Source organism: Hyperoodon ampullatus (genome assembly GCF_949752795.1).
Source record: "Hyperoodon ampullatus genome assembly, chromosome: 5".
Taxonomy (NCBI): Eukaryota; Metazoa; Chordata; class Mammalia; order Artiodactyla; family Ziphiidae; genus Hyperoodon; species Hyperoodon ampullatus.
The window spans coordinates 80,169,940-80,406,300 of record NC_136918.1 but is presented as its reverse complement, the minus strand read 5'-3'; the positions used below and the strand labels follow the sequence as shown (position 1 = coordinate 80,406,300).

At 41.5% G+C, this 236,361-nt stretch overlaps 3 protein-coding genes, 2 long non-coding RNA genes and 1 pseudogene across 6 annotated transcripts; 1 reads left to right on the top strand and 5 right to left on the bottom strand.

Moving 5' to 3' along the window:
• Positions 1 to 48,886: 48,886 nt before the first annotated feature.
• LOC307053035 lies at positions 48,887 to 55,526 on the bottom strand. The gene is made up of 2 exons (XR_013810890.1): positions 55,290 to 55,526; positions 48,887 to 49,421 (listed from the first exon to the last, which is right to left on the bottom strand). It is a non-coding gene; the product is annotated as an uncharacterized lncRNA (long non-coding RNA).
• Positions 55,527 to 64,745: 9,219 nt separating this feature from the next.
• On the bottom strand, positions 64,746 to 82,089 carry LRRC58 (leucine rich repeat containing 58; the record flags this gene model as incomplete). Its single annotated transcript, XM_079705578.1, has 4 exons — positions 64,746 to 64,954; positions 67,945 to 68,222; positions 69,819 to 69,947; positions 81,590 to 82,089. The coding sequence occupies 4 exons, from the start codon at positions 82,087 to 82,089 to the stop codon at positions 64,746 to 64,748; spliced, it is 1,116 nt and encodes a 371-aa protein (XP_079561704.1).
• Positions 82,090 to 91,351: 9,262 nt separating this feature from the next.
• LOC307053678 lies at positions 91,352 to 116,404 on the bottom strand. Its single transcript, XR_013810920.1, has 4 exons — positions 116,360 to 116,404; positions 111,678 to 111,735; positions 109,663 to 109,825; positions 91,352 to 91,614 (listed from the first exon to the last, which is right to left on the bottom strand). It is a non-coding gene; the product is annotated as an uncharacterized lncRNA (long non-coding RNA).
• LOC307053168 (CD276 antigen homolog) lies at positions 93,361 to 101,538 on the top strand (annotated as a pseudogene). The gene is made up of 5 exons: positions 93,361 to 93,483; positions 95,354 to 95,378; positions 98,396 to 98,800; positions 99,966 to 100,250; positions 101,486 to 101,538. The product of its transcript is annotated as a CD276 antigen homolog (transcript).
• A 4,436-nt stretch (positions 116,405 to 120,840) lies between the features above and the next one.
• FSTL1 (follistatin like 1) lies at positions 120,841 to 169,447 on the bottom strand (the record flags this gene model as incomplete). Its single annotated transcript, XM_079705473.1, has 11 exons — positions 169,376 to 169,447; positions 169,158 to 169,214; positions 136,077 to 136,181; positions 133,254 to 133,383; positions 132,384 to 132,416; positions 130,975 to 131,105; positions 127,264 to 127,382; positions 125,597 to 125,709; positions 125,163 to 125,273; positions 124,165 to 124,241; positions 120,841 to 120,885 (listed from the first exon to the last, which is right to left on the bottom strand). The coding sequence occupies exons 1-11, from the start codon at positions 169,376 to 169,378 to the stop codon at positions 120,841 to 120,843; spliced, it is 924 nt and encodes a 307-aa protein (XP_079561599.1). The 5' UTR covers positions 169,379 to 169,447.
• An 812-nt stretch (positions 169,448 to 170,259) lies between these two features.
• On the bottom strand, positions 170,260 to 236,040 carry LOC307053780 (archaemetzincin-2-like; the record flags this gene model as incomplete). Its single annotated transcript, XM_079705260.1, is given in 7 exon segments — positions 170,260 to 170,404; positions 202,485 to 202,653; positions 207,382 to 207,454; positions 234,812 to 234,861; positions 234,864 to 235,151; positions 235,154 to 235,771; positions 235,926 to 236,040. Coding segments are annotated over 7 exon segments (1,458 nt in total).
• Between the last annotated feature and the right edge of the window lie 321 nt (positions 236,041 to 236,361).

The window sequence follows — 236,361 nt, the reverse complement described above, 5'->3', positions numbered from 1 at the left end:
TGATCCCTTTTATGGTCCAGCACTACAAAAATTTTAGTTTCAATATGTGAACACATCTTGCTTTTTTCCCTAGTGGAAACCCCCCTGCCCTTCAAAGATCTTTCTATGCAACTTAGGGATTAAGCTCTGTCTGATCCTGGGTGGTGGTAGGCTCAGGTGCCCCATACTGTCTGCATACATTGCCTGTTGGTTGGTCCTGTTCACTCCTGTTAGCTCAGTGAAGGGAGGAACATTCTATGCCCAGTCAGCTGGGATTTCAAAAGGATATGCAAGCCCTTTGCCAAGAGTTTTCTGTTTGTTTATTTCTAAACTGTTAGACTACTAGAAGTGGGATAGGCTACTCAGGTAATAGGGAGAGAAACTGAGGGTTCTAAGAATTCCCACAGAGTGAGCAAGTGGCCAGAGGATGGTGTTATTTCTCTCAGAAGATGATTGCAATATGAATACTGTGATCTAAAAAAAAGCTCTACCTTGCAGAACAAAAGTAGAAATGCTCAAAAGTAGAGAGGCTTAAATTAACTCCAGCAGAAAAGGCAGACATGTCCCCAATACTTTGAAGCAATCTATCCTGTAACAGAGAAACAGATTTGAAATTTTACCAGTGGGAATTTAAAAAAGGATGCCACCTCTGCTTTGTGTTGCTGAAACAGCTTAGCACAGTTTTATTTTATTGTGGAGGAAACTTGGAAGAGAAAAGAAATCAATTATTATTATTCCAATGGCCACTGAATACAGGACTTGTGTTTAAGCCAGAACAATAGTGACTGGTGTAGAATGCCATCTTTGGATTCTGCATGCTTAGACATGAACAATATAGCACCAGGTGCTGCCCATATATTGGCCTCTCATATCGTCCTGAATTATTTACCAGGCTCATTACAATGAAATCCCAAGAGAACTAAAAGCCACTACCTCCTGTCAAGACATTTAAATTCTTGTGAAGTCTGATCAGATTACTGAATGCAAAATTAAGGAGTAAATACAAAAATCTGACTATTTGCATCTTCATTTAGTTGAAAATTTAATTGCTAAAAAGATAATTTTTTTCTTTTTCTTAAAAGTTAGACATCCTCTAAAGTGCTTTCTAGCATGGAGCAATATTGGAAGCCACAGGGAGGACTATATGATGGATTGAAAAATATATTTTTCCTATATTGCCCTTTTAATCATACTGGCAAATAAGTACACTTATATTTAAACCATTATTAAGTCCCAGTTTGTGTATCCTTACATCATATAGATGTGTGTGTGTATATATATAAAACCTCATTTTGTTCTCACAACTATGTCATGTGAGGTAAACAAGACATCTCCTCATTTTCACATAAGAAAACTGAAGAGCAGAAAAGTGGAGAATCTTGCTCCAAATCTGCAGAGGCAGGACTCAAATCCAGGAGTTTAACTGCAAGGTCAATGTCCTCCCAGTTAATACCCCGCATGGGGCAGACACCCTGGACTGACCTCACCCTAAGAAGACACCAATGGCCTGTTAGGTTTCTTCATGTTTAGTTCCCAGAGCTTCACATCTATGGGTTCTCTGGAGTGTGGCCCACAACAGTATGTCTATATCAGTAACTCTTAACTGGGGCAATTTTGCACCTCCAGAGGACATCTGGCAGTGTCTGGAGACATTGTGGTTGTCAAAACTGAGAGGAAGGTGCTACTGACATGTGGTAGGTAGAGGCCAGGGATGCTGTTATACATCCTACAATTCACAGAATGGTCCAAATAACAAAGACTTATCCAGCCCCAAATGTCAGTAATGCTAAGGTAGAGAAACCCTGGTCAACACTGTGGATCTCAGAAGGGCTAAAAACCTTAAGCCCAAATCATTTTTGGGAGATTCTGTGAACATGATAGGATTGTCCAGCTGAACATAAATTTCTGAGTACATTCTAAAGGTCACCTTGGACAGACTGAACTCACTGGCATGGAACTTTGAATGCTAGGCACCCCTCCAGTCCATGGATATCCAGTGTAGGAACTTTATAAACCATGATGCTAGGCTCTTCCACGGGGCAGGCATTCAATTATAACATTAGCACACATTTACAGAGATTCACACATGAAGAAGTGGTGAAACAATGAATGGCTTAGTCATTGAGAGGACAGAGTTGAATGATTTCAAAAAGTATTGAGTGATTGGGAAAGTGGGTGGGAAGTAGTGTGTCAGAGGGGATAATAGTGAGGCATTTGACCATAAAATAGATACAGAATCCAAGGCACAAAGAGAAAGGTCTGCCAGGCTCCTCCAAGAGCAATTCCCACCCCCACCAAAGTCTATAGAGGTAAACTGTCTAGTCCACAGACAGTAGCAGGCCCAAGAAGATGAAATGGTAGGGCTTACAATTTATTTAACAGAATCCTGCCCGGTGATTAGGATCAGCAAAACAGATACTGCATCAACTTCACTGTTCCAAAGAGCAAGATGGTCCTTCACAGGTTCACAACTCTCAACAGCCCCCATATCTTTCCACAAAAATCTACCCTATTCTTCTACACATTATTTCTGGCTATTGAAAAACTAGTCCTGCAATTACTGTCTTTTAAAAATTTGTTTTGTAGTTGGTACAACTTCTGCTTCTGTTCATGAAGAATTAACTGCTATTGGAAATGCCGTCCTGCTGTAAACATCTCGAAAACCAGACAAAATATACAAAACAACTCTTACCAGATATTGGATAACAGATTTCACAGGACTTTGGAAAACAAATGAGGTGAACCTACAACTGACTGACAGACATAAAGTGAAATATAAATAAATAAATACATCCTTTCAGTGACAATAATTGATCCGAAGCTACTGCCTGAAGGCAGTTCCCAGGCCACGGCACAAGGAGGGAAACCCAAAGAGAGCCTAGAAGTCTTGCTAAGGTAAGGAGAATAGATTGCAGTTTAGGGACATCAGGCAAACAAATTTGTGAGGCAGAGTAATGAAGAAGACGGAGATACCAAGAAAGAGAGTGCTTTGGAAATCTGCAGGGGATCCTCTCAGTCTTTTTCTGAGTATTGATCTAGGCATGAGTGAGAGGAAACTACTTGAAGTGAAAGAAATAACCACTGGTAGGCGGTAGCTGAACATTTCCCGGAGTTCACACAGGGTTGGGAATACTTTGTGTTCCCACCAGCCAGAGTGGAGAGACCTCATAATATACAGGACATTAGATACAATTCTCAGAAACAAATGGGACTAAATAAACCCTAGACTAGAAACTACTCTGGACCTTCCCTAATAATGCTCAAAAGTAAGCCTTAAAAGGATCAGATTGATCCACAAAAAACTTAACTGCATTCCAGAACAAAATACAATGTTCGTTAAAGGAATACAACAAGAGCCAGCACTCAACAACATAAAATTCAAATGGCCATCATCAATAAAAAATTACCAGGCACGCAAAGAAGCAAGAAATAAGACCTATAACAATACACTTTAAAAATTCAATGAAAACATACAGAGGGACTTCCCTGGCAGTCCAGAGGTTAGGACACCACACTTCCACTGCAGGGGGCACAGATTTGATCCCTGGTCAGGGAATTAGGATTCTGCATCCTGTGCAGCGCAGCCAAAAAATAGAAAAAAAATACAGAAATAACAGAAATAATATAACTGGCACATGAGGACTTTAAAACAACTATTATAAATATGCTGAAAGATATAAAGCAGAACATAAACAAAAGGAAAGGAGAAATGGAGAATGTATTTAGAAAACCCAAACAGAATTCTAGAGATTAAAATGCAATCATAAAATTAAAATATAGTAGATTAGACACTCCAAAAATAAAATATTGGTGATTCACCAGATGGGAGACAGCAGAAGCAAGAAGAACTACAATCCTGCAGCCTGTGGAACAAAAACCACATTCACAGAAAGACAGACAAGATGAAAAGGCAGAGGGCTATATGCGAGATGAAGGAACAAGATAAAGCCCCAGAAAAACACCTAAATGAAGTGGAGATAGGCAACCTTCCAGAAAAAGAATTCAGAATAACGACAGTGATGATGATCCAGGACCTCGGAAAAAGACTGGAGGCAAAGATCGAGAAGATGCAAATGTTTTACAAAGACCTAGAAGAATTAAAAAACAAACACCTAGAAGAATTAAAGAACAAACAGACAGATTTGAACAATACAATAACTGAAATGAAAAATATACTAGAAGGAATCAATAGCAGAATAACTGAGGCAGAAGAACAGATTTTAAAAATTTAAAAAAAACAGATAAGTGACCTGGAAGACAGAATGGTGGAATTCACAGCCACGGAGCAGAATAAAGAAAAGAAGGATGAAAAGAAATGAAGACAGCCTAAGAGACCTCTGGGACAACATTAAATGCAACAACATTCGCATTATAGGGGTCCCAGAAGGAGAAGAGGGAGAGAAAGGACCTGAGAAAATATTTGAAGAGATTATAGTCAAAAACTTCCCTAACATGGGAAAGGAAATAGCCACCCAAGCCCAGGAAATGCACATCATCTCAGGCAGGATAAACCCAAGGAGAAACACACTGAGATGCATAGTAATCAAATTGGCAAAAATTAAAGATAAAGAAAAATTACTGAAAGCAGCAAGGGAAAATCAACAAATAACATATAAGGGAACTCCCATAAGGTTAACAGCTGATTTCTCAGCAGAAACTCTACAAGCCAGAAGGGAGTGGTATGATATATTTAAAGTGATGAAAGGGAAGAACCTACAACCAAGATTACTCTACCCAGCAAGAATCTCATTCAGATTCAACAGAGAAATCAAAAGCTTTACACACTAGCAAAAGCTAAGAGAATTCAGCACCACCAAACCAGCTCTACAACAAATGCTAAAGGAACTTTTCTACGTGGGAAACACAAGAGAAGAAAAGGACCTACAAAAACAAACCCATAACAATTAAGAAAATGGTAATAGGAACATACATATCGATAATTACCTTAAACGTGAATGGATTAAATGCTCCAACCAAAAGACACAGGCTTGCTGAATGGATACAAAAACAAGACCCATATATATGCTGTCTACAAGAGACCTACTTCAGACCTAGGGACACGTACAGACTGAAAGTGAGGGGATGGAAAAAGATATTCTATGCAAATGGAAATCAAAAGAATGCTGCAGTAGCAATACTCATATCAGATAAAATATACTTAAACATAAAGAATGCTACAAGAGACAAGGAAGGACACTACATAATGATGAAGGGATCAATCCAAGAAGAAGATATAACAATTATAAATATATATGCATCCAACATAGGAGCACCTCAATACATAAGGCAACTGCTAACAGCTATAAAAGAGGAAATCGACAGTAACACAATAATACTGGGGGACTTTAACACCTCACTTACACCAATGGACATATCATCCAAACAGAAAATTAATATGGAAACATAAGCTTTAAATGACACAACAGACCACACAGATTTAATTGATATTTATAGGACATTCTATCCCAAAACAGCAGATTACACTTTCTTCTCAAGTGCACACGGAACATTCTCCAGGATAGATCACATCTTGGGTCACAAATCAAGCCTCAGTAAATTTCAGAAAATTGAAATCATATAAAGCATCTTTCTGACCACAACACTATGAGATTAGAAATCAATTACAGGGGAAAAAACGTAAAGAACACAAACACATGGAGGCTAAACAATACATTAGTAAATAACCAAGAGATCACTGAAGAAATCAAAGAGGAAGTCAAAAAATACCTAGAGACAAATTACCATGAAAACACGACAATCCAAAACCTATGGGATGCAACAAAAGCAGTTCTAAGAGGGAAGTTTATAGCTATACAAGCCTACCTCAACAAACAAGAAAAATCTCAAATAAACTATCTAACTTTACACCTAAAGGAACTAGAGAAAGAAGAACAAACAAAACCCAAAGTTAGTAGAAGGAAAGAAATCATAAAGATCAGAGTAGAAATAAATGAAATAGAAACAAAGAAAAGAGCAAAGATCAATAAAACCAAAAGCAGGGCTTCCCTGGTGGCACAGTGGTTGACAGTCCGCCTGCTGATGCAGGCGACACGGACTTGTGCCCCTGTCTGGGAAGATCCCACATGCCGTGGAGTGGCTAGGCCCACGAGCCATGGCCGCTGAGCCTGTGTGTCCGGAGCCTGTGCTCCGCAACCAGAGAGGCCACAACAGTGAGAGGCCCGCGTACCGCAGAAAAACAAACAAACAAAAAACCCAAAAGCTGGTTCTTTGAGAAGAAGATAAACAAAATTGATAAACCATTAGCCAGACTGATCAAGAAAAAGAGGAGAGGACTCAAATCAATAAAATTAGAAATGAAAAATGAGAAGTTACAACAGACACTGCAGAAATACAAAACATCCTAAGAGAGTACCACAAGCAAACCTATGCCAATAAAATGGACAACCTGGAAGAAGTGGACAAATTGTTAGAAAGGTATAACCTTCCAAGACTGAATCAGGAATAAATAGAAAATATGAACAGACAAATCACAAGTAATGAAATTGAAAGTGTGATTAAAAATCGTGCAACAAACAAAAGTCCAGGACCAGATGGCTTCACAGGTGAATTCTATCAAACATATAGAGAAGAGCTAACACCCATCCTTCTCAAACTCTTCCAAAAATTGCAGAGGAAGGAACTCCCAAACTCATTCTATGAGGCCACCATCACCCTGATACCAAAACCAGACAAAGATACTACAAAAAAAGAAAATTACAGACCAATATCACTGATGAATATAGATGCAAAATTCCTCAACAAAATACTAGCAAACAGAATCCAACAACACATTAAAAGGGTCATACACCATGATCAAGTGGGATTTATCCCAGCGATGCAAGGATTATTTAATATATGCAAATCAATCAATGTGATACACCATACTAACAAATTGAAGAATAAAAACCATATGATCATATCAATAGATGCAGAAAAAGCTTTTGACAAAATTCAACACCCATTTATGATAAAAACTCTCCGGAAAGTGGGCACAAAGGGAACCTACCTCAACATAATAAAGGCCATATATGACAAACCCACAGCAAACATCATTCTCAGTGGTGAAAAACTGAAAGCACTTCCTCTAAGATCAGGAACAAGACAAGGATGTCCACTCTCACCACTATTATTCAACATAGTTTTGGAAGTCCTAGCCATGGCAATCAGAGAAGAAAAGGAAATAAAAGGAATACACATTGGAAAAGAAGAAGTAAAACTGTCACTGTTTGCAGATGACATGATGCTATACATAGAGAATCCTAAAGATGCCACCATAAAACTACAAGAGCTAATCAATGAATTTGGTAAAGCTGCAGGATACAAAATCCATGCACAGAAATCTCTTGCATTCTTATACACTAATGATGAAAAATTTGAAAGAGAAATTAAGGAAACACTCCCATTTACCATTGCAACAAAAAGAATAAAATACCTAGGAATAAACCTACCTAGGGACACAAAAGACCTGTATGCAGAAAACTATAAGACACTGATGAAAGAAATTAAAGATGATACAAACAGATGGAGAGATATACCATGTTCTTGGATTGGAAGAATCAATATTGTGCTAATGACTATACTACCCAAAGCAATCTACAGATTCAATGCAATCCCTATCAAATTACCAATGGCATTTTTTACAGAACTAGAATAAAAATCTTAAAATTTGTATGGAGACACAAAAGACCCGAAATAGCCAAAGCAGTCTTGAGGGAAAAAAACAGAGCTGGAGGAATCAGGCTCCCTGACTTCAGACTACACTACAAATCTACAGTAATCAAGACAGTATGGTACTGGCACAAAAACAGAAATATAGATCAATGGAACAGGATAGAAAGCCCAGAGGTAAACCCATGCACCTATGGTCAACTAATCTATGACAAAGGAGGCAAGGATATATAATGGAGGAAAGACAGTCTCTTCTATAAGTGGTGCTAAGAAAACTGGACAGCTACATGTAAAAGAATGGAATTAGAACACTCCTTGACACCACACACAAAAATAAACTCAAAATGGATTAAAGACCTAAATATAAGAGTGGACACAGTAAAACTCTTAGAGGAAAACATAGGAAGAACACTCTTTGACATAAATCACAGCAAGATCTTTTTTGATCCACCTCCTAGAGTAATGGAAATAAAAACAAAAATAAACAAATGGGACCTAATGAAACTTAAAAGCTTTTGCAAAGCAAAGGAAACTACAAACAAGATGAAAAGACAACCCTCAGAATGGGAGAAAATATTTGCAAACTAATCAATGGACAAAGGATTAATCTCCAAAATATATAAACAGCTCATACAGCTCAATATTAAAAAAACAAGCAACCCAATCAAAAAATGGGCAGAAGACCTAAACAGACATTTCTCCAAAGAAGACATACAGATGGCCAAGAGGCACATGAAAAGCTGCTCAACATCACTAATTATTAGAGAAATGCAAATCAAAACTACAATGAGATATTACCTCACACCAGTTAGAATGGGCATCATCAGAAAGTCTACAAACAACAAATGCTGGAGAAGGTGTGGAGAAAAGGGAACCCTCTTACACTGTTGGTGGGAATGTAAATTGATACAGCCACTATGGAGAACAGTACGGAAGGTCCCTAAAAAACTAGAAATAGAATTACCATATAACCCAGCAATCCCACTATTGGGCATATACCCAGAGAAAACCATAATTCAAAAAGACACATGCACCCCAATGTTCATTGCAGCACTATTTACAATAGCCAGGTCATGGAAGTAACCTAAATGCCCACTGACAGACGAATGGATAAAGAATATGTGGTACATATATACAATGGAATGTTACTCAGCCATAAAAAGGAACGAAATTGGGTCATTTGTGGAGACGTGGATGGATCTAGAGACTGTCATACAGAGTGAAGTAAATCAGAAAGAGAAAAGCAAATATCGTATATTAACGCATATATGTGGAACCTAGAAAAATGGTACAGATGAACCAGTTTGCAGGGCAGAAACAGAGACACAGATGTAGAGAACAAAGTATGGACACCAAGGGGGGAAAATGGCAGGGGTGGTGGTGGTGGTGTGATGAATTGGGAGATTGGGATTGACATGTATATACTAATATGTATAAAATGGATAACTAATAAGAACCTGCTATATAAAAGATAAATAAAATAAAATTCAAAAAAAAATAAAAACAAAATTAAATCAAAAAGAAAATAAATATCTAAAAATTAGAAAGCAAGCTGAAACAAATTACTATCGTCAAGTTAACAACATAACCACATGGAGAAGAATTATTTTAAGTAAAAGTAATTTGATTATACACCCGAAAGACAAAAAATAACCACAAAGAAATCTTAAATGGCATTAAGTAGGTATTGTTCCTATTTTATATAGATGGATATACATACATGTACACATACACACATCTACCTATTAGATAAAGCAAATAAGTAATTATGTTCATGTCAATGGGAACTAAGAATTTCAAAGAGAAAAAAAAATATGTATATAAAATAAAATAAGTTAAAAATCTCCAATCTTTTATTTAAATGGGAAATATCAGTATGGACTCAAAATTTTTCTTTTTCTAAAATATTCATATTTCCTCATCTGTTAACTGAAGTTTGGAAGTAAGTACAACATAGCAACAATAAGCACTCCAAGTGCCCAGACTGTAGTCTCTAAAACCATTTTTCACTAAAAGGAATCAGGTTTCTTTAGTGAAATAGTCAATTTAAGTTATGGAGCTGGAAATATATGAGATGAAACTGGGACATTTTGTCATACTAGAGCATGAAAAATTATCAGACTACAGAGAGTACAGAATCATGTTAAAGGGATGCAGGAGTCAACAGGCTTCCACTGGTCAATGACAGGATAATTTGAGCATCAAAAAGAACAATAACTGTAATGCACTGAAACATATATGGCACATAGTAGGCATGCAATAAATGATTATTGAATAAATGAACAAAATTAGCATTGTAGGTATTAGTAAAATATTGTCGAAGGTGTGGTCTACAACACTGACTTAGTGGCTCCTCCATGAGGACAGATGGTGGAAATTTCTCTTCCTTTCAAATACCAGGACAAGTTGTCTTTTTCTGGAACATTTTCATGTCATGAGTAGTACGTTTCTTTCTCTTTTGGCTGCTGGGAAGCTTGGAATCAAATATGTGGTTCACTTATAGCAACTGTGCAGTGTTAGGTATTTCTGGCTCATTTTATTATCCTATGACTATTTTCCTTTTGTCTGGATTTCCTTATTCCTTCATTTTTCAACCCAATACATGCTTTATGTTAAGAGCAGAAGGGGCAGCTGAAGTAATACGGATGTTTCTACCCAATGTGAGCAAATAGATACATTGTTTGAAGTATCTCAGCCTCAGGTTATCCATGAAGAAGAGGTAAGTCAGAACCACATGCAAATTAATAAAAAATGTATCTTTTCAAACCACCACCAATAGCATTGACTAGATACTTACTAACGTTCCTTCTGGCACTAATATTGTCTCAAGTATTACCTCCACATTAACTATGTTAATATAGGCAGCAGATATATGGATAATTATAAACAGCAGGAAATGTAAAATGCATTTTAATTGTTTTTGAATGCACTGTGTTATGTTCTGGTAGCAGATTTACAAACATGCTGCATATGGGTCACTTATACTAACAGTAAAATTCATGTCTATTGCCTAAGCATACACTGCTCTTTGTGGAGGCAGCAGACAAGTACACACAGGGCGGAGGGGATTAAGCCTCCCCTAACGACCGCCCACCACAGAGATTCTCAACACAGAAGATGGCTTACAGTTGTAAATTCTTTCTAAGAGAGGATGAGCATGATATTAGGGTGGAAAAGTACTGCATGTCTATGAACAAGACAGTTCAGTCAGGGAAAGTAAGTGAAGTCACAGAATATTGGAGATGGAAGCAACCTCAGATATAATCAAGTCCAGTCTCCATTTTATGGGTCAGAAAACTGCCCCACAGAGGTTGGGAGGTTCAGGGATCACATGGTGAGTGTAGGAAGAGAATCTTGGTGTCCCAAGTTGTGCTCTTTCTATACAACTTTAAAGGTCCTTTAAAGGAAGTTATGATTGGCCTTTCACGCACTTGAAACATCTGGGGCAAAGGCCTGGGCTTGAGGAAGGGAAGATGGAGACTGTGTGTGTGTACAGGGGAGTGCCGGATGGGAATGGTGAGCAGCAGGAAGGCAAGCTTGATGTGAATACACAGAATGTGTGCAGGGCCAGTGGAGGTAACTGGAGAGAGCAGGGCCATAGGGGTAACAGCTCTAAGGCTGTAGTTAGAAGTTTGTGGAGGAGGTCCGAGAGAAAAAAGGAACACTGTGGAAGGGGAAAGAATATTCTCTTGGGAGAGTATAAGTTTTGGAACTTGTACATTTTCTCCCCAACAATGTAAAGTGTACTGAAGTAATCTGCTTCTCAGAACCTCAGATTTGCCTTATGAAAGAGAAATGATAAAAAGTTCTCTTTTAAAGCCTCTGAAGTGCCTCCAGTTAAGTTTTCCACATACTTTCATGGTTTCTGAATAATCATCCCCAGGACCCTGGAGCAGGGCTCCAGGGAATCTTGATTCACTGGAGGGAAGCTCAACGGGAGGAGAGACAGCTGCTCCAAATACATCCCTCTTAGGGGAGTTTAGAAGCAGAAGGGAATCACTGGGTGTCCCTTGGCAGGGGTGGGAAGAGGACAGGGTGGGGTGAAGGAGAGTGGACTTGATTCACCACTTTTTTTTTTGATTCACCACTTTAATGTGAGTCTTAGAGAAAATGAACCTTTTGGATGCTTGGGCTCTGTATGAATTCTTGGATTATCCCACCATTCTTTCCTAATCCCTGTGTTCTAAATAAAGCCTCTCCTCTCCAGAGCTTCCCAGCGCACAGTCAGTGATTTTTTCCTGTGGTGTGTAGGACATTTTTGTTCAACATTACAGAAGGCCACACTCAACCTTTTAATTTGATATTACTTGTAACTTCTCTTCTATGAAACCTGACTTCTCCCTCTGCTTATAGTGTTTAAATATTTCTCGCTACTTGGTAGAATTAAAGTGAATCAGACTGTCTATTGGAGTGGGTCCCCCACAGGATCTGAAAAACAGTGCTGTAAGCAGTAGGTTTACTGTAAACAGTAGATCAACTGAATGCAGGGCACACCTCAGGGTCCCGGGGTCAATTCAGCCTCCATCCCAGTACATGGAGTTTGGCTTCATTTCACACATCCTAGGACCATTGGGTATAATGAGTGATACTGCAATGGACAAAGCCCAGGCTGAATTTAACTCTCAGCTCCATCATTTTGTATCTGTGGTGTCTTAGGTTAGTCACTTAACTTCTCCAATTCTTAGCTGCCTCCTCAGTGATGAGGATAATACTATCTACACCTCATAGGTTTTGTTGATGATTAAATCATATGATGTCCAGGATGCATGCACATGGAACTGATATACTAGATCATCAATAAATACTGGCTTCTTTCATTTCCACAATAGAGAAGGGTCATCTATACAAAAGACTTGGATCATATAGCCAAGGTTATCTATCTTGTTTCTCTAAAGTTTCTAACAGAATCCCAAGTTCTAAATCACTGCTTCTTCTAACATGAAGAGTAATGGTCTTTACATTGTATTTAAAATCAGATTTTGTAAGGATACTGAATTATAGATCCCTGATGGTAGAGACCATGATCATTAATTCAATAAATGTTGACTGACCAACTATTATGGGCTGGTCACTAAGACCTAGGGATGCAGCAGGGAACAAGACAACGTGGTCTTGCTGTACCACCTAGCACAGGGCCTGGTGATCAGTACATATTTGTTGAAGTGAACCCAGAGATGTTTAGAAAACATTATATAGGATAGAGTCCTATACTCCTGGGAACAATCCTCAGGACAGTGAAATACTCCTATAACTCAGCAGAAACAGGAGATTTGATTTATAAAGGAGGGCTGGAAAGTCCCCCTGACTACTGTGGGAGCATCTCCTACTTTCAGAGACCTGCCCTGATGTATTTTGTGACCCTCTGTACTCTCAGGTATAAACTGGCACAACCACACGAACTGGGCTGTGAGCCACTACTGCCTTATAGACAGATCTGAGAGACATGTGAATATTCCACACTACTGCCAGGGACTGGAGTTGGGAATTAAACACAAAAAAACAAAAAACCCCAGCAACATACAAAAACCCTCACCAACTTCTCAGAGTTGCACTTAGGTACTATCATGCAAATTATATATGCATGATTTCCATAAAAACCAGTCACAAATGTCAATTAGTGTTCATTAATATGCAGTAAAATTCTCACTTGAAAATTATTAAGAGCCAAGAATGAATTCCACTTGGCTGCCCTCCTTTAATGAGAACTGCTGTGCAGTGCTCTGTGCTATTTCTCATCAGCGAAACAGTAAGGTGTCACGACAAATCAAGCTTCAGGCAACAGAAGGACCAGAGAGAATGATCATTTGAAGGTTTCAGAGGCTGGTTTTGGACAGCTCAAGTTTTATGCTGCTATAGCTGAGGCCTCAGTCCTGTTGGATACCCAGAACATAGGCTGAGTGAATTCATTAATCTACCTTGCCAACGGAGCCATGGTGATGCTGAGTACTTCTTTAAAGGATGTTTGTGAGGGTGCCGTACAGCTAGAAAAAGGTAAATAACACTTCGTTCCTGAGGTTCAGTCTATTCAGGAAACAATGTTCTACTCCTCAAAAGCAGCAGAAATCCAAGGCCCTTGGAATTAATGGGACTCATTCCTGAAAAGCCTTCTGGTTAGAATTTTTATGAGTGAACTCACATGCTGTGTCTGCAAATTCCAGTTTCATCTGGACATTGGATTTCTCTGAACTGTTGTTCAGTGTTGCTGTGCAACCCCAAACACTGTGTGACAGTGATTCAGGCTCTTTGAGGATAAAGAGATGGAAAATATAAGCTATTGACACTGGACTGTTCATTCTGCAGCCACTTCCTTATCAAAATGTCCTAAACTTGGCCTGAAAGCAGGGGGTACAAAATGGACTTTTCTAAGAATAGTTTAACCCAGTGGTTACCAAACTTTAGTGCACATCAAAATCACCTGGAGAATGCCTTAAAAAATACTGATTGCAGGCCTTTTGCTGCCAGTTTCTGATTCAGTAAGCCCTGAGAATGTGCATTTCTAGTAAGTTCCCAGGTGATGCTGCACCTGTTGATCTGAGAATCATTCCATGAGAACCTGAGTCTAGCTTAAGGAAACATAAGGCTTTCATCAGATTGTGTGGAACCACACAATCCTTGGAGTAACCTTTAACTTGCTACTCCAAGCTACTGTGATGAGGCTCATGTACATACATACAGATCAAATCACTTGAATCATTCACTAGAAATTAATTTCAGAGAAGTACTAAGAAATCAGACACTTAGAATATACAATGGAGGAAAGACAGTCTCTTCAATAAGTGGTGCTAGGAAAACTGGACAGCTACATGTAAAAGAATGAAATTAGAACACTCCTTAACACTATACACAAAAATAAACTCAAAGTGGGTTAAAGACCTAAATGTAAGATCAGACACAATAAAACTCTTAGAGGAAACATGGCAAGAACGCTCTTTGACATAAATCACAGCAAGATCTTTTTTGATCCACCTCCTAGAGAAATGGAAATAAAAACAAAAATAAACAAATGGGACCAAATGAAACTTAAAAGCTTTTGCATAGCAAAGGAAACTATAAACAAGACATTAAAACAAACCTCAAAATGGGAGAAACTATTTGCAAACGAATTAATGGACAAAGGATTAATCTCCAAAATATATAAACAGCGCATGCAGCGCAATATCAGAAAAACAAACAACCCAATTAAAAAATGGGCAGAAGACCTAAATAAACATTTCTCCAAAGAAGACATACAGATGGCCAAGAAGCACATGAAAAGCTGCTCAACATCACTAATTATTAGAGAAATGCAAATCAAAACTACAATGAGATATCACCTCACACCAGTTAGAATGAGCATCATCAGAAAATCTACAAGCCACAAATGCTGGAAAGGGTGTGGAGAAAAGGGAACCCTCTTACACTGTTGGTGGGAATATAAATTGATACAGCCACTATGGGTAACAGTATGGAGGTTCCTTGAAAACTAAAAATAGAATTACCATATGACCCAGCAATCCCACTACTGGGCATATACATATACCCAGAGAAAACCATAATTCAAAAAGACACATGCACCCTAATGCTCATTGCAGCACTATTTACAGTAGACAGGTCATGGAAGCAACCTAAATGTCCATTGACAGACGAATGTATAAAGAAGATATGGTACATATATACAATGGAATATTACTCAGCCATAAAAAGGAATGAAATTGGGTCATTTGTAAAGACATGGATGAACCTAGAGACTGTCATACAGAGTGAAGTGAGTCAGAAAGAGAAAAACAAATATTGTATATTAATGCATATATGTGGAATCTAGAAAAATGGTACAGATGAACAGTTTGCAAGGCAGAAATAGAGACAGATATAGAGAACAAACGTATGGACACCAAGGGGGGAAAGCGGGGCAGGGGAATAAACTGGGAGATTGGGATTGACATATATACACTAATGTGTATAAAACAGATAACCAATAAAAACCTGCTGTATCAAAAAAAGAAAAGAAATTAGACACCTAGAGCAGCACTCAATTTATTCATTCTTCAAACCATGATTCTTAAATAGTTTTTTGGACATGAAATACTGATGAAAACTACTGATCCTCTCCTGAAAAACATATATAAATATGTAATACTTTATATACAAAATCAGGAGGGGGGAATCATAGCCCACCCATTAACCCCTCCTACAAACCCCACTCATGCCAGGTGAAGAGACTCATTTCAAACCACAACTCAGGTGAAGCTAGGGATAAAATTTTTTTTAATTAAGGTTTCTCTTTATATTGGTCTCATAAATCAAACATTTCTTTGTGGCTACCCACAAGTAAAGCATGGTGCATTAAAATGATGAAGGCTATGAAAAACTCTGTCACCAATTAAAACATTTTAATAATCCTTTTTAATATGTCTGTTCTTTAGTACAATAATCTTTGTCTTTTAATTGGAGTATTCTATTCATTCTTTTTTTTAAACATCTTTATTGGAGTATAATTGCTCTACAATGGTGTGTTAGTTTCTGCTTTATAACAAAGTGAATTAGCCATACATATACGTATATCCCCATATCTCCTCCCTCTTGCGTCTCCCTCCCACCCTCCCTATCCCACCCCTCTAGGTGATCACAAAGCACCAAGCTGATCTCCCTGTGCTATTGGCTGTTTCCCACTAGCTATCTATTTTATATTTGGTAGTGTATATATGTCCTGGAGTATTCTATTTATTCTTAAGATAATTACTGACACAAATGAGTTAAAATCTATTACGTTACTATTTGTTTTACTTTCTTAATCTGTCCTATGGGGGTTTTTGGGTATTTTAAAATATTTTGTATTTGTATTTTATCCCATTTTCCTATTAGGCTTTTAAATAAATGACTCTATTGAGGTATAAATTATATACCATAAACTGCACACATTTAAAGAGTCAATTTGATAAGTTTTGATATATGCATATACCTCTGAAAACACTCTTGCACTCAAAATAACGAACAGAGAGCAATAATCCTCCAACTTTGTTCCTTTTTTGAAAGCTGTTTTGGCTATTTTAGATACTGCACATTTTCCCATGAATTTTAAAGTGAGGTTATCATTTCTACAAGAAGGTCATCTGGGATTCTGATTGGGATTGTATTGAATCTATAGATCAATTAGGAGAGAATTAATGTCTTAACAATATTGAACCTTCTAACCCACTGTCTTTCAGCTCACCTGCTATAACAAAATACCATAGACTAAGTGGCTTATAAACAACAGAAATTTATTTCTCACAGTTCTGAAGACTGGAAGTTCAAGACAATGGTGCCAGCATGATCGTGGTCTGGTGACAGTTCTCTTCCAGTCTGCAAATGGCTGACTTCTTGTTATATCCTAACATGATGGAAAGAGAGTTACCTAGCTCTCTGGCCTCTTTTTATAAGGGCACTAATCTCATTCATGAAGGCTTCCCCCTCATGACCTAATCATCTCCCAAAGGCCCTGTCTCCAAATACCATCACACTGAGGATGAGATTTCAACATATAAATTTTGGGGAGGACATAAACATTCAATCAATAGCACCAATGAACAAGGTATATCTCTCCATTTATTTAGGTCTTCTTAAATTTCTCTCAATAAGGTTTTGTAATTTTCAGTATATAGGTCTTGCACAATTTTTATCAGATTTATCCCTGAGTATTTCATATTTTTGATGCTATTATAAATTTTTTTAACTTTCAATTTTGATTGTTCAGCATTGGTATATATATGCACAAACGATGTTTGTATATTGATACTGTATTTTTATACTCAACTCATTCATTAGTTCTAGTGGCTCTTCTGTAGATTCCATTTAATATTCTAAATAGATGATCAGGTCATTTGCAAATAAAGACAGTTTTACTTCTTCCTTTCCAAACCGGATGCCTTTCATTTCTTTTTCTTACCTTATTGCACTGGCTAGGACCTCCAGAACAGTGTTGAATAGAATTGGTGACAGTGGACATCTTTGTCTCATTCTTGATCTTAGGAGCAAGGTCTTTTACTATTAAATACGATGTTAGATGTAGGTTTTCCATAGATTCCCTTTATCAGGTTAAGGAAATTCTCTTCTAGTTTGCTAAGACTTTTTCTTTAATAGACGTGGGCTTTCACGAACTCTAAGACATACTTAATAAACTTTGGTAGTTTGTGTCTTTCAAGGTATTTGTTCTTTTCATCTAAGTTGATGGAATTATAAGAAAACTGTTTATAATACCTATAGAATTTGTAGTGTTGTCACCTCTTTAACTCATGGTGTTAGTAAATTGTGTCCGTTCTTTTTATCTTGATCAGGCTCACTAGAGGCTTACTGATTTTATTGATATTCTCAATAAATCAGCACTCACTTTGATTTTCTCTACTTTTTTGTGTATCTATTTTATTTTATTTATTTATTTTTTTGCAGTATGCGGGCCTCTCACTGTTGTGGCCTCTCCTGTTGCGGAGCACAGGCTCCGGACGCGCAGGCTCAGCGGCCATGGCTCACGGGCCTAGCCGCTCCGCGGCACGTGGGATCTTCCCAGACCGGGGCACGAACCCGTGTCCCCTGCATCGGCAGGCGGACTCTCAACCACTGCGCCACCAAGGAAGCCCCTGTGTATCTATTTTATTGATTTCTGTTCTGATATTTATTATTTCCTTTCTTCTGCTTACTTTGGGTCTCATTTACTCTTTTTTGTTCTACTTGCTTGGGATGGAAGTTGAGGACATTGAGACTTTTCTTCTTGTAAGTCCTCAGCACTATAAATTTCCACCTAAGTACAGGCATACCTCAGAGATACTGAGAGTTCAGTTCCAGACTATGACAATAAAGTGAATATTACAACAAAGTGAGTCAAATGAATTTTTTGATTTCCCAGCACATATAAAAGTCATGTTTACATTATACTATAGTCGACTGAGTGTGCAATAGCATTATGTCTTAAAAAACCAACATATATACCTTAATTTAAAAATACTTTATTGCTAAAAAATGTTAACCATCATCTGAACCTTCAGCAAGATGTATTCTTTTTGCAACTGTAACATCAAACACCACTGATCACAGATCACCATAACAAATATACTAATAATGAAAAAGTTTGAAATATTGCAAGAATTACCAAAATGTAACACAGAGACACTAAGTGAGCAAATGCCATTGTAAAAATAGCACCAATGGACTTGCTCAATGCAGGGTAGCCACAAACCTTCAATTTGTAAAAAACTCAATATCTGCCAAGTGCAATAAAATGAGGTACACCTATACTGCTTTTTATATGTAACTTTTCATTTTCATTCAGTCCAAACTAATTTCTCATTTCCCTTTTGATTTTTTCTTTGCCTTAAGAGCTATTTTGAAATGCATTACTGTTTTCAAGTATTTGAAGATTTTTATTATTGATTTCTTAATTAATTCTATTGTGGTCAAGAACATACTTTGTATGACTTGAATCCTTTTAACTGTATCAAGACTTGTCCTACAGCCCAGAATATGGTCTCTCTTGATAAATGTTCCGTGTGTACTTGAAAGGAATGAATATTTTGCTGTCAATAGGTAAAATGCTCTATATCAATATCTAGAGCTCTATATCTAGATCAATGAGGTCAAGCTGATTATGTTGTTTCCTTCTTCTATATCCTTAATTATTTTGTCTTCTTGCTACATGCATTACTTAAAGAAAGCTAATGAAATTATGGACCACAATTATGGATTTGTCTATTTCTCCTTGAAGTCATATCATCTCTACTTCATGTACTTTGGAGCTCTGTTATTAGGTGTATAATATTCTTTGCTCTGCGATCTACTTTATCTGATACTAATATGGCTACTCATCTATATTTTGATTAGTGTTAACACGGTTAAACGTTTCCACCCTTTTAATTTATTTTTGTCTTGATATGTAAAGTCTGTTTCTTATACATAGTATATAACTGGCTTAGCTTTTTTATCCTATCTGGAAATTCCTGCCTTTTAGTTGAGGTGTTGAGATCCTTTATATCTAAAGTAGTTATTGGTATATTGGTATTTTTAGGTTTAAATGTACCATATTGTATTGTTTTTTATTCTTCTTTCCCTTTTCCTCCTTTTTTGCCTTTTTTAAAAGTGAATTGTGTATTTTTTATGATTCCATTTTATCTCTCTTTTGGCTTATTAGTTATACTTCTTTTTTGTGACTGTTTTTGTGTTTATAGATACATCTTTAACCTATTGCAGTCTACATGTAGTATAAGAATGTGACCAAGAATATATTTCCATGTTTCCACTAACAGCCACTGTACAGTCATTGTCATACATTTCCTTTTAAATGTGTTATAAACCCCACAATACATTGTTTTTATTTTCCTTTAAACTGTCAATTTTACTTAAAAGAGGTTTAAATAATAAAAATCTTATATATTTTCCCATGTAGTTACCATGTCTGGTTCTCTTCGCTTTTTTGTATATATCCATATTTCCTCCTGGTATCATTTTCCTTCTGCTGGAAGCACTTCCTTTAACATTCCTTGTAGTGAACATCTGCCAGTAAAGAATTCTTTCAGCTTTTATATATCTGAAAATGTCTTTTGCCTTTGTTTTGAAAGATATTTTCACTGGGCTTAGAATTCTAGGTTGAAGGGTTTTTTTTGTTTTTTGTCTTTCCAGTACTTTAAAGATGTTGTTCCACTGTCTTTTTTTTTTTTTTGCGGTACGCGGGCCTCTCACTGTTGTGGCCTCTCCCGTTGCGGAGCACAGGCTCCGGACGCGCAGGCTCAGCGGCCATGGCTCACGGGCCCAGCCGCTCTGCGGTATGTGGGATCTTCCCGGACCGGGGCACGAAACCGCGTCCCCTGCATCGGCAGGAGGACTCTCAACCACTGCGCCACCAGGGAAGCCCCCACTGTCTTTTTGCTTGCACTTTTTCCTGATGAAATCTCTATTCCCAGTCCTGTGTGACTGGCAAGTACTGGTTCCTCTAATCCTTTTGAGTGGTCTTCTTCCCTCCCTAGGTAGCTTCCTCACACTCACGTGCTCATAAGTACTCAGCTTTGTACTTGAGGTATACTCTGTGAGAATCTCTGGAGTTCTCTCTGAGCAGCTTTCTCCTCTTCAATACTCCGTTCTGCAAACTCCAGCTACCTTTGGTCTCCCTAGACTTGAAACTGTCTTCTCAACTCAGGGAGTCTACATTCTCCCTTTCTGCACTGTATTCTGGAAAGAATATTTTGGTATGCCCCCTTTTGTTTTGTTTTGTTTTGTTTTATTTCACTGAATATCAGAGACCATATGTTAAGAATACAGAAGTTCTAGATCATTTTCTCTTTTCCAAAGGATATGTTTTTTAGCTTCTGTTAGGGTGTTAGAATAAAACTGATTATCTTTTTGTTTTTTAGTTGGAAGAAAATGTTTATTTCGTAAAAAGGTATGAAGGTAGAAAACCAGTAAGAATAGGGAAAGGAGAACTTAACAAGTGGGGGATTTTGAGGCAACTAGGAAGTGATTTGGACAAAACTTTTATAGGCAAGAGAACTTCATTTACCATAAGCACTACACTGAAAGGCATCTAATAACCAGCCAATTTTATTTGTATCAGTATACTAAGAATAATTCTCTACACTTCCACCTTTACTAAGGAAAATGTAATCAGTTAAGACCTAGTTGGCTTTAATATTTTCAGTGTGTCTCGAGTTATCAAAGATTAGCTGTCAGAGAGTAGGATGAAGTAGAGACCTGCATTTTTGTGTTGAGAAAATATTAACCTTTAATTGTGCAACTTAATTATTGGGTATGCCTTTGCTGTTTGATTTTTGTTTATTCTTCCCTACAACATTAGCATGATGGAAGTATAATTACTTGGTCACCACTTAACATTTCAGTTCTGTTTTTCAACAGGTAACCAAGGGTACAATTAATTTAAACACTTTTAACAGTAAACAATTGTGTATATGGTAAAATAAGTTGGCTTTTTTCAAATTTAAAGGGTATAGTATCAACTGAAACTAACTCCACTCAAGAAATAATTGAGTGTCTTCTATTAAGCAGGCACAGTGCTGGTGGTATTACATGAATATTACCTCCTACTAATCATTCTAAGAACTTTAGAAAGGACTTGTGAAACCAGAGCACTACCAGAGGACTAACTGTAACCCTTCCCACCCTGTGGTCTATTTTTCTTGCTGATACAACAAGTAACATGAAGTATGGCCACTTTGTAGAACCAGAGAGATAAAATCACTGTCATATGGCTAGAAAGTAGCAGATGCTATAACATGAACCCAAGGCCTTGCTTCCAAGATCAAGTCTTTTATACTGCCATTATGACGCCTTTATACAATTCTTTAGCAGACAGTTTTCTCCACCTGGCAGTCATTTTCTTACTTTAATTTTTTATAAGGAAAACACTGTGAAGAAGCAAGGTAAAAAACTGATTTAATCCTTGGCAGTACAGTGGCAATTAAATAGCTGTTAAAAAAAAAAGTGTTTTGAGAACATGCCCAGGATTTTTGAGAACATTTCTACTGGACACCTTTGCTCCAAGCTTATCTTCCATTGAGAGACGGAGGGGACTGTATTTAAAAACAAGAACAGGGTGGTCCAGTGGTTAAGACTCCGTGCTCCCAATTCAGGGGGCCTGGGTTCGATCCCTGGTCCGGGAACTAGATCCTGCATGCTGCAACAAAGGGCAAGGTCATTAAATGAGTGCAGTGCAAGGACAAACGGTTTGACAGGGTTAGCCTTCTACAATGTGGGTGGGCCACATCCAATCAGTTGAAGGCCTTCAGAGCAAAAAACAGAGGTTTCCTGGTGGGCTCTGGCCAAGGGGCTGGGCGAGGAGGTCGGGGGTTGTTCGAGAAGGCCACCGGGCTGCCCACTGTGGCCCCCACCCTCCCGCGCCCACTCCTGCTCCCTCTCTCGCTCTGGCCGGAGCCACAACTGATCATGTTAATCCAGTCAGTGGCTAATCTGATTGGGGACTGGATTTCAATTGTTTATAAGATCAGGTCTATTTCTGGGCTAACTCCTCAGGCACAGTCCTTCAGGAGTCCCAACCAAAAGCTTAGGGTATTTGTACTAGTCAGGGTCCTCCAAAGAAACAGAAGTAATATTTTATATATAAATTTAAAAGATTTATTACAAGGTTCTGGCTCACACAATTAATTATGAAGGCTGAGAAGTCCCATGATCTGTCATCCACAAGCTGGAGACACAGGAAAGCCAGTGGTGTAGTTCAAAGGCCTGAGAGCCAGAGAGCTGATGGTGTAGGTGCCAGTCTGTGTCCGAAAGCCTGAAAACCAGGAGTGCCAAGGGCAAGAGAAGATCAATGTCCCAGCTCAGTAGTCAGGCAGAGAAATTTCAACCTTCCTCAGCCTTTTTGTTCTATGCAGGCCTTCAACAGACTGGGTGATGTCCACCCACACTGAGGAAGGCCAACTGCTTTACTTAGTTCCCTAATTCAAATGCTAATCTCTTCTAGAAACACCCCACAGATACACCCCAAAATAATGTTTAACCAGCTATCTGGGCATCCTGTGGCCGACACAAATAGACACATAAAATTAACCGTTGCAGTGTTTTTCAGGCCCTTCCACTTTGGTGGGCCTAACACTCCCATTTTAATCTCCCCAGCACAATAATACTGTAATAGCTCTGGTTACCTTAGCTTTTTAGCACCTGCTTTCTGTTTGGCTTTCCTACCTCTTGGTCTGTGCTACTTATACATTGGTGAATGACTTATAAGGAAAATGGTTCAAACTTATTGGGCTGATTCCTCTGTGCCTCTTTTCTTTCCATGAGCATGGCCTCTTATGTCCCGGCTCACTTAGTATCCTTGAATTCCCCTTTTTTCCCTCCCCAGCCCTATCAGGCTGCAGAATGTTCTGCTCAGCTTCTCTGAGTCTTAGCAGCTGCTTTTTGCTTGGGTTCTTAGCTTCTCCTCACATGCTACTTAATAAATGGTAAATGTCTCAAGGAAAACTGCAACCTAGAATGTAGGGCACTCAATGAATTTCTCTTCTTTCTAAGGTCTTAGCTCTCAAGCACTGGCTGCCTTGGTAGGTCTTTTACGCCTTCAAATAGATTTTTGAAAACCAGCTTTTCTAGATGTCCCCTCTGGGAGCAATGGTCTACTACCAGGTAGACCATTACGGCCAGAAGCAGATGCTTAATGTCTTGTAATATGTTTAACCTTAAATTTTTTTTACTGTCAAGACCAAACTGTTTAAAGATAATCTTTACAGATGCAAATCACAGCACAAACAGTATAAGACATAACTATCCTTACTATTAACTGTGAGACCAATTAAGATATATTATAGAATCCCTAAGTTATAAGAGACAAACCTATAATAGGGATTGGTTTAACTATCATTATTACTCCATCAGTGCATACTTGAAAATAAAAGTTGATGTAAAAGTATTAACACAAAGGATGATGCTTATGCTTCAGGTTTATATACGTCCAACCTAAAGTTAAAATTTCTCCTTAGAAATTAATCACAATAACTTCTATTCTGGTTTTCATTTCTTTCTTTGGTTTTCCATCTAGGACATAAAAATCCATTTCAAAGCTACTGAGCAAAAATTTCAGCATGCGTTATAGAAGCCAACAGCAAAATGTCTGCCATAGGACTTCATGATTTTGTTCCCTCCACTTAGCTTATGTTTGCACTCTGAACACAGAATCACAACTGGGTTTGTAATATAGATTAGAGATCACAGATCTCCATAGATTGTCCATGAACTCACAGGCCCACACAGCAGCCTTCAGCTGAGGATTTAAAAATCTCATAAACTTCTTGCTACTTTGTCAGTTCACCATTTATATTTCACTTGTTCATACTCACCAGCTTCCCTTAATGCTTCTCTGATATTTTCTCCAGCCCTGGTGTGGTGAGGAATCCCACCCCTCTCCATTCTTATGGGCCAGACTGAATTTTTACATGCAAACAAGAGCAAAAATAAAAATGAAAGCCAAGTAGTCCTGGGAAGCTCACTACTAATACCAGGTTGAGTAAAATCATTTGTTTAAAAATGTTCACATCTGTTGCTTGGCACTGATCCTTAAGCTCCGAGACCCCTACCTTCTCAACTAATAATCCTCATGTCAAGTAATCAATTGTAGTTGATTGACTATATACTCATAAAAATCCCCAAATCCCAAATCCCTCAAAATAGAGGGAGAAGAGCGGGATGGAATCAAAGAACTTTTCTCAATCCAACTATTAAGGGAAGGACATAACAAAAACATTAGCAGATACCGCGTTGTGAGAAAGCATTGTAACAGCTTATTCTCTCTGAAAGCGGCCCCCTCCCCACTGATCATGCTGCTTCTGCCACAGATGAAGACCATGTATAATTCCTCAGCATGGAATAAATGAGCAAGGGGAATTGTAAACAGTCTGGCCAACCAGAAGCAATAGAGACACAATGCAACCAAGACACTGCAGACCCTGCTCCCCACTGAGCTGATATAATCCACACTTGGCAAGGATGAGTTCTCACTGCAGGGCTCTCCTGCCTAAATACACAGGCTCCCCCGGAGAAAGGCGGTGGGAGAGGGGAGAGCGAGACAAAAGGAGGGAGGGAAACGACTGCTGTAGGGGAAACCCACAGTGAGCAGGGAAATTGTGTGTGTTCCCTTCGACCCAGAAATGCCAATTTGGGGGATTTTCCTATGGAAGTAAAAACCAAAGTGTAAGGATATATGTAGAATGTTTACTGTGGCACAGTTTGTTGTGTAAAAAAAACAAAACAAAAAAAACACTGGAGGAAAATGCAGAATATCTATCAATACAAAAATAATGGGAAAAATTACGGAACTTTTCTGCAAAGGAATATTATAAAAAATAAATAAATAAATAAAGGAATATAATAAAATGAAACAGAATAACTTGTATTATATGATCCCATTTACACATGAAATAGAAAATAACTCTACCTACGTTTGTTTGAAAGTAGAAAAGGGGTAAAGAAGTGGTTTTGTCAAGACGATGGAAAGGAAAGTAGGTGGAGATTAGTAACATTTTCTTTCTATACTGCTATTTACTAGACTTGTTATAATGAGTGTGTATTACTTTTATAATTTAAAAAAGTAATAAATTAAAAATATAAAAAGGATTTATTGAGACTGTATTATTACAAGTAATGCCAGACCCCAGAGTTCAGTGAGGTGTACAGTTCTCTGGCATTTGCTTTAAATTGATCCTGGTGGGTAAAGGTAGACAGCAACTTCTGCTCCCGGAGAGAGGCCTCACCACGTGTCCCTCAGTAGAAGCCAATTAAAGCACAGACTCGACAGTGCCTCTAGAAAAGGCCAGTGGTTGTGAAATGAAAACTACATCTACCTCTCCAAAGGCTCAGCCGCAGAGCTTCCCAAGGGGTTGCCTGAGCCAGTGAGCAGCAGGCAGAGGCGTGGATGAGAATAGAACAGGCTTTTGTCTGGGAAAATCCCACTACTCCAACCACAGACAGCTTTTGTTGGTCCCTGTTCCATATTCCAGATATGAGATGCACAAGGCTGGCCCGGCCACTGCAGGAATAAATATTAAACTCTGTGGGAAAGATGCTGCCGCCCAGGTTGAAGTGTTCTGTGTTAGCACCTTGGTTGACATCAGTAAGCCAGTTGTGGGACTTCCAATTGTCACCCACAGGATTGCATTAAGGCCTTGGAGGTGTGAACTTGGCTTGGTATCTGCAATTTGGTTTCATGCTAATAGAAGCTTCCAGATCCTTGGGGCGGGGGGCAGGAGATATGATATTCAATAATGAACAAAAAAATATGCAGAAGTTAGCAGCCTGAAAAGGATTAACTTTTTTGTTCATTCATCTTCCAACATGTTTTTTCTATTCTTGTACAATCCTACTGTCCTCCATCTATGCCTCTTCTTCTTTCTCCCTACTTAGCCCCTTAAAAGATTTTTTTACTTAATGTTTTGCTGATTATCATAGAAATCCATACTTATAATAGCAATCACAGAAAATAGGGATAAGTTTAAAAAAAAGAAAAGGAATCATTTATAATCCCACTGCTGGTAATATTTTAGAATAGTTTCTTCTTATCTTTATACTTACTTTATAAAGTCAGTCTGCATTTGTGTATCTTTGCAAGTACAGCTGAAATGTCTCACATACATAACTAATATTATGAATGAATATGAGAGAATGTGATGGAAGCGCGAAGGGGGTTTGGACAGTGTATTACTGCTGGGATCTGCACGGTTGTGGTGTGGCTATGTGTTCTGGTGTGTCAAGCCTGTAGTAATATTCCTCAAACTGACTGGCAGCAGCCTCACGTCTCCGCCCTTCTTTTCTCCTCACAGCTGCCTTGGAAGTCAGCAATATTTGCAGATAAAGATTCCCATGGGTGGTTATTTGATGCTCTTTCATCCCAGTCTTTCATTTGCAGATAACTGGGTACCTAGGACCCCAGCAGGTCACTACTCTCTTCCCTTTCCTGTCTCCTGCCATCATCTTTCCTGCTTCCTCTTCAATCTCCTGGGTTTATCTAAACAGCATCCAAAAGCAGGCAACCATCACCAGCCAGGGCACAACACAGAATCACTGAAATGTCCATTTGGAAAAGGCACTCAATTAAGGATGCACACTGTTCACCTGTTCGGAGGAAATACTACAGCTAATGTGGCCCTTGGAAGATTCCACTTCATGCAAAAAATCAGGAATTTCTTAAATTAGAACCAAGAAGGACGTTGTTGGTCCGGAGTCTTGCCATTTCCCTAGTTAAGACTTTTGCTTCTGCCTCCTCTCCCAAGGTCTCCCCAATTACCCTTGGAAAATCAGGATGGTGAGCTGACAGTGCTGATTGATAGTCTGACATTGCAGCATAGGCAGATGGCAATGGGAAGGCCCAGAGAATTCTTTCTTGGGTGTTCCCAATGTCACTCTAGAACAGGTACCCACAGCAGCAAGAGAGCAGTTCCAAATAGCAAGGCCCTGGGCAGAATCACGAAGTTTCTCTAAGAGGTCCTCCCATGCCTTTTTCTGTCCTCACACCAAGAAATCGCTTCTCCCCATCAGAACTCCAGAGCTCTCCAGCTAATCTATACATATGCAAAGTTCCTCACCACAGCACTGAAGACTGACTATGCCCATACCATCACCGTCTAAAATTCTCTCTTCCTTATCACAAACACCATAAAGTGGAGATGACCGAGAGGTTTCACACCCCTCCTGACCTCCTTATTTTTATTATGGATTAAAAATAAACATCCTGAGGCACTTTTGAATAGGAATCTGTGATCTGACGGGAGAACACATGTGGAAGGTGGCCGAGCAGTCCTGTCTATGGCTTGTCAATCTGCATGGCCTCAACCCTCTATTGCCAGTTGCCTCTCTAGTCACAGCCCAGGACCCGGGTTGAAGCAGGCCTGAATCTTGCAGAGATGGTCTGCCAGCCTCATTGCTTGGTCCTCTGTTGCTTGGCAACCCAGCCTGAAGTATACTGACCCAGATTTAGGTTCAGGTGATAAAGGGGTACTTAGACCCGCTCAATTCCCTCCCACTGAGGCAAAGTGGCCATGAAAGAGATCAGAGGATGCAGTATACAGCCCATGAATTCAGTTTGACTTGGAGTATTCTGAGTATTTGTGTGTTGGGTGAGATCTGTTTCTGGTTAATCCCAGGAGTATATTGAATGAATCTGACCTCCTCTTGTTTACATCCCTTAGAGTAGATTGTACAAAGTCTCTAGACTGGATTGGACACAGGAGAATATTCTGGAAGTGCCTTGGACATAAACAGACCTCAAGGCCTTGCTTGGGCTGGAGGCACTGCCCAAGAATTGCTCAAAATCTGACCCAATCAAAAGTTACAAGGCTCCCTACCACAAACAGACTGAAGCCCAGGCTCCTGTTTCCCTTACCATTGGCCGTTAGCTCTCCCGCTCTACCTCTTACTGCAAACCTGCCCTACCCCTCCCTGAGCCCCATCTTCACCTCACTCAAAGCCACACCAGCACTTTGGCCCTGAATCAAATGTCTGCTTAAGTTACTCTGTCTGTCTGGAAATGCCCTTCCACACCACAGCTGCCAGTCAGAGAGCCACACCTCCTTCAAAACTTGACTCAAAAGGCACTTCTTCCTTGGATGAAAATAACAATTCCTCCTGAAATAGCTAGTTCTCTCCCCCGGCGCCCCCCCCAGCCCTGGAAACGTTGGCTAGCCTCCACTCCTTCTCCCATATTTTCATAGCAGGTGTGATAATTATAGCACTCAGCACAGCTGCCTTATACAGGCCTTGTCTACACTGCTGTCAAAGGAACTGTGTCCTTTAAAGGCTGATTTCTTTATTCTTCTATTTGGAACGAATGCATTCCATCTTAATTAATCCCTCCTCACGCTGACAAGCTCTTTTCCACCATCCCCTCTGGACTCACACCCTCAGGGGCACTCCATTAACAGGCCCTGCTTTTCCCAAGTCATTGTTGTCAGTCTTTCTCCCGATCCAGATACTATTAATGCTCATTCTTCTGAAGGCTCATTCTCCCCCATCCCTAGAAAGCAAGGTGGGTTCAGTATTACCTATGTTCTCTGGCCGTATCATCTATCTCTGTCCGAGCAGCTCATGATTATGACAAGTGTCTCCAAAAAAACACCTTGAGAAGTCTAGATGGAAACCAATGCCCCATGGAAACACATAAATATTTTATCAGGCTCTGAACAAGACTCTTACTCATAAATATTTAAACCCCTCGAGAACAGAATGCTCGATGGCTAATTAGAGTCAACTTGTACTGGGATGGGGAGCTGAGAGGAGGAGGTGAATACAACAGCAACGGCGGCAGGCATTCTACAGTCTCTTTTAAGGATCTAGAAACACTGAAAGTGCACCGGAGGGCTCCCCAGTTTGCCTGCGCACTCCTTTTCCAAGTGCTTTCCCTCTGCAGTGGAAGTCAGTGCCCAGTGGGGCTGTCTAGGAAGGGCACTGCTGGGCTGCAGGCAGGCTGCCACATCGGTCATAGCCACCATAACCTTGCCATACTTCTCTCAGCACTGGTGGCACAAAGATTTTCAAAGAAGTACATAGAAGCCAAAATGAGGCAGACTCTATAAGAATGTTCATGGCAGCTTTGTTCAAAATAGCTCCAAACTGGAAACAACCCAAGTGTCCATCAATGAGAGAATGGATAAATAGAAGGTAGATATTCATATTGTGGAATACTATCTTGAAATAAAAAGAAAGAAACAACTTTTATACTCAACCACATGGCTGAATCTCACAGACATTGTGCCAAGCAAAAAGAAGCCAGACACAGAAGTACATACTGTGTGGATGCATTCATATGTTCAGGAACCAGCAAGACTAATCTATGGTAACAGAAATCATAACAAAAGTTGCTTCTGGGGATTGGGAGTAACTAGAAGGGGCAAGGGGTGAATTCCTAGGACTGAAATTTTTTACATCTTGTTTGGGATAAGGGTTCCCACAGGATTCAGCGTCAAAGCACCGTGGAGATAAGAGTGGCCACTGATCTCTAGGATCACCATTTACCTATAAAATATTGATTAACCTGAATTACTTACAAGGACTTCCAGTATTTTACCAAGGGTTCTGTAACCCTTATGGGAGGCAATGTCTTGTGTCATTCAATTATCTAATTAATTCAACAATTATTTATTCATTGCCTACAATATGCCAAACAGGAACACAGCCATGAATAAAACAAAAAATTTCGTGTCCTTACTGAAGCTTACATTTGAGTGGGGGATATACGGATGATTAATAAAGAAACAGATATACTAGTTAATGCTGGGTAATGGTAAGTACAGTGAAGAAAGCTAAAGCAGGGTCAGAGGACAGGGAGTGACAAAGTGCGGTTTGGGATCAGGTGGTCAAGGAAGACCTGATGGAGGAGGTCACATTTGAAAAGAGCCCTGAATGAACTGAGGAAAGAAGCACTGCCAGTATTTGAGGGAAGAGTGTTCAGGCAAAGAAAAGCAAGGAAGACAGTAAAGTGAGGGGAGAGTGACAGAATATAAGGGCAAAGAGGCCAGATCACATAGGGCTTTGCTAAATCCTGGTAGAGAGTTGGATTTTATTCCAAGTGTGAGGGATTTTGTTCCGTTGGAGGGTGTTAAGCAGGGGAGTGAGATCATCCAACTGATGTTTTAAGAATGGGAAAAAGGAAGCAATGAAGAGATGTGCCTAGGATTCTTAGGGAAGAGTCAGAAGAATAAGATCCTCCCCCCACCCCAAAATGTCAATATCTTTCATCTATTTCTTAACCACCTTCTGATTCGAGTTCTGTACGTCTGAAATTTTTCACAATAAAATGCTGGAGAAAAAAAAGAGAGGTAGGAACTTGGATCCTTTATCAGGCAAAACTCATCAGTAACTAAAGGTAAATGTTATGGTTCTCAATGCCCTTCTGCAAAATAAAGGCTCTGATTTTTAACTAAATGTGGAACATTCTTTTCAACTTTCAAATCCACCTTCTAGGCCCAAGTCAGTCCACGTTCCATTGTCTCTGTGGAAAGGCAGAGCCTCAGTGCTTCTTTCTTCTCTCTCCCCCTGCCCTCACTTACTCTCTGAAAACCTACAAGAGAGTTGAAAGAAATACAAATTTGGGAAAAGGAGGGACTTTTCAGAGAAGTTCTATACTCCCCCAACTCCATCTGGAAATGCCCTTATGGTCAAACAACAAAAAAAGGAAATAGTAAAACCCTCAGCAGGAAACAAACTGTTAAGCACCTACTGTCCTCCCCAGAGAATCTCTTTCCCTCCATCATTACCCTCCCACTCTTTTGAGAGCCTTCTAGGCTGGAAGTCTAAGCTGGAAGTTGCTTCACCCCACCCACCCCGAGTCTCCCCTAGGCCACAGCTCTGCTTTCACTAGACTTGGAAGTTCTCTATCCCCAGGTTACCATAACTCTGCCTCTGCCAAGCTCAATGCTACTTTACTGGGGAACAGGGAAAAGCTAAAAGCTGGAGGGGGAAGAGAAAGGGAAATACAGGGAGCACTCCAGAGACAGCGGTGGCCCTGAAGTGGAATTAGGTTGGCAAAATGGGGACCAGAGAGGCACCAGTCCCCTCCCAAGAGATCCCCAACTCAAGCAAAGCCTGCCAAGGCATTTTCTTCTCCAGACTCAAACTGCCTTACACTATGTACAACCACTTCCTCAGCCATTTATCTCCATTTATTTAGCCATTTACACATTTGCTCCAACTGTTGCAGGGGAAGAAGCTACTGTTTTGCAAGCCTGGCTGCTACCCAGCCTGCAGGGAGGCCTTCTATGCTGCATTTAGCCATTGGTGGAGAAAAATTAGTTTTCCTTTGCAGGCCTTGCTGCCTCATACAATTATATCAACAAATTTTCCAGCTTTTAATCCCCACCTGAAAATCTTTCACTTAGGGGTGCAATAATTTAATGTTGCCCTCCATATCCTGGTTAAAGGACTACACCAGTAAAGACATTTCATTATAGGCTAGGACATAATTTGCCTATTATTCATGCACACATGTACCTAGGAAACCAACAAAGGGAAGAGTAAGAGAGCAAGCAATGACGTCTCTCCCCCACAGATTCCTATTCGAAAATGTTAACAACAAATCTCAATTTTAAAGAAAAACCTCACGGTTCATATTCCGCAGCGTAGCACGTATAACTAGACATACACCATTCAAGTTCTAACAAGTGGCCTCTAGTTTCGAAGAGAGCTACAAGGATGCGGCAGCTCCCGGGCGACTCTCCTCTGCCCAGAACAAGGCAGTTCGACAGACCGCAGTACAATAAAACTTTCTCTGTTCAGGACCTCACAGTGCCCGTGAGGGAGTCCACCCTATCCGCCACCCGGCACCCTGGGGTGCACGTGCCCCCGCCCTCCTCCACCAGGCAGGTTTGGGGACAAGCTCGGTGAGGAGGCTCTGGGAGGTCTACACGCTGTTCCCGGATCCCTCCGTTTCGGCAGACTGTCGCTCGTTTAACAAAACGGAACAGCCGCAGCCCCTCTTCCCGACAAATACCAGTAACCCTCCTTTTCTCAGGAAGCTGCCACGGACATCCCTGGTCAGGGACCCTGGCTCTCCTCCAATTTCTAAGATAGTTTCTCTACCGTTTCCAAAGAAGCTGCCCAGATTCTGGAGAGGAGAGAACGCCCTTCCCCCCACTTTCCACTTTTTACTTTAGAATTTAAGCGTTTGATGTTTTGTGGATATATCGTGTCCAAAGAGAGGTCCTGAAAACTCCCGAATTTGGGATCCTCCAGGGCGCGCTGCTCACCTCACCAGGTCCCGGACCGCCGAGGAGCGCCAAGCCCGCGGCCGGCGGCGGGACGCCCGCGGTGCCCGGGTCTCTCGCGGGTTCGCGGCGCCGGAAGGGACGGGGAGGGGCGGGGGCAGCACCGCAGGGCGCCGCGCCCATCTCCGAGCCAGGAGCCGGGAGGCTGGCGCGGAGGCAGCGGGACGGCGGCGCGGGTCTCTGAGATCTGCACGGGGCGCGCTGCGCCTTCGGGCCGCCCCTGGCCGTCTGGGGCGGGGCAGGACCTCCTGCCCCTCCCCTGGCACCGCCCCGCGCGCCTCGCCGGACCCGGCGCTCTGGCAGGGAGGGCGGTCCGACCCCGTATGGCCCCGTACGCCTCGGGGCCACGCGGACCCGTGCGCCGCGCCTCGCAGCGCGTGAGCGAGGCTTCCCCCGGGAACTCCGAGGCGGAGCGGGGAGGAGGACGCTCAGGCTCTATTTCCCAGGAGCAGGAATTATGTCCGAGATTTTATCCAGGACTCTTCCCAGATCTCTCATTCGATACAGCCAGGCCCTTTCATTTGGAACATGCAGACAGTGAGCGGAACCAATTTGATCCTCCTCCTTGGGGGCTGCTTTAGTTAAGAAGGCACGTGGGTTTATCTTCTCCTTAGGACAGCTGACTTAAGAGACCAGAACCAGGGCTTCACTTCTGTGGTTCAGATTGAGGATTTGTCCTTCCCATCTCTGTGAGGCTTTTTTTTCCCCTCAGAATTTCTCCTTGCTTTTAGCCCATTATTCTCACCATATTCTGCAAGATATTGGAATTTTTCTCCCAACGTGGTCCCCACCTTCAGTCCCAGTGTTCTTTTTCTCAAATTGAAGTATTCCCAACCCCTCAGTTGGCCAGGCGCAGAAGGTTTTCCATCTTCCACCATGCCTGCCCTATTTACCTCAGAAATGTTTCTGGAACCTTTCCCCTCCTCTGCATTCCCATATTGCTGCCCCTGTTAGACTTTAATTACCTTGGCCCGAATCATTTTAAGTTTCCTTGACTCCTGTCTCTCCCCACTCCCAAAACAGAACTAAAAACGTTGCCCTCCTGACAAAATAAGCAAAACATACCTCCCCTCCCCTGCCACAGACCTGCAGTAAACCCCCTCTGCAATTGGAATACAGTCCAAACTACTTTCCCAATTGGAAACCAGCTTACCTTTCCAACCTTCGGTCCACTCAACACCTGTGTTCCAGTTATACTGAGTTGCACCAGCTGCCATTCTTTGAATATATACCCTGGTTGTTTAGTGCCCCTGTGTGTTTTGGTCACTCTGTTCCCTTATCCTGGATTTCTCTTTATCCCCTTCTTTACCTGTTGAATTGCTCCCAAGCCTTCAAGATCCAACTGCCTTCTCCTTTAACGAAGTTCTTCCAGATCTTCCCAGTCAGATCTGGGAGATCAAATAATGTCCCTTTCCCAGCACTCTGTGCTTCTGTTACAGCACTAAGTTGGTCTGTATGCTACAGCTGGCCATGTCTTGTCTCCCCACTGTCAGAGCTTGCAAGGCAGAAGGTGTTTCTGACTCAACTTCATCCCCCATGGCGATTGGCCACACACGTTTTAAAATAAATAACCATTCTTTGGTTGTATATAAACTGTGCTTATTGTAAAAATTCAAATACTTAAATGTATAAGGAAGGATATTAACCCGCAACACACTAAAATAACCACTGTTAATGTTTTGATTATCGTATTTTCATGAATATCTTTATGCACATGTCCCTCCACCATATATGCACAAATGGAATGATTTCATGTATGCTATGTTTAGGACACCCTCTGTTTTAGTTTCCTCCCCTCACTACTCTCCCTCATTCTCAACTATTTAAAAAGTTAAGCATGCTAATATAACCATATATATTGATATCTATCTATATATATATTTTACAAAGTGAGTAATTATAGTGTAAAAATTTCTCTGCTTCTTGCTTTTCTCATTAAACAATGTTATATAAATCCTTCCAGTTCAACTGGTATAGCTCTGATTTGTTCTTTTATTTTAGAGGCTGCATAATGTTCCACAGTATGGATGTACCAAAGTTTATTCAAGTTTCCCTATTCATGACATGCAAATTCTTTTTAAAAAAACTGTCACTGCCACCAACATTTCAATAAACATTCTTATGTGTATATCCAAATGCCCTGGTACTTTAATTTCTGAGGTACTGATTCCCAGGTATGAGATTGGTCTATTTAAAATGTTAATAGATTGCCTTCTTAAAGACTGTAACAATGGACTTTGTATAATTTAGCCATTCTGGTAAGTGAATAGTGATAATTTCTTGTTCCTTTAATTTTTATTTCACTGACTACTAGTGAAGCTGTTCATGTTTTCTCTTTCTTTCCCCTTTTGAATTTTCTGTTCTGTAAATTGCTTAATCATATACTTAGTTCATTTTTCTTTTTGAGTTACTGGTCTTTTTCTTTTCAAAGTGTAAGAATTTCTTGTATATTATAGATAGTAATCCTATACATGTTGTATGTTAATATGTTGTATGTTTTGCAAGTATTGTACTTTCCCCAATCTCTCATTTATCTTTTAACTTTGTTTGGAATTTAAAAACCAACTACAGAGGCCACCTAGAACTCATTTTCTTTACTCCCTAGAAACTGCAGCTCAGCAAGCAATCTGCTGCCGACAAGCTTGAGGAACGAAACCCAAGAAACTATGTCCACCAGATTTAACCTAGAGAACCTATCAATTTGGGAAGGTCAAGGAGGCTGAATGAAACCTGTTTCCTATGAACAAGAAGTGGGGGACATGGAAAGGATTTGTACCTGGGAGAGCCCCCACAGGATCCTGCTTCGTTTCAACATGAGCTACTCTGCGCATTCTCATTATTTAAATAGCCCTATTCTACCTGCCTTTGACTCTCACAGGGAAACACCCTGACCCTGCCCACCTGTGAACGGCTGCAGAAAAGAAGAAATTAACACATCCCCTCCCTCAGGCTGGGCAAGCCAGGAGATACTTTGGAAGACTTATGGCCTTTTTACTTCCTCACCCACCCTCCCCCCACGTTTTATGAAAGAAACTGGCATCCAGACCCCAATAAGATGGGACTCTAGGACATTAGTCTGCCATATTCTCAGACGCCCGGCTTTCTGAATAAAGTTGCTATTCTCTGCCACAAAAACAAACAAACAAACAAACAAAAAAAACCAACTACAACTAATTCCAGTTGGTGTCAAGTTAATATCACATGCCTTATAACAAGTCAACATAGCACTTAGGAAACTAAAATAGATTTTGCAGTTTCAAACTTCCTTGGGAAACCAATCTTCTATTTCAGTATTTTAAAAATTTGACATACCATCCTACTCTGTAATCCCATACTCAGTCACTATTAATCACATTGCCCCATTCACAAATATACTTCTGTTTATAGTATAATATAAATTTGCTATACCTTATTATCTGGCAGAGTCACATTAAATAGACCATTTTGATTCATTAAAATTCCGGTTAACAAAATGTTAACACATTTAGTGGTCATCACTTATTTATTTATTTTTGTCCAAATCTACTTATTTGGGAAAATGCCTCCCATGTAATTCTAGAGGTCTGCCAATCTTGCAACCCCACTCTTTTGAACATAATAGTGGGCATGACCCACACTAGAACAGATAGACTCTATGTCCCAGGAATTTGAATCTTGAATTTTAGATTGACACTCTCTTAAAGTAACTGTCCTTAATCCCAGCCACTAAAATCCTCAGATCTGCCTTGTTTCTTTCGATTGTATGTATTCAGTTATTTTCTTAGTGGGTGCCCTGGCATTGTAGTTAACATCTGTACTTAAAATAATCGAATTTGGAGTAAGACCAACTTAATTTCAATAGCATACAAAGTTTTGCTCCAGTATAGCTCCATTCTCACTTCTGTGATATTATTTTCACACAAGTATTTGTATCCTTTTTGTACTATAAGCTCATCAACACAGTTTTAAAATTAATTACTTTTTTCATGCAGTTTATTTAAAAATCAAATAGGAAAAGAGAGCTACAAACAAAAATATATTTAGACCGTCTTTTGTATTTATTTGTGTAGTATGTTTACCAGTGCTCTTTATTTCTCCATGTGGATTTGAGCTACTGTCTAGTGTCCTTTTATTATAGCTTGAAGGACTTCCTTTAGCATTTGTTGAGGGCAGGTCTGCTAACCACAAATTCTTTCAGTTTTTGTTTTCTTGGAATGATTGAATTTCTCCTTCACTTTTAAGGACAGTTTTGCTGGATATAGAATTTTTGGTTGACAGTTTTTTTCCTTTTATTACTTTGAATATGTTTTCCCACTTCCTTCTGGTCTCCATAGTTTCTGATGAAAAGTCAGCTGTTAATTTTTATTGAGGATCCCTTGGATGTGAAGAGCCATTTTTCTTTCTGCTTTAAAGATTCTATCTTTGGTTTTGTAAAGTTTGACTATGATGTGTCCAGGTATGGATCTCTTTGTGTTTATCGTACTTACAGTGTGTTGATCCTCTTGGATGTGTAGGTTAATTCTTTTCATCAAATTTGGGAAGTTTTAAGCCATCATTTCTTCAAATATTGTTTTTGCCCTTTTTCTCCCTCTCCTCTCCTTCTGGGACTCCCATTATGCTTATGTTAGTACACTTGATGGTGTCGCACAAGTCTTTGAGGCTTTCTTCATTTTTCTCTTTTCTTCTTTCTGTTCTTCAGATTGCATTATCTCAAGTGACTTATCTTCAAGTGTGCTGACTCTTTCTTCTACCTATTAAATCTGCTGTTAAGCCCCTCTAATCTGTTATTTCAGTTGCAATTTTCGACTTCAGAATTTCAACTTGGTTCTTTTATTTTAATAACTTCTGTCTCCTTATTGATATTGTAGATTTTGTGAGACATCATCCTCATTCTTTTTTTTTTAAATCTTTATGTGTGATTTCTTTTAATTCTTTGAACATATTTATAATAGCTGACTTGAAAACTTTGTCTAGTAAATCCAAAATGGATTAAAGTTAGCACTGGAACTCTGAACAAGTTAAGCCCCTAAAGGTCCCCCTTCCTGTCGTTCATGATAATCCTTCTTAAGAAAAAGATACCCTCCATACTTCACCTTCTCGGCTCCTCATCTTGACTCCCTTTTAGTTTTGTTTCACAAGGAATTTAAAATAAGGTCCCAGAATTTTTACCTTGAAATTGACTGGAAAGCCACCAGAATTTCCAGGCTTCCCACACTTTAACCAACTAGTAGCATCAAGAATTAAGACTCAGCATCCAGCTCAGTTCCCTAAGATGCTCCCTGCCTGACCTCAAATTGACCTCCAAGGGTTGGCTGCAATTTGCACTACCATGTAGAGGGCTGTGGCTGGTTTGTGAATGGTACATTCTAAAAATGGACTATTATCAGAATGGCATGCATATTTTTGTTATTATTTTTTCAACAACTACCTATCAAGTGTAGGAGATAACAACCTCTCCCTTTCCATAATTTCTTGCCTTGGTCCAAAACATAGTTCTGCTTTCTCCGAAGTGTTAAGGAGAAAGTGTCAATCCTTTGTTCTTTCACCTCCCACTTTTTTCTTATGAGAAATACAATGATTTGTGTGATTGTTATTTTAGAAAAAGGATCATTGCATTTACATAGCCAAGTCCTTCTTTGACTTTCTGTGGAATGATCCTGCTCACAGGAGGTATACGTTCTTCTTCATATGGTAGACTAAATAGAACAGACCCTGCTTCTTTAGATGGCCTGTGTTTGTACAAGTTCTGCCTGTGCTTGGGTGGTTCAGTTCAGTTTGGGAGGAAGGAGTGTGAAACACATTTTGACTTCTAATCCAGGCTGTGTTCTCCAATCTAACATAACCACAAAAAGCTGATATTTGGGGAATTTCCTGGTGGTCCAGTGGTTAGGGTTCCACACGTTCACTGCCGAGGGCCTGGGTTTGATCTCTGGTTGGGAAACTAAGATCCCACAAGCTGCACAGCACAGCCAAAAAAAAAAAAAAAAAAAGCTGATATTTGGATTATAGTCTGGTTCCTGGATTTATATTTCAATTTTTCAGAACTCAGAGGCAAAAGGGATATGATTCTCCTTCTAGCACTCCAATTATTGGTGTTCATTTTGTACAATATATTGCTAGGAGCTATGAGGAATTCAAAGGATTATGTACATGGTCCCTGCCCTTTAAGAAGTTTGTAGTTTTGTAGTACTGTAGATCTAAGACATAAACAAATAATAACAATTCAAATGAGAATATCATCATAAAATATTTTGGAATCATTTTCTGGTTTAAGGTTTTGTGATAGGTACTAAGGATACAGATATGTTATGGTTTCTGCTTTCAAAAACCACACAGAGCAATCTTGACAGAGAAAAGGGAACTTGACCTCATTTAAGAAGGATAAGATTTCAAAGGGCAGAGATGGGAGAAGATATGCCAGGTAGAGGAAATAACATGAGCACGAACTCAGAGGCAGGAATCAAGGCAAGCAGTCCATTTTTGTTAAAACTGGAGGGATCTTTGAGGAAAGCAATGGAAGATAACTAGACAGGTAATTGGAACTAGATTGTGTGGTTTCTTGATTTCTGGCCTAATCAGAGGCATTAGAGCCTAATGGTTAAGTGTCAGTGGCTCCAGGTAGAAAAAAAGGCTCCCAATAGAGGCTAAATGTCTTAAGAGGAGGAAGATGTCCCCCAAATAAATACTTTCCTCTACAATTTACTTGGTACACAGTTATAGAATATCAAAACTGGCAATGACTTTAGAAATATGCTAGTTCAACATTCTCATTTTTAAAATGAATAAAGAAGCTCAGAGAGATGAAGTAAATATTCATACCTAAAAAACTTAAAGATGATGCTAATGTCAGAAATCTATCCCAAGAAATAAAAGCAGCAACAGCATCATTATTGAAAAAGAAGGGCAGATGCTCTCCAGAATTCCAATAACACAACAGGTAAGAACTGTTTCAGGAACACAACTTGAATAATTTCCTATAAAGCAAGTGGGAAGATTTCTGGTCCTTACATTTGTGGATACTGGTCTTGTGTGAATCAGAGGGACTGATTCACAGTAATTAGTAGATTATTTTTAGTTTTTTTTTTTCATGTTATAGTCATGCCCCTAAATATAGTCATGCCCCTTAGGTTAACTTTTCAATCTCCAGTAAGCCTTTAAAAGGTAATAGACATCTTTTGTTGGTGCTTGCTGGGATGATGGGAGGCCATTGTAAAGGGTTGCCATTATGAGTCTTAGCAGGGAACCTGTCTCCTAGGCCTTACTTGTCAAACAGTAAGTTCTGTGGAACAGGCAGGAACAAGATACAGAGAGGAACACCTGTGGGAAACAGAAGTAAACACTATATTAAGAATAATTAAATTAATAAAATGGACATTCTGCAAACCACTTTTGTCACCAAATGTTTAATGCACTGTGGCCCCATATAGCCAGAGGGAGAGTTTTAATGAGCATAAGACTGCTTGAAACTAGATGTCCAGAATCCAACACAGTTGACGCAAGCTGCCAGTCCTTTGAGGTTGAGAAGCTTTCTGATTGTCCAGCACTTCTTGGGGATAGAAGTTGAGAAGGGCTCATCCTTAGTGCTCTTAGGCAAATGTCTTTTTTGATTTTTTAAAAGACAAATTTACTAATTCACAAAACATACAATTTACCCATTCAAACTTTACAGTTCAGTAGTTTTTAGTATATCCACAGATATGTACAACCATCATCACAGTCAATTTTAGAATAATTTTATTACCTCAGAAAGAAACCCTAGATGATGAGAATGAAATGTAGAATTACTATATGATCCAGCAATTGCAATTCTGTGTATATGCCCAAATGAATTGAAAGCAGGAACTCGAACAGATATTTGTATATTCATGTTCATAGTAGCATTATTCACATGAGGCAAAAGGTGGAAGCAACCTAAATGTCCATCAGCAGATGAATGGATAAACAAAATATTGTATACGCATACAACAGAATATTATTCAGCCTTATAAAAGTCTGATACATGCTATAACATGGATGAAAATGTTATGCTAAGGGAAATAAGCCAGTTACAAAATGACAAATATTGTGTGATTTTACTTATATGCAGGATCTAGCATAGTCAAGTTCATAGAGACAGAAGTAGAATGATGATAGGTGCTTGTGGTAAGGTTACTGAAACAGTATGGAAATATAAAATTTAGAATGTATTTCATAATTCCTCCATACAGATATATCTTCACTTAAGAATATATCATGACATTTTTTCATGTTAGCTCACAAGAATTTATTTCATTGTTTTTAACAGTTGCTCAGTACTGTAGTCCATTATATGAATGTGCCATTATTTGTTTTAGCATTCTCCATTGAAAAAATTTGTGTAGCTTCTACTTTTTCACTGAAATGACACCATCAAAATATTTACACTGTTTCTTTGTGCTAGTGTTTCCTGGAAGTGGGATTTCTGAGTCAAAGGTTATGGAAATACAGTGTTGTGTAACCTGTTTTTTAAAAAAACCTATTAATATATTATGATCCTCTTTTCAGGTCATTAAATATTTAATTTAGCTGCCCAATATAATTTATGGATTATTAAATTTTATTTTTCCAATCTCCTAACATTAGAAATTGAGTTATTTCTAGATCTTCACTAGATTGTTTGATTATAAAAAACTTTGCTTTAGGGGCTTCCCTGGTGGCGCAGTGGTTGAGAGTCCTCCTGCCGATGCAGGGGACACGGGTTCGTGCCCCGGTCTGGGAAGATCCCACATGCCGCGAAGCAGCTGGGTCTGTGGGCCATGGCCGCTGAGCCTGCACGTCCGGAGCCTGTGCTCCGCAACGGGAGAGGCCACAACAGTGAGAGGCCCACGTACCACAAAAAAAAAAAAAAAAAAAACAACTTTACTTTAAACATTACTTTAGCTAAATCTTTGCACGCAGCTTAAAATTATGCTCTTAAGATGAATTCCTAGGTATAGAATTGCTCATTCAAGGAGTATGTACATTACAGAAATAATACATAGTCATTCTAGATTAGAAAAATATACATAGGCAAGTAAATCAAACATGCATAACCTCATCACCCAGAGGTAACCATTGGTAACGATGTGGAGGTAACCATTGGTAACTATTTTGTCTGCATACTTTTTCTTTACACAAATGCAAATAGAGAGTATATGCTGCTTTGAACTACCTATGATAAGCATGCTTTCATTTATATCCATTATCACTTTTAACATCTGCACAGTATTCTAGCTTATAAATGGGCCAAAATGTATTTGCACAGTCCTTATTGATGGGCATTTAGGTTCTTAATGTACATATTTTGAAAACTTTTCAGGTGAATGCAGTACATACAGGGGCAATCATCTCACTGTCAAGAAGCCATGAACAAAAGGTTCCTGCCTTTTTGTGGATCTGTGAGCCAGGGGGAAGGAGAGAGAGAGAAGGACTAGTAGTGCAAAGGTACTGACTCGAAGGAGAGAAAAGTGCTTCAGCCGAGGCCCCCAACAAGGAGGACTCTGAATGGAGACATCTGGGTTAGGAATGTAGATATGTGTATGAGCATGGCTGGTTGGATTAGGGAGAAGGAAGGCTGAGTCCTTGACCACATCCCCTCCAGAAGATTGCAATGGATTGGCAGTGCATCAAGTCTGGTGTGGAGAGGGCAGCTTCTGCCCGTGAGGTCTGCCAGGCAAAGCCCTGTAATTTTCAATGATCAGTTCTAAACTATCACACATACGATTTTGGCCTGGAGCTGGACTCTTCAATAAATAATGACAAACTGCCGAAACTTGTCCAGTATCCCTTCCCACCAGAGTATGCGAGAGTGCCAGTAGAAATGGTAGTTTGTCAGGGAACCAGTAGAGAAGACTGAAATGATATCTTTTGTGGTGTATAAACCGACATCTGAGGGCAGGACAAAGAGTTCCAGCACGACTGGGCAATGGAATGAGCCCAAGAATCCTAAACAGGCTGAACCAGGATCTGATGTAATGGGTCCCCTCCTTTTGGGAGATGAGACTGAGTCATCTCCATTGTCCACTCAGCCGAGGGCTCTCCTTTGGAGTGAATTCTAAGCACATGTTGTGTGAATGCTGGGCTCTGCTCCGTGACCTCAGAAAGTTATGATAAATCTCCTAAATTTTTATTTTTTCTTAAGAAGAATGTAGGGGCAGGACAGGAATAAAGATGCAGACGTACAGAATGGACTTGAGGACACGGGGAGGGGGAAGGGTAAGCTGGGACTAAGTGAGAGAGTGGCACTGACATATATACACTACCAAATGTAAAACCAATAGCTAGTGGGAAGCAGCCACATAGCACAGGGAGATCAGCTCGGTGTTTTGTGACCACCTAAAAGGGTGGGATAGGGAGGGTTGGAGGGAGATGGAAGAAGGAGGAGATATGGGGATATATGTATATGTATAGCTGATTCACTTTGTTATAAAGCAGAAACTAACACACCATAGTAGAACAATTATACTCCAATAAAGATGTTTAAAAAAAATAAATAAAATAGATAATCAACAAGTATCTACTGTATAGCGTAGGGAGGAACTCTATTCAGTATTCTGTAATAACCTATATGGGAAAAGAATCTGAAAAAGAATGGATATATGTATATGTATAACTGAATCACTTTGCTGTACACCTGAAACTAACACAGCATTGTAAATCAACTATACCCCAATATAAAATAAAAATTAAGTTAAAAAATAAAAGAAATAATCTATTTTGGTTTGTCCCTCTTGAGTTTCCTCTAAACCTTATAGATATTTTTAGCTTGCACTATTTCACTGAGTAGTGGATTCTCTCATTCCATTTCCCACTGTGCATACTTCACGTTTTCAATTTTTCTGCTTCAAGATTTAAAAACTTTGAAATGTAATGGAGAGTAAGCATTGTCTGGTTATAATGGAGAGTAAGCATTGTCTGGTTATCTCATCCACACCCTTCATGATTTCATAAACATTTTATCACATCTCCTTTCAGTCTTCATTGTTTTGGCCTGGTCTATTCCCTTTTTTTTTTTAATTTATTTTTTATCTTTTGGCCAAGCTGTGTGGCATGTGGGATCTTAGTTCCCCGACCAGGGATTGAACCTGTGCCACCTGCAGTACAAGTGTGGAGTCTAGCCAGTGAACCACCAGGGAAGCCCCTGGTCTATTTCTTTTTAACCCATTAGATGGATGATTCTCAAGCATTTTGGCTACCAGAGGTGGACCTTCCTGTTTCACTAAATTATTATTGTGATTATTACCAACACTATTATTATTTTAAGTATCTATCAAAGGGAAGCACCATTGTAGGTTCTCAGAGAGGGACACATAGTTGAATAACTTATGATCCCTGATGAACCTACTATTCTCTTTGCTTGGCCTGTAGAAGTAGCCCCCTGGGCCAAGTGTTTAGAGCAGAGATAAAAGAAGACATTCTAGGTGGATAATCTCTTTGCTAGGCCACAGGGCTGTTCGACTCTTTAGTAATGAACATAAATAGAAATTAATTTTCTTAACTCTTTTTGTCATGGAAGTAGATTCTCCGCAAAGGTGAGGGTTATTAGACCTCACAGTTCTAGTTTTGCCTAGAGATTCTCCCTCAGTGTAAGGAGTTCTGACACCAACTACCTAGAGTTAGTGCAAACTTCACAGGTTAAGGGCACAGTCCTCCATAAGACTGTCTTTACTGCAAACACCAGCTGCAAGTTGGTGTTCATTAGCATAAACTATCAGGTATGATCTGGGGAGCCAACCACAAATAACAAAGACACTTTTATCACTCTGAAAATTTCAAGGATTTGGAGGTGGATTCCCAGGACCTGGGGAAAAAGGCCAGTTAAATTTTTTAAAATACAACCCCCTTGGGGTCTCTCCCTAGGCACCTAAACATTAGCTTCAAGGTATGCTAGCTTCTCCTCTACCCTCCAGGCTCAGTATTCACAACAGATCCACTGCTTTCTGGTAGTACCTGTTCTCAGGGCTGACAGAGGCAAGACATTACTCTGTAGCTAATTATTAGAGGTCAAGTATATCCACATAAAATAGTCCAACATCTACACAGCAAATACTCATATGATAGCAGGGGAATTGGGGCTGTGTATTCCCACTCTGATTTCTTTTTCTTCCTGCTGCTGCAGAAGACAAAGTAAACTGAGAAGTTTGGTTCTACCAGGAGTTTTGGTCTTCAAATATGTTGAAGGGAGTATTAGGGAGGGTTTGGTAAACAGGCATTCCCATTTGCTGTTGATGGTAGTGTACATCAATATAGCCTTTTTGGAGAATAATTTGTAACTAGCTAAATGCATGTAACAAGAAATTGCGAGGGACTTTTTCTCTTCCTAAATTGCATTTAAAACCGAAAGCTTACACTATTAGACACTAAGTAAGAAAAACTATATATATATATATATTTTTGTTTCAAGACAGCCATCAACTGATCACCTTAAGATGGGGTCAAATACCTCCCTAGGGTTTCTGGAAGGAAGCAAAACTGGCAATACTATCATCAACACACCTCAACAACCATGCTGAGTCAAGTTAAGAAGGCTGGAAAAGAGTGAGATTAATGACGAGTGGTGGTCTTGTGAGAAAAGACTACCATAATCACCGTGAGAGTCTTTTCCCTTCTTTGTGAGAGGAAAGGAGGGATGTTTTCCCCTCCCTGAATCCAAATAAGTGTGGACCCCAAGGGTGGCAAGGGGACTTTCTTGTTCTATGGATTGAGAGGAGAGGACCCTACACAAGGTTTCTGGGCTTGAATTATCTTGCCAGTACTGCATCCAAGAAGGTTACCCATTCAGGGAGCAACAGTTGTGAAGTGGGCCCTAGTGGTCTAGTGGTGGAAGCTCAGGAAGAAGCTGAGCTAGAGTAATGTCGCCCACACTGGGGACTGTGCAACAGAGAAGGAGGCCTCACAAGACACCTCCAAAGATCGAAAATCTTGATGCCTGCCATACAAATAACATCAACTATCTGCCTGGTCAGCCAGAGAAACAGCACAGCCAATGAGATAAAATTTAAGTCAAGAAGTGTTTGCTTTTTTCCCACCACCATTCCTCCTCTGTTTCTATCATTGAAGGAGCCCTTCCAAGTATCTCAAGGGAAACGGAGAGCTTTGAATCAACTCCGAAGTTTTAAATGGACTGGAAAGTTATGGAATCTGCTCAAGATGCCCTTAAAAGGCTGAAGGGTATTCAAAATAACACAGTTGAAAATGATGGTTTGAGGAACAAAACCATTTCACGTTTAGACTCTACAAAGAAGAGAGTCTTTTAAATAAGCCAGTTACATGCATATGCTCTTTGATTCTGGAATTCCACAGTTAGGAATTGAGACTAAAGATATAGTAGCTAATGTATGACACATTATATATACAAGGATGGTCACTGCAGCATTATTTGTAATAGCAAAGACAGCAGTAACAAAAAGAAAAAAAAACAATAGCAACAAAAAACTAGAAACAATATGATGCTATCAATTGGATACTGGTGAGAGAAGACAATGTGAGGATGAAAGGAGAGGTCAGAGTGATGTGGCATCACAGGGCAAAGAATTCAGGCAACCTCTAGAAGTGGGAAAAGGCAAGGGAATGGACTCTCCCCTGGAGATTCCAGCCCTGCCAACCTTGTCTCACGTTCTGACATCCAGACATTAAAATAATAAATTAGTGAAAAAAAACCCTACCAAGATTGGTTCAAGATGGCGGAGTAGAAGGATGTGCTCTCACCCCCTTTTGTGAGAACACCAGAATCACAACTAACTGCTGAACAATTATTGACAGGAAGACATTGGAATTCACCAAAAAAGATACCCCACATCCAAAGACAAAGGAGAAGCCACAATGAGATGGTAGGAGGGGCGCAATCACAATAAAATCAAATCCCATGACTGCTGGGCGGGTGACTCACAAACTGGAGAACATTTATACCACAGAAGTCCACCCACTGGCATGAAGGTTCTGAGCCACACGTCAGGCATCCCAATCTGGGGGTCCGGCAGTGGGAGTAGGAATTCCTAAAGAATCAGACTTTGAAGGCTAGCGGGACTTGACTGCAGGACTTCGACAGGACTGGGGGAAAGAGAGACTCCATTCTTGGAGGGGACACACAAAATAGTGTGCGCATCAGGACCCAGGGGAAGGAGCAGTGACCCCATAGGAGACTGAACCAGACCTACCTGCTGGTGTTGGAGGGTCTCCTGCAGAGGCAGGGGGTGGCTGTGTCTCACTGTGGGGATGAGGGCACTGGCAGCAGAGGTACTGGGAGGTACTCCTTGGCGGGGGCCCTCCCAGAGTCCACCATTGGCCCCAACAGGGAGCCCAGGTAGGCTCCAGTGTTGGGTCACCTCAGGCCAAACAACCAACAGGGAGGGAACCGAGCCCCACCCATCAGCAGACAAGCAGATTAAAGTTTTACTGAGCACTGCCCACCAAAGCAACAGCCAGCTCTACCCACCAACAGTCCCTCCCATCAGGAAACTTGCATAAGCCTCTCAGATAGCCTCATCCACCAGAGGACAGACAGCAGAAGCAAGAAGAACTACAATCCTGCAGCCTGTGGAACAAAAACCACATTCACAGAAAGATAGACGAGATGAAAAGGCAGAGCGCTATGTACGAGATGAAGGAACAAGATAAAACCCCAGAAAAACAACTAAATGAAGTGGAGATAGGCAACCTTCAGGAAAAAGAATTCAGAATAATGATAGTGAAGATGATCCAGGACATTGGAAAAAGAATGGAGGCAAAGGTCGAGGAGTTGCAAGAAATGTTTAACAAAGATCTAGAAGAATTAAAGAACAAACGAACAGAGATAAACAACACAATAACTGAAATGAAAAATAGACTAGAAGGAATCAATAGCAGAATAACTGAGGCAGAAGAGTGGATAAGTGACCTGGAAGACAGAATGGTGGAATTCACTGCTGCATAACGGAATAAAGAAAAAAGAATGAAAAGAAATGAAGACAGCCTAAGAGACCTCTGGGACAACATTAAACGCAACAACATTCGCATTTAGGGGTCCCAGAAGGAGAAGAGAGAGAGAAAGGACTGGAGAAAATATTTGAAGAGATTATAGTCAAAACTTCCCTAACATGGGAAAGGAAATAGCCACCCAAGTCCACGGAGTGTAGAGACTCCCATACAGGACAAACGCAAGGAGAAACATACCGAGACACATAGTAATCAAATTGGCAAAAATTAAAGACAAAGATAAATTACTGAAAGCAGCAAGGGAAAAATGACAAATAACATACAAGGGAAATCCCATAAGGTGAACAGCTGATTTCCCAGGAGAAACTCTACAAGCCAGAAGGGAGTGGCATGATATACTTAAAGTGATGAAAGGGAAGAACCTACAACCAAGATTATTCTACCCAGCGAGGATCTCATTCAGATATGACGGAGAAATCAAAAGCTTTACAAACAAGTAAAAGCTAAGAGAATTCAGCACCACCAAACCAACTCTACAACAAATGCTAAAAGGAACTTCTCTAAGTGGGAAACACTAGAGAAGAAAAGGACCTACAAAAACAAACCCATAACAATTAAGAAAATGGTCACAGGAACATACATATCGATAATTACCTTAAACGTGACTGGATTAAATGCTCCAACCAAAACACACAGGCTTGGTGAATGGATACAAAACCAAGACCCGTATATATGCTGTCTACAAGAGACCCGTTTCAGACCTAGGGACACATACAGACTGAAAGTGAGGGGATGGAAAAAGATATTCCATGCAAATGGAAATCAAAAGAAAGCTGGAGTAGCAATACTCATATCAGATAAAATATACTTTAAAGTAAAGAATGTTACAAGAGACAAGGAAGGACACTACATAATGATGAAGGGATCAATCCAAGAAGATATAACAATTATAAATATATATGCATCCAACATAGGAGCACCTCAATACATAAGGCAACTGCTAACAACTATAATAGAGGAAATCAACAGTAACACAATAATACTGGGGGACTTTAACACCTCACTTACACCAATGGACATATCATCCAAACAGAAAATAAATAAGGAAACACAAGCTTTAAATGACACAACACATCACACAGATTTAATTGATATTTATAGGACATTCCATCCCAAAACAGCAGATTACACTTTCTTCTCAAGTGCACATGGAACATTCTCCAGGACAGATCACATCTTGGGTCACAAATCAAGCCTCAGTAAAGTTAACAAAACTGAAATCATACCAAGCATCTTTTCTGACCACAATGCTATGAGATTAGAAATCAATTACAGGGAAAAAAACCGTAAAAAACACAAACACATGAAGGCTAAACAATACATTAGTAAATAAATAAGAGATCAATGAAGAAATCAAAGAGGAAATAAAAAAATACCTGGAGACAAATGACAGTGAAAACACAATGATCCAAAACCTATGGTATAGGGGCTTCCCTGGTGGCGCAGTGGTTGAGAGTCCGCCTGCCGATGCAGGGGACATGGGTTTGTGCCCCGGTCTGGGAAGATCCCACATGCTGCGGAGTGGCTGGGCCCGTGAGCCATGGCCGCTGAGCCTGCACGTCTGGAGCCTGTGCTCCGTAACGGGAGAGGCCACAACAGTGACAGGCCTGCGTTCTGCAAAAAAAAAAGACAAAACCTATGGGATGCAGCAAAAGCAGTTCTAAGAGGGAAGTTTATAGCTACACAAGCTTACCTCAAGAAACAAGAAAAATCTCAAATAAACAATCTAACCTCACACCTAAAGGAACTAGAGAAAGAAGAACAAACAAAACCCAAAGTTAGCAGAAGGAAAGAAATCATAAAGATCAGAGCAGAAATAAATGAAATAGAAACAAAGAAAACAGTAGCAAAGATCAATAAAACTAAAAGCTGGTTCTTTGAGAAGATAACAAAATTGATAAACCATTAGCCAGACTGATCAAGAAAAAGAGAGAGAGGACTCAAATCAATAAAATTAGAAATGAAAAAGGAGAAGTTACAACAGACACTGCAGAAATACAAAGCATCCTAAGAGACTACTACAAACAACTCTATGCCAATAAAATGGACAAGTTGGAAGAAATGGAAAAATTCTTAGAAAGGTATAACCTTCCAAGACTGAACCAGGAAGAAATAGAAAATATGAACAGATCAATCAGAAGTAATGAAATTGAAACTATGATTTAAAATCTTCCAACAAACAATAGTCCAGGACCAGATGGCTTCACAGGTGAATTCTATCAAACATTTAGAGAAGAGCTAGCACCCATCCTTCTCAAACTCTTCCAAAAAACTGCAGAAGAAGGAACACTCCCAAACTTATTCTATGAGGCCACCATCACCCTGATACCAAAACCAGAAAAATGTATCACAAAAAAAGAAAATTATAGACCAATATCACTGATGAATATAGATACAAAAATCCTCAACAAAATACCAGCAAACAGAATGCAACAACACATTAAAAGGATCATACACCATGATCAAGTGGGATTTATCCCAGCGATGCAAGGATTCTTCAATATATGCAAATCAATCAATGTGATAAACCATTTTAACAAACTGAAGGAGAAAAACCATATGATCATTTCAATAGATGTAGAAAAAGCTTTTGACAAAATTCAACACCCGTTTATGATAAAAACTCTCCAGAAAGTGGGCATAGAGGGAACCTACCTCAACATAATAAAGGTCATATACGACAAACCCACAGCAAACATCATTCTCAATGGTGAAAAACTGAAAGCATTTCCTCTAAGATCAGGAACAAGACAAGGATGTCCACTCTCACCACTATTATTCAACATAGTTTTGGAAGTCCTAGCCACGGCAATCAGAGAAGAAAAAGAAATAAAAGGAATATAAATTGGAAAAGAGGAAGTAAAACTGTCACTGTTTGCAGATGACGTGATACTATACATAGAGAATCCTAAAGATGTCACCAGAAAACTACTAGAGCTAATCAATGAATTTGGTAATGTTGCAGGATACAAAATTAATGCACAGAAATCTCTTGCATTCCTATACACTAATGATGAAAAATCAGAAAGAGAAATTAAGGAAACACTCCCATTTACCATTGCAACAAAAAGAATAAAATACCTAGGAAAAAACCTACCTAGGGAGACAAAAGACCTATTCAGAAAACTATAAGATACTGTGGAAAGAAATTAAAGATGATACCAACAGATGGAGAGATATACCAAGTTCTTGGGCTGGAAGAATCAATACTGTGGAAATGACTATAGTACCCAAAGCAATCCACAGATTCAATGCAATCCCTATCAAATTTCCAATGGCATTTTTTACAGACCTAGAACAGAAAATCTTAAAATTTGTATGGAGACACAAAAGACCCCGAATAGCCAAACCAGTCTTGAGGGAAGAAAACGGAGCTGGAGGAATCAGACTCCCTGACTTCAGACTATTCTACAAAGCTACAGTAATCAAGACAATATGTTACTGGCACAGAAACGTAACTATAGATCAATGGAGCAGGATAGAAAGCCCAGAGATAAACCCATGCACCTATGGTCAACTAATCTATGACAAAGGAGGCAAGGATATACAATGGAGAAAAGACAGTCTCTTCAATAAGTGGTACTGGGAAAACTGGACAGCTGCATGTAAAAGAATGAAATTAAAACACTCCTTAACACCATACACAAAAATAAACTCAAAATGGATGAGAGACCTAAATGTAAGACAGGACACTATAAAACTCTTAGAGGAAAACATAGGAAGAACACTCTTTGACATAAATCACAGCAAGATCTTTTTTTGATCCACCTCCTAGAGTAATGGAAATAAAAACAAAAATAAACAAATGGGACCTAATGAAACTTAAAAGCTTTTGCAAAGCAAAGGAAACCATAAACAAGACGAAAAGACAGCCCTCAGAATGGGAGAAAATATTTGCAAACAAATCAACAGACAAAGGATTAATCTCAAAATATATAAACAGCTCATGCAGCTCAATATTAAAAAAACAAACAACTCAATCCAAAAATGGGCAGAATACCTAAATAGACATTTCCTCAAAGAGGACATACAGATGGCCAAGAAGCACATGAAAAGCTGTTCAACATCACTAATTATTAGAGAAATGCAAATCAAAACTACAATGAGGTATCACCTCACACCAGTTAGAATGGGCATCATCAGAAAATCTACAAACCACAAATGCTGGAGAGGGTGTGGAGAAAAGGGAACCCTCTTACACTGTTGGTGGGAATGTAAATTGATACAGCCACTATGGATAACAGTATGGAGGTTCCTTAAAAAACTACAAATAGAATTACCATGACCCAGCAATCCCACTACTGGGCATATACCCAGAGAAAACCATAATTCAAAAAGACACATGCACCTCAATGTTCATTGCAGCACTATTTGCAATAGCCAGGTCATGGAAGCAACCTAAATGCCCATCAACAGCCAAATGGATAAAGAAGATGTGGTACGTATATACAATGGAATGTTACTCAGCCATAAAAAGGAACAAAATTGGGTCATTTGTAGAGACATAGATGGATCTAGAGACTGTCATACAGAGTAGAGACTGTCATACAGAGTGAAGTAAGTCAGAACAAGAAAAACAAATATCATATATTAACGCATATATGTGGAACCTAGAAAGATGGTACAGATGAACCGGTTTGCAGGGCAGAAATGGAGATACATGTAAAGGACAAACGTATGGACACCAAGTGGGGAAAGCGGCGGGGGTGTGTGGGGGTGGTGTGATGAATTGGGAGATTGGGATTGACATGTATACACTGATATGTATAAAATTGATGACTAATAAGGACCTGCTGTATAAAAAAATAAATAAAATTTAAAAAATTGGATACTGGTTAAATCAATTATCTTATAATCATACATTTAAAAACAACAAAAGGATTCAGGTAGAGGTGTATGTGTTGACACAGAAACAGCTCCAAGATATTTTGTTAAATGAAAAAGCAAAGGCAGCACAATGTGTATAAATGTTTAAAAATAAAAAAAACCTGCTTATATAAATATTTTAAAAATAGGTACTGTACATACTGTATATGCTGATATATAAATTAAAAATAATTCTGGAAGTATCCACAAGAAACGTAAGAGTGATTTCTTTTGGAACAAACGATTAAGAGACTTTAATTTTTCATTTGATACCTTCAGGTGCTATTTGAAGTTATTACTAAGGACATGTGGGTTTTTTTAATGTAAAAATTAAATAAAGTTTGTACAACAATGTGAATGTACTTAATGCTAATGAACCGCACACTTAAAATGGTTAAAATGGTACGTTTTATGTTATGTCTATTTTTCCACAATAAAAATGTAAATAAATATGTGTAAATTCATTTTAAATAAAAGAAGTATCAAGAGGATAATAAGGAGCTGCAGGAAGAGAGAGTGAGTATGTAAGAAAGCTCTGAGGTGGCAATAAAAATAAGTTCAGTGCCTTGCCTTGGACTCTCATTGAAGGCTATTGCACAGGAGGCCTCCTGGGGCTTTTACGGGGGTGGTTCAGAAAGGAGTCAGGACATGAATATTTGTCTGGAATAAGCTGGGAGGGGAACCTGGTAATTTTTTATTTTCACTGGAGCTGTGGTTACACTCTGCACTGTTGTGTGAAATTAAAGAGCAGGAGGATTTACTGGGCAGCATGACCAGTTTTCTACCTGAGTAACCAAGGGTTTGACTTACACAAAGTTCTGTACAAAACCTGGGCTGGATTCTTCATGGATGAGACACTGGCCTAGACTCATGGGGTCCCAGAATATCAGAGCTGGAAAGGGCCTCGGGTAGACCCTTCTTTTACTTGAGGATACTAAGACCAGGGAGTGACATGTCCTGGTCCAAGTCACACAGAAGCTCAGTGACCGAATTAAGATTATAACTTGGGTCTCTGGACCCCTGGTCAAGTACTGTTTTTCTAAAAAAGTGATACCAGCACTGTTCTAGTCATGGCTTGACTGTCTTCACTCAATTCCTCTTCCTGTTAATTACCCAACTACTCCTCAGATTTGAATGTCTGGTGTTTGTTCATTATTCCTGTGATGCATTGCAGGATTCTGGTTGCCTGATACCCTAAAATGTTTGCACCTGTATTCCATATGTGAGATTATGGTTTTGCACTATTATTTTTCACCAGTTTTGTGATGCATATTGTTTCATGCTTTAGTATCTCTGAAATCAAGGTGCCACTGACAACTGCCATAGGCCAGGCCTAAGTTGTGCAATAGCTGTTGTTGCTGGTGCCTGTGTGAACTTGTCTGAAACCTTCCATTGACACTTGCAGCAAGAGTAAGAAAGATGTGGCATCAAAACTGGCCAACGTCAGCAGTTTGAGAAAAATTAAAAAACAATCCAGAGACAGCAATGGACCCTTCCTTTGGGAAAGGCAGTATTACCAATGCTTTGGTGGTGTGGAGAACAATATTTTGTGGAAAAACACAGACATCAGCAGCTTTGGATTGAAAAGTGATTCAGAAAAGCTTGACTCTGAGTATGAAGACCTTTTTTTATGATGCACAAGAGTGATAGAAGATAATCTTTTAAAATAAGCCTAAATCTGAGTAAATTTAAAATAAAAATTCCAAGTGCTAAGAAAGTATTTTTGTCATAGTACATAATGTGAATTTTGCCATCGTCGGCATCTTAGATTAGATGAAATATATCAACTATATCAAGCTTTGATATTAAACCTTAAAATGAACTGAAGAGAGTCCCACTTTTTGCTCTAGGCTTTGACCATTTAAAATAACATGAGAATTAACTAAAGGTCAACTAAGGCTCAACTATGAACCCACGTAATCCTGGGGTCTTTCCAATGCAAGGTTTTTAAGTACATTTAAAGCTTTTCTGTGCTAAATGTTCTATTTATTTATTTATATATTTTTTTTGACTTTTAAATGGTTATTAGTACAATATCAGTATACTAAGTAGTGACATGTAACAAGTTCTTAAATTCTATCATCTAGTAATTTTGAATAAGAAAAACCAAAAGCAGCCCAATACTAGTACCCATTGTTCTAACTCTTATCTGTAAAGGACTATTTTAAGGCTGGCTGTTCACATAGGTTACAAATAACTATTTGCTACTTTTTCATAGATAAAGCCCCTGACCTTCAAGAAAGATTTAGGGGAAAAAAAAATTTAATCCCTTTCTTTCTTAAGAAAATTGTTTTTTTAAAAACTATATCTAAGAAAGAAAAAGTCAGTGTTCATAATATGCCACTTGAGCAAAAGGGATAGGAAAACAGACAACATATACCCGTTAAGTTTCTAAGAAATACGAGGTAAAAAGATAAAATCTTTGGATAGGCTCTAAGTTTGTACAGAGAAGTTACGTTTGCTATTCTGCAAAAAGGTAAGGGACCTATTATATAATATACAGAAATAATTTAATGCCTTTTCACAAGAATATAACCCAATATTGCTAAAGCCTCATATTCCATGAAGGCATCTAAAATGCCAATCCACGGAACAGCGTTTTTGTTGTTCCCCTACCCGTTTATGCGGTAATTCTCTTGGATTTCTGGCCGGATGTCACAGACAAAGACCAAGAGGTTATCCAGGACTTCATCCTTGTTAGGCCGGAAGTAGGTCTGAAGGATGGTCATCTTCTCCTGGGTGTGCTTCTCCACTTCAGTGCTGCAACTGCCGTGGGATCCCAGAGCTGCAGCTTCCTTGGCCTTGAACTCCTTCTCCCTCTGCAGGCGGTACTGTTCAATTTCAGCCAGGGTTAAAAATGTAATTACAGTCATGCCAAAGCTTAAGTCATAGGGATCTAGCAATCATCTGATTCGTTTTTATCCATTGGTCATTTACACACGTCTTTCTTTTATGAGATGCTGCCCTCAGCAGAAATAAAAAACAGATAGTTTGTTTCAAAGCTGCCTATTGACTTATCCACTACAACAAACCCCCGGAAGTAATTTAAAGGGTAGAATTTTAATTGCAGATTCAGGGGCAAAGTTCTCATTATTCCACTAACACTGCCTCTGGCTGCTTGTGCACTGGTTTAGGAGGAAAGATTAAAAGACCCAAATAGAGGTGATTAAAAAGGGTAGGGTGAGTGAAGCAAGAACTTACAAATATTTGAGAGCTACAAAAATGGAAAGGAGTTTTGAACACAGATAACTGTAGACTCAAAGTAAGGAAAAAACTCAGAGATCATTGTTGAGTTTACACACAGGTTAAAATTACAAATAATGATAAAATTCTAAAATTGTAGAAGCTTTCTAGCTGTTACATAAGCTTAATTTCCAAGAAGTTAAACTTATTTCACAAATCTTTATTTAATTCAGCTTAAAAAAAACCCAAAGCAACATTAAATCCTGTCTTTATTCATAGAAAGAAAATACCCACAGTAACATTTTAAGAATATTTTTTCTTTGAGTTTCCATGTCATCATGAGCAAGTTTACTTTTCCATTTAAGTCTTCCATATATTTACAGAGGTCTTAAGATTACTATTCAGATTTAAGCAATAAAATAATCATGTAATCTTATAGCTAGACCTAAAAGAAACTGGGGTAGAAATTATGCATAGTGCTTATAAAAATGTGTAGTTGAGTTGAACTTTTCTTACTGTTTCTTAGCAAGAGAATCTATGTTTATGGATGAACTATAGTGTTTTCTTCTAGGCAGATGTCTACATTTTGTTATCTTTCATGGTAATGTCCACTTGTTCATCACCGCTGCTTAGGATGTTAGCCATTTGTTTACCTGTGGTCAAAAGAAGCAGTGTATAGTGACTTGATGAGGTTTTCCTCACCCATGGAAAGGCTGTCTCCTGCCTTGTGGCTTTATCCCAAAATATTTGACCAAGCCATCCTTTTACGAATGTTTCTAGTCACGTTGATCTGTTTTGCTGCTTTTGTGCTCCATGATTCGGCAGGTACTCCGACTTAGTTGAAGCTGGCTTCAATACAGCCAATTCAGTATTCCACGTGAATATACCATCTTATGTCCAGCAAATGTACATCCATCTTACATTTCAGTTCAAGAAAGGTAACTGACAGGGAGAAGCAAAGAACATTGGATTAGTAATCAGCGCCTGGTCTGAAGTAGGCATTCAATTAAAAAAAATTTTTTTTTTTAAATATATGAATGGATTCTAGCTCCAGCTCTGTCACGATTTACTTTAAGAGAACCCGGGCAAGTCACTTCACCACTTTGGGCCCATTTCTTCATCTGTAAAAATCCTACTTCACTGACCTCAAGTTATCATGAAGGGATTTTCACAAAAGAATCATCATCCTTGCTGGGTAACTGAGTCACAGAGAAGAGCTCAGTGGGCATCAATAATTATTGATGCCCAGACTCCACCTCTAGAGATCAGGTTTCAATTGGTCTGGGGGTGGGCCCATACTTTTGTATATTTTGAAAGCTCCCATAGTGATTCTAAAGTGCAACAGGGTTGAGAACAGCTGCCCAGAAGAAATCTTTTTAGATCTTTTTCCGCCTGTGGGAGAAATACTAACTGGGCAGCACTACAAGGCTTAAGATTTGACTTGACCTCCCTTTGGATCTGTGGTGTGTTAGGGTCAGTCTTGTGAAATGCTATCTGGGAGTAGAGGGAGTCTGATTTTGGTTGGTAATACTCAATTTACATAGAAGTTCAATTCAGATTTGATAAAGCTGATATTTATATCCCTTTCTCAAACCTATGTCAATTTCTTAATTGACTTCAAACTCAGAGGAGGGGAAAGGGTGTGACAAAACCACACCAACAAATTTCACCTAGTCCTACCTCTGTGTCATGACGATTAAATAAGGTAGACTCTTGAGTATGCTTTGTAAACATAACGAGCTACCCAGGTATTTACTCTTATCTAAGGTTTCCCACTAGATGTAAAGTTCTGAAGAGATGGTGCAGATAGCATCACTTTGATGCCCGCTGGCAGATTACAATGCAGTACCAATGCTGTTACTGATTTCCTGTCACACAATAGAGTATTAAAGAAAGCAGCATACTGTAGTGGAGACAGCACCGACCTGGGAATCCAGAGGCTTGGATTCAAGATTCCACCATGTGAAGTCTTTTCTTTTTAACATCTTTATTGGAGTATAATTGCTAATGGTGTGTTAATTTCTGCTCTGTGACAAAGTGAACCAGTTATACGTATACATATATCCCCATATCTCCTCCCTCTTACGTCTTCCTCCCACCCTCCCTATCCCACCCCTCTAGTCCACCATGTGAAGTCCTGAACACATCTCTCTGGGCTTAAATTTTTTCATCTCTCAAACATGAGTCACCTTCAGGCCTTTGAGGTTTCCTTAAGCTCTAACATTCTAGGGCATGCTGATGGAACTGCTCACGAAGCTGGCAATGCCTGATGTTATGAATGGGACACATCCAAGTCTTACATAGCCCCTGAAATGTTCTGGCTTCCCATGTAGTATCTACAGAGTTAGACAAGCCATTAAAGAAGAAGTTTCTTCCAACACTTGTTCTAAGGAGAACATCCACAACAGGGCATGTTAGGGAGCAGTTTTATCCTCAGGAAAGATCAGTTACACCCAATGTTTCTTCTCTTGTGCCCTCAAATTTCTGAGCCCATCTTCACCAAGAGGACTTCCTATATACCAACCAGGGAAGTGCTGAGCTTTTTCCATTTCAGCAATTCTGAAACATCGGCTGTTTTGCAGAGTGTGTCTTTCCTACCCACTCTGTTTACCTCAACTCATAACCAACCATGATATTCTTCCAAATTCTGGAATCTAGAAATATGTCAGGTGTTCTAGGGTCACCACAATAATGGCGCTAAATAAGTACTGCAATATCAATGTGCTCAGTTAATAGTATACTACTTTGCATCAAGACTGTATGATTCTGGACTAAATGCAAGAAGTAACTGACCTTCAGTAGCAACATGACCTCACCAATTTTGTTTTAAGAGTATGCATCGTAAGTCTGTTAAGACTGTGGAAGCAGAAGGAACTCTGGTAGAAAGGATCTGGTCTAGTTCATCTTTCAACCTTTGCATCTAGCACAGAGAGTATAAATACTAATACACACTTAATGTATTATTCATGTACTGAAAAAATTCAGTGAATAGATGAGCAATGGTATAGCAAGTAATCAGGCAAAAACCAACAGCATAAGGATTTTAGATATTTTAAGTAAATGATTGTCAATTAAAACTAAAATACTTTTGCTTTTCCAGAATACAGAATTAGATTCCAACAAAACACTTTTAATAAAATAAGGCACAATGTTTGATAAGGCAAAATTCACACAGAGGGTTAATATTAGATCACATTCTTTTGTGTGTCCTGGGGGAAAAAAAGGAGGTATAGAATTGAAGTAGCTTAAATACTCTTTTTAGAGCATTTACCATTACAAGGTAATACATAAATTTGATGCAATAAACTATATCTTGTCCCAAAAATAAAATGTAATTGAGTCACACTGCTGAATTACATTGTTACCATTGTTTTAAATATATATATACCTACAGATATAGATATTCTTAAGTCACAAGAATGCAAATACAGAAAATTAAATCAGGTAATAAAAAATAATTTGACTAAAGTAAAAGTACATATATTTTTGATATCCTTTGTTGATACTTTAAAGTCCCAAACTTTATAAAAAGTTAAAATACTGGTTATTTAAAATATTTCTCCCATTATATTTTTGTTTCTCATGAATACAAAGTGGGCTCAGAAATGCAACAGACACCAATTGCAGGCACACAGTTTGCTCCATAATTGTTGTAAAGTGATTGTTGAGGTTAATAATCCTTCTCAGTAACACATCATTGTCAACCATTTAAGTTAGTGAAAGGATTCTCTTAAAATTCCAGTTGTACACAGAAGAATTAACCAATTTAGTAATGCTTTTGTAGTACCAATAGTGATGTCAAGCTTATCCCCAGTTTCTTCCCATAACTGGAATTGAAAATAGAAGAGTTTTACCCAATTTATTCACAGCAAAAGGAAGAAAGTAACTTCTGTTGAATGCAGATAAGTCTCTCCAACCACGGCTTTCTAGTATAATGGTATATAAATAACCTTCTTTATACTAACAAATTTTAATATTAACTAGATTGAATACTGTCCCTTACGATAAACTGAGACTGACAAGCAAGTGCTAGGTAAAAGTCTAGTAGCACCCATATCAATATTACCCTGTGAGTGTTCAATAATGTGTCATGTTTGTTGTTAGTGAACTGTTATTTTCTACATCAATTCTTAGCATATATGAACCAAGTAGAGACATAAAAATGGGGATATTTACATGCAAAAATATTAAACCATACCCCCTTTTTAACCTGGTATTACAAAGAAAGCACAAAACATGCTAGGCTTCATGGCAATAATATCTTTATATGATGCTATTAATATGAATTCGTTAGGAACTTGTCATCCCTTAGTGGTAGCAGATGTATTTTCTTTATATGAAAGAGAATATACTTTTTCACTGACTTTATTTCAGGGGCTCTAATCCCTCTATGAGTATGTATGATTGGGATTCCTTCTCCAAAAGCCCTAGACTCAGAGACATTAGGTCTAGTTTTAGTGGAAGGAGTCCTTCAGGATCACAGTAATTCTCCTTCAACTCAAAGCAAAGCGTCATGAGGCTGTCACACACAACTAATTAAATGACATAGTTCCCCAAACTTTGGCTCCAGCGAGGAAGATTTAAGGCACATACTTTCAAAGCACAACTGAAGGCACTGCTACCTTTAAAAAGATCATGACTATAAAATACAAAATTGGATGCTATTAAATTCATCAGATTAATGTTATAGAGTATAGTGCTTAATACAGGAACAGTGAAGGTCAAATACTTCTTTTCTGTACAGTGGGAATCAGAACTATGAATTCCAGGTCACGTTGCCTAAAACCTATACAGCAGCCTTTACTGTTGTTAAAATGCTCAACACAACTTCAAAACTGACTATTTTGGACTAAATGGGGAGTGATAGTTATACTGTCATAATAAAATCTCTACTTTGGATGAGAAGAAAGGGAGTCATTTAGGTAAAAATTAGGTATTTCTAAATAAATGCAGCTTAACTAATTTTATTTATTATATATACATATTATAACTGATAAAAAGTTCTGCCCACAAAGGATCTTATTTAGAATAACTTTTTTTTATAAATAGCTACTGCTAAAATGCTTTATAAGATCAAACTTAATTTGCAGTAATCATTTGCTTAGTATTTTTTCTCTTTTACACAGTGAAAAGGTAAACATTAACCAAAGGTCTACCACAAATTCCAGGTTAATGAGGTATTACTTTCTCCCTTTGGAAAGAGCAAGGTTGGGTGTAAGAAAATCCAATTATTTGCTGGCCCTTCATTACGAAGGGATGTAGACAATCTCCCACTACCAGAAACTGAAGAAATTTAGTGATAAACAGGCTTTCAGATGGTAGTTAGTGGGCCACTTAATTTCAAAACAATTCAGTATTACTTTAAACAACTTTCTTGGCTCAGGGATCTCCTTGGGTGTCTGGTGACTTCTCTTTCCCTGCCTTTTGTGGTTTTTAAAGATTTCTTTCATTTAACACTCCAGCAATCAGCCTTTCCCTTGTCTTCTTTTGTTTAAATTGGTATTTACAATGTTTGGTAGAACTGGTCTGCAGTATTACCCTGCACTAGTGTGGACTGCTTTTAACTTTACATTAGTACAATAATTTCTCAAGTTTGAGATACAGTTTATAATACAAGTCTTTACTTTTAAATTTGTTAACTTAAAGTTCCAAATATCAAGAATTTTAGAGTAAGAGACTCCCCCAAGAAGCATTTAGAAGTAAAATATGAACAGTAACCCTCAGATCTACCTCTACTACACAAATACAGAGAATGCTGAGAACCCTGACTAGCTTGTTCTCAGGTCAGCCAATCCCTGGCACCATGGAAGCAAAACGTTATAGTAGCTAATCTTCCTATTTCCTAAAATCCTAGGACCATTTCACGGACTCAGTTTGGTGACACTGAGAGAATTGGATTCTAGGAATAAAGATTACTAAGAATGTTCAATGTATCCATTTCAATTCCAAATATTAGCACTGAAGAATTCCATTCTAAACACATTTATGCTTTGGTTAAGTAGTTTTATCCACAGAAGTTTTGGTCACTAAAATTGTCCAAGTAGAGCAGTATCAAAAACTTACACACAAACAAGTGACTCAGCAACTAGAGAGACTTTCAATTTAAATACATAGTCAGCTATATGACTCTGGAACTGTAACTCACTTCTGGTTAATTTCTACAGTCACCAGCTATGAAAACAGGGAAGGTAGAGAAAAGAAACAAAGGAAAGCTTAGAAATTATTAGCAGCTCAGGAAAAGCTTAGAAATTATTAGCAGCTCTTATAAAAGGTTAGGTCAAAGATTAAAAAAAGATAAAACTAACAGCTAAAATGTAGATTTCAGTAAAAGTCACCAAAGAGAGCTGCATACTGATCAGAGATTTTCCAAATGTACATAGAGAGAAGCGTAACAAACATTTTGTTGAATGACATTTTGCTGTATACAATGTATATATCTATATTACACAGCAAAGACTAGAAACTGTTTCTGGTTGGACCTATTTACATCTGTAAAAGATCAATCAGTGTATCTTCTGGCAAGGTTAAGCATCTATTTACATACCTACCTGTTTATTTCACAAAGACTAACTCTTAGAAGATTACCCAAGCTGTTACTTAGATCAAACTGGTAATTAATTAGGAAGTAAACCGAGGAATTTAAGCCAGAAAATTTGGTCCTATCAATTTGAGTATTTTACTATGAATACATTATTTATTTTCTATGAAAATATTTTATGTATCTTACCTAAATCACTTACTTACAAAACACTTTGGGCTTGCCATTTAGGCACTGCCTAAATCATCTTTTATCTTTTATAATTTTGTAATATGCAGCCTGCTGTGGTTCAAATGGAGAAGTAAACGAAGACTTCTTATTACTTCCATTTTATGATATAATCACCCATGTACTACTTTGCTAGGCAGTAGAAAGATACTACATTACTTCTACAGACATAGTCAGAAAATTTCTGGATCAAAAGGAAAAAAGAATCTTATCACAACAGAGTGAAGGGATTCACTCTATAGCAGCGTTTCACAACTGCAGTCATGAAACTCTCATGATGTTTCATGAATTAACATATAATAAACAAACAATCCTACAGTATATTTTCTTCTAAAATAAAAAATACGTGACAAAAACCTAACATATGTACATATCATTATTATACAACTTGCTTTTAGGAAATGGTGTGCCCCAGTCATGAATGCCAGAAATCAGAAGGGAGATCATCTGATGTTCCAATGTGTTTCTGACCTTTGTATTACTCTACAGGTAGTATTTACCAACAAATCATTATGTTATTACAGATTAGTTAGCTAACGATTGCTGATGTGTGCTATGTATTTTATTTTACAATGTCAACTTACAGTTGTACTATTACTCAATTTTTACTGCATACTACTTAATAAAAATTTGTCATTTCTACTGGCAATTTGTGAAACCATTTTTCTGCTGTACTTTAAGGGTATATTTAATACATTTAAAATATTTTATCAATATATTATTTTCAAAAAGTACTCCATGGTTAAACTTGTTTAGGAAACTGTTCTATTGTGTAAAAACACAATGACTGCTGTGCCCAATTTTATTTCACTTGTAATGTTTCTCTAGTTTTTCTTTAAAATTAGAGGAAGTTACAGTTCAGTACACACAGGCAAAGGAGTCATACTGGACTGCTAAAACCTTTAAAATCGTTTTCCCACTCCTTTAATGCAAGACATAAAGAAGTTTCCTATCTTACATCTCTCTTCTGTTAAAAGAAATCTGACAGATTTTTCCATTAAAAACTATTATTCTGGGCTTCCCTGGTGGCAGAGTAGTTGAGAGTCCGCCTACCGATGCAGGGGACACGGGTTCGTGTCCCGGTCCGGGAAGATCCCACATGCCGCGGAGCGGCTGGGCCCGTGAGCCATGGCCGCTGAGCCTGCGCGTCCGGAGCCTGTGCTCCGCAACAGGAGAGGCCACAACAGTGAGAGGCCCGCATACCGTAAAAAAACAAAACAAAACAAAACTATTATTCTGTCTTATGATGAACAGACTGATCAAGATCGTGGCCTCCCATTAATTACAAAAGTGATTTGTTTAAACAAAATATGAAGTTAAGGTGGCTATGAGCTCAGATGTCAGATATACAGCTGTTTACCTAGTTCTGTTAAAGCATAAGTGTTCTGCATAGTATGTCAGGTTATAGGCTGCTCTGGTATCATTTCTTGAATAAATTTCTAAATCCTTGTTATGATTAAGGCACTATTACAGTCATTGCTGGATTATACAAGGGTAACAACAATCATAGAACAAAGGAGCAGAAGTGAAGAGTTTTAAAACCCCACATGAAAGTTATATCCCTTACTTTACCAGTCAGTAGCTGAGAAAGGTTTAGGTCCTATGTAACCATCTGTGAGCTTATCTGAATACCTCTGTAATCTAGACATATGGGCAATACAAGAATAGAGGGCTAATCCTGTTACGGTATAGTGTTCAACCTAAACTCAAGGACAACTCTGGTAAAAATTACATCTTTGATCATTTCTATCTTCATATCAACTGTCACAAGTTACACCACTCATGGTTTATTATAGCACTGCTCTTTAGGATGTTCCATTCTGCTGTGTGATTCATGCAAAACTTGAGTGAAAACTGAAAACAATCAGCTAAATCTGAAACTGCCATTCAGAGTGAATTATATTAAAAGAATCCAAACATGGAACTGGACTCATTCCTGCTGAATGGCTAGAAACACAAAATCTTTTACACCATCTCCAACTCCGTCATGGACATTTAAGATGAAGGTATGGGAAAAAAAAAAAAAGATGAAGGTACGGTTTCTAGTGAACCTACAAGTCTATTCTCTTTTCTAACCACCTCTGCTCAGTCTTTTAGTGTTTCATACCGCCCTGCTTCCCTTTTCAACCAAGAAGAACTTTCTGCATTCTGTGTGCAGCCACACTGGCTTCATCTTCTGAGTCAGATTCACTCTGGGATGTGGAGCTGTGAGAGGCAGAGCTGCAAGGGGAAGAGCATTCTGGTGAACACAGGTAGTGCATCAGGGGGAGACGGTATTTCCCACAGAAGTCCACAAATTTAATTTGTCTGACGCAGCAATCAAAGTAGACTCCTGGAGAGAAGAAGGAATAAGGACAAAGTAATCATTACAAAGCAAAGACCCACATTTTCTTTTTCAACCCTATCTCCAGCATTCTGAAGAAATGCCTTACAGTCTTCTCTTTAGAGAATCTTAAGCAGAGGTAGTGGCTGCTCCCATAATTGTTTATAGAAATACTGGAAGGTCTTCGGGATGGCAATTTGACTACAAAGAGAAGGCCAGGAGATTTATCTTAAAGGGAGCTGGCGTTAAAAGGACACTATTGGGCTTCCCTGGTGGCGCAGTGGTTGAGAGTCCGCCTGCCGATGCAGAGGACACTGGTTCGTGCCCCACTCTGGGAAGGTCCCACATGCCGTGGAGCGGCTGGGCCCGTGAGCCATGGCCGCTGAGTCTGCGCGTCCGGAGCCTGTGCTCCGCAACGGGAGAGGCCACAACAGTGAGAGGCCCACATACCGCAAAAAAAAAAAAACAAAACAAAACCAAAACTCCTTTGATAATGATCTTAAAGAATTAGTTGTTATACCCAAAATTTGCAGAAAGGAGACGACTTTTAGTACCCCTGTCCTTATGTATTGGGAAGGAAAAATTAAAAGTAACAAAATGCCATCCTATTTCCACAGGGTCTAAATCTACAGCTTCAAAGCTGTTTCACTACTGATCTCACTTGACTTTCATGCAATTATATATTGCTAAGTAAACTGAAACTAGTATTCAGCTCTTTTGAGTCCTAATTTAGTGCTCCTGAACTGTGGCCCTTCAGCTAAGTAAAAATACAGCTAGAGATGACAGGAAAGCAGAGGTTGCTGTTTCGTGGGCTTCTAGCTGCTCCTCCTACTAGATATTACACATCTCTAACCCATGAAGGCTGTCACAATGGTTGCAGTATAACAGGAACCCCTAGAACCCTGCGTCCCATCACCTCTCTGGAGAAGAATCTCAACCTTTATACTCTACCTAGGATTCCTCTGGCACCAACTACTCTGTATATCACATAAGGGACCAAAATAAAAAGATGTGGTCCAAGCAAAGGAGAAACAATTTTTCTCCTATTTATTTATTTTTCTGTTACTTCTCCATTAACTTTCTAATTTTTTGATCCTGTAGTACGTATAATTCATAGTTTAAAAAGGGAAATTCATGGTATGTTACTTTGAACAATTCAGAAAAGTAGACAGATTCAGTAAACTGATCAATCATTAACAATAAATCCCCCCAAAAGAGTTGGCTTTCTGAAACAAATGGAAGTAATAAAATAATTATAGTTACCAAGAGCTAAAATAATATAATACTATCTTGTCATCTGTAAGATCTCAGACTATACAAAGGCAATATCTCACAAAATAGAAAATTACTTTTGTTTAACTTAGAGTTCAGTAACTAGGGAATCTGAGGGGGAAAATGTCAATGGTTCACTTCAGATACTATCTCAAAATTTTAAGCTAATAATTTAGAAAGTATTTTTGTTCCTAAGACAAATAACACAGCAGTATACTAAAGAACTCATTAAGAAACCATTTAAGAGAGAAAAGAGACTTCTTGTAGAGGTCTATTTCTAGAAAAGGATAGATTCCAAGAAATCAGATACAGACTATGAAGCCTGAAGGTCTGGTGTGAGTGTTGTCTCTTGCCACTGTTAAAGCCAACTTCAGAAGGAGAGTCACAGAGAAAATCTAAGTACTTCTAACTTGGCACGGCAGTCTCTACTTCTAAAAGTAAGTGGCCAGAAATGGCTCAGAGTAGTGTCATTTTTCTTTTTTAAACTAGTAGTATCTTTTTTACCTTTTAATATTCTTTGAGAAACTTAAATCACCTTCTCTCTGTTTAACATTATAACAGTTTTCAAGGCCTGATGGGACATCTGGGGAAAACTTCAGCTGCCTCTGATCATATTTATGCAGCATTTCCCTGGTAGCTACAATTATCCTACAATAATAAAAACCTTTCTGTACCCCCACTAAATTGGATTTTTTAAAAAGTAGTCTTTTATGAGGGAGCCAAAATAAAATGACCTGCTATCATTCACTCACCAACTCCCCTCCACACACTCTGGCACTTCAGGCCCTTCATAATCTGGCCTCAATGTATCTTTTACTCTTCTCTCATTACTCCCTTAACTGTACATTTGAGCCAAATTATTACTCATCCAACATTCTGCCCCATATTGTTTTGTCTCCAATTTTACTTTCTCCATCTGAAAAGTCTTCTATCCTCAATCAAACCATATCAAAATTCAACTCATACTTCAAGAATTGTCTCATCTTTTCCAGATCTAATAAATGTGCTCTCTCCCTCCTTTGATTTCCAACAGTATTTTGGATTCCTACTTTACACTGTCTTACATTATATTATTTGTTTAGTTCTCTCTAAACTCAAGAAATTTTGAAGCATGGATTTAAAAGAATATAAAATTCCAGGGTACATTCTGAAACTGGCACACATTCAGCCTATTCTCGTACACCTTGAATTGTACTCTATAAAGGTACCTGATACTCAGAATGGTGAGTCTAAGAAAATGTCCTTCAAATAAATATGAAAGGTGGCCAAACATTTTAGAGACTCTTCTAAAGCAATCAGAACTGTTTATGCTTTCTTTCTGTTTCCTCTCATGTTACCAATTTACCTTATCCTATGGCAGTTCCGAGAAAGATGAGACTTTCTGGGTATTTTCCCTGTGTATGAATCCTGAAGTACCATGAAAAGAAGAAATAAGGAAAGAAGGAAGAAAAGGAGGGAGGGAGGGAGGGAGGGAAGGAAGGAAGGAAGGAAGGAAGGAAGGAGGGAGGGAGGGAGGGAGGGAGGGAGGAAGGAAGGAAGGAAGGAAGGGAGGAAGGAAGGAATCCAAAGAGGGTGAAATGTCTTACTTTCTGGTAAAAGGGTCAAAGAATAAGGCAAACAAACAAACTGCCTTTCTCTGAAAGAAGACAGCTAATTAAAACAACATTTAGATCATTAATTTAAAAGTAACTAAATGAATAGGAAACAAGGACAATGAATTAACTTACCTCCACACTTTGGGTTTGGGCAATTGCTGGCTAAACTCAAGTATCTAAGAAGATTCCCAGGAAGATCATAGGGAGTATAGGAAATATTTCGAATTTTAATGGTCCGTGCAGCTAACTCCAGGAGAGTTGGAGGATCATAGGTTAAATCTCTAACAAAACGAACAACCAATGGATTTCCTCGCAAACTCAATTCTTCCAAATGAATAAGGTTGAGGATCTCTCGAGGCAGGTATGTCAGCAAGTTATTGTGAAGACTGAGGGAACGAAGTGAATGCAACCTAGAATGAATGCAAAACAAAAATCAACCGCCATAACCAAGAAAACTACTCAGAAAGTTAAGGGAAGGACTCAATTTCCCCGTAAGAATGAGCAATTAAGATTAAGGTCAATGGAAGTAAAATTAAAAGGTGCGGGCTTCCCTGGTGGCGCAGTGGTTGAGAGTCCACCTGCTGATGCAGGGGACGCAGGTTCGTGCCCCGGTCTGGGAAGATCCCACATGCCGCGGAGCCGCTGGGCCCGTGAGCCATGGCCGCTGAGCCTGTGCGTCCGGAGCCTGTGCTCCGCAACAGGAGAGGCCACAGCAGTGAGAGGCCCGCGTACCGCAAAAAAAGAAAAAAAAAAAAAGGTGCTGAAACCAAATTAGAGCCCATACTTGTATATGTCATGAAGGACTTTTGCCCATGGAACCTTAGAGAGCTTAAAATAGACAGTATTCTGATGTGTTAGCTGATATAAATGCTAGATTTAAAGGGGGTTTTTTTGGCATGCTTCATCATTCAGATACCTAAAAAAGGAAAGATTTCAAATGCAACAGGAATCAAGATCCTTCACATTATCTCATTAGGATAGGAATGCTTCATATCAAATATAAATCAGTAAAATCCCATAAAACCTTGGGGAATCTATGCCAAAGTAATACTCTATTTTTGATTACAGAAAAGAGGCTCAACAACTATGGAAAACAGTACGGAGGTTCTTCAAAAAACTAAAAATAGAGTTGCCACATGATCCAACAATCACTCCTGAACATATATTCAGACAAAACTATGATTCAAAAAGATACATGCACCCCTATGTTCATAGCAGCACTATTTGCAATAGCCAAGACATGGAAACAACCTAAATGTCCATCAACAGATGACTGGATAAAGAAGATGTGGTATATATACACAATGGAATACTACTCAGCCATATAAAAGAATGAAATAATGCCATTTGCAGCAACATGGATGGACCTAGAGATTATCATACTAAGTGAAGTAAAACAAACAGAAAGATAAACACCATTATGTTATCACTTATATGTGGAATCTAAAATACAACACAAATGAACCTATCTACAAAACAGAAACAGACTCACAGACAGAGAACAGACTTCTGGTTGCCAAGGGGAAGGAGGGGTAAGGGAGGGAAGGATTGGGAGTTTGGGATTAGCAAATGCAAACTATTATATATAGGATGGATAAGCAACAAAGTCATACTGCATAGCACAGGGAGCTATATTCAATATTCTGTGATAAACCATAACAGAATAGAATATGAAAAAATGTATGTATAACTGAATCACTTTACTGTACAGCAGAAATTAATACAACATTGTAAATCAACTGTACGTCAATAAAATTTTTAAAAGATAATAAATAAAAAAAAAGAAAAGAGGCTCAACGATTTTGAGGAATATATCAGAGCATTTAAAAGTAAAATTAAAAATAAGCCACCCAATTCATAACACACCTCAGAACTTTCATTCTCATGTGTCATTTACTTTGAGAACACTTAATTCTTTTCCACATACAAATCATGTGGGTTAATGCAGGATGATAATTCCTAAGCATGTATCTCTGTGTGTACATAAACTGCCTGAAAATACTCACTGTGAAAGCTGAGGAGGCACACTTTGGATTTTGTTGTCACATAATACCAAGTAATTTAGAGAAGGCAAATTTCCTAATTCTGGCGGGATTTCTTTGATGAAGTTTCCTCCAAGATATAAACACTCTAAACTGCAAAAATAAATGAAAAAACAAAAAAACCAAAATTTGAACAAGTACCCCATTATCTTTTATTACAATGAACACATATCGTTTATTCATTCAGCAAATGTTTTACTCAGGCTTTCTATGTGCTATACAGTCTCTGGAGGAATAATGCAATCTTCAGGGAGCTTATATTATAGGTAAGCAGACAAGACACACCAATGTTAGACAATATTATAATTAAATGCAAAACAAGGCCCCAAATAAGCATAACATGATTAAAATACCAAAATAAGCAAAACAATCCATAAATGATATAGGAGTTTAAAAAGTAGAGAAATTTAAAAAAAGACATTAGTTCTGATTGGAGAGGCTCCCCAAAGTGTTGTGACTTCAGCTGGACTATGAATTTAGCCTATTTAGGGTAGGAGGAAAGAGGACCTTCAGGTCGGAAGGGTTTTTATGGGATAATAAGTATACCTTTTAACACATAAGAAGAGAATTCATGTTGAGGAACCCAGAGATACAGCCAAATTACAGGAGCCCTGTATTCGCGCTGGTGGGTTTGGATTCAATGCATTACTAGGCAGTGGGAAGGGGAAAACCACTAGCTTTTTTTTGAAGAGTGGAAAAACACAGCTGAAGTCTATGTTTCTTCTTTGCTCTTATTATGGCAAATGCAGTCTTCCGAGGCTAACTAAATAAATTATGTAAAACTGACCACTATTATGAAATTAAAGTTCTAGATAATCATCCTATTTTCTAATAATAAGTTAACAACATTTTAGACATAGCATATATTGCACCAAAATGTACTGCTACCCTTTGTGGTGATGACTGTAGAAAGGCTCTCTCCAAAAGATTTTTTCAGGTGGTGGGGGGGTAGCAGAATCAGTTCTTACTATATAAATATCAGTGAAATGTATACAGATCTTTTCCATAACTATGTTACTTTTGTCTTCCTGTTAAATCTGCTCAGTAGACATTATCATTCTTTTAAAACACCTTTAAATGTAGGGAAAAACAGCCTACTAAACTGTTACCCAAACTTCCAGGATAAGAATTAACTGGGATACTTTTAAAGCTACAAAATCTAGGCCCTGCTCAGATCCAGTAAATCAGAGTTCCAGGGGAAGGGCCTGAGAAGTGGCAGATTTTAGGGTACAAGCTGTAATGTTAAAAGAAAAAGCCAAATTACCCTGCAGAGTTATAGCTAATTACAATCCACAATTAGCATTTAAGAGCACTCTTTACCCTACAGCCCTGCCAACACTTAATATCATCACCTGCTTTAACGTTATTATTCTACTTTTTACTATTTAGCTGGTGTGAAAAATGATACCATTCTGTACTAGTAATCTCTAATTATTAGTGACGTTTAGCATCTTTTTATGTTTTGACCATTTGTACATCTTTAGAGAATTGCGTTTCTATCCTTTACCCATTTTTCTCATGGGTTATATGGCTTTCTCTTAGTTTGTTGAGAGCTTTGTTGTTGTTAAACATATGTTCTGCATAACCTTGTTCCTCTGTGGTCTAGAGCATGGTCTATTTTTGTTCACATTTTATATGTGTAAAAAGAATGTGCAGTTATTAGGATTGAGCTTGTTAGCTGTGCAATTCAAATTTTTTATAGCGTCTCATTATTTCACCTTCTTACTCTGGTGGTTAGTTTCCTACCAGAACCATGGTTTTCCCTTTATAGTTCTGTCAATTTTTGCTCTCTTTCTCCTCAAAATATGGAAGCTATATTGAAGATACATTCAGGTTCATGATGGTTAAAACTTCTTGTTGCATCGTTCCTTATTCACATGAAGCATTTCTCATTCTTCCTTCTAATCCATTTTATCGTAAAATCTATTACCTCTGATTATCAATACTGCCTACCTGTTTTTTTTTTTTTTAATTATTTATTTATTTTTTTGCGGTATGCGGGCCTCTCACTGTTGTGGCCTCTCCCGTTGCAGAGCGTAGGCTCTGGATGTGCAGGCTCAGCAGCCATGGCTCACGGGCCCAGCCGCTCCACGGCATATGGGATCCTCCCGGACCGGGGCACGAACCCGTATCCCCTGCATCGGCAGGCGGACTCTCAACCACTGCGCCACCAGGGAGGCCCCTGCCTACCTGTTTTTGTATTTATTTAATCCTAGCTCCACCATTTACCAGTATGAGAACTTGGGCCCGTTACTAAATCTCATTATGCCCCAGTTTCCTCTTCTTTAAAATTGAATAACATTATTATATATCATATAGTCAATAAATATGAACTAGGCACCAACCATGTGCCAGGCACTATTCCAGGGAATATAATGTAAATAAGACCAAGTTCTTGACCTTAAGAAGCCTACATTTTAGTGAGAGAGACAGTAAATCAATGGATGTATATATATTATGCCAGATAGCTTTAAGTGCTACAAAGGAAAACAGAGGTAATCAGATGTTGATGGAAGTGATACTGTAGATAGGGTGGTCAGAAAAGGTTTCTCTTAGGAGATGACACTTGAACAGAGATCTGAATGGAATGACTGAGTGAGTACAAATGCCTGCAGTGGAAAAAAGCTTGGTGTGCTGTGAAAGAGCAACACGGCCAGTGTGGGTACATCAGGGTGACAGAGGTGGGGAGAGTGGTGGTCAGAGAAGTCAGAAAGGTAGCCTGGGAAAGCCAGATCACAGAGGGCCCTTCAGGTCTTAGCAAAGATTCTGAATTTATCATAGGTAGAAGGGGTCTGAACAAAGGCCAGTTGTGTAACTTGACTTACACTTTAGAAGGATCACTTCGGTTATTGTTTGGAAAACAGCAGGAGAAGTGGCAGGGACAGGCGAGTGCAATGGGAGGAGTGGAAACAGGAAGACCAGACTGGAGCCTAAGGCAGTTGAGTCCAGATATGAAATGATAGAGATTTGCTTTGTACATCTTTTTCTACACCTTAAATATATTGGGGTATTTCTATTTTAATTGTAACTCTTGTAAACAGTGCACAACCTGATTGTTGATATATTTGCACTTGTGTTTTCTTTACCATGGTGTATCTCAATATCATTTTCTCTTCTGTCTGCCTTCTGTTGTATTCATCAAGTTTCCTTTTGTCCCACTCCATTATTTTGAACTGCACATGCTACATCTATTTGGCTAGCAGTTACCCCTTCAATTTCCTTTGCTCTCCCTCTCACTCCCAAATACACAACCATGCTCACTTCTCTGTCATCTTCATATCATCATCTAGGATTAGTTCTACCTTGATTTGAAAATAAATTGAAATTTATTTATTCCCAATCAATAATTACTCAGTCATCAATATGTTTTACCAATTTCTCTGTTCACCACTGTTTTGGGCACTTGCTATTTCTTTTAAAGTTCATTTTTCTTGGAGTACATCTTGTGGAAGTTCTTTCAGTAAGGACTCACAGTTGTTAATCTTTGAGTCCTTTGTCTCTGATGTTCTTATTTTTTCCCTTCACACCTGAATAATAGCTTGGCTGGGCATAAACTTCTAGGTTGACAGTTACTTTTCCTTACCAGGAGGAAGATACTGTTCTACTATCTTATTACAGCCCATATTCCGTTGTAGGTAATCTGCTTTTTTTCTTATTAGGAGTTTTTAGGGTCTTTTTTCTTTCTCCTTCTTGTTCTACAGTTTTATTATGATGTGTCAAGATACCAGTTCAGAGCGCTCTATTTCTTTAATCGTGGGAAATTCTCAGCTGGCATTGCCTTTCCTACATTATCTCTATTCTCTTTCTGGAATTCCTAGCAAACAGCACTTTGAACTTCAGGGTCTATTTTACATTTCTCTTAACATTTCTTTCATACGTTCCATTTCTTTATTTTTTTGTGCTGCATTCCAGAATGCCTCAGTAAGATCTTTTTTTTTTTTTTTTTTTTTGCCGTACGCGGGCCTCTCACTGCTGTGGCTTCTCCCGTTGCGGAGCACAGGCTCCGGACGCGCAGGCTCAGCGGCCATGGCTCACGGGCCCAGCTGCTCTGCAGCATGTGGGATCTTCCCAGACCAGGGCACGAACCTGCGTCCCCTGCATCGGCAGGCAGACTCTCAACCACTGCGCCACCAGGGAAGCCCACAGTAAGATCTTTTAGCTTACTGATTCACTACACATCAGCTGACTCCAGTCTACCATCCAGCCCACTGAGTTCCTAATTATATATTTTTATTTCTAGAAACTCCAATTGGGGTTTTCATAGTTGTCAGTTTTAAAACTTCTTATTCTTGTTTCACTGATGAAGTTCCCTCCTTTATCTCTCTGAAGTTAGGAAACAAACTTATTTTGAAGTCCTTTACAGATGGCCTTTATACATATTTTCTCAGATACAGTTTCTTCCATTTGTTGACTTTCTTATCTGTATTTCATAATCTCAGCCTTCCTTGATGTGTGGTGATTCAAAAAGCCAATTTGAATCTGAAGTTTTGTCATTCTAAAAATATATTAATGATACTCTCCTTTCTATTCTTATTGTGTAAATCTTTTCAAGACTGCATTTCTCTCTTTAGATTTACAATGCTCAATAAAAGTAAGCAGAACACTTAACCCTGATAGGCTATTTTCTTCTCCTTTAAGGATTACCTTGTGGCAAAAATCAATGGTCTGGATACAAAACTGAATTCTCCTACATATAAGTGTTTAAACACTGGTGAAAAAGGTTCCTAGGCAGGATTTTTTGATCGTACAGATTATGGTATAAGTTACTGCTCAGTTACTGAGAAATTTATATTTTTCAATGATGAGAGCTACTACAATAGAATAGAATAGAGTAGAAAAGAATATTTGGAGTCCAAAACAGAAACTTCTCTGGAAAAAGAACAATTTTAATGAGACAGTTGGGAAAAATTTTTAGCAAACTTGGAAGTTCTTTTATAAAGGATTCAATAGTTACATAACAACTTGCAATTTAGTCTAGTGAAGGAGAAAAGAAAAGAAAGTGATGAAAGGGAAGAGTGAGTCTGAGAGCAAATATAAATAATGCCCTTTCTATATAGTTAAGTCAGGAACCAAGAGAAACTAGTGTCTGGTGGTCAGTCACTACTCAATGTCTTCTCTCAGTGTTTTGGAGTTGGTGGGGAGGTAAACAGACAGAAAGGATGCCAAACCTTAGTTGTTACTGTGACTTTGGCAGAGAAAGATCTGATGTTCTAAAATATAACCAAATTCATGACTTCAAAACCATATAAATCTCTTTTGCAGCTGATGGGTATCATTAGTCAGAGTATACAACCAGCATATTAAATTTACATTTTCAGGCTTATGTGCCACTTTGAAACTCAAATAATTTCCAAAGTTCTTGGACTTAAAGCCTTTCAGGGCTTCCCTGGTGGCGCAGTGGTTGAGAGCCCGCCTGCCGATGCAGGGGTCACGGGTTCGTGCCCCGGTCCGGGAAGATCCCACATGCCGCGGAGCGGCTGGGCCCGTGAGCCATGGCCGTTGAGCCTGCGCGTCCAGAGCCCGTGCTCCGCAACGGGAGAGGCCACAACAGCGCGAGGCCCACATACCGCAAAAAAAAAAAAAAAAAAAAAAAAAAAGCCTTTCAGTGATTTGTGGGAATTAAATTTCTAAAACACACTCTACTGTTTCCAAACATGTTTTTCTATAAGGAGAAATGAAACTATTGTTGAATTTAAAGCAAGACTGTAGTGTTTAAAAGTTCTTGTGTTTGTCAAAATTGCACCTCTGTTAATCAGCCGTGAAACAATTCTATTCTTTTGATGTTTGACAATTACAAAAAACATGAAAATCATTCACAAAATTTAGAGAAGAATTCTTCCTTTCTTTTTTGTTTAAGGTTAACAGACCTTCAACTTGTTTCCTGAAAAGTATCTCACCTCTCGAATCCTTAGGGATACTGAAGTGGGTACCTTTCCTATAGGAAGGGCCACTGACCCACTGGAAAAATACACTAGGGTCCACTTAGTGCCAAACAACTTAACCACAGGTGTAAGGAGGAAATGTTTTGCTTCTCCACCCAAACAAAAATGACATTAAATATAACAAAAATATACATTAGTCCCATGTTATGATTGGTTAAAGGGAGATGGAATTAAAGTGAGACAGGTTTGTACCTAAAGAGGCAGAAAATAGAAAATAAGAGAAACACAGAAAGATAAGAACCATACATTTGTGGATAAAGAAAGTAGTTTTCTTGAGACAGCGTCCCCATACTAAATCATTTTCAAATATACTCACTACAGGATTTTAAAGTCTGTTATACATTCAAAAGTAGAAGCACAAATGGAGGAATCATCTCTTGGTTCTTGCCCCAGACTAAGGCATTGAAAGAAGTCAGAAGGAAGAATTCAGAGCCAGAGAAAAACGCAATATGTGACTCTAAATGGGGAAAAGAGTTTTTAAACTTTACTGCTGCATTCTATTTATCATCTGGTTGAGTCGCCTCTTTTGTAAGATATCAACCTATTGCACACTAGCTTCAAAACAGTCCAGGACATTAATATTTAGCTTTTATTTCCATCACAATTCTCATATCTTTAATTTCTAAAACCACATCAGGCAGACAGTGAAAGAGGCGTCATGAACAGAAAAAGGAAGGAAATCTTTTCTTACTTGAGAAGAAAAGATTGTGGGGAATGGAACCAAAGAAACTCACTTGTGCTCAAACCTACTCTCCCAATGTCTAGCATCCTGGATGCCAAAGAATCCTGAAGCTTTTGTTTTCTTTAACAAAGTCTATTACCTGTTGGGTGATAAGTTATTAAGCTCTTCCTCAGTTAATGTCTGAGCTAGTTGAGAGGAATAAAAGTTAAGAGTTCAGAAAAAGAAACAGGTCAAAATATGAATTACACCTATTTTTCCAACACTGTAAGAACAAAACCAAGTTTGTCCATCTACTAGCCAGTTATTATACCTACTTGTTGAAGAACCTCATATTTTGATGTAAAGAATCTACACCCACAACCTCATGATTCACACTGAGCCTGATTTACTCCAGGGGAATGAAGTTAATCATAAAAATAAGATTTTCACCATCTATTTATTTGTTATACTTTAAAATCATCTTTCAAAAACCACTTTTCAAAAATTTTATCACCAGGGAAAAGGATCAACAGAATACAGAAAATGTACATGAAAATACCCTGCTAAATCTGGAGGATCAAATACACCAATTAAGCTAGGAGTATTTATTTGTTATTCCCTCCTGGAAGGATGGAGGGTGGGGAGAAAGGGGACCTCTATATGGATTATATACTCTGCATTATTTTTTAAACTGCCGTTAAAGAGGGTAGATAGATTCCAAATGCCCAGAAACACCTCACTTGGTTTTAAAAGCAACATGGCATAGTAAACAATATACATGAATGTTACCAATGAGGTCTAGGGAGTCCACGTATATTCTAAGAGAAGATGGTGTTCTTGGGCAGGTACCTTAGGGTTTGAGTAACTGAACCTCTACCTCTACATTTTTGAAGCTTTAATGTATTATTTTAGTAGTAAGTAGTAAGCAGCCTTTGAGGGTTGAAGCACATGAATCTCCCTGTCACTATCTGGCCTCAAGCAAGTCACTGATACTAAATCTCAGTTTCTTCATCTGTAAAAAGAAGGGGGTGACTCAGGCCAATTGCCTAGGCTGTCTCTACTTCTAAGAGTATATTTCTACATGACCCTTTCAGCCTACATTCAACTAGAGTTTATATTTGGAGCATATAACCTAAACCTTTACTGATTCTTACCAGTAAAGAGAAATAGAGCAGACAACTGAAGAATGAAAACAATGACATAAAAGAGTCTACATACAATTGGAGACAAAGGTACAATGACCAAAATCCACAGTAAACAGCCCAGAAAATCAGGTCAATCAGGAAAATGGCTTTAGCCAATCCTCCTGATCACATATTCGACAGAACAGCAGTCAGAAGAATTAGGTTCTAGCCCTTACTCTGTCACTGTGGAAAATTCATGGGTTTGATGTCAGAGATCCAGGTTGATCCAAAGGTCAAATCCAGTTCTACCACTCACTGGCTTTGTGATCTTAAGACTTTACGTCTCAGGGCCTCAGTTTCTTCTTCTCATGTCACAGAGTCATTGTGAAAATTAAAAAGCATATTTAGAGGACCTACCACAGGGCCTACTGCATTGTAAGGATTCAACAAATGGGATTTTTGCCTACCTTTCTCCCCATGTGATGGTAATATTTGCTCTAAGTTTTTCTTAGTATATTAAAAAAATTCAAATGAGAATGTTGGAATTAACATCAATATTAGAAGGAACTAAGGCTTGACAATTTTATAACTAAATCTCTCTCCAACCCTTCTATCAATATTTCTTACTATCTCTCCCAGCATCACCCTGGTATAAGCTACCATCATCTCTCATTCTACTAGAATAGCCTCCTTCCATCCAGCCTTCAAAATGTCTTCTCATCTCTCCACCTGCTACCCCTTCCATTCTTGCACAGCAACAAGACAGATGTGCTTTTTAAAAACTCTTCCATGCGTACTTAGAATAAAATTCAAGCTTTACCATGGCCTTCAAGATATGACATGGCCTGGGATCTGGTCCAAATTTATATTTGCCACTTTCCCTCTTGGTCACTTCCTCACTATGCTCTAGTACAACGTCCTCCTTTCAAAATTTTGGCCTTCAGTCTTTCTTGTCTCTGGGTTTTCATGCGTGCTGTTCCTTCAGTCTGGACTGATCCCATCCCACCCTCTCCTGGTTAATTCTTACTCTTCTTTTAAAGGCTCAATTCAAATGTTACTTGCTCAAAGACCAAACTAAGTTACTTCGTTTCAAGGTACTCTGTACTTCTTCACAGAACTTACAACAACTGTAATTAAATAATGAAGTTAACAGGTGTTTAATGTCTCCTCTGTTAGAATGCTCCATGAGGGCAGGATCCCGTCCACCACTGTATCCCCAGCACCTAGGACAGTGCCTGACACTGGGTAGGTACTCAATAAAAATCTGTTGGTGAGTAAACAAAGGGACATCTTGTCCAAATGCTTCATTTAGCTGATTAGGAAGCTGTAGTAAGGATATGTTAAAGTGACTTGCATAAGGCTGGGACACCAAGAGTTTTTTTTTTTTTTTTAACAATAATAAACATTTATTTAGTGCTTATTACATGTCAAGCATAGATTTAGGCTCATTACTTTTTTTTAAACATCTTTATTGGAGTATAATTGTTTTACAATGGTGTGTTAGTTTCTGCTTTATAACAAAGTGAGTCAGTTATACATATACATATGTTCCCATATCTCTTCCCTCTTGCGTCTCCCTCCCTCCCACCCTCCCTATCCCACCCCTCTAGGTGGTCACAAAGCACCGAGCTGATCTCCCTGTGCTATGCGGCTGCTTCCCACTTGCTATCTATTTTACGTTTGGTAGTGTATATATGTCCATGCCACTCTCTCACTTTGTCACAGCTTACCCTTCCCCCTCCCCATATCCTCAAGTCCATTCTCTAGTAGGTCTGTGTCTTTATTCCCGTCTTGCCCCTAGGTTCTTCAAGATCTTTTTTTTTTTTTTTTAGATTCCATATATATGTGTTAGCATACAGTATTTGTTTTTCTCTTTCTGACTTACTTCACTCTGTATGACAGACTCTAGGTCCATCCACCTCATTACAAATAACTCAATTTCGTTTCTTTTTATGGCTGAGTAATATTCCATTGTATATATGTACCACATCTTCTTTATCCATTCATATGTTGATGGACACTTAGGTTGCTTCCATGTCCTGGCTATTGTAAATAGAGCTGCAATGAACATTTTGGTACATGACTCTTTTTGAATTATGGTATTCTCAGGGTATATGCCCAGTAGTGGGATTGCTGGGTCATGGTAATTCTATTTTTAGTTTTTTAAGGAACCTCCATACTGTTCTCCATAGTGGCTGTATCAATTTACATTCCCACCAACAGTGCAAGAGGGTTCCCTTTTCTCCACACCCTCTCCAGCATTTATTGTTTGTAGATTTTTTGATGATGGCCATTCTAACTGGTGTGAGATGATATCTCATTGTAGTTTTTTTTTTTTTTTTTTTTTAAATCCTGTTTGCGGTGGTCACACCACAACTAGATTAGAATGTGGGGCAGCCCAACAAACAAGTGTTAATTTAAATTTATTTATTTATTTATTTTTAGCTGTGTTGGGTCTTCATTTCTGTGCGAGGGCTTTCTCTAGTTGCGGCAAGCGGGGGCCACTCTTCATTGCGGTGCGCAGGCCTCTCACTATCGCGGCCTCTCTTGCTGCGGAGCGCAGGCTCAGTAGTTGTGGCTCACGGGCCCATTTGCTCCGCGGCATGTGGGATCTTCCCAGACCAGGGCTCGAACCCGTGTCCCCTGCATTGGTAGGCAGATTCTCAACCACTGCGCCACCAGGGAAGCCCCCTCATTGTAGTTTTGATCTGCATTTCTCTAATGATTAATGATGTTGAGCATTCCTTCATGAGTTTGTTGGCAATCTGTATATCTTCTTTGGAGAAATGTCTATTTAGGTCTTCTGCCCATTTTTGGATTGGGTTTTTTTTTTTTGATATTGAGCTGCATAAGCTGCTTGTAAATTTTGGAGATTAATCCTTTGTCAGTTGCTTCATTTGCAAATATTTTCTCCCATTCTGAAGGTTGTCTTTTCATCTTGTTTATGGTTTCCTTTGCTCTTATTCTCAGGTCAATGTTCTTTTCACTACACTTAACTCTGAGGTCCCTTTCAGCTCTAATATTCTGTTATCTCAGAAAATTCAATAAAGGATGTGAAAATATTTTACAGATGGAAGGTTCTTTTTTTTCACTTTGGACAATACACTTGCTCTTACTTTATTTCTCACTCCCCTGCAGGGCACCTTTAGGGGACTTTTGTTACCCTGCTTCTCTGCTTCCTTCTTCCATTTAATTCAACATATATTTACCGAACAATCTAGTAGATGAGGCAGATCTGTAGACAAGGAATTATAATAAGTGCAATGGCAGGGTGAATGAGGTACAGAAGAAGTACAGTTTAGGCAATAATTAACTGTTGTCCAAGAAGCAGTAAAGAAAGGAAACAAAGAAATGACCCTCAAAACAGGTTTTGAAGGATCAACACGAGTTTGCCAGATGCAAGCAACATTCCAGACAAAGGGAACAGCAACACAGAAGTATTGTATCCATTCAACACATATTTAGTCAGTGCCTACAAGGTGCTGGTAAAGTGCACAGCTCAGTGAATTCCACAAATAGTTTTGCCAGTATCGCTACAGAGAAGATGGAGCAGGAAATGTAGTGCAAAGCAAGGATCAGATCGGAGTACCTTGTCTGTCAGACTACAAGACATAAATTTGATCTACAGGCATGGAAAACCACCCAAGACTTCGGAGCAAGGAAGGAACCTTCGGAGCAACGTTGCAAGGAGCAACCTCAGATTTACATTTGAGTATGTACTCTGTTTGGATCACTCCCTCAGACCCCAGAAGACGACAGAAAAACTGCCTCGAAGATCTGCACAGGGCAAACACAACAAACCAAATGCTGTCACGACCACGATCTTATTAGATCTTCACTACAACTCACTGAGTTGGCAGGGCAATACTCACAGCCAAAGAGTTGAAGAAGAGCCTAGACTAAGACAGGTACGTGACAACCGAACGACGCCCCAAGACCAGGCGCGGGGCCCCGGGGCTCCCGGACACCGCCCCGGGCCTCCCTACTCTCAGGCAGGCACCCGCTCACCTCCTCAAGTTCTCGATCTCGGCTGGGATGTTTTGAAGCTGGTTGCCGCCGAGGCTGAGGGTCTGCAGTGCGCGCAGGTCCAGCAGCGAGGCTGGAACCTCTTGGAAGCAGTTCCCGCTAAGGTTGAGCACCTGGAGGCTGCGGCAGAGCGGCGACTGGGCCAGGCCCTTGGGCAGGGCGCCGGGCCCGCCGAGCCGGTTGTTCTTGGCCAGCAGCGTGCGCAGGCCGCGCAGCGCCAGTAGCTCCGGCCCCAACGCGGTCAACGCGTTGCCGCTCACGTCCAACAGCTGGAGGTGCGGAAAGCCGCTGCCCAGCGCCCGCGGCAGCGACACCAGACGGTTGTGAGGCAGCAGCAGCCGCAGCAGCGCCTCCCGCGCGCCGCGCCGCTCCTCGCCCCGCGCCTCCAGCTCCGACTCCAGGGCCTCGGGGGACACGCTGAGGCGGGACAAGTTCAGTTCGGCCTCCCCGGCCGTGGCCACCACCGCTCCGGCCTCCTCCATCCCGGCCGCCGCAGAGCGCCGCGCGCGACCCACAGGCCGGGAGCTCCGCGGCGCCCCGGAACCTGAACCAAGCGCTGCGTCGGAAGTGGCGCGGGTGGGCGGGCGCGCGCCAAGCCCGCGCGCCCCCGCTGAGTCTCGCGACGCGAGGCGGCGGGGTGCGCGCGCCGCTCGGGGGCCGGGCTGCGCCGCTCGGGGGCCGGGCTCCGCGTCACGCGGCCCGCGGCGCGGACCGGGCGTGCCGGCGGGGTCGGAGACCCGGCGGTCCCCAGTTACCCTCTGAACGCGGCTGGGTTTGGGCAGCCGCTGTTTATGGTCCCTGGAGTCTGGTGACCTGTCCCCGGAGTCCAGGACCGCCTCCGTAAACAGCCCGAGGACAGTTTTGTTATTTGGCTTTGAGGATTCGCGTGTCACGGTGCCCCGCCCTCTTGGTTTCCAGTTTAGGAGTGGGGCCCCTGGTCTGCGGGATTAAGCAAGAACACAGGAATTTAGTGGTGATTCAGCCCCATGACAGCAAGCCCCAGGAATTTCAAATCCCGGGATTAACTAAACCGACTTTGAAGTGCGAAGGCAGCTGGACTAAAAATCAGAACTCTTGGATCTTACCTCGGCTTCAGCTGTTAAATAGCCTTATTTCCTCTGATATGGGATTTGATTTCACTTTCTCCATCCATAAGATATGGATAATCGTTGCCCTGCTTGTCCTACAGCATTTTTTTAAAAAAAGCGTTTTAAAAGGAGTGTGTCAGATAAGGACGTTTCGCCATTTTAGCTGTAGAAGCACTTCTGTGGTTTTTTGGTTTAAGTTTTAGTGGCTAGAAATGAATTTGGGAGCCATGGAGAAGTTTTCGTTAATTTGAGATAGCTCAGATTAATTGATCAGTTTAAGAACGCAGAAAGCATTGAGATTTTAGTTCAGGTTAAAACTACAATTTAACTGGGAAAATCCACACTCTGGCTTTAACTCAGTACTTTTAATTAACATATTTTCTGCCTTGCCCTAAATTCAGTCTTTTCTGAAATTACTTTTTATAATTTTGAAAAGTCATTAATAGAAATGAAAATATTCAGCATATTTTTTACAAAGTCATGCACAAAAACGTTAAAAGATTATGTATAACCGATGCCATTAAATTGCTTTCTTCCTAAAAAGGAGGATAAAGTAACTTTTTTCTTTCCAGTTAGTGTGAGAAACTTTATGCTTCTTACCCCCCCGCCCCCCGCCAAACTTTACCTTAATTTCTGATTGAGTTATAGCTGTGGGAGGTTACACATTGTGAGTTTAAACCAGGGATGGAATGTTTTTAAAACCGCTGGAGTGTCCTGAATTTGAAGCCTGTTTTGAAAGGGCCCTTTTAAAAATGAGACCTTACTTATTTTGCTTTGTTTTGTTTTTTTTTTTCGGTACGCGGGCCTTTCACTGTTGCGGCCTCTCCCGCTGCGGAGCACAGGCTCCGGACGCGCAGGCTCAGCGGCCATGGCTCACGGGCCCAGCCGCTCCGCGGCATGTGGGATCCTCCCGGACCGGGGCACGAACCCGCGTTCCCTGCATCAGCAGGCGGACTCTCAGCCACTGCGCCACCAGGGAAGCCCGAGACCTTACTTATTTTGGATCAAGATTACATTCTGCCAGGAACCTAATATGTGAAAATTGCAAATGTGTAAAGTAATACAGTTTTATGCTTTTAAAAATGTGTATGTGTCTGTGATAAAAATAAACTGATGGGAATGTAATGTAAAATGAGAAAACATAATTCAAATATGATTCAGAAATAGAGTTAAGGTCACAAATTGGTGAAATTAAGGGGGAAGAGATAGAAATAGTCTCAGTATTAGAGAATGAAGCTACCCGGTAGAAAGTTTTGGAGATACGTTGAGAGTGATGGGAGAATTCCCCCCACCACCACCATTGCTCATTATAAGAACCCTCTCTATCTCAGCTACCATGGGTGCATCTCTTTGTTGAAGCCAGGTGGGTCTAAATAAAGCAGCATTCCTCAACACTACAGTGGGCCTTGAAACTGTCCAGTGAGCTTGGAGAGTTTTGAAAACTCCCTGGGAAGTGAAGGAGCTTTGGTGGCTTGTGAACCTTCACAGTGATGGATGCAGTTGGGGCACCAGAAAGTGTAAAGGGAAAAGGAGACATAATGAGTTATCTAGGGAAAGGGAGATGGATAACAGGGAGTTGGGAAGAAACATGGCATACTTGCACACTTATCAAAACTTCACCATTGAGTCACTTTTGGGTCAAACTGACTGTTTCAGGATAAGTCTCCGGACTAGAGTGTTAATGAAAAAAAAGGGAGACCAAATGAAGAGCAGGTCCTCCTTCAGCCACCCTGTCCAGGTTTCCTGAGGGCAGGAACTGTGTCTTTTTACCTTGGCACCGCCCCTGAGGCATAGTAGGCACTCAGTAAATAGTAAGTGAAGGAAATAAATGCATGAATAGGCTTTGGTATACCTGACTAGGATGGCCACTGTTGCCCAACTGACTGCAGAAGAAACAAGAATAAGCTGAGTGAAGAATCCTTTCATAAACCATACTAGCCAGGAGGCAGTGTACTAAGTATATAAAGTGTGGGCTTTGGCTTTTATCAGATATAGGTTTCAAATCCCACCTCTAGAAATCAAATTTCTCTTATTTAATCTTGATTTTGTTACTTAATCTCTTTAAGCCTTGATCTCATTATCTGATTATTGTCTGTTTTGTGGGGTCATTGTATGGGTTAAATCTAAAGAGTTTAGCTTAGTATGTATGTAGCATGAAGTAAATAATCCATAAGTATTGACAATTATTATTAGCAATAATAGTAATAGAAGTTATTGTTATAACTATTACCCTCTCCCCCTTTTTAGATCATGATCAGGGTAAAGATTAACAAAGCTGAGAACAATCTTTACTATGATGGCACAACTTACTGCATAAACCGTGGTTTTCTGTTCTGGGCCAGGCAATGTTTGGGGGATTAGAATTTGAGAGGTTGGTGTGAACTCTCCTTTCCCTTGGTCTTGACATCCAAGATTTATGCCTATTACCCTATCTTCAAGTTATATCAAGACCTCATCCCTCCTAAACTGGACTCCTACCTCCATTCCAGCTACCTCTGATGAAGCACTGCTTTTATTATTTCAAGCTTTCTCCTACCTCTCCTAACCCCATGTCTCTTCATTATCAGATGAAGGTCAATTGCTTAGCCTGGAATGCAGGGTTTTGGATTATTTCCATTGCTGAGTCACTCTCAGAGTGGCTTATCCAGTCTGGCCTGGGATGGTTTAAAGTTCTGCCATCTTCCTAACAGCTGTAGTCCAAATATCAAACAACAGTTACTCTCTGTTCCAGGCAGCATTGAAGGCAGAGGGAGCTGTAATCTTTCAATCCATCATGAGGAGGAGTCCACCTCTATGTTTACAGGAGCCTAGAGTGAATCTGCAGACAGTTTTGTAATTTAAGGTCTACAGTTTGGTTATTGGCAGGTTCCTTCCTCTGCCTCAGTGTATTCTTGCTATAGAATTGATAGATCAATATTAATTGGTAGATTAAGCTTTCCTCAATACCTTTCCCCAAATGAGTCTTTACTGAAGTATGGGCTCTCTTTATTTTGAAGATTCAAATAATGACATGACATTTTTGGATCTGGGTGTCTTTCAGTGAGAGATATAAAAGCATCCTCATGACTACTTCCATTGAATTCACTTCATGTAGGGGTTTTCTCACACCAGTTGAGGTGTTTTCCTTGGTGATTGTTTTGGGAATTTGAGTAGCTATGCATCTTTTATTTATTTATTTTTAACATCTTTATTGGAGTATAATTGCTTTACAATGGCGTGTTAGTTTCTGCTATATAACAAAGTGAATCAGCTATACATATACATATATCCCCATATCTCCTCTCTCTTGCGTCTCTGTCCCATCCTCCCTATCCCACCCCTCTAGGTGGTCACAAAGCACCGAGCTGATCTCCCTGTGCTATGCAGCTGCTTCCCACTGGCTATCTATTTTACATTTGGTAGTGTATATACATCTTTTAAATTTTATCCACTTGTTCAGCCTATGTTCCATAATTGGGTTGTTTTACCTTTTCATAGATAGCTAGTCATAACAACAACTATACACAAGCTAAAATACTTCTAGTCCCCAATTTATTCATTTGTAAATACTTATTGAGCACGTCTTGTGTGTAAGAAGCTGAACTATGCATTGAAGATGTATAACCAAAAATAATGGCTAACATTTATTGAGTGTTTTCTCAGTGTCAGGCACTGTCCCAGAGGCTTTGTAGTCATTATTTTAGTTAATTCTCATACTCATTCTGTAAGGTATTATCCCCATTTTACAGACAAGAAAACTGAGGTGTGGAAAAATTAAGTAACTTGCCACGTCACAGTTATGAAGGGGCTGGATAACAGCATAGTAGAATATGACTCCAAAGTTTATGATTTTGTTGAAATACAATCACTGCCTTCAAGGGATTTATAGTGTAGTAACAGAGTAAACATGAACCCATAAAATCCCAAATAATCCAATTTAAAATTGGGCAAAAAATCTATAGACATTTCTCCAAAGAAGATCTGCAGATAGCCAATAAGTACATGAAAAGATGCTCAATGTCATTAGCAAATGCAAATCAAAACTGAAACAGGAGGGAAGGGGGCAGGGCATTGAAAGAATGACATAGCCCAAGGACATGACATAAACCGATTAGAACCAGATGGGTCCAAAATGGCAGACAAGTCAACTTCCACTAGACCTTGAGCCTCAGTATACCTCACTGTAACACATCAGCACACTAAATGACACACTCACAGGCACCATGACAGTTCCAAGACCAACCTTGATCAAAGAGTGGGTGGTGGCCCAATTCCTGGAAATGCCCACCTATTCCCAAAATAGCTGGAATACTCTTCTCACTCATTAGCCTATGAGATCACCCACCCCTATGAAAACTGTCAACCCCATACCGCGGTGCCTTTCTCACCTTCTGAGGTGGCCCACACTCTGTCTGTGGAGTGTGTTTCTATCTAAATAAATCCACTTCTTACCTATCACTTTGTCTCTCACCGAATTCTTTCTGCGATGAGACATCAAGAGCCTGAGCTTCATTAAGTCCTGAAACCAGGTGTGTGATCTCAGTTGGAAGACTGTGGGTTTTGGCCGGGTTCAAGTCCCGGCCGCATGGGTTCAAGTCCCAATCTGGGTTCAGGCTGGGTTCGAGTCCCAGCACATGGGTTCAAGTCCCAATCTGAGGTGCACTGTTTCAAAACTACAAAGAAGTACCACTCACAGTTATTAGGATGGCTAAAACCAAAAGATAGATAATGAGTGCTCACAAGGATGTGGAGAAATTGGAACCCTCATACACTGCTGGTGGGGATGTAAAATGGTGCAGCCACTTTGGAAAACAGTCTGATAGTTCCTCAAAAGGTTAAGAAAATAGAATTACTGTATGACCCAGCAATCCCACTCTTAGGTATATATCCAAGAGAACTGAAAAAATATATCCAACAAAAACTTGTGCACAAATGTTCATAGCAGCATTATTCATCATAGCCAAAAAGTGGAAACAACCCAAATTTCTATCAACTGATGAATGGATTAAAAAACGTGTTTATCCATAAAATAGAATATTATTTAGCAATAAACATGAAGTACTGATATGTGTTACAACGTGGGTAAATCTTGAAAACATTATGAGAGAACACGTAAGTGGAAGAAACCAGTCACAAGAGACCACATGATGTATGATTCCATTTAAGTGAAATGTCCAAAATAAGCAAATCTATAGAAACAAAAAATAGATGAATGGTTGTCAGGGGCTGGAGAGAGGGGGGAATGGGGAATGACTGGTACAGAGTTTCTTTCTGGGGTGATAAAAATATTCTAAAGTTGATTGTGATGGTGGTTGTACAACTCTGTAAATATACTAAAACCATTGAATTCTACACTTTAACTAGAATTGTATGATATGTGTATTTTATCTCAATAAAGCTGTTATAAACCCAAAGCAATTAAAATATTAAGTAGCATTTGGTAACTGTCGAATAGAGGCATAAACAAATACTATGAAAATTCAGAGGAAAGAGACCATTTCAGGCTCCTGCATTTAGGAAAGCCTTCATTGGGTGGTGGGGTTTTGGTAGAGATGGGATGAGGCATACGAAATTGGAGAGAAAGAAACGAAGAAAGTATTTCTTGAGAAAGAATGGCAAAAACAAGAAGGAAAGCTTATGTCTGGGAAACAGTGAAGGGTCTGACGGCTGATGTGCTTGGTGCTGGTGGTTACAATAGCCTGGTATTGGTGCACTTTGAAGAATAATGGGAGAAAATATTTTAAATTGTAACTTTGCCCCCCAAATCTAAGGTGTACTGTTATTATTTTGTATAAAGGAAGGGTAATGCTTGAAATGATAAGCTGGTCTAGATCATGGTGGGAGAGGTATGAATACCAGGTGAAGAGAGCATCTCTAGTTCTTTCCTTACTGGAAGCTCGAAATCCCATTTCCTTATTAGCTTGTGTAGACATGCATGAAAAACTCCCAGGCTTGGGGGAGTCTATGGAGTGTGGCACCTGTAGAAAGAGCTTTATATATGAAGACAAAGTATTCTTCCCCATTTCTCAAGACTGTAGTAACATCAGGATGTTTCTCCTCTGCCTCAGAGGGGAAATCAAATGTATTGGGTTGGCTGAAAAGTTCATTCAGTTTTTTCCGTAAGATGGCTCTAGTAGCACTTAGTTATCTTTAACTTCATTCAAAACAATTTTGTTAGATTGTATGTGACAGCTGTCATATCAGCGTGCATTTAAAAAAAGACATCAAAGTTGGTGAATTTTTGAGTAGCCATTTTCATTTTGAAAATGGAAGATAAAAAGCAACAATTTCAGCATATCATGCTTTATTATTTCAACAAAGATAAAAATGAAACCAAAATGCAAAAAGAGATTTGTGCAGTTTATGGAGAAGGTGCTGTGACTGATTGAATGTGTTAAAAGTGGTTTGTGAAGTTTCATGCTGGAGATTTAGGGTAGACCAGTTGAAGTTGATAGTGATCAAATCAAGACATTGAGAACAATCAATGTTATACCATGTGGGAGATAGCTGACATACTCAAAATATCCTATCCAAATCAAGCGCTGAAAATCATTTGCACCAGCTTGATTATGTTAATTGCTTTGATGTTTGGGTTCCACATAAGTTAAGTGAAAAAAACCTACTTGATTGTACTTCCGAGGGAGATTCTCTACTGAAATGTAAAGAAAACGTTCCATTTAAAAAATAAATGTGTGATGGGCAATGAAAAGTGGATACTGTACAATAATGTGCAACAGAAGAGATCGTGGGGCAAGCGAAATGAACCACTACCAACCACACCAAAGGCCAGTCTTCATCCAAAGAAGGTGATGTTGTGTAAGTGGTGGGATTGGAAGGGAGTCCTCTATTATGAGCTCCTTCCAGAAAACCAAATGATTAATTCCAACAAGTACTGCTCCCAATTAGACCAACTGAAAGCAGCACTCGACAAAAAGCACCCACAATTAGTCAACAGAAAACACATAATCTTCCATCAGCATAACACAAGACCGCATGTTTCTTTGATGATCAGGCAAAAACTGTTACAGCTTGGCTGGGAAGTTCTGATTCATCTGCCGTATTCACCAGACATTGCACCTTCAGATTTCCATTTATTTCAGTCTTTACAAAATTTTGTTAATGGAAAATTTTCAATTCCCTGGAAGACTGTAAAAGGCACCTGGGACAGTTCTTTGCTCAAAAAGGTAAAAAGTTTTGGGAAGATGGAATTATGAAGTTGCCTGAAAAATGGCAGAAGGTAGTGAAACAAAATGGTGAATATGTTGTTCAATAAAGTTCTTGGTGAAAATGAAAAATGTGTCTTTTATTTTTACTTAAAAACCGAAGGCACTTTTTGGCCAACCCAATAGGCCAAGCCTCAAGCCCCATAACAGGAATTAGAGAAGTGATATGAACTGATCACAATTATTTCATTCCATTACGTTCCATTCTACAGTTATTTTATTGAGCAACTGCATAAAAAATCTATGTTAGATGTTGTAGGAGCTTTCAAAAAAAAACCACGACATTCTTCAACAGTTCATGTTTGTGGGTGTAGGTTTAAGTTCACTTTGACATTTCATGGGTGTTGCCTTCACTCAACTAAAGATGATTAGAACTGAGAGGTTCTGGAGATGCAAAGGGAGGAACTAACTGCTTCATTAGCCGTCAGAAGAGGTCAGGGATCTGGAGTAAAGATGCCTCTGGCACTGATCCCCAGCAGGAGACCTCCTGTTTATGTCTTTATCTTACTTGCCAAGTGTTCCCTCAAACCCTTGTCTGTAGTTCATCTGGGTTGCATGCTGAGTGTAAGAACTAGGGCAATCCAGTTGAGACCCAGACCCAGTAATTCATTTGCTGTGGTGATGGGAGAGGGAAAGGCACCCTAATAAAGAGCTGGCCACCACTGAACGTGAGTTTAAAGGTTAATCAGAAAGGCTTTAAACAGGAGACACAAGCCATACTCATCCCTAAGAGGAAGAGAATAGAGAATAAATCTCATTTGCTCTCCTTCCTTTACCCTCACTCTCTGAACCGCATTATGTGTGTAAGTTCTGTCTGTCCATTTCATTATTTTTCCAGTTATAAAGTATTTATTGTAATGTAAATGTAAAAGATCATTACAGAAAATTCAGAGCTGTGTAATGAAAACAACTAAAATCACACATAATCTGACCATTCAGAAGTAGCCACTGCTGACGTTTTGGTGTATTTCCTCCCTTTTCATATTTTTTCCTACAAAGTTGAAATTATGCATGTGTATAAACATATATTAAGTTTTGTATTTTGATTTTTTTCACTAAAAATTGTATAGTGAGCATTTTCCATGTTATTATTCTTCAAAAATGTGATATTAAAAAACTGCGTGTAGAATGATTCTCCAATATTGGACATTATGGTGTTCTACTAGTTCCGCTCTTCAGCCATAATGCCTTGCAAGCACGTTTTAGCCAACAAATATAGCCATTAGAAATATTAAATCTCACAAAGTTCTTTGCTGAGCTTTTGCTGCAACAGCTTGGTAATAACAGAATCACCAAGCCTTCTCTCTGGGGACTGCCACACAACCATCCCTCTGAAAGACATGCTGACTCCACCTCACTTGCTTCTCACCTGGCTGATCAGAGGGACCAGCTGTGATACAGGTAAGCTCTTTCAATAAATAGACTATTTATTTGGGAGAAAGTGTTGGCCTTGATTGTGAACTGGAGAGTCAAATGATGGATAACGTGACTGAAGTATTTAGGTATCTACTCCAACTGTATGTGGTCCCTTTACACATATGCCTCTATATCAAGCTAGTTCATAGTCTTCTCATAGTTTTTCTGTAGACAAGAGGTGAAAAGGGCACAAGCCCTGGAGACAATACCAGGGTGCACTGCTGGAATTTTCTGCTTTGGCATAGTTGATGCTCATCTTTAGTAGTGTATGAATTTCTTTCTTCTTTTTTTTCCCATTTTTCTGTTATAGAGTGAAAATTTGTAAGAATGTTACACCAAATTAAATTTAATTTAGTTAATGCAATAAACAAGTATTGGGCCTCTACGACATATGGAACACAATGATGGACATATGAAAGACAAAGAGGACCTAGGCAGGCCCTTAGGGAACTTACAGTCTAGTAGGCATGATAAGATATGCACACACATAACTATAAGACAGAGTAGACCAGATTATAGGGATATTTTTAATGATGAAGAAATGCTCACAAAACAGTGTCAAGAGGAAAATTAAACTGGACACTAAACTGTATACAAATTTAGTTCTCTTAAAAAGTACACATACTGGGCTTCCCTGGTGGCGCAGTGGTTGAGAGTCCGCCTGCCGATGCAGGGGACGCGGGCTCGTGCCCCTGTCCGGGAAGATCCCATATGCCGCAGAGCGGCTAGGCCCGAGAGCCATGGCCGCTGAGCCTGCGCATCCGGAGCCTGTGCTCTGCAACGGGAGAGGCCACAACAGTGAGAGGCCCGCGTACCGCAAAAAAAAAAAAAAAAAAAAAAAAGTACATATACTGAGTATGTGTACATACTACCAAAATGGTAGCAGTGGTTGTCTGGATGGACTTAAAAGTGGTTGTAATATTCTTCTTTATGCTTTTCCATTTTTCTAACATTTTAAAACAATGCATGTGTGTTAATATTAGAATCATTAAAAAATACGCTCTATTAAATGTGTGAGAGTACTGCATAAAAGTACAAAATACGGTGGAATTATGGAGGAGCAAAGATTATATCTCACTGGGGTGGGGGAATTGGGAAGGCTTTAGGATTTATGTCTTTAATAATGATGCAAAACTTTCAATCTTGGAAATAGATAATGAAATTTCATTGAGTTGAAAAGGCATTTTATATTCCTACAACTTTTTATCTCTATGACATTTGACTACAGTCTCTCTCTATTGACTATCTGTAGCTCTAGTAGCTGCTATCTGGCATATTACCTTTTATATTTTTTATTATTTTAGATATGTCTTTAAAATTTTTTCCTACATATACCACAGAGAGATATTTTCTAAATCAGTAGTTGTTGTCAATCACTAGTCATATTCCTAGTCAGAGTATATATTTTTGGCAAAGAATCTTTCCGCTTGTCCCACTGACCCCAGAAATGCTTTACTTGGACATCTGCTGGCACGGGCTCTTCCTTTATCCTCTTGTTCTTCTGAAGACCTCTGTATCTGTTAATATTCAACCCACAGAGAACATATTCTCCAGGGTCCAAAAGGCCTCTAGGAAAGAGACTTATTGTAATATTCCACAAGCCAACTGCTTCATCGACCAGGAGCTTTCTGTTCTTTGCTGGACACCCTGGGTGATGGGACTTCCCATGGTATGTGGCGACAGTGCAGGGGTTTGTCAAGACAGAATTTAGGTGGCGTGACAGGCTTTGGCTAACCTGAAAGATGAGCATCTTTGTTCTGTGTGACCCTGATGAATTATTTACCCTCTCTATGCCTTATTTTCCTCACTTATAAAATGGAGATAGTAAAAAAGAGAAAAAATGGAGATAATAATAGTGCCCATTTTATAGACTTATTTTGAAGATTAAATTTGGCATTTGTTAACATTTGATATATAGTAGCTATTATTATAATGTATCACAGACCTGGGAGATTGTGGAGTTTTATTTTTCTCCTTAACCGATTATAGGAAGAGGCAGAATTTTGAATGATAAGTGAGTAGTGGAGCGCAGATGAGGGCGGTCGTGATGGGGGATGTGCCAGGCGAGGAGGCTTTGAACAGCATCATGACTCAGGGATGGCACTGGTGGAACTTGAGGTGTGGGGGAGTAGTGAGAGATGAGACCAGAGAGGCAGGCAGCATCCAGACCGTAAGATTGCCTTTACCTGCTGTAGATGTACATTTATGTCAGAGCTTCTTAAAGGGGCTGAGTGTTCCCCGAGACCTTTCTCCCACCGCCTCCAGAGATGTCCCAGGCTTGTTAGTACCATTCCCATTAATGTGCAGCCTTGGCAGGGCAGACGTGTTTAGTACCGTCTCTTGGTTATTTTTCTCTGTTTGGGGAAGCATCACTCCATAACTTCCCAGATACATCTGTATATCTACTAGTTATATCTCCCCCACTGCTGACTTTCCCCAAGCAACATCCAGAAAGACCAATGACAATTGCTTGGGAAGCTGTCACTGATCCCTCAAACATCATTTCAGGGCTAACTCTGATCCAGATGAATTCAAATGTGACTCACCTCTAGAGATAGATTTGCATATTACAGAAATAGAGCTCCAGGTTCATATAGCAAGTCAAACAAATCTGCATAGAATCAGCCTGGGTGAACTTGACTCAGTGGACAATCCCACACAGAATGTTGAAGTGTTGGAAGCCTCTGTCTGCTAAGAGTGCATCTGGTGGGCGTGGAGTCTGGTGGTGGTGCCTGTTGGGGGGGCCTTCCTTGGACCCAGCAGGGTTGTGCTGGTTCACACTGTTTCTCAGCTGAAGCAAATTTTCTCCCTTTCTTTTTGTTCCTTACAGAATGTCTTCCTTTTTGGTGACTGTCAACATACTTCTACTTATTCATAATGTAGATGAGTCACTTTTCAAAAAATCTTGGTGGGGATTTCTGAGAAAACTTTGGGGATAGTGAGGGAAATAGTGATTTTGAGATTAAAAAAAAACAAGCAAATTACTTATCTCTCTGAACCTCAGTCTTTTCATTTTTTTTTTAGATGGGAGTAACAATGTTATATTTGTTTAACAGGAAATGGTGAAGACAGATGGGCAAATATAACAGACCCAAATTGTAAAGCATTCTTGTTTATTCTATCTTCATGTTTTTAAATGAGAAAAGCCTTCCCACCCCCACTGCCAATTTGAATTGCCCATTTGAGGCCATATCTGGATAACTACACCTATTCACATCTATAATTTGAACTCCCCCAATTAAAAAAAATCTAGACAGTCCTCCTCACTTCAAGTGCCTGATAAGTGCTAGTTCAGAGTATAGCATCACAGAATATTTGAGATCAGGTCTGTCCTGAAAAATATGGATGGGCAGTCAACATAGAGTATGTATAATTTTTATACCCATTTCTTCAAAAATGTTGAGATGAATAGTATATAGATGTTGATAATGTTAATGTAATTCAGCTAGCCAAAAATATATATGAAAAATTTCTTTAAAAAAATATATATATCCCAAACCTGCAATATAACTACTCAAAAAGTGGTCAAACACATTAATAGGTTTTAGGTATATGCAGTGTCTCAGGGACCTATGGCAGTTCTGCCAGTCTCTTAAAGCTGGCAGAAGCTGGAAGGCATCCTCAGGAGGTGCATCCAGAGATCTACTTAGGAGTTAGTGCAAGGTCTGGTCCACCCAGATTATATTTACTGGCTCTTTTCTTTTGATGCTTGGTTCCTCTGTGTGTGTGTGCGTGTGTGTGTGTGTGTGTGTGTGTGTGTGTGTGTGTGTGTGTGTAGAAGGGAGCAGTAAGGCAAAGTGAGATGGTAATCCACTCTTAGTTAGGAAAAACCCAACCAAACAGATGAAAGGAATGGGTATATATGTAAGTGAGAAAGAGAAAGCTGTGTTAATTCTAATAATATCTTATATTTTATAGCAATAGTGACAACCTAATACTAGGTGTTAGGTACTATATTAGGCGCTTTAGATGTAGTATCTTTCTACAGTTTTCAAAATGTTTTCCTGTATTATTAACTTTTTGCTGAACTTTTGCCTCAGCTTCTTAGGCCTTGGGAAGCTAAAGGTACAAAGGTCTAGAAGTAATACAGATTGAAATAGACAAAAGAGCTATTCAGATTCAAGTAGGACCATCTGCAGACACATCACTCAGAAGTTGGCTTTTATATTAACAATTACATCATTGGCAGATCCTATTTCATGATTCATTGGCTAGAGCCTTTGGATTCCTGAGTCTGAGACCCTTTCCCTTTGGGACAGAAAGTGTACAGCTGTAGCAAGACCTCCTGGATATAAACTGAAAAGCTAGAATCAAGGACCTCTCATATTTTTATGAGAGAGTTTGGGAAGAGGGGCAGTTTACTAAGGTATCCACCCATCTGGTCCACTCCTTCTGTCCCTCTGGAAAATGACTGAACCATGTCATATAAAAACAATCCCTAAGATCCCAAGGTATTTCATAACAGCCTTGGGGCAGGTGTTCTTACCCTAATTATACATAAGGAAACTGTAACATAAGAGAGATTAAGTGACTTGCCCAATTCCAAATGACTAATAAAGAAAACTTAAAACTAGAACTTGGATTTACAAATCTACCAAGATTTTTTTGTACCTGTAATCCACTGCTTCTTGATTATAACCACGTCAGACAAATAACAATCTGAGCAGGAAAGCACTTAGTTTTTTTGGTATGCAAATCCATCCTTCCAAAGGGTAGACAAGTTGTTTCTCCCTGCCTCCTTTTTTACCATTGTCATCTGTCTTTCTTTATATTCATTCAGTCATTTATTTCATCAGTCATTTTTTCATTCATCAAACTTAGAACAAGTGCTTACTCTTAGAAGACAGAACCCAGTTCAGATGGAGGGCTCTGGAGCCAAACTGCCTGGGTTTGAATCATAGACCTATTTCTCACTAGCCGTGTGTCCCTGAACAACTTACTTCACCTCACTCACTGTGCCTTGGTTTTCCCAGTAGTACATTGAGAATAATAGCAGTACCTACCTCGGTGTTAGTATACAGATTAAATGAATTAGTTCTTTGAATACGCCTAGGACATTGAAAAACTTAATAAATGTTACCCAATGTATTAGTTAGAGTTCTCCAGAGAAACAGAACAAATAAAATCTATATAAAGAGATCAAGTGATCATGGAGGTGAGAAGTCCCCAGAACTACAGTGGTCAAGCTGGAGACCCAGCAAAGCCCATGGTATATTTCCGGTGCAAGTCCGAAGGCTCACGACCCAAGAAGAGCCTATGTTTCAGTTCAAGTCTGAGCACGAAAGGACCAAAAAGTCTCAGTTCAAACAGCTGGGCAGGAAGAGTTCCCTATTACTCAAGGGAGGGCTGGTCTTTTTGTTCTTTTCAGACCTTCAACTGATTGGATGAGGGCCCCCCACATTGGAGAGAACAGTCAACTTTACTCAGTCTACTGATTCAAATGTTAATCTCATCTAAAAACACCCTCACAGACATGCCCAGAATAATGTTTGACCAAATATCTGGGTACCCTGTGACCCAGTCAAGTTGACATAAAATTTACCATTACACCTGATGTTTTTTTTACTGTGTCAAGTCCTGTGCTAGGCACTGGTGAAACAGGGTGGTTAAGATATGGTCTCTGCCCTCTGTGTACAGTCTATACCCAGCGCCATCATTAGCCATGTGGTTGCCACTGCTGAAATGAGCAGATTGCATCTATTATTCAGCTGGAATGTCCCCCACCAGATGTCTCTCTGGCTGCTCTTTGCTGGGCTGATGGCTTAGAAGCTTCCTTGCCTATTAACTTTCACCATTTGGGTTTTCCTTGGTGCCTCACATATTTCTTTCTCCTATTTGATCTCACTTCATTATATCAAACAATATCCTTACTTAGGCTTATATGACAAGTTCTTCCTTTATGATGCTTCTTACTTGCGTAGTGTCTCTAGGAGAAAAAAAAATGGAGTCCCTACTTTCATAATGCAGAAGTTTCATTATTCTGTCTTACTCAAGTTGGGAATTTAATAAGTCTTTTAGGCTCAAAAGCTCGATAACTATGACCCAAAAGGTTCTTTTAAAATTCTGAGATGTACTGTTTCTTTCTGTTGTGCTAACAGTATCTTACTTTGTGACCCCAAGCAACTTTGCTCCCTGGGTTTCAATTTTGTCTTTTAGTAGCAGAGACACTTGACGGAAAAATTCTTACTTGGAAGCCCCATTTATAAATTAAATTAGAGTGGGATTTTTCTGATTGAAGTGATAAAGGAATGCAGATCTCACTGATTTGGTCTTTCACCTGGCTGTCAATGAGGTGGGCTTTGGGGAAAATAGTTTGGAAAGATTGAATCAGATAACCTCTAAGCTTTCTTTCAGCTCTAACATATCAGGATTCTATTCTAGGTCGTGATTCTATGAATGGTACATAGTACATGGCTATATTCCCCATAGCCTTCAGCCCCTTCTGTTGATAACTCTGCCCAGACCAGTAGATATTTGTGGCAGGTAGAATAGACTGACTTACTGAAATTCTGTTTTTGCCTTTTTAACGTGCCTTCCTGAACTGCTGAGACTACAGAGTAAAAAACTATATTTCCAAGATTCCTTTGTATTTTGGGTTCTGGAAATGATGTAGGCTCTGCCAATCAGATATATTTGCTAAAGGACCAAGTTAGCAACTGATTTAAGTGAGGAGAATGGTGATAGTGCATGAGGCATCCTTTCTGTTCCCAGTGTGAATCTAGCAGGTGCAGTTTGACTCTGGAGCCAATACCTGCAGTGACAACTTCCTGATTTACCAGCTTCCTGATATGGCAGAGGCAGCAGTTCCACTGGCAGACCAGCTCAGCCTGTTGTTCTGAGCATAATTCAGGGAAGGACTTAACACATAAGACATTGTGTGTCTTACGTTCCGTGACCTTCTTTGGGCTCATTCCTCTAGCCTTCCAATGACTTTGTAAATGTCTAATTCCCTGTACTAAACCTCTTTCTGTTTGACATAGCTAGAGTGATTTATTTTATCTGTTATTAAACCCTACCTGATGCAGTGTTCACCGGTCTTTACAAATACTTTGCTGACTTCATTTCTTCTTTGACATCCTCAGTGTCTATAGAAGAGTTGCGGGCCCATCCTTTCACTGATGCTACCCTTTCCTGTCATTTCTCCTTTGTGGAGGGCACAGAAAATCTTGAGTTTTCTTGGAAGAGAGAAGACATAAGACAGGAATATGAGGTAGAGGATGATAAAGAATATTACTGATTTTTTAGGTACTATGATTTTTTGGAAGTTTTCTCGAAGCTGGTTTACCAGTTTAGCAGTAACACAGAGCAACTAGAGGACCAAAACTCCTTGTATGAGGGAAAAGTCTCCGTGGATCGGGAGGAAATTTCTGAGTGGACTCTATCACTCTTATTAAGAAATGTGGATTTCATGGATGAAGCTATCTACAAATGCTCAGCCATCACACCAAATGGAAGAGGCAAAAGTACAATTAAGCTAATAGGAGAAGGTAAGGGAATTTATTGGATTAACTTGGTTTCAAGCTCTGTTTCTGTTCACAAAGATAAACTACAAGTTTTCTCTTCTAGTGTTCTCACTTTTTCTCTTCTACTCAAATCATTATAGGTACTTCTTATTCCCATTATGAGAGTCAGGTATTTGGAATGTCAATTCATCTTAGCTAAAAATATTGCTCTGAACCAAAGGTGTTAATCTGTACCTGACTACATCATTCATTCATTCAAACAAGCAAACAAAACATTAAAAAAAAAACCCAAAACCCAAAACCCTGGTCCTATCCCAAACTTACTAAACAAATTGTAAGACTGAAAAACCAAAATGTTGCAAAAGACTCCTACATGAAAACTCTGAGATACGATGTGTGGTTTGGTGAGAAGAGCCCTGTGCTGGGAGTCAGGAGGCCCAGGATGTAATTGTGTGACTCTGGACAAATCATTTAGATTTTCCAGGCTTCGTTTTCTCATTATTAAAATGTAAGATTGGGGGCTTCCCTGGTGGCGCAGTGGTTGAGACTCCGCCTGCCGATGCAGGGGACACGGGTTCGTGCCCCGGTCCGGGAAGATCCCACATGCCGCGGAGCAGCTGGGCCCGTGAGTCATGGCCGCTGAGCCTGCGCTCCGCAACGGGAGAGGCCCCAACAGTGAGAGGCCCGCGTACTGCACAAAAAAAAGTAAGATTGGACTGGACCAGTGGATCTCCATAGTGCCCCAAGGATCTTCACCCTTTTCAGGATTACATGGAGAGTGGTCTTTTCTTCATCAGAGATCTCACAAAGGTGGAGGGAGGCATGGCAGAATTCCTCTGGGTAGGAGTTGGAAGAGATGCCAGGGTGGTGCTGAGAGTCATTTATCTTCTATGATCCTCAGCAGGGCTATCTGAGTGCAGCAGAGAGTCTGAAATGAACCCCCTCATGTAGAGGAAGGTTCCAAAAATAAAGACAGCAGTGGTAGATGAGACCTGGAGGGCAGGCATATGTGTCTATCCTGATATTCTCTCGCTGTGCCTGGATCAAAACTTAAACTATGGTGAACCTCAAGATGTGTTGCCTACATAAGGGTTAATGCAAAAACTCAGGGCAAGATTTCTGCTAGCCTGATCCTCTTGGGGCTGAAATTAAAAAAGGAACTAATTGTTTTGTTATTTTTTCCAACCAGACTCTGAAACGCCCCAGGTGCGGTTTGATAAGATTAATGATGAGGATGTGGCCACCTGCATCTCCAGGGGGCTGGTACCTCACGCCCAGTGTGACCTGGCTGGACCAGGCAGAGAGGGACCTGAGCAACCACGGTACCGTGGAGGTCCTGGAGGAGCAGATGAATGGCTTCTACCGGTGTTCTCTGCCCTGAAATACCCAGTCAAGTTAAATGAGAAATATGTCTTCCACATAACAGAGACAGATGTGAACAACCAGCCCTTCAGAATCATCTGCAAGTACCCAAGTAAGTGAGTTAAAGCAGGGTGTATTTCCCCACAAAGCAGTCATTATTCAGTAATATTTACCAAATGCCAAATGTATCAGGCACTTCTGGGCACTTTGGAGATTTAAAGAAACTCAGGAAGTGAAGGTTGTAGCTTGGGGCAAGAGAAGGTGGGGAGGTGGGAGTCTCTCTGTGTTTGGAAAAACACCACACTTCAGGAACTTACAGCTTTCATCCCGATCTGTGTCTGTTCCTATTGGTAAGGCTTCTCTCCCTCTGCTAAGGGCATCAGCTTTATGATGTGACAGGCTGAATAAGCATAGCTGCCCTTTATCAGTCTCTTACCATGTGCCTGGCACTTTACATACGTCATTTTAAGTCCTTGCCTCAACCCTGCAAGGTAGTTGTTATTGTTGTCCCCCTCCTGTGTGAGGGAAGCAAGACGGCAAAGAATTTGACCAAGGACATGGCTAATAAGCACGTGAGTTAGAATTCAAATCCAGTCTTTCTGAATCCAAAGCTCATATACTTTATTTTCTTACACCACCCAGTATTTATGTATCTAAGATTATACACTCCATGAACAGATTTAAATCATCTAAGTCTGGAGAAGGGGAGCCCCTGTGCGATAAGTAATGAGACTAGAGATGAAGTCACTGCTCCACTCATGAATCCTGGAAAGTCTTAACATTGCTCTTTAACTATGCTCTGCAGAGCCCTGCAGCTTCTTGAGAGAAAATTTGACGGATAGTTTTTTGTGTGTCGGTTCTATTACTTCTAAACTGTGCCTGCCTTCTTCAAGGAAGTGTTCAAGGACTTGAAAATGCATATAAGAAAAGGAACATGTATTTATCAAACACGTACTGTGTGTTAGGGTGGACCTAGGTACCCTCTCATACCGTATTTAATACCACAGCGACCTCTGAGGTAGATACTAATATTACCCCATTTGGCAGAAGAGGAAACTGAGGCTGAGAGAAGGTAAATTACTGAAGGCTACACAGCTGAAAGTGTTAGAACCTAGGATTTGAACACAGGCTTAACTATTAACAAGGCCTAGGAACTTTCCACTCTACCATGGTTGGCTCAGGGGCATTAAGCTCTTTGTGTTATAACATCCAGAGCCTCAAGCAGAGTGATTGATCTGTGCTACCATGTGTGGCCCCACCTGCCTCTCTTTTAAAAAGGAAGGTTATGGTGATGAGGACACTTGCACGTAAGCTAATTCTTTCTACTTTCCTGTGTCTCTGACTTAGTCTTCTTTGGAGGGTTAGATCTGCCAGGGACTTTAGCCATCATCTTCTACTAACCACAGCATGTGGGAGTGAGGAAACAGCAGTCCAAAGAGTTGGGGTACTTGTCCAAGGGTGTACAGCCTCTATACAGGAAGTAATAAGGGAACCTGGCTTCATGGAAAGATTGCTCGGTCACCTTTCAGGTCTAGTCTGTATGGGTCTAGCAATTAATCAAAGCATTCAAGACACTTGTAATCCTGGATCTATCAGTAACTAGCTGTGACTATTATACAACTGTTAAAATTATTCAGTAAAAATTTTAATGACATGGAGAAGGGTTCACAGTATACTGTTAAATTTAAAAGAGCAAGATGTAAGCTTGCATGTGAAGTATGAGCCCAAGTTGTTTAGCTGTATACAGATTAAAAAGATAGGAAGTATAATAATAATAATTATTATTAACAACAATTACTGGTTTCCTCTGCATGATGGGGTTATAGGTGATTTTTGTTTTCTTCTTTGTACTTCTCTGTCTTATGCAACATTCTACAATGAACATGTATTATTTTTATAGTCCCAAAAAGCTATACTTTAAAAAATCTTTTTTAACATCTTTGTGAAACATGATTCGTATGCCATAAAATCCATCCATTTGAAGTGTACAATTCAGTTGTTTTAGTATATTCACAGAGTTGTGCAACTATCACCACTATCTAATTTTAGAACATTTTTATTACCCTGAAAAGAAACCTCATACCTCTTTGCAGTCACTCTTCATTCCTCCCGCTGTGTCCTCCAGAACCAGGAAAACATTAATCTACTTTCTGATTACATAGTTTGCCTATTTGAACCTTTCATAAAAATGGAATCATACGATGTGTGGTCACTGGATTCTTTCACTCAGGATAATGTTTTCAAGGTGAAACGTGTTGTAGCATGTCTCAGCACTTCATTTATTTTTATTGCTGAATGATATTCCTTTGTATGGATATACCACATTTTACTTATTCATCAGTTGACGGAAGTTGGGTTGTTTCCACTTTTTGGTTACAGTGATTGATGCTGCTGTGAACATTTGTGTACAAGTTTTTGTGTGGATAGATGTTTTCATTTATCTTGATGCATACTGGGAGTGGAATTGCTGGATCATATGGTAACTGTTTTTTAACTCCTTGAGGAATTGCCAGACTGTTTCCCAAAGTGGCTGCACCATTTTACATTCCCACCAACAGTCTATGAGGGTTCCAATTTCTCAGCATCCTTGTCAGCACTCATTATTATCTGTCTTTTTGATTTCAGTCTTCCTAGTGTGTGTGAGTGATATACCACTGTGGGTTGTTTTTTTTTTTTTTGTGGTATGCGGGCCTCTCACTGTTGTGGCCTCTCCCGTTGTGGAGCACAGGCTTCGGACGCGCAGGCTCAGCGGCCATGGCTCACGGACCCAGCCGCTCTGCGGCATGTGGGATCTTCCCAGACCGGGGCACGAACCCGTGTCCCCTGCATCGGCAGGCGGACTCTCAACCACTGCGCCACCAGGGAAGTCCCCAATCTTTCATTTCTAAGTATAGTGTTAGCTGTGGGTTTACTATACATGGACTTTATCAGGTTGAGAATGTTGTCTTCTGTTGCTAATTTGCTGAATGCTTTTCCTCATGAATGAATTTAAGATTTTGTCAAATGCTTTTTCTGTATCTGTTGAGATGATCCTGTGGTCTTTGTCCTTTATTCTATTAATATGGTATATTACACTGATTAACTTTTGTGTATTGAACTGACCTTGTATTCCTGGGATATATCACACTTGGTCATGGCATCTAATCCTTTTTATATGTTGCTGGATACCATTTACAGGTATTTTGTTGAAGATTTTTGCATCTATATTCTTAAGAGATGTTGGCCTGTAGTCTTCTCTTCTCATGATTTCTTTGATTTTGGTATCAGGATAATACTGGTGTCATAGAATTAGCTGAATGTGTTCCCTTATCTTCTGTTTTTTTGGAAGGGTTTGTGAAGGATTGGTGTTAATTGTTCCTTAATTCTTCAACTTTTTTTTTTTCTTTTTGCGGTACGTGGGCCTCTCACTGCTGTGGCCTCTCCCATTGCGGAGCACAGGCTCCGGACGCGCAGGCTCAGTGGACATGGCCCACGGGCCCAGCCGCTCCGTGGCATGTGGGATCTTCCCAGACCGGGGCACGAACCTGTGTCCCCTGCATCGGCAGGCGGACTCTCAACCACTGCACTACCAGGGAAGCCCAATTCTTCAACTTTTAGTTTTGTTTATTTTCTCTATTTTTTTGTCTATTCTCTAATTCATTTACTTCCACTTTAGTCTTTATTATCTCCTTCCGTCTGCTTGCTTTGGGTTTAGTCTGATTTTCTCTTTCTTGTAACTTAAGGCAGAAGGTTAGAGTATTGATTTGAGATCTTTCTTCTTTTCAAGTATAGACATTTACAGCAGTAAATTTCCCTCTGAGCACTGATTTAGCTGCATCCCATAAGTTTTGGTATGTTATGTTTTTATTTTCATTCATCTCAAAGTATTTTCTAATTTCCCTTGAGATTTCTTCTCTGACCCCATTGGTTATTTAGGATTGTGTTGTTTAATTTCTACATTTTTTTATTTCCTAAATTTTTTTTTTTTTTTTTTTTTTTGTGGTATGTGGGCCTCTCACTGTCGTGGCCTCTCCCGTTGCGGAGCACAGGCTCCGGACGCACAGGCTCCGGACGCACAGGCCCAGCGGCCATGGCTCACGGGCCCAGCCGCTCCGCGGCATGTGGGATCCTCCCAGACCGGGGCACGAACCCGCCTCCCCTGCATCGGCAGGCGGACTCTCAACCACTGCGCCACCAGGGAAGCCCTATTTCCTAAATTTAATTCTGTTACTGTGTTCTAATTTCATCCCACTTTAATAAGGTTTGAAAATGTAAAGTGTGAGTTCTCCAACTTTATTCTTCTTTTTCAAAATTGTTTTGGCTGTCCTGTATCCCTTGCATTTCCATTAAAATTTTATGATCAGCGTGTCAACTTCTGACAAAAAGAAAGCTGGGGTTTTGATAGGGATAATGTTGGATCTGTAGATCAATTTGGATAGCATTGTTATCTTAACAATATTGTCTTTTGACCCATGAATATGTGATATCTTTCCATTTATTTAAAGGTATACTTTTTAAAAAATATAAAATAAAATGTGGAAGCCCTGAGGTTAAGTGAATTTGAAGAGAAAAAAGACTGGTTTGTGACACACTAGAGAAGTGAAGTCAACTTTAATATTAATTTTGCTACTGTTACATTGTTGAAGGGTATAATGACTCAAATCTATCCTACTGCAAAAAAATAAAGAGAAGGGGATAAATGAGGAAGAGAGAAAAAGGAAAGGAGGGAAGGCGAGAGAGAGACAAAGGTATAGAGGGAGGGAGAGAATGCAACATGTACTGGCAAGTTAGATAAAGACAGAAAATGTTTATTTCATTTAGTGCCTTGCAGGTCTTTTGTGACCTTAGCAAGAGTTGCTCAGTGGAGCAATTGTTCAGCACCAGAGCAGAAAAGATTGGGGATTGATAATGATAGTATTTTTCTCATGGCATTACTATGAGAATGAAAAGATTTAATGAAGTTAAAAGTTCCTAGCATAGTTGCTGGAACATCATACACTAACAATAAATGTTAGGTGTTATTAAGAATGTTCTTGTTATTATTTTTATTATTTCAATATTATTATTTATCAAATAATATTATTCAATATTATTTATTATTTAAAGTGCTTGTATTTAAGAGAATAGGATTATAGGTTGTGCCCTTTATGCACTCCTTCTGAGTCATAAAATCACTGACTAATAGTGGGCAAAATTTAAAATAAAAATCATGAAATTCATTTAAATAAGCAGACCAGGAATAATTGTCTGAGTATAAAAAGACAAAAATAAGAAAAGGAAATTCCAAATTAAAAAAAAACAGATGCTTATTTTACTTTATATATGTACAGATTATGGAACATTCAGACAATATTGCAAGAGAAAAGAATAATCTTTTTCCTCCCTATAAGTTTATTACAACAAACATATATTTTTCTAACTAAAGAAAAAATAAAATGTGGAGGAACTAGACAGGCTTTAGAGAAGAGGAACAGGTTCATATAGTAAAAGGTCAAATAACTAGAACCTAATCTTAAGAAGAAAATATTAGGAGATTGTTATTTTGGCCTTAAATATTTATAGGACCTTTATAAAACTGCTGATTTGCTGTTTGTGAGATTTGTGGAGGAGACAATAAAATGGAAGTTATAAATTAAAACATGAAGATTTCAGAATATCATTTAAAAGTTTGTCAAAACTGAACTAGGCAACTGAAGAAGAGTGTTACTGTATAGCCAAGTGTGTGTGTGTGTCTGTGTGTGTGTGTGTGTGTCTATGTGTCTGTGTTGTATGGGTACAATAAAAATAATAGCAAATACTTAAATAGAGCTCTTGTCCTCAGTTGCTGTTCTAAGGCTTTACAGGCAGTTTTTTTTTCCCATTTTAATTACCTATTTATCCTCATGGGAATCCTATGAGGTAATAAATATTTTTATCCACATATAAGTAGGTTTGCCAGGTTTAGTAAATAAAAATAGAGGATGCCCAGTTAAATTTGAATTTCAGATAAACAATAAATATTGCCACATATATATGCCAGAAAGAGATTCATTATTTACCTGAAATTCAAATTTAACTGGGTGTCCTATATTTTATCTGGCAGCCCTATGTTTAATAGATGGGGAAGCTGAAACTCAGACATGGTGGGAAGGGAGCATCCAAACCTCACTGGAAGAACAGAAAGAAGAAACTACAGAACTTCCATTCTTTCATGCTCTCCGTGCTTCTCTGTAGAAGACAGGGGGCTGGAACCATGGTTTTTGGAGGCCCCATCTTTACTACTGTTCTTTGTCTTTGAGAAGCCATTTGGAGTCATTCATCTATTAATTCAACAAATATCGGTAGAATGCTTAGTCAGGTCCAGACATTGGAACTGCACCATGAGCCTAAACAAGATCGATGTAGCTCCTGCCCTCGTGCAGTGGACACGTTAGTGGAGAAGACACAGGTTAAATGAGTGTACACTGCAGAGTGAGGGGAGTTGTGATGGAGGGAAATTGGGGGCAGCAGGGACATGCAGAAGGCCTCCTCTCCTGGCTTAGGGGACTAGTGTTGGGTAGAGTAGTGGTTCTCCAAGCAGCGCCCCACACCCAGCAACATTGGCACCACCTGGGAGCTTGATGGAAATGCAAATTTTCAAGCCCCACTCATGACCTCCTGATCTGGGGCCTAACAATTTGTGTTTTAATAAGGGCTCCAGGTGATTTTAACTCACTCATGGACCACAGATGTAGAGCATTGGTCATTAGGGGAGGTGAAGATGCCCAGAGCATCTCTGGCCTATCTTCTCCTGTGAGGATGGGGTGCCATCCCCTCAAAGCCAGGGCTCCCAGATCCTTGCCCCATTCCAGTAAAACAAGACAAACGAGACAGATACAGTGATTTAAATGTCCTGTTTTGAGCTGTCCTTTCCTTTAAAAGAAAGAAAAGCTGCAGTTGCTTATTCCCCAGACTATTAAGCCTTTCTCACGTGTTCAGGAGTAGTTAGAGGTCTTTGATCATTACAGTGGCCACAGATGCTCTTCTGAGACACTAGGATGTTATTAATGAGCTGACTTTAAGGAAATCCTTGTTTTATATCCCCTTAAATTTCAACACATAAAAATGGTCCTGGAGGGGCTTCCCTTGTGGCGCAGTGGTTGAGAGTCTGCCTGCCGATGCAGGGGACACGGGTTCATGCCCTGGTCCGGGAAGATTCCACATGCCACGGAGCGGTTGGGCCCATGAGCCACGGCCACTGAGCCTGCGCGTCCGGAGCCTGTGCTCCAGAACGGGAGAGTCATAACAGTGAGAGGCCTGCGTACCGCAAAAAAAAAAAAAAAAAAAAATCCTGGAAATGCCTTAGAGACCCCTATAGTTTACTTTTCTTCATCTCCTTTCGTGGACTTATTTGTATACAGCCCTCTGAGATCTGGTGTCTGCCTATTTTTCCAGTCTCCTAGGTCTCAGTTTTTCAACACATGGCTATTGCTCATTGCTCTCAGCTTACTGACTCCTTGTGGTTTCTACTTGTTTATTTTTTCATTCTTCCAAGCCTTTATAGAGACTCTGCCTGTGCTTGGAATGCCTTTCTTGGACTGTCTCATGGACTCTGCTCATCCTTTAAGACTTCGTTCAGACTTTAAGCCCTTCTTAACTCTCCTACTCCCATTTCCACTTGTTCAATATTTCATTCATTTATCTAATATGTGCTGGGCTACAACTCTGTGTCAGATACTCTTTTAGGCTTTGGGGATGCAGCAATGAAGGAAACAAATCCCTGCCCTCATGGAGCTTACATGCTAGTAGTGGGGCAAAATAGGCAGTAAATAAACAGATCATTAAAATATGTAGTATGTCGCTATATGAGTCCATTTATATGAAATACAAAAGCAAGCAAAATTAAAATCTATGCTGTTAGAAGTCAGCATAGATTTTATGCTGGAGTGTGAAAGGGGGATGGTAGCTAGAAGAGAGCATGGGAGAATCTGGAGGTGTTAGTCATGTTCTGTTTCTTGATCTGGGTGCTGGTTACATGATTGTATTCAGTTTGTGAAAATTAATTGAGCTGGATGCTTACATGCCCTTTTCTGTGTGCATATTATATTTCAATATAAAGTAAATATTTGTGTAGTATATCAGACAGTGAAGAGTCATATAGAGAAAAATAAAGCAGGGAAGGAAGATTGGGAAGAGGGAAGGAAGGTGGAGAAGGAAGGTTGCAATTTAAAATAGGCAATCCAGGGGCTTCCCTGGTGGCGCAGTGGTTAAGAATCTGCCAGCCAATGCAGGGGACACGAGTTTGAACCCTGGTCTGGGAAGATCCCACATGCTGCGGAGCAACTAAGCCCGTGCGCCACAACTACTGAGCCTGCGCTCTAGAGCCCATGTGCCACAACTACTGAGCCCGTGTGCCACAACTACTGAAGTCCGTGCACCTAGAGCCCATGCTCCACAAGAGAAGCCACTGCAATAAGCAGCCTGCGCACCACAACAAGGAGTATCCCCCGCTTGCTGCAACTAGAGAAAGCCCGTGCACAGTAACGGAGACCCAATGCAGCCAAAAATAAATAAATAAATTTATAAAAAAATAAAATAGGCAATCCAGAGAAAGTCTCACTGACAGGTTAAATTTTAACAAAGATTTTAGGAGGTGAGGGAGCCAGGCCTTGCGGTGGGTGAGGGCTGGTGGATTTGAGGGTCAGCAAGGAGGCCAGTGGTTGGAATAGAGAGAATACAAGGGAAAGTGTAAGAGATAATATCAGAAAGTTAACAGGAGGCTGGATTGTGTGGTGCTTTATAGGCCATTGTAAGGGTTTTAGCTTTTGCTCATCCTATGGGACTAGATGGAAAGCTATTGGAGGGTTTTGAGCAGAGGAATGAAATGGTCTGACATATTTTAAAAGTATCTTTCTGGTTGCTTTTGAGAAAAGACCCAAGAGAGGCAAGCATGGGAGCAGGGTGACCACTTGGGAGATTGTTGTAATAATCCAGGTGAGGGAAGATGATGGCTTGGTCCAAGGTGATAGTAGTGGAAGTGGTGAGAAGAGAGTGAATTAAGTATATATTTTTGAAGTTAGAGCAGATAGGATTTGTTGACAGGTTAGACGATGGGTGTGAGGGAAAGAGGGGAGTCAGTGATGACTAAGGTTTTTGCCCTGAGCAACTGAAAGAGTGGTGTTGCCATTTATGATAATCAGGAAGTCTGGAGTTTGGTTTGGGATGTGTTAAGTTAGAGATGCCCATTTCAGACATTTGAGGTGCCAGGTTGCGTAGGTGATTGGATATGAAATTTGGATTTAGGAGAGAAGTCCAGGCTTGAAACATAAACCTGGGAGCTGTCAACATATAGATGGTATTTCAAATTATGAGATTAGATGGTCTCACCAAGAGAGTAGTCACAGAGATGACTAGAGGTCCAGGGACTGAATCCTGGGACCCTCCAGCATTTATAGGTCAGGAAGGTGAAAAGAGACCAACAAAGAAAAATGAGAAAAAGTGGACAGCAAAGTAGAAGGGAAACTACAAAAGTGTCATGGCCTGGAAGCCAAATGAAGAAAATGTTTCAGGGAGGAAGGAGTGATCACCTGTATCAACAGCTGCTGATGGGGCTTCTCTGGTGGCGCAGTGGTTGAGAGTCCGCCTGCCGATGCAGGGGATGCGGGTTCGTGCCCTGGTCCGGGAGGATCCCACATGCCGCGGAGCGGCTGGGCCCGTGAGCCATGGCCGCTGAGCCTGAGCGTCCAGAGCCTGTGCTCCGCAACAGGAGAGGCCGCAGCAGTGAGAGGTCCGCGTACCGCAAAAAAAAAAAAAAAAAAAAAAAGCTGCTGATGGGTCAAGTAAGATGGGGACTGAGAATAGATTGTTTGAGAGAAGGAGCATGGGCAACTTTGGGGGACTGAGAATAGATCACTGGAGAGGTAACCTGGAGGACAGTTTGCTTCAAAGGGGAGCAGCAGAGAAATATGTATTAACTGAGAAAGTTATAGGGTCTCATTTTCCTTTTTTTAGATGAGAGAAGTAACAGTGTGTTTATATGTTGATAATGAACAAATGGGGAGGGTAAAGTTGATGATGCAGGAGAGGGGGAAGAATTACTGAATAATGCCTCTCAGTAGGCAGCGGGGATGGGGTCTAATGCACAGGTAGAAGGGTTTGCCTTAGGTAGGATTATGTAAAAGGGTAAACAGAGTATGTGGCCAAGATGCTGAAAGGTAAGTGGAGAGGTAGTGGGAGCTTGTTTATCTTCTGCTTTCTTCTAATTTTCTCAGTGAAACAGGGGCCAAATCATCAGCTGAGTGTGAGGCTGGAGGTGGTGGTGTTGAAGGTTTAAGGAGAAAGAATGGAGAGCAGGAGAGAATAACTGAAGAAACAGAACAGGCTTCCTGGGCAGTACTAAAAGCACTTTTGAAGTTTGTGGTTGTAAGTTTAAAGTGAGAACACCCAGCATGGTTGTGTATTTTTCTCCAGCCACATTCAGTTGCTTGTGTGTGGACGCAGAATGGGAGGAGAGTCAGGTTAACCAGATGTTGGGATTTGGCCATGCAAGTATGACAAAGGAAGACAGATGAGTGCTAGAAAGTGAGGATAAAAATCAATTATGGGATCTAAGCTGGATTAGAGCCTGAAGAATGTGAAGCATGGGAAGGACAGTGAAAATGTGGTAGGATAATTAGGTTTTAGGTCTTGATGGCTGCCAAAGAATTTTAGACTTGGGTGCTACAGATAGTGAGTGAGCTGGAAGCATAGAGGCAGTGGCTGGGGAGTTTCAGTGCTTGAAACTGAGGTAATGAAGTGGTTTTGGTTATTGCTAGTAACAAAATCTAAGGTCTAACTATGGGGAGGGTGGCTAAGATAAGATGGAAAAAAAGGGTCCTTGGAGGAAAGGAGGTTCCGGTCCACAGGAGGTCAATGGAGTTATCATACCTGAGATAGTGACACCAAGAATTATGACAGAAGTAATGTTGGCAGCTTGACAAAGGCAGAAGCTAAAATCAAGGAATGGTGGTGGGGAGCAATAGAAGACTGTAACAAGGAAGGGTGGGGACGAGACTTTAAGCTGAGAGGAGGACAGAAGAATGCTGTGGAAGCCATAATGAGAATAAAGGAATTCACTTACCCAAGTGTATGGCGAATGTTGGAAAGAAACCAGCACCACCTGAAAGGACTATATGGGAAGAAATGTCCTCAGTGGAGAGTCGAATTTCAGGAGGTGAGGGAAATGTTAATAGAAGAACTTGAGAATAGAAGGGGTTTGCTGATGACTGGTAGCAAGTCCAGAGGGCACAGTAGAAGGGTTTCAGAAGTTGGGAATAGGTTGGAAAGGGGATCAATAAAGGGAGAGCACAGAGCCGTATGGGGCTCAGAGTCCGTGTGGTGAAGGAGGCACTGAGGGTCTTGGGCTTCTTGTGGTGGTAAACGTGAATTGGGAAACAGACCTGATGAGATTGGATATGGTGGTCTCAAGGCAGACTCTGACGGCAAAACTGTGAATGTCGTGGGGGGAAAGAGGGTGTGGGTATTGTCAGGAGCACAGAGAGTTCTGAGGTCCCTCTTCATTTTCCACGACAGAGGTGTGGAGGCCAGGATGGAGCAGCCTTACCTGGAGCACATGGCACTCTGGGACTCCCTTTTGATTCTTGTGGGTGATGATGTGGAAGCTGGAGAAGGAGAAGAAAGGTGGCTCAAGTTGTGCATGTTACAACTCAAGAGTGCTCCACTGACATAGACTCTGATGTGCCTGGCGCCCCTGGAGAAGGGCAGCGTGACCGCCCTGGAAGAACACGCTCTTCATAGCACCTCAAACACATTGTATGAGCAAACTTACTGCATTGCTGAAACTCATTATTATTCATCTTGTCCCAAGACTGCGAATCCCTCACAAGCAGGAACCATGTTCCTCTATCCCTCTTTTCTGGCTCCTGATACATAGTAGGCTCTTGGAATAGGTGTTGTTAGCTCTTAGTTTTTGAGTCTCATTGTCATGGCCCCAGAGATGCAAAATAACCTTGAATCTTGAAACGGAAACGCACAACTCTGTTGTTCCTTTTCTCACGACACATCAGGAGCATCTTCCTCCCTCCTCCCCCTGCAGGCTCAGATCTAATAAGCAGACTCTGCAGCCATTCCTTGGCCTGGGATGTATTCTTTCTGGTGTATTCTGGAATGCGGTGGGATCTGGTGACTGATGCTATCAGTTCCTGTGACATGTATCTCAGTCCCACAAACCTAACAGACACAGTAGTATAGTATATTCCAAAGCCCTGGGCCTATCTTGCTTCTATATACCCCCCCTCTCTGAAAGATGGTGGGAAATATCCCATTCACTTGCCTTTTCTCTTTTTGCTTCTGTCATTGTTCCCCTAACAATAGTGTTGAATTAATGAATGAGTAAAACAGGATTTTGCCTTAAAAATGAAGGAGAGTTGCTAATGGTGAATGAGTTATTTGAGGGCTACTGCTTTTAGGAGGAACAGAGAGAACTCATTTTTCATGACTGTTCCTTCCTGTGTGACTTTCAGGAATGCATTGTAGCTGAATGCAGGGTTTGCCTCTAATATAAATCTCCAGCCTTCCATGCTTGCTTGCTTTTTTTACAGGGAGAAAGTATCCCCGTACATATGACTACTATTAAGAGATTTGAATAACATCTGCCCGAGGACCAAACTGTCTTGCCTTTAGCCACTGGAGCTCCTGGTTTTCTCTTGTGGGCTATATTCTTTGTCCTAGGCACCTACCTGTCATAAACCTAAAAAATAAGGAGGTAACAGGTCCAGTGTACTGGATGTTGACTAAAACTATAGGAGCGCCCCTATTTTGTCTCTTAGGTCTGTCTATTTATAAAGTCTTGTTTCTTTATCTCTAATTCTCTTATTTATAAGATTTACTTTTTTTTTTTTTTTTTTTTTTTTTGCGGTACGCGGGCCTCTCACTGTTGTGGCCTCTCCCGTTGCAGAGCACAGGCTCCGGACGCGCAAGCTCAGCAGCCATGACTCACGGGCCCAGCCGCTCCGCGGCATGTGGGATCCTCCCAGACCGGGGCACGAACCCACGTCCCCTGCATCGGCAGGCGGACTCTCAACCACTGCGCCACCAGAGAAGCCCTATAAGATTTACTTTTATTTGACTTCATGCCTCTCACATGTCAAGTTCTCTGAATAAAATTTTAAAATCTTTACTGTGAGATGAAAGATGACCAAAAACCTGACAAACTTTCTACTCTGTGTATGTTTCATTGATGTGGTGCTTCAGTGACAGACGATTTGTTGGAGACTTCAGGGCAGAGCAGGATTTCTCTAAGCCAGATTTTTTGGGTTTTGGTATCGATATTATTACATGGGCACTTTGCTGATACGAAGTTGAGAGATCTTCCTAAAACTGATTATGAATGGGAATCACTATATCTGTAAAAGCCTTCTTTTACATAGCATAACTGAGCAAAGGCTATGGAAATCTTGGAAAGTCAAAGAAGGTGAGACTAACTCTTGAACGTTTCTGATTTGCCCAACTGGTTTCAGTCTTTATTATTCCTAAAACTCACCTTCCAAATCTCTCCTATCTCTATGCTCTCTGTACAGAATCTCCTCCTTTGTTCCTTTTGGAAGGGGGTGGGGGTGATATCTGTCCCAGGCCTTGTAGGAATCAAGCTTAGGTTATGGGAGAGAGGAGAAAAAGGCATGTAAGAGAAAAGGGAATTCAGAAAATCATCCAAGAACCAGAGATTTTAATTGGCTTAAAACCCAAATTTTTTGAATTACTGGACTCAGGTGATAAAATAATTTTGATGGAGATAAGACATATATCTGCTTCTAAAACGTCCACGTAGAATGTCACAAAAAGAAGGCACCTCAGAGAGCTTTACTGGGCCAGACCTCTGAGGTGTGTGCTGGAGGTTGCTGGGGTCCCTCACTGGCTGGCATGACTCCTGGATGCATCGTTTCTGGGGAAACCAAGTTGGATTGTGGATCATGCCTCGGGGAACTTCAGAGGCCCGGCCTGATCCACACTCACTTAAGAGTGAGAAGACGTGCAGACAGTTATTAGAACTAAGTGAAAAAACTTATTAATTGCTTATACGTGCTCAGCAGTTACATAATTAGAGAACACAAATGAGGAATTAATAGCTCATGTGGATGTAATAATTTTTAAAATAAAGGGAAAGACGGTGGCAAAGCAGAATGAGTATGAGAGGAACCCGGGTTTGAATCCTGACTCTGTTCTTTGCAAATTGTGTGGTATTACATAAATTCCTTAAACTTTACAAACTGTCTGTTCCTTATCTGTAAAATATCTTTTTCACAAAGTCATTGTGAGAATTATAAGAATGTATAATAGAAAATAATTGGTGGTAATTTGACATTTACACAGCACTTTCTATGTGCCAGAGACTATTTGAAAAAAATTATATACATTAGCTCACTGAATCCTCGAAAAAAGAACAAAATGAGGTAGGTACTATTGTTATGCCACTTTAAAGAGGAAACTGAGGGACTTCCCTGGTTGTCCAGTGGTAAAGAATCTGCCTTCCAGTGCAGGGGAGGTGGGTTTGATCCCTGACCAGGGAACTAAGATCCCACGTGCCACGGGGCAACTAAGCCCGTGCGCCACAACTACTGAGCCCACGCTCCTCAACTAGAGAGCCCGCGTGCCGCAAACTACAGAGCCCACGCATTCTGAAGCCCGCACGCCACAACTAGAGAGAGAAAACCCGCACGCCACAACTAGAGAGAGAAAACCCGCATGCCACAACTCGAGAGAGAAAACCCGCACGCCACAACTCGAGAGAAGAGTGTGTGCCGCAATTAAGAACCTGTGTGCCGCAACAAAAGATCCTGCATGCCTCAACGAATATCCCAAGTGCTGCAACTAAGACCCGACGCAGCCAAAGAATTTAAAAAATATAATAAATAAATAAACAAACAAACAAACAAATAAATAAATAAATAAATAAATAGGAAACTGAGACACAGAGATATTAAATAACTCCTGGAATATAAAGGGCAGGAGCAGAACCAGGATATAAACTCAGGAAGCCTGGTTGTTAAACATTACATTATATCGTCTCTCAGTAAGTTATCAGTCACAATAAGAACAATGTTATGATACAGATAAATTAGAAAGAAGTTGAGACATGAAACTAAGAATGGCATTTATGAAAGACAAAGAATATATAAAGTTATAAATATTACTGGCTGCCAGCTTTAACTGTGGAGTCTAGTGGAAGGATTTTGGAGCAAGCATTTTGTTTTGAGTTGTCACTGCTCCTTGGAAAATGACAAATTCTGCTAAATTATATAAGTTAAAATGAGGCAAGGCACTAGAAGGATAAAGTCCCTTCTCTTTTGGAGGCAGAAATTTCCTTTCATCATCCTCTTGACAATTTTATACAGGTTTCCTGGTTAAATATTTTATTCTTATCCATTAACAATCTTGCCTCTTATTTTCCTGGCAATATATTATTTTTACAGACCCTAACACTGTCAAGTTTCCTAAGTTTCTTATCTGACCACATCAGGTCAGTTAAGACCTGTGCATTCCAGTGATCATGATCAGGGTGCATTTCCTGTTCCTTTCTCCTAAATTCATTTAACCCGTTTTCCAGCAATTTGTGTTACTCCATTCCATACATTCATGGTGTTTCCTTCTCAGTTTTGACCTCTCTGTAGAATCCATGGTACCATTTCCCATCTGAACTCTCTACATGCTATGTTTTCATCTATGAATCCAACCCACTGTACCATTTTTCTAACTGTGTACACTTTTTGTTAACAATGCCACAAGGAAGCAGGAGAGATACACATACCCAGATTTTCTCAAAAGGGTTCTCTGTCTTTATTATGGACCTTCCCAACTCAACATTTTCTTTTCTTTTTTTTCTCACTTGATATATTCTCCATAGGCCATCTTGTCTACACAAAGGAACACTCTCCATACTGTCTATTCCAAGATCTTTATCTCCAGCCCAGATCTCTTCCAAAACCTTCCTATCCAACTACTCATATCTCCAAACTCAGATTCAACCTATGAAAAACTGAATTCATCATCTCCCATTACTTCCTCCTTTCCCAAGCCAACTGGTTTCTCCTGCTCTCTTACCAATCCTAGAAAATGGCACCATTATCTACCAAGTCATCCAAGCTGGAACCTTAGGGTCATTTATGACCATTACCTCCTCCTTAACTCCCATAGCTAGTCATTAGCCAGCTCTTGTCAATGTTACCTTGTTAACCTTCTATTAATCCCCACTGCCATTATCTTAAAATTCAAGTCCCCATTATTTCTCACCTCATTCCTGAAGTAGCCTTCTATCTGGTCCACTACTGCCAGATCTTGCCACCCTCATGACAAAGGGCTAATAATAATATAAGAAGAACTATTATAAACCAGTAAGAAAAGGCCAACAACCAACAGAAAATGAACAAAGGGAATGAAAGAAAAGAACAAGGACCAATAATTCATGAAAAGATGATCAATCTCATATAAGGAATAATAAAATAAATTAATTAAAAATAAGGCAATGAGTTACCATTTTTCCTCTGTTAGAAACCCCAAAGTTTGAAGACACAGTGCTTGCAAAAATTTGGGAAAATAGACATGCTCAGTGTATGTATTTTTGGTGCAATTGTAAGTAAATGCATGCAACCTCTTTGAAGGACAAGTGGCAATTATAAGCAAATTTATAAGTGTACACACCCTCTAAGAGGATGAATTTTTTTCACTGTATTTTCTTTGATACAATTTGAATTTTTTCTTTTACCATGTGCATGTATTAGTTTATCAATAAGAAGTGTGTTAAATAATTTTTAAAAGTGAATTCCTATTGATAGGAAGATCTCTCATTCAGACAGCAACATGATACTTCCTAGTTACTTCATGAATCAGCCTTCAGCAGCAGCAGCCCAGGGTTTACGTTCTTCATGTCTTCCACCTATGCTACATTTACTCCAGAGCTCTGAGGGTATCTGCTTAGGTCTACTCACTCAATAGACTTTTCTTACTCCCTCCTCCCCCTTATTTCAGAAGTAATTTAAGAGGACTGATGGGGACTTGACACAGGCACTCCAAAACTAAAGTTAATCACAGTAATTTGTTCTAATTTACAGAGCTCATAATGTTACATTTTGATTATAGGAAACTTACCTTCTAAATTATGCTTCTTTCAGGCTATTTTAATTCATTTTCATTTCCTGAACACACGCATACTGTAATAGCAGGAGAAGTGCTCCCAGAGCATGGTAGAAGGTTGGGAGAGGCCAGCCAGCGTTTAAAAGTGGTTGTGGACAAGGTACCCTTCAAATTGGGTTTAAGAATTCTGAGAATGAAAGTTTAAAGAATCAAACGGTGATTAATGAGATCAGTAATTTGTAGCAATAACACAACCAGAGATGACATTTTAATATCTGATTAGCATTTGAATAATACTCCAAATCCAATCAAGGTGACCTGGCTATAATTTTAGAGAAGCAAGACTTCTACACATTATGACTAAAATTAAGAAAGCTTAAACCAACTGTAATGAGCTCTCTTGGAAGACAGAATTAATTATTGCTGGTGGAGAGTACATGATATCTGTAAGAATCACTTGGACAGGGAGATGGAGGACTAGTATTGGTCATGTGTCTCCAAGATAGAGCAAAACAGAGGGTCTTAACTAGCCAACATTCAGTCCACTTGGAAATGTTTATCCCTATGGTATACACATGTATCTGGTAAACAGCCACTAAGATTATCCTACCAGATCTTCGCATGCTCCCTGTGCCACCTTCCCAGGTTTGTTTGGCTTCTCATACAGGTTTACCTGCAGCCAGCCTCACCCGATGCCATTCAGTCTCATAAGATCCATGGCAGTTTTAGGAGTCATTTAGTTTAACCTCTACCCAATACTGTTCCCTGACTTCTCATTACTTCCTACCCAGACCCACCATTGGTGATTCTTTTAAATAAACTTTTTCTATCAGTCCTTGAGTAAACCTTTCCCCCTGCAGCTCTAGTCCCAAAATTAGGAGAAACTTTTCAGGCCTCTTTTAAGCCTCCTGAAACTCAAATCTACTTTTATGAGGTACATGGTTAACGTTCTTGCAACTTTATTTGGCCTTAATTGGGGGGAAAGAAAATGATACAACTATTATTTTAATTTCTTTATTTATCAATAGTATCCAAAAAAAAAAAAAAAAGAATCAAGAGTTAACAAAAAACAAGTTAAATGCAATAAGGAAGCCTACTAAATACAAATACATTTCACAAATACACAGGCAACAGAAACCTGTCCAAATTGCTTCTTGGAATTTGACTGTTTAAAAACACAAGTATAAAGGGAAGACATTCAGACTGGTCCACATGGGCTTATTAGCAGGTGGAGGAGCCCTGCTTTCCAAAAGCAGTGATGGAGTCCAGAGTCATGGCATGTGAGAAGGTTTCCATGGACACTGAATCTTAACAGATGCTGTAATACGTTTATAAAAACCATACACACACAGAGAAAGCCCAAGGAAGCTTGCAGTCTAAGCCCTGTGCTTTTAGAGAGCCGGAGGAACTGAACCCGACTTAATCCTGTTTATTTGCTCCATGCAAAGCTTCATGCAAGACTCCCCAGACTAGGCTATTTAGCAGCTTTCCGTGAATGATTGTCAGATCACATGATCCTATGGTGCAGACAGTAGCTTCCCTATTTACAGGAGGAATGCAGATTTTGCTCTTGGGAATTCAATGTTGCAGGGTAGGGTCGTCTTGGATAGCAACCACTGACCTAAATGTAACTGGTGAGGAGACACTCTGCCTTCTTGCTTTAAACAGACTGGTACTCCTGCCCTCTCTTCCATAGTGTCCAAGGGCTGGCAAATCTTGATCAAGGCGTGCTGTTGGGAGTTCTCCAAGGCACTTTGACAGGGAGGTACATTTCAGACCACACAAGTTGGGTTGGAAGACAGCTTTTAAGTGGGATGATTTACAAAAGCTCAGAATTCTAAACAAAGTGGAATGTTTTCAAAGGAGAAAAAGGAAACCTGTTTAGAAGGAATTCCATTTTCAGCACAACTGTCTCAGAGTTGCCTGTGCAGTATAGCCTACATCATTCCCCTTTGGTGGTCTGTAATCTGCTTTCTGAAAATGAGATCTTATGTCAAGTTTTTAATTTTGTTATTCCAAATGCATCCTAAACATTACATTGAGTGGGGTTAATTATCACAGAGGCCAAAAGACACAGGAATGACTGACTTCTCCCCAATCACAGTTTTAAGATTCAATGTCCATTTTTTTCCTTCTCGAAATGTGAAACCTTCTTTCATCCTCATCTCTAAAGGGAAAGCCATTTCTGTTCCCAAGAAGGTTAAAGATGAAATGCAAAAGTGAAGACAAAGTGAAGTGGTTCTCTTTCCCACTCTCTTCCTGGGCAGGCTTTACCAGAAGGCTCTACATCACAGCACAACCTGTGGGGTCATTCAGACCGAGGCCAGATTTGGTCAGCTTTGGTCAGCTTGTTTTTGGCTGTCTGACTCTTATATAACAAGGTTTCATTTATCTTAAGGAGAAGGAGGAAAATCACATTGTCTCCTTCTGGACCAATTATCAGAACCACAGAATATACAATTTCTCAAGTCAAAAGTTTAATGCATTCCTACCTGCTGAGGAAACTGAGGCCCAGAAATAGGAAGAGACAGGGACAGAGTCAGTCTCCTAGTTATTGGAGGATCAGTTAGCATATTGATAGGCTGGGACATCTAAGCCTTGCTTAGCTGCACTGGTCTCAATCCTTTGGAATACTGATTTGCATGGATCTATGAGAATGAATGAAAACAAATTAGCTTTTTGGATCCTAAAAGCTTTGTATGGAGACACTTCTCCTGGCTGCTGTCTGAGGTACTCCCTGCTCCTCTGGCAGACTGCTGACCCACTGGAAGCCAGGGGGCAAACTCTGGGCTGCATCTAGTATGTGGCAGGGCTGGGGGGAGTCCAGGTGATAGCAGTTCCTGCACAAGGAAGAACCCCAAACTCTCCCACCTCTGAAATGGCAAGACTAATGAAAAATAATTACAAAAGCTTAATTTCTAGTCAAGAAAATAAAATATTAAACAACAACAACAATAATATAATGATAACTGAAGAATGAAATCAACTTGCCAAAAAAGTTTACAGAAAAATAGCACCTTTGGTAAAAAGTATTTTAAAAATTTGGTTAGGTCTCTAAGGGGCTCAAAGTCTACAAGTATCTGCATCATTTGGGTGCACCCTCCCAGACACTGGGTAACTAGGAGGATGGCCGTGTATCTAGAGCCAGTGGCTGGGGCCATGAGGAGAAGCACAGATGCTAGAGGTCTGTTATGCTGATGGCAGCAGGAAGGGCTGGAAGCCGAACGCAGTCTTCTCCACTGAGCTTCCCAAATCCCTCCTCTGGGGACAGCCTGCTAAGCTCTTTCTCACTGCCTGCACCCCCTTCAGCATGTTCACAGCTGTGGTAGACTCAGAAGTGTTCCAGATGTGGGTATACTCTCCCAACACCGATGCAGTTTCCTAGCTTGCCTCCAGCCCCTGAGCACCATTTACAGTTTCTCTCAAAGTATTCCTAGAAATGAAGGCTATGGCCCTTCCCCTCCTAGCCAGCCACCCCCATTTCCTTTATTGCAAAACAAATAGACAAAATAAAACTCATTGCTATACAAGCAAATACTGGTGATTTGGCGATTGTAGCAGACACTTGCGTATACTGGACTCAGCGCTGAAGTGGGAGAGAAGGTGCCAGGCTCTGGACACCTTTCCCAGATGCCTCCTCATTAGATCTCTTTGGTGCTCACTCTTTTGGTCTTTTCAGCTGTTTCCTTTGAGAAGCAAGAGTATAAGTGTTATGAAATTAAAAAAAAATTATTGGCATTTATCTAGTCTTCAAGACTTTACATAGCATTGACAGATACAAGCTTATGCCAAGTTCTGTTTACTTGTCTATCTCCTCTGTGGATGATGAACAACTTGAGGACAAGGATCATGTCTTACTTATGACACGGCTGTATAGGGACTGTTGCTAAATTAAGAGCTGACCCCATTTAAACTCCTATGAAACAATAATGTCAGACATTATTATATTCATTTTAAAAATGAAGAAAAGGATGCTAAATGGAGGTGCTACAAAATGTTCTGAATCCAAGTTGGGAGAAGCATTAAGAGCAACAGACTTGGGACTTCCCTGGTGGCGCAGTGGTTAAGAATCCATCTGCCAACTCAGGGGACGTGGGTTTGAGCCCTGGTCCAGGAAGATCCCACATGCTGCGGAGCAACTAAGCCCATGAGCCACTACTGAGCCCACGTGCCACAACTACTGAAACCCATGCTCTGCAACAAGAGAAGCCACTGCAATGAGAAGCCCTGAGAAGCCTGCGCACCGCAACGAAGAGTAGCCCTCGCTCACTGCAACTAGAGAAAGCCTGCGGGCAGCAACGAAGACCTAACGCAGCCCAAAAAACAAACACACCCCCCCCACACACACACACAAAAAGAGCAACAGGCTCTGGAGGCAGATGGCCTGAGTTTGAATCATGGGTGTGTGACTTTCTGGGGGACTTTGGGCATATTATGAAATCTTCTGTGTTTCAATGTCTTCAACTACAAAATGAGTACTACCTCTTACACCAGTGGCCCATTTCTCCAAAGAAGACATTCTTACTTATAGCCAAAAAGCAGATGAGAAGATGCTCAACATCTTTAGTCATTAGGGAAATGAAAATCAAAACTACAATGAGATGCCACTTCACACCCACTAGGATGGCTAATAAGAAATAATGACAATGACAAATGTTGGTGAGTTTGTGGAGAAATTGGAATACTGCTGGTGAGGATATAAAATGGTACATTCACTTTGGAAAACGGTCTGGAAGTTCCTCAAAAGATGAAACACAAAGTTTCCATATGATGCAGCAAATCTCACTCCTAGGTATATACCCAAGAGAACTGAAAACATAAGTCCACACAGAAACTTGTAGAAGAATGTTCATAGCAGTATTGTTTATCATAGCCAAAAAGTAGCAACAACCTAAATATACATCAACTGATGAATGGATATATAAAATGTGGTACATCCACACCATGAAATGTTATTTTGCCATAAAAAGGAATGAAGTCCTGATTCATGCTACAACAAGGATAAACCTTGAAAACGTTACACTAAATGAAAAAAGTCAGACAGAAAATGCCATATATCATATGATTACATTTATATGTGTCCATAATAGGCAAATCTATAGAAATAGAAAGTAGATTAGTGGCTGCCAGGGGCTGGGGGAGGAGAGAATGTAAGTGACTTCAAATGGGTATGGGGTTTCTTTTAGGGAAGATGAAAATGCTCTGGAATTAGACAGTGGTGATGGTTGACAATCTTGTGAATATATTAAAAACCATTGGATTGTATATTGTAAAAGGATGAGTTTTATGGTATGTGAATTACATCTCAATAAAAAAATTAAATAGGGAATAAAAAACAAGTGTCTGGCATCTAGTACACACTGTTGGTGCCCCATCCATGGCCCGTGCCTTTAACGTTTCAGTACACTGGCCTGGCTTCTTACTGCCAGCAGCTGCATCTCTTTGCCTGAGGCTTTCTCTGGCTGCTGGAGCCTGCTCTGCCCACACATGCTGACAGGGCAGAAATGCCAGGGAATTCATGTTGGCTGGTGGCGGCTCTCAGCCAATGGCTGATGGGAGTTCATACAGGCATAGCCCAGCTCCCTGCTCCCTTGTGCACAATAACTATTCCTGGAGTTCTGCAACAGGACTAAGCTCCACTTGCTCCCAGTGGTAACAAGCCTGGATACACACTCTTTATTGTTTCTTTCCCTTCCTGGGCTCTCTTCCCAACTCCCCTTCTGGCGTTTCCTGGGACTGCCTCCCAGATAAACTATTTGTACTTGAGTCCTTGCCTTAGCGTCTGCTTCCGAGGCAACTCACATAAAACAGAGACGCTAAAAAATGTTAGCTATTATCATTCACTCCCCACTGTCTACTCTGATCATTTCTCCACCCTAGACGAAAGGAATTCCTATTAAGTTCTATGTGCTTTTAAGGGTTTATACTCATCTGGAGGCTCAAGGCTGCTGAAATATGGAAAAACAAAGGGCTAGGAGCTTCTGCATTTGTTTAAAAAAATGACATGAGGTTTCTACACTATCAGTGACAATAATGAAAATGCATATGAAAAAGCATCAATAAATATGAGCATTTATTATTAATACTAACAATTCTTGATTTTCAAGTCAAATATTTCATCTCAATAGTTCTTGTGACCATTATATTCCTTAAAAACTTATATGTCAGAGAGAAGGCCCGTATTACCAGACCCAGTTTACAGACAGATGACTCAAGGAGCAACATCCTCTGTTAAAACTACAGGTAAACCAGTGGAAAGACAGGCCTAGAAGTCCAGCATATCCATGTTTTCTCCCTAGGCCCTCAGAAAAATATGTCAGTGGGTCACTATTCTGCTAAGAACCTTTTCCCCAAGAAGGTCTTCAACTTAATGGCATAGAACCTGAACAGAATTCTGATTTATTATCTTCTCAAGTCTCTAGGAAGCAGAATCTTTAAGTTTCCAGGCTATGTTCTAGCTAGCTTGGCATTTAACTTAAATCCTCTCTGCTGTGGTCCAAATCCACTAATTTCATGCTCATCGAGAGCCAACTGTACACCAGACCCTGTGCTAAATGCAGGGCTACAGTGGTGAGCAAGTCATAGAGCCTGCCCTCAAGGGGCTCACAGTCTTTGGGTCTGGGCACTGGTGGTGAAAAGAAATAGGAGGTTTTTTAGACTATGCTCATTTGCAAACCACTTCCAACACATTTGCAAACCACCACTCAGCTGATTCTAACTTATAAAGCAATTTACCAAGTTGTAACCTACATCTGTTGGGGCATACTGGCCCCACAAGGACTCCATCAGGGAGCTACATGTATCATGGTTTGCATAATACAGGTATACAGGTATATCGTTCGGGACCTATTGTATGGGACAGAGCACATCTCCTTGGTCACCTGTGGAGTTACGCAGTGTCTTGAGTGGTGGAAGGGCCTGGTGGCATCAGGGATACCTGAACCAGCATGGAGGCTGCAACTCACCTGGTGCTTTTGGAGCTCCTCAACATATCTGGTCATTTCCTCCTCTGTATGGGTCTGGGCCCCCTTCTGATTCTTTCCTGTAAGAAGAACCAAGGCTCAGAGCAGTGGTGGCTGAGGGAGGCCGGTTAGGGATCCCACTAATACCTACCTTTTAGGCTCTCAATTTCATTTCCCATTTACCATATGGAAGGTGAGGTGAATTACCCACATTTCTCTAACTACCAAGCGTCCCAGTGCAATGGACACCTCCAAAGTAATGTGCGTAGGTAGTAAGTGACTGGGCCAGGGCTCAAATGCAGGCCAAGGGGAGAGGGATGGAGCTGGGGTTCTAGAAAACTTTTCTGGAACATCTCTTTGTAGAAGGGTGATAGTGGTGATGCTGACTTGTGCACGGCCCCCTCCTCCCCAAACTCTCCCTGACATCTCTATCTCCCAACCCACCCTGCCCATGTCTCAACTATCTCAACTTTCTTTTTGGGGACCCAATGCTGTTAATTCAAACATGTCTATGAACATGCCTCCTTTTCCTGCTTGGCATGGATGGCAAGCAAGAGCCATTTTGTCTTCCAACCACCTAAGTCTTTGACATATAGGATTTCCTAAGCTGTCATAAGGATTAAGTGGGTTAATATGTAAAGTGCTTAGAAGAAATGCATGTAGTTCTCACTCTTATGCATTTGCTTTCTTTATTATTATTACCATTCTAATCTCTTATCAACATTTGGTCTTGTCCTGGGTCTCGAACCTCTCTTGTTCCAAACCTCTGGAGTGACTTTCCAACATAATGCATCTGGCATTAAGTGCTTTGCCCTCAATGCTGCCCCCTGAGAGCTCTGACATTACAAGTATGAGCCAGGCTCTTGCTCCCCAGTTTCCTTGCTGGGACCCAGCCACTGCACTCTTCCCCACCATCCCCACCCTGACTTCTCTCAGGGTGATTTCACGAAGGAAGCTGTCTCCGTGCCGTCCCTCCTTTCTGTGTGAGGTGCACAGCTCACCGTCACAGGTCATGGCTGTGCAGACCCAGTTTCCACAGGCACACACACAGCGGTTACAGTCCACCTCGGTCTCAGCTCCGTCAGCATATGTTTCATCCTCCAGAGCACACTCTGCAGGACCAGAAATAAGAGGCAAGAGTTTAGGGCAAGGGTGGAACAGGGCGTCTTGGCTATAGTCTGTGCATGTTACCCCTTTCCCAGACAAGACCTGCTTGTCCCTCAGAGGCACCATATCTGAGCAAACGCCACCATCAACCCGAAGATTTTTGGACCTGAATCTCAGCTCAGAGATGCTGGGCTGGCGCCCAGTCTAGAATCGTGGAAGGGAATTTTCTTAGTAAGCTCTGGAGAGTTCCACGATCCCCTCTATCTTGGCCGCCTCTAAATGTCCCCACTCCCTACAACCCCATCCCTATTTCTTAGGTTAGGCATACTCTTCTCTGGAGGGTTGAAGGCTGGATTGAGACACTTGAGGAACTCTTGGAAGCTGAGTTTCCAGTCAGCATTTTCATCAGACAGTTCAATGAGAGCATCGACACAGAGTCCTCTGAAACGAAACACAGGAGAACCGTGTCAGCAAGACCTCAGCTTCAGTCCCAAAGAAAGGAATTAAGCATCAGGATTACACAGACCTAGGCCTCCACAGGTGGCCAAGGGGACTATTTAAAGAGAACGTTTCTACACTGACCTCCTACAACCACTATGCGTCCCGACTCCTGTAAGCATCTAAACTTTAGTTTATTATATGGGATGTCAGATCACTCAAGCTGTTCAAATGATATGCCCAAGATGACTAAAGTTTCCTGGATGGTTTTGTCCACTTGGATTGGCAAATGTTTCACCACCTGCATACCTTCCACTAGCAGTTGCCTTTCCCCATGCTATGCGTGTCAAGTCAACCCAACTAGAAAAATCAAACAGAAGTGGTAGGAACAGATGATATGAAATGCATGTGTGATTTGAAAGAACATGAGTTGAAGCCAGCATCACCACTATCACCCTTCTGCTAAGAGATCTTTCAGAAAAGTTTTCTAGAACTCCAGCTCCCTCCCTCTCCCCTTGGCCTGGATTTGAGTCCTGACTCAACCACTTACAACCCAAATGGCCTTGGGCTAGTTATTCAACCTTCCCGCACCTGTTTTCTCATCTGTAAAATGGGAACAAGGAGCCCTCCTTCACTGGGGTATTACGGGGATCAGATGTTGAACTTGTAAAATATTACCGCATTTCAGGTTATCAAAATAAGAAGGATTTACAGATATTATACTTTAAGGTCATGGGCTATTATTAGGAAAGAATCCTAGAATCTGGGTTTCATGCTTTGAAATCTTTTGAACAAATAGGTGCTTTTCCTATTTTTAATTCTTACCAGTATACTGGAACCACACCAGAAGTTTCTTAGGGGTTAATTATTATTAATATTTACTCTGGAATAATACCAGAAAAGGAGAGGAACGTGCTTACATTTGTAACAATTAGAGTTCTCTACATGAAATAGCACTGGTTATCTTAAAATCAGAACTAAAGCTATTTTAGACCTATCGTTAAATAGAACATTAAAGTAATTCCTTAAGAAAATTAAACATTAAAACATCACCCACGACACTCAGAAACAACTTTGGTCTGATGTGATCATTTATTTTATTTTATTTTTTATTTTTTATTTTTTTTTGCGGTACGCGGGCCTCTCACTGTTGTGGCCTCTCCCGTTGCGGAGCACAGGCTCCGGACGCGCAGGCTTAGCGGCCATGGCTCACGGGCCCAGCCGCTCCACGGCACGTGGGATCTTCCCAGACCGGGGCACGAACCCACGTCCCCTGCACCGGCAGGCGGACTCTCAACAACTGCGCCACCAGGGAAGCCCTGATCATTTATTTTAAAATTACTTTCTTCCATTCCTTGCAATTTCTGGCCAAAAACAGTAATTACTTGATCAGATATCATAACATTCACAGAGACCAGGACAGAATCCCTATTTTGCTTTTTACTTCACATTGACTTTGACACTGGTGGCTCCTTTGCAGGTAGGAAGGGGTTCAAATCCCTTCTCTTATCCAGCCTTCCCTCGTGGACCTCTCCCTTACCCCCTCACTCCACTCACCTAAGCAGCTTGTTGTTCCCCTGGTCTGCATAGGTAGTGATGTTGATGGCGGTTTCATTTTGCTCCACAAATTTCAAAAATTCGCTGGAGTCCAAGCGAGAGTCACCATTATCAAAGTTCTAGAAAGGGGACAAAGTGACCTTTCAGGAGCGTTTTGTAAAACCCCAGCTCTATCATTCCCCCATTCAGCCTGACCCATCTCTGGTTCATCTTCTTCTTGACACCGTCCAACCCTGCTCTGCCCTTTGAGCAAAAAATGTTCGAAGCCCTGGGGCACCCAGAGAAGGAAGGCACCTGTGCCCCAAGATGAGAGAGTCAAAGTGTCTGGGCAGAGGTCACTGAGGGCCTTTCAATCCTAGACCCTGCTCAGGATGGCAGCTGAACCTAGGCCTGCACTGTCCAAGGAGCCTGGGGGTGCTTAAGAGGTCTCTGTAGCTGCATCCCTGACCCTGTTCCAGACATTCTTGACTTCACTCCACCACTCCATGTTCTCAAACCCTAATGATCATGGAACAAACTTGTGAATCAGAATCTGTGTCGGAGCCCAGGATGTGTATTTCTAACACGCTGCTTGGGAACAATGATGCAGGTGACCCTCAGAGCTCACTCTGGGAATCACAGGACCATTTCTTGCTGCTTGATTTCCAGCCTCGCTGGCCTGCTTTCAGTGATTACTTCTCACACTGGTACACCTAGCTGACCTCATCAGTGAGAAGTCAAAGGCAAAGGCCCCTGCATGTTACTTGCATTGATAACCTGCCCGTGGAGGTGGTGCAAGCCCCCTACCTCTCCTCCCTATGCTGCAGGCTACACTGTAGATGGTGCAGCCTGTCCTCGTGACCCAGCTCACACCCCATGAGCACAAGGCAAGGGTGTAGTGAGCTCAGTACTGTCCTCCCTTTGGCAAGATGCTAAACTGAGACCTTAGCCATCTGGGACAATTCAGGATGCCCAGGCCCTAGCTGCACGAGGAGGGTGGCAATTTCAAGGCTCTGATCAAAGTCCAAGTTGGATACTGCTGCTCTCCTAAATAGTTCTAGTGGAAAAAAATTTTTTTTCAAAATTCTTTCCCTAGGCTGCCTCATATTGCTACCCTGGGAAATAATCAGCACCCCCATGTTACTTTCAAAGTGGCTCCCAGACAGTGGAAGGGATTCTGGAAGAAAAGTCTGACTAGGTTTCCAGGTAGAAGGGAAAGATACAGCTACTGACTCTCCTTGCATGACTGTCATGTGTCATGTGCATTCCACTCTAAGGTTGTAAATCTTTCCGTGGTATGTAGGACGGGTATGTATAAAACAGCTCTGTAGGCCTTTGCTTAATCCCTAGTTATCATTCTAATCCTAATTCCTAGGAAAAGGTCTCAGATCTCTGGTCACTGTACTTATACCCTGGCTCCAATTTCAGCCCTGGCCACCAGGAATTCAGGGTGTGTGTGTGTGACACGGTCATAAAAGGCTCTCTCTACCCGGTCTTCCCGTCTTCACTCTGTTATGCTTTTGTCTAAAAATTGTGACTGAAACACCAGTTGAGATGAGAGTCTGATTCTGGTTCTTATCCAAATTCCGACTAGATTTGTTTTGCAACTGATTTTGATGTAAGGAATGCCGACTGGGCTGGAGGGCAATTCACTGGTTCAGAAACAGTCTCTGTGAGATACTGATCTCTCAGCAACAGGCAGCTGTCTGCCTAGTGGGAAGAAGCCTCCCTTTGAAGATTGCACCATATGGTTCTTTGATAATCATCAACAAGTAGACAGTGCAAACCCTGTTTTCTCAGAAGACACTGGGAAGAGCGAGCATTTGTTTGTCAGTCAGGAGTAAGCTTTCTTGGTTAGCATGAGAACGCCCTAAAGAAAAGCTACTTTCTCAAGTGGCCTTGCAGTGTTTAGATGGGAGCCTATTAGAGAGAGTTACTGCCAGAGGAGGTGGAGATGTGTGGAGGGGGTGTGTGGCCCTGGTCCTTGAGAATCAAATTAACAGCAGCTGCCAGTGATGCCCAAGGCAGGGTGCCATCAAGGGGCCACCACGAACGGTTACAAGGTCCCAGGAGGTCTCCTGGAAAGAGTGTCCTGGGCCCCACGGCTCCTGGGCTGTAATGACCATGGCAAAGTCACTGCTCACGACCGACCCAGCAGGTGCTGCTCACTTGGCTTTCGAAAAATCACTTTCTTCTTTTCTTTTTTTTTTGCGGTATGCGGGCCTCTCACTGTTGTGGCCTCTCCCGTTGCGGAGCACAGGCTCCGGACGCGCAGGCTCAGTGGCCATGGCTCACGGGCCCAGCCGCTCCGTGGCATGTGGGATCTTCCCGGACTGGGGCACGAACCCGTGTCCCCTGCATCGGCAGGCGGACTCTCAACCACTGCGCCACCAGGGAAGCCCAAAAAATCATTTTCTTTTAAGTAACCTTCTGCTCATGTCCAACTCTCCTGGCTCCTTTCTGTAGACAAGGAAACACCCCTGCCCCCAGGGCTCTCTAATGTGGGAGTAGCTGAGAGAGAAGACAGAGTGAGAGGTTGTGCTTTCTCTTCTCAAACACTTGGAACCCAGAGAGATTTACTTTCTGTCACAGAGAGAAACTTCTACCTAAAGACGGTAACACATATGAAGTCCTAAATGACCAATATCCTATTTCAACCCAACCTGATATGTTTCCATCTGTGGGGTCCATGATGCCAGTGAGAAAGAGGAAGCCACAGACTACGCAGGTGTTGACTACATTCAGTGGCCACAGAGGTGCCAAGAAGTCCCTTGTGTGTGTGCGTCGCCCCCGAGTCCAGGCTGGCTAGGCCTGCGACACACCCTGGGGGCATGTGAGGGCGTCCTTCTGGGGATGAGCCTCCAAGGGCATCTACCCAGAGATGTGTGTGTCTGTAAGTGAGGGGGGCTTTTGTGCAGGTACGGGAATGCGGGCACCTGAACGTGTGTGTAGGATGTGTCTCTGTGTGGCATGCACATCTCTGTATGTGGTGTGTGTATGTCTGTGTTTCTGTGTGTGGTATGTTTATCTGGGTGTGATGTACCTATGTGTGCGACTATGTCCTTATCAGTCAGCAGGAGGAACGCCCTTAACTGCTTCTTCCAACAACTGTCTCAAGCTCTCTGAAAGATCTCCACATCATGGCAGCCCTACTCATTGCTAAATACTATTTCCTCCCTCGTTTTCCTCTTTGAAAGCAGCATCTCTCCTCCCTCCAACTGGAACGATCTGTCTCTTCAACTAAACACAATGGGAACAGCAATATCTAGGTTCATGAAGAATTCTGGACCCATGAAATACCAGTCCACTGACTCTCCTCAGATGAAGAGAAACTCTGCAGGCCATGGATGGTCAAGTTAAAGACTTAGAGAAAAGCCAAACTGGGCGGGAAAGAGGCTGAAGTGGTCTGGGTTTGGGTATTGGCAGGCAGCTCTACAAGGTGTCATATGGAGGATGGGGATACAGCCTGGCCATATTTTTCATGGACAGGCTCTCCAAGACCTTTGTGGCTTTAATTGCCCAAACGGAGCAGTCCATGTGTGTTAGATCCCAAAGGCTGGACTCCTGGAGTCCCACTGTCTGTCACAGCTTCATGGAATGATCTATGAAGAAACTCAGGGACTCTATGCAGGTTTACGTTTCCTTGTGGTCTGGGAAGATGTGATCAGGTAATGGGAGAGGAAGTCTCCCTTTCTCCGGGCTGAACCGTCTTTGACTCCAACTCTGGATTACCTTAAAGTACTTGTCTAGGATTTCACTGTAGTTGCTGCCTTTAGAGAACCAGCCATCTGGGATGATCTCCGCTTCCAGCCACTGGATGATGCGACGCCGGAGTTCATCGCGGTTGGACTGATAGCAAACGACTGCAGGAAAGGGGAGGGAGGCCAGCCGAGCAGTGAGGACCCCAATGTCACCGAGCACCGCGTACGTGGGGACTCAGTGCCCAGGAGTCTGCATGTGTCATCTCACTGAATTCTCACAGCAATCCAGGGAAACAGGATTATTACACACATTTACAGAGGAGTCAGCCCAGGGTACACACTAGAAAGTATCTAACCCAGGATTCAAGCTCATGTCTAAAAATATAAAGTTTGAGAATGTTGAAACAGATTATGTTGCTAAGGTGAGAAAAAAGAAAGAAAAATAAAGGACATTTTCATTAACTTTAGGAAGCTGAGGGGAAGAAAAATCAATCAATAGAACAGCTCTCTTGGCTCAAAGATGAGCTGAAATAAAAAATGAATAGGTGAGAACATTACAATTCTTTATGCACTGGATTTCTGATTCTTTCTATATAGCTTTTCGACTCTCTCACTTAAAAACTTCTCCCACTTAAAATTTTATACTTCATTATGAACAACAGAAAATGAGGCCAAGGAAGGGCACGTTGAAGCCCTGCTCTGGACAGCTGTTCATTGTAAGCCACATGGCAACAACAGGTGGGGCTGAGAGTCCAGTGGATGGGGAAGCAGAGAAGGGAAAGCCTTGGCAAAAGGGAATTCCTGGAGGCAACACATGTTGGGATGTGAAAAGGGCACTGAGTCAGGGAAATGAAACTACGGGCACTTTCCCCCACTCTGCCACTTCCTAGCTGTGTGACTCAGGGAAATTCACTTAACTTCTCTGAGCCTAGATTTCCTCATCTATAAGGTAATCATAGTAAAAGCTACTTCACAAGGTTATTGTGAGGATCTAAGGAAAAGTGTATGCTAAAAGAGTCTGGTAACTATAAATCATGAGGAAATTTTAAATTTGTATTCAGAGAAAACCATGGAAAGAGTCTCACTGTCATTTCCAATCACCCCTTTCAAAACGAGTTGTCCTATTTGATTCTCCTTGTCCTGTGACACCCGCAGGTCTCACAGAGCACTGAAGGAGGGACTTGGTGGCTTTCCCATCCTTGCAGTTCAATCATTACTCAGCAAAAATGGAAAACACAGCCAACATTCTGACCCAACCAGCTGCTTCCCGTGACAAGCACAAAAAAATGCAGTTTTGCAGCTTTTGTGAGCTATGTTGAGGAGCGACCAGTTCTGGGTCACAAGTTCTGACACACTGAAGATCTTGTGAGCTTTGGCAGGCATTGTGGAACATGGAATTTCCTTCCTAAGATGCACACTGTAGAAAAAACAGGCACTCACCTGGGCTGGCAGATGGACTTACAGATTTCTTCTCTGCAAAACAAAAGGAGAAAATGCATAATGCAAAGTGAGGAAAAAAGAAATTTCTGTGTATTGCTAGGATTAAAACTGCCCACATTAAGGGGGCCACTTATATCTTTCCATCACTTCGTCTTGAGTCCTTATATCCTCTCCTTCCAGGTCCCATGTTTGGGGATCTTTGCTTCCCTGCTTTGTTTGACATTTTGAGGCCACTGAGTTACCCTCCTGATCTCACACCTCCTACTGTTAGCTCGCGAGGGGGCGGTGCTGCTGGGAGTTTGAGAATTCATACAGAATCATTATGGACAAAGAAATGGAGACCAACATGTGGGAAACAGCTTCTTATTTCTCCAAGGAAGTTCAAGGCTGGCCAGGAGGCTGGTGTCTAGTTAGCAACAAGCTTGGGACCCCTTCCCTCTTACCATAATAGCAATGGTTTGAGTGTGAATTAGAGGAAATATAATATTATCAGGGCTGAGAGGTGCCCAAATTTAAAAAGCATAGGATATGTGAAATTTATCTGCTTTCTAAAAAGGTACAGAATTCAGTTAAATACTACCATATTACTGACTGTTGATGTGGTTCCCTATCCACTATCCATCTCCAGACAGCACTGAAAGCCACATTGGGAATCTGATGCAGGAAGCACAGGGTAGAGGCCTGGGCCACCCAGGGCAAACCCAGCAGGCTCATGAGCACCAAGGGGATGCCTCTCCAGGCAACTGGGTGGTCTCCACAGCTTTGGGCACTATGCTCAGGGTGGAAAGGACTCCAGGAAGCCAGGCCACACTGCTCCGTTCCATGGCTCCCCAGCTGGAGCTGTGATGTGGTGATGAGAGCACTCTTTACCTTTGCAGTGTCCATCGTAATCGACCTGGATTTTGGATCCAGTGAGGCAGGCATCTCTATGCAGCTCGCAGTGGTTGAGGTAGGTCTTGCTGTTGCTGCCACACACAGGCCTCTTGTGAGGTTTGCATTGCTGAAACAGACCGCGGAGGATGTTGGTATAGTTAGGGCTGAGTTAGTGTGTGTGCACGTGCACACACACACATGTGCACACGCACACAGAGCCATCTTGTGAGGGGAGTCCCCACCAGCAGAGATGCCTTCTATCCTGCCAGGGCAACAGGGAGCCTCAGCTCTGGCATCAGTGACCTTACCCCACTCATTGCTGGAGGGACCACATCACCTTGCAGCCCCTCGTGGTGCTCTGTGCTGATCCTGGCCCAGGGTCATCTCTTCTATCCCTACTCCAACCCTATCAAATTAGCAGGAAGGGCATTTTATTCGAAGTCAGGAATCTGGATTATCTATCACTTTATCACTTTGTAGAAAGGCAATCAATCAATGTCTCTGGATGATCTAAGATCCCTTAAAATTCCAACATTCTACGACACAAAACAGCCAGAGCTGGGAATGTGGAGAGACCGAAAGGCAGGCACATACAGCTCAACCCCCATCACCCCAGTTCTTCACTTGTTCCAGGGTCTCGCTACAAGAAACTTTGCTCTCTTGCTTTCTTTAGTATTTTGTTTTTCTCCTAATCTCACAACAGTTGCTGTGAGGCAGGGGCAGGGGGTGCCTCGGTCTTTGTGAAGGACTAGATAGTAAATGAACTAAGGTTCACTTGGCAACCTGAGTCTACTTTGGCTATACTATATAAAGTGCCACTGTGACAGGCAAGCTCAGTTTCTTTAGACTTCCATGATTTTTTTGGTTTCTTTTAAATTTTATTTATTGATGTATTGATTTATTATTTTTGGCTGCGCACAGGCTTTCTCTAGTTGCAGCGAGCGGGGGCTACTCTTTGTTGCGGTGCGCGGGCGGTGGCTTCTCTTGTTGCGGAGCACGGGCTCTAGGCGGGCGGGCTTCAGTAGTTGTGGCACGTGAGCTCAGCAGTTGTGATTCGTGGGCTCTAGAGTGCAGGCTCAGTAGCTGTCGTACACGAGCTTAGTTGCTCAGTGGCATGTGGGATCTTCCCGGATCAGGGCTCGAACCCGTGTCCCCTGCATTGGCAGGAGGGAAGCCCGAGACTTCCATGGTTTTTGAAAGGGGTAAGGGGGGAGCAAGTTCTGCTCAGACCTAATAAAGGCACTAAAGCAAAAAAGAGTAGCTGTGGTGGTAAAAGAACACAGAACCCTGCAACTGGAAAGTAGCCCAACCTTTCCAACGTATAGACCAGAAAAACAAAGCCCAGACAGACAAACTTCTTTTAACCAATACTTACCACCACTGGCTTCTTACCATGTGCTGGCCCTGAGCAAAGCCAAACATGGTCTGTCTTTATGGCATCCAGTGGCAACTAATTTGTTTAAAATCACACAATGATATGTGGCCGAGCTGAGGCTAGACAGCAGGTTTCTGGACCCTAAATGGCCACGTAGTGGCCAGGAACACCACTAGTGAGGACATCCCAGAGTCCCCAGCAGATCTGGTTTGCAGGTTTCTGAGTTGGGGATTTCCTTTCTGGGACAATGGGTCAGGATCTTTCAACAGGGGACTAAGGTGGGTGTATTTACTTGTAGAATTACAGATGAATTTCCAGTCTTGGGTTCATTTGACAGAAAGGAGAAAAAAGGGCACACATCCAGGCTATTTATGTTTGCCAAGAGCAAGAATCCTGCCTACAAAAGAAGTATTTCTTAAAAGGTCACTTTGTTTTTTAACCTTCATTAAAAGCAAAAACAAACCTGAGAAATCTGCGTTCCATCTAGTATTTTAAAATATGCATATCCTTTGACCTAGCATGCCCCAGTGGGACTCAATCCTACAGAGATAAAGCCAGCAGCATGTAAGAATATTTGTAGAAAGATGTCATTGTTGGTAGTGGTAAACAACCCATGAAACAACCTAAATGTCCATCTATAGGAAAATGACTACATAAATCTGGTTCCTGTATATCACTAAATATTGAGCTATTAAAAAATGAGTTAGAACTATACATGCTGACCTAGAGGGTTGTTGTTATATATTAATGAGTATAAGATACAAGTTGCATATATCTAGATCTGTCTATATTATGATCCCATTTTTGTATAAAATAGGGGGAAACCCTATATGTTTATAGTTGCATAGAAAAAAAACCCATGTGGAACAAATATACACCAAACTGTTTACACTGGTTATTTCAGACTAATGGGATTTGAGGGTTATGGGGAAGATTATGAATTTTATGTTTGCATAAATGTCTGTACTACTTGACTTATAAAAAGCAATTGTTAATTCTGTAATTTAAAACTCTTATAAAGCTAAACATTTTTTTTTTTTTTGCGGTACGCGGGCCTCTCACTGTTGTGGCCTCTCCCGTTGCGGAGCACAGGCTCCGGACGCGCAGGCTCAACGGCCATGGCTCACGGGCCCAGCCGCTCCGCGGCATGTGGGATCTTCCCGGACCGGGGCACGAACCCGTGTCCCCTGCATCGGCAGGTGGACTCTCAACCACTGCGCCACCAGGGAAGCCCAAAGCTAAACCTTTTTTAAAAGGAAAAATATCCCTACATTCACATCTGATTTTTAACTTCTGAGATAAAAATTTCACTTCTCTCAGATAGACAAGGTGTGCTTTTATAAAGATGATGCAATCGTTGGCACTGCTCTGCAGACTGGTAGCTCCAGCGAGGTAACCACACTAGCCTTGGCCACCGTCCTCTGGCTCCCACCCTCAGGACTTACCTCGATGCAGAGGCAGGTGGGCTCTCCCTTCTCTGTGACTGCACACTCCCGGCCGGCTCCACAAAACACATTGGCACAGATCTTGGATTTGCTCCTTGGTTCCTCCTAAAACACAAAATCATCAAGGAAACCCTGTCAGTGAGATGAGCCCATCTCCGGATGAGCCAATGGTGGTGATTATCTCTCAGGCTCGGGCCGTGGCCTAGAGTCGAAGGGTCCTGAACAGCCAGAAGTTCTCCCCAACAGCCAGCATCAATCTTGCTGGCACTGCTCCTTCTCAAGCCCAGCTACCTATGAATCTCTAAGATTGTTTCTCAAAGAGCAAGAGCTTCTTTCTTGCATGCTTCCTTTCTTCTAAAACGTTTATTGAGCACCCATTAAATGCCAATACTAGGCTAAGGACTGGAGATAAAAAGGCATAGTCCCTGTCCTCAAGAAGCTCCATGGCTATCCAAGGAAACAGAATAAAGAGACCTCTAGAAAGCAATGAGGAAGTGTTAACAACAGGAAGGTGAGACTCAAACAAGACTTTCTGAAGATAAGATGCCTTAACTGACTCCTAAAGGATAAGAAGAGCAAGCCAGGCAGAAGTGGAAATGCTTGAGAGATACGGCTATCTGAAGGACCAAAATCTCACTGAGCAGTGGTCAAGGCACTGCCATCTCAAAAGGCCAAAGAAGGATGGCTAAACCATTGGAAACATGGATCTGCTATTATTCGACATGGTCTTATGCAGCCCCTGTCCATATCTGCCTCTGGCTTCAAGACCAAGAGGGCCAGAGAATCACCTGACAGACAGAACTGTTCTCAAACCACCTGTGGTCAGACATTCGTGTTCAGACATATGCAGCAAAACTGACAAGGCAGGGAATGGTCCCAGTCTGTGCCACTGACGATGTGGGTGTTCACAGGCACTAATCTGTCAGTGACACAGTCCTTCCCTCCTATTAATTGGTGGCAGAAAGCTAGCCCTACCTCATCTGCCACTCAGGTCAGCAGTAGTGGAGGCTGAACGAAGGAGAATGATTTCTTGAGCCCTTTTCTTGACTGGATGGGCAGGCAATCACCAGTGCCTCCAGGCTCCTGCCCACTGGGGTAGCATTGGCCGTGGAAGAACCAGCAAAGATGGCAGAGGCTGGGATGGGGTCGTGGGACTGGCTATAGTAAAGATGGGGGATGGAACCTAAGATTGCATCCTTCAGGCCATGTCTGCCGTGTCATGCAGAGAACTCGCAGCCACAAAGCTTGTAACTGTAAAATTCTTATAGTCGGTAAATGTTTTACATCCAAGAAAAGGTCAAAGAAAGCAATAAACAAAGTGGACGTTGAGAGCTGAGAGGGTATGTCCAATACAAGTTGGTCTGCTGCCACCCGGAGGCTGCTTTGCAAACTCTAGGTTATTTCCTCTCTGAGCCAGCTTGCCGGTCATGCAGGGCTCCCATTGGTCTAGAAACCCTTGCCATGCTCACATTTCATTGGTTCACAAGCTGTTGCTAAACCCACTCTCTTTTGGATGTTGCTAAGGCGAATTCAATAAAGCTGGCAGGGAGCAAAGAAAGAGGAAGTAATTCCCAGCAGGCTGGGGGTACTGGAGAGCTGTTGTTTCCTAAACCAGGAGTGGAGATAAAATCGAGTATATTCTCCAGGCAGGGCCCTCTTGGAAACTCCCCGGGAATGGCAAGCAGCTCTAAAAATGAAGAGGAAAAGGCTACTGCTGACCAGTGTAAAAAAAAATCTCAGATAAGACTACCTTCTCCTCTCCCCCTTCATGAAACAACATGCTGAGGGCTACAGACAAATATATACCCCCAGTGAGTGTGTCACGTGAGTTAAAGACACACTACTGCATAAAAAAGCATGCTCAGACATACGCCTACGCTCAAAGGCACACCAGCAGACGGTCCCACAAGCCTTTACCACTTACTAGCTGTATGTCCATAATTAGTCACTTCAATTCTCTGAGCTTTGCTTTCTTCATCTGTAAAATAGGGGTAAATACCTGCCCTACCTTGTGAAGATGAAATTGAGATAATATATTTGGAACTGCATCATAAACTTGTTAAGTATTATTCATTTTAATGATTATAGAGTTTCCTGCAGAATAACCTGTGGCATTTACAGAGCCTCTTTTCATCTTATGTTTGTTTTTAGTGAGTATTAAAAATAAAAGCTTTTACTGATAGGTCGAACTCAACCCAAGTCATTTTTCAGAAATAATTCTCAAAAATCCATTTAAAGAAACAGATACCCTTTACATAAAATATAACGACTAATATTTGAATAGTACTATTAAAATTTACAAAGCGTTTTCATACATACACTTTCATCTTACTGTGGACAGCCCTGCAAAAACATGCGTATTATTAACCACATTTTATAGATGAGGAAACTGAAAATGGGAAGGTCGAGTAACTTGCCCAAGGTCCCACAGCTAAAAATGAGGAGCTAGGATTCCAACCCAGATCTTCAGACAATAGATGACTAAGCTCCTATTTATAAATGCCTGGCGCCCTGCTAAGTGATTTTCATTTTACAGGATCTTGTTTAAGCTCTACGACAACACCATAAATCAGACATCATAACTATCCCCATTTTATAGATGAGGGAACTAAGCCTTAAGAGGTTAAATAAGTAGCAAGTGGCAGAGCTAGGGTTGTACCCAACCAAAGGGAAAACTAGTCTTTTATATTTGATTTATTTTCATATCTATAAGATTGAAGATTAAGGAAATCATGATGGGGATTTGATCTGCGTCATTAGCAAATGTCAGGAGAAAGTGCTTAAAGGTATGACAGAGTTAGACTTGATGTCCACCTCCCACCTCTGCTCCTTACTTACCATGGTTGTGGGCAAGGTACTGTCTTTAAACCTCAGTTTCTAGTGTGTAGAATGGGAACACTAATCCCCATGAGGACTCTGGGAGGGTTATATGAGATGTACTGCATGCAGCACAGTGCCTGCCCCACAACAGGAAGCGGCCGTTATTACAGTGGGCAGCTGATTTCCATACAATTTTCCCACCGAGATGCTGTCATCACCTTGGGCTGTCAAGTCCCCAACCATCCTTCCTTACACTGAATGATAATACTGAGAGCAGCACTGACCGAATGGAAAAAACCAAGGGCGTAACAACCCTGTGATCGTGTTTGAAGACCACAGAGAAATGCTAGCTAAACAGCATTCCTCTTTGCAGGCGGCACATCTGTCAATAGGGGGCAATCTCTCTCTTTGTCTTATGGAGCTTGGAGCCGCAATGCAGAAGCGCAGCTTTGGCTTCAGCAGCTCCTCCCAATCGAGATGTGACAAAGTGGGGTGGGAGAATGGGCGGGTGCCCTGCGGGCATCAGGACACCAAGAACCAGGGATTTGCTGACTTGGGAAAAAACATCTAACCTGAAGCCCTCACAGCACCCCAGCCCCCTATTCTGACCATTCACAGGCATGCTATCATGTAGAAATCAGTACGGAAAAAAATTTTCAAAATTTTCTTTGTGTCATTGAAAGCCCTTCTCCAAGCCCTATGTTCTCTGCGAGCGGGGATGCCAGGAGCATCCCTGAGGCTCCTGAGAAGTTCCTCAGAGTGGTAGGTGGTCTTACCCGTCTGCTGAGTGACTGATTCTGAGTGGGGGAGAACATCTTGAGAGGGGATAAACATGGCAGGAACGTGCTCAAGGTACAGGACAATGCTGCCTGGTGTGTGAGTGTAGGAAGAGAGAGATGAGGTGGGGCTGGCAGGTGGCAGGGGGCGGGTCAGGCCAGGTGATCCAAGGGGCTCTCCATGGATCTGATGCACAGTGAAGACCCTGGGAAGTTTGGGACGGGGCAGGTGACATGATGAAGGTGGTTGCTTTCGAATATTGCGTCTGGTCCTTTCCAGCTTGGAAATACCGACTCAAAGCGCAGGGCAGCCTGGAGAGAGGCTGGAGACAAAAACCTGCCAGGTGTAAGGCTGCAATCTTGGGGGGGGGGTGACCAGGGCCTAGGGCTAGTATTAATCAGAGCACCTACAACTGAGTGAGGCTCTTCACAGATCTCTTTGTCCTCACAACGTCTGTGTAGGTTTCCATATTTTTAGTTCCATGTAACAGATAGGGAGGAATTATAAGATTCACAAAAGCTCTGTGATGTGCAGAGTCCACATAACTAGCTAGAGCTGCGTCAGAACCGTAACACAGGTCAGCCTGACCCCAGAGTCTTGATAATCCCTTATGGGGAACAGTCAAATGAGCTGCAGGGAGAGGGTACAGCTACAAGGGCTGGCACAGGGGAGTCACAGGCACAGTGCAGTTCTCACAATGGAAAGACAATTGTCTGCTTTACTACCATATCAATTTTAGGAATTAGGTCCGAAAGTTGTATGAGAATTTCATCTACGTAGAGATAACGACATTGGCATCTGAATATTCTCTGGGAGTGTGAGGTCGCAGGTATGTGAACCGGTAGTCTGAATATACCTGTGTGACTGACTGGAGAGAGGGAGTGTGTTCTGGAAGTGAGGCCACCATGCTATATTGAGAAAAATCAACAAAATACTTGCTCCCTATGGAGAAACATCAAGTTTCTAGCTTTATCCTTTTACATCCTCTCCCTGGCTTGCTTTTATGTTGTTTTCATTATGTGTTGCAAGCCGTGCTCTGGGGGTTTGGTCTCATGTTAATCTGCACAATTCAAATTCCCCTTGGTAAAAGATGACCGGGAACACTGCTGACTTTTACCAGGGAAAAATGTCCTCTCTGAGCCACTGCATGGTGATAATGATACCTTCTGTTTGAATAGCAATTTTGATGAGTCTGTAATTTTTACTATTACTTTTATTTTCAAAACCTTTTAGGATACGCAGGCAGGGGTTACTTCTAAGGCCCCTCCAGATGTAACATCCTGTGATAAAGAAGAAATGGAGGCTCACAGCTGTATTGACTGGTCCAAGACCTCATGGGTACAGACCTGGGTCCTGGCCCAAGGTCTCCAGACTTTAATTCCAGCCCTCTTTCCACTAAACCACTTTGCCTCTCTACAAATCAGAGCTAGAGAAGGTATTGTCTTGGATCCAAGGTCTAAAAAAAAAAAAAACAACAGAAATTATCTTTGCACTTGAAAAAGATCCTTTGCAAGCCATGGGAAAACCAGTTATTTGCAAAACCACCAGTAGAGGTGACAGGGCGTCTGAGTCTCTGGGCTGAGCAGCACTAAGCCTGAACATAAAATATGCTTTGAATGTTTAAAAGAAGTCTTCTGAAGTAAAACAATTTCTGGAAGAACAGTGTGCTTTGGCAGGGGAGGAAGCTTATAAGCAAAGCCATAAAACTGTCAGCTTAATATACCATCATCATTTCACTAATGTGAACTGGGTCGGCTCTGTCCCCTCCATCCCTTTTCTCCTTCCCAACTTTCTTTTTGAAAAAAACAGCGCTACGTATGCCAAGGTGGAATTTTGGCTCCCCTTGCCACTATTCTGTGACAGAGGGGCTTTGCTGACATGAGAAAGGCTCTCCTTGCTTTGCCAGAATTAGTCATGGAAACTTCACAGGAACACCAGGGCCCCTCAGATACGCTGAGCACCAGAGCTGGGGACAAAGGAATTCACAGAACTGGGGAGAGCAGGAGACCTGGGTGGGGCACAGGCTGGGACGGCCGTTCTGGAATGGAACCCAGTAGCACAGGCCTCAGAAAGCCAGGAAGAAAGCAAGGCCACTTCAGGACCCTGAAATATGGCTGGAGCATCATGTGAGCTTGCTCAGTTCTCTGATTCTTTTTCTCTGACGAGTGTGTTGCTGCGTCCTACATATTCCGGGAAAGAGGAGGAAGGAGTGACTCTAGCAGTTGCTCTGATGCGCTTGGCAATAGGCACTGTGTTTGTCCCTCCCTCGTGGGTGCTCACAACCAATCCCTCATCTTAAGGTTTAGGCACCAGGGCCAGACCCAGGTTTTGTGGGGCCTGAAGCTTAAACAAGTTGAGGGGCCCCGCTTAAGAAAAAGAATATACAACTATGACTGCAAAATTGGGCACAGGGCTTTGGAAGTGGGCCTTACAAGTAAAAGGACCGAAACTGAAGCTTAATTAGCTTCTCAGTCAATCTGACTCACCATAAACAAGAAGGCTTTGAGGGCTTTAGTCTCTTAGTCAGAGCCCTATTTAATATTTTATGCACACAAAGCGTATCTCAAGTAGACTAAACGCCTGCACATTTTGGCTTCCCACAGACTCACCACATTGTCTTGCCAGAGAAAAATGCTCAGTAAACGTTTTTTACATTAAATGTCATTTGGGGTTCTTCAGGTTCGTGTCAGTGTCAGTGGCCAGTGACAATGCACTCAGGATGTTTGGGGTAAGGCATGGCTAAGCTTTATGATATCAAAATAAGGGCTGCATCACCCCCAAGAGGATTAGCCTTAAGATTAAAAAAACCTCTATTATGGATCTGTCATTCAAGAATTATCTAATTTTTCATTGTATTAATTTCTATGTTCAGCCTCTATCATAGCTTACAGGACAGCACATTTTCTACTCATTATGTGATAATGTATTGTGTGCCTGGAAATGCCTACTTTCAAATTTCAAATGGGACAAAGCTGTTTACCTTAACCACTGCCTTTGTTATTTTACAGACTCTGTCACATTCTCTTAAGTGCTGGCCCTGTCACACAAGGATCTACACTGCCATCTTCATACGGAAGCCCTTTCACCTTCCCAGCTGCTCATGTGCCACCTCTGGAATGCCTCCCCCTCCATATGTTAGGACTTTTTTGAGGTGGCCCAGATACAGAATGGCAGACTGGATGCTTGGTTTCTATATAATGGTAAGTTCAGTTTTCTGCAATGGTCTTGTCCAGTCACAGCATAAGCAAATAGCGGCATTTAGTAAGCACAGAGTTAGAAATATATTAGGCCCTTTCACATGGACTGAAAATAATCTCACAAGGGTCTGTGAGGGTGGAGTATTCATCCCCGTTGGCAGTGAGGAGGCTGTAACTCTGAGTTGTGCTGTGACTGAGGTAGGTAGGCATTTCTGCTCTCACGCCTTCAGGTCATGGTCCACAGCAATGAGCTGGGTGTCTTCCTGTGGAGTGCCATGCTATCTCCCCAACTCAGGCACATGCAATGATGCCACTGTGACAGGGGCTATTGGGCTCTCCACTATCTGTCAATAGTCCTCAGAGTGACCCCTGGGAATTCCCAAGATAGTGTGGCAGTCTTCCTAAAGGGTGCTTTTTGTAAGTTCCCTGGTTTCACAATTTCACCCTTCAGTTTCATCAGAAACCTGAATGGAAACATTTAAGCCAGACCACTCTCCACCCTGAATTAGTCTGTTAGGTTTGAGCATGGTATTCATTTTCTGTTTTCCAACCATCTGCCTGAGACTTGTCCATTTTAAAGGACAAAGCAGAGGGTATGGATAGTCCTCTAGTCTTCTTCAGTGAAAGCCAAAGCAAGGAGTTTAAACCTCTCAGAAAGCATATTTGATAATGCCTATAACAACAAACAAGAAGGATAACAGGGGCTTCCCTGGTGGCGCAGTGGTTAAGATTCTGCCTGCCAATGCAGGGGACACGGGTTCGAGCCCTGGTCCAGGAATTTCCCACATGCTGTGGAGCAACTAAGCCCGTGCACCATAACTACTGAGCCTGCGCTCTAGAGTCCGTGAGCCACGACTACTGAGCTCGCGTGCTACAACTACTGAAGCCTGCGTGCCTAGAGCCCGTGCTGTGCAATAAGAGAAGCCACCGCCATGAGAAGCCCGCGCACCACAACGAAGAGTAGCCCCTGCTCGCCGCAACTAGAGAAAGCTTGCGCACAGCAATGAAGACTCAACGCAGCCAAAAATAAATAAATAAATTTATTTAAAAAAAAAAAAAGGATAACAGCCTGTGACCAGCATGGTACAAGTCCTGTGGCATAGACTCTAAAAGAGTACAGGATGTGGCCTCTGCCTTCACAGAAGTTTCTAACCTAGTCCGGGAGATGAAACTAACACACACAGACCAATGCAGTCCTGAAGTAAATGGGGATGACCTTAGGGTTTCATGGACGAGGTGGGACTCGTCCTGAAGAATGGTAGAATCTGGACAGAAAATCTGTACGTTTCTGAGCAGGAGGGTTTTAAGAACAGTTGGGTGGTGGCATGTGGGAAGAAACAGGTCAGGTGGAATTGGGGGCACAAGGAAACCAGCTAGAAAGAGTCTGGGGTGATGAGTCTCATGGAAGGTAGTGACATGGATTCAGAGAAAGGAAGAAATCCAAGAGCAATCTCTAAAGAACAAGGGGATCTGGCAACATACCAGACAGAAGAGAGGAAGGAGAAAATCCAGGGAGCTGCCAAGATCTTTGGCTTTGAGAGCCTGGAAGGCTGCTGGTGTGTCTGTCAGAGTGGAGCCCTGGGAAGGGGCTGAATGAAAGGGGGGCAGGCAATGATGAGTCAGTTACGGACATTAGTCTAAAGGGACAGTAAAACATCCCACTAAGTTGAAAACAAAGGACTGGAGGTGCACATCTGGACATCATCTGTGTAGACGATGAGAACAAATGAGCTCAGGAGGACAGGATGGGAACGGAGGGCTGAGGGCAACTGAGAGAAAGGGACAAGATGAGCACAGAGAGCGGCAGGAAGGAAGGCAGGTTGCCCATGGGGTCCTTGTGCAAATCAGAAAAGGTGTCTTCCCCTTGGGGCAGATGCAACGCCGGGCCAGGTTACAGGGCTTGGCAGGCGGAGTGTGGGTTGGATTTCAGCCCCCACTCACCTCCTTGTGCAGTGAAGAGCTTGCACAACTGTATGAGGGCTCTGAAGGCAGACGAGCCAAGAAAGCAGAGTAGGCACATTCAGAAAACTGGGAGCAAAACCAGGAAGTCTAGAGAGCTCCTAGAAATGGAGGATGAATGGCACTGCATGAGAAATGCTTTGGCAAACATTGGGAAGTAGGCAAAAAAAAAAAAAAAAAAGCCCACAGAGAAACTTTTAAACCTCTGCTAAAACCTGAATCAGTAACCCAGGGGTCAGACCAGGCAGAGGCAGTGAGGTCCTATGTAAAGAGAATTGGTGCAAGAGCCTGGAGAGAGGCCTTGGACATGTCTCTGCTTCTAACACACTGTGTGACTTAGGGCAAGGTGCTTGACCTCTCTGGGCCTCAGATTCCCCATCTATAAATGCAAGTGTTGTTGATGATGCCAAAGTCCCTTAAACCGTTAGAATTCTCTTACCTAGTAAGCACAGGAATTTACTATTTCAGGTGTTCCTGAATATCAAACTTTAATCTCCCAAGGAAACTAACCTAAACTAAACTAAAGATATTGGTTATGTATAGACCCTCCTGAGGGTGTTTCAGGGTTTTTGCTGGGCTTTGGTGGGGGAATTAAAGTTGGATTTCATAGTCAAAGGATTTTCATAAGCAATGCTTTTTCATTCCCTCCTGGATCATGGCAGAGGAAATCAGGGGAGCAGTAATGGGACCCCAACTGAGTGGCCTGATTTCACTCTTAGTTAACTGGTTGGAACCCTCTACTCCCCCAGAATGCCATTAATAACATTTTTATTCTATTTGTGTTTGCCTTGCAAGAAAAAAAAGGGAAGAAAAGAAGGGAGAGAATGGCTAAAGGAAATTCACATGAGATTCACAATTCTTCATTCCTGCCAAGAACCTGTCACTGAAGTATGTCTGGGACTGCCAGGACTTACATTTACTCAGCATTCATGCTCTAATTATTTCCACATGTAGTTCAAGGAAAATGGTTGATTAAAGTTAAAAAAAAAAAAAAACCCCACACACCTAAGTCCCAATTCCCTCAACTAAAGAGGGGAGACAGCTCTAGGGCCGCTGTGGAAGAGTTCTGAGAGCCAGTTTTAGAAGTGTCCCCTGCAGTGCTGGCCACATCTGGACCAACATCCCCACACATTCCCGGCACTCCTTCCCGAGCAAGCCAACCCTCCACCTCCCCAGGCTTCCCAAGCCCTGAACAAAAGAGAATTCACATTCTTTGGACTTCTGAGTGGAACATAGGATTTATTCCCCTGCTTTGGTGGAAGGCAGAAGAGATATGAATACAGGCTAAGAGCTACAAGTTCTCCTCACCAGCCCTTTTGGCCTGGGCTCTTCTCAATTTAGGTAGCTCCTGGTATCACATAAGTCCTAAGGAAGGAATCCAATGTGGCAGAGAACTTGGGTACCTTCCCTGAACTGGGGGATAACCATTTGTGGCTCCTTTCCATCATCCCAGTTTGCACAGGGCTCTCCCTAAAACTGAAGGGCAATCTACTACTCTCCAAGGTGGTTCACGTGACCTGGCACCAATGCCAACACTGTCACCTACTTGGCCACACTTAACCAGGTCTTTGGCACGTGGCTCAGTCTTCTTCCTCTCTTTTGGGTGACTTCATTGTTTACTTGGCCTTCTCACCTCCAAGAATCCTCATTTCTCAGGTGTTCTGGCTACAGGCGCTTCAGGAGGTGTCTGTGAGTAGAGCAGGTGGCCACAGCAGACTAAAATAAAGGGTATGGGGCACCTGAGGTTCTACGTTTGAAAAGAGAACTCATTACCCTTTGAAAATGTCAACACCATGAGGTATTGTTATCTGCTTCGTTAACCTTCAGATGGGCAAAGAATGTCCCACAGGACCAGCTAAAAAAATAATGTCACCATCTGGGAAGTCTGATTTATCGTCTGGATTGCCCCAATTCTTCCTGTCCTTCAAAGCTCAGCTCAAGTCACACCACTCCATCCTCACTGACTTCTTCCTTTTGATTGGTATGAATTCCTCCTTCCTTCTCTGAACGCTCATTCCTCTCTTTATGAACTCCTTTTGATCACTTATAAAAATTTGTAATTGATTGTGCAGATTTTGTCTTCCGAACTATAAGTTCCTAAAGGACAAGGATTATGTTTTAGACTCCTGTCACAGGTCTTGGCATAGCACCCTGTGACACTCAGTCAACCTTCGTTGAAAGTATGAAAGGGGGACTGAACCCCACTGCCCTAAGGACTTGGAGCAGAGGCAGAAAGCCAGCCCCTGTGCCAGCTTCCCTCCTGGGGCTGCCCCCTTCCAGGACCAGTCTTTTTGGGGAAATAGCCTCAAGACCCAACTCTTTTCCACCAGGCCATAAATATTTAGCTTGGAATTTCACTAATTAGAGATTGTCTTAGACCCACAGAAAGACACTGGGGTGTGCGTGTGTGTGTGTTTTGATGAAGTGGACAGGAGAACAATGGGGGACTGAAATGACTTTCAGACATGTCCTTGTTCACAGTTAATATATAACCTAGCTGATACGCTGAGGGAATGAGAATCTGGTGGAGGGAGGGAGGGTGGAAGATGAGGTCATGCAGAAATATGAGGTCCCTCAGGGAGGGCAAAATTGGGTGGGACTTCACAGTGTAGCATACAGGCCACCCAAGAGCAGCCCAACAAGGTGGCCTATAAAAGGGAGAAGTGGAGATGAAGAGAAGCACGTGAGAAGAGGCCAAGAGAAATTGTGAAAATGGGCTTATTATCAAGGCAGCTGTTTTGTGTTACCTCTTCTCAGGAACCCCACCCGACATTGCCCTGAGGTAGAAGGAAGGCAAGATGGTCAGTCTTCCTACATGAGAAAAAGAGGCTTCTTGCCTTGTTCTACCCCTCCCCCAGTCTGAGAATCTCTCTAGCCACTCCCCTCTGGCTCACCCACTAGGCTGACCTTGCAGTGGGCTGGAATACACTGAAATGCGAGTTGCCAGGGCAGGGCAAAGACTTAGCTGTGCCCGAGTGATTTATTTCCCCTGGTGCTTGCGGAAAAAGAATTGTGATGTCCAACCAAGAGCTGAGACCATTTGACAGAATGGCGGGGGCAAGAGGGTAGGGGGAAAGCCAAGAAGGCAGGGTTGACTGGAACAAAATAGAACAGAGAGACCCAGAGACCCAGCATAGCAGAGCAGCCTAAGTCCCCTCTTTAAAGACATAGACAAAGCCCTGGGAATCTTTTGGGGTCGTGTAGCTGAAAAGCATCTGTCAAGTTTGCAAGCATCCTGGCAATTATTCTCCAGCCCAGGGAATGCAGAAGGGGTTAAAACCCAGCAAGAAACTCTGGACTAATGAAGTCTCCATATGTGTGGCTCGGTATGGTTCTAGGAGAAATAGACAGATGTAATTAGAAGTGCTCAGACATTGTGTTGTCATGGCAACTGCCAGACAGGGGCAGGGGGAGGGGGTCACTGGGGGGAAGTAGGGGGAAAACCTGGAGTCTGAGGAATACAATCTTCCAACGAAATGCCAGAGGCAGGTGGTGGTCATCACCCTCAGGCTCCACAAGCAGGGTCTGTTGGTCTAGCCTACCCACTCCCAGACTCTTGAGGACTCTCCCTACCCAGTTCCTCCTCACTTCTCACTGCCCGGGTACGTACCCAGAGCAATTCCAAATGCAAATGAAGGGCTACATTCAGATGGTATCCAAAGGAAGCTGATTCTTGGAGAAGAGTTTGTGCAGGTGATATTGTTCTCTGGGCAGTCTCTGGCCCCAGGAGCTTTCTGGATCTGAGTCTGAGGACCAGTGAAGGAAGCTGCAGGCTTAATTTATATATCACTATGGAGCCTAGCTCCTCTTATGAGGGGGATGCTGGATGAGCGCTGAGGGCAAGTAGGGGTATGTGAGCTTAAGTGGGGGAACACGTGCTCATAGTAGGACAATGATACATTTTATCAGCCAAACTGGGACATTTTTGAGAGTAAAAGGGGGAACTTTCAAATAGATTACTTGGACTACAGGCATAAACTGTGACACATGGTCACCTTAATTATTAGGCTGCCCAAGTGGAAAATGCTTATTTTCATTTTATAATGTGGGAATTCTTACCTGGTGTCTATGAGACCCTAGAAACCCAGCTATAGATTTTGGGACTCAGTTTTCCTAGGGCATAACCTAGGAAAGATGAAAAACCCAAAGAAAGCACTATTTTGGGCCTGAGCTGCCTCTTGTAGCTTTAATCTCCCTTGATTCAACTGCCACATGAGGATATTCATGGGGTTCTGCTGCTGCAAAGCTGGGGAACCTGGGCAGATGAGACCATTGTTATTTCAAAATCTTTGTCATTACAAATCCTTCTAACTACTTCTCTAAAGAGACAGTCATTAATTTCATGCATCGTTGCCAAAGGGAGATGGTTCTCAATGAATTTACGGCAATAATGTGGTCAATGGAGTGGGATCATTCCACAGCAGTGAGACCTAATAAATCTCCCCCTGAAGAGGGGAGGTTTCCAAAGGTACATTCTTAAATATTCCTTAACAACAGAACCAAAAGCAGTGGCTCAGGGATCCTCTGGTCACAAAACCCAGGGAAAGGTCAGACTCCCCCAGGCAACCAGCAGAAATGACTGTATTTTAGGTATAATACAGCCAGCCTAGAAATTATGAGCATGTGGTCCAGCCACAACCTCAGTTACAAAATTGTAGGATGTTTAAAGGGTAAGGCCACCCAGGGTGCATCCCCTAGTATTTTCTCAGGGACTCTGGGAATCACAGCCATCTGGTCAGAGTTCCTGGCAGTTACTTAGCAATCATGGCTGGTCGTAGCCCTCTCCTCTCAACCCTGGTTCAAGGTTGGCAGCCACTGGGGCCAATGTGCCTTATTTACCTGGACCTATACCCCGACAGGTTCTGGAAAATGGGGCTCAAAATCTCTGAGCTTAATGTAGAGCTTCCCCAAGATTTTTGGGTGGCAATTACGACCCTTAATCATCAATTAACACTGCTGCTCTCTGCTGGGCAGGAGTGTCAGGAAATTCCAGCACCCACTGCATGTTTCCTGGGTTTTAATAGTCCAGTTTAGAGGAATGTTAATCTTTCTGGAATGAATTAAGAATTACATAAAATCAATCCTTTTGAAAAAAGCTACACTCCAAACACAATTTAATCTGCACTTCCTTATCATTGTCCAGAGTGGAATTGGACAAAACCTATTTTGGAGAAAGTCAGCAAAATATGGAATAATCAAGCAACAAAATACCAAACATCATGCTAGATGCTAGGGACTCAAGGAACAAAAAAGCATAGTCCATGTCCCTAAGCTGGTGACAGTTTAGATGAGAAGATGGAATTTTAAATAACAGAACAACACAATCTAATAAGAGCTAAGTCAAGACAATGTGTGGCTAAATGCAACATATGGTTAGGTGACAACTGTCTAGAGCAGTGCTGTCCAACAGAAATATAACACCAGGCTCATAAATGAGTTAAATTTTTCTAGTAGTCATATTTTATTTTATTTTTATTTTTTTGCGGTATGCGGGCCTCTCACTGTTGTGGCCTCTCCCATTGTGAAGCACAGGCTCCGGACGCGCAGGCTCAGCGGCCATGGCTCACGGGCCTAGCCGTTCCACGTCATGTGGGACCTTCCCGGACCAGGGCATGAACCCGTATCCCCTGCATCGGCAGGTGGACTCTCAACCACTGCGCCACCAGGGAAGCCCTAGTAGCCGTATTTTAAAAAGCCAAATGAAACAGATAAAATTATTTTAATAATTTGTTTTATTAAGCCAATATAGCCAAAAGGTTACCATTTCAGCATGTAATAATTATTAATGAGACATTTTACACTCTTTTTTTCATACTAAGTCTTTGAAATCCGGCATATATTTTATACTTACAGCACATCTTAATGGGACTGGCCACATTTCAAGTGCTCAAGAGCCACCTGTGGCTAGTGCCTTTTCCTACTGAACAGCACAGTTCTAAACAGTAAGTTCTGAGTTCTGACACATTGCTGAGAGCTGAATCAAGGAGGAGAGTTTATATAGAAAGATTAAGACTTTAACTGGGAATGTTTTAGAAGTGGTGTGTGTTATAGAAGTCAACAGATATTATCTGATCACACGGGGAAGGCAGCATGCTGGGCTGCGTCCGAGACCAGGAAACTGAAAGAATACCTAGTCCTTTGAAAATGGACAGGCATCATGGGCACTTAAGCCTAATTCTGACTCAGCTTTCAATGCCTGTGGACAAGGCACTTCACCCTCCTGGTCTCCTCTATAAGGAAGATAAAATGTTTGCTACCTCCTATTTTAAGACTGTATGGCTTATCTCATGAAACAGCGTTAAAGGGCTAATTAAACTACATATTTTGAGCCTTCTCTTAACTACTTAAATCCGCTTTTTTTTTTGCATAGAAGTCCATGGACAACTTTCACAATGAGCTGGATATTTCTCAAAACTCTTTTTTTCATTTTTCCGCTCTGCTGATATACTTACTCTGTTGCCGCCAGCTTTCAATAATATCACACACACACACACACACACACACACACACTTTTAGTGCCTTGAGATTAAAGTCAATGAAAACATGCACATTCTATTCTTCTTGAGATATTCCTGCCTTGCGTTCTTTCCTTGGAGCAGTTGGGAAGCCAGAGCTTGTGGGGGAAGGAGCTGCAAAACCTACTTGTGCTGGCCAATCAGGCCTTAGCTGACAGGAGGCCCACTAGTGAGAATGTGCCAGGTATCCTGCTCCATTGTAGCAAACTCCCTATTTTTGCAGAGATTAAAATCCTGTGAGACCCTTAAGCTATACCAACAATGCACAAAGACCTCCTTTTCTGTTCATTTTGTTTTCCCTAAGGACTGGATTAGAAACTCTACCCCAAACCCACTAGCTCAGTAACTACACACAGATTATCATTTGTGGTAAAAACATTCCCAAGTATTATGTGGCGGTATAGTTCTTAAAGCTCTGTTCTCCTTCATTTTTAACTGACTGAACACGAGAGAAATGCCACACACTGAACTGACTTCACTGAAAAGTGGAGCAAGATGCAGCGGAAGTCGGGAACGTGGTCTGTGGGTCAACGGCAGGAGAGTTTAGAGAGTAAAACTGCAGATGAGGGGCTTGTCTGTTCCCTGGGACTCCACTCACTACTGGTCACTGTGCCTCTGGTGGAACTTTCCCCAGGAGAGAAGACTTCTCTGAGATCTAATATGGAAATCCAGAGACATTGTTTTATCCATACTGGGGACATCAAAGGTGCCATTCAAATGAAACAGAAGAACAAAAGCAGAAATCCTCCCAAAAAAGTAAAGGTCTCAGCAAATGGTGAGGTCAGAAGACAAACTGACCAGAGGCCTTGGGGCAAAGAATCACTGATAACAGAATTTAATGCTTTATTTTACATTCCTTGGGACATTTGCTTACTCTGGGAATGAGGCCCAGTTAAATCAGAATTGCTGATCATGGAAAGAAAGAATAAAAATATTTACTATTCAGCTAGTGTCTGTGTAAATTCCAACTTTACCTGGACCTGAGAGAATGCGAATCCAGGTTTCAGACTAAGCAAGCCCAGCATTACTACCATGTCCAAGGTTAAGCAAAGTGTTGATGGACACGTGCTATCAACCACCTTCGCAGGTGCACAATATACTTGCAGAATCTGGCACAGAAATGATTGAGGTGGGCAGGATACTATGCATCTTCTCATACTGCAGATGAGATATTAGAGTGCATTGATCAATACATTTGGCCAGTGGATTAATTCCACAAATTACTTACTGAGCACCTACTATATGCTAAGCTCAGTCCTCGGTGCTGGGGATTCATTGGTAAAGGAGAAAGAAGGGCTCGATCCTGAAGGAGTACATATTCTAGAGGGAGGACAGTGAGTAAACACAGATAACAAGATCATTTCAGATTGTGATGAGTGTTTACAAGAATATAGAGTAAGTTTGACAGAGAAATCTGGGAGAGAGATCACCAGTTAGATCGAGTGGTTAGGAAACACTCTTTTGAGCTGAGACCTGAGGGATGAATGGAGCAGTTCACACAGAAGGAAAGTGTGAAGGTTCTGAAGCAGGGTGGAGTTTGTCATGTTCCTGGACCAGGAGAAAGGCCACTGTGGCTGTGACACAGGGCCCAACGGGGAGAGCAGTGAGAGGTGAGCTAGAAAAAGCAAGCGAGGGCTGGAGCATGTAGGGCATGGGTAAGAAGTTTATATTTTATTCTTTTTTTTTTTTTTTTTTTTTTTTTTGTGGTACACGGGCCTCTCGCTGCTGTGGCCTCTCCTGTTGTGGAGCACAGGCTCTGGACGCACAGGCTCAGCGGCCATGGCTCACGGGCCCAGCTGCTCTGCGGCATGTGGGATCTTCCCGGACTGGGACACGAACCCATGTCCCCTGCATCGGCAGGCGGACTCTCAACCACTGCGCCACCAGGGAAGCCCTGTATTTTATTCTTAATGAGATGAGGGCTAGTGGAGGGTTTTACATAGAAGAGTGACGTGATTATATAAGGGCTTTATGAAGATTGCTCAGGTTGCTGTGCAGAGAAGTAGATGGAGAAAGCTAGAGGGCAAAGGTGTAGAGCAGCTAGGATGCTACTGTAATAGTCCAAGTACAAAATGATGGTGGCATGGACTAAGGTGGTGGTGATGGAGACAGAAGAGTCAATAGAGAGGTGACATACTCTGACAGCAGAGCCGACAGAATTTGCTGATGGACTGACTGGGTATGGATGGGGCAAGTGAAAAATTGAAAAGAAGATTCCTGGATACTTCAAGATGTTAGTAAAAAACCCCAGCCAGTTCTAGGTAGGTATAGACATGGACATGCCAATGGTCCAGTCTAGAGTCAGGCTCAGAAGAATCTTCTGTCAGACTGGCCCTGGGATCCCGATGAGTCCCATGCCTTCTTCATGAAATTGAATTATAGTTTAGGAAGTGAGTTCAGCAAGCTCACTAAGACCTGGGGTAAACAGACTCTGCTTATGGAAATCTGTCTAGAATTGACCCATATTTCCAAACTGTTCCACTAGTCTTTAAATATTTATGGGTTTTTTTTGTTTTTTTTTTGCGGTGCTCAGGCCTCTCACTGTTGTGGCCTCTCCCGCTGGTGGAGCACAGGCTCCGGACACGCAGGCTCAGCGGCCACGGCTCACGGCCCCAGCCGCTCCGCGGCATGTGGGATCTTCCCAGACCAGGGCACGAACCCGTGTCCCCTGCATCGGCAGGCGGACTCTCAACCACTGCGCCACCAGGGAAGCCCTACGGTATTTTTCGAAATGGTTTTCTGTGGTGAAATGTCTGGAAAACATTGCTTATAGTACTTTCCTTTAGAGAGGAAGATAAATAATGCACATGAACGTTATAAGGCTCTGAAGTCTTGCAACTAAAAAACCATTTAACCAAGCACATATATTAACATCACTCAGTACTCAGTTTGAGAAACATGGATTTAGGCTCTGTATGTCTCTCCCTGTGGTTCTACTCTCCCCTGGAATTCAAGCAACAAGAGAATAGCAGCTACTATTTATTGAGCACTTACCTTACGTAAGGTACTTTGTATCATTATCTCCCTTGCTATACACACTATATACAGGTGCTGTTTTAACTTACAGCTTGTGCATTATCATTTGCTGTTGTGAGTTTTGCTTATGGTCCATACATTCATTTAGTAAAAACGGTCACCTTTCTTTTCTGATCGTATATATCAGCAGAGTTCACTCACAGTATTTCCTCACAAAGCATTTAAGATAAAAACCAGACATTCTTCACTTTATCACCCCTTCTTCCTTTATGTACCCAACTATAGCTAACGGTGAGCGTCTCCCACCCCCACAACTGCCTCCCTCCTCTCCCTGCAGTCTTCCCCAACACTACTTTCCTTCTTCCTATTTACTCCACCCATTTCTAAACAAGAAACTGTTTTAGGACAGTTCCATGCTTTGAGCACCCTTGGCTTTAGAATCCTTTGTCTCTCCCTCAGAGAGAATGTCATGACTTTCTGAATATGGCTGTTGTCACATGTAAATCCACAGACTGGTAATGTAGAGACCATAATAGTCCTCAGCTGCACGGAAGACACACACACACACACACACACACACACACGCTCGCTTCACCAACCTGGACACACACACACACACACACACACACACACACACGCTCGCTTCACCAACCTGGTTAGAGAGAAGACTTTCCTGGAGTTAAACAGATCATTGGGGAATGAGGAGGTCTTTGCACTCCAGGCCACTGTAATGTGAGTAATTATGGTCACTAAATTACAATGCTATTTACCCTAGACCAAATAATGATAGCATTACTTAGGAAAATAACCCAATCACCAACTCAAACATACCCCCGGGGAGGAACCCAGCTTGCTCTCTAATTCACACAGCAATTCGATGAAGCAACTTAGGCAAGAAATGAAGAGCCTTCTGTTTGATCAGATGTGTAAAGGGAATTTAGAGGGAAAATGCAATTACCTAAGCTGTCAAATGACCAACATAGCAGGGTTAATAATCCTCAAGCGTTGGTTGTTCTTACAGGATTTCATATCACCTTCATGGTTTCTTTATTTTTATGTAAAAAAAGAGAAAGCCTAGATAGGGCATATAACAAACAAAAAAATACAGTTTCTTATTATCATCCAGGTTATATTATACCCGTTCTTTTATAGAAAACAAAGAAAAACACAAAGACTCTTTTCCAGTTGTATTTCTCAGAGAGAAAACCATTAACTTTTTAACTGCCCTTTAAACAATATGGCCCACAGACAGCTTAGAAAATTTTATTAAGAAATAAGTCTGCAGTGAGTACTGAATTTACTTTACCCAACATTTAGCAAAGACTTGATTGTCTGGCCTCTGCTCAAAACACATCCCAGTCCCATTCTCCCTTCTAGTCCCATCCCCCTGGAAAGGAAATTGAGAAATCCCAAACAAACTCATACCTGAAGAGGATATCCTTGTGCTGGGGTTTTCTTTGATCATTAGCCAGCCCTTGATGCCACGCAGGAAATTACTCTTTTGTTGAACATGATACAGACACCAATTAATGCATAAAGTGAAAGGCTTTACCCTTAAAATAAAGAGCTAAACTAGGAAGTCTGCTTCTCTGCATGTGGCTGCTGGCAAGGCCAAGGCCACACAGGCTAAGAAATGAAAGAAAATAGAAAATGCCAAGGACAGAAGACTAGAGGAGGGGTAGAGGGGACAAAGCACAAATGAACAGATTCCTGAAAGATCCTAAGGACTCTAAGGAGAAGCCAGGTGAATTTCCTGCTTCTGATGTAGGCCTCAGCCTGCCCCAATTAATTGTAGCATTGTAATCACAGCATATGGTGAAGACCCAAGGATGGGAATGCCCTTGGAAAAGTGAAGCTGACCGTTCTGAGCATTTGTGAATTCTGCCACCATTCGCAAGCAGGTTTTGTGAGCTGGGTTGGGCCCCCCAGAAGCCACACCTGGGTCCTCCTGATAGGGACCCTGACAATGACGGGAACTCTGGTATGTCTGAGTCTGGGCTCAGTGCGGGCATCTGGAATTCTGCTTCAAAAGTTGTAGCTGCTCTAATAGAAATTCCACACTAGTGTGTCAATTTCACATTAAAATCTAGATGAGCCAGGTATCGTGGTGAGTCATCAGGAATTTTAAGTTCTCCATCCATTTTATTTTTCTCTGTTGCAACTGTTAGGCCATAAACTTGAGTCCTTCTCCGAAATGGAAAATATGTCTATTTAGTGTGACCCTAGCAAAAACTAGTAGGACGTGCTAGCCATAGAATTTGAGAAGAAAAACATACTTCTTTTTCTTGGAATGAGGTAGGGAATGAATGAATGAATGAATGAATGAATGACATACATTGATTAAGTTAACAAGCAAACTTCACAACCACAAAAATAAGCACTGATCTGTATCACTAGGCTCAGAAAGAAATCAGGACATTATAACAGAAGTTAAGTACCAAACTGGATTAAACACAACAATCAAATTAAGGGAAATTTAATAACATATATGCTTCTCTTCTTTGGTTTCCACAGGAATTTGTTTCTGTGAGGGGAGTGTATTTGTGAGGGGAGTGTATTGTAGTCTATAAGTAGATGGTCACATTCTCCAAGTAGTGAAACTTAAGTCAGTTAAGTAGTAAAATTTATGGGTGTGTCTGTGTATATAGTCTACCCTGGAGCACAGCCAATTTGAATTCAATTCTGACACTGTACAAGTGGCCTTATTAGGAAAGCCACAGACAGCACTGGGCTGGCCCCCCATTCAGAACCAAAAGTCAGCACAGTTTAGCATACTGGGATTGTCTAGTGGGATTCGGGAACTAGAGTGCAGTTAAGGTACCAAGCATTAAACAGGACTAAAACATCTGCACTGGCCTCTGCTTCCTTACTGCATTCATCCTCTCAAGTCACTTGATTTAACCACTGAGGTCAAGGCCAAAAAGCAGTGCCCTCAGCTGTAACAAGAGCCCTGAACTGACTTAGAGAGAAGGCATGGGGACCAGGGCAGGAACTTCATCAATTCCTGTTGAGGAAACCAAGGATCCTGGTCATGGCCCAGGCAACATGGAGGAGAAGGCAAGAAGAGTTCTGGAAAACAAAATAGGGTCCATGCAACGCTTTCAGACAATGATTTTTGTAAGCTGTTTCAATATTGCATCATTATTTGGAAAAGAAGACGTGAACATTTACAAAGGTCAGAAAAAAGTTTTGTTTTTGTTTTTTTGTAAGTTCAGTAAAAGCTCAAGTTGCACGTTTTGGAATCCTGGGTTGTCTTCTTTTTTAAAAAAAGATTCCTTGCTCAACCCCAAGAAGACCCAGCATCCTCCATTTCTTGCTCAGTGTTGTGGATTAGCTGCTTTCTAAAGTGGAAAAATCAAGTGATTCCTTTCTGTAGAATAGACAGCAACTGGGATTTCTGGGCATGAAGACTGTTCGGGTGCCACGTGATGTATCGTTTATATTTCATTCAATGCACACAGGAGAAAGCAAGGGACACAAAATGCCTCCTGCTTTTACTTGTTCTCTTTTCCCAATTCTGGGCCAGCTTCTCCCTCAAACTGCTCCTCCTTGGGCCGTCAATTAAGACAAGATCTAATCAAATCTCTTAATTCCATTAAGTAGAATACTTTGACAATCCAACCTACAATGTCTGCCTCCTTTTATATGGGTAGGAGTTCAGAGCTGGGTTTGAGAGCTCCCCTACTCTAACCCGCGTATTTTGCAGATGAGGGGCCCAGTGACTTGCCCAAGTTCACTCCACCAAGGACAGCACGAGGCTCATTACCTGGGTGCCACTGTCTGTCCTGGGTTCCCTCCAGCCCATCTCTGGCTAATAAATGGAGGCTTGTTGGAAGCTGGCTCACATCACGGAATCTCTGTCAACTCAGCCACAGCTGCAGCCAGCACTGCTGATATTTTCTCAACTCTGAACCTCTCAAAACAGCTGAATCCTGACGGTCTCATAAATTCATTCACCTGCTTCTTACATGGGAGGCTCAAGCCAGTCCCCTGAGACAGTTTAAGGCTAACTAAGAAAACGGGGGCGAGGGCGGAGGGAATGCGTGAAGAGAGGCAACCCAAGTCAGAGCTGCAGAACTGTGCAGACTGTGCTGAAAAGGCTCACTGCCAAGCAGACACTGTCTAGACTTTAACCGGCCTCTCCAGAGGGGGGTGTGGGGAGGAGGGGGAGTGAGGCCAGAAAGCCTGCTTGCTTTTTATTCAGCTAATGCAAACACATGACACAACCTCTGACAGGCTCCAGGCTGGGAGTTCACTCAGTCTAAGACGATTCTTTCTCGGCGCTGGAATTCAGCTGTGGGCTGAGGGAAGGTGCGCTAATCCAGCAATCCAGGGGAAGCGAGGAATGCTTTTCTCAATTCCTGGGGAATCATAGTTCCCAAACTAGATTGAGTTGGGCAAAGGCCAAAAGTAGCACATTTTTTGGTTGTAAAAGGATAGATTTGTTTAAATTTCCATTTGTATCATTTTAGGTAATCCATGAGGAAAATCCACAAACATACAGAACTGGCTTTTGATGGAGGCCTGTTATGAAAGCTTTCTAAGACTCTGAATGATATCAATTTACAAAATGTGCAGAGGAGAAATGGCCACCATAGTCGAATAAGCATCTTATATCTGAGAGGAAATGTTGGGTCTGGGAAGCTCTGCACATCAGTTAGAAAAAAGGTGGTTCTCCCTCTGGGTGGGCAGACAAGGCCCAGGACAGGGCACGGAGACTGGTAAGCAGAGTGCAGGATGGAGTCAGCCCAGTTGGCTCCCTTGGCCAGCCACTTTTGTGCAGTCGACAGTCTGAACAACCATACCCAGACACTTAGCTGGAGTCTTAGAGCTGTCTTGCAGTTTGGTCTAATTCAACGTGGAATTGTTGTGAATACATCTGAAGGACAAAGAAACTGTTTTAAAGCAGCTCCTGAGTCACTGACCATTATGAGGCAAGTGCTCTGATGGAACAACTATACTGTACTTCAATGTGGGTCAAAGAAGCACCTGGACCCAAACCAAGTTGAGGCCATGCCCATGTCGATGTGGCCAGAATGACTGTGACCAGGCCTCAAGTATTGATCCAGGCACTTGCAGCTGATAGAGCATGAAGAGTTAAATGACAGAGCCTAGGCAGTTATTTTTGAGTCCATATCACCTAGAGAAAAGGTCTTTGCTTTGTTTTCAAAATCACGTTCAGAAATAAGACTCAGTGGACCTTAAGCACACTTGAACACAGAGTATTTGCCTTCCTTGAGAGTTGGAAGTCCTGGGTTTGTATCCTGGCTTTACAATTTACTAGGTGACTGATTTGGGGTGACTAACTGAATCTTCTGAGCCATGGTTTCTTCACTGATAAATGAAGATTACAGTAACAGCATCATCATGTTGTGAGAGTTAGATTAAGGCTCTTTCCCTCTCTCTGCTGTTGTCTGGCTAACACCACTCATATTTGGGGCTCAGCTTGGGGGCACACCCTCTCTGAGGCCTTCCCGCAACCCCCAGTGCTGGGTTACATTGTCACCCCTGTCCTAGCATTTACCATGCTGGGTCACTCCACCCTGTCTGCCTCCCCCGGTGGACTGCAAGCTCCTTGGGGACAGGTCTGTGTCTTAGTCACCAGCATTAACTCAGTGCCTGATAGAGAACAGGAAACGTTTCCTTCCTTGAGTTTACTTGGAGAACTGTCACTTTGTCCCAGATGGGTGAAGCAAAATAATGCATCAAGATTCTGTGCAGCGTTCTCTCTGCATGAAATGTGAACCTGGTGCTCTGTGCATGTTTTGGCAGCTCCGAAAAATGCAGCCCAAACACTCCACGATGACCTCTCTGTTCTGGTGGAAGAAAGAGATGAGAAAGAAAAGGAAAGACAAGAAGGTAGAGGGAAAAGATGAAGAGAGCAACGCAGGGAGCAATAAAGAGACCAGGCTCCGGGGCCTGGGAATTGGTGGCCACGTGAGGCTGCAGTCAGGGCTGGCTGCCAGACACAGCAGCGCCCAGCAGAGGACTCAAGTTTGTGTGCAAAACACCCAAAGCACTGCCTTGGTTCCCAAACGGACAAATCAGCCTGCTCCAGGAATACTTCCTATCCTGTCTTTGAGAGAAGGTATTTATTTTTCAAACAGTGAAAGCAAAGGGTTCTATTCCTTTGCCTGATCATATTTTCTAAACCCCAAATTGAGAATTTGTGGCACGGGAACAGGCTGTGCTATGGGGACTACAGCAAGAATATGCAAATGACAAATCCCACAAAAAATCCAAGATATCTGCTGGCCACCTCCATGTGTAAGAAGGGTGGACACAGGAGAAAATCTGAATCTGGAAAAATTCCAGGGGAGTTTTATCACCTATCTTTTTTGCCTTTTCTCACTCTTCTTCCCTTTCCAGTTCTCTGCCTTGTTCACTGTCTTCAGGGAAAACCTATGCTGGCTTACAACGTGCACTGCCTGTGCAAGGAAGGTGCTCAATGAGGCCTTAACTCTTTTCCCGGAGGAATGACAGAGCTGTGGCTTCACAGAGGAAATGCTGTAAGTTTGAAGGCAAGATTGGCTCAGTAGAGGCAAGGGTTCTGATATGAATTCTGGGCGTCAAAGCATCCACTGAAATAAATATTCTAGTTGCCTTTTAAAAGGTGATCCTTAATCTCTGGAGAGAATAAAGGAAGCAAGGGGAGTTCTGCCAGCCATGAGCACATGCGAGTGTGCAAACACACACACACACACACACATACACACACACACACACACCATAGCTTTTGGAGCTCTTCCAATAAGTAGAGATGCCACAAGCTTGATAATAATAGCTAACATTTACTGTACTCTGTGTGCCAAACCACTCTTCTAATTGCTTTACATGGAATAGCTTACTTGATTCTCACAACTAACTTACGGGGTAAATACTCCATATTAAGCCCATTTTATAGATGAGGAAACAGACCCAGAGAGGTTAAGTAACTTCCCCAAGTTCACAGGGCTAATAAGGGCTACGCTAGGATTTAAACTCAGGTAACGTAGCTTCAAGGCCTGAGTGCTAAACCATGACGCTATACTTCCTCTCAACGATAAATCAGTGAACAGAACAACAACCTGAGCCAGTGCACAGGCTGTACAAATACAGACCATGCCTAGTGAATGTTAATGTGTAAACTGAGAATTTTCTTGTTGAAATCATTACAGTTAAAAATACTCTTTATCAGTGCCCAGTAGGGACTCTTAAGATGCACTTCTTTTTTGCAAGTGTTGACTGTGTGCTATGAGGAGAAGAGGCTTTTCTATTATCTAATTGGATTGATAGGCAAGAGAGACATCTAGCCATTATTCATTTTACAAATGAAGAAAGTAAGCTCAGGGAGGTGAATAATTTGCTCATGGTTTCACAGCTCGACAAGGCCAGAATTCAAACCTATTCATTACCCCAAAGCCCTTGCTCTTAACTGAGGCTGCAAGTCAGAGATATTAATTAGGTGGCTAAGGTAACATTAGCAAGAAAAGGGCAGAGCAGGAATTCTAAATCAAGGACTCTTTCACTATGTTCTTCTTAATAATAAGAAAGTTCTGTAACAGGGTCCATGTGAAAGGTAAGACTTGGAAACACCCAGATATGAGAACAAGAGAAGAGAATGAAGAAAGGAACTCAGTAGAAGGCCTGAGTGACATGAAAACAAGAAATAAGAGAAAAGCGCTAGCACTCCAGGAACAGACACAATTTCAGATGAAGTTCCACACAAAAAGCTGCCACCTACTGGACAGACTGGTCAAGTGGTCAAGGTGAACAGCCTGAAAATGGCCCCAGCAGCTCCCATGGAGCCTCTCAAATTCTGAGAAGGCATCCATCCCACAGCTGCATTTCAGGGATTTCTGCACCAGCAGCAAGAGATGAGGAAGGGGGTGGTAATTTCTGTGAATGCCATAGATTTGGCCCCCTAATGGCCAGGTCCATTTGAGCTGTACAGTAGCTATGGTGGTAGCAGCTACTTCAGAATAGGGACCAATATGGTACTGCTTTTAGTTCCACACTATTCTTAATAGCAGTATATGTGCAGAGTGACTGGTATAACTGGCACTGCTGTAGATCAATAAATTACATTCATTTACTGTCACTGAGGGGCAGAATGACAGACTGTGGACTAAGACAAATTTTGCCTCAGACACAGGATTTTAAATCTTGAATACGATAAAAAGTAGTAAAAGACATTTTCCCTACCTCAAGCCAATTCAAGCCAATATCCCATGCCACACATATGTATAAACCGGGCCTGCAACATATCATGCTTTTGCCATGTGTCACATGACTTGTTTTGGCAACAGCTTAGTTGGTCACAAATAGTGTCTGGGATTATACAGGAAACATTTTAAAGGTCATAAATTCAGACAATCCTGGGAATAGCTTACTAGTGATGGCTTCCAAATGAGCATATAAAAAGTCTGCAAAGAGATTACATGGAAATCCTCCAACCACAGCAGAAAATGCAGATTTACAGGATATATTTTGTACTCCAACTACCCAAAGAGCTTTCCATTTAGCAGTTTCTTGCCAGGCGGCTGCTAATGCAGAAGCTGTTATCTATGACAGCAGCAGCTCTTAGAGCCTTAGCAAGAACAACTATTTACTCCAGCAGAAGAGCCAAGAAAATTCTCATATTTTTGTTGATGGCCAATATTAGAGAGTTTGACTTACATGTTTAAGGTGTTCGAACTCATCTAGAGAACTTAGAAGATTGAGCCAGGAACAAACTGCTGTTTTCTCGACATTTTCATCCATTTGCTACCCTAGTTCCATCACCTATTACCCCATGTTGCTGCTGTTTCATATATCCCGAACTCTGCCTTCTAATCATCTTAATTCTGGCTAAAGATATACCAATGTCTGTCAAATTGGATTGACTTTTCCAGCAGAAAAGGCAAATGTCTTTTATCTCACACACAGAGTAACTGCTAGTGGCTGCCTACAGCATTGCTGAGAAGGATTTTCTAACCTCCTCCAGGCTCAGAAGGAAGAATTCTGATTGATTAGTAAGGTCTGCCATGGGTAAGGGAGAGGGTAGTGGTGACATGCACACCATGTTTGTTCCATCGCTGCAGGCGATTTATCATAGTGTTGGGAGGCACTAATTTTCATTGCTTACAGTGTCTAGTAGGCATATCACATACATCTGTTAATTGACTTTGATAATTTCTCTGAAAGGAGGGATGAAGGGCTAGTTTATCTTTAGGTAGTAGAATTATGGGCAACTTTATTCGTTGCTCTAGCTTTTTCTATATTCTCTGAGCTTTTTATGAACATATTTAATTTCCATATTTTATCAGAAAATAACACTTTTTTATTTAAATAAAATAGCATATATTAGAAGGATAAATTCCTCTCAAAAAAGGTGAGATGTCACAAGAATCCTCATGATGGATTTTAAGACATTTTGTCATACTTCTCTATAAATTTTTACATAGTTGTGAGGATAGGCATTGGAGTGGGGGGGTGTTCTGCTTTTTTATTTAAATGATAATCATTTGCCAGAGCCTTAAATTTTTTGTAAACATAACTTTTAGTGGCATATATTGCTGTTAACTCTTAACTCTTCTCCTCTTGTTAGGTATGTAGTAGGTTTTAAGTTTTTAGCTTTCATAAATAATATGATAGGCATCTTATGTAGAGTCCCTTTAAAATAATGACCAGGGCAAAGTGGTCAAATAGAATTATTTGAGTTTCTTTCCTTGATTTGGTTTCTCAGCATAGATTATATGGAGCCCTGAAATATCCATCAGCAAAACAGTCAAGTCAGCTATACAAAGTTTGCTAAAATGAATTCATGTCAATAAAGACTGTATTTAACTGTGTTTGCTATGTTTTTGTAGCTAACAAGGAAAACAATTTTCTACTGCAAGCACTGTTAACTACAAGTTTAAAATGCTTAAAATAATATCCAAAGTGCAAGTCTCATATGGAGAGGGTTCATTTACCTTTTCATGAATTATTAAAGGTTCATTATTGTTAAAACATGAATTAAAAGCTTGCCATATGTTAGTAGGGACAGACATCAAGAGACTGGACTAATTAAATGATAATGATCATCAAGTGATGAAATGTAACCTCGATCATACCTATACATCACTTTTTTCATTTTAACTGTTTCCATACACCCTGAGTTCATAGCCTCCTTACTGTACCAATTCCCTCAGTCTTGATTGGGTGGTGGCTAAATGGGTATATTCACATGTAAAAGTTCATCAAACTATACATTAAAGATTTGTGCATTGTACTAATGTAAAATAACTTTAAAAATCAGGGGAAGTCCTTGTTAATGTAAAAAAAAGCAATAATAATAATGAAGATAGTTGTTCATCATGCAGTTATAATATTATACGTTATAGCTGCCACAGTTTAAATCTAACAGCCCACCATTAGACTGTAAGCAACCTGAGGGCAGAGACCATGTCTTGCACTTCATCCATGACTCTGCCCTGTGTAGGGCATGCTCAGCCTACATCAGGGAATACTGACTGATGGGCACCGTGAAGGGAAGGCCTGTGCTGTTAATGACTCACTCCTGGAGAAAGCACCCCATGCCAAAGTCACAAGTGACAGAAGATGGAACCTTAGAGAAAAGTATGCATTTGACCTACAGGACATCAGTCACACAGCTTACAAAATGAACCCATCTAAGTATACGTTGTTTTCAGTCCTATAATATCTGGTGTCCTTAAGCTAATACTATTTGTGGCTACTAGAAATTTCTGTCTGGATGTCCATTTATTTGAAAAGGAGCAGGAAAAAGACACCATGATGTTTTCAATTCTGTGTGTGTGACCACTGGCATTTACAGCTCATCCTTTCCCTGTTCTCCTGGAAACATGTGTTTTCCTGCCTCACTGACTTTGAAGACTTTTCTTGTTTGGGACATTACATTCATAGCAGCCCATGCCCCCACCTCACAGCTCTTCCCAAACTCATTCCTCTGAGCCTGAGAATGGACTCCTGCTTTCCATTACCCAATCCAGAGACGTCTATGGGAATTGTGACATGTCCTTTCTAAAGACATTTTCAACATCCAGGGCCTCAATTTGCAGGGTGCCTGTCCATCTGTTTTGGCTATTCAGCAGTCACTGCCATGTTTTAACATCCCAATTTCTAACAATGGTCTCCAGAATCACAGCAAGGAGTTTATTGCCAAAGGATAAACAAACAAGAGATTATTTTAGTGGTTAATGTTCAAGATGGATATTAAAATCCTAGTTTTTGCTGTAGCTTCAAGAAGCAGTCAGAGGATGTGGGGAAAATCAAGGGAAAATGGGAAAATCACACTCTAGGCCTTCCTGAATCCGCTATTAGAGTAATTCTAAAGAATAAAGAGGAGACCCCACATCTGCCAATAATACCCCTAGTGGTTGCTTAACTGTATGTTGATAATAGGGTATAAATGAGGTTATGAAACCTGGCTTCAGAGGGACAATGCCCTAATAATCTTCTTGCTTATCTGTATAATTGTTATTGTTCTTGCTGCTATTATCTTAAATGATGCACTCACAGTTCATAGGTTAAGTATTCCCTTACTGGAATGAGTGTCCTGTTTGTGAATCAGTCTCCTGTACTTGTGACTTATCATGATAAATTTATAGACCTGGAATGTTGGAAATCAGAGTGCCAGCAGAGATGACCACCAACGGAGAGTGGAGTATGCTTGGGCACTTGCCAATGCTGCCTTTTGGAAGCAGGCAGTTGGGCCACAGGGTCCCCTCCAGCCTGTGGTGTTAGAGTAGACTCATACCCACCACCTCCTGAGACTCAAGGGCACATGTCAACCTTTCCCAGCCTCCACTATCCACACCTCTCAGTGAACTGCAGTAATTCTCAATGGGAGGTGGATGGGTAAAGGAAGAGTGAGCAGGCCCACATAACCCCCTCCCAGAAGATTCTGAAACAAGGTAGCTTGCTCTGCCGCTGCAACCCCCCATTCCTCGTCCATTGCAGATACTAATACATGCTCATCAAGAGACATGTGCCAACACCCCGTTTCAAGTAGACTCTAAAGAGTACATGGCTGTGCGCTCAAGTGGATGGGATGGAATTTTGATGGAGGCTGCCTGAAGTATTAAGACAAAAAGAAAGAAAAAGAGGAAGCAGTCAAAAAATCAACCCTGAGGTACCAAGAGACCATGGAAAACATTAAAAATATAACACTTTCCTTAATGAGATTTGTTAATCGTTTCTTGAATCTAACCAAACAGGATTTACAGACTGGCACTAATAATGATGACAACCACCTTTTCTCAAGCTAGGGACACCTGATTCTAGAGGTCTACTACTATTCCAAAGACTTGGCTTCTTCAACTATCAACATAATTTGTTGTGCAATCACATAGTTTAAAAATATGCTGAATTGAATCCTTGTGCTTGTATTAAATCAAAAAGCACCAAGAAAACTCAGTTTGTTTTTTAAATTTCATTTTAAAAGTTCAACAATATTTGTACGATTTCAGCCCTAAAGTCTACTAAAGTGGATTCATGTCAATAAAAACAGTAAATACCATTACTTGGCTTTGTTTGCTATATGTTGTTGCAGCTAACAAGGAAAAAAAATTCCACTGCAAAAGCACCATTAACTACACGATAAAATGCTGAAAGTAATATCCAAATTGCTAGGGCTAATCTATCTTTTCATTTATTATTATTAAAACACTGATTAAAAACTTGCCAAATGTTACCAGGGTCAGATACCAAGAGATTGTATTGATAAAAAAAATAATCCTTAATAATCTGGAGTCATGAAATGAAAGCTACATCATACCTACTCCTCACATACCCTGAGTTCACAGCCTTCTTTCTGCACCACTTCCTCCGTTTTCATGCCTCAGCACTTCTTGATTTTGCCTCTTTCCCCACGATTTTGCCTTGGGAATTCTGTGAGAGTACTTTCTGCTCTTCCACCTCAAGCAGGAAATTGCTGCTGGGGGAACTTCCTATGAGGGCTAAGCTTTTCCCTGCAATGCACCAGGGGGAGGGGGTGTAGTACAAACAGCTTGGGAGAACAGATCCCAGACCTTGGGCTATAGAGCCTTGTGGCGAGTGAACCTATGGCATCCTCACTCCTCAAATGTGCATTCCAGTTCACAGAGCGATTTCACACACTAGCTGGCAATTCCTAAACCTGCAGTAAAACAAACCAGGGATTCACCACATCCATCAATGGACTGCAGCAGCCTTTTGAGGGCAGCAGCAGGGATGGAAGGCTGTTTCTCAGCCAGGACTAAATCAGCCAGTGAAGGATCCTTCCTCAAACTCAAACCCTGGAGAACAAAATGCATTAGAAGCAGATCTGGAGTTCAAGATGAGCTCCACCAGTGGAAGGAGCTGGGTTCAGATCCTTCCTGAGAACTAGCTGTGAGACCCTGGGCAGGTTACCTAGTCTCCGGAACCTGTTTCTTCCTCTGTAAATTGTGGATGACAAAACTGACCCTACAAGGTTCTGGGAAGCTGTAAAAGAAATGAGGCATGCAGCCCAACCAACGTCTGCTATATAAGAAGTACATGGCAAATATTTAGTCCTTGTGTGAGACAGCGGTTAAGAGCCTGGGGTGCGATGCCTGACTGTGTTCAAATCCCACTTCTACCATTTAACAACTTAGGACACTAGATAAATTATGTGACCTTTCTGACTTAGTTTCCCCATCACTCAAATGGAGTTTTATTACAACACAAAGTAGATATCCAAAAAATATTAGCTATTTTTATTTCATTGTGAGTAAAAACAGCACGTGTTTCCAGGTCAACCAAAAGTGTGGTAGTGAATTAAATGAGAGTTCAGTATAATGTGTATTTTTTTGTTGTTAATCGTGAAGACCTTGCAGGCTTTTATGACTTTTCTAGGCAGTCAAGCTGTGATGCTAAGGGTGGGGCTAAACTGTAATACGAAGAAAAAAAATTCAAAGAGGGAGAATAACCACCCACCAGGGAGCTATTTCTTTTGTAATGTACATTCCATTTCTTCTCCCTCATGCTTTTTAATTCCTTCCACATTTCCTGCCATAATTATCAAATGTTTGGTTTCTGACCTCACTTTTCTGGAGACTAGAGCCCAGGGAATTTAGAATTGTTTATTTTCTGTCCATAAACCTTTGAGTTAATGGAGGAGCTTGTGAGCGAAGGGTTTGTTGGTTTGTTTGTAGTGTCTCAGGAAGGTCACTGGAGTTGAAAAGAAAACACTACCCAAAAGGCGCTGAAATACTTTGACTGGAAACGCAGAGCCCTCAAAGAGCAGAGCAATGGATCACTCATACTTGCGCAACGCCAGTTTAAGAAAAAAATTGAGATTTTAAAAGGCCGTTATTTGGCTCTGATAATAACGCAAAATCCGAGGGCACTTTACAAAAAAAGAAAAAAAAAAACCAGAGAATCATCATTTTACTTTATAAAAGAAAAAAAAAAATTCCGCCCTAAAAGAAGAGTCTCTTGAGATCCCCCGACCCCCCTCCCCCAGGAGACAGACTCGGAAGGGAAAAGTCTCCAACTATTCTCAATTTCCTCTTAAGTGAAGGAAAGAACTCAGGCGCCTTTTTGAACTCGGCTCCTGCTCCTGTTGCCGTCTGCATCCCAATCGGCCCTGCTCGTCCTCTCTCCCCCTCCCAACTCTCCCTCCATATTAGCCGCGGGGGGGCTCCCGCTGACGGCCCAAACTACTTCTCCTGATTTTAAGGTTTAAGTCTCGTAAGCAGCATTTCTGCTCCGAGTGCCCCCCTCACCCGGCAGATGGAAACTCCCAGTCCTACCCGGGGAGAGCATCCCCGGGACGCACGCACCGCCCGCGCGACGCGCAGACCCCAGTGGCCCCGGCGCCTGAGTTCGGACCTCCTCAGAGGCTCACCTACCTCGGCGTGGACCCAGGCGACCGCCACCAGCGCGAGCGCGAGCCAGCGCGTCCACATCTGCGGAAAAGACAAGAGCGAGAGTGAAGGCACCGGGCCCCGTGTCGACCCCGGAAACTTCCTCGTGCCTCGGAGGCTCGCTCCCTCCGCCCGGCCACCCTCGGCCGCCCAGAGGGGTCGGGCCAGTGCGCTCGGCTCCGCGCAGCGCACCCCGCTCTCACCATGGTCCCGTTCCGGTCTCCGGAGGGCGCAGGGGCAGGCGGCTGCAGCGAGCTCTAAGGGAAGGTGGGAGCTTCGCCGATCGCCAGCCTCAGAGGAAATCCGACCTGGCCTCGCCGCCCCTTAAGACCCCTCCTTCCCCGACAGCCTGCCCCCCAGCTCCTCCCCATTCTCCTCCCCCTTCTGCAGCAGCGGCCCCCGCGGCTCAGGGTTCCGCTCCCTCCTCCCAGCCCCTTGCTACGTCCTGGAGCCCGCGAGCGTCCTGGCGCCGCCGAACCCCTTTCCCGAAACCCAGGCCCCTAGTTTAGCCCCCAGGACGTGGAAGCCCAGGCACAGAGGGGGTGGTCCTGGGGGACACTGCAACAAAGGCGGAGGGGGTGTGGGTGTGGGGAGCCGAAACCCCACCCCCGGGAGGGGCCGCTGGCATGCTGCAGCTCGGGCAGGCTGCGAGTGCGGGCTGCGGAGGTGGCCAGGTGGGGCGGTAATGCTGGGGGCCCTGGCTCGCCCTGGGGCGAGAACCTGGGGTGAAAGGCCCTAAGCGTGGGCAGCTGAAGTCGCCCTCTATGGCTGATAGAGAGAGGGCCAGAGGTGCAGAGGGACCCCCGCAGCTCCGGGTCCAGGGCATCACTGTCGCCAGAGCTCGAGGAAGGGGGCGCAGGGTCCAGAAGACCAGCCAGCCTGAGGAAAGCTGCTTTGGGTTCAACTGTGGATTTCCTGGGGAGCGGGGGGGTGGGGTGGGGGTGGAGGCCATCCTCCTCTGCTGAGAAGATCCTGATTCCAGCGTTTGCCTGCAGCCTCATCCCGTCCTTCCCTCAAGCCCAGGAGCGACCGGGGTCCCCCTGCTCTCCTCCTCCCAGCTCCACCTGTGTCCCTACTTCCACCCCGGTCATCCCGGGCACCCTCTATGTTCATACTTCACATCTCCACCAACTTCTTCCCAGAGGTCCTCAAATGTGTGATGCGTCTTTGACAGTGTTGACTCCGCAAATTGCTCCCACTGTAGCTTTTTTCCTACCATGCGCCCGGTGTCCCTGGTGCAGAGAGCAAACCAACTTGACACCTCAGATTTAACGTGCCCAAGGCTGAGACCCACTTCCCACCAGCTCCGGGCCTGCTCATCTACCTCTTTCAGAGTGCTCCCTCAAAAACGTTATCTCTACTTCTCAGACCCCAGTTGTGACCATATCCTGGCAGTTTTTCCTTTGAGATCTCCTGTTCATCCTTTCACCCCCATTCACATTTCCACTTCCCTAGGCCAGACCTTCATCCTCCCTCACTTAGGAATTATAGAAACCACCTCTGGTTCCCTCCAGCTCCAAGTTCTCCTCCCCCAGTCTCCACTGCAGCGCACTGCCATATTATCTCTACATAAACACTGTCTTCTTCGTGCTCTTCCCCAGCTCAGAAACTTAAGCACTCTTCCCACGTCAAATCCAAAAGCCTTTCTTGTAAGTCATCCATCTAACCTTACTTAAGCGACTTATAAGTCCTCTGCTCAAATCAGGCCATCTTCTCATTGTCCTCTGAACTTGTCACATTCACTCTTTTACCATGGTTTGTTGAGTGCCAACGGTTGTGGTCTTAGGGGGCTTCAAATAACACCCATATTGCCCATGCAAGTTCAGAATCCATTGAGATAGCTGCAGGAGTCAGACTGGTAGAAAGCAAAATGTCAGCCTGTCCCTGGTAAAAACTGGAATGGTGGCAGTGGCTTTAGATCTGCAGGGACAAGGATCTGCTTGTACTTCACCCCAGAACTGAACATACCCCACCAGTCACAAACAGAGTTGGAAAGTCTGCTTGTATAAAACTGACTGCAGTTTTACAGTTTCTGGAAAAGCAGAAAATGCATGCTTCCTGGGGCAGGCCTGCTTCCCAAACTTGAGGGGTCAGAGGGACACATCCCTAGTTCCTCCTTCAAGCTTCCCAGTCAGAAAATGCACTCCTGCTTCCTCGTTATGGAAGTAAGAGAAGTAGGGAATAGGCATTCCCCCACCAGCTACCCTGTCCCAATCTCTGTGCTGGGACTGAAGGGCACTATGTTGTACAAGTTTTGCTTCTGCCCTGTAAGAACTCATCCCTGGCACATGCACTGCACCCTCTCAGAATCTGGCATGGTCTCCTCTCTTCCTTCTTCCTTTTGTCTATTCAAATTCTGTCTTTTTAAAAAAATTTTCAGGATCCAAGTAAAGTTTCATTGCTTTTCTAGTACCTTTTCTGGCAATAACTTGGCATAGTGGAAAGCACATGAGGTATGAGGTCAAATGAACCTGGCTTTCAATCTTGTTGCCACCTTTTACTGGCTGTGTGACTTTGTCAGATTACTTAAGCTCTCTGAACCTAGGTTTCTGCATCTGACAATAATGCCTTGCAGGGGGTTGTGAAATTTAAATATGGTATCTTATAGTAAGTGCCAGGCAGGTAGCAGCCCTCCATAAATGGTAGCCATTATTATTTCATTAATCTGCTTTGCATCTGAATTGCAGTTGGTATTATATGCCAGGTACTAACCACAAGAGCCAGGTCTTATTTTATTTAATTATCACAACAAACTGAAAAGTATTTTTTTATTGTGTCCACTTTCCAAGTAAGGAAACTGAAGCTCAGAAAAATTGGGGTACTTTTCCGAGGTTAATAGTTGATTACATAGACTTACAACTTGGCATCTTATTGCATATTGTTACACGGTGTCTGACACTTGTTCATATAGTTGTTAGTCTTGATTCTTCAGCCAGATTTTAAGTTGCTGAGGGCATAAACATTGTTTTTCATGTCTTCATTCTCTTCACATTTGGAGCACAATTGATCAATTTGATTATATCAAAATTAAAGATTCCTGTTAAACAAGGGCACCACAGAAAAGTGATAGATTAGAAGGAGATGTGTAATATCTAAAATGGACATAACTGCAATATATATGTGACCCCTGCAAATCAATAAGAAAAAGACAGGAAACTCAGTAGAAACATGGTCAAAGGGTATAACAGGCAGTTTCTCAAAAAAAGGAATCCTGAATGGCCAACAAGTAGAGAAAAGATGTTCACAGTCACTGGCATTATTTAAACTACACAACAACCCTATAAAATCAGTATTATTTTATTACCTCCATTTTACAGGTAGGGAAACAGACACAGAGAGTTTAAGTAACTTGTCCAAAGTTACATAAGAAATTGTAAATATTACTTTACATTCATTACAGTGGCAAAAATTAGAGAGTTGGACAATGCCAAATGTTAGTATGTGCATATTGTAGTCTTTCTGGTATACTGTAGTGATTAAGAGCATGGGTTTAGGAGCCAGGTTACCTTGGTTCAAATTTGCCTTGGTAGTAAATCTTGGCTTTATTACTTACTGAGTAACCCTGGGCAAGTTACTTACCTCTGGTCTCAGTTTCCTCATTTGTAAAATGGGGATAATAATAATAATAGTAACTCCATAGGGTTGTTCTGCAGGTTATATGTGTTAATATATGTAAATTACTTAGAACAGTGCCTGGTACATAAGCTTATAATTAATGTGTGCTGCTAGGGGAACAATTCAATGGAAGGACCTTGCAGATACTGATGATAATTCTGTGCTACAGAGTATGGTTAACTTGACTCTCTATGATAAACACAAAACAAAACAAAATGAACTGACAACAATAACAACAAAACAAAGGAGTTGATAGCTGTATCAGTGAGGAATTTTTTGGTTGCAGATGACAGAGAGGTCAACTTAAATTGCTTATGCAATTAAACAGAATTTATTCACCTAGTAGCTGAGAGATCCAGGGGTAAGTCTGGCTTCAGGAAAGCCTTCATCCAGACCGCAAATAAGGTCAGCAAGGATCCTGTTTCTTGCCGTCTCTCCTCTTTACCTTCAGCAATCTTATTTCATCCCTGGGTCTCATATGGTGGCTTCTGAGAGTTCCAGTTTATGCTCTCAGGGTGGTAAACTGGCTTCAGTGCCAGCCTCATCACGCCCTTGGACTACCCCATCTGGGTGAGGGAGAGAGCCTATTTTGGGAGCTGCTACAAAATCTTAGGGTGCACTTTTAAAAAAGAAAGATAAATTGAATTTCTTGACATCTCCATACCAGTCACTTTGATTGGAGGCTGGGCTGGGCTAATTTGAGCCAATGAGGACCCACCCAAAAGAAAGTAAGGGTAATGTTGACAGGAAAAGCAGGAATGAATGCTGGGACCAAGCCAAGAATGTCCGCTGCAGCAACGAATCACCAACCTACACTGTGAAACCAGCACTCTCCAAAGTTGGGGTGCAGGGTCCCCAGAAGGCATAGGGGAAAATATTAGAATGTTTATTTTTACTTATTTCCAATCTAAAAATAGAAAGTAACTTTGCAAATATGTAGATAGACTCTGTTGCCCATATTTAGTCTCTATGTCAGACAGTCATGAGTTATGTCCTGTTGCCAAACACCATGAGGAGAGAGTGGGCCTTCTCCCCACAGAGGGACTGCCGGCCTCGTTTCCTTTAACATATTGTGTTATACTGCAGTGTGCCCACTTAAATGGATTTACATATTATATGATCTAGTTTTAACTAAACTAGATTAAAAACATTTTAGGGGGCTTCCCTGGTGGCGCAGTGGTTGAGAGTCCGCCTGCCGATGCAGGGGACGCGGGTTCCTGCCCCGGTCCAGGAAGATTCCACATGCCGCAGAGCGGCTAGGCCCGTGAGCCATGGCCGCTGAGCCTGCGCGTCCGAAGCCTGTGCTCCGCAACGGGAGAGGCCACAACAGTGAGAGGCCCGCGTACGGCAAAAAAAAAAAAAAGAAAAGGGCAGAGCTGACATGTTTCCTACTTCTGAAAAGAGCTCGCTGACTGACACATTAATAAGATAAAAACAAATGACTTAATTAGATCTGACAATGAGTCAAACACAAAAGTAACAATAAGACTATGTGAAATATGGATTCACATTCATTATTATTAGTGATATCCTCATCCCTAGTATACTTTGAGTTATTTGTTAGGAATATTGTACTTAGGATTACCAAGAACTTTAGAAACCAGGTATCTGGAACATAAAGACATTGAGACAGATACCTATCATTTTTGGGGGGGGGTGGGGTGATGTTCGAAGACATGCAGTACTCAATTCAGTACTTTAGAAAATTTCACTCAATTTGATGTTAAATATTTAGGGACACTCTTTTAGATTTCTTACATAATAGCAAAAGACATACCTTGAGGGGGAACAATTATCTTCCTGATCTAATCAAGAATAGTAGAAATAGTACATGGAAAACAACATAATGACAAGCTAAAATGCATTTTTTGGTCAGCACACACCACTGGAATTGGCAAAAAAAATTCAAAAAGCCACACACACACACACACACACACACACACACCCCTAAGATCAGCAGGAAAAACAAGTATTAGAGCAAATTACAACATCCATAGTTGCTATATAGTGATGAAAATATGGATGCCTCAAATGTTTCATTGCTTATTAAAGATTGGCTAGATTCTGTTTCAATAATGAAATCAACAGAGAACTGCTTTTTGTGTGTGAGCAACTACAGAAAGCTATAGTGCTGGAAAAGATACATTCTTAATATTAAATGACTTCTTTAATGAAAGCAACATCTTCTGGAAGAACTGTGTATGTGAAGCCACAGAAGAGTGGCTGCTTTGAACAGAGTGGAAGAAGAATTCAGGGTAAGGTTCCGCGGCTACCCTCACAGGTGGAATCCTGTGCTGCACAATTCACAGATGAGCTACTGCAGCAAACAGACTGAGGCCAGCGCTGCATAGCATGCTGTAGAAAGTCACTGATGTGGTTTATTTTATAAATTAACATAGAGAAGAATATTTTAATATTTAGTAATGATATGGGAAGTGATTATGAAGCATTTTATACTACATTGAGGCTCACAGATTACCTTGGGGCAGAGGCCATAAATGTTGTCGAACTTGAAAACTCAAACCTTTGTCTGATATAAAGACAGCTGTTCCAAATTTGTTGTCTTTTTATGTGATAACAAGGCTACCTATCATGTTAATCATGTTAAAAAAAGAATCCACACACAATCTACCATTTCATGGAACATTTGTGATGCTAATAATGAGTGAGAAAGTAATTGCTCTTAAAAACAAACTTGTGCTATGGAGAAAATATTTTGAAATCGGATATTTGGAAACGTTTCATTGTTAGGTGATTTTGTTGTCCCAAACAAAAAAGGTGTGGCACCATAAAAAACTCTCATGTATGCACATTTTTAAAACTTTAAAAATTGACATATATACACTACCAAATGTAAAATAGATAGATAGTGGGAAGCAGCTACATAGCACAGGGAGATCAGCTCAGTGCTTTGTGACAACCTAGAAGGGTGGGTTAGGGAGGGTGGGAGGGAGACGCAAGAGGGAAGGGATATGGGGATATATGTATACATATAGCTGATTCACTTTGTTATAAAGCAGAAACTAACACAACATTGTAAAGCAATTATACTCCAATAAACATGTTTAAAAATAAATAAATAAATTTAACAAAATTTTCTAAACTGTTTAAAAAATCTCCCAGCGAAGAGTTTTAATAGGGGGTTTCCCTGGTGGCGCAGTGGTTGAGAGTCCGCCTGCCGATGAAGGGACACGGGTTCGTGCCCTGGTCCGGGAGGATCCCACATGCCGCGGAGTGGCTGGGCCCGTGAGCCATGGCCGCTGAGCCTGCGCGTCCGGAGCCTGTGCTCCACAACGGGAGAGGCCACAACAGTGAGAGGCCTGCGTATCGCAAAAAAAAAAAAAGTTTTAATAGTTTATCTACTCACTTGTGAAAAGTTTAAATATGTAACAACTTTCAATTAATTTGAAGAACAAATGATTTCTGGAGCAGATGGAAATTTACTAGCCAAATTTAGACAAAACTTTTGCATGATTGATTTATAACACTGTCATAATTTTGCGAGTGGGCCACTGATGCACATCTCCCATTTGATCTATGAACATTTGGAGTGTATGAGTCTGCTAGGGCTGCTGTAACAGAATACCACAAACTGGGTGGCTTACCAAACAAAAATTTATTTTCTCACAGTTCTGGAGGCTAGAAGTGCAAGATCAAGGTGCTGGCAGGGTTGGTTTCCGGTGAGGTCTCTCTCCTTGGCTTGCAGATGGGCACCTCCTTGATGTGTCCTCACATGACACATCTTATTGGGACACCAGTCCTATTGGATTTGGACTCCACCCTTCTTACCTCTTTTAACCTTAATTACCTCCTTAAAGGCTCTATTTCCAAATACAGCCACATTGGGGCTTCAACATATAAGTTTTAGGAAAACACAATTTTGTCTATAAAAATGAGTTATCTTTTTCACCTCTCACAGTCATCAAACCAAATATCAAAATAAACTGGACTTAGGATCAGACCTTCAACTGTCTCTGTCACAAAATGTTAAGCAAATATTTTCTAAATAAAATAAAAACACCACTCTCACTAAATTTATTATTATTATTTTTCCAGTGAGAGCATAAAGGTTTTTCAACCATTAATAAGTAAAATGATGTGTTTTTTAAATGTTGATTATTTTGTCTTTAACTCATCTTCTTATTTTATATTTTGTGTATGTTTTATAATGTATATATTTAGTCCATTGTTATTGCTGGAGGTATGTCACCATAAAGTTTGAAGACCACTGCTACAGAAAACTGAATCTCACACTCAGGCCGAAAGAACATTTCTAGAATTGAATGCAATATTCATTATTGTTAATCACGTTCATTGTGACATTAATCAAATTCATTGTGACATTTTAATCATTGAGAGCACCTGTGACAAGACGCTTTCATCAGCAACTTAGGGAAATGTTTATTACATATTTGTGTGTTTATTTACAAACACAGAACAATGTATAATTTATATGCATGCCTATTCTACCCTGTCTAGAGGTGCTAGATTCACACAATCTTCTCCAAGTTAATTTCTGAAAATTCTGTGAATTGGTAGTATAAATTATCATATTGTGTTCACAAAACTATGATTTATGATAATCAATCTATTTATCATGAGCTTGACAGGCCTATTCATTTGAAAAAATAAAGGAATTTATATCATGAAATCTCTGATATTAAGTACACATCTATTCCTTTTGCAGCCAGCATGCTTTCACCCCACTTCAGGTAACCATACTGCATATCCCTCTAGAATACCATTCCTCTTCCACTCTTCATCCTGTGTTCTAGTCCACTCTAGAGCTAAAGCAATGATCTCTAGGGTAAGCTAATGCCTTTCATTCCCTTGGCCACAGTTCAGCAGTAGACATCTGACAGAAGTCAGACCAATAGGGCCAATGAGATCCAATTTCAAGATTTCTGTTCTACCCATCAGGGAAGGCTACTTTCTCTTCCACTGGCCAGGGTACAAGATGATGTGAGTTTGAAGCTGCAAGGGGCCGCTTCCTGGGACCTGAGATACTGCCAATCGTAAAGAGACAGAGCCAAGAGATGGAGCCCAATAATATCATCGGAGCCGCAAACTGAGCTGTACCTGATTAGCCCCAGATTTTTTAGCTTTGTTGTCTGCTTGGTTTTGCTCAAGCCTCTTAGGTTGAGTTTTTTGATCATAATTGAAAAAAGTCCCAACTGATCATCAGGCCATAAATATAATTACAGAGTGTTTAAAACAACAAAATAGTTAGCATATGCAAATGCAACAGTCCTTTAAGCCTAATCTTGGTAAGAGGTGTGAAGTATCAAAGCTGGGAAAAGGAAATGGTTTTCGCAAACACTTGCAGAAGAGCGGATGTTCTGTCCACTGCACTAGGCTGCTTCCTCCGTTTTCCAGCTTGCTACAGACATGGGGATGTGTATCATTTAAGATACCTTTAACACAAGTGATTAAACTCAACTTATACTAGCCTAAGACAAGAAGGAACTTATTGGCAAGAAATAAGGTCTCAGAGACTTGAATGGGACTTGTGGTAGGCTAAAAAAATGCTCCCCCCTGACTCCCACAAAGATTTATTTACTTCCTAATCTCTGGAACCTGCAAATGTTACCTTTTAGGCAAAAAAGTGAATATCACTTATATGGCAAAGATGTGATTAAGTTGAAGATCTTGAGAGGAGGATCTTATCCTTGGTTTTCCAGGTGGGCCCTAAATGCAATCGCATGCATTCTTATAAGAGATAGGCAGAGGGATATTCAACACAGACAAAGGAGAAGAGACACACAGAGAAGGCCATGGGAAGTGGAGATGGGCGATGGTACAGTCACAGGCCAAGGAACACCAGGGAATGCTGGCAGCTACCAGAAGCTGGAAGAGGCAAGGAACAGATTCTCCCCGCCAGAGCCTGCAGAGGGAGCACTGCCCTGCCCACACCTTGATTTCAGTCTTCTGGTCTCCAGAACTGGGAGAGAAGAAATTTCTGTTGTGAGCCACCAAGGTTGTGGTAATTTTTTATGGTAGCCCCAGGAAATGGATACAGTATTCAATGCTATAAGTACTTGCTTGCTCTCTCTCTTTCTCTCATCAGACTCTCAGCTTATTCTGCAGTTTTCGTTTCTCCATATGGCTGACAAGATGGCTAGTGCAAGTCCCCAGATTGCATCCTCCCAGCTTTGGTACCACAGCAAGAAGAGAGTGCGTATTTTCCCAAGGTCATATACATCCAACCCAACCAATTCTGATTGGTCCTGTTTGTGTCATGTTCCCCCCACCACTACCATGTGCTTGAACAAAGCATATTGTCAAGGGGGTGGTCCTGTGCTAGGCTGTATTTTGGTCATGATACCATCCCTATAGCAGGCAGCACATTCTGATTAACAGCTTCCCAAAACACATGGTATGGGGCAGGAGTTTCTTCCCAAGAAAGGACACTGGGTGGACTAAAACAACAAATATCCACCACAAGGCAGTCGGCCAGATTCCTGGGCTCTTTCCCAGCTTGGGACACCATGAGGACGTGCAGGGTTATGGGCAGAGGAACAACAGACTTGTCTCTGGGACATGGGACATTGGATATTCCCTCCCCTAGGCCAGATGAAGGAGTAAACAACTGCCTTTGGAATTTATGTGGAGACTGGAAAAGCTGTGTGTTTGATCAAAATGATGGGCCCACCCTCCTATATGTTCCAGTCAGAGTGGGACTGATCTAGGCTGGATGAGAGGGTGGCCTCAGTGGTGCCATGAAGTTAATTGGCAGTCGCAGGTTATGGATAGGTTGGGACTCTCCTGAGAGGACCCCTGGGGATAGGACTTTTTCATGGCCAGAGCTCAAGGCTGAAGAGAGCCCTTCCTCATTCTCTGCCAATTTCATTCCCCTTTCTTTTCCCCCTTTTAATCTCCCTCCCTCTACTACCCTCCCTCCCTCTTTTTTCTCTCTTCTTCTCTCCTAACTCCCACCCTTGGGATAAGAAGCAGGATGCTAACGCACCAGCCATGGGCTTTGTAAAAAGCAGTTTATGATTTTTTTTCCCCACTGAAAAGCAATGCCTCCCCCTGCCTAGTTTTGGTGGAACAGTCTATTATCAGCATAATCACTGACATTTATCATAAAACCTCACAGACTGAGATTCTTCCAGGGTCTGGGCTACTCCCCAGGAGTAAATCAGGTATTTTGAGCAATGACAGGGCTTCTTTCAGACCCTTAGGTATTATTTTTAATGCACCAGCAAAACCTAAAAATGGAAGTGAATAAATGCAGCTGGTTAAAGGAACTGACCTGCACATGAAGGTCATGCAGTAGAAGAACTTGGTTCATTTAGGATGTGTGAACGTGGCAGAAAATGTTCATTTTTACTGGCTTTTCATGGTAGATAGAAATGCTGCCATTAACCTTCTGAATACGACTCAGAGTGAACCTACCAGAGATGCTGCCTGGAAGCCCCCTCCAGCTGGGTCTGCCCCCTTGATGTTTCTTCTTTGCCCTCATTAAATTTTTAGGCACTTACGGCGTCTTCCAAAGAAAGCTGACTCTTTCAAGTTACTGACTTAAATAGCTGTAATGGGTGTATGGGTGAGGGGAAGGAGGGGAATGTAATCTCTTCCTTGCAGATAGACATACAGTTTATTTTTTAATGTGAGGAAATGGTGTTACTTCAGTATGAATGGAAATCTGTGGACCAGATTGACTGTGTGTTGGGGGACCCCCAAGATCACTCCCAGTTCCATGATTTGCTAGGAGGACTAAGAGGACTGGGCACATAGTTGTGTTCACAGCTATGATTTATTATAGTGAAAGGATACAAAGCAAAATCAGCAAAGGGAAAAAGCACATGGGACCAAGACCAGAAGAAACCAGGTGCAGGCTTCCAAGAGTTTATTGCTGTTGGAGTCACTCAGAATGCACGAATTCTTCCAGCCCCAAATTGGGACAAGTGTGAAATACTGTCTACCAGGGAAGCTCATTAAGACTCATAACCGGGGCTTTTATTGGGAGCTGGTCATAGAGGCACACTCTGCTTGGTCCTACCAGAATTCCAGAGTTTTAAAAGGAAAGCAAGTGTTCAGCATAAGCCATACTGTTTGCACAGATTAGGCACAATGAACCACTCTCATCGTTTCTGGGAATGGTGGGAACCCTCCTGAAATCCAAGTTTCCTGATGCCAGCCATGGACCAAACTTGCAATCAGGACTTTCTAAGGATAGCGGTCTCAGGCCTGCTATGTTAACTCTTTAACCTCCACAATGTGCCAGTGTCTGTAGCTTTTCCTGCTTTAAGGAAAACTTGAAGTTATAAAACAGAACTTATTAAACATAAATTGGGAGATACACCATGAAGTCTCAAATGTCTGTCATGCTCCCACCTTTCTTTCAAATTGGATTTATTTATCATGTGTTTATCCTGCTATCCTGGCCATAAATGATGAAACAAGAGATTTCTCCTTGAGCCAAAAGCTGAGAAGTGCAGTTGGACAGGATCTAGACCAAGAGTCACAGAGTGTGACCAATAAGGGGAGCACTAGGGTGGGGCATGACAAACTGATCCCATCCATTGTCTTTGGAAGAATAAATGCTAGATGGAGAAAGGGAAAGTGGGAGACTAGAGCTCAGACTGAGTGAGAGCAATGTTGAGTTGTTGCTCCAGGTCTTCGTGGAGCCTGGTGTGCTCCTCAGTTTTGGAAGTCTACGGTCAAGATGGAGAGGATGCCTCCTGGCTCACAATCTCATGTATCCTTGCAATGAATTCCTTTACTAATAAGGGTGTGTCTTTTCCAAGCAGCCTGAAAGAGCCTAGCAGACACGGGGGTAAAATTTCTCTTTACAAAGAGATTTGGCAACTAAAATTAAAAGAGTTGTACTAGGGCTTCCCTGGTGGCGCAGTGGTTGAGAATCTGCCTGCTAATGCAGGGGACACGGGTTCGAGCCCTGGTCTGGGAAGATTCCCACATGCCACGGAGCAACTAGGCCCGTGAGCCACAACTACTGAGCCTGCGCGTCTGGAGCCTGTGCTCCGCAACAAGAGAGGCCGCGATAGTGAGAGGCCCGCGCACCGCGATGAAGAGTGGTCCCCGCTTGCCACAAATAGAGAAAGCCCTCGCACAGGAATGAAGACCCAACACAGCCAAAAAAAAAAAAAAAAAAAAAAGCCAAGCATTTGAAGCCCTTAAAAAAAAAAGAGTTGTACTAGAGAGCATTCAAGGAAAACTTGAAAGAGTACAATTTAGGTCAATAACAGGAAGTAGTACCTTACACTGCAAAAAGGAAGTTTCAGAACACATTCCACTCCCTCAAAATTAGAAAACATAAGTAGGCTTAAGAAAATCTTTAAAATTTATCTGTGTGGTTGAATCATAAGGAATTATTGGGAAAAGCTCAATATGTTGTGACTATTTCCTCTTCTATGAGATGGATGTCAGGAAGGAGAGTGATGATCTCCTATGGCATAACTGTGGTGTCCCGGGCAGGACCAACCCAGGACGGCCTGAAGCAAGGGTTCCTCTTGATGAGGCTGCCAGCAGGGGCTGTGAAGTTGAGAATGGCCTCTGAGGACATGAGCCCCAGAAGCCCTAAACCAGACCTGAAGAGTGAGCTGAAGCATTGTGATAGGCTCAGTGGGAGGCAACATTCAACCCCTGCATCCAAATCAGGCTCAGAGGCAGGAATATAGTGTATTTATCAATTTGTCTGTGGACTAAATATATCGAGTCAACATTCTGGGTTTCTGCAAGGATGAGGGTAATTAGAAGTATACTCCGTGGACACACTGCCTAGCCCAGAATGTTCTTGTGAAAGGCCCTCACAACATACAGTTAGTGTGGGAGACACAGTGCCTGCCACCTGGCTAAGCACTTCAGAGACTCCCATTGACACGTTGCAGGCTGAGGCAGGACTGTGATTAGAAAGGATGGTTTCATTCCAACACCATCGCGTTCTTAAGAAAAGGATAACCTCTCTTTAACTGGCATGTGACCTTTTAGTTGAACTTGGAGTATCTGGGGCTGTTCAGAGATAGTGCTAAATGGCACAAGAATACTTACTCTGTGATGATTGTTCCCTGGTGAGCTTCCTGCAGTAAAAATGATAAGGGTTGTCTGAGACTACCCAGTTTTAGTATTGGGGCCATTTCCATCCTTTGTTATTAAAAATGGGCTCAAGTTTTCTTTCTCTATAGGGGGAGGGGAAAATTAATAGTTTCCTTAGGCATTCAGGGCACAGTTATGCTTTTGAATACAGAGCAGTGGTTAAGACTACAGATTCCAGTGTATGAGAGACCTGCAGCTTACTAGCTGATTGGGCCAGTTACCTAAGCTCTTTGCTCTTCAGTTTCATCTGTAAAACGTGAAGAATAATAATATCACACAGCGTTTTTATGAGGATGGAACTGGATAATGTATGTAAAACACTTAGTGCCTAGCACAGAGTGAGTTCTTAATTACTACTTAGCTATTTATTTAACTATTTTATTTTTTCATAGGTACTGAACCTGCATACAAGTACTTTATTCCAGAACCTTCCAATATCAGAATTCCATCGCTGGAAGTGGTCTGCAGCAGAATGTTTTATAGACATTTAGCAGGGACAGATTTGAGCCATTTGTAAAATGAAGTAGACCTTTGTCATTCGTGGATTTCAGTTTTGTGATTTCAGCTATTCATAGACAATCTCAAGGGTTCATGACGTGTTATATATTTTTTATATATATATAAAATAGATATCACCTTAATCTAAAAGGGATAAGAAGTAGTGGGGATGCAGTAGAATCATTTTGAGTACCCACCCAGTCATGCTCTCCTCTGAGAACCTCCCCCCCAACAAAAGAGATGGACCCCCAGAGCTGGCTTGTGACCCCTCACCACAACTGATTGGACACCTGACCCAGGGAGAGCTGATTTGGTGCTTGAGTCAACCTAATTTTCTCTCCCGGATTGTTCTTATTTTCTGGAGATACATGAAGAAGAAATTGGGGATCACGTCTCATGATAGACATAATTTACTTTCAAATGGTTCAGGAAAAAAGTGTATATATGTGTACATATTATACAGAGAGAGAAAGTAAACATCACAGAGTTATAGCAATTAATAAATCTAACTGAAGGGTATACAAATGTTCATTGTACTATTATTTCAGTTTTTCTTTGGTTTAAAATTTTAAACACTGGAAAAGATTTTAATGGAAAATGAAAAGCCCCTTTAAAAAGATTAAAACAAAACAAAACTCCTTTTTTTTTTTTTTTTTTTTTTTTTGCTGTAGGTGGGCCTCTCACTGTTGTGGCCTCTCCCCTTGCGGAGCACAGGCTCCGGACACGCAGGCTCAGTGGCCATGGCTCACGGGCCTAGCCGCTCTGCGGCATGTGGGATCTTCCCAGACCGGGGCACGAACCCGTGTCCCCTGCATCGGCAGGCGGACTCTCAACCACTGCGCCACCAGGGAAGCCCCAAAACAAAACTCCTTGAGTTACAATGAGCTCCTGAGCCTCTAGGCATCTCTCCTAGGCTCTGAGCTGAGAAACTGCATGTTAATCTTGGATAGAGGGTCCAAGCATACACAGGAGAAAGCTGTACTTCAGGAAGATACAAGAGAAGCAAAGGTACAGAAACATGCAGAGGGGAGAGAGCCTGAGATCCCTGGGAAATGGGGAGCATGGGGTGCATTCCTGATCTCTTGGTTCTGGGTCCAGAGGCCTGGTTCTAGTGTAAGGTCTACCTCTTCTTTCTGTCTCTGAGGTTCATGGAATACCCTGGTAGCCTTCCAATAAATTCTTAATTATTATTATTATTATTTTTTGCTTAAGCTATCTCGAGTTGTTCTGGCCCTTTTGAAAAAATGGGCTCCAATCAAGCCCCCTGGCCATTCTGTGGTAACCTGTGCAGTGGGGGCGTGTATGAGCCTCCTCCTCTGAGCTGAGATCGGGAAGAGTGGCTTAACTGGAGAACGTACCTTGCAGACTGCCAGCTTCTGCAACTCAGTGGAGTCGAGATGGAATAAAAGTATTTACTGGAAGCATAATTTTCAATTGTACTTTACAGCTTTTGGAAGGGTAAACCACATGTGCAGTGGGAACATATTCTTCAGGCCACAAACTCAGGTGTGGGCTAGGGCGTAGGGGAGTAACATTTGTGCCTTTTCGATGCTGAATTTAATTCCTATCTTCAGCCTTCCTCCTACCTGGTAGCAGAGTCTGAGTTTGTTCCCCGGGTTCAGTGTTTTTCCTCTTTTCCCCTGGGGGAATGCGTTGGTGAGGATGGGCTATAACCCTGGGTCATCACCACTGATGCACGCCTGGCATCTCCAATGATCTCCCTCACCCTCTGGTCCTCCTGGCCCTCCTGCTCTTGGGGTCCAGACCTGCTGCCTCAGTGCACAGGGACTCTCTGAGGTAGCTTCTGGCCTCTCAGCCCACACCTTCTCTAGGGCCAGACCCTGCAACTGCTCCACTGCCCACAGGGGTAGAGTCTTGCCCCTCCCTGGGCTCAGATTTCCCCAGCAGGATTCTGAGTGGTCTGTTCATTTTCCTCCCTGGCTTAGCTTGTGGAAGGGCACAAGGGCCTTTCTCAAGTTACTAGCTGACATTCTTTCTCTTTCCTCTTGTGCAACCCTGGGATGGTCGACTGGATCATAGACCCTCCCCTGGAAGTCTTCTCAGACTCTTGTTTATGGCACATTTTCTTTTAAAACATAGTGTGTTATTCTTACTAGAGTACCTATACAGAAATAGCTTATTTGGTTGTTTTCTTTAATTACAAAATAACCAGAACTAACAAAGAGAGTCTTTCTATATTGCTCTCCTAGGAACATGGGATTCACAATTTAATAATATATAATTTGATATGATTTTATGCCCTGAATTTTTTTTGTTATTAGCTTTTGATATCTAAAGGCCAAGCTTTTGGATCTCAAAACCCTTTTTTCTTGCAAAGCCTATTTGAAACCCCAAAGCTAAGAACTGACTTGTTATTTGCATTTTGTTGTAACAAATCTACCCTGAGACAATGACAACTTCAGGTCTAGGTCAAATGCAGATTGGACAAAGGATAGCAGAAAGTGTGTGGGTGGGTAGGAGGAGAAGACATTGGGTCACAGTATCCACTCTGTACGCCAATGGAGTATTCATGAATTGGGGGATTTAAATAGACCCCTGTGTTCCCCTTGCCAAGCTCAAGGTTTTCCTCTGTGGAAAGAGGAAAAGATTTTCCCTTGCAAAGGTTCTACTATATGGTGACATCTCTTCTACCTGAAACTTGGATTGGACTTAATCAAAACACAGCTAGGGATAGGAAGTAGCAAACAAAGTCTCAGAGTCATGAAAACAGGTTTCATAGAAGACATACACCAAAGAGTTCGTTCATAGGCAAGCCCCTTAAAGCCTCCAATAAAGCTTATTTGTTCTTGTTACATATTCAAACACACCCAAGTTATCAAGTTTCTAGGCTAGACTGGGGTTGGTAAGTGACAGGAGGATCTAGCTGTATATTGCAAACAGTAAGAAAAAGTGCTGCTAGCATGATAGCAACAGAAGAGTCAGAAATACAACAAAAATCAGATATAAACATTTAAAACATCAGTGCTGTCTAGGGACATCAGTGTAAAGACAGCATGTCTTAAATTTCTCTTTTGTTTCTGTAACCAGAACTGTAATTGATCAGTGTCTTAGAGCTCAGTGGAAATTCAGAGGAATCTAATCCAAGTATGAAATATGGGATTCATAATTTAATAATATGACATAATAATAATAGTGTGATATGATTTTATGCCCTAAATCTTTTGGCGCATTAGCATTTGATAACTAAAAGGCAAGATTTTAGATCTCAAAACTTTTTTTTTTCTTTTTTGCAAAGACTATTATGGGCTGAATTGTGTCTCCCCCAAACTCATATGTTGAAGTCTCAACCTCCAGTACTTTAGAACGTAACTGTCTTCTGAGAAAGGGCCTTTAAAGAGGTGATTAAGCTGAAATTAGGCTATTAGGGTGTGCCCTAGTCCAATCCGACTGGTGTCCTTATAAGAAGAGGAGATGGGGACATACAGAGACACCCAGTGATGCACACACACGGAGAGAAGGTCACATGAGGCCATGGAGAGAAGGCAGCCATCTGCAAGCAAAGGAGAGAGACCTCAGATGAAACCAAACCTGCCAACACTTTGATCTTGGATTTCCAGGCTCCAAAACTGTGAGAAAATAACTTTCTGTTGTTTAAGCCACCCAGTCGGTAGTATTCTGCTATGGCAGCCCTAGCAAAATAATATGAAGACTATTTTGAAACACAAAAGCCAAGAACTGACTTCTCTGTTATCTGCTTTCTACTGAAAAATGTCTACCTAAGGTTTTGTAGTTTAGTCACAGAGCAGACCACGGGTTTTTCCAAGGTCTCCAGGAAGGTACAGAATTGAACCCAGTGCTCCCCAACCCAACCTCCTGCCCACCAGGCAGCAGCTTGGTGTAGCAGAAAGAACCTAAGGCTTTAGGTTCAAATACAGGGCCCTGCCACTTAGAAGGTGGGCTGCAGTTTATAATCTCCTTCACTTCTCTGAGCCTCAGTTTGCCCATTTACAAAACACAGATGAGGTGCGCAAATTATATGAGATTACATTCAGGTTATATGTGCAAAACACCTAGCACAGGCCTGGCACATAGTAGGCAGAAAACAAATATAGTTCTATTATTTCTACTCACCATATGATGACCTTAAGTCATCAATAAAAGATTAAACTCTGTATGTTATTTTCTGTTGAAGAAGGGGGGGTATGTTATTTTTAAAACAGATTTTTAGCCTTATGTGATAAGATTCAAATGTCTTGATGGTTAAAGGGATGAGCATTAGGTATTCAGAATGCTGGATTATCCAGAACTATTCTCCAAAGATGTCAATAGTTGAGACTTCAGTGTAAATATTTTGTGACCTCTGAACAGTTTTTAATTCCTATTCACCTTTTTAATTTTTTACTCCAAGAATCCCAGTTGTCTCATAAATGCCCCATGGCTTCTCAGAACCACCTCAGAACTTTTTTTTATTACTATATTTTATTCTTTTCTATATTCCCCCAAATGTCTATAATGACTGCGTATTAATTTTAAACCAAGACAAAAACCACCATAAAACCTACCAAGAGATCAGGTAAGAGAGTACAAAATAAATTTGATTATTTGGTCCTAAGTGGAAGGTGTTTAGGTGAGTGATAGTGACAGACGCCAGTATGCATAGGTGGAGGAGTGACTGAAAAGTGATGAAGTGAAGATATGTGTGGATGAGAGCATGAAAAGGGGGCTGGATTTGGGGAACACTTTTTTCAGATGGGAGAAGACTTGGATATATTTTTGGTGGATAGGAAGTAGCTCTTGGAGAGGGTGAGATTTTAAAAATACAGACAAAAGAGCAAGGCCTGGGGAGAGGCAGGAGGGATTGGGTTGAGGCTCAGGGAGGTGAGGAGGTTAGCCTGAGACAGGAGGACTGAAATCTCTTCCTCTGGGCCAGGCAGGAAGGAGGAAAGTTGCGGCCACAATAGGTGAGTTTAGAAGAAGAGGAAAGAGAAATCGAGCGGTTCTGATCTGATGGCCCATTTTCTTTGTGACAAATGATCTCAACTGCTGAGATTGAGGGGGACAGGCTGGAGAAAGAGCTGTGGAAGGTGTGTGGAGTCGCCAACACGGAGAATGAGAAAGGGCATTTAGTAGAGACAAGTGAAATCATTGCTGGTCAGGGCTGAGGGCCTGGTCAAGGTTGAGAGAAAATAGGGTTATAGAGACAACAGTGAGTTACTAAAAGTTTTTGAGGAGAGGAGCAATGTGATGACAAATGTGTTTCAGGGATTTTATAAAGTGCTGGTATACCAGATGGTGCAGGTAAGCTTTGCCAAGTTCTAGGCTGACTAGTAATGGGTCTGAAGGAGGGACGGTGAGCAGGGTCCTCTTGAAGGAAAACCATCTAGACCTTTATAATAAGACAGATGTCTTCAAGCCACATTTCTCCTTGACTGGCTGGCTCCCTGTGACACTCTGACAATAGGGGATACTAAAGGGAGACTGGAAGCCTGGAGGAGATTCTTGGAACTGTTTTGCTTTCTGTTCCTGTCAGTGTCACCCCAGGAAATGTTGTTCACCATGTCGCTGACAATGGGTTCTGGTTTCCATATTTTTCACACTTTTGAACCATCCCCCTGGAAATACCAGCCCCAGCCACTGGCCCCATCTCCTCAGAGATGAGTTCCAGCTTGGCGGGTCCTTCCTCTGAGCTCCAGAGGCACCAGCACTAACAGGCAGCCCCCATGTCTGAACCCCAGCTCAGCAGGGCCACTCTTCTAAGCTTCTAGATTCTGATAACCCTGACCTGTTCTTCTCTTTTCCCCTTGCCCTAGGATGGTAGCTGCTTCCTGAATTCTCTTTTACCTTTCAGTCTCCAATACCTGCTTAATCATTTTTTTTAGTTAAATTCTTTCTGTAAAAATAACTGATGTGGATTTTGTTTTCTTGATTAAATCCTTACTATAGAGTCACCATATTAGTTTGCTAGGGTTGCTGTTATAAACTACCAAAAACTGGGTGGCTTCAGCAACAGACATTTATTATCTTGCAGATCTGGAGGCTGGAAGTCTGCAAGCAAGGTGTTGGCAGGGTTGGTTCCTTCTGAGGGTCGTGAGGGAAGGATCTGTTCCGTGCCTCTATCCTTGCTTCAAATGGCCATCTTCTCCCTATCACTTCACACCATCTTCCCTCTATGTGCATCTGTTTCCAAATTTCCCCTTTTTAGAAGAACACCAGTCATACTGGATTAGAACTCATCCTAATGACCTCACTTTAACTTGATTACCTCTATAAAGACCCTATCTCCAAATAAGGTTACGTTCTGAGGTACCAGGGGTTAGGACTTCATCATATGGAGGGCCACAGAATTCAACCCACAACTGTTGCCTTCAGCATAATGAACAGCAATTAGAGAAAACTGTGTGTTTAAGTTTTGCTTAGCCCACTTTTAGCTCTATATCCTTGCACAAGTAGCTCAATCTCTCAAAGCCTCAATTTTTCTCTTCTATAAAATGGATATAGTAATTTCTACTTCAAATATTAACTTAGATAATATAAAGATATCCCAATTCTCCTTTCTTTTTTACATTTTGTAGAAGATAAATGTGTTTCCCCCCCAGCTCACTCCATTATTCTCATCCTGTTTAGATGGAAAGATGAATTTTAAAAAATTAATTAATTAATTAATTAATTTTTGGCTGCATTGGGTCTTCGATACTGCGCGCAGGCTTTCTCTAGTTGGCGACGAGCGGCGGCTACTCTTCGTTGTGGTGCGTGGGCTTCTCACTACGGTGGCTTCTCTTGTTGTGGAGCATGGGCTCTAGTTGTGCGGGCTTCAGTAGTTGTGGCATGCAGGCTCAGTAGTTGTGGCTTGTGGGCTCTGGGGAGCAGGCTCAGTAGTTGTGGTGCACAGGCTTAGTTGCTCTCTGGCATGTGGGATCTTCCCAGACCAGGGCTTGAACCTGGGTCCCCTGCATTGGCAGGTAAATTCTTAGCCACTGCACCACCAAGGAAGTCCGAAAGGATGAAGTTTTGCTGCTCACAACCGACTTTGAGACTTGACTGACAGACCGTACTGACCACTGGAAATTCAGACCTCCACCAACAGCTCTCTGAAGTCCTTCTTTCTAATTCAAGTGGAGTCGCCAGGGCTGCCTCCCAGCCTTCCTCTGCTCTGTAACTCATTTCTCTGCTCCCTTTGGCACCATCTGGGTGTGTCTCTGTTAGAGACCCCACTTTCCCAAACAAGTTTTGGCCAAGTTTCTGGCAGCTAACCACACCCCTGCCTCTCAGGGGAAAGTGCTTTTCCACACACTACTTTGTTTAGAAATCCTTGTCCCTGGAAGCTAACAAGCTGTGAGTTGCTTAAAATGTAATGGTTACCTATGAGCAGCACAGCTAAATATAGTCACAAAAAATGCAGTATTTTGAGAAAGAAGAGCATTGTTTAAACAGGATTTTTGAATAGTTTCTTCCATGTAGGGATACAGTGAGAGGGCTTAGTGAAGCCTGAATTATATACTTTGAAAGCAAATGGAATTTTTAAAATGGTATGAAAGTTAATTTTGTCTATCAACTTGACTGGGCCATGGGTGCCCAAACATTTGGTCAAGCATTATTCTGGGTGTTTCTGTGAGGTTTTTGGATGCGATTAGCATTTGAATCTGTAGATAGAGTAAAGAAGAGCGCTCTCCCTAACGTGGGTTGGCCTCATCCCAATCAGTTGAAGGCTTGAATAGACCAAAAATGCTGACTTCCTCCTGAGTGAGAGAATTCCTCCTGCCTGACAGCCTTTGAACTGGGACATCAGCTTTTTCCTGCTTTTGGACTAGAACTAAAACATCGGTTCTTCCTGGGTCTTGGGCCTGCTGGCCTTCAGACTGGAACTACACCATCGGCTCTGCAGGTATCCAGCTTGTGGACTCACCCCACAGATCTTGGGACTTGTCAGCCTCCATAATCATGTGAACCAATTCCTTATAATAAATCTCTTTCTATATATATATTGTACTTCTATATATATATTGTACTTCCTATTGGTTCTGTTTTTCTGGAGAACATTGACAAATTCAGGCTGGAAGGAATTTTAGCAGTGCATCTTAAACTTTAATATGAATACGAATCACCTCGGATCTTGTTTAAATGCAGATTCTGATTCGAGAGGTCTGGGATGGGGCCTAAGATTCTGCAGTTCTGAGAAGTTCATCGGTGATGCTAATACTATTTGTCTACCAGCCACACTTTGAATAGCAAAGCTTTAGTGATCACAAAACAGAGGTTCTCAATCTTGGTTGCACATTACAATTATTTGGAGTGCTTTTAACAAACACTAGTTCCTGGGTCACCACCACCCCCGCCCAGAGTTTCTGATTTAACTGGTATGTGTTTGGACTCAGGCATCAGTGTCTTTTTTCAAAACATCCCAGGTGATGCTAATGTGCAGCTAGGGTTGAGAATCCTCTAGTCGGGGCTGCTCAAAACAGGTACAGGCATCACCTGGGAATCTTGTTAAAATGCAGATTCTCAGCCTGGTGCCTGAGATTCTGCATTTCTAAAGAGCTTCTAGGTCACATCAAGGTTGCTGGTCCACTGAATACACTCTGAGTAGGAATGGTCTAGTTCAGTGTTCCTCAACTTTGGCACTACTGCATTTTGGGCAAAGATAATTCTTTGTTTTAGGAGACTATCCTGGGCACTGTAAGATGTTTAGCAGCATTCTTGGCCTCTACCTACTAGATGCTAGTAGCACTCCCATACATACTTGTGACAACTAAAAATGTCTTCAGACATTGTCAAGTATCCCCTGGGGGGCAAAACCACCACTGCTACCACCACCGCCCACCGTGTTAGTGTAATCCAACCTTCTCATTTTATTGCAAACTGAAGTCCTGTTACAATGTCTACATCTTCTAGGCGCTCAGAACCTCTAGATAATTGAAAGCTGACAGATTACAAAATGATGACTGCCTCAAACATAGAATGGTAGGTAAATAATGGCCTTGCAAAGATGTTCAAGTCCTCATTCTTGAAACCTGTGAATATGTTACTTTACATGGTAGAAGAGGCTTTGCAGTTATAATTGAGGACCTTGAGATAAAGGATTATTCTGGGTTATCCAGGTTGGCTCAATGTAATCACTAGGGAATAGGAGATGTGATGAGGAAAGCAAGGTCAGACAGAGATTAGAAGATGCTATGCTGTTGGCTTTGAAGATGAAGGAAGAGGCCACAAGCCAAGGAATGTGGGTAGCTTCTTGAAAGCTGGAAAAGGCCAGGGAATGAATTCTCCCCTAGAGCCTCCAGAAGGCACGCACCCTTGCCTACACCTTGATGGTAGCCCAGTGAAACCCATTTCAGATTCTGAACTTCAGAACTGTAAGAGAATAAATTTGTGTTGTTTTAGGCCAATAAGTTTGTGGTAAATTGCTACAGCAGTCATAAACTAATACACAGGGGAACATGATAAGAAGATAAACAGTCCTTTGCTGTGGGAGAAGCAGAAGTAAGTTTGCACTTGGGTAGAATGCAGTGGAAGGGAAAGCTGCTGAGGAAACTGAAGAGACCCTGTTTTGGGGGGGAATCAATAACACTGTTCCAAGTCGAGCATTATGAATGGACAATTCTGTGTGAGCCCAGGCAGGACTACTGGAAACAGATGGACAAGGCACACACCTGGCAGATTTGGGCAGAGTGCAGGTGTGGGGTCATAGAAATCAGATCACTGCTTCTGTGCTGTGGGCCCAGCAGGCATGGATGTGGCTTTGTGGTCCTCAGAATTTGTTGCATATTAGAATCACCTGGAAAGATTTAAAAAATCCTGCTGCTCAGGTTGTATCCTATACTAATTAAGTAAGAATCTCTGGGGACATTAGTAGTTTTTAAAACTGCATGCTATTCAAATATGAAGGCACACTAGAGAACTACTTTAGAAGGGGAAACAGGTGAGGGACAGACCAATAAATGCAATGAACTCTAATCAACTTGTTTCTGGAACAATAGTCCTTTGGTAATTTGAGGTGCTACATTCTTGAGGGGAATGATGCAGGTGAGAAACCTGGTACCACCTGATGTCCCACAGCTGGTAAGTTGGGGAGTAAAGATGTGGTCTCGGGACTTCCCTGGTGACTCAGTGGTTAAGAATCCACCTGCCAATGCAGAGGACCTGGGTTTGAGCCCTGGTCTGGGAAGATCCCACATGCCACGGAGCAACTAAGCCCATGCACCACAACTACTGAGCCTGTGCTCTAGAGCCCGTGAGCCACAACTACTGAGCCTGCATGCCACAGCTACTGAAGCCTGCGTGCCTAGAGCCCATGCTCTGCAACAAGAGAAGCCACAGCAATGAGAAGCCTGTGTACTGCAACGAAGGATAGCCCCTGATCACTGCAACTAGAGAAAGCCTGCGTGCAGCAACAGACTCAATGCAGCCAAAAAAAGAAAAAAAGAAAAAAGAATATAGAGCCCAGAAATAAACCCATACACTTAAAAAAAAATGTGGTCTCAACCAGGTTTTATGTAGGCAGGTCCAACTGCAAGGCAGTGGGGACCTCAGCAGCAGGGCAGGGCGTTGGGGAAGAGAAGAAAGCTGGCACTATAGAGGGCCAGGGCCGAGAGTGAGGGTAGGTATCTAAATCATGGCATCGAGAGAAATTGGGGGAATCCACACACTTACCTACACTGAGAAAAGTGAAAGTCTCCGGGAATGCACAAACCACCATCACCTTCATCTGTATAACTTTTCCTGGTATTTCAGGTCATATCTTAGAGATACTTCTTCCAGGAGTCCTTCCCTAACCTCCAAGTGTGAGTTAGAGTCTCCCTTTTAAAGCACCATTTAATAGTCTGCCACATTTAATCCTTCTAAGCCTATGTTATAGTAGTTAAATGATCCTCCATGTCCTCAAGCTAAATGTGATTTATGTAAAAACAGTGCCATGGCCCATATGTAGAGTCTATTTATTATTATATAGCCTCTGGATAAGGCAAAAACATGGCACTTGTGGCAGAGTAAGAAATTATATCTTGAACCTTGATGTGCAGAGGAAAAAATAAAACAGAAATTATAACCAATGCAGGTTATTAAGCACATTCAGGGTAATGTGCCCTGAGTTCATAGCTTTCTACTCCCTGACAGGACTCCATCTCCCAACACCCATCCCATATTGGCCACTGTTGGTCACCAACAGAAAGTGTGTGTCAGGAGGGTCCAGAGGACACCCAAGAATTTGTACTTATCAAGCATCTCTAGTTGATATCTCTTATCCTTTTGCTGACAGTTGTATCTTTTACCTATTTTTTTGCGGTACGTGGGCCTCTCACTGTTGCGGCCTTTCCCGTTGAGGAGCACAGGCTCCGGACGTGCAGGCTCAGCAGCCATGGCTCACGGGCCCAGCCACTCCGCGGCATGTGGGATCTTCCCGGACCGGGGCACGAACCCGTGTCCCCTGCATCGGCAGGCGGACTCTCAACGACTGCGCCACCAAGGAAGCCCCTGACAGTTGTATCTTTTAAACCTACAACAGTAGAGTGGAATTTGCATACCATCTATATATTTGAGTGTTAGTTCTCACCAATTCTAAAACCTAGTCTTCTGTTGAATTCATAATCACTTTTCACTCAGTATTATAATTGCCTATTTGACTGCTTAGACATTCCACCAAACCAGAATTTTTAAGGTGGCAGAGAGCCTATCTTCTTTACTGCTATATTTCCACCATGAGTAGAGTGCCTATCATGTAGCAAGTGCTTCTTTATGTTTGTTGAATGAGAATAGAGATGAGTTTTTGGCCTGTTGCGTTTGAGGAGCCTTTGAGACCTCCAGGTAAAGATACCCGCTAAGCAGTCAGTTGTGTAAGGCAGAAGCTCGGGAGGCTGTTCTGGGCTGGAGTTCGGAAAAATGGTTGCTGCCATGGACAGGAATAAGGTCACTAAGTCAAAGTGCCTAGAGCAGGGCATTATCGACATTTGGGGCTGGAGAATTCTTTGTTGTAGGGGGCCGTCCTGTGCACTATAGGATGTTTAGCAGCATCCCTAAACTCTACTCACTAGACTCCAGTAACACCTCCCAAGTTGTGACAAACAAAAATGTCCACAGACTTTGTCCGATGTTGCCTGGAGAGCAAAGTTGCTCCCAGTTGAGAACCACTGGTCCAGAGTGACAAGAAGCATTGGAAGGGCAGCATGTCAACGTGTGCACATCGGCAAAGGCCTGGCTCTGTAGAGTCAAGCGAGGGGTTCTTCCTCATTGTCTCAACGACCTCACCTACACTTCCAGCCTCTCCCTCCAACCCAGGCATTCACTTTGGTATTGGAAGTAGCAGTGCAGCCTCGACAGAAGCAGTAGTTATGTCTATGCTGCTTAGTATTTAAAAAAAAAAAAAGGAAGTCATACTCCCAGTTGTGTAAAACGGAGTCTCTTTCCTTAGCCTAATTTCATGGGAGAAGAATGCCTCCTTCCTGAGTGGGAGCCCCTCTCTGGGGTGCTTCATGGCTCCTTTAAACTCCTGTGGCTCTGGATAGGAACTGAGACTTCTGAGAGAAGGTAGGTTGCCTGGGGGTGGAGTGGTCCTGAGGAAGTAGTTGGAGCAGGTGCCAAGTAAAATATTTCTTCTGAGGCTCCACACATCAACCCTTTCCTTTCATGCTCAGAAAATATGTGCTAACCACACAACAATAACCTCAGTCAGGCAATGAGTGATGTTTCTCTAGATGGATTTAATCATTAGAATGTTGTTCATTAAGCTGAAGTCTCAAAATGAATTCACTCTGCTTTCCAAACTATAGGAACGTGAGAAATAAAGCCACAAGGGGAACTCGGAGTGGGTCAGTGCATGTCATCCTATAACAATACTGGGAGGATGCTTAGGAGGCTTCCCTTCAGGGTCTAAGTTGAGAGCAGGAAGGGCTGGTTTTCCTCCCTGTATCCCTTCCTAAGTTTCCCGGAACATTTGCCATGTTTAAAAAAACCCTCATTTAGATATTTGTGGACAAAAAATCAGGCTAATCTAAGAAAACACAGACTTCTCCCTGTTTAGGGTAGTAAGCATCTCATTTTTCACTATACCTCATGATGAAATGTTCATTATAATATGAAAGGGGTCACAATTTGAAAGCAGGAAACGTGGAAGGGGCCAGTGGTTTCTGTCAGAAGAGCAACATAATTAAGGTGGGTAAATGGACACTTGACCTTCTCATCATTCAACATTTGTGGGGTCTCTACCATGTTCCATGCTCTGTGCTAGGCACAGGAGATGTACATGGAAAAGGCACAGTTTGGAACCATAGGGTTGTGAAGTAAATAGCTGACTGCCAGCCAGGGTGATAAGCTTAAAAACAAGTAAGGGGGGGCTTCCCTGGTGGCGCAGTGGTTGAGAGTCCGCCTGCCGATGCAGGGGACACGGGTTCGTGCCCCGGTCCAGGAAGATCCCACATGCCGCGGAGCGGCTGGGCCCGTGAGCCATGGCCACTGAGCCTGCGCGTCCGGAGCCTGTGCTCCGCAACGGGAGAGGCCACAGCAGTGAGAGGCCCGCGTACCGAACAAAAAAAAAAAAAAAAAAAAAAACAAGTAAGGGGGGCTCTGCGTACACATAAGGGGTGCTCCTAATAAGACAGAGTCAGTGAAAGGGTCCCAGAGGAGGTGTCATGTGAGCAGGTGTGATTATCTAGGTGAAGGGTATGGGCAAAGATGTGTCTAGTTGTCACACTGTGGTTCCAAGGCCAGACTGAACTTTCCTCCAAAGCCATAGGAAGTGCTCTGAGGGAACACACGTATAGACTGGGGCAGTATGACCCATTTCTATTAAAAAATGAAAGTGTCCTCCTATAAAATGAGGGTGAGGAATTCATAAATAATTGATGCTAATTAGAGGTAAGCAACGACCTAGCTAGAGTTTCTGTCAGCCATTAGGTATGAGTGGAGAGTGCCTGCTTAAAACTACGGTGTCAGAGTGAACTCCCTCCTCAAGCCGCCTGTCAGAATCTCTTCTCCAGTTGGCCAAGCCCGTGAGCTCACTGGGCCCTAAGAGATTCCAACTCTGTACTCTGAGCCTCACCCTGTAGCGACCTTCTCTGTGGCACTTATGCTCCCTCACACCCACCGTAGTTGACTTTCCATTCCTTCCATCACTTACCACACAGGACTCAATAGAATTCCATCAAATTTTAGAGCCAGAGGGAGCTTGCAGAGCATATTATCCGACTTTTTCATTTAACAGCTGAGAAAACAAAATTTACGGCTGAGAGCTTTTGGAGGAAGAAGCCATTACCTGCTATGCAGGCTGAGCAACAGAGAAAGCCTGAGAGACGGCAAAGCAGAGAGATGCTCAGAAAGGAGCAGAGATGAGAGGCTGTGAAAGAGAATTCCCAGGTTGCCTAGTTCTATCTGTTCTTGAGGTCCAGCTGCACTCCTGCCTTCAGGCTTCATGAGACTCCCCCAGACCCTTATTACAAATTGCCTTTTCTGCTTATGGTCACTAAGGTCAGTTTCTTTTACTTCACACATATAATGAATCAGAATTCAGTCATGTAAAGTCATCTGTAAGAGAAAGGGTGACTCTCAAGTTGAAACCGTTAAGTATTGGTGTATTAGATTCTTGTGGCTACTGTAAAAAATCACCACAAACTTGGTGGCTTAAAAAAATCAGAAATTTATTTTCTTACAGTTCTAGAGGCCAGGAATCCAAAATCAGTATCACTGGGATAAAATCGAGGTGTCAGCAGGGGCATGCTCACTCCAGGGCTGTGCTCCTTCCAGAAACTCTAAGAGAGAATCTGCTTCTTACCTCTTCCAGCTTCTAGTGGCTGTCACAGTTCCTTGACTTGTGCCCACATCAGTCACTTCAATCTCTGCCTCTGGGGTCATGTTGCCTTCCCATCTTCTGTCTGTACGTCAAATCTCCCTACTCTTAAAAGGAACTGTGATTGCATTTAGGTCCACCTAGATAATCCAGATATTTAATGTAATCACATCTGCAAAGACATCTTTTGCCATATAAGGTAATATTCACAGATTCGAGGGATTAGGATGTGGATATCTTTTCGGGAACCGTTATATAGCCTCCCACATTTGGCATAGTTAAAAAACAAAATGCCAATTTAAAATGGTGTTAGCTGGCAATGGAATGACAAAGTATTTTCAGCATGGGGTGGAATAAAAGGCCCCCAGATACAAAGAACACAGGATGTGACCCCCCCACCAAAGGTTGCATATCCCCCTGGAGGAGATGGGATGGATGCATCATGTTATTGTGGTCCAGACACCAGCCACTATGCTCACTGAGCTAGCATCCCTTGTTCTGATTTCAAAGAACTTTCCAATAATTTGGCTGCTTATGTAGATTAAGCAGTGACAGGATATGCTGATCTGTATGCCAAAGTATCTAGTTTGTTGGATCATTATATTTCTCATTATAAATGTAAAAATCAGAGTTCTGGTTTTTTCACTCATTAGTTTTCACGAGTTTGGGTAACACATATCATCAGGCTCTGAGATGAGGGCTGTCCATTTCACAAGTTCAGAAATACAATTTGCCAGCACACTAATGGTTAATCCATTCCTTCAGGATAGTTAAACTGAGTTGTAATCTGTTGGTCCTAATTCCAAATTCCTAAGGAAGGAGTATAATTAGCCAAACTCCACTCAATTTCCTGCCCTGGAACAATCAACTGTGGCTAAGGACTGAGGTCCCTTTGAATGTACTGCTTTTATTTTATATGCATTTGGGAGGGATAGGGCAGTTTCCTCAAAAGTCAGAGAATATGGCAAACAAAGGACATAATCGTACACTGCAGCCCATATTATACCTTAACTCTCAGAAGGCATTCTATTCCCAAATGTTCCCTGTGCTATTGTCTTCTTCATGATTGTGTATTTGTATTTTTGGGATTTATGGGAAAACTACATTTTCTCCTTCCTCCAATGTATTCTTCTCACTTCTACTGAATTAATCTCTATAAAATACCTTAGATTTATAATCTATGATGACTATTACTGATATACTGTCTCTGTGTTTTAGCCTTATCTATGTTACCTCCTGTATTTTATCATAATATTTAAAAATATCAACTCATGCTATAATTAAATACATTAATTTAAAAAATAAACTCTATCATAAATGAAAACTGATATCACTTTCCTAAATAGAAAGTAATCATACAAATAAATATAGCAGGATGTTAGAATGTGGTTTCCAACCATGGTTTTTGACTGAGGCTCCAATGTAATATACAGCATATACTGCCATAGTTAGTGTAAGATGGACTCCTCATATGCAAGTTTACATAGGAAATTGTGGAGAACTGGTTCCATGATTTTTGTACCCTTTAGCCAGATCAATGATATTTAAAATGAGTCAAAGTGTGGAGGGAGAGGAGGATTTGTGGAGGATCTTTAAGGGCGGGTCTGGTGCTATAGCAGAGACCCAAGAAAGGGAGTACTGCCTTTTCTTCAGACTTAGAGTGACAAGTTTCCTTGGGACCATGCAGAGAGCTATGGAATATGTTCCCTGCAGTTAGGGGAGATGGAGTGATTGCAACCAACTCCTGCCTAAGAAAGGGTAGAAGTGGCTGTGTTAGGAGTGGGCTGCATTCCCAGTGTTTTGGGGACAAGGAAGGTGTTACTGTTTCCCATGGACCAGAGGTGGGCCACTTGGGATAAAGAGAAGTTGCATCAGATCATCTAGGGTCCTGGAGGAACTCCAGCAAAAAGAAGCTAGAGGGGAATGCTGTCTTTTTAGGGGCTGTGAAAGGACTAGAAATACTTAAGTGCTCCGCCACGGGGAGAGATAGAAGTCTACGTGAAAGTGCCCAGGCAAGAAGAACTCAGGTGTGACCTACTTGGCCAAGAGAGCCCTCAGCCACCAGCCAGAAAATACTGTCCTAGCGCCTTTACCTCTTTTCTCTCTGACTCCCCTTTTCTAACCTGGGAAGAAGTAAAATAGCAGCTAACAAATGAAGGAGGAAGTGAGTGGAAAGAGCAAAAGCCAACCACACTGCCTTCCTGGAAGGCAGGCAGCTGTCGAATAGAGGCCTTTCCCAGGGGACGGGGAGGAGGTTGAAGAGTTGGCTAATATCTAGGACTTGACATTCAAATCAGCAAATTAAAACTGAGTTAGAACAGAAAAGACTGTAAGACTGTCTTTTACCTAAGAGCGAGCTAGTGGAAAAAAGGACACTGGGCCTGCTGGGATATTATCCAGTGGTAGTTAAAAAAAAAAAAAGCTTTCCCACTGGATCAAGTTTAAAGGAGACCTGAGAAGTAAAACATTAAGTTGAATTTTGATTGTGTCTCAGTCATACTTGCTCAATATACTGCTGACACACACACTGCAAAAACAAAAGTTATATTTAAAAAAATTAAAATAAAAAATGACAAGTAGTAAATATAATTTCATTTTCAAATGCATACAAGAAAAGAGTTTATTTTAAACATGTGAAAAACTCCTTGGTCTAGGTTCAAGATTGGCCAGTTGGTGACTGATGTTACCACTAAGCCTAGATACTTCCTTGGTTAAGAGTGGGTGGTGCCCCTGCTTGGTGGTACGACACAGTTGGGATACCTTGACAGCCCATGCCAATTTGGATGCAATCTCAATGTGGGAATGATAACCTAGCAAGACCACTATGGGAAAGATGATAGGAGCAGTTATTCTTACTACCCCTACTTCCAAAAAGTCATAGTGAAATGTTTAGTACATGAAGGTCTGAAAAATTCATGGCAAAGTGTTAATCTAGGTGGTCTGTGTAAACATGTTTCTACCTTTTGTGCCCAAGTATTTTCTTCCCTAATAACATTAAAATAAATACTTAGGTATAAAGTAAAAAAAAAACCTTCAGTGGTATGCCTCCTGAAATCATCTTGCACACCACACTCTGCCAGAATCCTCAGGTACCATCATATGTAGCTGACTCTGTCTCTCACGGGGCCCAGCCTGGCCCATTTGTACAAAGTCCGTCTTTACTGATTTCCAGTCCTGTCATGTTTTCTGGTTTCTAAATCTCTAGTGATTCAAATCTGCTCTTCCTTCAGAATTCCTCTATTTCTCCTTTCAGTTCTATTGGTTTTTGCAGCACTGTTGCTTGGTGCAAACATATTTAAGATTACTCTATCTTCCTGATGGATTGACTCATTATTATATATAGTGTCCCACTCTGTCTCTAGTAAGTTTCTTTGCTTGATGTCTACTTTGTTACTAATATTCCTTCTTTCCTTTAATTAATGTTTGCATAGTATATTTTTTTCCATACTTTTACTTTCAACCTGCCAATATCATCATAATGGAAGTGAGTCTTTTATAGACAGCATATAAGCTGGGTCATGCTTTTAAATCTGGTCTGCCAATCTCTGTCTTCTAATTGGTGTATTTAGACCATTTGTGTTTAGTAATTATTAATATGTTAGGGGCCTTAATCTTCCATTTAATTTTATTTATTTTAATTTTTTGTTAATGAAAATAAGTTTTTTATGTCAAATAATAAATACACACGAAGATGAAAGCAGTTTTAGTCTTTTTTTCCAGATGTTTTGATCAGCTTACAGTAAAGACAGTACTGAAATCTACAGTCTTGGTACAAAAATTGCTGTTGGGTTGATTGCTCTTTTTTCTGTATTTATAAATTGTGACTTTTTAAACTGACTTCAAAGCACTGATAGCCATGCACGTGCTTAAGCAAAAAAGAAGTTCTATTATGTAGAATCTATACTGTACAGCTGTCAGTAAAATAAAAATGAAAAAAAATAAAGTGAGCTGTCAGTATTCATTAAAAACAAAATCCTTAGAGTTGTGTTGGCTTATGAAAAGGAACAAGGAAGAATTTGGGCTACATGAATGAATTCAACAGAGAAGATTAAAGTGACATACTGGCATCTTGGAGGCAAGCTATAGTTTGCCAGAAGAGTAGATAACAACTTTTATGTGCATCTTTTTAATCGATGCTTTAAAAAAACCTAAATAGTTCCTAACTACTTAAAATGCAAATTCTAATTAACTGCAAAATCTCTTCTATAGGTTCAGAGCCTAATGAACCATGAGAGGGAAAAGGGGAGAAAAATTCAAACTGTTACTATTTTGAAAACATGTTTCTTCTGGACAGAAGAGACAACTGTAACCTCCCATCTTGTAAAAAAAAAAAAAGGAAAACCTTTCAAAACTAACAAGGTTGACTAGGGTCTGGCATTGTGTTCTGTTCCAACCAAGCACTCCCTAACCTGTCCTCTAGGGTGGATGATGCCTCAGTGTACATGGGTCTGATCACTTTCCCCAACGCTTTGATGGTCAGCTGCTCTGCATATTTGCTCTGAGGTACTTGGCTGTTCCCAGTTCCCTGGGTGTAGCCTAGGGATGGTGGCCTGTAGTCACTCAGCAGCTGATAGTACTCTAAGGACATTACCATGAAGGTAAAAGGTGAGTGGACATTTCCAACCTTGTTGAATGAGACCATGGGCCTGTGCAGTCAAGTTTAGTTTGGAAAACATGCCTCCCCTCTCCCCATCAGTGATGGATGGCACTTGGTTGCAGCTAGGGGCAGGCCTGTGAGTGTGGCAGTGGTGAAGCTGGGCCTACTGGCAGGTAGTAGTGGTGGCTTAGTAAGCCCAGCATTTTGTGTGCTGGTTTGTACACTTGTGCACCCACTGAGCTCCTGAACACTTTTTATTATTTCCATTTTATTTTTGTTTTTTCTCTGTTTTTGTTTCTCTGGTTTGTTTGTTTCTTGCCTTCCTGTAGGTTACTTAAACATTTCTTAGAATTCCATTTTGATTTATCTGTGGTGTTTTTGAGTGTATCTCTTTGCATAGCTTTTTAAATAGTTGCTCTACGTATTATATCTACCTAACTTATTGGTCTTTTGGTGTCATCGTTTTACCAGTTTGAGTAATGTTAGAGAAGTGTTACCTCCCTTTGTGTACTTTACCCTCCCCCATTTATAATATAATTGTCTTAAATATCTTACATTTAGAACCAAATCAGACAGTGTTATAATTTTTTTGCTTTGATTGTCAAAGATAATTTTGAAAACTCAAGAGGAGAAGAAAATTCCATTGTATTTACCATAATTTTGCTTATTATGTTCTTTGCTGATATTTCAAGTATCCTTCTTTTATTGTTTCCTTTCTGTTTAAGGAACTCAGTTAGCCATTCTTTTAACATGGGTCTGGTGACAAATTCTCTTAGTTTTCCTTCACTTGAGATGTCTTGACTTCCCCTTCACTCCTAAAGGATATTTTCACTGGATGCAGGATTCTGGGTTGAAGGTTCTTCTCTTTCAGCACCTGAAAAACATTATGCCACTTCCCCTTGGCCTTCATGATTTCTAATGAGAAATCTGCTGTCATACAAGTCATTCTTCTACAATAGATAAGGTGTCATTTTTCTCTGGCTTCTTTCAAGTTTTCCTTGTCTTTAGTTTTCAGAAGGTTAATTATAATGTGTTTTTGGCATGGGTTTCTTAGGTTTATCCTGTTTGGAGTTTGCTCAGCTTCTTGAACCTGGAAATATATGTCTCTTGTCAAATTTGGGAAATTTTCAGTTATTATTTCTCTCAATAATTGTTCAGCCCCATCCTCTTTCTCCTCTTCTGTGACGTTGATGACACAAATGTTAGATCTTTTGTTATGATCCCACAGTCTGAGATTCTGTTCACTTTTTTTCAAAGGAAAGAAATAGTGAAATAAAAGAACCATAAAAATTACCCGGTCTGAACAATAGAGAAAAAAATAGACTTAAAAAAAAAAAAGAACAGAACCTCAGACTGTGGGATCATAACAGTTCTGTGTGAGGCAAAGAGAAAACCCAGGGAATTTGCCACCATGCCATTCCTCGGGTCCAGGAGTCTTGTCCTCTCTCCACCTTTCCGAGGTTTCTTATATTTGTTTTATATTTTATGTCCAGGGTTTTCAGTTGTGCTTAGTGGGAGCAATAGGAAAATTACATTTCCTCCATCTTCTTGGGAGCAGAAGTCACTGGGTCTCTTTGAAGTCTTAATAAACACTTGGTGATTTGACTCAGGCACATCATTTCCCCCCTTCTGACTCCCACCCTTTACACAAATAGAAAAGAGTAAAAGCACCAAGTTAGTAAAATATTTTAGATTAATTAATAATATAAATATAATTAATTAGTCAAGAGGTGAGTTTATTTAAATAAAAAGTTAAGTAAATGAAATAAAGATATAATTTGATACATGTTTATCTACCCATGTAGATATTTTTATAGACGTAGGAACATGAGAGTTAACAGATTCAAAAATATATACGTTTAGACTGATGCTGTGAATTGGAGAATGTTGGGTATCTTCTAGAGGCCCTGAATTTCAGACCCTGGGGATAGAAGATGATGGTTACCCTGGACACAGAACCCTGTGCAAAGTCGAGGGTGATATGTTCCCAGTTCTGCACACAAGCAGTGGATCAGGGCCCTTTGGCTTGTGGCTTCCTAATACACATATTCTCATCTAGCTGCCCCCAGGACAGGTAGAGCAGTATAGTCAACAGACAGACAGACAGACAGATACACATACACACTGTGAGACACTGAATTAGGCTGATAGAAAAGTGACTGAAATGACTTGAATATAGGAAAGAGAGTTTATGAATAATTAATTAGAAGACCTGTTGCTCATCCTCTATGTATCAGATACTCTATAAACATTACTCATTTAATTTTTAAAAGTTGGTATTACTACTCAATTTTAACCAATAAGTAAATAACTGAGGCCAGGAGAGGTTAAATAACTTGCCTAACATCACATCTATTAATTGCAGAACCAAAATTCAAACCCCAGTTTGTCGTATTTGGACATCGTCTGCTTTGCTGCCTATTTCTCATAGAGGAAGGTGGGGTCTGGGGAAAGCAGCATCAGGAGATAAGGTAATAGAACCTCAGTAAACTCCATGAGGTGGTCACAGAGGATTGATAGATGTGGTTGGACTTCACTCCCTTCTATTCTCACAGTTGTGATGTGCATTGTCCCAGAGTCCGCAGACTTCTTTTCCCAAGATGAACTTTCATTTCAAGGGAAAGTGTGTGCTGGGTTCTACTCTCCTCCCAGTACTGAAGGGAGTTGGCCAGGTCTCCTCTTCTGAGTGTACATGACTAAGAGAGATGGGAGGAGGCCCACAGCACAGAGACCCATTGCCAAGAACATCTCAGGGTGGAGAGACCTCTGGAACATTTTTTCCATTCTGCATCAGACAGGGTAAAATTGATTAGCATTTAATTGGTTTCAGCTGTTCTTAACATGTTGCATAGAAAACTTCGATGTATTTTGCTAAATTCAATATTCCTTATGGTTAACAGATTGAAAGCCAAAAACACCCTTGAAGAAACACCAGAAATCAGTGCTTTGGATCACACTGAGTTCTTTGCTATGGTTCACCCATTTGGAATGCTCTGGGAATGCTAAATACTTGGGATTGGGTATAAAAAAAGAAACAAATCTGTGTCTGGTAAGACTCTTGGGTAGATAGCTTCCTAGAAATCAAGATATCTAAATGGCAGTTCCAGCTTTCCGCGTGCAGCCAGGTGATTCTGGTGAACCTCTTCACCCCTCTGGACCGCACTCAGGCTCCTAATCTAGAAAGTGAGGAGACTGAGCGCAATGATCTCAAGAGTTGCTTCTATCTCTCAGATTCTGTCATTTATTTTCATTATTCTGATGCTTTGGTACAATTCTGGAAAAACAATGCTACGATGCTCTCTAATTAAGAAGTGTACAGAACAGCTATGGCAGATTATGTCTTAGAACCCACTGAAGGGAGAGGTGTCACAGGACATAAAGTGGTTAAGGGTAATCAATAGGCATTTTAGTCTCCAGAGGCCAGTGGACAAACGAGGAGCTGGGAAAATCTCTGACACTGTGTGTTCTTGAGGAAGGACACTCCAGTCCTCACCCTTCATGTCTCCATCTATGAAACACAAATAAGGACACCTACCTGTTAATGCTAAAATTTTTGTTAAGAGGTTTGGTCAAAACGTGGGATGTAAATAGTATCAGATGCTGAGGGCCACAGAGGGGGTACAGCTACAGTAACCGCTCTTTCTCAGTCCTCCCTCCATTCTTTCCTGCATTCCCTTAAACTGCTCATTCTCCAACTTTCTCTTTGCCTTTTTTTCTTCTCTGTCATTGCTTCTCTCTTGCTGAAACACCCTCACTGGGTCTTCTTTTTGCGAATGCTCACAGAAGACTGAGGTGGCAGCTAGAACAGTGAAAGGCCCAGAGAAATTCCATCCTGTAACCCAGCTGCTTAGGAGGACCTCAGAGGGAGCCTTCTGAGCCCTGCTTGCCACCCATTTGGCTTCATAGGGTCCCCAAGGGTTGTTGCTCCCTTACCACCAAACCTCAGGTTAACATGCTACTGACTCACTTGCAGGCCTAACCCCAAGGCCTGGAGAACTCCAGAGCCATCTCCAGCAGCCCCAGGGGCTTCACCACTTACCTCCAGGGCTTTAGGGCTGAATGAGGACTTAAGCTTGAGCAGGGAGAGATGCAAGATACCTCCACTGAATGCTTCCCCCTCATTCTCTAAAACTAAGAACTCCTCTCCATGAATGAGTTGATGCTTGAAAGAGCTCAGACTGCTGGACCCACAGTTGGTGCTGCTGCATGCCTGGTCCAGGGCCCTTTAGGGTCATAGGCTTTCACAATGGGGCAAGGCCAAAACTGGCTGTAAAATTCTAGAGCCTTGCCATGAATGTAACATTGAAGAGCTGTTGGTTTCGGCTCAGATGGTTCTCCAGGATTTAATGCCCCCTATAGATGGTGTGGATTTGTGTTAGTAAAACACAGAGCTATGATATTGAAGGCAAAACTAGATATTGCTTGTAACCCTACTTCATGAGGGTTATTGTATCAATGCAGGACCCTCTTTCCCAGGGCTAAACCATGCACTGGGAATCTGAAGTATGGGGGAGAGTTCAGTCTTGGTCACTGACTTACCCACTTGAGGATGCCAGCCTCACTTGATTGGAAAGTGGATGAATAGTAGAAATAGTGTCAGATGGAAATATCTGATATATTTCCTCTGGAAATATCATGTGGCCACCTAGGAGGAGAGTGAAAGTTTGTAGGCAGCAAGGTCTTCCCAGCCCCGTCTGGTATCTCTTTACCACAGTCTGGGTAGGACTGGCCCGTACAGGTTCTTCTCCACAAGTAGTGGAACATTCTATCTCTCTGAACACCCTGGGAGAGCAGAACAAAACCGAGCCTGTTAAGTGAGCCCAAGAGTGCAGCAAGTCCAGAGTGCTACACTCTGTTGTGTGCTAACTACTCCCTCAGAACCTGACTCTCTCATGAGTTTATTTGGAACCCTTTACTGAATCTTTCCCTGGTAACGTGGGAATTACACACTATTTCCGGTATCATTTCTCTTAAGAGTTTACCCATTGTTGGAAATGTGAGGAGTCCATGGAATAGATATGAGAAAAAGAAGTTGAAAGTGCTTTGTAAACTCTAGAGTGCTGGTGTTGTTTATTCTTATTGGTATATAACACCCCTTGCAACCTTCCCCAGTGGTTCCTATTTTCTACGTACTGAGTCAGGGAATGGGGCCCTGTCATCTGGTGACTTATATGCTCATATTCCTCAGGGAGAAGTCCAATCCCATCCTTGTAGCCTGGCCAGCTTGGCAATAAGCCCAGACTCATCTTATTACATCCTGATTCTGCTCTTTCTCTCCAGAGTCATAGCACATTGACCCTAGGCATTTTTGTTAATTTCCCAACTCTAATTCACCTTGAGTTACAAATGGATGATGGAAGATCACATGGTTTCCTTCATTTCAATTATAAAGAGAGAACATGAAGGGGCTTTTATTCTTGCACTCACTCTGTGCTCCCCACATGTTCCTCTGGCTCAGTTGTGTGGGTGGAGAGTATGGTTGAAATCATGCCCCACATGCCCCCAGGCTCTCAGCATAGGCTCTGTTTCTCCTCCGGGTTCCTCTCCCAACCCTTCTGAAGGCTTGTCTTTCTTTCTCTGGCATCCTTTTAGTCTGAACTCATATAAACTATTAATGAGCAAGGCAGAGTTATCCGATTTTTACAACTTGAAGGATAGAGGTTTATAAGAAAACAAGCCATGATTATGGAAGGTGCCATGAATATCACGTTCTACACTGATGCTATTGAATTGGCCTTTATTAAAAACCAATTATAATTCTTCTGGGGTCAGGACTGCTAAAAATATTAGGAATTAACTTGGAAATTCTATGCTTTCATTATCCTCACTTTCCCTAGTTATTTGTTTTCAGTGAGAAAATCTGACATATCTTAAGAAATGTTGTTTTTGCCATAGGCCATAAACTTAATTTTCAGCTACTGCACCTTGGAAACCCAAGATACTCGGAATATTATTTATATTGAGAAAAAAAAGATATTATTTTAATCTATCAAGGTTACTTTATAGTAATTAGGTCAGCTTGAATAAACCTACATTTTCTTCCTCTTTTTTTTATTGATGATGAAATTATGAGAACTATAGTATTCCATGATTATGTATTTAGATATTGTACTATCAAAAAGCACCAATAAGGGAGAAATAATCAAATGAAACAGATAAATAGGAGAAAATTCTATCCCCCTTCTCTCTCCCCTACTTTTTTGGCTATTTGTAATAGTCCTCCTAACTAGAAGTAGAATTCAAACTCCCTGGACATTAGTGGAACTGTTTATGTTCAAACTCCTCCCTAAGTGAAGATTTTGTGTTCTGAGTCATTGTGTTCTTAGGCTTTGGTCCAAAGTGACTTCATTTTCTGCCTGCTGGGATTTGAGTGACTGCTAATGTAAGGGCGGCAGATTCATGAGCCAAAGATGCCTTTTTTGTGACTCATGTTAAATAGGACTGAACTATGTGTTAAGATGCCCATCAAGCATCTCCAACATTTCAATCACGTTTTGCAGAATTCTATTTGGCTCAACCACGGAGTTAATTAAAATGTACATTACAGATCTGATACACTTAACAATGAATTGGCATTGGAAAGGCATAGGAAGAGCTACAAAAACTCTAAAAACAACAATTCTCAGAGAATAGTTCCCAACCTCATATTAAACACATCAAAATTAATTTCAGCTGCTTCAAAAATTTGGCCTGTGAGTTAGTTCAGGACTTGTTTTTGATTTTTTTAAATTGGTTTGAATAGAATGGCAAAAACAAATCTAGGGTTTCAAGATGGAAATGAAGAGTTTACTAACCATAAGCCTGTCCATTAAGAATGATGCACCATCTTACTACTAACATCAAGCCTTCCGGTAATTGATACCACTGTGAACCAGAAGGTCAACATTCCTGGGAGAGCCTGAGCTTGAAGAAAATTGGCACTTGAAAGTTATCTCTCAAGTCATTTACTCCAGCCTTCAGGAAGGAAAAAAGATAATCCAAGATGTGCAAAATAAAAAAAAACTTTGTAGAAGGTTATTTGTTGCAACAGTATTTATCATTGCGAGAAATTGGAAACAGTCAAATAGCCAAAAAGAGAATCCTCCTTTAAACAAATTATGATATGGTCACACAGTGGAATACTATACAATTATAAAATAATGTTATGTTGTAGTAATATTGAATTTCATCAGAAAATTTTATGATATATTAAACTAATTATTATATGTATTAAGAGAAAAAAAGCAGGTTAAAAAATAAGACTCCAAAAGTTAATCATGGCCATCTCTAAGGCAATGCCAGAAAAACCTGAATTTTTTTCCCTCTGCCTCTTTCTATACTCAAAGAAAAGAGAAATAAATGCCTCAAAAAGACATTTCATTTGCAAAATCTGCTGTGAAATGGTGCATATGTTAATCTCTTATTTTTAAATTAGAACTCTCAAATTACTTGGCTTTTTAGAGTGAATCTACTTCTTATATTTCTCATCAATAAAGAATAATAGCTGTCAGTTCCTGTCATATTTGGAAGTTTTCTGCTCTTTACTTATGTGATGCTTTGGGGAAATTAAATTTCAGTGTGCCAAAGTCAACAGAAATGGTCTTAATTTTATTTCTGTGAAGCCTCTTTAAAAGTTGTTAGGTGGCTTTAATAGGTCATTAAATTGGTCAAGAGGCCTGAAATAAAACAGTCCTTTATTACTGCAAAAACCTCCACAGACAAACACCACCCTCAAAACAATATGCAAACCCTAGAAACTGAAAAGAAGGCATACATACTAAGCCAGGGTGCTCCTGCATGGAGAGCACAGATCAAGCTGCCTGACTGTAGATGGAGAATTGAGGCCTTGACCAGTAAGACTGTGCACTGGGGAAAGATCAGGCCTTAGGTCAATGCACTCTTTTGTGGAAGGATCCCTGTCCGTGGCAGTTTCACAGCACAAATGAGAATGACTCATGTTTAGATGGGAAATTCCATTAAACCCTATTATCCAAGATGGTCAGGAAACTAAAGTGTTATTGTATTAGCTACTCCCGAATTGAGACACATGTATTTAAAAACTGCAAAATCTCAATCTCATTTCCCTTTCTGTCTCTCTGTCTCTCTCTCTCTCACACACATATACATCCCCCAGTGGAAAGAGGGACAGATTTTAGGAGCGTGACTTATAGCAATAGTTGGAATTCTCAGTGTTCCTTCCTGTTATATCTTTCTTCTTATGACCTGGACCTCTTCCTTTTCTCCCTGGCACTCTTATTTCTACATATTTCATCTACCTCCTGCACTAACCCAATTGCGTAAAGGATAATGGGGAAGCCTTTCTTATGCTTCCAGGCTTAGGTTGCCTGGGTTGCACGCTCTAGGGAAGAAGATAGCAGAAAATCCAGCAACAGATATGTGGCTGGTTGGCTTAGAGGGTGAGATGCAGGAGACGGCAGTTGCTTGGTACCATGGGGATAAAGAGAACCAGGTCAAAGGAGGGGGACAGTAAAGTGAGGAAGAGTAGAGAGAGACCAGAGGGAAAGGGTTAATGGTGTGTACACTATCAGGGCACCAAGCACGGCAGAGGCAGGGAGGAAAGTGAGGTAGGAGCGGTCTGGGGTGGAGAACTGCTGAAGAAGAGATGGGCAGGAAGCCTGGTTGGCAAAGCAAAAGTTCTTTCAATGGAGGTCTGTGGATTATAAATAGTTTTAGTTTTGTGTGTCTGAAAATATCTTTATTTTTCTTCATCACTCAAATTGTGGTTTGGCTGAATATAATAGTCTAAGTTGAAAGTTTTGTTCATTCAGCATTTTGAAGACTGCTTTCTCTATTGTTTTGTAGTATTTAATGTTGCTGCTGAGAAGTCTGATAATCTGTGGGGTTTTTTTTAATAATAATCTGTGGTGGGTTTTTTTGGCACATTTAAGATTTCCTTTTATTCTTTATGTTCTAAGTCTCATGACAACATTCCTAGGTGGGGATTTATTTTTATTTATCCTTTCGTTACTAAGAGTGAACTTTCAATCTGAGGATTTATGTCTTTCTTTTGCTCTGGAGAATTCTCAGCCATTACTTTTATGTGAAGCAACTTATGCTGTCATTCTTTTCATTCTCTTTTTCTGAGACTCATATTATATGCCTGTAACCACTCTTTTGTATATTTAAACTCTTTGTCTCTCCATGTTAAATTTGGGGTGAATTCCTCAATGTGAGCTTTCCAGTAACCAGTACTTTCTTCACTGAGTCTAGAGCTCATTCTGTCTATTAAGTAATTTTAAAATTTCGAGGGGCTACTTGAAGAGTAGTTCTATTTGGTCATTTTGCATATCCAGCTGTTTTTGATTCATTTATGCCTGTTTTTGTTCCATAATAGCTGCTTCTTTTTATAGCTTTTTATTCTCTTATTTATCTCTTTGAGCTTCCTTGTTTTAACCATTTTGTTACACTCATTATATATTCATTACAATTAATTTCCTTCTGGAGTGAATTCATGTTCTGATTTCATATTTTATTGACTTCATTTTTTTAGGATTAGATTTCATGGCTATTGGAATTTTGATTTGCAAGCTAATTTTGAGTTGAAATGTTTTTATTGTTGTTTGTTTTCAGTCTCTTTTTTTTTCTTTCCTCCTTTCCTGTGTCTACTTCTCCAAATTCATTGGTTTTGTGATTGTCTCTTCACTTGGCCCCCTGGAATTCTGTTTCAGAACCAGATTCTATAAAGGCTGTTCAGGGCTCTTGGCCATGGTGATGTCAGAGATACCTCAGGTCCAGTCACCAGGCCAACATGTGGCTTGGTTCTTTTCCTGCTTTCAAGGTTGGATCTGTGTCCTCTCACCTTCCTAGCTACCTAGACTCTCCTAACTCATAGCTTAGACAGTTTCTGGCTAAGGTGATGATCCTAATTGAGGTCCCTTGTCCCAAGTGGAGTAGACTTCCAGTCACACAGCCTTTACCACCTAATTCTGGACCTGGAGACTGGCAGGTCCATGGCTTTAGCCTTACTCACTCTTTGGTATTCTGTTGTTTTTTTTCTCATCCTTGGAGACAGCAATCTTTTTTTTTTCCCCCTTGAACTCTGCAATGTTATTTTAATTTTCTTTTTCATAGTTTATCTTTACCATGTATTTGAGGGAAGAACACCAATGCCAAAGTGTGAACTCCCTGTCCCATCTTATTAGAAGTCCAGCAGTTGTTTTGAAAAATCTCCCTTGCCAAACTTTCAATTTTCTGTGACAAAGTGATCATTAATTAGAACATAGGCCATGGGTTGTAATGTTTAAGGTATGAATGGGAATTTTTGTAATTAGCAAAGTTAGAATGACTTGCTGATTCTAAAAATAATAGAGTAAGATTTTCTTTGTCAAGGGTTAAACTATTGTTATAGAATCTAGAGCTCGGTACCTGAATTGATTTGAAAATTCTCTGGTCCCTCAGGACCTAAAATCCAGAAAAAGCTAAGTATATTCTCTTAAGATCTTGAGGAAGATATATAATCATGGGATTTTAGAGTTCAAAGGAACATCAAAGATCACATATTGTAGACCTCTCACTTTTGGACCTGGAAAAGGAGACACATAGAGAAAGCTTTTGCTCAAGGTTACATGGTATTCTGGTAGCAAAGCTAGAGCCTGAGTAATTGGGTTCTCCTAGGTTTGTATTTCTCCAACAAAGTTGTCTATAGCATATATCAGGAGTGATAGAACTAGGATACTTGATAAATGAGTTCTACCGCGATGCTTAATTATTTACAAAGTAGAGGCATTTCACAGAACAAATCACATCCAGGTTTCATAAGGTCTCAATTTCAATCTACTGTGCTTTTTTCAAATACAAATATGTGCATACCAGCATTTCTTGCTTCAGATAGAAAGCAGTTAGCCAGGATGCTCCTTATTCTATCTCTCACATGGTCATATTGTGTCCAATTTAGATAAATAAAAGAGAATAAAAAATAAGAATAGAAATGAAAATAGAAGTATTGTGGGGACTTCCCTGGTGACGCAGTGGTTAAGAATCCGCCTGCTAATGCAGGGGACACGGGTTCGAGCCCTGGTCCAGGAAGATCCCACATGCCACGAAGCGACTAAGCCTGTGCACCACAACTACTGAGCCTGCGCTCTACAGACTGTGAGCCACAACTACTGAGACCATATGCCACAACTACTGAAGCCGGTGCGCCTAGAGCCCGTGCTCCACAACAAGTGAAGCCACCGCAATGAGAAGCCCACGTACTGCAAGAAAGAGTAGCCCCCGCTCACCGCAACTAGAGAAAGCCCGCACACAGCAACAAAGACCCAACACACACAAAAATAAATAAATAATAAAATAAATTTATAGAAAAAAAAGAAGTATTGTGTATTTCAGGGTCCACACTTACAAGCATCAGAACCTGACTCTAGCTGATTAAACAGAAAAATAACTTATTACTAGGGTTTTGTGTAGCTCACAAAATCGTTGGGAAGGCTAGAATCAGGCCTGAGAATAAGCTTCCAGAAACAGGGCCCCAAACTTTAGAAGTAGCCTGCTGAGAAAACCACTACTGTTTCAAGCATTGAGCAATGAATGCTATAGTGAACTAGTTGCTTAGAGGAACTTGGCTTTACTGAAACTACAACTGCCACTAGCATCAGTGCTATTTCTGTGTAGAATACACCATGCTTTGAATGACAACTGCTGGAATTGTGCAGTGTGTTGGTACTCCTCCAGTCATGGGAGATCAGGTGTAATCCTACCAATTCTGAAAGCCAGTCACCTCTCTTGCCATCCTGAGTAGCAAAATATGCAAAGCTTCTTTCTTCAAGCAGGAATCTGCTGTGCTTTGTTATGTCTAATTGATGTACTACAGCCCACACCTCAAGCTAGCTGCAAATGAGGGGCTGGGGAAGCTAGTTTTCTGTTTTCTATTTTGTAGAGCCAGGGCTCTGAACATGGAAGCTTCCCCAAATGGCTTAACAATGATCAGGTACCAAGCAACTAGAAAGTTTGCCAATGTTTTCTACATTTAATAAATTAAAATTGGTAAACAAACAAAGAAGCGGAAGTGTTCATGGGGGTGCATGGGGACAATCCATTGTGCTAGATATTCTCCGTTTACTCCTCTAAATCCATTTTTCATCCTTCTCCACCCTGCACTGTGCCACGAGAGGCTGACTTATGTGTACTTCATCAACCAGCTTCCTTGCCTTCTGCCTCCAGTTAGGTTTGGCCAGTGGGAGGGGCTGGCGGAAGATGGGAAGGTAGCAGAAGGGCAAGGTTTGGGCATTTAGTACCCCAGTTCCCTCCTGGCTGAGGTGCAGGTTGTTTCTCTCCCTGTTGGGTGACCCTCTCCTACAGCTGGAGTTCTGGCCATCACTCCTTTCTCCTGTCCGTCCAGGTTCAGTGGTTCCCACCATTGCTAGCTGCGGCACTTACCCACCCCTTGTGACTTCCCTATCCTCTCCACACCTTGTAAATAGCTTCTTTAAACTCTCCCCAATTATCCTATTTGTATGTTTTATCAGTTCCCTGCCATGATCCCAAATAACAAATACATCCATCCCCACTGTGACACATGCCTGACCTTATTTTCTCATCTCACCAGTAAAATTCCAGAATATATTTCCTTTTGTTTTCTTCTCAAACCCAAATCACTGATTAATTGAATTAGATGAAGACAGTATTTAAAACACAACAGTAGGAGAAACATATCATTAAGGTTTCAAAATTTATTTTCTATAGCGATAGCCAAGTTCTTTTCATTCCTGGTCATGCATCATAAAAACACTTAAAAATTCATGAACTTGGGGCTCCGTTTCAGACCAGGAGGGAGACCAAGTCATATATATCTTTTTAAGAAGTATATCAGCTGATTCTGAGACAAATCACAGATAGATGCTAGGGAAGAAGGATTCACTGAAACAACACAAAGCGATAAAAACTGCTCCCACCTTTCCACATATTCCAATGGACATATTTCCTCCTTTGAGAGTATCACAACTCTGAGAAAGCTAAAATTAGTACCCTGAGTGGATTTTTTTAACAGAGAGAAAAATTGTACCTGTCTGAATTCTCCTAAAACTCTATAAAGGGCTTTCTTGCTTAAATAGCTGTTTCCCCAGTTGTTTCTGATTGATGGATAACTTATTCCCACATTCTTACAGGTGGCTTAGCTATTTCTGTCACCTGTAACATAAAATCCTCTGCACATAAAACCTTTAGTAATATGATACAGTAAGGAATCCACTGAAATTTCCACTGTACTCTGCTTAAGAAAAAAGAACATCCCAAGAAAACAAGGTCATATAAAAGTAACAAAAGAGTCAACTGGCAGTAGAGGTACAACCACTGCCTTACATCTACTCTTAGAATCATGTATGGGATCACTGACCTCAGAATGACGGATGCGGGGCCTGCATTATCTTCAGTCTTTAAAATCTGTTTTATTATGTTCAATATTTACTAAATGTCTTTTATATGCTCAGTTCTCCTCCAAGTTTTACAGGGAATGAAAAAGTATGATCTATGGTGTGTGCCCTTAAGGAGCTTAGAATATAATGGGAACAACAGTGAAAATTATTGAAATATTAAATGCTAAATGGTATGGCATTCAACGAAGAGAAGTTCAGAGAAACCTGTTATGTCCTGTATGATACATACGTCAGTGTTTCAAATTGGTCAACAAGCTTAGACCAGTCAATCTCGGTGGATGACTCAGGTGGCAACTGTGGCCACATCTCTCTTCCCAAGGCTTCTCCTAATATGGCTTGAAATTATGTTATATTTTTAGCATCTACACTGTAGAACTGCTTCTACAATGATGATTCTAACACTAGGTTTCTTATATCCTGCACTTATGCAGTTCATGTTCTGAACCTTTAAATAAAAGTTTATACTCTTCCCTAGTCCATTATTCTGGTTGTGTGAGGCCAATTGTTCCAATTCATTAAGAGAATTTCGACCCTATTTCGATCAGTTTATTAACTTACCCTCCTAACCCTGGTCCACTGAAACTTCTACTTGGATATACCTTAATTATAAGAAATTTCATTGCACTGTGAAGTTTGTGAAACCTTGTTGTTTTTATCTCGTTTTATCATCAATGTCTCAGGGCAGTGCTCATTCTCTTTCTCACAGGGGCCCTGAAGCTCAGAGCAGCAAGGTGACTTACTAGCAAGCGCAGAGGATATGTGTCTTCAGAGTAGTGCCTTGCTGCCTTTTTTCTTTAAAATATTATATATTTTTAAAATTATCTAACTTATTTTTTAATAAAAAATTTTAAATTTATTTTTAATTTTACGGTAACATGCTAAATAACATTAACATTGCACAAAACCGAACCCCATAGATTAAGTGAACATCCCCTTTGGCCCTTCTTCCTCTAACCCCATGTTCCTCTCCAGAGGCATTCACCCAATGTGGCTTGGAATGTATTCTTCAAGACTTTTCCCATGCACTTCTTTACTCCTAGAAATAGTTCATTTTGTGGGATATCATACTGTACTTTTTTTCTGAAATTTGCCGTTTCACTTCATAATATATTTTAGAGTCCTTTCCATTTCAGCATTTACATATACTAGTCATTTTTTTATCTGATGCACAGTGTTCCATTGTAGGGATGTGTATTACTTATTTAACTTTCCTCTTGTTGATAGACATTAAACTTGCCTTTCAGTTTTGTTATTAAAAAAATACTGTAACAAATACCTTGTACCTGATTCTTTGGGTACACTTGCGGGAATTTCTCTAGGCTATGTACCTGGCAATGGAATTGAAAAGGTTTATGCTTTTCAAATGTTGATAACAAATGCGAAAATTGTCCTGCAAAAAGGGCTTCCAATGTATATTCCTGCCAATGTGTACAAGGGGAGCATTCTCCCACACTTTCAGTAACATTGATTAGTACAAATTCCTTTAATTTTTACTAACCCGAATTGCTCCAATTCCTAATGCGGCTGAGGAGCTATTTCCTTTTCTATGAATTGCTTATTCTTATTCTTTTCACAATATTCTCTTTACTCTGTTTTATAGTGTCTTCATATGCACCTTCCCAAAAAAGTGTTGAAAAGGAAAAGAACATGTACAGAGCTACACATTACAGCCTTAGAGGCCTTCCTCTATGATGGACATGGATCAATTTACAGACATTTGAATGCAATTGTCTGGTCAGCAGTGGATCCCTCTAACCAGTGTACAAACTGGGCAACAACCCTTCATCTTGTTCAAACGAATATTATGAGCATCTTTGCAAAATATCGTGCTGAAAAAAGATTAATTATGCCTGGTATTCTTACATTCTATCTATCTTTTAGCTCTATCGGAAAATAATATGAAGTTAATTCAGTGTCTTAACGCTTAGCTCACAAATGTTTATGTAATATGCATTCTAGAATATTGCAGAAAGTAATGCTAAGCTCACTCTATAGATCCCATAATCCATTTTTTCTCCTTTTAGAAAATCTGTATTTTTGCCTGGCTTAGATTTCTGGCACCTGTCCTATTTTCTATTTCCCTGAGACCTGCAAAGCCTGCATACCAGTTCTCTCTGACTCTCTCCTCATTGAGATTGGGCTTCAATTTATTCTCTGTGATATCTATTATACCCTTCTCAGTTTGAAGATCATGTTCCTTATTGGAGAAGAAAGAAGCAATTGAGTAGCTTTGCCTTTTCTCCGTTATCATTTAATAGAATCTTCTCTAAGCAGTCAGCTTATCCGTTCCTTCATCTTGCTTCAAACTGTGTGTGTGTTTTTAAAGCCCTTTCTGTGGTCCTTACCATTTAGCACTCCTCACCTCATTCTGGATTTTTGCCTTCTGTCACTTTCTTACAATGTTTTTATAACTTTTTTATTCATCTTGGTTTGTGACCTTTCTTTCATCTTTTGTATGTGTCATTTCAAAACATAGACTCATTGGAGAACTCCATGTTGGATCATATTGGCTTCTGCAGGTAATTAGTATAGTACAAAGTTTAATTTTTCTCAGTTTCACAATTAAGAAAAGCCAACGTCCTTTTTACTGCCTCTGGCCTTGGGGTTATATTTATATTTCTATGAACTTGTTGAAGTTTGTTTTCCTAAAGCCTCAATTACATGTCTATTATGATGAAAGGTTCTTTTTTTGTTTTTTTCTATTACAGATTCTAGAATGACATGATCCCTTTCTTTCTTCTTCAGGAAGGCAAGGACTGCATTTTATTTCATGTTTGTTAAAAGATTTCTATCATATAAACATCACCAACAAATCCTTCCTTGCTGGTCAGATTCAGTCTAGCATAGCAGTTCCCTTCATTCCTTCTTGTATTTTTTGAAAGAAGAAATTATTAGGAAGGCAAGTCAAGGATGTATTAAATTCTAAGATTGTTGTAGAGATTTTGAACAGCCGTCCAAGTAGTTGAAGTAAATAACAATATTACTTCCTGCCTCTGTGACATTTTTATCATTTGATATAGGGAAGCATCCTCCTGTTTAGCCTGGCATTCTTAGCATGCTCCCACAAATGACAGTACTCTCTCATTCTCATTTAATCCTCTCCATATGCTGTATACTGTACTTGTGGATTCCATACATTTGCAGTTTTAACACTATACATATATGGTGGTACTATATATCCATTTTTATCAGATATGTTTACATTGAAAAACATACCATTTCATTGCTTAAACCAGTTTCATTTCCCCAAGTCTCAGTAAGATCTATGAAATTATACTTATCTGTGAGGTGGATGCTCTGATGTACCACCCATTCCCCTTCAGGAATAAAGGAATTATTACTCAAGCTACTGGGAATGACACTGAAGCTGGTCTTCACCTGTTAGTCTCTTCGGGGACTGTCTCAGCTAGGGAGAGCTGCCTCATCTCCCAAGGCTATGCCCCTTCCAGGGTGACCTGCATCCAATGACTGACTGATGTGGGGGTAAAGGCCAGGCCTTCTTGCCTCAGTTCAAGATAGCTCTGAGGGTCATCCTCAACAAGGTTGGCTGAGACATTCCATTGAGACGGCACAGAAACTCCACCTCTCCCTCTGATCAGTTCTGCTTCTTTCCTTCCAGTTCACAGGTATTAATCCCAAGAGCACTCCCTAATAAACTTCCTGCAAGCTAATCTCTGTCTCAGTGCTTGTTTCCTGAGAAATCCAACCTGGGACAATTTGCTTATCTTAAAGTGTCAGTTATATTGTATTACCTTATACATTGAAACATGAATAATTGAGCCTTAAATATTATTCCCAGTCTGGTTCTCTGTTATTTTCTTAGAATTACTGGGCTTCTCTTTCTCCCACTGTGAATCTTTTTTCTATGTCATTCATAATAACTTCCATTCACGTGATTTAGAAGTTTCTTCTGAGCCTTTTTCTCCCTTCCCTTCAAACTTCATGTGGAGCCCTTTGGCTAGTAAGCTTTGTCCCTAAAACATTTTTTTTTTTTAAATCTTCCTAACCTGTGTCCCTTGCTTTGCCAGGAATCTGTCATTTTGGTATTATAAATCAGAGTTGAGAAGAAAAATATTGACACCATCTTCTGAGATACCTATTCCCTTCCAGTAATCTTCTTAATCCTCCAAAGGCACAACTTTCAAGTGGAAGAACTAAGATAGTGCTGGTACGTTCAGTCCTCTGCCTGTAACCCTCCCCATCCAGCAGCTCTGTGTCCACTGTCTGAGGGTTTATTGCTGAGGATTCAGTGTGAGATACTGCCTCTCACGAGAGGGCCCAGTGGGCTCTGTCCTCAGAGGTGTTCTTGGGGGCCAATGAGCCCAGTGTGTCAGTTTGGGTCCTCCAGGAAGCATAATGGGACAGAGTCAAGAGTTCAAGAGTCAAGATAAAGGGGGTGGAAGCAGGCTAGGGCAGGGAAAGGTTTCAGACTGGGAAGTAGGTCTGACACCTGTGAAAGGAGAGTAGGGAAGAAGCATAACTGGGCAGGGAAAGCTGCAGCTATGCTGCAGACCTAACCACCTTGTTTATATACAACAAATATATGGTAGCAATTCAGGCAAAAAGAGGAACAGCACCCAAGTCCTACAACATCTGCCTCAGAAAGTATGCTTTCTTGGTCTTAAATCCTTCCTCATAAAAAAATAATTTTATTATTAGTAGTGGCTAACATGTAAGTACTGATTACTATCCACGGACTATTCCGCATATCTTATAATTATACATGAACCCATTTGCTAATTACAATAAAAAACTCTATGAGGTAGGTACTATTGTTTCATCCATTTTGCAAATAGTAAAACTGAGGGAAAGAGAAGTGCAATGACTTTTCCAAGGTCATATAACCAACAAAAGGTGAAGCCAGGGTGTAGATGTAGGCATCCTGGTCCAAGCCCACCTAGGAACCCCTAGACTACACTGCCCAGTGAAAGATTCATCAAGCCTCCCTATGGTGCCTCAAGAAGACTTAAAGGAAGAGTCAAGAATAGGTGGTTACTTGATAAAATTTAAGACCAAGAAGTGTCCTGTGCCGGGTGGTGGGATCTCCTATTTGCTTCTCCCAATGGGAACCAATATTGCCATATGCCGTACCTTTTCACAAGGGCTGCTGATTCTGGGGCTTCTGAGAAGGCTCTTTTAAGACTGAAGGTTGGTTTTCCTCTAAATTGTTACTTTCCCCTCCCCCTTTCTAAGCAGCTTTGGCCTATTAGCAAAGCAATTAATACCTGGAAAGGAGTTCACTTCCCCAGTGGCATTCTACAATAATGTATTTTTTCCCACCTGTTTGCCAGGACTATTCAGTGAGTCTCTCGGTCTAGGGACCTGTGAGAAGCCTCCTGAATTCACTTTGGGTTTTGTAAATTGTTATTTCCTACCCTTAGGAAATAAGCAAAGCAGTGAATGCTTAGTAATAAATTAACATGGAAAGTACACTAATTCATTTTAGAAAGATTTTTCTACTGGAAGGTTTTTTCAGTTAACCTTCCATCTCCCATTACCCAGAAAATTAAATTAACAAGAATGTCCAATTCCCTGAGCAAGTTGGTCTCTTCGTATTTCAATGTACAACAAAGGTAATATTTACGGTCGTTAATCCAATTTTTCTCTAGAGAATCTATTCATTTGATTAATGCTTCTCCTCGCAACTCTCTCACTTATCTTGTGAATCCCTCCAATCCAGTTTTTCCTTGTCTGAGAATGGTTTAAGAATTCTGCCCTGAGTATAAGAAAATGTTCATGGAAGCGGTCCATGGAATACCTCCCACAGAGGAGCTACTCACAGGACAAGGAAATCCACATCATTTTTCTCATCATCTAAAGCAGGGTAGTTAGACATCTGTGAGGTTCTGGTTTGTGTTCCAGCACTGGATGGACAAAACTGACTGGCCACAATATTGTGTAACATATAGTAACAGCTATTAGGTTTAACTGTGAACCCAATGCCGTGTCCTTTCACCAAGTTTGTGGATGTAATATTTATAAGATTCCTCAAAGCTTGTGGAGCATTTCCTAGGTTCCAGGGAAGCTAGGACATAATCATAGTCCATGACCACCTACATTAGTTCCCCTTAGGGATAGTGTTAAAAGAGGCAGAACTACTGAATAAGAATATTCAGAGTGGGGCCCAGGCATGTGCGTTTTATAATTATTAAGCACACTGGAGTTTGAGAACCATAGGCTAGCCACTGTAAATGGTATAAGTTAAGAATCAACTGAGGGTAGAATTTTTTGCGGATATTCACAACCTGATTCTAAAATGTATATGGAAAGGCAAAGAAATTAAAATAGTAAAAATGTCACCAGCAAAGCCTGTTAACAATTCCCGGGAAATAAAAATAAAATCTGGGTAATAAAGTCTAACCTTTTCCTTTTCCTTTGTGGTTAGCCTAGTTTCACTTGCTCAGAGGGTGCTGCGTGCAGAGGCCTTGCACCTGGCACTTCAGACCAGAGTTCCTAGTGCGAAATGGTTGCGCCAACACCTCATTTGGGGGTGTGTGTGTGCAAAGATGCTGAAGCAACACTGCAGTCTGGAGCATGAGCAGCACAGTTGTGCCTGGACCCTCAAGAACTCCACCCCCATCCCTGCTGATGAGATCCCTATAAAGCAGCCCCTCCCACGGCCTTTCAGGGAGAGCAAGTGCTCTAGAGCATAAGCTTGTTACCTCTCCATTCTCTGATGAAAGAATAAAGCTTCCCTTTGCTTCTGGCCCGAACTCAGTCTCCTTCTATTGGCTCAAATGACACCATCCAGGAGGACCCTTGTTGGGATCTGACTCAAAAGGATCGGGAACAAATTATGACACCGCAGGTGGGATGGACTGTGGCCTTTTTGCCTGCACCTATCCACTAGGCTCCAGGCTCACCCTGGCTCCAGCGGGAGGATGGAGAAGGCTTTTGGAGGTTCGCAAAGGTGAGACTGGGAAGAGGCCCAGGTAATAAGGACCGCCTGACAAAACGGAATGAGGAGTTCAGGGAAAGGCACGAGGGATGCCTGAGTGAGAAAGGGTCCCAGTGTAGGTGTGCGACTGGTGAATTGACCAGTTCCAGCACTAGTCTCTCTGAAATGGGCTGGGGAGCCTGGGCTGGGGAGCCCTGTGAGCCGCTCATAAGACCAGGAACTCCTCTTTATCGGGAAGCCCTGTGAGCCGCTGACAAGAAGAGGAAACACCCACCACCTGACCTCTGCCCCCTTGTGCCTATGAGGCGAACCTTGGGTGATTCTTTATTGACCGAGGTTCCAGGGGCTCCCCTCTCCAGTGATCTGGTCAGTACCCTGTGGGAATCCCTCATGTTTTTAGCTCTCACCTGGTGAGAAGTCGGAAAACTTTTTGAACAAAAGGAGGAAAGAGAAGACCACTGCCTCAGATAGCTGTGCCACTCCCTAACGGACCAGGTAGGTCAGGAACTAATGTGGCTAAGCTGTTCTGGCCCAGAGGTGGTCCTGTCTAACTTCCTCTGGGATGTTCTGACTGAGGGGGGACTAACTATCTCAAGCACAAGCCGTTACAAATGCAAGGGGGACCCCCAGTTATATCGAGGCCATGCCATTTGGACATCTCGTATTTTGGTCTTTTGAGGAATCCATTAACAGTTTGGTGCTGGTTCCAAATTTCTTGAACTGGAAATCTTATTCGGGTCAAATCATGTGCCAAATGTGTGCCAGTAAATCACTCTAACTGCCCCCTCAGTAGTGGGAAACAAATCCAAAACAGAGCATCTAAGGTATGGGGAACCAAACGTCCACTATACCGAAGGACAGCCTGTTAGGGTGCATCCTGCAGAAGCATTCAGTCTTCTATGTAATACAGCCTGGCCCCAATACCAGCTGGGAGATGGGGAAAGTTGGCCCATCAGTAGGTCACAAACTAGTGTGACCTACCTAGGCTTCATTCGCACAGAAGGTCAGAGAAGCCTACCCCAGGAAAGAAAATAAGCCATTTTCAGTTTTGCCTCTCCTAAAACTAGAAGACAGCTTAGAGGTTTCCTGGGGATGGTCAGTTTTTGCCCTATCTGGACCCCTAACCATGGTCTAATGGCTAGGCCTCTATATGAAATGTTAAAAGGAAAAGATGATGATCCTTTTGAATGTAATTCAGAATGCCAAGGGGCCTTTCAATAATTAAAAAAGCAATTATTTCAGGCCCCTGCCCTGGTCCTCCCAGATTTAGCTAAACCCTTTGACCTTTTCATTCATGAGAGAAGAGGAATTACCCTTGGGATATTAGCTCAAAAACTGGGACCCCTTACTGGGGTGGTTGCTTATTTCTCTAAACAATTGGATCAGATTGCTAAGGGACGGCCTCCTTGCCTCTGGGCAGTAGCAGCTACTACAACCCCACTAAAGGAGGCTGAAAGTTAACGTTTGGTCAGCCAGTCATTATATGGACTTCACACCAGGTTCACACTTTAGTAACTTCTAAGGGAACAGAATGGTTATTCCCCAGAAAGTCGATTCAAGTCCAGGCTATGCTTTTAGACAACCCACTTGCTACCATGAAAACCTGACACATGCTAAATCCTGCCACCTGCTACTGTGGAGGGTAATTGTATAGAAATGGGGCCCCTGGAGCATGACTGTGTAGAAACCATACACATTATCTATTCTAGTTGCCCTGACCTAGGAAGTGATCCTTTCCCAAATGTTGAAGAGGAATTGTTCACAGAGCAGTTTTATGTGAGAGGGTAAAAGGCTAGCAGGATACGCATTAACCTCCCAGACCAAAGTCATAGAGGCACTACCCCCAGGGACTTCAGCCCAAAAGGCTGAGCTGATAGCCCTCACTTGAGCCTTAGAGCTCAGGTCAGGGAAATGTTTACACATATTCTCAGTATGCATATGCCATCCTACAAACAAACACACACACATACACGGGGCTATTTGGAAGGAAAGAGGTATGCTTACTGTGGAGAATAAACAGGTGAAACATGGCATAAGCATACTGCCACTCTTAGAAGCAGCACAGCTTCCAAAAAGTGGCAGTGATTCATTGCAGGGGGTCACCAAAAGGGGGATGCAGAGGTTATAAAGGGAAACAAGGAAGACCCAACTGCCGAAAGGGTGGCCCTAGAAACAGTAACTTGGCAACTACCCCTCATACCTTGAAGGCCAGATTCATCCAATTATTCCCCAATCTATACAAAGGAAGAATTAGAGCCTGAAAATGGAGCTTCAATAGAGATCCAGGAGGCCATGTATGCCTACTTGATGAACATGGCCAATACTTCTTTCCCTAAACTGCAGCTTGTCAAGGCTCATCAAGGAACTCACTATGGGAGAGAAGCCCTATATAATTGGTCAATTGAGGTCATGGTAACTCCTGGCGTGAAAAGTATAATCAGTTGGATAGTTGAGACCTGCCCCATCTGCACAGTGAACAACCCCAGCACCAGAGCCCCCAGAGGTCCCCACATAAGGTCCATCAGACCAGAGAAACATATCCTGGAGAAGATGCAGGTTGACTTCACTGTCATGCTGAGAGCATCAGGCAACTTCAGGTATCTCTTGGTGCTAGGGCATACATTTTCAGGGTGGGTAGAAGTGTTCTCTGCTGGCAGCCAAAGTGGCTAAATTATTACTAAAAGAGATAATCCCCAGGTTTGGGCTCCCAGGATCCCTACAAAGTGATAATGGTCCAGCATTTGTCTCTCAAGTGACAAAGGGGATAACGAGTGCCCTGGGCATGAAATGGACCTTGCACTCAGCCTGGAGACCCCAATCACCAGGGGTACTAGAGAGATCCAATCAGACCTTGAAACAGGCCTTAGCCAAGCTATGTCAGGAAACTCAAGAAAATTGGATTAAGTTGCTCCTAATTGCCCTGTTAACTCCAAGAGATAGGTTAAAGTTTAGTGTATTTGAACTCATGTATGGTAGACCCATTCCCAAGCCTGAGACAAGGGACACTTTAACCCCCTTGAAATGGGACAACTCAAGTATACCCTCCAGATAGGAGAAACCATGAAAGCCCTCATGAAATATGGTAATCAGGTGCTGCCTGCACCCACTGACCTTGCCCTGCACCCCTTCTGGCCAGGAGCCTGGGTGAACCTAAAAACCTGGAAAGCTGGCAGTCTGCAAGACCAACTCACTCCTAAGGAGAACAGACTCCACTTGGTAATCTTTTTTTTTTTTTTTTTTTTTTTTTTTTTTTTTGCGTTACATGGGCTTCTCACTGTTGTGGCCTCTCCCGTTGCGGAGCACAGGCTCCGGACGCGCAGGCTCAACGGCCATGGCTCACGGGCCCAGCCGCTCCGCGGTATGTGGGATCTTCCCAGACCGGGGCACGAACCTGTGTCCCCTGCATCGGCAGGCGGACTCTCAACCACTGCGCCACCAGGGAAGCCCTCCACTTGGTAATCTTAACCACCCTTTCCAACCTGAAGTTGCAGGGATCACTCCATGGGTACATCACACTCTAGCGAAGAGGCCCCTGAGCCCCAACCTCTGGAGAAACAACCTGGGGCAATGAATCCCCTTGACTACTCATGTGAACCTCTCTCTGACCCGAAGCTTCTCTTCCAAAAAAACAAGTGTGACCAGGGATATTCAGGCCATGGCAGTGAGCCTCAACAGCAGGGCACACTTTTGCCTACAGGCAAAAGACCTAGATAACTGCATTTTTAGGAAAGAAAATTGACATGTGACCATTATTCTCTTGCTAATATTCGGGCCATGTATTATTTATTTATTTATTTTTATTGAAGTATAGTTGATGTTCAGTATTATATGTCACAGGTGTACAATATAGTGATTCACAATTTTTAAAGGTTACACTCCATTTATAGTTATTATAAAATATTGGCTATATTCCCCGTATTGTACAATATATCCTTGTACCTTATTTTACACCTAATAGTTTGTACCTCTTACTCCTGTACCCCTATATTGCCCCTCCCCCTTCCCTCTCCCCACTGGTAACCACTACTTTTTCAAATTGTCTGGTGCCCTTTGTCTCCAAAAGGTTAGACAAAAGGTGGTCACTCAGGGATACCAACAGTCAGGGCTGAGGTCTGGTGACCATCAAATGTATCTAAAGGCAGCTGAGGAGAAGTTCCGCTCCTTGCCCTCAACAGAAAGCAGTTACAGAAGCTGGACCTGCAGCCCTCAGTGCCCCTCAAAAATGAGGAGCAGGGCAAAAGACAGAGGAGGGATTTGCCACTGGCAAAGCCATTAACAATTCCCAGGCAATAAAAATAGAATCTGGGTAGTAAGATAAAGTCTTACCTTTTTCTTTTCCTTTGCGCTTTGTCTAGTTTCACTTGCTCATGGGGGGCGGGGGGGGGGGGCGGCGTGCAGAGGCTTTGCACCCAGCACTTCAGACCAGAGTTCCTAGTGTGAAATGGCTGCGCCAGTACCTCAGCTCAGCAGGCCGAGTGCATGGACGCTGCACCTGACTCAATTCAAGATGGCGGCGGCGGGCCGTGTGCAGAGACGCTGTGCCCGCACTGTAGTCTGGGGTGATCTGGAGCGTGAGCAGCGCAGCTGCACCTGCCAGGCAAGAGCTCCGCCCCCTTCCCCCACTGAGGCGATCCATATAAAGCAGCCCCGCCCACTGCTGGCCTTTTTTGGGGAGAGCATGTGCTCTAGAGCGTGAGCTCACATCTCCAATCTTTGTTTGTTTTTTGGGTTTATTTATTTTTTTTTTTGCGTTACGCGGGCCTCTCACTGTTGCGGCCTCTCCCGTTGCGGAGCACAGGCTCCGGACGCGCAGGCTAAGCGGCCATGGCTGACGGGCCCAGCCGCTCTGTGGCACGTGGGGTCTTCCCGGCCCGCGGCACGAACCTGTGTGCCCTGCATTGGCAGGCGGACTCTCAACCACTGCGCCACCAGGGAAGCCCACATCTCCAATCTTTGATCGAAGAATAAAGATTTCCTTCGCTTCTGAACCGAACTGGGTCTCATTCTATTGGCATGAGTGACACCAGGCAGAAAGACCCCTGTTGGGGACTGACTAGGGAGGGTTGGTAATAAAAACAATTTTGGAAAAGAACAAGGTTGAAGGATTCTTAGTACCTGGTTACAAGACTTCCTAAAAAGTCTTTTTAAATAAAAACTGTGTGGTATTGGTTGAAGGATTCTTAGTACCTGGTTACAAGACTTCCTAAAAAGTCTTTTTAAATAAAAACTGTGTGATACGTATACAGATCAGTAAAACAGAATAGAGAATCCAGAAATAGACCCACACAAATATAGTTTATTGGGTTTTGACAAAAGGGCAAATGCAATTCAGTGGAAGGACAGTTGTTTCAACAAAAGGTGCAAGAACAATTGGATGCCCAAATACATAAAGGTGAACCTCAAACCGTGCTCCAAACTTATACAAAAATTAACTCAAAATGGGTCATGGGCCTAAATAAGAATGTAAAAGTATAAAACTTTGAGAAGAAAACATAGGAGAAAATCTTTGTGAGTTTGAGTTAGCCACAGAGTTCTTAGAGTAGCAAAAGCATGATTCCCAAAAGAAAAAAATTAATAAATGGAACTTGATCAAAATTTAACGCTTTGTAAAGTTAAGTTATAGACTGGGGGAAGTATTTCCATATCACATATCTGACAAAGGATTTTTATCCCAAATATATAAGGAACTCTCAAAACTCAACAGTAAGAAAGCAAACAACTCAATTAAAAAATAGGCAGAAGATTTGAACAGATATTTCATTAAAGAAGATAATTCATGGATGGCAAATAAGCACATGGAAAGGTGCTCAGTATCATTATTTGTCAGGGAAATGCAGATTAGTACCACAATGACAAAATACCATACATCTATTAGAATGTCTAAAGCAAAACAAACTGACAAAGTTACAGGAACTCATATATTGCTGATAAGTGGTACAGCTACCTTATAAGAAACTCTGGCAGTTTCTTAAAAAGTTAAACAGATTTATCGTATTACCCCACAATCCCACTCTTAGTTATTTATCCAAGAGAAACGAAAACTTATGTTCACCGAAAACCTGTATGCAAATATTTACAACTGGAAACAACCCAAAGGTCCTTCAGCTAGTGAATGGATAAACAAACTGTGGAACATCCATACAGTGGAACACTACTCAGCAACAAAGAATTAACTACTGATACAGTCACTGAAATGGATGACTCTCAAAAGCACTTTTCTAAATGAACTAAGCCATATCCAAAGGCTACACACTGCACCATTCCCTTTATATAACAATCAGGAAGGGCAAAACTACAGGGACAAAGAACGGACCAGTGATCTCCAGGGACTAAGGGAAAGGGGAGTTTTTGACTACAAAGAGGCAGCATGTATGATGGAGTTTTTCAGGGTTATGGAACTGTTCTGTATTTTAATTGTGGTGGTGGTTACAGGGCTTTTTATGTTTGTCATGACGCAGAACTGTATGCCAAAAAGTGTGAATTTTACTTATATGAATTAAAAAAGAAGAATCAGCTAAGGCATATCTCATTAAGACCTGCCAACAAATTGAAGCCAGTATTTATTAAGCACCTATTATGAGTAGGGCCTGGACTAGTGGTATGAGGAAAACAAAGCCTTCTAATAAGCTCCTTCTCTCCGTAGACACCAGTCCACTGGAAGACACAAACAGGTACATAAATAACTACTATTTACTTAGGATATGTGCCTAACAAAGGAACAGTGAAGGTGTAAATGGAGAACACTGGATTCTTACAAGGAGAATTGTAAGCTTGGAGAAGTGTAAGGCTGAATCACAGCAGAAATAAATCAGATTGTACACTCATCAAAAATCAGATGGGAAAAGGCTATGAGGATGGAAAAATGTGATTACTGATCAGGGAGGGTAAGGTAATAAAAGCAAACTAAATGTAATGAGATTGAATCAATGCATGGAATGCTATTTTTAAAAAAGGCAAGTCAAATAATTCACTACTGATTCCCCACCAGGAAGGGAAATGAATAGATAAGGTTTGTGGTATGAAGGTGTGTTGACTTTAGATTCTATGAGCAATTTCTTTATCCCCTCCTCCCCCATAAAAATAGTTCCTCTGAAAACTATTGATGGAAGAAAAGGCAGGTCTTCTGTAAGTTGCATATGAAAGTTATTATCAGGAGAGACCTCTGTCCCTCCTGGGTGCAAGGGAGTCATCTGGTAGTTAGATCCCAAAGAGGACGTTGATATCAAAGAGGTATCAAATGAAAACTTCCCCTTTATAGCATCATGTGTCTGGGATAGTAGTTCTCAAATCATGGACCCTGGACAGCCACAGAACTTCATTTGGGAACCTGTTAGAAATACAGGCTTTATGCCAAACCTACTGAATCAGAAACTCTGGGGTTAGCCCCAGCAATCTGTTTCAGCAAGCCCTCTGAGTAATTCCGATAAATATTTGAGAATTTTGAGAGTTTGAGAAGATGTCAAAACTGAATGCCATCTTTAACTATTGTAACCAGCTGAAGCTGAAAAAGGAACATCAACTTCTAGTGAGCCCTCACCCAGACCCTCACTGGGCCTAACTAAAGACTCTCCAGATCAATGGACAGTGGGGCTTGTTTTAATGGATCATGTTAAGACCTAGGGTCTGGCTCCATTCTATCCAAAGAATTAGTTTTCAACACTTACTTAGCATAACCTTGAATCCCCTCTACCTTTCCAAAGCACTTACAAATTCTGACTTTTCCCTCTCAGCAAACTAGTCACTGCATTTTTTTTTTTTTTTAACTGATGAGTGTTTTCTTGTCAGGCACAGAAATAAACTTTACTCTGCTTTCTTTTTTTACTGTTAAAGCTCTGGTGGTCTTTGTTTCATTCTTTTACAGAGACCAGGCAGTTAGCAAGTGACTCTGGGATGTAAGTTTGCTTTTTCATCCCTAGACAAGTTCTTTAGACCTATATTCTAATCCTTGTGTCAACCCAAATTGTTGGAAGGCCTTGGGCAAGCTACTTAACATCCCTGAAAGTCAGTTTTCTCATCTGAAAAGAGCAAGCAGGTAATTATCCTACCCACCTCAACTGGCATAATGGCTGTGAAATTGCTAAGTGGGAAGTGGATACACATGCAAGCATTATTATCCTTTTGTGGGCCTTTCTCAACACTGCACTCAGTACCCTCAGTTCCCCCCGCTCCCCTCTCATCAGAGCACCCCACAGGGAAAGCCTGTAGTCTGGGCATTGTCCAGACTCCTCTGGAGGCCCAGTCAGCAGGGCAACCATCATTGTTTTAGAATTACTCTGGGTGAATGGAATAGCAGAAAACATTCCAGCCCGAGAGATCATGGATAAAGACATTAGATGACTATAAGAATACATTATAGACTTTCCATTAGAACTTGGAAATGACCTGGCAAATCTGTGTGTAGTTTACAATAAGAAATGTTCTTCTAATCCTTGGAATGAGCAATTGGCTTATAGCAAATCTTCTGAGCTTCCCCCAAAGGCGATCCAATGAAGTGTTCTGCATGCAGAGTATCTCATTACCTGACACAAACAAATAGGGTACAGCTGATGTCAGTGTCTAGTGGTCCTAGGAAATAAACTGCTGCTTCTGGTAAATAGGTGGTAATTTATGTTGAATTATTTGCTAAGGGCCAAATTAGTCCCTTGTAATGTGCACGGCATTTCTGAAGAATTAAAAATAAATGTTTTTCTGCTTAAATAATACCATGATCCAAAGCAATTATAACTGTAATGTATCTGACATAGGAATGATCCTAACACTTCCCCAGGGCCTTTACGAATAATAGGATCTTTCTAAAGCATGCTAATGTTAAAAAGAAAGTAGATCTCTAGGCTTGGCTTAAAAGAGGCAAGCAGAGTATAAGTTCAACGAAGAAGGGAAAGTAACTTATTTATCTAGCACTTACTGTGTGCCAGGCACTGCACTAAATGACACACGCTAACCTTATCCTCACAATAATCTGTGAGGTAAGGATATTCCTCTCATTTTAACAGAACAGGACACTGTGGCTCAGAGCAGTTAAGCATCTTCCACTAAGTCAAACAGCACACAGTTTATGGCAGAGCTGAGATTCAAATTCAGTAAGTGGTCTCTTATCTAGACAGTTGCGACAGCCCCCGTGCCAGACAGTTTCCCTGTGCTCCTCCAGATCCTCTCTATACACTTCTCCATCTTACTCTGTTCCCACAAAGGCTGCACCAACTTGCTTGCTGGTTTCCCATTGTGTTTGGCCAGTAGAGATTATTGGCAGGTGTGAAAAAGGAAGGAGAGTAAGGCAAAGGTTTTTCTGCTTCCCTCCCCAGCTCTCTCCTGCTCCACCAACCAAAAATCTTAGCTCCTCGCTGCACAGGATGCTTCCTCTGCGTTTTGATAACCACTCCCTCTTCTGAGGGCCCTACACCCTGGCCACACCTTCTCAGATCTCCCAGTTTCAGTGTGCCTACAGTTACAGTAAATTTTTTTTTTTTTTTTTTTTTTTTGTGGTACGCGGGCCTCTCACTGCTGTGGCCTCTCCCATTGCAGAGCACCAGCTCCAGACGCGCAGGCTCAGCGGCCATGGCTCACGGGCCCAGCCGCTCCGCGGCATGTGGGATCCTCCCGGATCGGGGCACGAACCCGTGTCCCCTGCATCGGCAGGTGGACTCTCAACCACTGCGCCACCAGGGAAGCCCAGTTACAGTAAACTTTAGCTCCACCAGCTTATAAGACATCAAAGCTTGGAAATGACGGCTCCTCCATTTTGTTGTTGTTTTGTTACTGGTTCTGATTCAAATGAAGTTGTTGAAAGACGGACACATTCTGTGTGTCCTCCACAGCGTTCTACCTGACCAGCTCCTGGTTCAATGTTTAGAGAGTGTCTCTTCCCCTGGCTACAGCTCCCCGAGAGAAACAAAATGGTTTTTATGAGCAAAAGCACCTCACTGAATCATATGTGGTTTCTGAATGATGGCGTTCTGAGTTTGGTGAAAAATAATAACAGAACCTGACATTTATACAAAGTTCTATAGCTTTACATTTATTACTTTCTGTTTAAGGGTATATTAGAAGCTGGATGCATGTCCAGAAAAAATAGCTGAACGCAAAGCTACAGTAGTTATTTTTTTAAAGACAGGTAATGTCCGAACTCTCATCAAGACACACAATAGCTGATGAAGGTCTTTCCCCTGAACTATTTTTATTAAGATAATGAAACTGGCCTGTCTTGGCAGTGCTAACTCACTCCTGTTTTCTGAGTGAATTCATTACCCGTGACTTCAGAAGAATAAAGAGGAAAGGGAAGCAGACTATTTAACAGGACAGATGCAATAAGTAGTTTTGCACATTAATGCTATATAGGAACAAATAAAATCTTTGGTGATCAGCAAATGTAATAGTCCTAACATTTTCAAAGGTGTCACTCTTAAAAGTCTAATGGCATGCATGGACGGGCAATAATTTTTAAAAAATTGGTTTCATCATATTTTTGTGCTTGAAATGACATGGCATTTTGGAATCATCATCTTACCTGAATATAGTTATTCTATTATTAGAAAATTATAGCACTTAACAAAAGAAAGGAAGATAGAAATGGGTAATATTTTAAAATATGTTTAATTATGAAATGTCCCCTTTAACCTCTAGCAATACTGCTTACCTCAACATCTACTTTGTCTGATATTAATTTAACAACATCAGATTTACTTTGATTAGTATTTGGGTAGGATATCTCTTCTTATCCTTTTATTTTTCAATCTTTCTCATCTTTCTCTCTAATGTGTGGCTCTGGTTAATAGCATTTAGCTGGTTTTTGTGTTTTTATTTGCTCTGACAAACTTTGTCTTTTAATTGGATCATAGACCATTGACATTTAAAATAATTAATAGTAATGATACAGTTTAAGTCCTACACTTGCTATTTCTCTCCTATCTGTCCTCTTGTGCTTTGTTCTTTTATTTCTCATTTCTTGCCTTTTTTTTTAACATCTTTATTGGAGTATAATTGCTTTACAGTGTTGTGTTAGTTTCTGCTTTATAACAAAGTGAATCAGCTATATGCATATGTATACCCCATATCCCCTCCCTCTTGCATCTCCCTCCCACCCTCCTTATCCCACCCCTCTAGGTGGTTGCAAAGCACCGAGCTGATCTCCCTGTGCCATGCGGCTTCTTCCCACTAGCTATCTATTTTACATTTGGTACTGTATATATGTCAGTGCTACTCTCTCACTTCATCCCAGCTGACCCTTCCCCCTCCCCGTGTCCTCAAGCCCATTCTCTACATCTGTGTCTTTATTCCTGTCCGGCCCATAGGTACACCAGAACCAGTTTTTTTTTAGATTCCATATATATGTATTAGCATATGGTATTTGTTTTTCTCTTTCTGACTTACTTCACTCTGTATGACAGACTCTAGGTCCATCCACCTCACTACAAATAACTCAATTTCACTTCCTTTTATGGCCGAGTAATATTCCATTGTATATATGTGCCACATCTTCTTTATCCATTCACCTGTTGATGGACACTTAGGTTGCTTCCATGTCTGGCTATTGTAAATAGTGCTGCAATTAATATTATGGTGCATGTCTTTTTTTAAATGTAAATTTATTATTTATTTATTTATTTATTTTTGGCTGCATTGGGTCTTCATTGCTGCCCGCGGGCTTTCTCTAGTTGCTGCAAGCGGGGGCTACTCTTCATTGTGCATGGGCTTCTCATTGCGGTGGCTTCTCTTGTTGCGGAGCACGGGCTCTAGGCACACGGGCTTCAGTAGTTGTGGCTCGTGGGCTCAGTAGTTGTGGCTCACGGGCTCTAGAGTGCAGGCTCAGTAGTTGTGGCGCATGGGCTTAGTTCTTCCTTGGCATGTGGGATCTTCCCGGGTCAGGGCTGGAACCCGTGTCCCTTTGTATCTGTCTTTAAGGTGGAAGCCGATAGCACTCTGTGTAAACAGATGGGGCAAAGGTCGAGGGGACGTTGGTCAGGTTCTTCCAAGTGGTTGGAGCCTTGCATCAGGCATGCGAGCCACTGGCAGTGCCAAAGTCCAAAGATATGTCCAATCTCTTGGGTTAAAGTCTTACAGGACTGAAGCAGAAAAACACCAGTCACTTCAGGAACGTAATAATTATCAAAAACTGAGTAGTCACTTGAAGATTTCTTCTGCAGCTTCTTCAGTTTGCCTTCATAGTGTGAGCTGTCAAAATCACTGCCGTACCTGGCAAAGCAGAATATCCCACACCATCTGTCAAAGAGGCCTGTCCAAAGACAAAATTCCAGGAGTCTCTTGGGTAAAGATCGATCATTGTTATTCCCACAACACAAAAAGCATCTTCAGGTTTCTTCTTTTTTAAGAACTTCAGGATCTGCCCTGCATGAATCTGTAGGTTCTGCACGTTATCATTGATTCTAAAGGAACATCTCGTTGCAGAGACAGGAACTGGTTCTAGGAGTTTTACCGTCAAGCCATAGAAGAATGCTTCACAGTAGCCCTTGAGCCATTTCACATATTCTTCACTGATACTTCTGGTGTTTCCTAGCAATCCAATGCACTGTATATAAATACTGTGCTTCTGTGGAGAAGGTGTCTTTCTGTAAGGATCATTGAAAAACTCTTCAAAGTCTTGGAGAGCCTCAGGATGGGAGGTTATCCAGTCTGACTGCGAATGTAAAGTAATGGGTCCAAAGAGATCACTGTCTGGCCGGAAGGCTTCGTCCATCAGATGCTTTTCCCCAGCATCTAACTTCTCATACTGTGACACAAGTGCTGGGTTCTTTGAGATGAGAGCTGTCTTTAGTGTGTGTTCAGAGTGCTGTACTGTTTGCACAGTGACAGGCCTCTTCCATTCACATCGCGTGCCTGTGAAGAGATTTCATCCTTCCCTTTGAACGGGTCAGACAGCTGTTCCACCTTGAGGCTTCAGGGAGAGGACAGCTCCCTCTCAAGTTTCTGCCTCACAAGGACCGGCATGTCTGGGCCCAGGAGGGAGTGCGTGGTGCGGGTGCCTTCACACCCATCACCCACATGCCATCACCATCATCCCGCCGGGCGTCGATGCCATCCACCCTGTGCCATGCCCTGCACTGTGCCCTGTGCCCGACGCCGTGCCCCGCCCCTTCGCGCCGCATGTCTCTTTTTGAATTATGGTTTTCTCAGGGTATATGCCCAGCAGTGGGATTGCTGGGTCATATGGCAGTTATATTTTCAGTTAAGGAACCTCCATACTGTTCTCCATAGTGGCTGTATCAATTTAAATTCCCACCAACAGTGCAGGAGGGTTCCTTTTTCACTAAACCCTCTCTAGCATTTAATGTTTGTATATTTTTTGATGATGGCCTTTCTGACCTGTGTGCAGTGATACCTCATTGTGGTTTTGATTTGCATTTCTCTAATGATTAATGATGTTGAGCATCCTTTCATGTATTTGTTGGCAATCAGTATATCTTCTT